The sequence below is a fragment of the Geotrypetes seraphini genome, chromosome 9 (genome assembly GCF_902459505.1).
Source record: "Geotrypetes seraphini chromosome 9, aGeoSer1.1, whole genome shotgun sequence".
Classification (NCBI taxonomy): Eukaryota; Metazoa; Chordata; class Amphibia; order Gymnophiona; family Dermophiidae; genus Geotrypetes; species Geotrypetes seraphini.
In genome coordinates this window covers 120,821,101-121,087,156 of record NC_047092.1, presented here as the reverse complement: position 1 = coordinate 121,087,156, position 266,056 = coordinate 120,821,101, and the positions used below count along the sequence as shown (strand labels likewise).

Here is a 266,056-nt window from a genome sequence, read left to right as displayed (position 1 = left end):
ACACATCCAGTGTGCCAGAACCGTAAAAAATCTTCAGGGGAGATCAAGAGGGGAAATTATCATGCATGGAGGTAAGCCTCGAAGACGTTCTTAGGCAGATAGATAGATTAAAAACTGACAAAGCTCCAGGCCCAGATGGGATCCACCCGAGAATACTGAAAGAGCTCAGAGATGAAACAGCAGAGATACTGCGGCATATTTGCAACCTGTCCCTGAGAACAGGGGTAATCCCGGAGGACTGGAAGATAGCGAATGTTACACCGATCTTCAAGAAAGGATCGAGAGGCGACCGAGGAAACTACAGACCGGTGAGCTTAACCTCTGTTCCGAGGAAGATGGCCGAATCACTGATCAGGGAAGGTATCAATGAGCATATAGAAAAAAGTAATCTGATGAGATCAAGCCAGCATGGTTTCTGTAAAGGCCAATCATGCCAGACAAATCTACTGCATTTCTTTGAAGGGATAAGTAAACAATTGGCTCAAGGTGACCCCGTAGACATCATATATCTAGATTTCCAAAAAGCCTTCGACAAGGTGCCCCATGAACGCCTACTGAAGAAACTGTGGAGTCACGGGGTGGAAGGGGACATGCACAGATGGATCAAAAATTGGCTGGCGGACAGGAAGCAGAGGGTAGGAGTAAAGGGGCACTACTCTGACTGGATAGGGGTCACAAGTGGTGTTCCGCAAGGGTCAGTGCTGGGACCACTGCTGTTCAATATATTTATTAATGATCTAGAAACAGGGATGAAGTGCGAAGTTATCAAGTTCGCGGATGACACAAAACTCTCCAGCAGGGTCAGAACTGTTGAGGAATGCAAAGAACTGCAGAGCGACCTGAACAAACTGAGTGAGTGGGCAAAAAAATGGCAGATGAGCTTCAATGTGGAGAAATGTAAGGTCTTGCACATAGGGAAGAGGAACTCCATGTACAGCTATACGATGGGAGGGAGGGTACTCGGGGAAGGCAGCCAAGAAAAAGATCTGGGGGTATTGGTGGATAACACAATGAAGCCGGCGGCGCAATGTGCAGCGGCCTCAAAAAAAGCGAGCAGAATGTTGGGCATTATCAAAAAAGGTATCACTACCAGAACGAAGGAAGTTATCCTGCCACTATATCGAGCAATGGTGCGCCCACATCTGGAATACTGCGTCCAATACTGGTCGCCATACCTCAAGAGGGACATGGCAATACTCGAGAGGGTCCAGAGGAGAGCAACGAGGATGATAAAGGGCATGGAGAACCTCTCATATGCCAAACGGTTAAACAGGCTGGGGCTCTTTACCCTGGAAAAGCGGAGACTGAGAGGGGACATGATACAGACTTATAAAATCATGAAAGGCATAGAGAAGGTGGAGAAGGGCAGATTCTTTAGACTAGCAGGGACAACTAAAATAAGAGGTCATTCAGAAAAACTGAGAGGAGACAGATTCATAATGAATGCAAGAAAGTTCTTCTTCACTCAGCGGGTGGTAGACACCTGGAACGCGCTTCCCGGAGAGGTGATAAGTCAGAGTACAATTCTGGGGTTCAAAAAGGGACTGGATGACTTCCTGGAAGCGAAGGGAATAACAGGGTACAGATAGAGGTTTACCTTACAGGACACTGAGCAAATAGGGTATGGACATTTTAGGTTAGGTAGGGAACGCTTTCAGGTCATGGACCTGGAAGGCCGCCGCGGGAGCGGACTGCCGGGCACGATGGACCCCTGGTCTGACCTGGCAGAGGCAATGCTTATGTTCTTATGTTCAAGTTTCAAGTTCATTAGGATTTTATATACCGCCTATCAAGATTATCTAAGCGGTTTTTTACAATCAGGTACTCAAGTATTTTCCCTCTCTGTCCCGGTGGGCTCACAATCTATCTAACATACCTGGGGCTATGGAGGATTAAGTGACTTGCCCTGGGTCACAAGGAGCAGCGCTGGATTTGAACCCACAACCCCAGGGTGCTGAGGCTGTAGATCCAACCACTGTGCCACACACTCCTCCTTATTGCATTCGTATTCATTTGATAAGCCTACATAACCTGGCTTTGTCAAGCCTTCAGTAGTTCTGCAATTGAAGGGTTGACAATTTCTACTCTATCATCAAAAACAGACTTAGAATTAACCTCATCACAGAAATCATTGACAGTAGATACTTCACTTCTGTCAGTATTCCTAGGTAATGTCAAATATATAGTGGCTTGCCTTTTCCTCTCTTAAAAAAATGTCTTCAGTGAGAAAAGGAACATTGTTCGCTTCATATCTTAGGTCAGTGTCTCTAATTTCCTTTCCAAATCAGTTTTCTGGGTTTTCAGACAAGAATTCAAACAAAGAATTCTTTCTGCTCTGTCAATTCTTGGATGTAAGCAGTCAGTGTCTCTTTACATTGCTTCAAATCACTAAGAGTCTGATTCTGTATAGGACGCTTTTGAGAATCACACATAGGCATCTTATATAGAATTTCGTCTGTCCTAATGGACAGATGCCTAACCCTGTCTAATCCCACCTAACCACCCCGATTCTCTAACTGGCTTCTATGTCACAGGTTAGAGAATCGCGTTGCCACTAAGCTTTTTGTAGCAAGAGAATCTTCCTAGCATGATCAGCTCAGCGGCAAACCCCCCCCCCCCCCCCCCCGTGAAATTGGGTGGCAGGAGGGATGTTTACCCCCTCCTGCCACTCCCTGAAGAATCCCCCCCTCCTAAGCATCCACCAGCAGGAGGAGTTCCCAATTCCTTCTAGCAGAATCTCCTGAAACACCCACCCACTCAGCTGTGATAGGCAGGAGGGATGCCCACTCCCTCCTACTAGTACACCCACCCACACAACCACAATAAACAGGAGGGATGCCCACTCTCTCCTGCCAGAATACCCCCTACCCAACTGCAATAGGCAGGAGGGATGTCCACTCCCTTCTGCCATAACATCCCCCCATAAAAAACACCACCACTGTACCTGCTGACCCCAGTGATCCCCCTAAAGGGGAGACCCCCCCCAACTCCCCCTGTACCTTGTAAACAGAAGGTCCGGCTGGAGGAAGGCATACACCAGGGGTCTCAAAGTCCCTGCTTGAGAGCCGTGATCCAGTCAGGTTTTCAGGATTTCCCCAATGAATATGCATGAGATCTATGTGCATGCACTGCTTTCAATGCATATTCATTGGGGAAATCCTGAAAATCCAACTGGATTGCGGCCCTCAAGGAGGGACTTTGAGATCCCTGGCATACACCCTCTGGGTAGCAAGCCCCCCACCGGAAAATGACAGGCCTTCCCCTTCCCAGTGTATTCTAGGATACACCAGAGAGGAGCCTAGGCTCAGATGCCTAAGGCCCCTCCCTCAGAGGAAAGGTCTTGCCAGGGCTGGCCACGAGCAGCCTGTTTTGAGACTGCCTGCTGCTGACCAGCTGCACTTTGGGTGAGGGAGGGAGTGAGGAGGTTCATGGCTCAGGACTGCTGCTTCCTTCTGCCATTTCATGGCTTGAAGGAGGGAAGGAAGAGGGCTTTATGGCTCAGGACCACTGCCATGCTGTTACTATGGGGTGAGAGGGAAGGGGGATTGAGATCTGTGTTCTAACACAGCACTCTCAATCAACTGGGAAAATAGTTATCCAGCATCCACCAATCCCCGTGGGTAACAGATAACTGAGATTCTACTGAATAAAGAAATATGTAGAGACTTACAATTTCTGTATCTCAGTAGAATGTTAAGGTTCCACACAATTATTTACTCTAGCCTTACTCTTATTTAGTGAATGGACTTGAACTTTGCTAATACTATTCCAGAAAGAGTCTGATTTAAAATATAATTTCACTGTAGAATTTTTTATTGTTATCTGATTTTGAATATAAATTTCTCACCTCTGCCTACGAAGAGATTGCCATTCCTCACCTCCATCAAGACATCCTTCTCCATTATACATCTATCCAGTCCCTCTGCTGGCTCTCTCATACTTAGCTCTCTCACATTCTTATTCTCATTCTGTCTAATGTCCAGGAAATCCAATTTTATATAGGATTTATCTCCATAGCCATTAATGGTAAGTCTTGTCTTTGGCTGTTGACAGGCTAGCGTGAAATTAATGGAGCTTAGCAATTTATGACTGGTACAGATTAATGAGCATACACAACCCATTCTCTGGTGCACAGCATCGGACAGGAGGAGGAGCAAGGATAGCTAAGGGAGAGGAAGAGGAGCAGGAGAAAGCTGTTTAAACACAGTTAAAAGTAAAGAAAAGAGCAGAGGAGGAAGAGCAGGAGGCTAGGGGCAGGGCGAGAGTAAGCTCCGCCCACCCCCACCGCGTCGGAAGAGTCAGCGTCCGAACTACCCTACAAAAGGGGAGGAGTCAAAGACACACGCGGTGCACAGCATCGGACAGGAGGAGCAGCAAGGATAGCTAAGGGAGAGGAAGAGGAGCAGGAGAAAGCTGTTTAAACACAGTTAAAAGTAAAGAAAAGAGCAGAGGAGGAAGAGCAGGAGGCTAGGGGCAGGGCGAGAGTAAGCTCCGCCCACCCCCACCGCGTCGGAAGAGTCAGCGTCCGAACTACCCTACAAAAGGGGAGGAGTCAAAGACACACGCGGTGCACAGCATCGGACAGGAGGAGCAGCAAGGATAGCTAAGGGAGAGGAAGAGGAGCAGGAGAAAGCTGTTTAAACACAGTTAAAAGTAAAGAAAAGAGCAGAGGAGGAAGAGCAGGAGGCTAGGGGCAGGGCGAGAGTAAGCTCCGCCCACCCCCACCGCGTCGGAAGAGTCAGCGTCCGAACTACCCTACAAAAGGGGAGGAGTCAAAGACACACGCGGTGCACAGCATCGGACAGGAGGAGCAGCAAGGATAGCTAAGGGAGAGGAAGAGGAGCAGGAGAAAGCTGTTTAAACACAGTTAAAAGTAAAGAAAAGAGCAGAGGAGGAAGAGCAGGAGGCTAGGGGCAGGGCGAGAGTAAGCTCCGCCCACCCCCACCGCGTCGGAAGAGTCAGCGTCCGAACTACCCTACAAAAGGGGAGGAGTCAAAGACACACGCGGTGCACAGCATCGGACAGGAGGAGCAGCAAGGATAGCTAAGGGAGAGGAAGAGGAGCAGGAGAAAGCTGTTTAAACACAGTTAAAAGTAAAGAAAAGAGCAGAGGAGGAAGAGCAGGAGGCTAGGGGCAGGGCGAGAGTAAGCTCCGCCCACCCCCACCGCGTCGGAAGAGTCAGCGTCCGAACTACCCTACAAAAGGGGAGGAGCTAACGGCGCGCGGCCGTTCGGCGCGCGGCGAAGGCGGGCAGCAAAGGCGCTCGCCTTAGCGAGAGCGCCTTTGCGAAGGGCCTCAAGAAGGGCCAAGTCACTACACCCAGGAGCACAGGGAAGGACTGAAAGGTAAGGAAGCGGCAAGTACAGAAACACAGAAGGTAAGGAAGAAGCAAGCGCAGAAAGAACCAGCACACACAAGAAGCAGTAAAGTAAGGAAGAGCAAAGACAGCACACATAAGAAGGCAGCAAGGCAAGAAGCAGGCACAGAAGAAATAAACACACAAGCAAAAGCAAGGAAAGGTAGAGCGTAGGCAGCGCACACAAGAAGAAGGTAGCAAGGCAAGAAACAGGCACAGAAAGAGCACATAATCTTAACTGTTATCTTAAAAGTAGGAACGACGATGGAAGCAGAGGGAAACCAGAAGATGAGCTTTCCAGTGTTCTGCACAGACTGTCATATGTATGACTACCTCCCCTCGGGGAGACAGTCTTATGTATGCAGTCGGTGTCAGGAGCTGAAAAGCTTGAAGAAAGAAGTCAAGCGACTTGAGGACAAGATACTGGAGCTAGAAGGACTTTACACCACAGAGGACCCTATCAAGGCATTTGAAGACTTCAGGAGTGAGAGACACATTGAGAAGGAAGTCAGGGAGCTCGAGGAATTCATTGAGGAAGCATACAGGAGGAGGGTGGCAGAGAACGAACTCCAGATGAAGGATGAAGTTACACCAATATGGAAGGGGGAGCAAGAAGCAGATGACCTCAAAGAAGACAGCCACGGAGGAATACCACAAGAGGGGGAGAAATTGGCTAGTCGATGCCCAGAAGAGAGAGAGAAGCACACCGAGGACATTGACCTGAGACCGAAGCGAAAACTGAAGAAGGGAAAGTCAGCGATCCTAGTGGGAGACTCGATCCTGAGGCATGTGGACAGCCACATAGCAGGAGGGAGAGAGGATCGACTGGTGACCTGCCTCCCAGGAGCGAGAACCAAGGACATCGTGGACAAAATTGGGATGATCCTGGATGGAGCAGAGACGGAAGAGACCGCAGTAATGATCCACATCGGGACGAATGATGTCAGCAGGAGAGACTACAGAAGAGGCACGCTGATAGAACAGTTCAAGATTCTGGGAAGGAAGCTGAAGATGAGGACCCAGAAGATAGCATTCTCAGAGATCCTACCGGTACCGAGGGCAGATGTGAAAAGGCAGGAGGAACTACAATCAATAAATGCGTGGATGAGGAAATGGTGTGAGGAAGAAGGTTTCCACTTCGTGAGGAACTGGACAACGTTCTGGGGCAAGAACAAGCTCTACAGGAGAGATGGACTGCACCTGAGCACAGCGGGAACAAGACTTCTAGCAAGCAACGTCATGAGAGGAATAGAACAGGCTTTAAACTAAAAGGAAGGGGAAAGCCGACAGTCGACCTAGAGTCGACGATTCGGAAGAAGGTATCCCATGAAGATACTAAGGGGAAAAAAGGCTGGGAAGAAGCAAGGGATAAATTACAGGAGTCGACTAACCCAGAAGAGGAGGTTAGAAAGAGTGCAGCAAAAGAGAAGACACCAAGGATCGAAGCACAGGGAAAGGTAGTGAAGACAAGAAAATGCCAGGACCTAAATTGCATATATACTAATGCAAGGAGCCTAAGCAACAAAATGGGGGAACTAGAGGCTTTGGCCAATGCAGAGGACATAGACATCATTGGAATCTCTGAAACATGGTGGAATGAGGAAAGCAAATGGGATACAGCACTGCCGGGGTACAAGCTCTATCGCCAGGACAGGTCAGGACAGAAAGGAGGTGGAATAGCCCTATACATAAAAGAAAGCATACAATCGACAAGAATGGACACAGTGGAGATGACCAACAAGCTGGAATCGCTATGGATTAAAATACCGGATAGGAAAGGACATGAAATAAAGATGGGCCTATACTATCGTCCACCCGGGCAAACCGGAGATATCGACAGAGAAATGGAAACCGAGATGAAGCGAGAATGCAAAAGTGGTTACACAGTTATTATGGGAGACTTCAACTACCCCGGGATAGACTGGAAACTTGGAAGCTCCAGATGCGCTAGAGAGACAGAATTTCTGGAGGCTACACAAGATTGTTTCATGGAGCAGCTTGTTAGAGAACCGACGAGAGGAAATGCCACTCTGGATCTAATCCTAAATGGGTTAATGGGCCCTGCAAAGGAAGTGGAAGTAATGGGACCGTTGGGAAACAGCGATCATAATATGATCAAGTTCAAAGTTGAAGTAGGAATACCGAAAGAAAGAGAACCATAGCAACAACTTTCAACTTCAGGAAAGGAAACTATGAAGCAATGAGGGAAATGGTAAGGAAGAAACTTAGGAACACTTCCAAGAAATGGCAAACGGTAGAACATGCCTGGCTTTTTTTCAGGGACACGGTGAGCGAGGCGCAAAATTTGTACATACCCAGATTCAGAAAGGGGAGCAAAAAGAGTCGAACAAAAGACCCGGTATGGCTGACTAAAATAGTGAAGGAAGCGATAGGCAATAAGAAAAATTCATTCAGGAAATGGAAAAAGGACAAAACTGAGGGGAACTGGATGGAGCATAGGAAGTATCAAAAAGAATGTCACCGAGTGGTTCGAAAAGCCAAAAGAGAGTATGAAGAGAAGCTAGCCAGGGAGGCACGAAATTTCAAACCATTCTTCAGATATGTTAAAGGGAAACAGCCAGCTAGGGAGGAGGTGGGACCGCTGGATGATGGAGACAGGAAGGGGGTAGTGAAGGAGGAGAAAGAAGTCGCAGAAAGACTTAACATGTTCTTTTCGTCTGTATTTACGAACGAAGACACAACCAACTTACCGGAACCTGAGCAATTCTTCAATGGAAATGAAGCAGAAAAATTAACATCCATGGAAGTGAGCCTTGAAGATGTGCGCAGGCAGATAGAAAAACTAAAAACTGACAAATCCCCGGGTCCAGACGGAATCCATCCAAGGGTTCTGAAGGAATTAAAGGAGGAGATAGCAGAACTACTGCAGCAAGTTTGCAACCTATCCCTGAAAACAGGTGTGATACCAGAGGATTGGAAGATAGCCAACGTCACGCCCATCTTCAAAAAGGGATCAAGAGGTGACCCGGGAAACTACAGACCTGTGAGTCTGACCTCGGTTCCGGGGAAAATGGCAGAAGCGCTGATAAAAGAAAACATCGATGAACATTTGGAAAGAAATGAACTTCTGATACCAAGCCAACATGGTTTCTGCAGGGGGAGATCGTGCTTAACTAACTTATTGCACTTCTTCGAAGGAATCAACAAACGGACGGATAAAGGAGACCCCATAGACATCGTATACCTAGATTTCCAAAAAGCCTTTGACAAGGTGCCTCACGAGCGTCTACTCCGGAAACTGAAGAACCATGGGGTGGACGGAGATGTGCATAGATGGATCAGAAACTGGTTGGCGGGTAGGAAACAGAGGGTAGGGGTGAAGGGCCACTACTCGGACTGGAAGAGGGTCACAAGTGGTGTTCCGCAGGGCTCGGTGCTCGGGCCACTACTATTTAATATATTCATAAATGATCTAGAAATAGGGACGACGTGTGAGATAATAAAATTTGCAGACGACACCAAACTATTCAGTGGAGCTCGGACTAAAGAGGACTGCGAAGAATTACAAAGAGACCTGAATAAACTAGGGGAATGGGCGACGAGATGGCAGATGAAGTTCAACGTTGAGAAATGTAAAGTACTGCATGTGGGAAGCAGAAACCTGAGGTACAACTATACGATGGGAGGGATGTTATTGAATGAGAGTACCCAGGAAAGGGACTTAGGGGTAATGGTGGACATGACAATGAAGCCGACGGCACAGTGCGCAGCGGCCGCTAAGAGAGCGAATAGAATGCTGGGTATAATCAAGAAGGGTATTACAACCAGGACGAGAGAAGTTATTCTGCCGTTGTATCGGGCGATGGTGCGCCCACATCTGGAATACTGCGTCCAATATTGGTCGCCGTACCTTAAGAAGGATATGGCGATACTCGAGAGGGTTCAGAGGAGAGCGACACGTCTGATAAAAGGGATGGAAAACCTTCCATATGCTGAGAGATTGGAGAAACTGGGTCTCTTTTCCCTGGAGAAGAGGAGACTTAGAGGGGATATGATAGAGACTTATAAGATCATGAAGGGCATAGAGAGAGTAGAGAGGGACAGATTCTTCACACTTTCAAAAAATAAAAGAACAAGAGGGCATCTGGAAAAGTTGAAAGGGGACAGATTCAAAACAAATGCTAGGAAGTTCTTCTTTACCCAACGTGTGGTGGACACCTGGAATGCGCTTCCAGAGAATGTAATAGGGCAGAGTACGGTACTGGGATTTAAGAAAGGATTGGACGGTTTCCTGCTGGAAAAGAGGATAGAGGGGTATAAATAGAGGATTTCTGCACAGGTCCTGGACCTGTTGGGCCGCCGCGTGAGCGGACTGCTGGGCATGATGGACCTCAGGTCTGACCCAGCAGAGGCATTGCTTATGTTCTTATGTTCTTATGTTCTTATGATAGGCCCATCAAAGGGGAGTCTCAGCAGACCTGCCCTCTGATCACCTTCATGGGTGGGTATAATTGTCCCAGATCAACTTGACCTAAATTGCCTTTTACCACAGTTGTTTTGTTTTATGATCTCACCTAGAATAAACAATCCAGCTCCACATTGCAATGTTTTTCAGTATACTAACTTGGATCAATAGTGCTGACAGCATAATTTTCTTTTTAAAAATACAGTTCAGGCTTGCAGCTGTGTTGCAAATCCTAAGTTTAACCTAACTTCCCTATAGACCAGTGTCTCAAACTTTTATTGCTTTGGCACACTAAACGGAGCAAATGTTTCTCACAGCACATTATAATTTTAATTATAAAATTACAAAACCAACAAAAAATTAAATTTGAGTTATTTATTGAAAATTCTTTAAGCTATGTATGGGTAATTGTAACAAAAGTGAAACTAAACTAAATAGATTAGAATTGCTAATCAATGTGATGGATATGCTTGTTTTGAGTGCAAATTAACTCAAAATGCAGCTTGGTAGTCGACAAGCAAACATGCATTTCAACATCCGCCATCTGCAGTCATTCTCTGTTTTTCAATTTAATTTCTGTCAGAACTGTAAATCCAAATTCGCAAAGATAAGTTAAGTTGCTTAAGTTAGGATAACTACTGCATAAAAAATAAAAATAAAATTACATGCCATTAGTTTTCAAGGACCAATCACATCAAAGAATGATGCTTGTCTGAGTGGTTATATCCTTACGCACAGACATTCATAACATTGACAGACTCTTATGTACGCTAGAGAGTTGCACAGGGACAGAAATCCCACCCATCCCCGCCCGTCCCCACCAGGATCCTCTCCATCCCTACCCATCCCTGTCAGGATCCTCTCCGTTCCCACCCGTCCGTCAGGATCCTCTCCGTCCCCACCCATCCCCGCAAGGAATTACCTCCATCCCTACCTGTCCCAATAAAAAGCAGCAATTACTTCTGACAGGATTATCAATTCCACAGTTTCTTTTGTGTTTGCGCTGCTGTTTTCCTTGTGGAATCTCTTTGGTGGAACCCTTTTTTTGTTTTTTGTTCAGGTAATTAACTTATAAACCCCCTCTTTTACTAAGGCTGACGTGTCCATTATATTATATGGATGAACCCTGCTTCCAAAGCCTTTCATCCCTGTGGGTGTCCCATGGGCCACAGGTGGGTCCCCGTGGGAGTCCCATGGGCCAGAGGGGGAGGGGTCCCCGTGGGAGTCCCATGAGTTAGGGGGGATTCCCGCGGTCCCCGTTCCTCTAATGTATGCAAATGTCATCTATTCTAGTATATACTTATGAAGGGAATTTTTAAAAATTAAGTAAAATTCTGAAATCTCTTGTGGCATACACAAAATTGTCTTTGGGGCACACTATTGGGCCATGGCACACAGTTTGAGATACACTGCTATAGACTATAGGCACAAAACTACCCCATAACTAACCTTAACAGCTCTAATTCTGGAACTTAGAGGCTGGATGGTGGCTGGCTGACAGTTGAGCTCCCTCCTTTTAAACAACAATTCTTCATCTATTTAATTATTTAATTATTAAAAACACCAGAAGGAGTTCCTGGGGAGAGTTGAGCGTGGGAGCCCTTGCTCCGCCCCTCTCCCAGACCAGCGGGGGACCCGAATTTAAAAATCTAAAGCGCTAACGGCGCACAGCCTTTACCGGACCCCCTCCAGCCACCAGCAGGAATTCCTGGGGAGAGTTGAGCGTGGGAGCCCTTGCTCCGCCCCTCTCCCAGACCAGCGGGGGACCCGAATTAAAAAATCTAAAGCGCCAACGGCGCACAGCCTTTACCGGACCCCCTCCAGCCACCAGCAGGAGTTCCTGGGGAGAGTTGAGCGTGGGAGCCCTTGCTCCGCCCCTCTCCCAGACCAGCGGGGGACCCGAATTAAAAAATCTAAAGCGCCTGCAGGAAACCGCAGGACATCCAGAAGCGCTCCAAGCCCAGGCACCAAACACACTGGCCGAACTCCACCGACAACAAATACAACAAAGTGTTAGTGCAACAGCGGGCCCAGGAAGCACATCGGGAGCCTGCTCCACCGAGGCGTGCGAGCGCCGCTCCGCCCCCCCCCCCACGAGCCAGCGGGGTTCTTCTTCAGTCAGTATAGCAGCGGGCCCAGGAAGCACATCGGGAGCCTGCTCCACCGAGGCGTGCGAGCGCCGCTCCGCCCCCCCCCCCCCGAGCCAGCGGGGTTCTTCTTCAGTCAATATAGCAGCGGGCCCAGGAAGCACATCGGGAGCCTGCTCTGCCGAGGCGTGTGAGCACCGCTCCGCCCCCCCCCCCCCCGAGCCAGCGGGGTTCTTCTTCAGTCAGTGCAACAGTGGGCCCAGAAAGCACATCGGGAGCCTGCTCCACCGAGGCGTGCGAGCGCCGCTCCGCCCCCCCTGAGCCAGCGGGGTTCTTCTTCAGTCAGTGCAGCAGCGGGCCCAGGGGGCACGTTGGGAGCCTGCTCCACCGGGGCGTGCGAGTATAAATAAATAAAAAATTTATACTGAAAGTCGCATGTTAAACTGCTAGTGGCATGTTAAACTGCATGCTAATCTGTTAGTGGCATGTACTGTTAATGTTAATGGCATGCACTGCTAGACGCATGAAGAACTTAGTAGCATGTACTGTTAGACGCATGCATTGTTGGGAGCAGGTATTGATAGTCGCATGAAAAACCATTAGGCTCATGCATAGTTAATATTAACGACATGTACTGTTAGACGCATGTGTCGCTAGGAACAGTTACTGATAGTCGCATGAAAACTGTTAATGACAAGTATTGTTAATGTTAATGGCATGCACTATTAGATACATGAAGAACTTAATGGTATGTACTGTTAGACGCATGTACTGTTAGACGAATGCACTGTTAGACGCATGCACTGTTAGATGCTATACTGTCAGAGACGTCTCAAAACCAACCTCCACTTAACTTATCTTCTTTTCTACCCTAACCCATCTACAATCCAACCATGAACCTCTTACTAATATTACTACTCTACATGCTAAGTATTAGCATCAAATAGATTCACACTCTCTACCCTCAACTACAATTTACCCATTTCCCCGCTTTATCGACCACGCACATCTCCATTCCACAAGAAGACAATACATATAACATTAGCATTATCTCAAACACAAGAACACATCAATGCACCCGCAAAAAAAGAACAAGGGTAGTAAAACCCATAAGAACCATTACCCATACCAATCCCATCACATCCACTACTATCCCATGTGCTTATCTTAACACTAGATCAGTCAGGAACAAGGCCTTTCTAATCAAAGACTGGATCATCAGCAAGCAAATAGCCTGCCTCTTTCTAACTGAAACTTGGCTACTGTCTGAAGATGACCCAATAATTACCGATCTCCTTCCTGACAATTTCAAAATCCTTACACTAAACCGCGAAGGAAAAAAAGGAGGAGGATTAGCAATTCTTCTCAAAGAAGGATTCGAGTTTGAACTTATGGACTCCAAAACATCCAACCAACTAGAAATCCTAGCCTGTAAAATCAGTAACATTCACTTAGAAGATTCCCTCTCATGCATACTATTCTACGTCCCACTGAAAAGTTAGTTAAAAGCCAAAGAGGACTTTTGCGAATTTGTCATACACAACTCTCTTAGTTCCTCCTACAATATTATCGCAGGAGACATAAACATACATTTCGATGAAGAGGACAACACAGACACAAAAGAATTCAAAAACTTCCTATCCCTACTTAACTACAACCTCCCTCCCTCCGCACAAACTCACGAAAAAGGCCACCATCTAGACGTAGTAGCCATGTCCACAAAGGAACTCCCAGACCCCACCATCTCATTACCAGGAGGCACCTGGTGCCACGACATCTGGTCCGATCACTTCACTTTCTACTTCAAGCTAATCTGGTTCCAACGAAAACAAATTACCCAACCAAAAATAAAAAAAGAACATCTCACGAGAGGCCACATCAACCCAGATAACTACTGGGCGCAATATAAACTACAAGCAGAGGTAAAGGAAGTAGCTGATTTTTGGGATCACTGGACCACTACCAGCACCTGCATTTTAGACAACATTGCACCTAAACATACCAGTAAAAGTAATGCAAATAAATATAACAAATGGTTCGACATCGATCTCCTAAAAATGAAACAGTTAGCCAGACGTCTAGAAAGAAAATGGAAAAAAACAGGAGAATTATCAGACCGTAATAATTGGAGAGCCAATATAAAAACCTACAAACAATTAATAAAAGATAAACGCAAAGCATTTTACTCAAACAAAATCAATTCATCCTGCAACAACTCACGAGGAGTTAATACAGAGCTGTTCAATCTGGTTACTAACCTATTTGACACCACCCGCTACACTCTACCCACACACAACTTTAAATTACCCTCGGCGAACGACCTAGCCCTGCACTTTGACTCAAAAATTAAAAAACTAAGAAACAATTGCCCAACAGAAGAACCTAATGAACACCATATAGCTAACACACAAGGAAATGAAACCCCTGCAGACATGTTCTGGGATTCATTTCAAGACATAGATTGGAATAACTATACCAAATTATACAACAAATACTCCAAATCATTTTGCTTCCTGGACTCATGTCCCCCGGAAATCATGAAAGCGGCACCACTTGAATTTAAACTATCTCTACTGCACTACTTAGCCCATAACCTGAAAAACGGAAAATTCCTCACCAACAAAGGCCACATAATAATAACCCCTATCCTAAAAAATAGCAAAGAATCGTCAGCCCTAGTTTCCAACTACAGACCAATTGCTTCCATACCACTCTTTGTAAAGATCATGGATGGGGCTGGTACACTCCCAATTAATGGAATATCTAGACCAGTTCTCACTCCTTCATGAGACTCAATCCGGCTTTAGACCGCTTTTCAGCACAGAAACGGTAATTGCGGCCATCTTAGATTACTTGCACCTACTTTTAAGCAAAGGCCTCAGTGCCCTGATCATGCAATTTGACATGAGCTCTGCCTTTGACCTTGTAGACCATGCGAATTTGCTACAGTGTCTAGACGCTATTGGCATTAGAGGCGAAGTGGTAAACTGGTTTCATGGTTTCCTTTCGTCCCAAACCTATCAGGTTCGCTTCAACAATGATCTCTCCAACACCTGGAGCAACCCATCCGGCGTTCCGCAAGGGTCCCCACTATCCCCTCTGCTTTTCAATATCTACATGACCTCACTGAGCGTTCAATTAACCCAGCTGGGGATAAAATTATTCAGTTACGCTGATGACTTCACAATTATTATCCCATTTGCCAACTCCATCTCGGAAACAATTCCAAAAGCATCAGAAGCCATAAACTTGATGGAACATTGGATGACAGACTTCAAACTCAAGCTCAATACTGAGAAGACAAAATTCTTTATCGCTTCACCGCACCCTCTTGACACCAAAACCCCACTAGACATCAACAAACATAACTACCCCATACAGCCCACCATTAAAATACTAGGTGTAACTCTGGACCAATGCCTCACCATGAAAGATCAGGTGGACTCCCTAATCAAAAAGAGTTTTTTCACCCTCTGGAAACTTAAATCCATTAAAGCATACTTTGATAACTCTGCCTTCAGAATCTTGGTACAATCCCTCGTATTAAGTCAACTCGACTACTGTAACATCGTCTACTTAGCAATCCCCCAAAATAATATGCGACAATTACAACTAATGCAAAACACTGCGGTCAGACTAATCTTCGGTCTAAAGAAGTTCGATCACGTGACGCCATACTTCAAACAGCTACACTGGTAGCCGATGGAAGCTCGTGTAAAGTTTAAGTTCGCCTGCCTCTGTTTTAAAGTTTTCTACGGTCTAACCCCTAAATACATCACTGACCTATTCTCCTTCTCAGCCAACAAACACAAGAGAAGTTCCCACTCGCACTTCGTTTCTCCCCCGGTTAGAAGATGCAAACTAAAAAAACACCATGAGCATCTTCTCTCACATCAGGCTGCTCTATGGGGTAAAGACCAAGAACAACTCCTATTGCCCACCATTTATAAGGTATTTAGGAAACGCCTCAAAACCCACCTATTCCTGAAATACCTATGCCTCCTCACTGTGCCACCTCCCTCCTCCATTGCCCCTCCTGTTCACCAGAGGCGGAGCAGGGGCCCCCTACCCCAGTCCCAGGGCCATCCCCACAGAACTGGTGGGGTATGGGCTGCTGTGCCCCCAGCTGACAGTTTCCTCTTGCAATCCATGATGTCCCAGTTATCATGGTGGACTGGGTTGAGGTGCTCACAAATGGCTATCCACTCCTTCACCATGGTGCAAGGACATCCTTTCTGCTGCCTGCTTCATTCCACTGCGCTCTGTCCCACTGAACACTGAGTAGATTCTGGTCTCTCCACTTGCTAGGTACACCTGCTGGCCTATGCTTGATGGGTTGCTATGGTGGGCCAACAGAAATATCTATAGTTGTTCCCTGCACTCTTTAGCCATCTATCCTCCATCTGTGTCCATCTCCTCCCTTTGCTTGCATTGTTCCCCTTCATCTGCATACATGTCTATTTTCAGAGATCTGTTAGCATATCCTGTTACACATCCTATAATAAAAGACTAAGCGCACATGCGCACTTAGGATTTCGTGTTCCCTGCCGCTGTGGTGTGTGATCCGTGGCAGCCAACCCAGCGGCAGGGAACATTCTGGCCACTCCCCTCCTCCCGCCCTCACTCACCATGGAAGCCAGGCAAGCTCTCTCCCTGCCCGCGTCCTCAGCAGGGAACACACCTCCCGCCCTAACTCGCCGCTGCTGCCGCCGCCGCTGATCCTCCTGTAAAGAGCAGCCTGCGATGGTGGCCGGCTTGCTCTCCAACCTCGGTAGCACGTTCCCTCTGATGCACGGGATCGCGTCAGAGGGAACGTGCTACCAAGTTGGAGAGTGGCCTGTGAGGTTCGCTAAAGCCGGCCACCATCGCAGGCTGCTCTTTACAGGAGGATCAGCCACCACAGGGATCGTGAGAGGAGCCGCCGATATTTTGAAACTTGAAAAAAATCCTTCAGCCACAGCAGGCCAGCCCGCGGGAAGGGAAGGGAAGGGGGAGGGGCTGAACGGAGCAAGCCAGATCGCGTTAAGAGAAAGGAGGGGACGAACGAAGCAGGCCAGATCGCGTTAAGAGAAGGGAGGGGCCGAACGGAGCAGGACAGCTCACGGTAAGAGAAGGGAATGGGGGGTGGGGGAAAATGCTGCTACTACTTCACAGGGATCTGGAGGGGAAGGGAAATATCATTGCTGCTTCTGCAAAGGAAAGTGGGGGGAGAGAAGGGAATGGGGGGTGGGGGAAATGCTGCTACTACTTCACAGGGACCTGGAGGGGAAGGGAAATACCGCTGCTGCTTCTGCAAAGGAAAGTGGGGGGAGGGAGAGAGAGACAGAAAGAAATACAGTCAGACAAAGGAGGCCAGGGAGAGAGACAGACAGAAATAAAGACAGACAGGGAACAGAGAGACAGACAGACAAAGGGTGCCAGGGAGAGAGAAAAAAAATAGCAGGAGGGAGAGAGAGAGACAGAAAGAAAGGAAGAAAGAGACAGGAGCAGGGAGAGAGACATAAAGAAAGAAAGACAGACAGGCATATATTCTAGCACCCTTAATGTAACGGGCTTAAACACTAGTGAGGTTATATTGTTCATATCTGTATTTGTTATGTGAAAGTGGTATCTGTTAACATCACCTTTGACACATGATGTGATGGCACAGTTTTTTCATCTGTATGTATTCTTTGAAGAGGAGGTTATTGCGGAATCGACCGTCCTAGGATTCAAAAGCAAACTAGAAGCACATCTCCTTACGAATGGCATAGAAGGATATGGGTGACTAAAAATTACGTCAGGTGTACACCTGGAAGGGCCTCCGCGTGTGCGGATCACCGGACTAGATGGACCGAAGATCTGATCCGGAGATGGCGCTTCTTATGTTCTTATATGTGTATCAACTCTCTGCTATTGCCAATCTGTTTTTCACACCATGATCTTGTTACGTTTGGATTAATAAACATTCTTAACATGTCCTTTATGTCACATGTCCTTCATTGTAACATGTCTCTGGAAAGCAACTGTTTGCACATCTAAGGCCACAGCCATGTAGGTTGTGGCACAGGAATCATGCTGAACAAAGCAAACTCTTGTCTAGGCACTCCATTTTCAAATCTGGACGGCAACAGACCTTTATATTGACCATTTCTCCCTGTGTGGTATGTTACCAGGGAGAGGGGCTGCTGGGTGTGTGTTGGGAGGGCTGGCCCAGCTCTCTTGATGCAAGCTATGAGGGTCAGGCAGGGATACTCATCAAGGGGAGGATAAGTGGGTGACAGCTAGGGATGTGACCCCCATCTGGTGGCTTGCAAACCACCATGTTATCTTGCCTGTGTGAGCAGCAAGACCCATGTTTGGACCATGGCTGCAAGTGCCAGCACAAAGTTGGCCTGGGGAATCAGCAGGCCAGCCAAGCAGCACAGCTTCTGCCACACACAGTGCTGTCCCATCACCCTCACCTTTCCCTCAGAATCTGCTGCCTGCGTGGGCATTGCCTTGTGGCCTAAGTGAAGGCTTCAAGATACACTGCTCTTATAGGTGGGAGGTATACTTTTCAGCCTTGGCCACCATGCTACAACCTGTTCTGTAGGTACAGGTCAGTGAAGCAACATCAGTGGATTCTGTCTGCTGTACATTTCACCTACACACCCTTCCCCTACTCCTGTGAGGCAGGCTGGAGGAGTAGTGACAGGTTTGGAGGCGGTATTGGCAGGCAGTCTTGATCTCAGAGTGTCCAGACAATTGTTACAAAGTGAAAACATACACATTGTTATGCAAAACACTGATACAAATACTGTATAATTTCCCTGAAACCCCCATTGGAATAGCTGCGCCAAATGAAGGTGCCTTTTAGGATAAGGCCCTCCGTCAGTAGTGCAGAGACTTGAGCCAGAGACTGAAGAGATGTAAAAAGGCTTTTATTAAACAAGCATATATGCTGGACTTCTGGGCAGAACTGGCTACATAAACAGAAGACCCTGAGAGTTTCGGACACAAAGGTTATATAGGGTCCTGGCCAGTCCAAACCGGTATAACCAGCTCTGGCCAAAAGGTAAGAGCAGAGAGAAAAACAAAACCATAAATCCATCCTATAGTCTATACATCAAAGCTAGCTAACAGCAGCATCCTGTTGCCCCCTGGCTGTGACTGGTACAAGACAGATACAAAGAACAGGCCTGCATACAGTACTGTGATATCTCAGAGCAATAATATGGAGTCTCAGGTTGCTGTTTTTAGTTTTACTACCCACTGATCTAAGATGGAGTTTCTTCATATACACCGTGACCCAGCTATAGTAGCTGGCTAGGGATCCTTCATTCCCAACTTTTCTTCTGTAGGCCAGCTGACTAGCTGGGTCACGGGAGGTCAGGGCCATCTGTATCAGAGGTAGGGACAGGGTGATAGGAGGAGAGGGCCAGGACTAGGGCGGTGGTACTTTTATCAATCGTAGTCCTAATAGTACGGTTGAGGGTTTTCAATAAACATGGTAACAGGCAAGGAAGGACACAAAATATGACAGAGGATACCAGGAAAATTATGGTGAGGGCTTTAAAGAGTCCCGGTTTGGAGGCCCAATCAGTCAGTGAGTTGAGTCCAAACATATCAGCAGAAAAACCCTTCTAGGTCTGGGCAGGAACGTGAGCTAATCTGGTAATCTTGTCTATGACCTCTTCAACCACAAACCCTTCATCATCCAGTTGTAGACAGCAGTTGGAGAGATTGAATTTTCCACATACCCCTCCTTCAGCGGCCAATAGATAGTCTAAGGCCAGTCGGTTCTGATAGATGGTGGTACGCATCATAGTGTTCGCTTTGGCCAGGGCTCCCAGGGCCCTAGCTGTTTCATTGGTGATAACTTCTAAGACCGCCTGCAGTCGTATGAGGTGGTTAAGCATGTAGATTGGGGTCCGGTACCCAAACATACCATCATCAGCCCAAGTAGCAGGACCGTAGACAGCAATGATGCGCTCCGGGGGCCAAGTGTCTCCCCATTTACCAATCTCCAGGCTTCTTTCAGAACAGGCCCATTGATCGAATACTGGGACAGCCAGATGTTCTCCTTCGGATAACGGGAGGAGGAAGAAGGCTGGTTTGATAGTGCCCAGAACACAAGTGCCAGTCCAATTTGAGGGTAGAGTGGGGTACGCCGTTTTCTCACAGATCCAATAGTATCCTTCCGGTGCAGCCCAAGGGGCAGAAGCAGGCAGGTTGAGGTAGACATTTAATGTGGTAGCATTGCCAGTAGTATTCCATCGTCTGGGTAGATTTAACTTAGGTTCCCCGGTCCAATAAGTCCAACCGGGCTGAGAGATGCTGTTTTTAGTCCATAAGGATTGGCACTGCAGGTGTCCAACACGAGTGGTAAAGGATGGTCCGAGGCGCTGTATGCAGTGTTTTGCCAGAATGGAGTTTTTCAGGGGCCAGCTGGGTGCCCCCGCAGACATAACAGTTTGTCAGATTTAAGGTGGCTCCTATGGCTTCAGCGAACTGTATGAAAAGGTTGCGGGTGGTGGCAGAGGGCACAAAGTCTTGTTGGTCAAGTTTCATATGTTCATAAAAGTCTGGGAACACAATGCTGTGTTGTTCAGGGATTCGGTGTCTCTCAACGAGTTTGATGTGCAAGACAGTACCAGGGTCCGTGCCTTTACCATATATCTGTAGGCCCACAAGATAGCGAGCTTTCCGGAGGCTATCATCGAGGTTCCATGTAAACGGCTGTAGAATAGTGAAGTTAAGTGGGTTACAGTTCTGGAGGCCACAGTCAAAGGTAGTCACCCCTTTGGATAATATGGCTCGGATGGTGGGCAGTCGGGTCATACCCCAAGTAGCCCAGGATACACATTTCCAGTAGTTACAGTAGTAGTGTTCGGAAGACCCTTCACAGTGGGACGGCTTCTGTCCCGCCAGGCACATGTATTTATCGTTGTGCATATATTCCCTCCTCTATGCTAGGGCACCACAACATCCAAGGAAGGTGGGGTTCTGGTCCATGGCATGGCAAGCATCAAAGAGGACTGAGGCTGGGACATGGGGATTAGTGACCAGGGTTTGTTGAATCAGGGGGCCCTGATCCCAGACTGACTTGACCTCTATCCAAGTATCCCTATTAGTTGCTCTGGGGTCGAAACAGATCTGTGAATCTCCATTATTACATATAGAATATTCAACCTTGTTATATATACATACAGGGGTCACTAGTTGACCCTTACACTCATAATTAGTTTGAAATCTAATAACATTTTCCGTTTTGCCCCCATTGTCCACTAGTGCCACACAAGGGGCATACCCAGGCGTGGGAGGGGTAGGGGACATGGACAATGTTGGCAAGACGTAAATCACAAGCAGTAAATATACAACAGAGTTCATATTAAATATCTTGTCAGATCTCCGGATCAGACGTGCGTGATTACTCTTCCAGAGTGTGGGGCAGCCGTGTGATTTTCAGTTGAAGGTCAGTGGGCCCTTTTTCACAAATATACTCAGCAGCGGGCTTCACACGACTGTAGTGAATCCAAGACTCGTGGCGGGACAATTTGACAGCTGTGGGGGAAGCAAGTAAGACAGTGAAAGGCCCTGCCCAAAGGGGTTTCAGCGGTTCTTTCATCCATACTTTTAGCCACACTTGATCCCCAGGTTTGTAGAGGTGAACAGGGGTTGTAATTGGTAGCGGGGCTCTAGAAATGACCCAGTTCTGTAATTTCATAATGGTCTTTCCTAGCTGCTTTATCTCTGCGTCTGTGATAGCGTTCCCTATCTGTTCAAGAGACTCGGGGTCTAGACTGACTATCGGCGGGGGTCGGCCATACATGAGCTCAAATGGGGACAACTGATTGCGTTTACCTGGGGTACAGCGGATGCGAAATAGAACAGAAGGGATCAGTTTGGGCCATGGCAGGCAGCTTTCTTCTGCCGCTTTGCCGAGGAGGGTTTTAATAGTTCTATTGATGCGTTCAACTTGGCCAGAGCTCTGGGGTGATAGGCCGTATGTAATTTCCAGGTGATTTGCAGGGCCCGAGAGACTGCTTGTGTGACTTGTGATATGTAGGCGGGGCCATTATCGCTGCCAATCACTAGGGGCAGGCCATAGCGAGGGATGATGTCATGGAGTAAAACCTTTACTATTTCCCTACTTTTCTCTGTGCACACTGGGTAGGCCTCTGGCCACCCAGTGTGGGAATCAATGAAAACCAGGAGGTAACGGAACCCATGGGAGGGGGGCAAGTGGGTAAAATCTGTAGAGAGGACTTGCATGGGATGTGAACCGATAGGCTGGTGGCCAGGAACGGGGGGTCTGACAGAAGAGGGGTTGTGTCGGAGGCAAATGACACAGCGGTGCAGAACATGGGAGATGAGTTGAGAGAGATTCGGGATATAGAAATTCTGTCGGAGAAGAGTGCGGAGGGCTTGGTTACCGGCATGAGAAAAATCATGTGCACATTGGACAACAGGGAGGGCCAGGAGTTGAGGGACGTACAGGAGGGGGGTGGATGTGTGGGAGGAAGGTATAGTAATCCATCCGGATGGGAGGGGTCAGTGTACTGGGGGGAAAGGGAATGAAGGAAAGGTTGGGGGGAGGAAAGGGATAACAGAAGAGGGGGTGTGGGCGGACCTTGGAGGGCCGCCTGGCGAGCCGAGCGGTCAGCCAAGGCATTACCGCGGCTGATGAAATCACGGAGGCGACGGTGGGCCCGGCAGTGCATGATAGAAACTTTGGAGGGTAGCAGGATAGCATCCAAAAGGTCCAGGATGAGTTGGTGGTGTTGGATAGGGGATCCAGAGGAGGTGAGGAAGGAGCGCTGGCGCCAGAGGGCAGCGTGGGCGTGAACAGCTAGAAAGGCAATTTAGATAGGAAAAAAACAAAAATGCAAAAAGGGAGAGAAAAATCTCCAAAAATGGCCAATGGTATAGTTGGCTTCCCTGGGGTACCCCACAAACCAAACAGATAGACAACACAAAGATTACAGGGCATAAACAAACATAGAAAACAGAAAAGGCGTGGAACTTTTCTTCCAGCTGGCAAGGATTCAGAGCTGAACTTAGATCTGCAGAGAAATGCACAGTTATACAAAAACAAACGTCCATCATAGCACGAATCATAATTGTGTGCACACAGTGGCAAAGTAAAGTGCGATATAACACATGGCATAATAATCACATAATCATAAAAGGCATCTATTAATGGTTACTGGAACATCCGAAAGAGAAAACGTAAGAATGTGATCACTCTGGCTTGGTGCCCTGCCAATTACATTCATAAGGCAGACAGGGACGCAACTGCTAGGGTATGCTTCAATCTTGAAAAATAAGCAAAACTTACTAGGTAAAGTAAGATACAGTGTGCAATGTTAAATATAGAGGTATTCTGAAGTATGGCAATGTCAATTCAAAGGGGAAAAAAGAAACATGTTAAATGTTAAGTGCAAGGTCATTTCAAGGTTACTGAAAGCAGAACATTGTCCTCCTTCTCTGGGTAGAAAAAGGCTCATTGTAACAGGTCCAGAACAGCTCTGTATGTATGACTGCGAAGACAAAGAAGAGACATTTTAACGTGACACCACCCCTGAGGTCACTTAGCCATGTTCCCTGCAGGCAGACCTGGAACCCTTGTCTGCCACCTGGGTCCCGCTACACTCTGAGGAGTGGGCACTGCTGCAGACTAGATGTAGCTACTTTAGTCTGCACTGTCCTTACATAATAACTACCCCCTTCCTCTGGAGTTTGAGCTACCAAGTTTATTTGAAAGGTATTTCTGTTTCCAATTGTATTTAGAATCTGATTGATAATAACACTTTATACAAACATGCATGGGAAGAAAGAATTCATAAAGAACACCAGGATAAAGACACAATACGGGAAAGCAAGGGAGACTGTTAGCACAAAAGAAGTAATCTCAATCCATCCGTTATCAATAAAACTCATTCATAAAGGAAAAAAAAAAGTTGACCACATTACACCGCTATTGATTAAGTCCCATTGGCTACCTATTAGCCACTGAATTACTTTTAAGATATTATTCTTGGTTTTTAAAGTTCTAGCTTTCAATGAGCCTCAATTCATGTCTAGAATGATCATTCCTTATTATGCCCCTCGTTCTCTACGATCATCATCACAAGACTTATTAACTGTCCCTTCCTTAAAAATTGTGGGTACAAGAAGAAATGACATGTTTTCTGTTACAGCGCCACAAACGTGGAATGCACTGCCACTTTACATCAGAAAAGAAAAAGATCTTATCTCTTTTAAAAAACTCTTAAAAACTTTGTTATTTAACTTTGTACTTGTGTCTTAAAATTGTTTGTCCTCTAAAATGTTGTTTTTTGTTTTTTTTTTGTTCAGCGCTTAGAATGTTTGTATAGGCGATTCATCAAATAATAATAAAACTTGAACTTGAATTATCAAGCCCATGTTTAGCAAATATTTCAATTTTCAGAAAAATATGGATACTTAACATCTATCATTGTTAGTCTTGTACTTTAAATCCCCCAACACTGGGATACAAAGGCAGGGATGTGCCCAACACAAACCCCACATGTCTGACAAACGGTTGCTTTTTTTTTTTCTTTTTTATTACCAGCAGACACACTTTGATAACTGCGAGAACACGTAAACTATCTGGCTCAACTTTCTTGAAATTACTCACTGTCTGTAACAAATCCACTGCACGCAACATATATCTAAAATCACAGTCCTTATTCTCGTTCATCAGTGCGAACTCACATTCTTAATTCTGGCTAGATCCACACGCATTTTACCCTGTTAAGCAACTTACACTATCCTGTCTGCAACTTTCGGCAAAACAATCATGCTGGCTTGCTTTACCAACCTTTCCCAGGTTTCCAACCTAAATGCTATTTCCATCTCCCCGGGTAATTTCTCAACATCACCAATTTCTCGTTCTCTGTGTCTTGTCAGGTGTCCCCAGAGCTTTTGTTTTATTAATTTGACAAGTATGACAAAAAGTTGATTAAATTCCAAATACTAAGCCTTTGACAACAATAAAAATAAGGGTGAAGAAAACAATAAAAAATTACAAAATTACAAAAAAACTCTACAAACCCAGTATTAAATATATAAGAAACAATGAAAAAAAAAAAGAACTTCAAGGAGGAAAGGAAAGAGGACATAGATGGAAGAAAAGCAATAGGGCAAAGGGAAAATGTTTGGGTGTTTGTTTTGTTGCTTTCAATTTATCTAAATGGTGCTAAACCATAAGATTAGGAGAGTTAATCCAGTCCAAGCATGACTGTGTCTAGCTAACTAAGTGTTTTGTTTTATTAGTAATCAAACTCAGTTAACATTGATTCTCCATAATTACCCAATTAAAAATTGCATTGTATTATATCATCTTCTGCAAGCCTGCCATAACTGGCAGGGTTGAGATGTTACATCTCATGATGAAAAGCAGGACTATGTACGCTATGTATTCCCCCCTCTTGTAAGAAGAAAAAGAGGGTCAGTCAACAACAACAACAAAAAAAAAAAAAAATAAAAGAAAGAAAACACTTTCCTTATTATCTCTAGACCCATTCTGTTTAAAATAATGTATACCACTGTTTTATCCTGAATATCATGGTCATCAAGACCTACAGGAACGTTCAAATCGGGTCGAGGGGTATACGAAGGTGGGGGCACTGAGGGTTCCAACGGATCCGGTCCACTATCTATTGGCTCGGATAAAACAGGGCAGTTTTCCTGGACCTTCCGCCAGAGGGCCATTACATGCACTAAGGTAGCTTTGTCCAATTGGGGTTTAAGCCAGGAAGGTTTTAGTCGGACCGTATCCAACCAGTATCCACCAGTCCCTCAGTGGGACTGGTGACACGGATATATACCTGACGTATAATATTCAAGTCCAGAGTACCCTCGGGGGGGGGCATCCTATGCCAAAAGTGGGCCATTCATATACACAAAATTTAATGAGGGTAGACTTTGTCATCTTAGGGTCACCATAATCGCCAGAAAAGGCAGTTGTAAAATGTTTAAGCATAATCTGAAGGGGGTCGATGGTGCTCTGACCCATATTATACAATCTATATATGCACCCAACAAAAGTTCCAATTTCCAGAAACCAGAATCCTATATACCTCTCTGTGCTTCACAACGGATTAAGAAGTTACTAGACAGAAGAGGTAGAGACAGGATAGAGAAGGAATCAACTTCTCACTTACCAAGACAGGTCCGGTACCGGCACAACAAAACCAGGAGCCAGAAATCTCCACCGATTCGTTCCTTCTCGAGGTGCAATCCGTTGTCTTCGACGAGAAACCGTTCCTGATCAACCATCAGGCTAATGCCGGCTATTACGGGTCTCGTAGGAGGCAAGGTTTGAAATCCTCCGAGGGAGACGATCGTGCCAAACAGGCTCAAGTCTGTAGATCAAGTCCCTGTTCGGCTGCGCCAAATGAAGGTGCCTTTTAGGATAAGGCCCTCCGTCAGTAGTGCAGAGACTTGAGCCAGAGACTGAAGAGATGTAAAAAGGCTTTTATTAAACAAGCATATATGCTGGACTTCTGGGCAGAACTGGCTGCATAAACAGAAGACCCTGAGAGTTTCGGACACAAAGGTTATATAGGGTCCTGGCCAGTCCAAACCGGTATAACCAGCTCTGGCCAAAAGGTAAGAGCAGAGAGAAAAACAAAACCATAAATCCATCCTATAGTCTATACATCAAAGCTAGCTAACAGCAGCATCCTGTTGCCCCCTGGCTGTGACTGGTACAAGACAGATACAAAGAACAGGCCTGCATACAGTACTGTGATATCTCAGAGCAATAATATGGAGTCTCAGGTTGCTGTTTTTAGTTTTACTACCCACTGATCTAAGATGGAGTTTCTTCATATACACCGTGACCCAGCTATAGTAGCTGGCTAGGGATCCTTCAGCAACATGTACATCAACTCTGTCATTCATAGCTAGAAACAGTGATGACAGCAGTTAGCATGGCTGCCTTTAAAAGACAGCTTTGGATAATGTTCCACATGCCATGATTAAGATGGGTGGGGAAACCGCCAGTGAAGCCTGGGTTATGCAACATTCTATTATCTATCTAGATTTGGACAGGTACCTGTGACTTGAATTGGCTACTTTTGGGAAAGGGATTCTGGGCTGGATGGACCTTCGGCCTGTCACAGTCTGGCCACTCCTGAGTCCTTGTGGCCATGGCCCTCAGTGTGGAGGCCAGTACTGCTCAAGCTGCCTCTGTAGTAGGACCAACTGGACCATGATCTACTTCTGTGCATTGAACTCTTGCAACATCTCTGTGCATGAGGGAGACTTACTGCAGAAAGAGATCATGGTGGTTAGGCCCAGCAGTTGGGGCTGCCACAGCAATAGGCGTGTGGGCCAACACTTGGGGGGGACTGATTCCCTTCTTCCTCCTCCCCTTCATCACCCTCCAGGGCAGGCATGGAGCCCTCCTTCTGCTTCTCTCCTGGGCTCTTTGCCTGTCCCTTCTGTGGGATGGCAGCCTGCTCCTGGGGTGCCTTGGATGCTGCAGCCTAATCTTGGGGTGACGGGTGCTGCTAGCTGCTCCTGGGATGTCTCCTGTGGATCCTCGAGTTGGTCTGTGTGTGTGAAAGGTTTACAATTAGGGTCATAACATGATACATGGGTTGCATCATGGTGCAGCTGAGGGTGAGGAGGAAGGATGGTGCAAGTGTACAGGGAGCAGGAAGATAGGTCTGAGGAGTGGGTCCAATGAGATGTCATGACAGGGAACACTGGAGAATGGTATACTTGGGATCTGAGGGTGGTATTGTTAGGCTTGTATGTATGAGGGACTCATACTAGCTTTTGGGGATCAGAGCAGTGTGGGTGGCTGTATTACGTTATAATTACTGCCCACATTCTTTACCCTATTAAAATATTACAAAAACTTCCCAACGTTCATTAAAATATGTACTAATACTTATTATTATTCTCCACCAATCTAATATAATAAAACTCTAAGCCGCGCATGCGCACTCCCTCTGTGTGCGCCGGTTTTCTGTGAGCTGTAGGGACCCGCAGGTAGGAGTGCGCATGCGCTGCTTAGGGTTCTGTTTTTCGGTCTGGCCTGCTCCCTGCTGCTCCTTGCTGTTTTTCGGTCTGGCCTGCTCCCTGCTGCTCCTTGCCGTATTGTATTTTTTAGTTGAAAGACGCGGCGGTGGCTCCTCTCATGATCCCCGCCTGCGTCGGACTTCCGACACACGTGGGGATCATGAGAGGAGCCGCCGCCGCGTCTTTCAATTAAAAAATACAATATGGCAAGGCGAGCAGGGAGCAGGCCAAACCGAAGCTCCGACTTGAACTGCCAGTTGGCCGGCTCCCTTGCCAGAGTTATTTTTTCAGTTTAAAGGTACCGCTGCGGCTCCTGCCACCAGCCGCACCTGCTTCAGAGAAGACTTCTAATGCAGGCGGGGATCGTTAGAGGAGCTGCCGCAGCACTTTTAAACTGAAAAATAACTCCGGCAAGGGAGTCGGACAGATCACCACGGCAGCCACTCCCCCCCTCCCGCCCTCTCTCTTGGGCTACTCTCCAGGAGCAGGCGAGTGAAACCCGGTACTTCCAGGTAGCTAAGGGGCGGATCGCGGCGCGTGCCCAGGGTCCGGGTGGAGAAGCCGGTGCTGGAGCCGCTCGCGCACATTAGCGCTGGTTAACATGCCCCAGGAAAGGCCTGAAAGCGCCAGGGAGGAGCCACCCCCAAGACAAAGATGCCAGCAGAAATGGAGTTGGAGTTTGAGCCAGTGATGTATGTGAGGTGATTGCTTAAATCTGAGATTTGAAGACATGAGACATCTGGAGAACCTAACAGAACTTTTTCTCTCTGCTAATCAGCTCTCCTCCATGGATGGTGCCCAGGTTCTCTCTAACATAACTATACTGGAGGTGGCCAAAATCCGCCTTAAAGCCATACCACTCAGATTTCCAAGCAAGCTTCAGAAGTTGGACTGCAGCAATAACTTGATTCCAAAAGCAACAGGGCTGGATTTTCAAGGTCTGCTTGACTTGAAGCATTTATTTCTTGATAACAATGTTCTCAGCTTTTTTGAAGATGGGGCACTCCAGAAGTGTTTGCAACTGTCTAACCTAGCCCTGGAACAGAATCTGCTCACTGCCATTCACCTGAGGTAGGAGTCTAAAGCTATGCATTAGTAATAAATACTCACACATGCATATTTTTGGGTAGGTATTTAGTTATATAAATGTACAACACCCACTATATGATTAACCTGTTTATGAATACATATTTCTTGCTGGTTGCTATGTATACTGCCAACTACTGATGAACAAACTGGAACACTATGAAGTCCAAAGCACCTTTAATAAAGCATATAACAGTCCAAATAAGAAGAAATTGCTTTCTGGAGAACAGACTCAATTCAAAGCAGTTACTTTCTCTCAATTTCAAGCAGCCTCTTTCCCTCGACAAGGATGTGTTTCAGCTGGTGTGTTTTCATCAGGAGAAGTAAAACACACCTTAAGAAAACTCATCTCAAAGAAAACTCATCCAAAAAGAAAACTCATCACAGAAAATGAGCTGTAGAAGTTCAAAAATGTAGCTATTGCAGATTGCTTGGGGGGGGGGGGGAAGGAAGGGAGGCCTACTGCTGGACAGGGGGAGCAGGAAAAGGTGCTGATGGACAGGGGGTGAAAAAAGGAAGGGAGGCCTACTCCTGGACAGGGGGAGCAGGAAGAGGTGCTGATGGACAGGGGGGAGGTAAAACAAAGGGAGAAGGGCTGTTGCTGGATAAGGGGAGCAGTGAAGGGGTGGTGGTGGACACAGGGGAGGTAAAAGGAAGGGAGAATGGACAGGGGGAGCATGCAAGGGGTGGTGGTGGACAGCCAAAAGAAAGACAGAAATACAGAAAGCGGCTAAGGAGACAGAGAGAGAAAGAAATAGACAGACACACACACATATATTCTAGCACCCGTTAATGTAACGGGCTATTCAGTGAGGGTCTGGGCAGGGAGAGCGACAGAAAGAAAAAAAGATAGAAATAAAGAAATAAAGATAGACAGCGGGAGGGAGAAAGAAAGATAGAAAGAAATAAAGAAAGATAGACAGGGCAGGGAGAGAGACAGAAAGAAAAAAGATGGGGCAGGGAGAGAGACAGAAAGAAAGGAAGAAAGAGACAGGGGGCAGGAGAAAGACAGACAGACATCTATTCTAGCACCCGTTACTGTAACGGGCTTAAACACTAGTAATATATATCCCTCTCTGACTTAGAGATTTATTATAAAGAACTATGAATTGGGGGGGAGTTATTTCGCTTGATTAAAACAGCTCTGTAATAACAATTACTTAAGACTGAGACACAGAAAATATATAAGCAAACAGAAAATTTATTTGAGAGCATGTAAAACCAAGCAGGTAAGCAGTTGTTACAGATGGGACCTTTTGAGCTAAGAATTAACAGACAGACAAAGTTTCTTTTAAGATTGCAGCATGGTGATCCAGGAAGAAAAGCAAAAAGAGAGCCAAGAGAGGGAACCCCACATGGTATCCATGCTTTATAGATGTGGGGAGGATTCCCAGGATGCATCAAAATGCAGGGGCTGTCTCTATCCCACATCCAATCATCACAGAGCAGGGCAGTCTTTATTTCAGTGATGCCATGAAGGGATTTTCTTGCAGACAGTGGGCAGGTACTGATCCATTCTTTTGTGTATTCGCCTTAGCTGCGTCTGTCTAGCCATTGTCCTTTTATTTAACTGGCTGAAGGCAAAATGGCTCAGTCCTTTCAGAGTCTACTTAGTCCTTCAGTTTTAGTTAGAAATCATTTTTACTTTAAGTCCATCATTTCAAGCACTTAAATGATTTACCTCCAACACTACATATAATAATTGGGAATAAAAGCACACAATCTACTAAGGATGCACTTATTATATACAAAATACTTATTAAACCTTGAAAGAAAGGAAGAGAAAAGAAAAGAGGGGGAGGGAAAAAGAGACAATTTGTGTACGGAGTGCGATAGATATTTGCAAATCACGCTACATATATTCCCTTTCTTGATTGCAAGGAACAATATTGATAATATTGGAACGAGGAATCATAATTATAAAAACAGTGCATAGTGGAAAAATAACAACCCTTAACACTAACTTGATACATTGCACAGGGAAATATATTGAAATTCACATAAACCATAAAGATATACCTACATAAAGGGGGCAATGGGAAAACTGTTTTTGAGAGACATTTTACTTGAAAGTGTCATGTATCAGGAATCATGGAAATTAATAATCATATTAATATTACATTTGTGCTCCTACTCATGGCTTACATACATTGAGGGTAGCTCCATATTCACCATCGATCACTGCAGTCATCTGGTATCCAGTTTTCATTGGCAGCATTGGTTAGGATCTGGCTATGCTCCAGTTTCAATAGGCTTGCTATGACACTCACATGCCTTCACTCACATCAATGTCAAGTGCACCACCCTCAGAGACCAGCCCTAGTGTAAAGCTGCAAGATATAGGCTCACTCCTACTCTTAAGTTGGTGCCACATAATAGCATCATGGCATGGCACTGTATGTCTGGTTTCGTGACATCATCTTCTGGATCAGGTGAAATTTTCCCTTAACCCAGCATGTTAGCCAAATCTTAAGAATAAGAGTGCAATTAATATCACCACAAAAGGGATGAAATATTCTATATGGAACACCAATTCCCAGTACGTGATTTTCCAAGGAAAATATCTCACCATGACTGTTTGGCTTCAATGCTTTAGTTACAACAAACACTACTAGTGATAACAAATGGATATATAATATACTTCTAATAGAAATAATAATTGGGAATATAAAATAAAAGGCTCACTGTAATTACTATTAAAAAAACTAAACTATTATATACAACACACTTATCATAAAAACACCTCTAATTGGCTTGGTAAGGCACCAGGAGATATCCAAGTGAAATATACCTTGAAAGAGAGAAAGAGGAAAAGAGAAGATATGAAAAAAGAAAGAAAAAAGAGAAAAAACACTTTGGGCTCCTTTTACTAAGCTGTGTTAGCGTTTTTAGCGCACGCTAACCCCTGCGCTACGTGGAAAATACTAACACCAGCTCTATGGTGGCGTTAGCGTGTAGCGCACACTAAAACCGCTAGTACAGCTTAGTAAAAGGAGCCCTTATGTACGGAATGTGGTAACGTGACAATATACTTGTGTTTAAAGTGGTATTTGTTTGAGAAAAGAGAAACAATACTAATGCACTTAAATGTGCTCAGTAGGACATTCAGAAAATATACCTTTTTATGTTCTACACACAACTATTATGTCACTTAAGAGAAACCATAAACACGTACTGATTATAATACTAAAATAACTTATGTCAGAAATGTGCACTGCACTGTTTATACCTGGTAGGTTAAATAAAGAGAGACCTTTTTTTTTTCTTTATTTATCACAGGGGTCCCCAGTTGGGTTTTCAGGATTTCCCCAATGAATATGCATGAGATCTATGTGCATGCACTGCTTTCAATGCATATTCATTAGGGAAATCCTGAAAACCTGACTGGATTCGGCCCTCAAGGAGGGACTTTAGGGACCCCTGATCTAGAACCATGAAATCAAATACCAATGAGCACCATTTTACCAAGTATAAAGCTTTCTATTTTTTTTTCTTTTAAGATACAATCTTATAATATAACCCCTAACTAAGTTATAATTGGACTTTGTGAGCTATAACATAAAATCATTGTGAGCATGGTTTTCATAAGAAGCTTTCTTGTATGTGAGAGGATCTTTTTGCAAAGGGACATGATATCATTTGGACTTGTAGAAGGGGTGGCAAAACTCTGGAAATGGCCAATGTGTAATGTTTCCTGGGATACCCCTATAAGCTAAAACAGACAGCACAGTACAGAGACCACATAACACAAGCAGACAAACATAGAGCTCCAGCAGGCTTTCTCTCATTGGTCAAGGATCCAGGGCTTAGTATGGTGTAGCTCGGGGGGCGGATCTCCCGAGCTACTGGGTCATTGGGGCTCATCAGGTGATGAGCGGTGGACCGGCGGGTGCCGTGCCTGGTGGGTCAGGTGACCCGGATAATGGGGCATGAGGGACATGCCACCCCTCTGACCCTTGCTGAGGTGGCAGGGTTGAGGGCACTGAATGTTTTTATGGATAGCTCGGGAGGAGCTCTGGGAGTTTATGTTAATTAATGTTATAATTGAAATTATATTATGTTAATTGTTATGATTAATAAACTGAGCTGCGGCTAATTACCATCAATAGTAGTCGGTGTGTTTTTGTAGTAAAGGCAGGGGAGTATTGTGGGGCCAAGGAGTTGGGTTATAGGTGACAACGGGACGTGTCCTGATCCCGCTGTTATCTGTAAATAAACACACTATTATATCAAAAGAATCATAATCACATATGGTATCCATTGGATTCCCAATATAAGGTCACAGCACTGGAAGTACTTCTTTGTGTGCACACATGAACAGATTAACTTTACAGATAATTAGAAAAGGCATAATGAAAATGGTTTTGAATGGCCATGTCTGGATGATAAGCTTCTGAAAGAGAGAGAGAGAGAGAGAAAAAAGTTAACTGGCCTTCTTGTTTTGTCAGTTTCCTTTAGGACTTCTTCCATTTCCAGGCTCATAAGAGAATGCAAGCAGGTTTAAGTGAAGGTACAGTGGTTCAAGAATGAGATTTGTCCCCAAATTGACTTCCAGAAACCAAGTATCAATGGACAAAAATACAACAGATGATCCAAAGTCCTTATATTAATATGATAATGCCAGCATCTATTAGATTTAGAATTATCTATTTTTTGTAAACGAACTGGGGTTCGCTGCTATTCAATGTATTCATAAATGATCTAGAAACAGGGACGAAGTGCAAAATAATAAAATTTACAGACGACACCAAACTATTTAATGGGGCTAGGACTAAAGAGGAATGCAAAGATTTACAAAGGGACCTCAACAAACTAGGGGAGTGGGCGACAAGATGGCAGATGAAGTTCAATGTAGAGAAATGTAAGGTCTTGCATGTGGGAAAAAGAAACCTGAGGTACAGCTACACGATGGAGAGCTGTTATTGAGTGATAGCACCCAAGAAAGAGACTTGGGGGTATTAGTGGACAAGACAATGAAGCCGTCAGCACAGTGCACAGCGGCCGCTAAGAAAACAAATAGAATGCTAGGTATAATCAAGAAGGTTATTACAACCAGAACGAAAGAAGTTATCCTGCCGTTGTATCGGGCAATGGTGCGCCCGCATCTGGAGTACTGCGTCCAATATTGGTTGCCGTACCTAAAGAAGGATATGGCGATACTCGAGAGGGTTCAGAAGAGAGCGACACGTTTGATAAAAGGTATGGAAAACCTTTCATACACTGAAAGACTGGAGAAACTGGGGCTCTTTTCTCTGGAGAAGCGGAGACGTAGAGGGGATATTATTGAGACTTATAAGGGCATAGAGAATGTGGAATGGGACAGATTCTTCAAACTTTCAAAAACTACAAGAACGAGAGGGCATTCGGAAAAATTGAGAGGGGACAGATTCAGAACCAATGCTAGGAAGTTCTTCTTTATCCAACGGGTGGTGGACACCTGGAATGCGCTTCCAGAGAGTGTGATAGGACAGGATACGGTATTGGAGTTCAAGAAGGGATTGGACAACTTTCTGAAGGAAAAGGGGATAGAAGGGTATAGATAGAGGGTTATGTAACAGGTCTGGACCTGATGGGCCGCTGCATGAGCGAACTGCTGGGCTTGATGGACCCCTGGTCTGACCCAGCAGAGGCACTGCTTATGTTCTTATGGGGTCCAGAAAATACTAAGCAATAAAAATAACCATGTTTGTCTCATAGATGCTGACGCTGTACATCTTAATCTCCAAGTCCAAATTCGTGGCCAATGAGACACAGAAATATACTGTTTTGGGGTTTTTTTTTATATTTCAATTTTTATTTCAATTTTTCATAATATACAACAAACATTGAACCTTAATTTTCAGTCACATCAATAGCATAACCAACGACTTCTAATAATGCTCAAAAAAGAAAAATGCGCATATACCATACAAATTGCACCCCAGGTCTCCCCCCCCCCCCACCCCAATGCCCCCTCAGTGCACATATCCCCAACTCCATACCCCCATCAAAACCCTCCCCCCAGAAACCCTCTCACCATCCAATGAGCCAACCAGGCAGAATGAGCTAAGGAACCCCTACAGAGTGTCCAATAAGTCTCTTATTTTGATCCAGGCTACAGATCGGGTCAGGAACTTATGACAACGAGTAGCCACCACCATCTCCATCCTCCCAATGGACAAAAGTCGAGTGGTCCAGTCAGATATAGAGGGAGCCACAGTATTTTTCCAATGATTTGCTATGAGACATTTGGCAGCGGCTAGACCCCAACGAAGCAATTTAGTCTGCCAAATAATCTTGATAGGCGGTATATAAAAACCTAATAAACTTGGAAACTTGCAAAGATGTTCCCTTTCATTATAGAGCCCCAGAAGGCACGGCTGAGGAGTCACTCCCACCGGATCTCCAAGCAAGGTGGACAAGGTACTTGCCACAGCCGTCCAAAAGGGACCAAGAACCACACAGTCCCACCAAATGTGTAGAAAAGATCCCACTTGTTCCCCACATTGCCAACAGTTATCGGACACCCCTGGAAACATTTTGTGCAACCGCTCAGGGGTATAATACCATCTAGTGAGTACTTTGTAAGCATTCTCCTGAACCAAAGCACAAGTAGAAGCCCGGGATACCTCCCCACATATAACAGCCCAGTGCTTAGTAGTAAAGGAAAACTCTAAATTAGAGAGTTGCGCGGGGACAGAAATCCAACCCGTCCCCACCTGTCCCCGCCAAAGTCTCACCCATCCCCACCCGTCCCCCGTGAGGAATCCCACCCATCCCCACCCGTCCCTTTGAGGAATCCCTCCATCCCCGCCCGTCCCCGTGAGGAATCCCCTCCGTCCCCGCCCGTCCCTATAAACTTCAGAAATAGTTATTTCATTTAATTATGCTACTGAATTAAAGGCTCTGGTAGAAACCCATTTACAAATAAGCAAAAATACTTTATTAATTTGGAAATATTAATTGGGAAGAATACATACTTTGTAAATGGGTTTCTACCAGAGCCTCTTTTGTTTATAAATTTTTATCAACACAACTAATATACTACTTTATCCTGAAGCAAAAAAAAAAAAAAAAAAAGAAATAAAAAGAAATAGAATTCTTTTCCTACCTTTGTTGCCTGGTTTCTGCTTTCCTCATGTTCTCATTCAGTTCCTTCCATCCACTGTCTCTCTTTCTTCTGCATCTTCCATTTGCTCTGTTACTGTGCCTCTCTCTTTCTCCCTCCTTCCAAATTGGTCTGGCACCCATCTTCTTCCCTCCGCTCCCCCCATAGTCTGGCATCTCTGTCTTCTTCCCTGCCAGCGTCTTCTCCCCACTCTCTCTTCCCCATTTCCTTTCAGCGTCCTTCTCCCTCCCCCATCTTCCCCATGTCCTGTCAACATCCTTCTCCCCCCTCTGTCTTCCCCATGTCCTTTCAGTGTCCTTCTCCCCCCTCTGTCTTCCCCGTGTCCTTTTAGTGTCCTTCTCCCCCCTCTGTCTTCCCCATGTCCTTTCAGCATCCTTCTCCCTCTCTGTCTTCCCCATGGCCTTTCAGCGTCCTTCTCCACCCCCACCCCCCGTCTTCCCCATGGCCTTTCAGCGTCCTTCTCCACCCCTTTGTCTTCCCCAGTGCTTTCAGCATCCTTCTCCACCTCCTTCTCTCCTGCCCCAGGTGCAGCATAGCCGGCCAGGTCCCCTTACTTTTGTGGCGCTTCCCCGACCGACCGACCGACAACAGCCCCGGTCTGACAAACCTCCCTGCCCTTAACCGCGAATCTAAATTTCCTTCTTACAGCTGCTGTAAGAAGGTAATTTAGATTCGCGGTTAAGGGCAGGGAGGTTTGTCAGACCAGGGCTGTTGTCGGTCGGTCGGTCGGGGAAGCGCTACAAAAGTAAGGGGACCTGGCCGGCTGTGCTGCACCCGGGGCGGGGCGAACCGCCCCCCTCCTTTGGTAGCCACTTGAGCCGCGAGGCTACTCCTCCTTACCTACCCTGCCTGCAGCACAGAGCCGAACGGAAGTCTTTCCGACGTCAGCGCTGATGTCGGAGGGAGGGAGGGCTTTGTTTAAGCTCTCCCTCCCCTCTGACGTCAGCGCTGACGTCGGGAAGACTTCCGTTTGGCTCTGTGCTGCAAGCAGAGCAGATAGGGAGAAAAGCCGCGCGACTTAGTACATCCAGCCCCGCAGGAACCCCGCGACCCTCGGAGGCATCCCCACGGGATCCCCGCGACCCTAGGGGGCGTCCCCATGGGATTCCCGCGACCCTAGGGGGCGTCCCCACGGGATCCCCGTGACCCGAAGGGGGAACCCGCGGGATGCCCGCGGGTCCCGCGGGATTCCCGTCATCCCCGTTCTCATACAGCTCTCTACTCTAAATCCCGCTCCCAGTGCTTCTGAAAGGAGAATTGAATAGGTGAATGACCTCTCCAATATTGGTACAACACTGATAGAGGTCGGGGCATCTGTCGAAGCAGCAACCAGAGATTCTCAAAAGATTCCTGCTCAATGCTTAAAGGCATTCCCCAACCTTGAGCCTGCATGAAATGCCTTATCTGGAGATAGGCCAAATAGTCCCGGTCTGGCAAGTCAAATTTCTTCTGGAGCATGGCAAAGGGCAAGATCCCAGAGGTCCCCAACAAATCTCTAAAGACCCTCAGACCTCTCTGGGCCCACCGATGAAAAACCCTATTATCACTCCCAACCTGGAATTGGGGTTCAAATTGTATCGGAGCCAAAGAAGAGATCAATGCTCCATTACCCAACTGAGCTCGAGCTCGGTTCCACACCGTGGCCAAATGTTGCACAAAGGGATTAGATATACTTTGGATCCAAGAACGATGGGATCCAGAGACCCAAAGCCTACGTTTCAACTTCAGTCTGTCCCCCGAGATCTGTTCTAACAGGACCCCACTTTTATGTTCTCCCAGGTCCCAATCTAGTATCAATTTCAATTGAGCTGACTGATAATACCATTCCAAATTTGGGAGCCCCCTCCCCCCCGCAGTTCTAGCCGCCCACATCAAGGATTGTGATAACCTAGGAGACCTACGTTGCCAAATAAAACTGCGCAATTCCTTCCCTATCCCCCGTAGCTCCCGAGCTGGGACCCGCACTGGTAATGTCTGAAATAGGAACAACAGCTTTGGAAGCACATTCATTTTTACTAGAGCGATCCTGCCCCACCAGGATAACCAAAGGCCATGCCACCTTTGCAAATCAGCTCTAATTCGACGATAAAGGGGCTGATAGTTCTTCGCATAAAGCTGGGTTATATCTTTGGGGATATGAATGCCTAGATATTTAATCCCGTGAGTTGCTCATCTAAAAGGAAAACAACCCCTAATGTTCTCCACCTCTGTAGGTGTGAGAGTCAAATTCAAAACTTCTGTTTTATACAGATTGATTTGGAACCCAGAGATTCTGCCATACGATTCAAAGAGCTGCAAAAGATGTGGAATGGAGACATAAGGCCGGCCCACGTAGAGTAAAATATCATCCGCGAACAGCGCCACCTGGTGTTCAATCCCATTCAACACAAAACCACACAGATCTGGATGATCCCGAATGCTCATCGCCAAAGGTTCTATAGAAAGAGCAAACAATAGAAGTGAAAGCGGGCACCCTTGTCTGGTCCCTCTACAAATAGAAAAGAAATCGGTATAAGATTGATTAATATGTAGGCAAGCCTGCGGGTCACGAAAAAGAGCCCGAATCCATGCAGTAAAAGTCTGGCCCAATCCCATGCGGTCCAACACGTCCCAAAGAAATCCCCAGAGGACCCTGTCAAAGGCCTTGTCCGCGTCGACTGACATCAAAACCAATTTATCCGACCGGAGACCAGCTCCCCATAACAGATTAAGAGTCCTCCTAATATTATCGCTCACCTGTCTACGCTGTGTGAATTATTGACGGCAATACTTTACCCAAACGCAAAGCAAGCACCTTAGCCAATATTTTTGCATCTAAGTTCAGAAGTGAAATAGGGCGATATGACCCGCATAATAAGGGATCCCTCCCAGGTTTTAAAAGTATGGTAACACCCGCCTCCCCCATTGTAGTCGGAAGGTGGGATCCCTGTAGAATCCCATTCGCCACTCGTGCCAGTAGAGGCCCTAACTGCCCTGAAAATTGTTTATAAAAACATCCAGTATAACCATCAAGTCCCGGTGATTTCCCATTCTTCAACTTCTTAATCACACCCAAAATTTCCGCCACTGTAACTGGTTCCTGTAAATAGGCTTGGTCGGAATCTGATAATCTCGGCAAAGGAAGGGAGTCAAGAAAAGCAGCCTGAGCTGCAACTGCTCTTTAAGCTGCACCTGGAGGACGGCAGCAATTCGCTCGTCCAGCGAAGGCACCGGTACCGCTTTTTTCTTCTGCGGTACCTGCGGTGCCGCTCGACGCCCCGAGGAGGAGGAACCCGAGGTCGAGGGGCTCACCTCAATAGGGGCGGAGCGCTTCCGCGGGCGCCTCGAGGTCGGCAGGACTGGGCTCGCTGCTACTGAGACCGGAGGACGCTCCAGCGGGGAAGGATTCTTAGCCGGTTTACCTGATGGTTGCGTCGCCGGCGCAGTGTCGACGAGGTGGGTGCCGACTGAGACGGGGCCGATGTCGGTGTCGTAGATTCAGACATATCGTTACCAAATAACAACCGTTGTTGAATCTGACGGTTTTTCAAAGTCCGTTTTTTTTAATGTGGCACAGTGGGTGCAGGTGGACGCCCGATGGTCTGGACCCAGACACTGTAAGCACCAGTTGTGCGGGTCGGTGAGAGAAATGGGCCGTGCACACCGCTGGCACTTCTTAAACCCGGGTTGGGGGGGCATGAATGTAAAAACGGCTTCTGCCAAATCGAAGGCCGAGGCCTCGATGGTGGCAACAGGCCCCACCGGGGCGAACCGAAAAAAAAGTAAAGGTTTTTTTTTTTTTTTTAAATCAAAAAAAGAACAAAAGAAAAAAAAAAAAAGGAAATAAGATTTCCTGAAGGTTTACGCGAGCGGGAAGTCGAGAGAAAAATTCAGCCGTTGAAAAGGACGCGTCTTCTTAGCTCTGCGGAAACTAAGAAACTGGGGACCGCGCGCCTCCGTCGGGCGGGAAGGCACTCGCGCATGCGCAGTGCAGCCTGCTAGAACTTTCCAAGTTCTTAGAGTGCAATCACTCTAAAATTGTCCGTACCGGGGCTCCGTCGGTGCCGTCACCCGTCAGTCAAGAATATGCTGCCTGCTTGTCCTGGGATAATGAGAGACCCTGCTATAGCACAGTCTATGTGGAGTATTTTAGCTTGGCGGAAAAGAAAGAGTGGCCCCGGGCTGAGCTGGAGTAGCTCACTGTGTGTACAAAAGGAGTTGAATGAAGAGATTGGGAAACCATAACGATATAGGGACACTGGATCATCTGTTGTTCTATTGTCCTTTAATACTCAAGTTCTGGAAGTCGATATGGGGACAAATTAATGCTATACTTGAGGCTTTGATTCCTTTGAGATATGAGGCAGTCATATGTGGGACGATGTTACATCTGAAGCCCTCATTGGACATATATAGAGGGCGGCTTTTCCATGACCGGGGTAGCCATATAAATGATTACGAGTAACTGGAAGAACTGAGATTACCTTAACTTTAATTTTTGGTGGGCAAGTTTATGCTTAACTTATAGATTTGAAAAAATGAATGCAGATATAATGGTTCATATTAAGAGATTTAAGTTAATCTGGGGCCCTTTGATATCTTTTATGGATGCATTGTAATTGGTTTTTTGGGTTTTCCCCCCCCCCCCCCTTTGATCCTGTTCATATATTGCACACACACCCAGGGGGAGGGAGGGAGATATTTATGTCATGGTTTTATTCTCTTGCAAGGTATTGGTTGGGTGGGTGGGGGGGGGGAGGGTTATCACGCTAAGGGGATTTTGATTGATTATAAATGCATATATGAATAATGTTGTTTGTGTAGATACTGTACTGCATTTTTGTAAACTTTGAAAAATTAATAAAATATTTAAACGGGGGAACCATAATGAGTGTTCTTGAACTGACCTTGTCAAAAACAGCTTTGAAAACAGTGTCAGTATTCTAAGAGTGAACTGTAAATACTTTGTGAATCATCTCTGCAATCAAATTCAAGTAAAATTCCAGTTATCAATTGCACCTTGGTCTCAGCTTGATTCCTTTAGTTAGAGGTTAAGTAAGGATTGAGTGTGGTGACTAAACCCAGTAAAGCTATCCTTTGTCCTACTAGATTAAGTCAGGTCCCGGCCTATGCCAAGCTCAAGAGACAGTAAACCTTTTCTTTTTTGTAAGCCCTAGTTGTAGGTACCCAACCTGGCTAGTGCCCAGAGACTGTGTGTGAGTGGGACCAGAGTTACACTAGCAAAAATCTAATAGCTATTAGCCTTCTAAATAGGTTATTTTTCTCTCAATCACTGGTTATCAGGATAATGTTTCTTTTTATGAGATGCACCTTATTTACAGTTGAAAGACACTAGCCATGACTATTTTTGAGTCATACTTTATTGGTATCTTTAGAGATTAATGGACTTGTTGGATTTTATAAGTTGTGGTTTAGGGTAGCACTAAACATTTCATTCAAAATCCAAGTTCTGGATTGCTAATGAGGACCTATATTTAAATTGTCCCCTCTTAAGACTTACATCAATTTTTTTGCCATGTTAATAAAATAGCAATTAAGGTTTATAATACAGAAATTGGGTTGTGAAAAAGTTTCAATAGCATCTCTGAATATCCTAATAGGTTTGAAGCACTGGCAAAATACATTGTTTGTTCTTTTTTTGCCAGAAATTAGACACCTGCACTCACCTGTTCTGCTTTCTGATAAACCACATCCATTTGAACCAGATGCCAAAGACTCAGAGGCAGCTGAAGTCCCTGAAGCAGCTGATCCAGTGCCTGAACATGCATCCTCTTGAAGCAAAATATCAAGCAGATCACTGGACATAGAATGAGCATCACTGTTCTGAGCATCACTATTTTGAGCCTCCATAGGTGATTCAACCTTTGTGAGGGGGACAGAAAGAAATCAAGTAATTAAAGTCTGTTTCTGTGAGGTACTACATAGAGAGAGAGAGAGACAAGAGAGAGAGTGTGTAGGTATGTGTACAGTATGGCCCAAATTCTCTATAGTGCGCTGTAAGTTAGGTGACAGTGGGCACCCTATCACCGCCTAACAATTGTTTTAATTGGTGATAAATGGCACAGTAATTGATAGCGTCATTTAAAACAAATTAAAATCTAATTTAAAAAATATAGGCACTTGCAAGTGCCTACAAACAACGGTGTCCAACTTCCATCCATAGAGGCACTTACCGGCTCCCACGTCTAAAGTAGGCGTAGTTTACAGTGGAAGTAGACATAAGCGCCAGTAGGTGCCTAAATGGACCCAATTCTAGTCGAAAGTAGGTGCCAGAAATGTAGGCCTGTAAAACTCTGACCTACATTTGTGGCGTCTACTTTCAACATGGCCATGATTCTCTAAATGGCACTGTTGTATGACTGATATGTGATTAGTGCCGCTTTTCTAAGTGGCTACCACTAACGGCACCATTTAGAAACTCCGTTCCTATGTGTGTTTGGGGACGATAACTTGACAGGTGTTTAAACACAACATGTAATATATCTACATGTGTAAGCAAATTTAAAGTTCAGGCCTTATACATTTATAATAAATATGAGAGATGCCAATATCTTTAATGATACAAGTTATATCTCCCCATCCTGTAAGTTACTCTTGTTAAAAAAGTTCTATTAGGCACAAAATAATAAAAACAAAAAATATCACAATGCATACAAGTAATTTAACTTAAAGCATAGTTTATATCTAGGCCAAAGATCATTAGTAAACCGCTTTATAAACAGTGCCCTTGATGGGTGGTATATCAAATAACTAATAAACTTAAACTTGATTAGCTCGGCATTCAAATGCCCAGAATAATAAGGAAATAAAGATATTTATTTTACAGAACTATCTAATCATTACTGTTTATCTATATTTATTTTAACAAATTGTTATCATATCATCACTTCAAAAACATCCATTATATAGGAAAATCATGAAAAAAACAAAGACAGAAAAATGGAAAATGTTTGAACTCTTCATCCACTAATTCAGTGTAGAAAAAATACACAAAAGGAAAAGGAAATAAAAAGGAGAGAATATCACAATATCACTTTTTCAGCCCATCTTTACAGGGATTCTAAATCAGAAAAGTCTAAAAATGAGCCCCTATCCTCCTTTGCAGTAATAAAATCCACTAGCAGCTTAGAATGAAAAAATAAAAAAGATTTACCTTGAAAAACAATCACATAATAAAAATTCAAATCAAAACTGGCACCAAGAGTTATAATCAGTGGCTGGAAGGCCAATAATGGTTGACATCTCTTTTGTATAAATTTAGACAAGTCAGGAAATAGTCTAGTTTTTGAACTCATAAATAGTTCATCAATAAGATGGAATTAAGGATGTAAAATATTGTTGCAGTCAAACTCCAAGGTAAAAATCACCATCATAGTAGTTCTCTGCATTACCATATCAAAGAAGGATTACAAAAAGCCATTTAATTCTAATCCATGTGTAGCTTCCCCTTGATTGCCCAAAGCAATAGACAATAGGTAGTCAAATTTCCAGTGATATTTTAGGCACACCAAAATGATATTTCCCTACCATATCTATGTTATTAAAGGGGACTTGGAGAAGTTCAAGAAATGCTAATTATTTTTCTTAGCTGATTTTCTAAATATTCAACTTTACAATGTAAACAAATTACTCTCCTTAGAAAAGGCACTACTAAGATATTGTAGCTCTTTCATCTTCACCTCCATAGAGCCCAACATGACAGTGTTTTGATTTATCTCCAGTGTCTGCATTACAAGCATTTTAGAAAGTTAATAACCACCGAACATTTACCAGAAAAAAAGATAATCTCAGAAACCATCCATGATAACCACCATTGGTTTAGTAAATTCTTTAAATTCCCAAATGGAAGCTGAATCTACCCACATACAAAGCAATGGACTCAAAGCTACTGTCTATCCACTCTCTTGGGGATGGTCCTTCTGGTGGAGAAGAAACCCCCAGCTAAGCATCTATGCTGAAGGCTGACTTCCTACCAAGCCAGATGCACACTGTTCCACTGCCATGGAACCATTTCTTGGTTGCAAGGGTGCAGTTCTCTCAATAGGGTTCAACAAAGTCCCATCTTCACCACTGATGATAGTTGCAGCACCTGGCTGGATAGAACCCACTGTGATTTGAAAGTCATCAAGTTTGGATTGTTGAAGGGATGACTTTGTGATGACAGAATTGGGTATATGGTTAGAATGTTGTCAACTCTTGAAGTTCATTACCTCTACTCTAAACAAAGCTATCTCCAAGTTAAGAATCTGAGAGTACTTAGGGGCAACTGTCAGCTGATAGTAGGCAGTGTAGTAATTGTCCACAGCCAGCACTGACCCTAGATATTCAAGGACTGGCCATTTCCAGCAAGCAGCAATGAATATCTGGGTTTTCACTGTCTAGCTAGCACATGCCTGTTTAAGCTAATATTCAGTACTAGCCAGGTATCGATCGGCAAGTGCACAAAGACAAGACCACATAGCTGTCCTGTCTATGCACTAATCTTGCTCAGCCATACCTTTGACCTATCTCCAAGATAGCAGGCTCATGGTTATGCACTAGCTGTGAATATTCAGTGGAGATAACCGGTTATCTCCTGATGAATATTTGGGGCTAGTCAACTATTTGCAATTTAACCAGTTGCTGACTGGTTAAATTGTTTTGAATATTGAGTCCACTATTTCTAGACATTCAAAAGAAGGTCCCATGCGTGAAGTGAGGATTAAACTCCAGTCCCAAGGCAAAGTGGGTTTCTGTAATGCTCTCTTAGGTGATTTCTGTTTATGTTTATTAAAAGACTTCATATACCGCAATTATGAGACAAAGATCAAAGTGGTTAACAATAATCAATTACAAAAAGGACGTAAAAATAATTAGAAAAGGGATTCCAAATTTGATAGGAAAGATGACAATAATTCTTCATTAAGCCTCATCAAATTTGCTTGACTAAGGTGTGAATAAACATGTGGATAACGGCGAGTCAGTTGATGTAGTGTATCTAGATTTCCACAAAGCTTTTAAAAAGTTCCTCATGAGAGGCTCCTAAGAAAATTGAAGGGTCATGGTGAAAGGTCACTTGGACACACAATGTCAGAGGCGTGAAGAAAGTACAAGTTTTATTCACAGCATGCATTCTGGACCCCTGAGCTCCAAGCTGGCTCAGAAGTGCCGAAACCAGGAAGTTACAGAGATATTTATTCATTTTTCTGGCTATACAACTGAATTCTAGAAAAAGCTTTTCACGTGTTACTTTTCTTAACACTCATTGGTTCTAAGCTCACACTAGCAGGTCACTAGCAGGACACTTATCTAACTCTTACAGTTAAATGTACAGAAGGGCAGGGTACATCATGGCTCAAACTCTTATCTATTCAGCTTACAATGTGGTAAGGTAGGGACATACATTTTAGGCAGATGAAGTCAATAGATTATACACTTTCTTCAGCTATGTAGACCAGAGCAATATTTTAAACAACAGTTAACCATTTCATGACCCTACATTCCCCCCTTTCAGGCTGGCGTACCTAAGGAGCCAAGCCTGACAAAATAAAGTTAGGGGTCAGGAAAGTCGGGGTCCCCAGTGGGTAAGGGACGATACTGGGAGAGGGCCAATGCAGCAGTGGAACGTTTGACAACAGAGTCCATAGTTCAGTGGAGCAGCTTTATGGCTATGGGGACCACACAGGGCAGGCAGCAAAGAAGCAGAGAAGACAGGGCGGCAACCCAGCAAGATGATATTCAGTGCTGAACCAGAGGGCAACCAGGAGCTGAAGGTACCAGAGATCCAGTCTGCAGTAAGGTCACGCCAGGTCTGGTCAGGAACATGAGCCAGTTTGGTGATACGATCCACATCGTTCTCAATCACTTTACTCAAGTTCAAGGCAGCAGTTGGAGAGGTTGAATTTATCACAGGCACAGCAGCTAGTAAATAGTCCAAAGCTAGACGATTCTGATAAATAGCAGTGCACATTTTAGCATTCGCTCTGCCAATGGTACTCAAAGCTCGGGAGGTCTCATTGGTTATCAGTTCAAGTACAGCTTATAGACAAATAATGCAGTTCAGCATATAGATTGGGGTCCGATAGCCCCAGGTGTCATCCTCGGTCCATGTGGCAGGTCCATAAACAGCAATGATCCGTTCTGCAGGCCAGTCATCACCCCATTCACCTATTTTAAGGGAATTGGTGGAAGTAAACCGCTTTTGGCGACCTCTGGTGTTGAATACAGGGGCTCCCAGGTGTTCACCATCGGCCAGCGGTAACAGGAAGAAGCTGGGACGGATCATGCAAAGCACACATGTACCAGTCTAGTTAGCAGGCAATCAAGAGTAGGCAAACAGATCACAGAGCCAGTATCAACTATCAGGAGCTGACCATCATTCATAGGAAGTTCCATTAAGCAGTGTCTGAAGGGCTGAAGACAGTGGGAAGCAACAATGGAGGTTCACAAGGCCCATCATGAAGGTCGTGGACCTGACGTAAAAGTGAGGGTCTGTGAAGTCAGGTTTAACATGTCCAGCTGCATTGCCTCCCATAGCCACTGTTCTCCCATACCAGTCCCTCCTCATACAAAATAATTGCTAACATTAAGAGTCTGACCTATAGTTTCAGCAAACTATATAAACAGATTTCTAGTGATTACAGGATATTAGTATCTACTTTCATAATTTCATAAAACTGGGGAAACACCAAAGAGTGATAGACAGGAGCACATGAGTGGGATACAATTCGGACATATACATCAGTACCTGGGTCTCACCTTTTACCATCAATATACAATGCCATGCAGTCTCTGGCCTTCTGGACTTGGACATTGGCATTCCAGTTATATGGGTCAGTGATAGTGAAAACCATGGGATTACAGTAGCCTGTAGTACACAAGGGGCCGGAGCTAGGACCTATAGTAAGGGAGGCAGACGGGGTATTCTTTCTCATAAAGGACAGGCTCCACCATTAGTGAAGGTTTCCTCATAGGGGCAGTTCTTAAAGGCATCAGGTTATACAGACCTATATACTTAGCACATTTGGTATAATAACGCTGTCAATCTAGGGAGCCACACAAAACTGAATTAGGGGTAGTACCATGACCTTGAGAAACATCAAATAGCACACATGTATCACAATACAAAGACACCGGGCGAGTGGGGTCTACAATAAGAGTCTAGTTGATAAGTGGACCCTCAACATCATCAATGCAGATTTCCGCCCACTTTTAAACTTCATCACCAGTAGGTTGGAAACAGAAAATACCCTCAAATGTTTGACACTTTCTGTACTTAACTCCTTCATGCAAACAAACATCAGGCAAAGGGGCTGCACTTGTTAAGTACAAAATACAGAAGAAAGAAACATAAGTGAGGGCAACACAAATATCATATCTATATATACTAACATAGGAAGCTCATTTTTCTTTCAGGCACAACTTAGAAAACTTCAAACAGTTATACTCAAGACACTTGCTAAAGGCAGTAGTGAACCACAGGCAGTCAATTAAACTCAAACACTTATAAAGAATTATATTCAGAACACCTGCTAAGTACAGTGGTAAATATTCAGAACTTTTGAGGTCTTAGAAAGCTTCAGCTGAAGATCCGTGTTGTAGTGGAACCAAGTTTCATGTCCGGACACCTTGACAACTGTAAGAGAAGAAATTAGGACAGTAAAAGGACCTATCCACCTAGGTTTCAGGGGGTCTGACTTCCAAGTTTTAGCCATACTGTATTTACAGGGACATACCCATGGACTTGTGTAGCTATCGGTAGTGGGGCCCTTTCCAGGACCCATTTGTGGAGCTCTTAAAGGGCTTTAGCTAAAGACTGGACCTGACTCTGGAGGATATCTGATCCCAGAGTAGCAAAGGAACCAGGATCTGGGTTCACAATGGGTGGTGGCCGGCCGGACATGAGCTCAAATGGGGCTTAGATGGGATGCATCTAATCTGAAAAAGAACAGAAGGCAGCAGGACAGGCCAGGACAGATTAGTTTCTTCAATTCATTTTGTGAGAAGGGTCTTAAGAGTTCTGTTTATTCTTTCGACCTGACCAGAGCTCTCAGGATGGTAAGCAGCATATAATTTCTATTCAATTTGGAGGGCCTGAGCAATTTGTTGGACAACATCGGCAATGAAAGCAGGGCCATTGTCACTGCCTATAAAAACAAGGAGATCAAAGCACGGAATTATTCAGGAGGTGTTTGGTTACTTCTCTGGTGTGTTCAGTGCAAGTAAGGAAGGCTTTGACCCATCTAGTCAGGGTGTCTGTGAAGACTAGGAAGTGACTGAGGGAACGGGAAATGGGCATATGGGTAAAATCTACAGACAGAACCTGCATCGGATATGTTCCAATAGGTTGGTATCCAAGAGGTGGCAGTCATCTGATTGGGAATTTTATTCTAGAACCGACAACACACTGTCGGACCATATTCCGGACTAGCTGATCAAGGTGATTGATAAAGAAATGTCTCTTGAGAGTCAATTTTCATAGCGGGTTCTCCAGAGTGTGCCAGATCATGGCATCTTTTGACAATCGTGAGGGCCAGGTGTTGAGGAATAACTATGAGGGTGTTGTGCTTGCGTTTTAAAGTATCAGTGTGTGGGTCTGGATTGGCACTTGAATTGGCGCATTTTGTATCCACCCCCCTTTCAGGACAGACTGGCCCAAAATAATGCATGCCCAAGTCTGTTCCTGAGAAGCGTACTGGGGTGTAAGGGAATCCAGAAAAGGAATGATTGTATACAGAGGGGCCGAAAGAGGGGGCAGAGACTGGCAGCTCGGGCTGTGCGGTCGGCAAGGGCATTGCCACGAGAGACAAGGTCCGTCACGCATCTGTAAGCATGGCAGTGCATAACAGAAACACGTGAGGGTAGTTGTACGGCCTCAAGAAGGTCAAGAATGAGGGGAGCATGATGGATCAGGCGGCCGGAGGCTATAATGAAACCTCGATGTTTCCAGATGGCCCTATGGGAATGCAAGTTAAGGAAAGCATATTTGGAGAAAGTATATATATATTGCAAAACTGAGAGGCAGAGTGGCGCAGGGCAAAAGTGAGGGCATAAAGCTCAGCTTCTTGGGCAGAAGGGCCAGAAGGCAGGGGCCTGAGTCAGAAGTTTTTGGAGGCAGCGAAAAGATCGCTCCTGAAGTTGGGTCCAGACAAAAGGGGCTGAGTCAGCGCCTTTGGTGGAATCATACAGAGGACGAGCAATAGTAGAGAAATCAGGGATCCAGATGGGACAGTATCCTGCAATACTGAGAAAGGTGCTCAGAGCCTTGCAGTTATCAGGGACAGGGAGACTACAGACAGCCTGGACACGGGTGTAGGAAGGGACCTGGTACCCTGGGAGATTTGAAAGCCAAGGTAGGTGACATGAGGAAGGCATACTTGAAATCAATGTAAATATGGCCACAGGAAAATTTAAAAGGCAGACCCACTATCTGAAAGACTCAGATAAATAATAATAATAACAGTTTATATACCGCAATACCGTGAAGAGCTATGTGGTTTACAAAAGATTAGAGAAGGTACAAAATAATTGAACTTAAGATGTGTACTAACACATAAGAATTGTTCTCAATCCCTATTCTATATCAGGTTCCTACCCCAAAGAGCTGACTTATAAAATTAAGCTAAAAGCAGTTCTGGATCCACCCACTAAGCAGGGTAGTCTGACACAAGCGCTCTCTAAAGCAGCAGTCCCTTCACTATCAGCTGACTGGCAAAAATATTTACTTCAATACAAAAGCATTCCTAAAAATTACATTGTTATACCTAAACTTACATTTTTTTATATACAGAAATACAAAACAAAGATTGGAATATACAGTAAAACTTTGGATTGCAAATAACTTGGTTTGCAAGTGTTCTATAAGACAAGCAATGATTAAATTTTAACTTGCTATACCAGCAACGTCTTGCAATACACGTACATACAGTATAGAAGCATCACATTTTCACAACTGAGCCAATGGTTCCTCTCTATATGACGCTGCAGGAATGCAGTGACTGTTCCAAACGAGCAAGGGCTTGCAATACAAGTATGTATATTTTTGTACACTAATGCCCTGGAATACAAGCATACTTCTGGAATAAATTATGCTCCCAAACCAAAGTTTTACTGTACTCACAAGTTTAAACATTGTTCATTTTTATTTTTTTTTACAATCAACATGGGTCTCAGTAGAGACTTACTCCCCCTTCCTACAGAATTTCACAAAGGAGAGAGAGTTGCTTAAAGATCAAAGAGATCAAATTACAGATGTAGTCCTTTTCAGAACTTTTAAATTTAGACAAATAACTACTAAATTTGGACAAAGAACTTCTTTTTAGCATGGAATATAAGTTCCAGAAATCATATTTTTCGTTTATATGCATTTCTGAATATGCATATACATTTTATAACATAGCCAAAAACTTCAAATGCAAAACCACTTATCTGTTTCAGGAGAAACCACATTTGAAGTGCTACACACTTCATGGCCCTTATCAGCACAAAAGGAAAAGTACTCTCCTCTCATGCTGTGAACAACTGACAGTTTAAACTTCACTAATACATTTGGACAGACAGAACTCATAAAAAAACCCGGGATACTGCAGGACTTGGGAATCAGATGAAGGGAAGAATTTGGCAAGGTCTGAAGCAAGGACGGTGAAGGGTTTTCCAATAGGAATGCAAAATAGGCTGACTGGAAGAGGAACCGACAGCAAACGAATGCATAAAAACTTAACGGGTTATGTCCTCTTCCAGGGAGCCAGAGGGGGCCAGCCCACACCAAATATCGGCCATTCTAACTAGCACAGACAAATAAGGGTTGATTTGTTAAGTATAATCAAAGACAAATTCCTTTTTTAAAATTAGCTAACATATCAAGGGATCCCCACAGGTAGACAGACATCCCCCCATTGTGCAATGGAGGACAAAAACACTTCCCTGAATTCCTGGCCCCGCCCGTCTCCGGACTAGGGAAACGCAGTACTAACAGGTCCACACTCGCTTCGTCCTCAAGGACGTCTCAGACACTCTCAAACACACAAAACACAACAGATTTCAGTTCAGTTACTCAACCAGAAAATAACAGTTCCTAGAATCCCTTTCCCACAACTTTTCAGCGACAGATCACGTGGCTTACTAGGCAGGAGACGAGAGACAGGATAGGGATGATCAATCCCCACTTACCAGATAGTGGCCACTCCAGGTACAGATACAGATACAGATACAGATTCTTGTACTTTAAACTGAGACTAGATAAGTCAGTTGAAGCGGTCCAACGTCCTGAGGTCTGCCAACCCCCCAAAAGGAAGGCAGCCGGCTAAGCAGACATATCAGCCGTAGGACCAGAAACAAGTGACCAATCGAGTAACCAGTGGTCAAGAGACCTTCAAGTCCCTGTTCGGGCGCCAAATGAAAGGTCACTTGGACACACAATGTCAGAGGCGTGAAGAAAGTACAAGTTTTATTCACAGCATGCATTCTGGACCCCTGAGCTCCAAGCTGGCTCAGAAGTGCCGAAACCAGGAAGTTACAGAGATATTTATTCATTTTTCTGGCTATACAACTGAATTCTAGAAAAAGCTTTTCACGTGTTACTTTTCTTAACACTCATTGGTTCTAAGCTCACACTAGCAGGTCACTAGCAGGACACTTATCTAACTCTTACAGTTAAATGTACAGAAGGGCAGGGTACATCATGGCTCAAACTCTTATCTATTCAGCTTACAATGTGGTAAGGTAGGGACATACATTTTAGGCAGATGAAGTCAATAGATTATACACTTTCTTCAGCTATGTAGACCAGAGCAATATTTTAAACAACAGTTAACCATTTCATGACCCTACAATGGGATAGGAGGCAATGTTCAATTGTGGATTAAGAACTGGTTATCGGACAGAAAACAGAGGGAAGGGTTGAATGGCCATTTTTCTCAGTGGAGGAGGGTAAAGAGTGATGTGCTGCAGGGATCTGTGCTGGGACCAGTGCTATTTAACTTATTTATAAATGATCTAGAAATTGGAACCATGAACAAGGTGATTAAATTTGCAGGCTGTTCAAGGTTGTTAGAACACATGCGGACTGTGAAAAACTGCAGAAAGACCTTAGGAAATTGGAAGACTGGGCGTCCAAATGACAGATGAAATTCAGTGTGGACAAATGCAAAGTGATGCACATTAAGAATAATCCAAATCATAGTTATCAGATGCTAGAGACCACCTTAGGTCAGCGCTCAAGAAAAGGATCTGGGTTTCATCATAGACAATATGCTGAAGTCTTCTGCCCAATGTGCGGCGGTGGCCAAGAAGGCAAGCAGGATGCTAAGAATTATTTGAAAAGGGATGGTTAACAAGACTAAGAATGTTATAATGCCTCTGTATCGCTCCATGGTGCGACCTCACCTTGAGTATTGTGTTGAATTCTGGTCTCCTTATCTCAAAAAAGATACAGCAGCACTAGAAAAAGTTCAAAGAAGAGCAACCAAGATGATAAAGGGGATGAAATTCCTCTCGTATGAGGAAAGACTAAAAAGGTTAGGGCTCTTCAGCTTGGAACAGAGACGGCTAAGAGGAGATATAATTGAAATCTACAGAATCCTGAGTGGAGTAGAACAGGTACAAATGGATCGATTTTTCACTCCGTCAAACATTACAAAGACTAGGGGACACTCGATGAAGTTACAGGGAAATACTTTTAAAACCAACAGGAGGAAATATTTTTTCACTCAGAGAATAGTTAAGCTCTGGAATGCATTGCCAGAGAATGTGGTAAGAGCAGTTAATGTAGCTGGTTTTAAAAAAGAATTGGACAAATTCCTGGAGGTAAGTCCATAGTCTGCTGTTGAGACAGACATGGGATGGTAGCATGGATTCTGATACTATTTGGGTTTTTGCCAGGTACTTGTGACTCTCCCTGCCTTAGCTACTAAGTCTATTCCCTTCAGTACCTTGAATGTTTCTATCATGTCCCCTCTCAATCTCCTCTGCTCAAGGGAGAAGAGGCCCAGTTTCTCTAATCTTTCGCTGTACGGCAACTCCTCCAGCCCCTTAACCATTTTAGTTGCTCTTCTCTGGATCCTTTCGAGTAGTACCGTGTCCTTCTTAAAGTACCAGTGCTGGACGCAGTACTCCAGGTGAGGGCGTACCATGGCCCGGTACAGCAGCATGATAACCTTCTCTGTCTCTTCAGTCCAGCATCTGCCCCTTCCATTCACTGTCTGTCTTTCCCTGCCATCTCTCCTCCTGCCCCCCCCCCACCCCCCAATTTGGTCTAGCATCCATCATCTTCCTTCTGTTCCCCTCATGGTCTGGCATCTCTATCCTTCCCTCCCCCCTGTGGTTTTTAGCATATCTCTCTTCTCATTTCCTCCACTCAGATCTGATCATTCTCTGCTCTCTCTTCCCTTTTCTTCTCTGGTCTTCCTTCTCTATTTTCTGCCTCCATCTAAATTAAATTCTTTCTTACTATTTAGTCCCGTTTCCCTCTTTTCACTGTGTCTACACACAGCTTGTCACCCCTTTCCCTCACCCCTCCATTATCTTACTATTTTCTTCCCCCTTTATTTATCTCCTCCTTCCATCCAGTATGTGTTCTTTCCCCACTTCCATTCAGCATCTGCTCTCCCTTCTCAACTGACATCCATCTGCCTTCTGCTCTCTCTCCCTTCTTCTCACTTCCATCATCTGTCCCCTTCTCTCTCTCTCTCATCTCCTCCCTTCCATCATCTGCCCCTTCTCTCTCTCTCTCTCTCTCTCCCCCCCCCAACTTCCATCATCTGCCCCCCTTCCCCTCACCTTTGTGGGTCACTTTCTTTCCCCTGAGGGTGGCTCATGTCACAGGGGAAGCTTTGGCCGAGCAGAACCGCTTGATTGACAGTGGAACTTACTTGATTGATGTCGATGCTGGGGCCCGTTGCCGTTTGAAGGAAAAAAAAAAAAGGTGGAAAAAAGGAACCTGTAAAGGCGAGAGGAAGGGAAACCTCCAGGACAGCTGCTTTTTGCCCTCCTTCAGCGGCCCAAGAGTTCAGACCAGCAGCGGCAGCTCTGTATGCTTTTAACTTCGGCACAGAGCTGCCCCTAATCAATAGTTTAGCGCGGTTTCATGAGGCAGCCTCGGGGCCTTTGATAGCCGGCCCGCTTCGATGATGCGATGTGGGCCGGCCTAGCAAAGGCCCCGAGGCTGCCTTATGAAACCGCGCTAAACTATTGATTAGGGGCAGCTCTGTGCCGAAGTTAAAAGCATACACAGCTGCCGCTGCTGGTCTGGAGGTACGGAGACAAGGCAGGAGGCAAACGCGGTGGAAGGCAGGAGTCCCGGCGAAGGCAGGAGTCCCGGCACAGCGACTGCAACAGGAAGTTGCAAGTCAGCTGACGCCGGCCTTTCGTTGCGGCGGGGACCGAATCCTTCGCGTGTATTGGTCTTTGCGACGACGGGATACAGGGATAGATCAGGGGTAGGCAATTCTGGTCTTTGACAGCCACAGGCAGGTCAGGTTTTCAGGATATCCACAATGAATATGTACGAGATGGATTTGCATGCATTGCCTCCATGAGATGCAAATTTATTTCATGCATATTTATTGTGGATATCCTGAAAACCTGACCTGTCTGTGGCTCTCGAGGATCAAAATTGCCTACCCCTGGGCTAGATGGACCATTGGTCTGACTCAGTAAGCCTAAACTTATGTTCTTATGAATATTCATGTAGAATGACTCAGGGGGGAATTCTAAAACTGGTATCTAAATTTTTGTGTCCTACCGACACCTAAATTAATTGAAAAATGCTATTAGAAATGGCCAAAGTTGGCGTGTAAATAAAATGTGCCAGAATCGCGCCTATGTAAATGCTTTAGGCTGCTGAATGCCAACACCAGAAGTGGCATTAGGCGACCTTAAGTACCTACATAGATGTGATTCATGCAAAGATAGGTGGCTGAAATATAGGCCTGGAAATCCCTGGCCTAAATTTCAGCCACCTATTTTTGTTGGGGAATCCTGAAACTAGACTATAGCTTGCTAGCCAGCTGATCATGGCAGGGGAATCCCTGATCAGCTGAGCTAGCAGGATTCGACAAAACTGCAGCTTCGCGGAGTCCTGCTGGCTCAGCTGGCTGTGGTGGGCAGAAGACCCCCTCAAAAAAAATCAGCAGAAGAAATACCCACTTCCTCCTGCCTGAAAACACATACTCCCCAACACCCCTTGCACCTGACATGGGCAGGAGGGATGCCCACTATCTCCTGCAGGACACCCCCCAACCCCCAATACCTTTACAGGAAGACTGACAAAAGGGACGCCCACTCCCTCTTGTCGGCAAGCCAACCTCTTCAAAATGGCGAGTCTTCCCCTTCCCAGTGCATCCTGGGATGCACTAGGAGGAGCCTAATGCACTGATTAGCCCAGGTGCCTAAGGGAGTGGGCATCCCTCTTGCCAGTCTTCCTGTATAGATATGGAGGTGTGTGTGGGGTCATTTAGGCAGGAGGGAGTGGGCATCTCTCCTGCCGATGTTGTATGTGGGGGATGTTGGGTGGTGTGTTCAGACATGAGAGACTGGGCACCCCCCCTGCTGACTGGAGGGGGGGGGTCTTCTGCCCGCCATAGTCAGCTGAGCTGATCGCGGCAGGGGAATTTCCTCTGATCAGCTGAACTGGCAGGAATCCCAGAAGCCACAGTTTTGAGGAGTCCTGCTGGCTGAGCTGATCGGAGGAAATTCCTCTGCCATGATGGCAAGCTACGGTCTAGTTTCAGGACCCCAGGGCAAAGATATGCAGCTGAAATGTAGGCCAGGGTTTTCCAGCCTACATTTCAGCTGCCTATCTTTGTGTGAATCAGGCATGATTCTCTAACCAGTGCTATTGTGTGATTGACATGCAATCGGTGGCAGCAGCCACTTACATGGGCACCAGTTAGAGAATCCAGAGGCCATTGTCCAAAGTCACTTTTTTCAGGCAAAACTAATGCTTTAATAATATTAATAATGCGACTTGAATCTCCACATAGGATGGAATTAGGGGAATCAATGGTTTCAAAAATCCAGATGACATGTTATCTTTTCAAGTGTTTTTGTTGAAATGTTTCAATAATCTCTTTTAAATAGAAATATGATAGCAGATAAATGCCAAATGGCCCATCCAGTCTGCCCATCCACAGCATCCACTATTTTCTCCTCTCTTTAAGTGATTCCATGTGCCTGTCCCACGCTTTCTTGAATTCAGACACAGTCTTGGTCTCCACCACCTCTATTGGGAGACTATTCTACACATCTTCCACCCTTTCTGGAAAAAGTTATTTCCTTAGATTATTCCTGAGCCTATCACCTCTTAACTTCATTCTATGACCTCTTATTCCGGAGCTTCTTTTCAAATGAGAGATTTGCCTCATGCACATTTAGACCACAAAGGTTTTTAAATGTCTCTATCATATCTTTCCTCTCCCACCTTTCCTCCAAAGTATACAATTAAGAACTTCAAGTCTTTCCCCATGCACCTTATGATGAAGATCACCGACCATTTTAGTGGCCTTCCTCTGGACTGACTCCATCCTGTTTATATCTTTTTGAATGTGCAGTCCAGAATTGTACACAATATTCTAAATGAGGTCTCACCAGAGTCTTATACAGGAGTATCAATACCTCCTTTTCTCCTACTGGCCATACCTCTCCCTATGCACTCTACAATCATTCTCGCTTTTGCCATTGCCTTTTTAACCCATTTGGCCATCTTTAGATCCTCACATAGTATCACACCCAAGTCCTGCTCCTCTTGTGCACAAAAGTTCTTTACCCCCAAACTGTACCATTCCCTCGTTTTCTTGCAGCCCAAATGCATGATCTTGCATTTCTTAGCATTAAATCTTGGCTGCCAAATTTCAGACCATTCTATGTACCGTTGGATGTTCACCATCTGGCCCCATCGCTTTGTCCACCTTTAGTTTAACTAGCTTCTCACAAACACAATCCTCTGAAAATTGATCAAGGTCTACCACACCTCCATCCCTATTTGCATTTGTCTTCTGTGGTCCCGTTCCCAGCACTTCAGCTGTGAACATAGAACAGAAATATTTTTCAAGCAATTAAGACTTATCTTTATCAGCTTCTACACTTGAGTCTCACAGTGCCTCTTTTGCACTTCTTCCTATCACTAAGACATCTAAAAAAAATGTCTTGTTCCCCCATACCAGCTATTTTTTCTTCAATTTGCATCTTTGCTTTCCTGACTACTCAACCAGCCTCTTAACTTTTCTACATATTTTTGCCTGTTTTCCTCTTTCTGCAATCTTTTGTAATTTATAAAAGCTAGCCCAAGTTTCCTTACCTTCTCAGCTACTAGTTTTGAGAAAATGGGAGCCCGAGACCCTGTGTCGACGGGCGTAAGGTAACGCGGGGCTGGTAGAGCCCTCGTGTTGCTAGTCGACTGGGTAGGCGGGTTAGTGTAGTTAGGGGGAGGGCAGAAACAAACGGATAGGGATTGGGTGGAGAGCCTGTCAGGGAAATAAGTTTAAATTCATTGGTGGAGTGGCGCGGGGGCAAGGCTTTAAAGCCGGGACCCTGGAGGACTCGACTCCTCCTGAGGTCCTCCAGGGCAGTTTTTTCTCCTTCATCGGTCTTCTGGTTCGCGGTCGTCGCGGAGGGAGCATGGCTGCACGCGAGGAGTCGGTGTCTGAGGGGGAAGCGGAGATCTCCATTATTGCGGGTTCCTCATTGGTTGAGGACCCAATGGAGCAGGTTGGTGGCAGCGGGGTTCGTAGGCCGGAGCGGTGGTCCAAGGCGATCGCGATCGCTGGCTCCGGTTTGGGATTGGGTGGGCGGGCTTCCAGTAAGGCTGCGGGGCCTGGTTTGGCGTCCCTATCAACCAAACGTCGGGGGAAGTCGGGCGGGAGGAGTTCTGCCTGGCCGGCAGGCTGCAGCTCAAGTACTTCCAGTGCTGTGTTGGGGGAGGCTGGGCTGGCTGTGGAGGGTTACTCCGGTGGGGTGTTTGCGGTACAGGCGGGCAATGGGGGGTTTGTCTTTGCTGGAGGGTCTGCTGGGGGTGGTGAGAGCTTCCTCGTCTCTGGGGCGGGCGAGCGGGGTGGGGCGGTTGGCGATATGGTGGAAGGGGTGCGGCCTCAGACCCTTTTGGGAGGGAGACAGGGCCCCTACCCCCCGGTTTCCAGGGTCCGTGGGGTGCTCCGTGGGGTTTTCCTCAGTGGTGGACGGGTCCGGCTGGTTGGGGGCCGGGTTCCTCTTTTTCCCCTTGAGGTGGCAGTGGATACCCTGGTGGGGTTGGTGGTCTGGGGGCTGCTGGGTTTGGAGGGCTGGGTTGGCAGATGCCTGGGGGTGGTTTCCTGGGTTCGGCTCCTAACTCTGCTTTATTTTCACAGGGTTCGTCGGCGCCTGAGCGCCCCTGCAGCACTGATGCAGCATGGAGTCATTCTTCCAGCACAGTTGGTGGCGCTTCGGAGATGCAGCGGAGTGGCAGAGCTGTGGCGACGGTGATGTGCGACCCCGAGGCGGCGAGAGTAGCTGCTGGCGGTGGTGCTACGAGTTCTTCTGCTCCGGTGGTGGCTGCTGGCGGCGGTGCCTCTGTGTCTACACCCGGATCTACTACGGAGGCCGTTCCTGCTGTGGGTGGCATTTCGGCTTTGGAGACTTTCGCGGAACCATCTACATCGGGTATGGTGGCGCCTGCGGTGGTTGCTGGGGGGAAGAAGTCCAGGAAGCGGGGGAGGGATAGACGGAGGCGGCGGAGGGGGTCGTCTTCTTCAGGGTCTTCCTCTTCTTCTTCCTCTTCTGGGTGATAACACAGGAGCAGTAAAGGATACCGTAATTGAAACTATAGGGACGGCCAAGAGTAGAAGGTCCAAAAAGGTAACACGAAGGGAACTTAGATGTATGTATACGAATGCTAGAAGTCTAGGTAACAAAATGGGGGAACTAGAGACAATAGCAAGACATGACATATTGGATATCATTGGCATAACAGAAACATGGTGGAATGAAGAAAACAAATGGGACACAGTACTACAAGGATACAAACTGTATAGAAGAGATCGAGTAGGGCAGAAAGGTGGAGGTATTGCTCTATATGTTAAGGAGGGAATAGATTCTGTTGAAATGGTTACAACAGAAATGAAAGAGAAGCTTGAGTCACTCTGGATCAAAATTCCTGGTCAATATGGCGCAGATACGAAAATTGGCCTTTACTATCGTCCCCCAGGACAGGCGGAGGAAACTGACTCAGAAATGATGGAGGAAATCAAACAAGAATGCAAGACAGGAAATGTAATTATATTGGGAGACTTCAATTTCCCAGGGATAGACTGGAAACTAGCAACCTCCAACTGCGGCAAGGAGGCCAAGTTCCTGGAGGTGCTAGGGGATTGCTTCCTGGAACAAATGGTAAAAGAGCCGACAAGAGGCAACGCCACCTTGGACTTGGTCCTAAATGGCCTCACGGGACCGATAACAGAAGTGGAAGTCGTGGTTCCACTGGGAACGAGTGATCACAATGTAATCAACTTTAAACTTGACATCGGGAAAGGGAAACATGCCAAAACCTTAACCACCACCTTAAACTTTAAAAAGGGTAAATACGATCGCATGAGAGCCATGGTAGAAAAACGACTCGAGAAGATGGTGGACAAACTTGAAATGGTAGATCAGGCATGGTCCCTACTGAAAAATACTATCACAGAAGCACAAGATCTCTACATTCCGAGGATTTCCAAAGATCGGAGAACAAAGAGCAAAAGAGAACCGGCATGGCTTACCATACAGGTGAAGGAAGCCATAAAAGAAAAGAAGGACTCTTTCAAAAAATGGAAATGCATAAAGACAACCGAAGCCTGGAACAAACATAAAGATGATCAGAAGAAATGTCACAAGGCGGTGAGGGATGCCAAACAGGAGTATGAGGAAAAAATAGCCCAGGAGGCCAAAAACTTCAAGCCCTTCTTTAGATACGTGAAAGGGAAAAAACCTGCAAAAGAGGCAGTGGGACCCCTGGACGACCAGGGAAGAAAAGGGTACATCAAGGAAGATAAACAAATCGCAGACAAACTAAATTCCTTCTTTGCGTCCGTCTTTACTAAGGAGGACACCTCAACAATACCTGAAGCGGAGAAAGTGTTTGCAGGAGAAATAGAAGACAGCCTCACCACAGTTGAAGTGGACTTAGACCAGATATACTATCAGATCGACAAACTTAAAAGTGACAAATCCCCTGGACCGGATGGAATTCACCCGAGAGTCTTAAAGGAATTGAAGGTTGAAATCGGAGAGTTATTGCAAAAACTTGCAAACCTGACAATCAGAACTGGACAGATACCGGACGACTGGAGGATAGCGAACGTCACGCCAATTTTTAAAAAAGGATCGAGAGGGGAACCGGGCAACTATAGGCCTGTGAGTCTTACGTCTGTCCCCGGCAAGATGGTTGAAGCACTGATCAAGGATAGCATAGTCTGGCACTTGGACGCACACGACTTGATGAAACCCAGTCAACATGGATTCAGGAAAGGGAAATCATGTTTGACGAATTTACTCCAATTTTTTGAGACTGTGAACGAGCAAATTGATAGTGGGAAGCCGGTGGACATAATATACTTGGACTTCCAGAAAGCGTTCGACAAAGTTCCACATGAAAGACTTCTCAGGAAACTACAAAGCCATGGCATAGAGGGGGATATACAAAGGTGGATAGGCAAATGGCTGGAAAACCGAAAGCAGAGAGTGGGCATAAATGGGAAGTTCTCCGACTGGGAGAAAGTGACTAGTGGTGTACCCCAGGGCTCGGTACTTGGGCCGATCCTTTTTAATATTTATATCAATGACCTGGAGGAAGGAACAACCAGTGAGATCATCAAGTTTGCAGATGATACAAAACTATGCCGGGCAATCAGATCGCAGGAGGATAGAGAGGAACTCCAGAGCGACTTGTGTCGGTTAGAAACATGGGCAGAGAAATGGCAGATGAAGTTCAATGTGGAGAAATGCAAGGTAATGCATTTAGGCAATAAGAATAAGGAATACGAGTATACAATGTCAGGTGCAACTCTGGGGAAGAGTGAACAAGAAAAGGACCTGGGTGTACTGATAGATAGGACCCTGAAGTCGTCGGCACAATGCGCGGCAGCGGCAAAGAAGGCAAATAGAATGTTGGGCATGATAAAGAAAGGAATCTTGAGTAGATCGGAGAAAGTTATAATGCCGCTTTATAGGGCAATGGTCAGACCACACTTGGAATACTGCGTCCAACATTGGTCTCCCTACCTAAAGAAGGATATAAAACTGCTGGAGAGGGTGCAGAGACGAGCAACAAAACTGGTGAATGGTATGGAGAAACTGGAATACGAGGATAGACTTATAACACTAGGATTGTTCTCCCTAGAGAAAAGGAGACTGCGTGGGGATATGATCGAGACCTTCAAAATACTGAAAGGAATCGACAAAATAGAGCAGAGAAGATTATTTACATTGTCCAATTTGACACGGACTAGAGGACATGAAATGAAGCTAAGGGGGGACAGGTTCAGGACTAATGTCAGGAAGTTCTGCTTCACTCAGAGAGTGGTTGACACCTGGAATGCCCTCCCAGAGGAGATTATTGCGGAATCGACCGTCCTAGGCTTCAAGAGCAAACTAGATGCATATCTCCTTAAGAGAGGCATATAAAGATATGATGGACTATAAATTACGCCAGGGTACACCTGGCAGGGCCTCCGCGTGCGCGGATCGCCGGACTTGATGGACCAAAGGTCTGATCCGGAGATGGCAGTTCTTATGTTCTTATGGGCCTGTTACTGGCGGGGTGGGTAGTTCAGTGGCGGGCGGTAGCGGGGGGGGGGGCAAGTCGGGGTGCTCCGGCGTTGGTAACGTTGACGGAACTCTGGGAGAAGGTTCCACAGGCCTTGTGGCGCAAAATTCGGTGCCGCTCATGTTTAGACATATTTCAGCTCATGGAAGGCAGAGCTCATAGGCGCAGTCGGAAGAAATCGAAGCGTGGGGCTAACGAGTCCAAGCAGTTGCCGGTTGCTCGGTCCATCCTTAATTGGATGCATTCCTTTTTGCGGCTGGCTAGTGTTTGGGGGCGTGCGCATCCTGGGGACTATGGTCTGTTGTTGGCTTATGCAGACTCTGTGCTGGATGCTTATCAGCGTTTTGGGGGCTGGTCGTGGCTTAACTACGACGAGGCTTTTAGAGACAAAATGGAGGAGAATACCCATATGTCGTGGGGCACTCAAGATGTTAACTTGTGGCTCACACATATGTCTATCAAGTCATTGAGTGTGCCCGTAGTGGGTGGCCGTGTCCCGCAGGGGAGTGGTCGGCCCTTTCGGGCGGGGGTGGGGCAGGGGCGGGAGTTGGAGGGGGATCTGACGTTTGTTGGAGATTTAACAAATCCAGCTGCCCCTTCTCTGATTGTAGGTTCCGGCACGTGTGTTCGCAATGTGGACAGCCGCATTCTGCCCTCAAATGCCCAAAACGTCTGGTGGGCCCTCCGGCCGGTGGAAGAAAATGAGGGTATGGCGGGGCGGTTGCCCACTCCTATTCGGGTGGATGCATTGCGGCCGTGGTTGTGCCGGTATGGCAGGGTTCGTGCGGCGGGTTTATTGGAGAGCAGTTTTTCTTCTGGTTTTGAGATTCCTTTTCGGGTGGGATTTCAGTTACGCGGGTACGCAATGCGGTTTCTGTTTCTCATTTGTCTGTAGTGGTTCGTAGTAAGTTGCGGGAGGAACTTAGCTTGGGTCGGATTGCAGGGCCTTTTCGTGAGCGCCCTTTCCCGGAGATGATGATATCTCCGATGGTGGTGATCCCTAAGAAAGAGCTGGCATGTTTCGGTTGATACACAACCTGTCGAGACCAGTGGGCGCCTCGGTGAATGATGGTATTCCACGCGACCTGTGTTCTGTGCGTTATTCGGTGGTGGATTGTGCCTTGCAGTTCGTTCTACGGGCAGGTAGGGGTGCTTTGTTGGGGAAGGTAGATGTTGAATCGGCTTTCCGTTTGTTACCCATTCATTCGCGGTCTTATCCTCTGCTCGGTTTTCATTTTGATGGCGCTTATTTCTATGACTGATGTTTGCCGATGAGCTGTTCTATCTCTTGCGCCTATTTTGAACTGTTCAGCTCCTTTTTGCATTGGGTTGTAGTGCGGCAGACTGGTATTGATTCAGTGGTGCATTATTTGGATGATTTTTTGTTCATTGGTGCTGGGGGTTCTAGGGATTGTACACGGTTGAAGGAAGCTTTTGAGCGGTTGACAGAGGAGTTTGGTATCCCCTTGGCTCGGGAGAAGTCAGAAGGTCCGGTGACTTCCCTGGTGTTCCTAGGTATTGAGTTGGATACGGAGGCGTTGGTGACGCGCCTTCTGGGGGCCAAGGTTCAACAATTGCTAGGTTTTATTGAACTCGTGCTGTCCTCGAAAAAGACTACGTTGCAGGCGGTCCAATCGCTGTTGGGTTCTCTTAATTTTGCGTGTGGGGTTTTACTCATGGGTAGAGCCTTTTCCCGCCAATTGGCTGCAGCCACAGCAGGGGTGCGAGACAAACGGCATTTTTTGAGGCTCCCTGCGGGTGTGCGGGCAGACCTCCGTATGTGGGTGTGTTTTTGCGTGATTTTAACGGCACTTTACCTATGCAGGCGCCGGCAGTGTCCAATGGGGATTTAGAATTGTACTCTGATGCTGCAGGTAGAGTGGGTTTTGGCCTGTATTGTAGGGGTGCTTGGTGCGCGGAGCGTTGGCCTGCGGACTGGGTTGAGCGGGGGCTTACCAGAAACATCACTCTTCTAGAATTGTTCCCCTTGGTCGTTGCCTGTGAACTGTGGCCTGACCTGTTGCGTTACCGCAAAGTTGTTTTCTGGTGTGATAACATGGGGGTGGTGGAAGTGGTTAACAGACAGGCTGAGCGTTGTTTAGCTGTTAATGGGCTGATGCGGGCGTTGGTGTTGCGCTGCTTACGGCTCAATTTGTTTATTAGAGCGCGTCATGTGCCCGGGCTGCGGAATGGCGTTGCTGATGCTTTATCTCGTTTCAATTTTCCGCAGTTTTGACGTCTGGCTCCAGAGGCAGCGGAGGAAGGTACTGTGATGCCGGAGCATTTGTGGCGCCTGGATGTGAAGGAGTTTGGGAGATGCTCCGCCTGTCGATAGCCCCTGCCATGTGGTCCCGGTATTCTGCAGGGTTTCGGGTAGTGGCGTTCTTTTTGACTGGTAGAGATTGGTCCCCGGGGGGATGTGGCCGAGTCCTTCCTTGAGGACTTTGTGCTGGACGCTTTCAGAGCCGGGGTTTCTCGGGGGGTGGTGCATGGGCGTTAGGCGGGTTTTACTTTTTTCTGCCGGGCTTTGGGTTGGGCGTGCCCTTCGTCCAGTTTTGTGCTGCTTTGTTTGCTGCGGGCCACGGGTAGAGCGGTGCTGGGGAGGGGGTACACTAGTTTGCCGATTCGGCATGAGCTGCTAGTGCGGTTGCTTCAGGTGTTGCCAGAGGTTGCTAGTTCCCCTTTCGAGGCCTGTTTGTTTCGGGCCGCCTATTCCTTGGCCTTTTTTGGTGCTCTTCGGGTGGGCGAGTTGTTGGTCAGTGCCGCTGATGGGGCCAGGGGTAGGGGGTATTGGTGCAGCATGTGCGTTTGGGCTCTCAGTCGGTCCATATTTATGTGGTCAGCTCTAAAACTGACCAAGAGGGACGGGGGTAGAGGATTGTGCTGCGGCGTGTTGAGGGGTGTGTCTCTTGTTCCGTTGAGTGGCTGGGAGCATATTTGGCTGTGCGGAGTGGGGCGTCTCCGGTTCTGTTTATACATGCGGATGGGGCTCCTTTGTCGCGGTTCCAATTCCTGGCTGTTTTGCGGCAGGCATTGGCGAGATGCGGAGTGGAGCCTGTGCGGTTCGGGATGCACTCTTTCCGGATTGGTGCGGCGACGAGTGCTAGTGCAGCCGGTTTGCCGGAGGCTGGCATTCAACGGCTTGGGCGTTGGGTTTCTGGAGCTTTTCGGGGTTATATTAGGCCTGGGGGCGAGGACCCGGGGGTGGAAGATGGGAACAAGGGCCAGTGAGCTGGGAGATTCTGGGTGGTTCAGAGTGGATGGGTGTGTGGTGTGGTACTATGCTGAGTTTGTTGCTTTGCTTTTCAGATGCCAGATGGAGTGGTTATTTCGTATGGATTGTTGGCCATTCGTTTGTTCATTGGACCAGTGAATGAGCTGCTATCCGCCCTGGGGGTCATCATCTTTGGCTGGGTCATTGCGGAGTACGCGCATCCTGGTGGGGTCAACGTGGCATGCGATGGCGCCATCTGTTGCCTTTGTTGGCGGATCAGCTACATCGTCCGCGTCATCTGGACATCATCTTGTTGCATTTGGGGGGGTAACGATTTCGATGACTTGTCTGGACAACAACTCATCAACATGATCAAGGATGACTTACGGGTGTGTTTACGTGGTTCCCTCGGGCTAGGGTAGTTTGGTCGGATGTTATTCCCCGGCTCCGGTGTCTAGCGTCTCGGCGTTGGACCAGGGGGCTGGGGAAGTTCAATCGACAGGTGGGAAAATGGGTGGTGGAGTTGGGGGGGGGGTCAGATCCTGCATGACTGGGTTGATGTTACTTGTGCGGGCCTTTATCATAGAGACCGGGTACACCTATCCGATATCGGTTGGGATCTCCTGTTGGATGATTTCTCCGTCGGGTGTGAGAGGGTTCTTGGGTTGGGCGCGTAGCTGCAGCTTGGTTTATTGGGGGGGGGGGCCCTGTAAGGTTACAGGCCTATGGCGGATTCCCGAGCTACTGGGTCAGGAGGCTCATCAGGCAATGAGCATTGGGACAGCAGGGAGCCGTGCCCGGTGGGTCAGGTGATCCGGAAAAGGGGCATGAAGGACATGCCACCCCTCTGACTCTTGCTGTGGTGGCGTGGTTGAGGGAATAAAACTAAGCCACTCGGTAGCTCGGGAGGTGCGCTTTATACAATATTCATTTTGTTAATGAAGTTAAGATTTGTTATGTGTTTGGTTAATAAACTGAGCTGTGGATGATTGTACCAACCAGAAGACTCCTTAGTGTTTTTGGGGAATTAAGAGGGTGGGTAAAGAAGAGGGGTTTGTGGTTATATATATATATATATACTAGTTGTTTAGCCCGTTACATTAACGGGTGCTAGCAGCCCTTCTCCCTTATTTTTACCTCCTCCCTGTCCAGCAACACCTCCCCCCCCTTTCCCTGCTCCCCCCATATAGCAGTAGCCCTTCTCCTTTTATCTCCCCCTGTCCAGCAGCACCCCTCCCATTCCCTCCTCCCCCTGTCCAGCAGTAGCTCTTCTCCTTTATGTCCTGCTCCCCCCCTGTCCAGCAGTAGCCCCAGGAAAAGAGTGAGGATCACAGGACCAAAGCTTTTACTCCAATCCTCTTGATGCCTGACATCCAAGTAGGGGAAATCCACTCTCCCCACCTCCTTGCTCCTCCTGCACTTCCTCCTCGGCTATACACACACGCGCACACACACACTTACATACAGCTCTCCGGCTCCTCGCGCCCCTCCTCCACCTTCCACTTCTTCGGCGGGGGCCAACGTTTTCTTTTCGCGTGTTCCTCCATCACGGAAAAACAGCACTACCGGCCAACTTAGTCCCTTGCCGCCCCCTTCCCGCGGTCCCAACAAACATCCTTACTCCAGCAGGGGCCGCAGCACTCTAAACACACTGCTTCGCGGCCTGCTACTGCCCTGATTTGCTCTGCCCGTGTCGGGCAGAGCAAATCAGGGCAGTAGCAGGCCGCGAAGCAGCGTGTTTAGAGTGCTGCGGCCCCTGCTGGAGTAAGGATGTTTGTTGGGACCGCGGGGCGGGAAGAGAAGAGGAGCGGCGGCAAGGAACTAAGGGAGCCGAAGGTAGGGTCGGATGGGAGGCTGAACAGGGGTTCGGATGTGCCGGGGAGAGGAACGAAGATGACGCCGACGACCGGAGAGAGAGAGCGAGCCGCTGCAGCGTCTCTGAAATTGAAAAAAACTTCGGTCTTGACTTTTTTTTTTAGTTGAAAGACGCGGCGGTGGCTCCTCTCATGATTCCCACCTGCGTCAGAAGTCCGACGCAGGCGGGGATCGTGAGAGTAGCCACCGCCGCGTCTTTCAAAGAACCGTAAGCCGCGCATGCGCACTTCCTATGTGTCGCTACAGCTCACAGAAAAGCGGCGCACACTTAGGAACTGCGCATGCGCTGCTTACCATTTTATTATATTAGATAGGCAGACAGCAGGGTCTATCCAGATCCCGCTGTTACAAAGCAGCCTTCTTTTCCTTTTCCTTTCCTTACAAAATGGTTTGTTGTCCTTACAATAGCTCCTTTCAGTTTTTCACACTGCTTTCCTACTTCTTCCAGATGTTCCTATCCCTATAACAATTCTTTGATGTAATCCCCCATCTGAACAAAGTTTTTTTAAAAGTTTAGAACTCTTACTTTTGAATGAGCCCTCTTTATATCTGTCTTAATATTAACCACTCCATGTGGTGCACTGGATGCTAGATTATCACCCACTGTAACATCAGAAACACTTTACTTGTTTGTAAATACTAAGTCCCATCCCCTTAGTAGATCCTCACTCAGCAACACGAACAAACCTTCCATACCAATCTTTTCAAACTAAGAGGAATAGGCAATGCTCTAAAAACATTCCAGAACTGTCTTCGTCAAATAGTCCTTGCCCGTAAAGACAACAAAATTGCCTTGTTCTACCTGAACAAACAAGGGAGCACAGGTTCCCACCTCCTTTGCATGGAAGTGATCCAGATTTGGAACTGGGTAATTGCTCACAGTATACTTCTCAAAAGTAGTTTAATTAGTGGGAAAGCAAAACATCATAGCAGACAAATTGAACAGACTTCTTCAGCCGAACAAATGGTCTCTCAGCACAGCCATCTTATGTTAGATTTTCTCCACATTATATTATAGTGTTGCATCAGGAAATTTTATTTATATCATTGAACATTATCTGCACTGTGTCTTAATCTAAAGTTCTTAAAAAGCAAGTAAGCATTATTGATAAAACTAAAGAGATAACTGTCCTAATGCCCACCATTAAATGTCCAAACTGTCTCAATTTTAGCCTACCTCAGTGTTGTAAAAACATGTATATCTCACATTACTCCAACACAAGTTTTCTTCTGAGATTATACTTGGCAACTCAATGCCCCTGAGAAGATCCTTGGAATTTAAGGAATCAGAGGTAAAAGGGAAATTGGCTGATGGTCCAAACAGTTTTAATAAACCAGGTAGGCGCTAAAAGGTGTAAGGATACATGTATTAATTCTCGCTACATCTTATTTTTAAGAATGTACTACTCATAGGATACAACAATTAGAGAAATATCTTTACTTTAAAGTATTTCAAAAAAGATTTTTTTCAAGGACCTCAGCGGCTACCTTCAGAGCATAATGCATTAGCTCAGAAGGATCGTGTATCTCAAATCTATATATAAGTCCATATCTTATATCTGTTTTTAAATATTTTATAAATACTTTTAAATATTTCTTATATATTCCTTTCAGTATCCACTTTCAAATCACTTTTATAGTTTCCATAACAAATTAAATCAGTGTTCTTCACTGGACCGGTGCAGGTCCACTGGACCGGTGCCGATCCACAGAAATTTCCTGCTGGTCCACAGGGCCAGCACATGCCTCGGGCCCGAGGCAGTGTTCTTCAGCTGCTGGTCCGCGGTGCAATCAATGCGGCATTATCTTCGGGCTGGCTCCCTCTTCTTCAGTGCTGCAGTGCACAAAGCCGCAGGCAGCCGCTCCTACGCGCGTCCTGCGCCTGAACCGGAAGCCTTCTTTCAACATCAGAGGGAAGACTTCCAGATGAGGTGCAGAACGTGCGAGGAGCCGCTGCCTGCGGCTTTGTGCACTGCCTCGGTAAGGAAGAGGGAGCCGGCCTGAAGATAACACCATGGGCAGCATAAAACGGCTAGGCAGGAGCAGGCCAGAAGGCACAGCATGGAGGGATGGAGACAACAAAGGTAGGGGGAATGATTTTATTTTTTAATCTACTGATTGAATTGTGTCACTTTTGAGAATTTACATCAGCTGTCTGTATTTTGTACTGTTCAGGAAGAAATGCATTTGTTTCTTTTTCTCTGGGGTTGTACTGCATGCAGAGTCTTGCAATGCAAGACTTGCATCTTAGAGTTTGTTTGTATATATTAGTACTTTTAGTTTTTGGTCCTGTATTTGCATGGAGTTATCTGCGTTCTGGTAGGAATGAATGTTGAGAAGCATACAGTGTGCTTTGTGTAGTTTAATTTTGTGGTTAACCATTATGTGTTGTTAATAGGATTATATTGTGGGTATATATATATGAAAAATGAATGGAAAACATGGTGTTACAATTAGTACTATTATAGGGATGGGGTCTGGGGTGTAGATGGGCGGGGTCTGGCCCATGACATAGCCCAGTATTCTGCAACTGCCAGTCTACGGACCGGTGCCGGTCCACAAAATGATTCTTTTATTTCCGCCTGTCCATAGGTGTCAAAAGGTTGAAAAACACTGAATTAAATAATACTCATCTTGTCAGTGCTCCCGATGATCTTGAAAGGGAACTCCCAACATGATATCATGTTTCGCCATGAAAGGAATATATAAGAAATATTTGAAAGTATTTATAAAATATTTAAAAAAAGATATATGTACTTATGAAGATTTGAGCTACGAGATTTTTAGGGGAAATATGTTAAAGTGAAGCTATTTCTCTAATTGTTGATTGCTATATTGTATTTTTTCACATAACATTAGTGCTATTAATAAATGAACAGCTATTCATAGGATAAACATGTCCTATTACAATATGCTCTATTTAGTGGTGCATAAACCTGGTTCTAAAGGGTCACCATCCAGATTGGTTTTCAGAATTTCTACAATAAATAATCATGAATGTCTACAAACAATGGCGCCAGTAAACTTAAACTCATGCATATTCATTGTGAAGAACCTGAAAACCTAGCTAGGACTGAGGTTGTTCACCTCTGTTTCAGGTGATAACTTTTTAATTCAATTAGAAATACATTTGTGACTTACTAGGGCCCAGATTCACTAAAGATCGCTGTTGGACAATTCTCTGGCCGATTTTCAAACCGCGATTGATTCACTATCAAGTTTGCATGCAAATTATTTGCACGGAGGTGCAAATCATTTGCATGCAAACTCACCGACTCAATCGCTCAGTGAGTGATTGAGACATGCGCAGAGCCCTAACAGTAGTGACAGGAGAAGCAGCCTCCTGTCACTGCTATCAGAGCTTCTGCCATTTTTTGTTTTTTTTAATGGCACAGATATTTTGCGTGTATTACATACGCAAAATATCTGCCCAAGAAAAAAAAAGCCCCACCCCCCGACAAAGTGCCCTCTCCCCTCTCCCTCCCTGAACCAAAATAAAAATAGCAGGAGAGATGCCCACTCCCTCGGGCCCCCCATGCTGAACTGATATGGCAAGAGGGATGCTCACTTCCCCCTTGCTACCAGATGGTTTCCTTCTCCCGTGTGAATATGGCAGGAGAGATGCCTACTTCCTCCTGCCATCAGCCCCACCCCTGCGCCCCCCGCCAAACTGATACATCAGGAGGGATGCCCACTTCCTCCTGCCATTGGGCCCCCAGCCATCGGGTCGGCCCCCCCTGCCGTCGCCCCCCGTACCTTTAAGTCAGGAGCAGGAGGGGGTGCTCAGTCCCTCCTGCTCCTCCGCCAGCCACCATCAGCAATGCGGGCCTTAGGACGCTACTCGGTGTATCATGTGATGTATAGGGAGGGGCCTAAGGCCCTAATTGGCTCAGGTGCCTTTGGATCCTCCTGCCATATTCATGCGGGGGGAGGAGCGTCCGGGGGAGCATGTGGTGTCGCGGAAATTGTTGGGGGAGGTGGTGTGCGATTTTCAGTGGGTTGTCAGTGGGTTGCTGGGGAGGGCCATCGGCAGCGGTGGGGGGATTAAAAATTTTTTTTTATGGGACAGATATTTTGTGTGTGAAATACATGCAAAATATCTGTGCCATAAGAAAAAGTAAAAAAACTGGCAGATCTGTCAGTAACATAGTTACCGACAGGTCTACAGCAGTTGGGTTTTTAGGATTGTAAAACCCAATAGAAAATAACCAAGCAAAGTAAGTGAATCAATTGTTTGGCTATTTTGCATGGGGTTTTACTAATTTGCATGACCGGATCGGAAAATGGGCGATCGAGGGGGAAAACACGCGGTGGGCCGTTTTGTGAATCGGGTTGGTTAGCAGTAATTGTCACTAAACCTGTGAAAACAGGTTTAGTGATGATCGCTGACTTTAGTGAATCGGGCCATTGTACTCTGCACAAACTGATAGACAACATATCTTTTGAAAGTTAGTCAAACCTATCAATTGTATCCCTTTAACAAGGAATTACCTGCAGCTGTTTGCCAACCTCTCTATTTAGCAAAACAAGCAAATTTGTAACTATTTCTATTATGCATTATAAAACTACAATATGTAATGACACAAAGCTATAATGATATGAACAGCTGAAAACATAGCCCTCAACTAGTCGTATGACATTCCTGTATTTCAGTGAAAAATTTCACATTTTGCTCACCGTTTCTAGACTACCAAAGAAACCAGAAATCTAAATGTGTAGGTAAACCTGTAATTTACAGTTTCAGCTACAATTTAAAGCTTAAATCATATTAATGAACAAATATTATACTGTACATTTATATAAAAGCATACAAGGTTATAGGAGTATCATATTAAACACATTAACAAAAAAAACCCAAAATGCCCCTCCTCACTTCATGATCAAACTTCATTAATCAATATTCAATCATCGGCTCAAAACACTTCCCCTTAGGAAATAGTGAAAAGTTTCTTTAAATTTTATCCAATAGAGTTACAACAAAAATCTGCCTAAAAAATTAAGTGCAACTTTTCTGAAATAACAGTCTATTTCCAAAATTTTGTAAGGGGAAGTTTTTTGGGCCAGTGACTGAATATTGAGCACAGACATTTAATCTTGTGTGCTTTGTAATATTCTGAGGCATTTTCTTATCTCATTAATAATTGTGGACATTAGCTTTGCACAGGTGGCACTATATATATATCCTAGAGTGTGTGTGTGTTTGGGGGTTGGTGTTCAAAAGTTAAACAGTACATTTTTAATTCTATATTTCCAACAGCACATTAAGTAGCTGCTTAACACTCCAACATATGTCAGTACTCTAAAATGAACAAATGTTAGAATTATTCTCTTTTGAAGGAGAGAGGTAGATGGGAGCAATTATTAGGGCAACTCATGCAACTCACTTAAATTACTTCATTTACATACATACTTTTGACAAAAGATTACTGAACAATTTGGATGAACCCTGGATATTTAAAAGAAGATCCTTTTGCATAATATGCACTTTGATGTGCTAAACACATTTAGTAACATTGCTTAAAAGTGGCCGCTGATCGCATGTCAATCATGCAATGGCGCCATTTATAGAATCGTACCTTTAGGAAAGGTAGGCACTGGAAATGTATACCAGGGTTTTCAAGGCTTACATTTCTTGTGCCTACCTTTGACGTGAATCGTGCCTGAGCTGTTTTATGTCGCTTAACACCACTTCCAGCGTTAGCCACGCCTACAGTGGTATTAGGCATTGTAAGGTGCCTCTGTAGGTGAGATTCTGGTGCCGTGTTTTTAGATGCTGATAGGTGCCCTGAAAATTCTTTTAAAAGGTCTTTTAAATAGCATTTTGCACTTAACTACCCTACCAGCGCCTAAGTTAAGGTGCTGTTTATAGAATATGGGCCTTAATGCTCCTCTACTGTTCATGTGTTACTTTTTGTGGGAAGAGGCCTATATGATTAAGGATTAGTATTTTCAACACCAAAAATTAAATTCAATTCAGAAATAAGTTTAACAGATAAATACTTTTCATATAAGTGCATAATGAATAAAAAGAATTCTGTCTGCTTTACATTTAAACATGCCTTACCAAACATAGAATCTGCTCATATGAAATATATAAATTGAAGTATTTTGAAAATATATTTATGAGTAGCTTACAAGTTCACCATCTTCTCTACTAATAGCTTCCGTACTGCTTACAGCTCCACCATCACCAGAAGGTCCAGATGCTCCACTGGTCCCATCAACAACGCCACCATCTTGTCTTTCAGAGGTTTTGGGTGTTTCTTCTAACTGCAAAAGGTTCAGCTGCAAAGGAGAACTGCATCTTGACTGGAATAAAGGAGGAGAAGCCTGGTCTTGTGGACCAGCATACTGTGGTGTGGAAGAACGGGATGGTCCATCTCGTGACTCGGTTATAGGAGTCCTTTCGTGATTAGTTGGTAGGCTGTAATTGAAAGGCTGTGCTGGATACAAAGTATGTAAAGGGAAAGGGGTTGGAGTTGTGAATGGAGGATGCTGTGTTGAGAAAGTCTGTGGAGTGAAGGTTGGATGGGCTGAAAAATGTGGCTGGCCAGGGTAAAATGCCTGGGGTAAACTATTGTTCATTTGAGGGAATACACAATTAGGGAGCACAAGAGCTACCATAGGAGTTACTAAAGGAGTAGAGAACGGTGGTGGCTGCACAGGACAGTTGCTATTTTGTGGACCATGAGGCTTATTAGTTTCAGAAACTGATGCTTCAGGAACCTGGGGTACAGTTCCAACGGTTGGAAAAACTGGCAATGAATATGCAGGCAGTACTGCAGGGAATGGCATGGGTGGATAGCTTGCTTGTGAAGTTTCTGAGGGTGACCAGGCAGTATTGTTTAGGTCTATTAATGAAGGCCTAGGAGACTGTTTTGTACCAGAAGTAGTACTGCCTGATAATTCTTGTTGTTTAATTCGTTTTGTTTTGGACTTTCTGTTCTTTCCATTTTTTCCATTTTTCTTCCAAGAAAATTCTATTCCTGAAGATCCATTTCTTGGCCCACGTGTAACTGAGAGGAGAAAAATAACAGTAAGTATTACTGATATAATTTGAACAAAAGTATCCTCCACTGCTGATATCCTTAAGCAAAAAGGATACAATAGTCTCTTGCCTTCCTAAGTGGACAGAGAAGTTCACTATATAACTCCTATTAACATTTGCACATGCTAGGCATAACATATCATTCTAGTTGGTCAAATACTGAAGTTTGATGTTTATGGGTTGTCTAACTATTGACTTATTAACTGTTTATAATATAACTTGTACTCTTCTTATTGCAATGCTTATCTCCTTCATATAAGCAAACCAAATCATATTTTATTCACAAAAAGAAAATGAGGTTGAGATAAGGCATGATATTGTACCTTATTGAGATTGGAAACTGTTTACAAAGAAGGGGAATTTTAAACTTTCTTGTTAAGTTCCTTTCCTTTGGTATGGTCAGAACAGTCCAGAAGCCTGTGATATGTCCTTCTGTCAGGCAAATGGAGAAAGAGAAAACAGAGCTCAAATCTTACTTCACCTCCTTACAGGGGTCTGATGCAGCCTTCTGATCTTCAGCATTTGAAAACAACCAAAGATAATTATTTTGTTTGGCTCTGAGTTTCTGAATCATCACCAAAACAACCAAAGATGCAGTCACAAATTTTCAAACTACAATCATTAACCAAAATGTGAGAATATCATGCAATCTAGCTGCCTGAGAACCCTCAAACACCATAGCTTCTCTGGGCAGATTCTGAATTGGTCTAGCAGGACTAAGGAAAAGGAAATTAAAAAGGTTAAATGTAGAATTTCACCTTGCTTATTGTCCATATCAGACTAGTCTAGATAACTGGGATGTGCCCAAGCCCCATCCAGATCAGGTGGGAAGAAGCCATGGAAGCTCCCAGGATTGCTGCATTCAATTCTAAGTATCTCTCTCAGTCTGCAATCCATACTGATTTACCTAGAGCAGGAACCCATGAGATGAGGGAGCTGCCCTACCTTCTCCTCTGGAAGGAAATTCTAATTCTGTCTAGGTGACCTCCTGTATCCTGGAGTGGGCTTATCAGCCCCTTGAGACCTGCTACTCTTGCTGGAGTGGGCCAAGAAAATTATTTTTCTCCTAAGGAACTGAAGAGTTAAATACTACCACATCTTTTTGGGATACATCAACAGGCCAAATAATCTGATCTGAGCACCTAGAAATATCTCAAAGATGACCTACAATAAGGTCTATTTTAGTTGTTTGTAAATTACATACTTTGATGTTTATTTTCAAGCTAATCATGATTTTGACACAAAAAAGAAATCAGTGATTATCAAGGTTTTTATTATGCAAGTACTATTGCTGGGTTTCTTTTCCAGAGGAATCAGATGAAGAATCTTGAGTACAGAAAAGGCACAAACCACCATAGAGAATTCAAAGCAGGGAAGTGAAAAGTTGAGAAGGGAAGTTGGATTTTTATGGCATTTATCCAACAAACATTATATTTTATCTATTAAAACAAAAACCAGAAGCCCTAACCTACAATTTAAGTTGAGAAAAACTGACCCTGCCCTATACAAACCACTATTTTCACTGCTGGAAAAAGGAAAGCTTAACTCTGGCAGATGCAGGACACTGTTTTCAGAAAGAAGAAAGTACCAAGTGCAGGGATATTCATTTTCTTAAAAATTAACAAAAGACATGAAAGAGACAATCTCAGCTATAAGCTTTACAGGAACATTCCTACATGAAGACTGAGAGAAGGCAGGTCAGAATTCTTCAAGGCAAAGTTGTTTTTTTAGTACAGTAGACTGACAAAAGTGGAGGTATTACATGCTTAATGCTTTGGCATAGCATATTTTTCCTGCCCCAGGTATGAAGAAGTTCTCGAGTGCACCCCCTATAGCAAGCCAGAACTGGACTGTGCTCTTTGTGAGAGATATGCCTTCTGCTTTCATTTCCTCCTTGGCTTAAAATGCATTTGTAGAATGATGGTGTCAATGTGGGCTGCAAGGAGGTTCTGCAGAGAACTTCATTCTGGACCAAAGCTTACCACACCTATCAGACTATTTAAGTGTTACTAATATATAGACAGTTTATTTCAGCTAAGGCCACAAGTTATATCTTGTCACTATGAAAAGCATGCCAACAACCTGCTATGAAACCAAAGGCTGGCCATGAGGGAGAGAAGCAGTATTTGTTGGATGGAATCTCACAATTTCATGGAACTGCTCCTGAGAGGAAAGAGAAAAATCAGCGAAGCTCCGACTATTGCCTCAGGAAGGAATCTACACCACCCCCCTTACACACCAAACTTGGTTCTATCGTGGAAGAACAGATTTGAAGCTTCTAACGCTACTACAAAAGGCTGTACCAGACACCTATACAGGGAGTAAAGTCAGTTAAGTATTTTTTATTTTTCTGTCTGCATCTGTTAGCAAAAGGACATAATTTATATAATAATAATAATAACAACAGCTTATATACCGCAATACCGTGACGTTCTATGCGGTTTACAAAGATTAAGCAAAGGTACAAATTGATTGATTTTAAGAGGGGAGGAAGAAAGGGTTGTTTTTTTTTTAATTTTTAATTTATTAATTTTCCATTCTTACAGCAATTAATTCATATATAATATAATTATTACATAACATTTGTAATTACAATCAATACATCATATCATAAATAATAAATCCCTCCCCTTTTTTCAATTCTTATTTCCAAAAATTATACAAATCCCTCCCCAATCCTATATATCTACTACCAATGTGCTAAGAAATCTGATCAGTAGAATAATTAGTCAATGGTTGCCATATTTTCTTAAAATTATGAAGATTCCCTTGTTGTAACGCTATTACTTTTTCCATTTTGTATATATGACAGACAGAGTTCCACCAGAATGTATAATTTAATTTGGTATAGTCCTTCCAATTTTGAGTTATTTGTTGCATGGCGACTCCTGTCAATATTAATAGCAGCTTATTATTATTTGCTGAGATCGGACTCTGAGTTCTCATTGCAGTGCCAAATAGTATGGTGTCATATGAGAGTCCTATATGATTTTCTAATAACTTATTAATTTGGGGCCAAATTAAAATCCAAAAGGCATTTACACAGGGACAGAAAAAAATTAAATGATCTAACGTCCCTACTTCTATTCTACAATGCCAGCATCTATTGGATCTAGAACTATCTATCTTTTGCAGGCGCGTAGGGGTCCATAACACTCTATGTAAAAAGAACATCCATGTTTGATTCATAGATGCTGATCTTGTAGACCTTAATCTCCAGGACCAAAATCGTGGCCATTGAGAAGCAGAAATTGTCTGTCCAATCTCAATACTCCAAATATCCCCAAGTCCAGTTTTCTTTTTTTTATTTAAAAATCCATATAACAATTTATACCATTTTGCAGCTTGGTGACCCAAAAAATCCGCCTGGAAACATAAAACCTGCAGACTATATTGAGTATTAAGATCTTTCCAATCAGGGAACCCTGCCTGAATGGCCTACTTCAATTGCATCCATTTAAAATATTGTGTTTTATTTAAACCAAATTTATTTTGCAATTGTGAAAAACTAAGCATTGATCCTTCTGAAATGACATCATTCAATGTCTGTATACCTGCAATTATCCATTGTTTCCAGACGATCTTAAATCCGCCAATCTTGATCCTGGAGTTTACCCAAATAGATTGATTTAGTGATTTAGCTATTGGTTCTGGTGATAGATTACTGATATATCTTAATGTTTTCCAAGTATCTAATAAAATTCTGTTATCTTTGTATCTTCTAGGCATTGTTATACTAATTAAATGTTCTAAATGTAATGGGAACAGGAGCCGCCATTCTAAATATAACCAATCTGGTACATTCTCCATGAGATCTGGGAGGATCCAATACATACCCTGTCTTAGAATATAGGCTTGATGGTACCTATAAAAATTTGGAAAATTTACCCCTCCCTCCACAATTGGTCTTTGTAATGATACTAAAGCAATTCTGGGTCTTTTCCCAAACCAAACAAATTTTGTAGGAAGATTGTTTAATTTTTTATAAAATGACCCCTGAAAAAATATTGGTATCATACTCATTTGGTAGCAAACCACAGGCAATATCATCATTTTAATTGTTTGAACTCTTCCTCACCAAGAGAGATGTAAAGGATTCCATAGCTCACACATTTCTGTTATTTTTCTTAATAAAAGTTTTTCATTTTCTTTGACTGTATCTTCAATAGTATTTTTGATAATAATTCCTAAGTATTTTAAACCATCATCTTTCCAGATAAATGAATATGAATCAAATAATCCTTTGGTACAATGAACATTAATTGGAAGAACTTCAGATTTACTCCAATTAATTTTATATCCAGAAAATTTACCGAATTTCTCTAACAGATTAAGCAAACATGGAATAGTATTCCCCGGTTCTCTTAAATATAATAAAATATCATCTGCATAAGCAGAAAGTTTAAATTCCCAGTTGGAGAATGGGATTCCTTTTATCTCCTTAGTTTGATTAATTGCAATTAATAAGGGTTCCAGAACAACATCAAAAAGTAAGGGGGACAAAGGACATCCTTGTCTAACTCCCCTACGCAAGTTAAATCTATCTGATAAATTATTATTAATATATAATCTTGCACCAGGAGAGTTATACAATGTCTGAATCATTTTAATAAAACCGGGGCCTATACCAAACCATTCTAAAGCTTGATACATAAAACTCCATTCCACTCTATCAAAAGCTTTTTCTGCATCTAAAGATACTAGAAAAGCTGGATCATTAATATTTTTTACTAAATTAATAGGACAAGAAATCCATTTTTGAGGAGGGAGTGATCAATTTATATGAGCTGATCTGGCATAGATAATAAATATTTTTAAAATAATTTCATAAAATTTACTGGAAATCAAACACTAGAACATTGGAAAATATTTCTTGATTGAAAAAGTTTTGGAAAAAAAATGTTCATTGTACAAATCTTCTGATGTTTATCCCGGAATGCTTCATTTTACTCCAGCTGTCAGTTTGTTCTCTATGGAAGCCCAGGTGTACTTGTAGCAAGACAGGAGAGCAATTCTCAACAAAATTATTTCATCCAGTTACAGTCATGTGAAAAAATTAGGACACTCCATGAAATATTCAGTTCTTTCTTAAGAAATGTTCATATATCAATGTCAGATCTTTTTTTTATTTATCTCAGGAAAAGAAAGTGATGTAATTGCAGGTAAACAACAAATATTTTCCTTGATTTACTCATGAAACAAAAGATATCCACAAAAATGTTTATTCTAACTGAGGAATAAATTAGACACCCCCACATAGCCTCCAACTTAAAGTGGCTCAAATCAAACACAGGTGCACATGATTAGAACATAGTTACTCAACATTTTAAAGGTTTGCCCTACTTAAACCTCAGATATTTTGTTTGGTGTGCTTATGACTGCTGCGGTGAGAGTGAACACCATGGTGAGATCAAAAGAACTGTCTGAGGCCTTCAGAAAGAAGATTGCAACAGCTTATAAGTCTGGTAAGGGATTTAAAAAGATCTCGAAAGAATTTGACATTAGCCATTCTAAGGTCCTGAAAATAGTGGACGAGTGGAGAACTTTCCAAACAATTGCCAACATGCCCAGGTCTGGCCGTCCAAGAAAGTTTATCCTCAGAGCAGACTGCAAAATGCTAAAAGTTGTCTCCCACAACCCTAAAACGTCATCACAGGACCTACAGCTACTGTTGATGTGAAAGTGAATGCCTCTACAATCAATATTCTCTGCCAACTTCTGTACTCTGTTTTTTACTGTTACATGATATACTTTGTTTTCCTTTTCTTCATTATTCAATAAACAAATTGAACTAAAAAAAAAGAAAAAAAAAAAAGAAAGAGAGTGCACAAATTTAACTTGGATGGGAGGTGTGCAAGGAGGAAAACTTAGTTCTCTAAGAGAAACATCAAGGCCAGACTGAAGTTTGCCAGAGAAAACATAGACAAACACCAGGACTTATAGTGTTCTATGGACAGATAAGTCTAAAATTGAATTATTTGGACACCAGAAAAGAGTACATGTTTGGCATACACCAAAAACAGCATTCCAGGAAAAGAACCCCATACCAACTATGAAGCATAGTTTGGGGATGCTTTGCTGCAGCAGAACCAGGCCAGCTCATCATCACAGAATCCTATGAATTCTACTATGTATCAGAGGGTGCTTGAGGAACATGTGAGACCATCTGTAAGAAAATTAAAGCTGAAGTGGAACTGGACCCTGCAACACAACAATGACCCAAAACATACCAGTAAATCCACCAAGGACTGGCTGAAAACTAAGAAATGGAGAGTCCTGGAGTGGCTGAGTCAAAGCCCTGATCTTAATCCCATTGAGATGCTGAGGGGTGATTTGAAATGGGCTGTACATATAAGAAACCCCTCAAACATCTCACAGCTGAAAGAATTCTGTATTGAGGAGTGGGCCAAACTTTCCTTAGACCGATGTCAGCGACTGGTAGATGGCAACAAGAATCGTCTCACTGCAGTTATTTCAGCCAAAGGGAGTAACACTAGCTATTAGGGTGTAGGGTGTCCTAATTTATTCCTCAGTTAGAATACACATTTTTGTGGATATCTTTTGTTTCATGAGTTAATCGAGGAAAAATTTTTGTTGTTTACCTGCAATTTCATCACTTTCTTTTCCAGAGATAAATAAAAAAAAAGATTTGACATCAATATGTGAACATTTCTTAAGAAAGAACAGAATATTTCATGGGTTGTCCTAATTTTTCCACATGACTGTAAAACAACTTTAAAAACTATACTCCACAAATACTATTTAAACAAATACAAGGGCTGGGAGCACTCCTAGTGAAATGTTCTCTACCCTCACATAAGCAGGAGAGACACTTCTTAGGATAGCTCAGTAAGAAACATGATAGGCTTACCTTGTTCCCTTATGCATCCTTTATGGCCTTCTTGTAAGTAATAGTTGCAGCGTGATTCAAAGCCACTGAATCGTCTCAGTTCCTTAAACTTATTTAGAAAACTCTGTTCTTCTTTTTGAGTATGAACTGCTAGAACTTCCTTGGTGAGTCCCAATTTCTTGAAGGTTTCCTTTTCATGGTCTGTAGGACCTATGCTAGATGGGGGGAAGAGAGGCTGGCTATCTGGTGGTTCTGATCCCACAAGACCATCTTCCATCATTTCTGTAACCAAGTTAAAGAAAGGAGGAATGTTTCAAACATATAAAACTGAAGTTTCCAGCAACAGAAATTTTTTTTAACTGATAGTTCAGATATCAAAGGTCAAAATTCAGTTTCAAAAACTGAGAAATTAAAGATCAAATTTTTGCTTCAAATAACGAGATACATTCTTTCAACTTTCAAAAGAGAACATTAGAGTGCAAGAGTTACCACTTATATTATTCTAGATTACACACAGTAATCGCTTGTATATTTTATTTATTTATTTTTTTATCCTGTTTTCCCCAAACAGCTCAGAACAGGTTACAGGTTAAACAAATAATATTATCCAAATCATTATCCTACTAATGATATTTTGTCCTGCATAGTGAACACATTAACGGGCTTTGTGGTATATTTAGGAGTTACCATGAAGTAAACCACATGTTAAGTGCTTTTTGTGTGACATGGCTTGAGTGGAGTATGGGCTTGGAAGGTGTTTGGCAATTAATATGCTACATGTATTGCATACTATCTAATGCAGAATTAATGAGAGACCATTTACTGCCTCCTAAATAGGAGGTTCTAAATGCTTCTGTGTTAACAGGGAGCAGTTATGTATTAATATGAATGTTAACACACAACCTACAATAGCAAAAATGGGAATGCCCCTCAGTAGGTACCATATCAAATTTGCAGCTATCATATAGTAAAATCCCACGTTAAGCTACAGTAGCAGCAGAATTTACTGCAGTTTAGTAAAGGAGACCTTAAATGTATGCATCAATGTGCTCATATAAGAGTTCCTTCTTCATATAGTATACAGTCTACTGACAAAAACTTGGGGTATTTTATTTATTATCAAAAAAGTTAAAGCATAGGAGAACCAGAGCAAAGATTTAATAGCAGAATATGAATTTTTAGGATAAAATTTGAGTAAGGTCAGACATAATGTATGAAGTCTAAGGTATAATGTGCAGAACTTGCAGTGAAGTGAGGAAATAAATGCAGCAGTGAGTCTGGGTGATAGAAAATGGCATAAATATAGAGGGGCATTTTCGATAGGGCATCTAAGTCCAACTTTGGATGTTTTTCCCACAAGACTCCAAAGTCGGAGGCGGAGAAACAGCCATATTTGAAAACGGTAAAACTGTTAGATGTCCAGATTTTGGGGGGAAAATCACCTATTTAGACATCTCGGCCATCAGGACACCCAACCTAAGGACGTTTAACATTTTTGGCCATTTTCAACCACAAAAACCTTCAAGTTCAAATCATCCAAATCGAGACAATTTGGATGTGGGAGGGAAAAGCATTGTAAAGGACTGGGTACACAAACATGTCAACAGTGACCTTCACATAGAGGGTGCCAGATGTATATCTCACCATAATCCCCTTATAATTAATTCTGAGCTCTCCCAAACTCCCCCAAAACTTATTATACCCACCTATCTACCACCTCAATACCTCTTATGGTTGTAAGTGGCACCTACATGGCAGTAGGATTTTGGTAGGTTTGAGGGCCTCATATATTCCACTATAAATGTAGTGGTTAGAGTAGCTTATGGGCCTAGGTCCTCCTATGGTTCACTAGCCCACCCACCAGGCTACTTAAGACATCTATCTGTGTGCTGCTCTACTAGACTTTCCCATATCAAATGCTGCTGTTCTAGAGACAGGTATGTACTGTTTCATTTAGATCTTTGTGGGGTGTGAGAGGGCTAGTAACCACTGGAGGAGTGTGTGGGGATCATTACTTAATCCATCCAGTGGTCATCTGATCAGTTTGGGTACCTTTTTTGGCACCTAGATGCTTTTAAAACAGGTCTAGCTCCGGATGTCTAAGTTCTGTCCTATCAAATCATGTACTGTTTAGTCTTATTGATATCACATCAAGGACAACCCATAGATATTGTTCTCTTATTTTATGGACCTTCAGATCGCCACCGTGTACAACGCTCCCAGTGCTAAATACTCTTCGTTGGTTCAGCCTTTATTAATCATTCATATAGGACTCATTTTGTAATTTTTTTATATATATTATTTTGTTGAAATTTTCTATATAATCAAATTAAAGGAATGTCACTTAGCTTATAGGACACTGGGATCAAATATTATACCTATGCCTCCACCAACTGTGATTCCACTTGTGTAGTGTATTTGATCCAGTGTCCATGTAACAAAATTTATATTGGGCGCACCATGCGCTCAATCAAGACCCGTTTAAATGAGAATAAATCCCAGGTCCGTACAGAAAGGGATACTGCCCCTCTGGTTAGGCATTGGCAGCTGATGGGGCATGAGTGGTCTGACATTAAGTGGAGAATTGTTGATTCTGTTACAGTAGGGTGGGAGGGAGGAAATATTCAAAAGGCTTTGGCAGTGAAAGAGCAGAAATGGATATACAAACTTAAATCCCTGGCTCCCATAGGATTACCATATTTTCACATAGATAACGCGCACCCGTGTAAAATGCGCACACGGGTATAGCGCGCGAAAAACACAAATTTATGTACAGAAATTTTTATATACCGCACACACCCATATACCGCGCATGCTGCCTGACTCTCCTTTCGCCCGCCCCGACTCTCCTCTCCCCCTTGAAGTCCTGTCCCCACCCTGAAAGCCTGATGCCCCCCCCGACGTCCGATTCACCCCCCCCCCGCAGGACTGCTCGCACCCCCACCCCGAAGGACCGCTCGCACGCACCCGCACCCCCACCCCGAAGGACCGCTCGCACGCACTCCCACCCGCACCCGCACCCCCACCCTGAAGGACCGCTCGCACCCCCACAGCCTCCCGACCCCCCCATCATGTAGAAGCTCCTACCGGTGTCCTGCTGCTTCCTCTTGGCTGTCCCGACTCCCCGACACGATCGGGGCAAGAGGGAGCTCAAGCCCTCTTGCCCCAGCCAACCGCGGCACCCTCGACACGATCGGGGCAAGAGGGAGCCCAAGTCCTCCTGGCCCTGGTGACCCCCCCCCCCCCCCGCTAGTTGTTCGGGCCAGGAGGGAGCCCAAGTCCTCCTGGCCACGGCAACCCCCACCCGCTAGTTGTTCGGGACAGGAGGGAGCCCAAGTCCTCCTGGCCCTGGTGAATCCCCCCCCCCGCTAGTTGTTCGGGCCAGGAGAGAGCCCAAGTCCTCCTGGCAACGGTGACCCCCTACCCCCACCCCGCACTACATTACGGGCAGGAGGGATCCCAGGCCCTCCTGCCCTCGACGCAAACCCCCCTCCCCCCAACGACCACCCCCCCCCCAAGAACCTCCGACCACCCCCCCAGCCGACCCGTGACCCCCCTGGCCGACCCCCACCCCCCTTCCCCGTACCTTTGTGTAGTTGGCCGGACAGACGGAAGCCAAACCCGCCTGTCCAGCAGGCAGCCAACGATGGAATGAGGCCGGATTGGCCCATCCGTCCCAAAGCTCCGCCTACTGGTGGGGCCTAAGGCGCCTGGGCCAATCAGAATAGGCCCGGGAGCCTTAGGTCCCTCCTGGGGGCGGGGCCTTGGGCACATGGTCGGGTTGGGCCCATGTGCCTCAGGCCCCGCCCCCAGGTGGGACCTAAGGCTCCCGGGCCTATTCTGATTAGCCCAGGCGCCTTAGGCCCCACCAGTAGGCGGAGCTTTGGGATGGATGGGCCAATCCGGCCTCATTCCGTCGTTGGCTGCCTGCTGGACAGGCGAGTTTGACTCCCGTCTGTCCGGCCAACTACACAAAGGTATGGGGAAGGGAGGAGGGGGTGTCGTGGGGGTCGGCCAGGGGGGTCACGGGTCGGCTGGGGGGGCGGTCGGAGGTTCTTGGGGGGGGCGGTCGTTGGGGGGAGGGGGGGTTTGCATCGAGGGCAGGAGGGCCTGGGATCCCTCCTGCCCGTAATGTAGTGCGGGATGGGGGGTCGCCGTGGCCAGGAGGGTTTGGGCTCTCTCCTGGCCCGAACAACTAGCGGGAGGTGGGGTCGCCAGGGCCAGGAGGACTTGGACTCCCTCCTGGCCCGATATTGTCGGGGAGTCGACGGGGCAAGAGGGCTTGGGCTCCCTTTTGCCCCGATCGTGTCGGGGAGTCGGGGGGGGGCAAGAGGGCTTGAGCTCCCTCTTGCCCCGATCGTGTTGGGGGTGCCGCGGTTGGCTGGGGCAAGAGGGCTTGAGCTCCCTCTTGCCCCGATCGTGTCGGGTGTCGGGACCGCCAAGAAGAAGCAGCAGGACACCAGTAGGAGCTTCTACATGATGGGGGGGGGGGTCGGGAGGCTGTGGGGGTGCGAGCGGTCCTTCAAGGTGGGGGTACGGGTGGGAGTGCGTGCGAGTGGTCCTTCAGGGTAGGGATGCGGGTGCGGGTACGTGCGAGCGGTCCTTCGGGGTGGGGGTGCGAGCAGTCCTGCGGAGGGGTGAATCGGACGTTGGGGGGGGGGAACTATGTAAAAAAAATTTTGTACAACGCGCTCACGCGTATAACGCGCAAGGGTATGCGCGGTATGTAAAAACCACGTATAACGCGCGCGTTATATGCAGTAAATGAGGAGATTGAGTGGTTATCGATCCTATGAGGGCCTTTAGGTTATCTGTTCCGGTCCTGTTGGGGCTGAGCCTCGCACTAGTATGATGATGATGTCATATGTTTGCGGTGTGCGTCAGGCCAGCAGTATATAATGATCTTAATTACAAACCGTTGCCATGTTAGAATCCCGAGTGAGCTCCCTCAAATGGTAAGCAGCTGTTTTCTTTCTTTCTTCTTTGGAGTATTTCATCACATAGTAAAGGCCTTTTCTGTTGCTAGTTTGTCTTTTAATTATGAGAGAGTAAGGCATAGGTATTGATTACTTTCTTATAGTTTCCCTCAACCCTGAAGAAAAGTTTCACTATGAAACATGCATGTCGGGAGAGGTGAATAGAGGATGTGATCACTATAAGCTAAGTGACATTTCCTTAATTTTATTATATAGAAAATTTCAACAAAATAATATATATAAAAAATTACAAAATAATAATAATAACTTTATTTTTGTATACCGCCATACCCAGAAGAGTTCTAGGCGGTTCACATTAGTTAGACAGAGTTACAAGTGGTTACATACCAAATTGATCATAGAGTTGCAAACAGCAAAGAGAAAGTGGGGGGGGAGAGGAGGGAGACAGGGGAGGGGGGTAGTTCATTAGGGGAGAGGAGGAGGATTGATGAAGGGGCATTAAGGGTCCTGGTCTCGGAATAGGTGAGTTTTGAGTAATTTTCTAAAGTCGAGGTAGTTGTGGGCCTTGAGGGCCATTTGGGCTAGCCAAGGGTTTAGTTTGGTGGCTTGGAAGGCGAAAGTTTTGTCAAGGAATTTTTTTGAGTGGCATAGTTTTAGGGAGGGGAAGGCGAAGAGTTGAATTCTACGGGAGTTCTTATAGTTGTGGTTTAGGGTGAAGTGAGGGGTGATGTAGCTTGGGGATAAACCAAATATTGTTTTGTAGCAAAAACAGGCAAATTTGAATATGATTCTGGATTCTAGTGGGAGCCAGTGGAGTTTGTGGTAGAAAGGGGTGATGTGGTCCCGTTTTTTCAGATCAAATATGAGGCGGACAGCGGTGTTCTGGATCATCCTTAAGTCTCCTGATGGTTTTCTTTGTGGAGCTCAAGTAAATGATGTTGCAGTAGTCCATTATGCTGAGGATGGAGGATTGTACTAAGAGGCGGAATGAAGTGTCGTCGAAGTCATTTTTTATGGTGCGGAGTTTCCATAGCATCGAGATACTTTTCCTGACTGTGATATCAGTGTGTTTCTCAAGGGATAGATGTTTGTCCAGTGTTACTCCCAGTATTTTTAAGGTTTGTTCGAGGGGGAAAATGGATCCTTTTACTTGAATTGTGGTGTCTTTGATTTTGTCTTTGAGGGTTGCTAGGAAGAATTTTGTTTTGTCTGGGTTTAGTTTTAGTCTGTAGGATAACATCCAGAGTTCTATCTGACTAAGTATGCTTGTGAGGGAGTTGAGGAGTTCTTGAGTGAAACTGGTTAGCAGGATGACTATGGTAATGTCGTCAGCGTAGATAAAGAATTTTAGCTTGAGGCTTTGCAGGAGGTTTCCTAGGGAGGTGAGGTAGATATTGAACAGGGTGGGGGACAGGGGGGAGCCCTGTGGAACACCGCAGGAGTTTTCCCGGGAGTAGGAGAGAGAATCGTTTTTAAATACCCTGTAAGATCTGTTCCGTAGGAACCCGTTGAGGACCTGGCCGGAGATGCCAATGTAGGCAAGGCAGTCTAGGAGAATGTCGTGGTCGACTAGGTCGAAAGCACTGCTCAGGTCCAGTTGTAAAATCAGGGCACTGGATCCCAGGTTGAAGAGTGTGTGTATGTGATCTAGGAGGGAGGCTATGATGGTTTCGGTGCTGTGATTGGAGCGAAAGCCTGATTGGTTGTCATTTAGGATATCAAATTTTTCTAGGTATGTGGTTAGTTCGACGTTAACCACCCCTTCTGCTATTTTGGTGAATAGCGGGATGCTTGCGATTGGTCTGTAGTTGGACGGTGTGTTGGGTGGTTCTTTCTTGTTTTTTATGATAGGAGTTATTGAAATGTGGCCTTGTTCTGCTGGGAAACTGCCAGTGGTTAGTAAGAAGTTTACCCATGCCAACATATTGGCTTTAAAATGGATTGGAGCAGTTTTCATAATGTTGGGGGGCAGGTATCCAGTCTGCAGAAGGAGTTGGAATATTTGTTAAAATATTTGTTGAAGGTTAGCCAGTCGATAATTGTGAATTGATTCCAGCTTAGGTCTGTTCTGGATCCTGGGTCTGGTTTGGGCCTGTCTGAGTTTTGAAGGATTGGGAAGTCCCCGTGGGGGTTGGCTGGGGCAGTTATCGATGATCTTAGTTTTTGTATCTTTGAGTTAAAGAAGTCTGCAAGGGTGTTAGCGGTTAATGTGGATTCGTCAACGTGGGTGTCGGTGAGAGTTTCGAGGTTGTAGAGGTTGTTGACCAGTTTGAAAAGGTTGCTGCTGTTGTTTGTAACATTTCCAATTTTGTGGGCATAGAAATTTTTTCGTTTGTCCTTGGTGAGGTTTTTGTAGTTTTTTAGTTTAAGTCTCCATGTTGCTCTGTGTTCTTGGGCACCAGATTTAATCCATTGTCTTTCTAATCTTCTAAGGTCTCTTTTTGCCTGTAGTAACTCCGAATCAAACCATCCGTCCTGGAGTCCTATATGAATGATTAATAAAGGCTGGACCAACGAAGAGTATTTAGTACTGGGAGCATTGTGCACGGTGGCGATCTGAAGGTCCATACAATAAGAGAACAATATCTATGGGTTCTCCTTGATGTGATATCAATAAGACTAAACAGTACATGATTTGATTGATTGTGAAAGGTTCAATTATCACTGTAAGATGTCCAAGTGCTAAGCCTACCCGGTGTCAGGTCAAAAGCGCACCGGGACAAAGGCGCGCGCAGACAACTGAGCACAACACGGAGCCGCGCGCCGAAGAAAATGACTGTTTTAAAGGGCTCCGATGAGGGGTTTGGGGGGGAACCCCCACTTTACTTTATACAGATCGCGCCGCGTTGTGGGGGCATTGTGGGGGGTTGTAACCCCCCACATTTTACTGAAAACTTTACTTTTCCCCTAAAAAACAGGGAAAGTTAAGTTTCCAGTATAATGAGGGGGGTTACAAGCCCCCAAACCCCCCACAATGCCGCCGCGATCTGTATTAAGTAAAGTGGGGGGGGGGATCCCCAACAAACCCCCCGTCGGAGCCCCTAAAAACACTCTTTTTCTTCGGCGCGCACTTACTTCTTGCGCTCAGTTGTTGGCGCGCGCCTTTGTCTTCGGCGGTTTTGTCTATGAACCAGCCTGCCCATTACATGTCTTCAATATGCCCCCTTGAACTTTGGACACACAGCAGTTAAGAAGTCTAGCAAGACATCCAGAAATTTGGCTTCAAAAATTGGCACTTGGACGTTGTGGTGAGAAAAACATCCAAATACAGATTTATGCTGTTTTATTGAACATCTTAGTGTTTTGAAAATGCCCCTAGTAGTATTAAAATGTTTATTTGGATTTAGCTCATTAGAAGTGTTTTGATCAATTAAAGAGTATATGAAAAAGTGTAATCTGTCTTGGTGAATGGTTTCAAATGTTTACCACTATTACTTTCTTTTTAAAATTTTTATTTTTAATGAATATGGACTATTTCTTGGTTTAGTATTGTGATGATAGCAAATTCAAAGTAGTGTTAATCACAAGTACAGTTAATTATAGGGCCATCAAAGAAACATATTGTGCTAATGGTAGAGGATGTCTTAGACTGCATACTGTATCTAGGCATCAGGGCACTCTGAAATGTCACCACAGGTTAGAAAAAAGGTAGCTATATGCTGATAGTGACTGATGGGTCATAGACTGCTCATCCCTAGTACAGGATATTTATGAAAGTAATTCTGTACTTTTCAGGGGGGGAGGGTTTCTCCAAGCTTTGCAATAAAGAATGTAATACATAATTAAAAATGAATACATACTTTAAACCAATGTTGTCCATTCCATAGTTAAAAGAAATAAATTAAAAAAATAATAATAATAAATCAGAATTCTAGTGGTTGTTACTGAAAATGTTTAATACTACGCTATTCCTCTCAATAATGATGAGAAGTACTGTACCTAATTCAGGTTGTGGCTTCTTGTCCCCAACATGAACTATGGTGCTACTGTAGCTGCACTGACTGGTGAAGGACACAACACTTCCTGCTTTGCCAGGTAAAGCCAAAGGGGCTAGAGGGGCATCTCCTAGTGGAGGACCATTTGATTTACCAGATGTCTTCAACACAGCAGAATCCAAATGGGCATGTAACATCATTGTCTTGTCTTCAGGAGAAAAAAAATTGGTTATTAAATAAACGATATGTGTAGCACAATCAGAACACTGTACAATCACAAAACTGTAAAGAAGTGAACTGCACTACAGAAACAAAATCTAAGTTGTTAAGATCTTGATAATGAGTACTAGAAACTATTTAAAATTTAGGTAAGCATATTTACACTGTTGACTTTCATGGTTTTGCACTGCATGTTTATTTTACTTCCTTTCTGCCACTACCATTTGCTAGACTCAATCATTTTTGTAACCAAATGAAAATAAAATGTTTTCTGTTTGCATACTCTAGAAACATTCTTAATTCCCCCCTACCCCAATACCTAAAAAAATCCTGTGTCCCCCCCAAACCAGTATTTTCCATTTACAGCACTACACAACTATCTGGAAATGTGTTGTGGCTCTAGAGTAGTACAGTATTTAAATTACAGTTAATGGCTAGATCCAAGAAAAGTTAATACCTCCACATAGCTGTCCAGTACCATCAGCTGTTTTATGTTTTTCATTATCAAATGTAGGATTTGATAGGGACTTGCATTTCCTCTTCTCTACAGTGGCTACAATGCAGCTCTCTAAGTACCTATATAAGAGAAGGACACACAGCAAGTAAGCAGAAAGCTAAATGTATACCGTATTTCCCCACATATAGGCCGCCCCTTTGCATAGGCCGTACCCATGTATAGGCCACAGAAAAGGGCGACCTATGTTTAAAAACCGGAAGACAAGCTGCCCCATGGTATTAGCCGCAGCTTATCTTCCGATACCTCCCTTGCCTTTTTCAATCATCCCCCTTCCCCCAGTACCTCCTTCAAAACCCCTTCGCTAGATGGCGCATGGCTCAAATCTCCAGTGGTGCAGGGCAGCTGTGATCTCTTCGGCATCTGACATGCCCTCGCACCACGCGCTGAATGGCCATCAGCACTCGCAGGACTCGCATGAACTGACATCAGCCACTCAGCAAGCGGTAAGGGGGCATGCCAGATGCTGAAGAGATCGCGGCTGCCCTGCACCACTGGAGATTCGAGCTGTGCGCTGCTCAGCGAAGGGGCTCCAAAAAAGGTACCGGGGGTTGAGGGGATGATTTAAAATTGATACATAGGCCGCCCCATTTAACTAGGCTGTGCCCCATACACGGGTTTGTAAAACCCATGTATAGGCTGTGGCCTATATATGGGGAAATACGGTATTCTATAAAGCAATTAATTATGCAAATGTTCAAACTGAACCCTATTAATGAACTCGTAAAAAAGTCACTTTTGTAAATAGAGACATTAAAACTATTCCCCAAAACATACATTTATGTTGAAATAATTTTTTATTGATGACAACAACAGAGTCAGACAATCCAATATACAAGATATCAAAATACATAAATAATCCTTCAAAGTAAGCTTATACTTCAAGTCATCAAACTTTTTCCTGTGTAGTAAGAGAAATTTGAAGAATGACAGAAACCCCCTCCCTCCCCCTGAACGTCCCCCAAAATAGCAAGTCCCAACGACAACAACTATAAGCTACACTTAGCCTCATGTAGTCTTGTCCAGTACCGGAAGGAAATAGTGAGGAGGAAGCTGTATATGGCACTTCCTCCCCCCTCCCAAAAAAAAAAAAAAAAGGAAAGAAGAAAGGCAAGCCAACACCCCTGAACCCCTCAACTAGGTGAAACATCAAGATCTCTGCAAAATCAGAAGGAATTCACTATCTCACTACGTGGACGAGGTGGCAAATCTGGAGGAAGCGCTTCTTTCTCTTAGGACTCGCCCTTGCCAAATGATGCTCCAAGAGCATCAAAGAGTGTAAGCGATTCCTCCAACTCCAATAGGAGAGTACAACCTCTGTCGTCCAAACCAACAAAATCTCCTTCCGCCCTAACACACCCAACTTGCGCATGAACTGTTGGGAACCCCATGCAGGAATATGAAACACCTCATATTTATCCAACATCCATCATCCTCCCATAACACATGAGTCAAGAGGGTAAAATCCCGGGCTAATATTCTACGGAAACTGGCATTATCCGAGCCTGGGGAAAAATGTAAATTCCCCCCAAAAAATCTCAGGAAGGACATACAAAACTCCTAAAACTAATGAATTATGCCCTATTGGAAACCATAGGAGGGACCTACCTAGACACTACCAGGTCTACCCACTGCACTCATACAAAGACCCACACATTCACTTAACACACAAATAACAAGAAAAAGGAAAAAAAAAGTGGAGAAAAAGCCTCAGTTCATCTTCATATGGCAAAAAACTCCACTTATAAACAACCATTAAGCAAGGTCCAAAATGTATCAGTTCACTCAGCAATGAGAAACACTATAGTAGCCCTCGTAGGAACCACCTCAAAAAAAATCTAACACGCCAAATAACAAAACTTCAAAAAATGTGAGTAAAGCAATTAGCACATATATGAGTCTCAAACACAGTCAATGGTAAGCTGGAAAAAACAAACACTTAGCAGATGGTGTCCAGGCTGTCTTCCATGCATCCAAAAAGTGCAAGCCTGCCTGGCCCCGCAGCCACTCTTTCCCGATGAGGAAACCTCCATTTCGCTGAGCTACATCAGGGGAATGATTCCAGCCTACTCCACCAACAACTATAGAGGCTCTCCAAGTGCTTCAACTGCTCACATCCACACACATAGAAGCTGAGGCGTGGGATTCTCCAACAACCAGTGTCTTCAAAATGGAGTACAGACTCCTCCCCTTTCAGTCAGACCAATCCCCAGCCAGCTTCAAAGAATGCCGCCCACTCAATTCAGGCATTCAGCCCAGCTGGGTGGACGGTTTGTAGATTGTAGATCCATCTTTGTTCCCTCCGACATAGCTGACGTCTCCAGTCGCCACGTCTCACAGAGCAAGGGAGATGATCAATCACCACACACCGCAGTGAACTAAAAGTATGTTGGGCTTCAAGGCAGTGCACCAGGGGTTCTTCCACTCTCTTAGTATGTATACATGACTTGTGCTCCAGTAATCTGACCCTCAATTTCCGTGAGGTCTGTTCCACATATAACAAAGGACAGGGGCATATGATTATATAAATAACCTCCTCTGTAATGCAGGTTGTATTGCTCTTCAGTCGATAGCGGAGAAACTGGGCAAAAGGTATACTGGTCTTAGACGGGTACGGGTGCATGCTGCTAAATTCTAGAAAGGAATTGCGATCCGTATCCTTCACAAAGATGGTGGTATTAAAATGTCCATCCAGGATCTCCAATCTCACATCTAGGAACGAGATTTGTGTCCGATGATATGTCATCTCAAAACGCAAAGCAGTATGACATGAGTTCACATATCCTCTGAATTTGAACAATTCCTCCAGGGAACCCTTCCACAGACAAAAAATATCATCTATGAAGTGGACCCACCCCAAAATCTCTCTGAAAAAACAAGAGGGATATATAAATTTTTCTTCAAAATGTCCCATGAATAAATTTGCAACCGTTGGAGCGAAAGTCGCCCCCATAGCCACCCCAGACAGTTGCATGAAGAATTGATTCTCAAACAAAAAATAATTCTTCTTCATAGCTAAAGCACAAAATTCAATCAAAAAATCTGGTGGAATCAACCAAGGGTGTGGGAGATGGCATAATGCTTGATGTAAAATCTCAAGTGCCTCATCCTGAGTGATTGAAGTATACAGGGCAGCGACATCAATCATCACCAGACAGGTGATCTCTGATGCTCTACAGTCCCACTCCTCCAATAATTTCAAAAAAATGGGTGGCATACTTTTTTTAAGTTCAATGTATTTATTGTGTTTTTCAGAAAACATAAAATAAAAGAATACATGACAGAGTCAGTAACTGCAATAACAAGTCAATATCCACAGCAGAAAACAGTAACAAACATGAATAAACAAATGACAGTCAGCGTATCACATAAGAAATGCCATTACTAATAAGTGTACAGGTACTAATTGAGTACATGGTAAAATCACAAGCAAGTTTCAAGTATTAGATAATGTTTCACAGTACATGGTTATGGGGAGCCACACATCATCATGAGAAGTAAGTGCACCATGTTTTTCCACATGTTTTCTCTCATAACGACATATTAAACAAACATTATTCCACCACAGAGAATATGACAGATTATCAGCATTTTTCCAGTTGGTAAGAATTAATTTTATAGCTATCAAAACCAAGCATCTTAACAATTTGGCATAGGCCACATCAATCCTAGTTTTAAGGCCAAAACTACCATAAATGATAATCGCTAAAGTGAGAGGTTCTTGAAGATTAAGGATTTTAGAAATAGTGCTCCAAATCTGCAACCAAAATGTATGAATGGGAGGGCAGAAGAAGATCATGTGATCAAGCGTACCTTTATGCTGCTTACAAGACCAGCAGCATGTAACTTCTGAATTGGGCAATTTTGCTAGTTTTGACGGGGTCCAAAACGCTCTATGATACAGGAAAAATCCTGTCTGAACAATAGATGATGAATGCAATGAAGAAAACACTTCTTTCCAAATCTTCGGCCAGATTCTAGGAGAAAGAGAGACATCAATATCCTTGGACCAAGCATCCCAGAGACCCACCGATGAGTCAAGTTTATGATCGAGAAGTAAAGAGTACCAGGTAGCAGCTTGACCTTTAGATTTAATCGACATAAGTTCATATAATCTCAAAATAGATGGTTTGTCAGAGTTGAGGGTATCCAAGTCATAACCAGCTTTAATAGCATGACAAAGTTGTAGCCATCTGTAGTAATGGGTGGGAGACAAATGGTAAGTTTCCTGTAAAGAATCAAAGGAGATCCAAGAGCTGTCAGAATATAAGTGTGTGATGAAAGAAATGCCAGCTCTCTTCCATGAAGGCCAATTAACAACTTTACCTTGTATCCTGATTTTAGAATTGTTCCAGATATAGATTAGGAGAGTGTCCGACCATTTAGTTTTTGAAGACTTATCAAGGTTCTTAATGGCATGTTTAGTAGAACGTATTGGTTCAAGGTGTTGATTAGAAGTAGGCTCAGTGAAGGTTGAATAGAAAAGTTCAGTGATATCCAATGCAGAGGTCTCCAGTGTAGTCCAAGAGGGAGCTTCTAAAGAAGAGGACTGCGACAGCCATTGTGAGCTTTGTCGTAATATCATAGCTGAATGATATTCATAAAAACTCGGGAATTTGACACCTCCTTCTAGTTTATCCATTTTCAATTTTTGTAAACTTATTCTGGGAGTAGAGTTGTTCCACAGGAATTTAATGAGCAAGGATTCAATACGTTTATAGGTAGTACTAGGAAAATAAACTGGTATCATACTTAAAGTATAATTTACCACTGGTGTGATCATCATCTTAATCGTATCAAGACGACCCCACCACGATAAGCGGAGTGGTGACCAACGACTGGTAAGTTGCGTGACTGTAGAAATTAACTGATCAGAGTTCATACTCAGAGTGTCAGCAATGGTTGGAGCATAGTACACACCCAAATATTTGAGCTTTAATCCTGTCCATTGCAGTCCAAGTTGTTGTACAGTTGTATATGATTCCGGTGTATTCAGTGGCATAACTTCCGTTTTAGATACATTCAACTTGTAACCAGATATTGAAGAATAGTCCTTAATGGTATTCAGAACATGGGTGATTGAATCAGCAGACACATAAAGTAGCACGTCATCAGCATAGGCCGATAGTTTTACCTCATGTTCACCACATTGAATCCCCTTAATGCTCTTATGAGTCTTCAATGCAATGAGAAGTGGTTCCAAAGCTAAGTTGAACAAGAGGGGAGACAGTGGGCAACCCTGACGCGTACCTCTTCTAGGCGAGAAGGATGAAGAAAACAGGCCATTGATGTAAATCTTTGTTTTCGGAAATGAGTATAAAACATGTAGCATATTCAAAAATTCCTCGTGAAATCCAAACCATCTCATGACTCGGAAAAGGTAAAGCCATTCTATCCTGTCAAAGGCTTTCTTCGCATCAAGACTCATTGCTACCACAGGTTCAGTCATAGTCTCAGCTTTTGCAATAACATTGATAAATGTACGTGCATTATCAGATGACAATCTGTTTATAAGGAAGCCATTCTGATCTCTGGAGATGAGTTTATTAAGGACCGGCTGAAGCCTAGAAGCTAAAAGTTTGGCAAAAATTTTCATATCAGTATTGATCATCGATAATGGTCTGTAATTTCCAACCTGCATAGGGTTTTTGTTAGGTTTAGGCAGAACTATTATCGTGGCTTCAGTAAAAGTTCCACTGACATCACCAGATGTAATGAGATAATTGAAGAAAGCCAATAGATGAGGTAATAAGACTTCATGGAAAGTAGAATAAAATTCAGCCGTAAGACCATCAGGCCCAGGAGTTTTGGCTTTTGCCATGGACAAAGTAGTTGTAAATAGTTCATCCACAGTGAGAGGTTGGCATAAGAATTCGTTATCAATGTCATTCACACAAGGATGAGAAAGTTCTGATAAAAAAGCATCCACATTCCCCTCAGAGACCATCTCAGATGTATATAACTTCTCATAAAATGAATGAAATGTGGAGAGAATGTCCTTAGGGTCTTTAAGCACAGTAGAATCATCCGACTGTATTGCCATGATATTCGTTTTATCCTGTTTGGCTTTGAGATAGTTGGCTAGACTGTGACCACACTTATTCGATTCTGTATAGTATGTGGCCGAACGAATAAAAACTTGGTTAGCAGCAGTCTTGCTCAAAGCCACATTGTATGAATATCATAAGGATTGCAATTGAGCCAGAGAAGCCATATCAGAGGGGGATGTAGAGTGTAGTGCTTCTAACCTTTTCATTTTACATTCCAGTTTTTTAGTCTCAGCTGAATCCTTCTTTTTCATCGATGATCATACCGCGAACAAACGCCTTAAAAGCATCCCAGACATAAGGCCAACTTGTTTCAGAGGAGTTGTTATGTGTGAAGTACTCAGTGATAGCAGTAGAAATATATAATCTGAAGTTCTCGTCCTGAAGGAGTAAATTATTCAATCTCCACTGTCGTGCAGGGGGAGTAACCCCAATGTCATTGAAGTGAAGTTGTACTGCCGCATGGTCTGAAAGACTAATTTCCTTAATAACTGAGGAATGAAGATAACGCACCAGAGATTGACTCACAAGAAAGAAATCCAACCTCGAGTATGAATTATGAGGTGTCGAGAAAAAAGTGTAATCTCTTTCAAGTGGATTGAGAATCCTCCAGGAGTCTACTAATTTGAATTGAGAAAGTAAGTCTTGCAGAGACAACCAGTTTTTAGATTTCTTATATGGTAGAGAGGATTTCCTATCCAACAACGGATCTTGAATTACATTAAAGTCTCCACCCACAATCCAATGACAATCTCTGTGCAGATTTAAAATGTCTGCCAGATCAACAAAGAAGCTGGGATCATCGAGATTTGGACCATATATATTCAGTATCATAATTTTAACATTATTAACTTCCAAAGTCACTTGTATCCACCTGCCATTAGAGTCTGTAAGGTGAGAAAGAATGGTTATATCTGATCTTTTCCTGATAAAGCACAGTTACTTACCGTAACAGGTGTTATCCAGGGACAGCAGGCATATATTCTCACATGTGGGTGACGTCATCTACGGAGCCCCAGCGCGGACAGCTTTTCAAGCAAACTTGATTGAAGTTTCAAGTTTGCTACACTGCACCACGCATGTGCATGCCTTCTTGCCCACTAGAGGGCGCATCCTCACCTCGTGGTCCTCAGTTCCATAACCAGCAAAGAAGCCATCCCCGGGGAGGTGGGCGGGTTGTGAGAATATATGCCTGCTGTCCCTGGATAACACCTGTTATGGTAAGTAACTGTGCTTTATCCCAGGACAAGCAGGCATGATATTCTCACATGTGGGTGACCTCCAAGCCAACCAAAAAAGGGCAGGTGGGAGGATGGCAATTTAGGAAAACAGGTTACGTAACACCGACTGGCCAAACCGGCTGTCGCTTCTGGACAAAGTGTCCAGACAGTAGTGGGAGGTGAACGTATGAACCGAAGACCAAGTGGCAGCTTTACATATGTTCTCCACCGGAGTAGACCGGAGGAAAGCAACAGAAGCTGCCATAGCCCTGACCTTATGCCCCGTGACTCGACCATGGAGCGTGAGACCAGCCTGAGCGTAGCAAAAAGAAATACAAGCAGCTAGCCAATTGGACAAGGTGCACTTGGAAATAGGATGTCCCAGCCGATTAGGATCAAAGGACAAAAATAATTGAGGAACCTTCCGATAAGACTTGGTACGTTGGAGATAAAAAGCCAACGCCCTCTTACAGTCAAGCGTGTGAAGCGCCGCCTCCCCAGGATGAGAGTGGGGCTTCGGAAAGAACACCGGAAGGACAATAGACTGATTGAGGTGAAAATCAGACACAACCTTAGGTAGAAATTTTGGATGGGTGCGAAGAACCACCCTGTCATGATGGAACACAGTAAAGGGCGGGTCCGCAACCAAAGCCTGAAGCTCACTAATTCGACGAGCAGACGTGAGCGCAAGTAAAAAGACCACCTTCCAAGTGAGAAACTTAGGAAGAGACTTGTCAATTGGCTCAAAGGGAGGTTTCATCAGCTGAGCCAAGACCACATTCAGATCCCAAACTACAGGAAGAGGTTTCAGAGGAGGATTAACATTAACTAAACCCCTCATGAAACAAACCACCAGAGGATGAAGAGAGAGAGAACGTCCCTCTAGATGCCGATGGAAAGCAGCAATAGCACTGAGATGCACCCGGATGGAAGTTGTCTTCAGCCCGGACTTGGACAAATGCAGCAAATATTCCAGAACCAAGGACACCGGAACCAAATTCGGGTCCAGATGGTGCGAGGTACACCAGGATGAAAATCTGGTCCACTGCTGTGAATAACAAAGCCGAGTCGAGGCCTTGCGCGAGGCTTCCAACACCTCCCTGACCGCCGAAGTTAGGGGGAAAGGAACCAAGCCGTCAGATGTAGTGACTGAAGATTGGGATGCAACAGCGAACCCCGACTCTGAGACAGCAGGGAGGGAAAAACTGGCAGAAGTAGAGGCTCCCTGGCACTGAGTTGAAGGAGCAGGGAAAACCAGTGCTGACGAGGCCAACACGGCGCTATGAGAATCATAGTGGCTCTGGATGACTTGAGATGAACCAACGTCCTCATGATCAGAGGGAAAGGAGGAAACGCATAAAGGAATCTCCCTCCCCAGTCGAGAAGGTAGGCATCTGCCTCGAGACGGTCCTGGGCGTACATCCGGGAACAATAGAGGGGCAGTTTGCGAGTCTCCGGGGAAGCAAAGAGATCCACCTGAGGGGTCCCCCAGCATTGGAAGACCTCGCGTAGGACTCGGGAGTTTAGCGACCACTCGTGCGGCTGGAGAAGACGACTGAGTTTGTCTGCGAGACAATTCTTTTCTCCTTGGATGTAAACCGCACGTAGGAAGATGTTCTGGGAGACTGCCCATTCCCAAAGGCGCAGGGCTTCCTGGCACAGGGCCCAAGAACCCGTTCCCCCTTGTTTGTTTACATAATACATCGCCACCTGGTTGTCCGTGCGTACGAGGACTACCTGGTCGCGGAGCAGGTGGCCGAACGCTCGAGCTGCCAGAAAAATGGCACGAAGCTCCAACACATTGATGTGACAAAGACGGTCCTCCGCCGACCATAGACCCTGGGTCCGCAGACTGTCTAGATGAGCTCCCCACGCATACTCCGAGGAATCCGTGGTCAGGACCTTGCGATGCGGCGGAGCGAGAAAGAGCAAACCCCTTGAAAGATTGGAAGAGTTTGTCCACCAACGGAGCGAGCGTCTCAAAGAGGAAGTCACTCTCATCGGGCAAGAGAGTGGATCGCATTCCTGTCGCCATTGGGAGGCCAAGGTCCACTGAGGAAGCCTCATGTGCAATCGGGCGAACGGAGTGACATGGACCGTTGACGCCATGTGGCCCAGGAGCACCAACATGCGACGAGCCGAAACTGCGGGCATCAGCGAAACCTGGTGAGTCAACCGAAGCAGTGCCTGCAACCGAGGAGGAGGAAGGAAGGAACGGAGGCGAACCGTGTCCAGCACGGCTCCGATGAACTGAATGGATTGAGTCGGGCTCAACTGAGACTTGGGGAAGTTCACCTCGAACCCCAGACGCTGAAGGAAGGTGATAGTCTGTCGGGTCGCTGAGATAACCCCCTCCCTGGTGGAGGCCTTGATGAGCCAATCGTCCAGGTAGGGAAAGACCTGCAGCCCCTGCGATCTCAGGGCTGCCGCAACCACCACCATACACTTCGTGAAGACTCGAGGGGACGAAGCCAGACCAAATGGGAGGACCCGATATTGAAGGTGCCAATCTCCCACCTTGAACCGTAAATACTTGCAGAAAGCGGGATGCACCGGAACATGAGTGTAGGCTTCCTTCAAGTCTAGGGAGCACATCCAATCCCCCTCCTCCAACAGAGGGTATAAAACCGGAAGTGACAACATCCGGAACTTCTCCCGGACCAGGAACTTGTTGAGCTTCCGGAGGTCCAAAATGGGGCGTAAGTCCCCTGTCTTCTTTGGAACCAAAAAGTAACGGGAGTAAAACCCCGTTCCCCGTTGTTCTGGGGGCACTGGTTCCACCGCCCGCAGGCTCAACAAGGCCCTGGCCTCCAGAAGGAGAAGGGGAAGTTGGCTGGAGTTGCCCGGACACAATCCGGGGGGATGGTCCGGCGACGTGGCTGAGAAATTCAGCGAGTAGCCCTCGGAGATGATCCGGAGCACCCATGCGTCGGATGTCATCTCCGCCCAAGCCACAGAAAAGGACCTGAGACGGCCTCCGATTGGGAGGGGGTCCCATGATATTGCGGAGGGGGCCCGCCCCCATCCGCACAGCCCGTCAAAAAGACGGGGCCGGCTTGGACGCTCCCTGCGCCGGAGGTTTCGGCTGTCCCCCTCTACCCTGTTGGGGAGGGCGCCGGGCCGGAGGCCTAGAAAATGCAGGGGTAGACTTCTGCGGGTATCTCCTCGGGGGCGGCCGGAAAGATTTTTGCGGCGGGGCCCGAGGTTTAGCACGGACCAAGGAGGCTAAGGAGCGCTCCTGTTCCGACAAACGTTTGGTCGCCGCCTCCAAGGATTCATCAAACAATTCTGAACCCACGCATGGTAAATTGGCCAGGCGTTCTTGTAAGTTAGCACGTCGTTAATTGTATTCCTATTCCTGGAAATGTCCAGTTATCTTTTTGTTGTAATCCGCTTAGAACTGCAAGGTACAGGCGGAATAGAAGTCATTAATGTAATGTAATGTAATGTAATATCGAGGGTACGGAGCCAGGCCAACCTGCGCATAGCCACTGCAAAGGCCGAGACCCTTGAAGCAAGCTCAAAGGCGTCGTACACAGCGTGAAACAGGTACAGCCGCAATTGAGACAAGTTGGACATGAATGTGGCAAACCCCTCTCGATGGGAGGCAGGCATGACCTCCTGATACTGAGGTAGGTCCTTCACCATGCTACGCAAATAGGATGAAAACGTAAATGCGTAGTTTAGGACCCTGACGGCCATGAGGGAATTAGAATAGAGGCGACGACCAAACTTGTCCAGGGTCCTCCCCTCCCTTCCTGGCGGGACCGCCGCCGAGACTCTGGAGGGTTGAGTCTTTTTAAGCGCCGACTCCACAATCAACGACTGGTGTGAGAGTTGAGGCTTATCGAACCCTTTAGATGGAATGGTCCGGTATTTGGACTCCATCTTCGACGGCACCGCAGTGATTGTAAGAGGGGAGTCCAAGTTCTTAAGGAAGGTTTGATGTAGAACCTTATTCAGGGGAAGGCGAGGAGTTTCCCTCGGGGGAGTAGGAAGGTCCTGCTCCTCTAGGAACTCTTTAGTATAGTGAGAACCCGCCATTAAGTCAAGCCCCAAGGCTTTTGCCATATCCTGCACGAACCTGGAGAAGGAGGATGTTCTGGCGGGCGGTGAGGGGGTTCGAGATCTCCCCGCCGAACAGAAGGGGGAAGCCTCGCGGGAATACCGCGGTTCCCTGCCAGACCCCGATCCCCAGGAGGCCACATCGAGCGACCTCGAAGGGGTCGGGGAACGCCTACGCCCCGAAGAGCCCTTGGGAGAAACCCTGGGGGTTCGAGGCACCGAGGCACGCCCCCTCCGTCTCGGGGAAGAGTCTCTCGAACCCCCTCTCGCGGGGGAGTGAAACAGGCTTGGGTTGTCGAGGCGGAGCTCCGAGACACGCAAGGTCTCGCCCTCGAGCGGCGAAGAGCGACCACGTCTCTGAGGAGAACCCCGAGAACGTTTGGGTTTCCTCGGACGACGCCTCGCCCGAGGCCGTCCCGAGGGCGAGGAGCCCTGGGAAGACCCCGAAGAAGAGGACGAAGATATCCTCCTGACCCGACGCACCTTGTCCCTAGGCCTAACGGTCTTCTCAGGCTGGGCCTCCGAGGTCGAAGTCGAGGGCAAGGTCGGGGTCGAGGTCGGGGCCGGACCGGCACCCGAAGTCGAGGGCACCGAGACCGAGGCCGCTGAGGCCTGGGCCGTCGAGACCGGCGCAGTCGAGGCCGAAGCCTGCTGCAGTTGCTCGATGGCCCCTGACAGCTCCGAGGTAATCAACGCTCGGAGCAAGTCTTGGAAGGCCGGGATCCCCATCATGGCCGGTAGGTCCGAGGCCGGGGGGTGCTCCCTGGAGGGCAACCTCAGTCTCGAATATTCCCACTAGATTTGGCAACCCTGGGCTGGGCCGAGGCCGACCCACCCGCTGTCGAGGAGCCCGAGGATGGCTTCTTCGCCGAACCTGGAGCAGAGGAGGGAAGCGGGGACTTACCCGAGGCAGGCTTTGTCGGAGCAGCAGGCTTCGATGAAGTCGAGGGACGCGGCTGGGGCGAGGATCCCGAGGCCGAGGTCGAGGCCGAAGCCGAGGCCGACGTCGAGGCCTTCCCCGCCGCGGGGTCTGCAGAGAAGAGCTCCGCCATCCAGGCACGGCGTCGGCGAAGCGCTCTGGATTGAAAAGTGGAGCACCTCTCACAGGAGTCAGTAGGGTGCTCCGGACCTAAGCAAATCAAGCACCACCGGTGTGGATTGGTAATTGACAGCAACCGATCACACCGGGTGCATTTCTTAAAGCCCGTCAAGGGACGGTACATGAAAAAGAAAAGGGATCGGGAACGAACGACGTCCCGCGGCCGCGGCTCCCGGGAGCCCCCGGAGCCGAACGGAAGAAATAAAACTTTTTTTTTTTTTTTCGACGATAAACGACGGATTATGAAAGAAAAACAACAAATAAAGCACAGCGACCGAGCTAAATAACCCAGACGCGGTGTCAGAAGGCAGAAACACAGGAGCTCAATTTCCACAGGGCTTCTGGCTCCGCGGAAAAAACTGAACTGAGGACCACGAGGTGAGGATGCGCCCTCTAGTGGGCAAGAAGGCATGCACATGCGTGGTGCAGTGTAGCAAACTTGAAACTTCAATCAAGTTTGCTTGAAAAGCTGTCCGCGCTGGGGCTCCGTAGATGACGTCACCCACATGTGAGAATATCATGCCTGCTTGTCCTGGGATAAATAACATTACACCATTTTTTTTTTCCTAGGGCAGGAGAATACAGTACTGGGTGAGCCCAGGAAAAGGACCATTTTTTGGCCTCTGATTCTGATAGATGAGTATCCTGCAAGCAGATAATGTCAGCATGAAAAGCAGATATATAATTAGCAATTTTTTTCTGTTTAATTGGGTTATTTAACCCCTTCACATTAAATGTTAAACACTGTAAAGGCATTGAAAAGCATATAAAGAGACATCAATGTGCTTGGTATCAATTTCCGACTTAAGTAATAGCAAATAACATCAAGATAGGCATTTCGGACTGTCATTGAGTAAACATGAACAAATAACAGGAAAATCTCATTAAAGAAGGAAGAAGTTAACCACGGGATGGTAAGTGCATGGAGAAGGCTGAGGCGCAGCGCCCACGTAAGAACATAACTGTTACAGAAGATAAGAACATAGCAAATGTTATCAGCATAACCAAAACACTGCTTAATGAGTGATAACAAGACTCATATAAAGTAGAGAATGACACGGTGACGGTTTACCCGCGGCCACCGCATTTAAGCCGCGGGTCACCGCCGAAAACGGGGAAGAAAACTAGCAGTCGCTGCGGTGACGGGGACAAGGCCATTCACCGACCGTGGAAACGGTGAACAGGTTTGTCCCCGCGGGCCAATGTACCCCCTTCTAGGAACCGCTATTTCACCGTGCTCCTCATTTGTCATTTCAACCCTTCCTGCCAATCGCAGCAGAAGGGTACCCAACCCCTCCTGCCGGTCCTCCCAATGGCCTCCCCTAAGATCGCCGGCAGGAGGGTACCCAACCCCTCCTGCTGGACCCCCCCCCAACGAACCCTCCCACCCCGGAACCCCCTTAGTCTTACTTTTCAAGTTGGACCGGACAGCTCCTCGCTCGTCTGGCCAGCAGGCCTGCCTCCGTCCAAATGAGGTGGGCCCGCCCCTCCCCTGCCTCCCAATGGCCTCCCCTAAGATCGCCGGCAGGAGGGTACCCAACCCCTCCTGCTGGACCCCCCCCCACGAACCCTCCCACCCCGGAACCCCCTTAGTCTTACTTTTCAAGTTGGACCGGACAGCTCCTCGCTCGTCTGGCCAGCAGGCCTGCCTCCGTCCAAATGAGGCGGGCCCGCCCCTCCCCTCCCCTGCCTAACCCACAGGATCCTAGGGCCTGATTGGCCCAAGCACCTAAGGCCCCTCCTATAGCGGGAGTGGCTTTAGGTGCCTAGACCAATCAGGCCCTAGGATCCTGTGGGTTGGGCAGGGTAGGGGCGGGCCCGCCTCATTTGGACGGAGGCAGGCCTGCTGGCCAGACGAGCGAGGAGCTGTCCGGTCCAACTTGAAAAGTAAGACTAAGGGAGTTCCGGGGTGGGAGGGTTCGTTGGGGGGGGGTCCAGCAGGAGGGGTTGGGTACCCTCCTGCCGGCGATCTTAGGGGAGGCCATTGGGAGGACCGGCAGGAGGGGTTGGGTACCCTTCTGCTGCGATTGTCGGGAGGGCCGTTGGGGGGGTCTACAGGAGGGGTTGGGTGCCCTCCTGCCGTGATCGCTGGGGGGAGGGGAGACTTGCAGCCGTAGCCGCGGTCACTATGCTAATCACGGCAGCATTTAAAGTACATGTCGTGTTTGTTTTTGCATTGCTAGCCCCAGGGGTGGTGGAAGATTAGTGATTGAAAAACTGTATGAAAAATAACTATTTTAAATTTAGTGATCAAAATGTGTCAGTTTTGAGAATTTTTATTAATTAATTTTTTCTCTGCGTGTTTTGTTTTTGTATAGTTATTAACTAATATTTAACTAAGTTTTAAAGTTTTAAAGAATGTTTCCTTTATACGTAAATAAAGAAAAGTGAATGGGATTGCAGTGGCGGTGACGGGGCGGTGAAGAGGATGGTGAGACGGGGACGGGGCGGTGACGGGGTTGGTGAGACGGGGATGGGGCGGTGACGGGGATGGTGAGACGGGGACGGGGCGGTGACGGGGACCAATTTTTTCACCGTGTCATTCTCTAATATAAAGAACAGACGTAAGTGATGAAGAAGATGTGGTAACACTGGAACCAGCTCAAGTATTGTCAATACTACTGGGTGCCAATTTTTCCAAGTAATCAGCTAACTCATCCGGTTTTGTAAAGTCTTTAGTGCAGTTGTTATGTGTGACCCTCAATTTTGCCGGATAAAGCATCCCAAACTTGGCACCAAGTTGCTTCAGGCGGGGCCGGTATTCCAAAAGCTGTTTACGAGCTTTGGCAGTCTGTTTGCAAAGATCAGGTACAAACAGGAGAGAGTGACCTTCATATTTAATTGGAGCTTGTAATCTGGCTTGTTGCATATATGGAGGACTTGATTGTAGCGGAGCAACCGCACTATGATAGGACGGGGATATTTTTCAGGATCTCTGGGCTGTTGTGCTGGAACGCGATACGCTTTTTCAATTTCGAAGGCATGTTGAAAATTCAGGGTAAGAATTTTGGGCAGAGTATCTTCCAGAAATTTGATTATATCTCTCCCTTCCCTCGCCTCCGGGAGACCAAGTATTCTAAAATTAGACCTCCGAGATCGATTGCTCTGGTCTTCCAACTCATTTTCCAGCGTGGTGATACGTTTAGCTTGCCGTTGTAAAGTTTTAATATTTTCCGTGTTAACAGACGTGGCAGCATCCGTAGCATCCATGCGGGCATTTAAGTCATGCAGTTCAGCTTTGAATGTAGAGAGCTCGGTTAGTATTTCATCGGTGGCCGTTTTATTTTCCGCCATTAGGGAACGCAGAGAGCGCAGCTCCTCCAAAAGCGAGGCCGCGGTGACGTCGTCCAGCTTTAAAGGAGGTTTAGAGGGGGAAACTGGCTCTAAACTGCGTCTCTTACCGGTTTTGCCGGTTGCCATAGTGCTCCCACACCCGATATTCGGCTCAGACAACGAGCAGCGTTATGAATAATGCTGAGATCGATACTTTCATTTATTCTCACGCGGGAGCGATACACTCAGGCAACCATCGCCTCTGACGCTCACCAGCGCCCCCCTGGGTGGCATACTTTAAAAGAGATCTCACATTCGATAAGCAAGGCTGCAAATGGATGTCAACATACTTGCATACTCTCTCAAGCATAGAATCCCTCCCTGAAACGATGGGCCTACAAGGGGAGATTCACAAGATTTTTGTGAATTTTAGGGAGCAAGTAAAAAACAGGCACCTTGAAAAACCTGTGTGTAAGAAAACTGTATTCAGCAGTGGTAACAAAGCCTGATTGTTTGACCCTATTCACTATGCCTTTTTCTTGTTATTTGTGTGTTAAATGAATGAGCGTGTCTTTGTAAGAATGCAGTAGGGTAGACCTGGTAGTGTCTAGGAAGGTCCCTCCTATGGTTTCCAATAGGGCATAATTCATTAGTTTTAGGAAAATTGTAAATTCCCAGAAATAGGCAAATAATGAGTAATTCTGTGATTACCACCCCCACCACTTCAATAAAACCGTCCAAACCGTACGCAGGGATGAGAGAAGGCTAATCTTCAAATGTGGAGGAAGCAATCCCGGAGGGACCCGTAGAAGGGAAAAAACATGCCAAGGGGCATAATAAGCTGGCTCAAGTGATTTGGGGGTATAGTTCTGATGGGCTGAGCACCACTCCCCCAAATGCCGGGTTAAACAGGCTAAATTATAAGACCGTATGTTAGGAATTTCCAGCCCCCCTTGAGCCCAGGATTCCAACAAAAACTTAAAGGATAATTTAGGTTTCTTCCCCTGCCACAGAAAGCGAGATAAGAGCGAGTACAATTTCTGGATATAAGAACATAAGAAGTTGCCTCCGCTGGGTCAGACCAGAGGTCCATCGTGTCCAGCAGTCCGTACTCGCGGCGGCCCATCAGGTCCATGACCTGTTAGGTGGTCCCTGACTTTTCCTATAACCTATCTCTACTGCAATCTGTACCCCTCAATCCTCTTATCCTTCAGGAATTTATATAAACCTTCCTTGAACCCCCGTAGCGTGCTCTGCCCTATCACAACCTCCGGGAGCGCGTTCCACGTGTCCACCACCCTCTGAGTAAAGAAGAACTTCCTAGCATTTGTTTTAAACCTGTCCCCTTTCAATTTCTCCGAGTGCCCCCTTGTACTTGTGGTTCCCCACAGTCTGAAGAATCTGTCCCTGTCTACCTTCAGAATTTTGAAGGTTTCTATCATGTCTCCTCTAAGTCTCCGCTTTTCCAGGGAGAATAGCCCCAGTTTTTCCAACCTGTCAGCGTATGAAAAGTTTTCCATACCTCTTACCAATTTAGTTGCTCTTCTCTGAACTCCCTCAAGTATCGCCATGTCTTTTTTGAGGTACAGCGACCAGTACTGGATGCAGTACTCCAGATGCGGGCGCACCATTGCACGATACAGCGGCATGATGACTTCCTTCGTCCTGGTCGTGTTTTTGATGATACCCAACATTCTGTTTGCTTTCTTTGAGGCTGTCGCACATTGTGCCGATACTTTCATTGTTGTATCCACCAACACACCCAGGTCTCTTTCAAGGTTACTTATCCCTAGCAATGATCCCCCCATTTTGTAGCTGAACATTGGGTTCTTTTTCCCTACATGCATGACCTTGCATTTCTCTATATTAAAGCTCATTTGCCACTCTATAGCCCACTCTTCTAGTCTCATTAGGTCCTTTTGCAGGTCTTCACAGTCTTCCGTGGTTCTAACTCTGCTGCAGAGTTTGGTGTCATCTACAAACTTAATAACCTCACATTTCGTCCCCGTCTCCAGGTCGTCTATAAATATATTGAACAGGAGCGGTCCCAGCACCGACCCCTGCGGAACTCTGCTCGTGACCCATTGCCAGTCTAAGTCTGCTCACGCTGCGGCCCCCAGGTCAAAGACCTGTGCCCTAACTAAGCTCTTCCACGATTTCAAGACTTTCTTCTCTAACTTAAGTTGGGACTTTTTAATTCTTTGGAGGAAGGAAGTAGACTCCCATATTTTATGAGATTGGCTGATGGGGAAGGATCCAACTTTATGTGAATTTTATCAACCCATTTTCTTCCTGGAGGAAGATACTATAATTTTCGCTAGAATACTTGCAGATCAGCTAATGAGTATGCTTTCCAGGTTAGTGCATCCAGATCAATCTTGTTTTGTACAGGGTCAGCAGACTAGTGATAACCTCTGGAGGATATTGAACTTGGTTTGGGAGGGTTAGGTCTTTATGGCAGGACCTGGTCCTCCTCTCTATAGATATGGAGAAGGTCTTTGACAAGACCCATTTCAAAATTTCGAGTTTACGCCCAGTAGCGTCTACTGCGAACTATCAAGACTCAAAGTAAACAAAGCCATGGGACCAGACAATCTACACCTCAGGGTGCTTAGAGAGTTAGGTGATGTCCTGGCGGAACCATTATCCGTGCTCTTCAATCTTTCCCTGCGCACCTGAAGAGTCCCCTTGGACTGGAAAACAGCTAACATTATTCCACTCCACAAAAAGGGCTGCAGGACAGAGACTGCAAATTACAGACAGAGTCTCACATTCATAGTGAGCAAGCTCATGGAAACACTAATCAAACAGAAATTAGATACAATCCTGGACGAGGAGAATCTACGGGATCCCCACCAACACGGATTTACCAAGGGTAAATCCAAAGCCAATCAAATCTGATTAGCTTCTTTGACTAGGTAAAGAGAAAGCTGGATGCAGGGGGAGTCCCTGGACGTCGTGTACTTGGACTTCAGTAAAACTTTTGATAGCGTCCCACACCGCAGGTTATTGAACAAGCTGAAATCGATGGGATTAGGGGAAACACAAACTGCATGGGTTAAGGATTGGCTAAGCGGTAGACTTCAGAGGGTGGTGGTAAACAGTACTCCCTCCAAAACGTCGGAGGTGACCAGTGGAGTACCGCAGGGCTCGGTCTTTGGCCCAATCCTCTTCAACATATTCGTAGGAGACCTAACCCAAGGGCTTAAGGGTAAAATATCATTGTTCGCCAATGACGCCAAACTGTGTAACATAATAGGTAAAAGCACTTTGCCAGACAGTATGACACAGGACCTACTTCTGTTGGAGCACTGGTCATCAACTTGGCAGCTAAGCTTCAATGCTAAAAATGTAAAGTCATGCACTTGGGCAGCAGAAATCCGTGCAGAACTTACACACTATACGGTGAGACCTTAGCTAGGACTAAGGCAGAACGTGATTTAGGAGTGATCATTAGCGATGACATGAAAACTGCCTATCAAGTGGAAAAGGCTTCTTCCAAGGCAAGACAAATGATGGGTTGTATCCGTAGAGGTTTTGTCAGCAGGAAGCCCGAAGTCATAATGCCATTGTACAGATCCATGGTGAGACCTCATCTGGAAAATTGTGTACAATTCTGGAGACCACATTACCAGAAAGATGTGCTGAGAATTGAGTCGGTTCAACGAATGGCCACCAGGATGGTCTCGGGGCTCAAGGATCTCCCGTATGAAGAAAGGCTAAATAAATTGCAGCTGTACTCACTTGAGGAACGAAGAGAGAGAGGAGACATGATTGAGGCGTTTAAATATATCACGGGCCATATTGAGGTGGAAGATGATATCTTCTTTCTTAAAGGACCCTCGGCCACAAGAGGGCATCCGCTGAAAATCAAGGGAGGGAAATTTCATGGCGACTCCAGAAAATATTTTTTCACCGAAAGGGTGGTTGATCGTTGGAATAAATTTCCACTGCAGTGTGGCCAGCAGCGTGCCAGATTTTAAGAGTAAATGGGATTTACTAGGGGGGTGGGTCAATGGAGTGGGCAGACTTGATGGGCTTTGGCCCTTTTCTGCCATCATTTTCTATGTTTCTATTTGTTCACAGTGTTGGATGGGATGGGCCTTGGGTGTCAGTTGCTGGAATGGATTTGGGTTCTTTATACCACACCTATCCTGTTCGTTCTTGCAATTGAGCATCTTGCAAAGACTGTGAGGGAGCAGATTTCTATCAGTGATGTCATCAGTGAAACGGCAGAGAGAAGGCCCCAACGGGGAAGGTCACGAAGCAGCTCCTTCAGAATGCTGCCGCTTCCGCTGTGGGAAGATCAATGGAGTTCCTCTGCACGGAGGGATAGGAGGGAGGGATAGAAAGACGCTGCAGAGGGAAGGCCCATTCAGAGCGCTGCTTTTCTTTTTGGAGGCCTCGGAGCTGCTGCACAAGGGTATGCGTGAGAGGGGAGGAAAGATGCTGCACATGGGGGGGAGAGAAAGGAAAGAGGAAGAATTAGGGTGGAGGAGAGGAAGGAAGAGATGATTGGCAAATTGGGCAGCATTAGGGTCAGGGATAGAGCTGGGGAGTGTCGGGGTGGCTTGGGGGTCGATCTTAACTAGGGATTATTTTTGGGGTAGGGCTTATATTAGGACCATCTTTAAAAATCATGCTAGAGCTTATTTTTGGGGAAGGTCTTATTTTCTGAGAAACACATATAGGTCTGAGACCCTATAGGTAAAAGGATATTTGCTTTTGGAGAGTTGCAACAGAAATTTGGGTTGCCTTCTAGGGATTGGTTTCCTCATCTTCAACTCAAACACTATTTGCAAAGTAAGGGGTTTTTAAGAGATCTTTCTAAGAAGATGTCTGTTTTTGAACAATTGTTGGCCTCAACTTTGCAGAGAGGGGTGTCTTAAAAAATTTACTGCTGTCTTAACATGGTGAGGGAGTCCTCTCTTAAATATATGAATAATTAGGAAGTGGATTTGGGGGAAAAAAATTCCCCAGGACGGTGTGAGAATGTATTTGGGGAAGTATAAAATCTTTGGCGATGTCAACAGTTATAGAGTACTCCCCCAAAATTTGCGGGGGTTCCATTCAAGGTGGACCTGCAAATTTTGAAAAACCGCAAATGCCGTTTAGGAGCGGGTCGGAGGCGGGAGAGGGCTGCAGGGGTGGCGGCGGGTTCTAAAAAAACATTATTTAGGCTGGCAGGCGGTTTGGCAATGCAGAAGGCTGATGGGGGTGGGGGGTTAGAGGAGGAGGAATTGGCTGATCGGCAGACTGGGGAGGGAGAGAAGGAGGAATCGGTTGCGCAGAAGGCTGATTGGCTGACCGGGGTGAGAGGAGGAGGAATCAGCTGTGCAGAAGGCTGATTGGAATCGACAGCTGTGCAGAAGGCGCAGACCCAGTCATTTCCTCTATTTTTTGATCAGAAGAGGCAGTCAGAAAATACAGTGAATGACTGAGTCCGCGATTCACGAACCGCAAATTCACAGGGGTCTACTGTAGTAGAAAATGGTTATAAAGTTCTGTTTAGGTGGTATATGACGAAGCAGAAAACAAAAAGGAAACTGCAGACTGTGTACAAGATACAGGCAATATTTATTGTACCAAAAAAGGATTGCAGTGATTATATAACCTTATTACCAACCTAGGGACCCAACACGGTCCGTGTTTCGGACGTTAACACGCCTTCCTCAGGGGTCTATGGTAAATAAGGATGGAACAAACGAGGACCCCTGAGGAAGGCGTGTTGTCCGAAACACGGACCGTGTTGGGTCCCTAGGTTGGTATTAAGGTTGTATAATCACTGCAATCCTTTTTTGGTACAATAAATATTGCCTGTATCTTGTACAGTCTGCAGTTTCCTTTTTGTTTTCTGCTTCGCTACTTGATATACTGCAGACCTCGTTGGATTTTTTGTTGTGTTGGTAGGTGGTATATGACGCCAATAAAATTATATAAGATTCAGGGGTTGGTTGTGCTGGAGAAGTGTGGAATGCCTGGTTCATATATGCATATGTAGTGGGCATGCCCCTTGGCTCACCGCTGTTGGAAGAGGACTTTGTGCTTCATCTCTCAGATCTTGCATCAGCAAATTACTATCTTACTGGAGGTGGCACTTCTGAATGTCCCTATACTTGGACTAGGTGAAAGTAAGGATTTACTATTGCAGGGTGAGGAAGACCACCACCACCACCTTGTCCCTCCCTCCTCTGCCTGCCAGCCGAGCCTTTCCCAGCACCCAACCAGATTGGCAGCACTTAAAAGGCCAAAGAAATAAAAAAACCTGCCTCTCTAATCAAGCAGGTTAAGGAGGAAGACTTGGATACAGTCAAATCCCTGGACTATAACCAATTAAAAGCAGTTATCTCCCAGCTGAATGCTACTGGAAGAAGTTCCAAGCTAACAAATTCCAGAAAAACTAACATTCTAGGGCTGTTGCTCAGAAGCTAATAGATTGGGCTAGCAGTTGGCTGGAGCCTGGGAAAAGGACTATGCAAAAAGTCATAAATATGATTGCATTAGAACAATTCCTCACAACACTACCATCTTCTATGATGGTGTGGGTTTCCTGATAGGCCTCTAACACCTTACAAGAAACTATGGAGCTGGCTGAGAATTTTTTGGAAGGGGCGGAATATGGGAGACCCAGGAAGACCTAGGGATAGCTTCCCGTTAGGCATAGGAAAAGCCTAGAAGGAACCAAAGGGGGGTCTCAAGAACCCAAAAATGGGCTAGGGCTGAAACTAAAGGGATGATGGGGGGAAGACCCCAATCGCCAGGGAATCTATCCCAAACTTTGAGGGCTGATAAAGTGTTTCTGATGTGGAGATATTAGTCATGCTTAAAGGGAATGTCCGCTTATGGAATGTTCCTTCTCCGGGGTGGGACAGGAGATACCCAAAGGGAACAGAGAACCACTCAGTTTCATAGTAAGGTATGGGTGGAGGAAAAGAAACCATGGTCTTAGTGGATACTGGAAGTGGCCATTCCATGATGTCCAGTTCCTTAGCTCGACACCTGAAAATTGGAGAGAATAAATGAAAGCTACAATGTGGTAGTCTATATCAGGTGCGTACATGAAGACCTGAAGCTAGAACAAACTATGGACTATACTATAAGGTCCAGGATACTAGGGGAAGCAGTTTTAATTAAACGTTGTGTGACGAAATATTTTCTCCAGTTTGTTTTAAATCTAATTAATAGTATAATCGCATGCCAGTGGCGTACCAAGGGGGGGGGGGGTGGGAGGGGAGGTCCGCCCCGGGTGCCAGCCCTGAGGGGGTTCAGTCCCCCCCACCCCCGAAGGACCGCTCGCCCCACTGACCTTCCTGCATCACCTGTGAAGCAGCCCGCAGCATGATCGCTACGTCAGCGATCCCTGAGCTGCTTGGGCGCTGCTTCCTGCGCCGCGGTCCCGCCCCTCCTCTGATGTCAGAGGAGGAGCGGGACCGCGGCGCAGGAAGCAGCGCAGGGATCGCTGACGTAGCGATCCTGCTGCGGCTGCTTCATAGGTGGTGCGGGGAGGCCAGGGGGGCGAGCGGTCCTTCGGGGTGGGTCGGGGCATCAGGCCTTCAGGGTGGGGCGGGCGGGCAGGCAGGCAGGCTTTCAAGGGGGAGGGGGGTGACAGGCAGGCAGGCAGGCCTTCAAGGGAGGAAAGGCAGGCCTTCAAGGGGTGCAGGCCTTCAAGGGGGGGCAGGCAGGCCTTCAAGGGGGGGACAGGCCTACAAGGGGGTGGGACAGGCCTTCGGGGGGGGGTGCAGATCTTCAAGGGGGTGCAGGCCTTCAAGGGGGGCACAGGCCTTCAAGGGGGGGACAGGCAGGCAGGCCTTCAAGGGGGGACAGGCCTAAAAGGGAGGGGACAGGCCTTCGGGGGGGGACAGGCCTACAAGGGGGTGGGACAGGCCTTCAAGGGGGGGACAGGCAGACCTTTAAGAAGGGACAGGCCTTTGGGGGGAGACCCTGGTTTAGAAGTACACGGAGGGAAGCGGGTGTTCAAGAGACGTGCATATGCCAAACTTTGGGGGGGGGGAAGAAATAATGGGTCTGAAAATAGAGGAGAGGGAGAAAGATGATGGACCATGGGATTTAGGGAGGGAAGGAACAGAAAGGGAGAGAAATTGGAGACAAGGGATGGTGTGGAGGAGGAATAGAGATACTGGATAGGAGGGTAATTGGGAAAAGAAAGGGAGAGATGGTGGACTCTGGGGTGATGGGGAAGGAGGGAGAGATGCTGGATGAAAGGGTAGTTAAGAAAAGGTGGATCTGTGGAGGGAGATGAAAAAAAGGAAAGATATGAGACTTCCTGGGAAGAAGGGAAATGGAAAGGGAGGACAGAGTTGGCAGATGGATGGTTAGCATGCAGAAAGAAGAAAGAAGGAGACTCTGGCAAGCAAGTTATCAGAAGAAAACCAGAGCCTTGGACTAACAAGATTTGAAATATAACCAGACAACAAAAGGTAGAAAAATTAATTTTATTTTCTATTTTGTGATTATAATATGTCAGATTTGAAATGTGTATCCTGCCAGAGCTGGTGTTGGACTGCAAACGTGAGCTAGGATTTAACAGAGAGAGGAAAAGTCCTTTTTGTTTCTTTATTTTATTTACATCACAGCGCCAGTGTGGTTAGGAGAAGCCAAAGGGGGTGAAAAAGCTATAAAACCCACCAGGAGTTTTGAAAAAAATCACCCAACTGGGCAGGAAAATCGAACTGAAAAACCAATTCAATAGGCTGAATCGAATCAAAATTTTTTTTCCTGAATCTGGCAGCATTAGTTTGCGCTACTGTCTTAGACTTTAGGACTTGGGATTGGGGAGAGATGGCATCCTCAGTACTTTATAATGCAAGTGAAACGAGGATTTGGTCAGACTTTTGAAGGGTCTGCAGAAAAAAAATATTGTATAGGCCGGGGACATGAGACAGCAGGAAATGGGAACTTTTCTTCCTTCTATTTTTGTGAATGGAAAGGCTGAGGATGTCAGAGAGTTCAGTTAAAATATGTGCTTTATAAGAAAATATAATAATGTGTTTTATAAAGTTTATAGCATAGCTGGCCTACCCAGTGAGGTGTTCCTAGTGGTGGTGGTGGCAGCGTGTCAATGTGTTGAGAGGAAGAGGTGGTCTGGGAAATTCTGCTGAGCAAACTCCGGGCCCATTTCCACCCCCCAGTTAGTCCACTCCACTCAACTGGTTCACACACTGAGTGGGTCTTTGGGTGTTGTTTGAGATCTCTTCCAGTGGTTTATCAGTATCTCCTTCTGGTCCAAGGAAGGAAACTTTGTTATCCTTAGCATTGACCTACAGAATATGTTTATAACAGCACTGCTTGTGTGGCATTAGGCTATGTAGTGATCGAAAGAAAAAAACAGACCTTTGCACATTTTTGCACTATATGGTGGGTGTATGAGGAGATTCACATTTCCTGCACAGCTAAGTCCATGTGAAGTTACCTTGTGCTGAATTTGACATCTAGCAATGTCTCTGTTTGAAAGGAAAGATCTAAACTTAAAAATGAAGTGGCCAGAAGTTATGGTACAAGCAGATAGTGTAGCTGGTTTTAAGAAAGATTTGGACAAATTCCTGGAGGAAAAGTCCATAATCTGTTATTAAGACATGGGGGAAGTGTCTGCTTGCCCTGGATCGGTAGCATGGAATGTTGCTACTCTTTGGGTTTTGACCAGGTATTAGTGTCCTGGATTGGCTACCATGAGAATGGTAGCATGATGGACCATTGGTCTGACCCAGTTAGGCTATTCTTATGTTATGTTCTCATCTGTAGGGGCCTTTGTTTTCACTTATTTTAATGTATTTTTTTTCTGGGAACTTATCAGTGTTTTTTATAATGGGAACAAAAATGGAAGAGAATGAATGTGTGTGGGATGAGGGGGTAACTAATTTCTTCAGCTAAATAATTCAATCCACCTCAAACAGACATAGGAGAACTCACGCACCATTCACACACCCTCCAACCAAAAACGTCAAAAGAAAAAAACTGTTCGACAACCTCCTAGCCATTCGAGCTGCAACACTCGACCCCCAACTCTACAACCAATTGACATCGACCACAGACTGCAAAACCTTCAAAAAGAAATAAAAACCCTTCTATTCAAAAAACACATAAAACCGAACTAATACAATCAGAACTGTCCCAAGCATCACCTGCAACTACTCCATATGTACTTCTGATGTCATGACAATTTAGACATAATTTATGTTATGTTATGTTTTGAATATAAGAAAATTTTCACTGCCTATTTCTATTCTGACCATTTATTCCGTTTCATGGTCATTACAAAAAATATTTTTTTACATGGGGGGGTGTCAAAAAATGATGGGCCCCGTGTGCCACATACCCTAGGTACGCCACTGTCGCATCCCTAGTCTTAGTATTTTTGGAAAGAGTAAACAAGCAATTCACATCTACCCTTTCCATTCTACTCAGTATTTTATAGGCCTTTATATCACCCCTGAGTTGTCTCTTCTCCAGGCTGAAGAGCCCTAGCCCTTTAGCCTTTCCCCTTTTATCATTGCCCTTCTCTGTATCTTTTCTAATTCTGCTATATATATTTTGTGATACGGCAACCAGAACTGCGCACAGTATTTGAGGTGCAGCTGTACCATAGAGCACTAGAAGGGCTTATTAACATTTTCCTCTTTGTTTTCCATTCCTTTCCTAATAATTTCTAACATTTTATTTTCTTTTTTAACCGCTGCCACACATTGAGCTGAGGGTTTCAATATATCCTTAACAATGACACCTAGATCCTTTTCCTTGGCAGTGACTCCTAATTTGGGAACCCTGCATCACATAGCTGCAGTTCAGGATCCTCTTTTCCGCATGTATCACTTTGCACGTGCTCAGATTAATTGTCATCTGCCATTTTGATGTCCTGTCTCCCAGTCTTACAAGGTTATCTTGCAATTTTTCATAATCTTCTTGTGATTTAACAACTTTGAACAACTTTGTGTCCATCTGCAAATTTAATTAACTCATTAGTTATTCCCATCGCTAGATCATTGATAAACATGTTAAAAAGCAGCAGTCCTAGCACAGATCTCTGGGGAACCCTACTAGTTATTCAACCATAAGCTATGAAACAAGTGTTGAAAACAACTGTAGTAGATTATTTCACTTAGTAGAAAGGAAGAAATGCCTCAGAACACTGTTAGAGAAGTACCCTCCTCTAACTAGATGGAGAAACAAGAGATACGTCATCTTCACTCTGCAGAAAACAAAAAACTGACGACCTCAAGAGCTGGCATTGGGTGGGAAGGCACTCGCGTATGAACGGTGCAGGCAGTCTAAAAAGCTTGCTAAAGCTTAAAGTGATACTACACTTTTCTCTGTCCATACCGGGGCTCTGAGGTGACATCACCCATTTGTGAGAATAGGCTGCTTGCTTGTCTAAGGATAAAAGGTGATCTTTGCTGCACCTTGATAATTTTAAAATCAAGAGGGAAAATTATCTATTATGGCAGTTCAAGATGCATTTTACTTAGTATATAAATATTAGAATAAATATATAACATCTCTTGGTTTCATCCTAATTTATGGTGTGCTATGATATATATCATGATGTTTTCATTTATTTTGTGGTGTTTTTTGTTTGTTCTAGAATGTCAGATCCCTGACACACAGTTCATAGAAACACAGCCATGGCAGGGCATTTTTACTCAAATTGTTCTACTCTACCAGTTCTTGGGTGTCTTCCTTTTGGCAATCTCTGTTTCGAATGTCTGATTTGCAAACATTTGTTCCATTCTCCTTAACTTCTTCACTACCAGAAATTCAGAATGCATACTAGCTCAAACAGGAATTGTGCTACTTACCTGATCACACTGTCTACACAGTTAATCTGCTGGTAGGAGTAGGAAGGTTGTTTATAAACTAGCTCTTGAGTGATAATATTCTTCTGAGTAGTAATGTCTGCAGCATCCTTTCCAGTGGGAATTATTAATTCATTAGTCTGAACATTATGTCCATTCTGCTTTTCTGTATAAAACACATGTATATATATATATATGTATTTAGTTATGTACTCCAAAATCTACCTTATAGTTCTTTTATAGCAAAGAACACTGAATCTTTCAATATACTCACATAATTTATTTATTTTATAGTTCTGACAAAGATTTACTCTAGCAGGTGCAATAATTATTAGTCTGGGTCTGAGGTACAAGCAGTGAGGTAAGGCAGCGTTTCTCAACTACTTCATGCTAAGTACCCCCTAAGTCTAACAAATATCAATTGAGTACCCCCACCCAAACTCAGCCCCAGATCCAGCTCCCATAATACTAATTGTAATGCAATTTCTTCCATTCATTTTTCATATACACACAATATAATCTTATTAACAATGCATAATGATAACCACAAAATTAAACTACACAAAGCACATTATAAGCACAGAAAATATTAATTATCATTTATATTCCATTTTTTTCAAAGAGGTCTAAGTAGATGACTTTAAAATATGCAATGTCACCTCAGAAAAATAGACAAATATAGTGCAAAATGTAGACAGCAGATATAAATTCTCAAAACTGACACATTTTGGTCACTAAATTGAAAATAAAATTGATCAATTCATAAGTGTACTGGTTGTTGCATTCTCGAACTAACTGCTTACTAGAACGGGGCAGTAAGCAGAAAAGAAGAAAGGAACGGGGCAGTAAGCAGTTGGCTCGAGAATGCAACAGCCAATGCACTTATGAATTGATCGATAAAAACTCCTTGGACCCAGCATTGAAATATAGCACTACCCCTGAGGAAGCTATTTTTAACAGTGAAACGGACAGGCAGAGGTTCCATTGGGAACAAAGCAAAGTGCTATTTATGCTATTCAGTAGAATTTTGAATGCAATAGGCTGTAACATATGAAAAAAGAAGAAACAAGAAAAGAATATTTTCAATACTGCTAATTATTGGTCATATAATATAGCTATTAAAAGTACAAGATTGTGGGTATAAATCACAAATAAAATTTAAAAAAAACCACACTGAAGACATAAGACCAATGATGATGTTCAAAGCCCCATTTAAGTGTTTTTGCTGCCAGCATTATTAAACACTAGGGTGTTTAAGAACATAAGAATTTCCACTGCTGGGTCAGACTAGTGGTCCATCATGCCCAGCAGTCCGCTCACACGGCGGCCCTCTGGTCAAAGACCAGCATCCTAACTGAGACTAACCCTACTAGCGCACGTTCTTGTTCAGCAGGAACTTGTCTAACTTTGTCTTGAATCCTTGGAGGGTGTTTTCCCCTATAACAGCCTCTGGAAGAGCGTTCCAGCTTTCTACCATTCTCTGGGTGAAGAAGAACTTCCTTACGTTTGTACGGAATCTATCCCCTTTCAACTTTAGACAGTGCCCTCTTGTTCTCCCTACCTTTGAGAGGGTGAACAACCTGTCCTTATCTATTAAGTCTATCCCCTTCAGTACCTTGAATGTTTCAATCATGTCCCTTCTCAATCTCCTCTGTTCGAGGGAGAAGAGGCCCAGTTTCTTTAATCTTTCGCTGTATGGCAGCTCCTCCAGCCCCTTAACCATCTTAGTCACTCTTCTCTGGACCCTTTCGAGTACTACTGTGTCCTTCTTCATGTACGGCAACCAGTGCTGGACGCAGTACTCCAGGTGAGGGCATACCATGGCCTGGTACAGTGGCATGATGACCTTCTCTTATCTGTTCGTGATCCCCTTCTTTATCATTCCAAGCATTCTGTTTGCCCTTTTTGCCACCACTGCACATTGTGTAGATGGCTTCATCGACTTGTCGATCATAACTCCCAAGTCCCTTTCCTTCAGTTAGCTTAGCGGTAGAAACAGAACCAAAAGCATTATCAATACACCATTGCATATTTTAAAGTCATCTGTCTTGACCTCTTTGAAAAAACTCCGGATATAAATGATAATTAACATTTTCTGTGTGTACAGTGTGCTTTGTGTTTTTTTAATTTTTATTGTTGGTAGATCATTTTGACTTGGTCATTTTAAAAGTAGCTCGCAAGCCAAAAAAGTGTGGGCACTCCTGGTTTACAGGGACCTATACACCAATGGAGAGATCTGGCCCTGGAGTGAAGTCCAGTGGTAGGAGGGTCTGTGGGAACCTATAAATCAGCATGAAAGAGCTGAAAGTAGCCAGAGGGCCCGGTAGAGCCTGGAGTCAAGGAAGGGACTCAGGCTTGACGAGAGGTAGAGGGACTGATGAAGAAAGATCCAGGTGGTGGGGATCAAAGAGGCCAGAGAGTGAGAGACTGGCAGTGGCCCCACAAGAGGCAGCTGGAAGAACTGACAGAGTCCAAGGCTGTGGAGGTCAGGCAGATGATTGATGGTGGGACCAGTGTGGCCGGTGGCAACCAGAGGAGAGACCGGTGATGGCACCATGAGCCATCAGAGAGGACGTTCATATGAAGCAGCCTGAGAGATCCCGGGAGCATTGGCCACGATCTAAGGAGCAGCCGGCGGAGGGACCGGTACATGGCTGAAGATGGAGATGGCCAATACAGTCAGAGGAAGGACTTAGGAGACACCTGGAGGGACGGAGTCCAGGTAGGTCCCGGGAGAACAAGGAGTCCATGGAGGACCTTGGGACAACCAGGAGGTTGGGAAGATTTGGTCATGTGTTTTAAGAGTGTGAAGTGTGTATAACCCTGTCTGTGTTTATATTTTTACAGAGAATTGTGGTGCCTGGGGGTGTGGCTATGTGAAGGGGATACTGCTCAGCCCAGTCACTTGATGACATTTTGTGGGAAGATGGAACCACCCATCACGATGTAGAAAGGGGGAATCTGGAATGCCTGGAGAATCCAGGAAGACCACCACCCCATGTGAGAGGAAAGGGATTGGCTGTAGGGAAGGAGGAAGAGGCCACAAAGGGCCTCATAGGGGGGTGCCTGCACAGGAGGCTTATTGGAAAGCCTAGGAGGAAGGCTAGGAGTTTTCTGTACTAGGTTTTGGAAAGGCTAAGGGGCAAGTCCCACCTTAGTCAGAGAGGGACCTGAAGTGAGCTAGTCAGAGCTGGATAAGCAGGGGTTTTTTTGTATTCTGAGGGAACACCCACCCTTTTCAGGAGGGGGGGAGTGTGACAGGGTGGAATACCTGTCACTGGACAGCAGAGGGAACCCAAGCAGTGGAGCTGGGCAACTCTTGGGACAAGGAATGCTGGCCTCTGGCCTAACTCCAAATAAGCCCTGGCCACTGCTGACCAGTGCTGACAAGGGGGCCTGTTGCAGTGGAGTAGGGTGGCCAGACTGACCAGTCCTGACAGGGGGACTGGTACAGCAGTAGGAAGCCCAGTGGTGGGAGGGTCTGTGGGGACCTATACACTAGCAGGAAAGAGCTTAAATGTAGTTGGAGGGCCCGGTAGAGCCTGGAGTCGAGGAAGGGACTCAGGCTTGATGACTGTCAGAGGGACTGGTAAAGAAGGCCCAAGAGGCTAAGGAGTGATGGACTGGTAGTGGCACAAAAAAAGCTGGAAGAGCTGACAAGAGTCCAAGGCTGAGGGGGCCAGGCAGCTGATCGGTGGTGGGGACCCAAGGAGCCAGGGAGTGAGGGACTGGTACTGGCACAAAAAAAGCTGGAAGAGCTGGCACAGTCCAAGGCTGAGGGTGTCAGGCAGCTGATCAGCGGTGGGGCCGGTGATGACTGGCAGAGAGACCAGTGATGACACCGAGAGCTGCCAGAGGACCCCAGGTGAAGCAGCTTGAGAAATCCTGGGAGCACTGGCCAAGATCTAAGGAGCATCTGACGGAGGGACTGGCTTTGACGGCACCAGAAGCTTCAGAAGATGGAAATGGCCAATACAGGGTCAGAGGAAGGACTCAGGGAGGAGGGATGGAGTCCAGGGAGGACCCAGGAGAACGAGGAGTCCAGGGAGAATCTTGGGATGACCAAGAGGTTGGGAAGACCTGGTCATGTGTTTTAAGAGTATGAAGTGTGTGTAACCCTGTTTGTGTTTATGCTTTTACAGAGAGCTGTGGTGCTTGGGGTTGTGGATATGTGACGGGTATACCATTTGGCCTGGTCACATGATCACATCCTCTCTTGAGTGGATGGAAATGTCCTAGTCAGACTCCTCAAAATATTTTTTCCTGGGTGTATCCTAGGAGTGTGCGTTGACTCTGCATTGAGGTGAAGCAAGTATAATTCCTCCATCAAAGATAACTGTGTCAAATGGGTCCATATTGGTTATGATGTTCGAAGTTGAGCTGGGAGGGCATGATCTTGTCCTTGGATTGGTATGAGGCAGGCATAGAAGCCTTTAAAAGCCTATGAAGATTATCTCCTTCTGGAGAGTCAGTGCAGGTACTGGAATAGACAGTGGCATTAAAGCAGTCTGCTATACCAGTTGGTATGGTGTGGGAGATCTCAACTACAAGGTACGCCTCTGGATGGATGGAGAATGATCCTTTGGAAACTGATGCTTACTATGCATTGATGATGTCGATGCTTGGGAGAATGTCATGGCATGCTTGAACTTCTCTTTCATACGTGTGACCTCCGACACCTGAGGCATCAGTGATGATGAAGTAGAGTCTTCCCGATGTGGTGTTGATGCAGTTGATGATGATGTCGATGCTGGAGTCATTACGCTGAGAGTCAGTGCCTGAGTCCCCAGCCATGCTTGATGTCGACGTGGTATCGAAAAGCTTCTCAAACTGAAGCTTGTGGACTTTAACTGAGCTCTTTTGCATGCAGGAACAGTTGACAGTCAATATTCTGATGTTCATGACCTAGACACTGGATATACCAATTTTGCAGATCAGAGCCTGAAATAGTCCTAGTGCATCAACAGCATTTTTTTAAAGCTGTTTGGTACCGATTTTGATACGGAAGGGAAATAAAGCAGACACAAAGTCAAAGGGCTCAATGGCCCAGGGCTTGAGTTGAAAGGTGTCCAAAAATTATTATGTTCTCAGGAAGAAAAAAAGTATGCAAAATAATAATGGGAAGGCACTCAAAAAATCGCAAACATTTAACATGCTAAGAACACTGAAGATCCAGCTTCTCAATGGCAAGGAAAACGAAGAACTGAAGGTCTCATGGGCTGATCTTGAGCAAGAAGGCACCAGCATGTGTACGGTATGGATACAGCCTTATAAAATTTAAATAGACAGTGCACTTAGTAGTGTCTTTACCGGGCTCCGTGGATGACATCAACCACATGTGAAAATATAATGCCTACTTGTCCTTGGAGAAAGCACATTTTCACCTTGGATTCTATATATGATTATTGTGTGCGCAAATCAGCATGCATCACTGATTAGCAAGCACAACTTAATTGATTGAGTCAATCAGTACCAATTATTGGCTGCTAATGACCAATTATTGGTGTTAATTGGGATTTATGCATAGATTGTATTCTATAACAATCCACATATAAATCCTAGTATGTGAATTTTGGGGGTGTGTGTTTAGGGGCATTTTAGGGATATTTCTATGAATTATGTACATTCTTATAGAATACACCCGATCTGCGCCTAATTTAAGTGCCAGCATTTATGCTTGCGTTCAGCAGGCATAAATGCAGATGACTTAAGTTAGGCATGAACTAATTGTCTAAGTGCTATTCTATAAAGTGTAGATGCTACTGTCCAAAGCTTATTTTATTAATGACATCTCTATTTGGACAGTAAATTTATTAGATGATATTACATTACAGTAATTCCATAGTCATAAGAACCCAAAACCTGAGAGTTGAATTAATGCTTGAATAAATTTTCAAAACAATCATATCTTGAGATATAATCATGCTATTTTGCAGCAATGCAATGTGTTTTGTATTAATTACCTTGTATTCCCTACCTGTAAGATTTTTCTTAGGCTCCAGTTTTGCTCTAGATTCTATGAAAACTTGCTGTCCTTGATTTTTAACCAGATGCACATCTTTGCAAATGTCCTGAAAAGGGCTCTAAAAGAAAACAAGCAAACAAGTATCTCACTATAAATGTTGGCTTATCCATAAAATTAGCTTAGAAATATTTGCTGGCTTTTTCAAAGCTGCAGTAGAGGTTTCTACTGTGGGCTGGAATTCTATGAGCTTCGGAGCATTTACCTCACTGGCCAGCGGCAGCTTTGTAAAAGGAGCCCATAGGAAGTGATAAACATTTGTGATATTTAAAAATCACACGCATGCCACTAAACGTTTCACTCCTATATATAAGAATCACCTTCCTTTTACTTCCAACTGGCGGTGCTTAGTTCTCAATGAACCTAAAACAAGCCAAGAAAATCAAAGTCTAGACATTGCTGCACCTTATCCATTTTTTCTGTTAAAAAAAAAAACCTATTCAGGGACAGATTCTCGAAACTAAAATATGCCTTTAAAGTCCTCGCTAAACCAGTTCCAGACGGTTTAGCATGCATGTATTGTAGTGGTGGATTATCAAAATGGCTTACCGAGGTCTTTTCTGAGTTTTCTAGAAAATGTAGCCAACGAGGTCATTAATATTAAAATGATCACTCCAATTACTGAGTGATTCTGAGTGATTCTCTAACCTCCTTGTGCCACATTTGTGGGCAAAATTAACACATACTAACAAAAACAGGGATCCTGTCCTAGTTTGTAGGCAAGCCACAGCTAAATTACAAAAGGTTTTTAAAAATACAGTCAAACCTTAGTTTGCGAGCATAATTCATTCCAGAAGCATGCTTGTATATTAAAGCAAATTTTCCCATAGAAAATAATGGAAACTCAAGACGATTCGTTCCACAACCCAAAAACTTTAATACAAAATACAGTGGAACCTTGGTTTACGAGCATAATCCGTTCCAGGAGCATGCTCTTAATCCAAAGTGCTCGTAAAACAAAGCAACTTTCCCCATAGCAAGTAATGGAAACTCGGACAATTCGTTCCACATCCCCAAAACAGGCCTATGTTGCAAATAAAAGCTCACCCTCCCCTGGAAACTTTCAGTATCTACTGCAGTACTCCCCACTCCAATATCTCGTATTTCTGCATCTAATCCACCCGTGCAGGAGAACACAGCATCAGCCGTTGGCCCCCAAACAGCTTTCCCTTCATCCTCAGTGCATTATTGCTCAAGAAAGCCTTCCTCTACCTCCAGCCCGCCTCTTTCTTTCCTATCTCTAAGCACAAACCATCCCCTCACTGCCAACCCACTTCCCTGACTCTTGTACCAAGCTTAACCCACAACTCTGGAAAGAATGTCAGCTGCCCCTGGTAGCTGCATGTGCTTGTGTGGTGGGCGGATGGTTTCTCCCCTCCACATTTAAGCACTCTCATCAGGCTACCTTTACTGCGCTGCCAACATTCAAACCTAGCACGCAAAATTACCGGGGCGACGTCAGGAGAAGCGCTCCAATCTGGCGGCTGGGGAAGCTCCCGTGCTTCTCTCCAACGTCCGACTAATGCATTGTGCGGAGAAGCTAGCCCGACACACCAAGCCACATCTGTGACGTAGGCCAATGGGAGAGAGGCGGAAGTGAGTTGACTGTAAACAGTCGCAGTGTGGTGTGAGGGGAGCTCGGAATCACAGCTGGAATGCTGCAGCTGAAGGACTTGGAGAGCAGCCCCGCGGCCCTGCTGCTAACTGAGGCCGATAGCATGGCCTCACCCTACAGCCCTTAAACATTCGCGACCTAACCCTGCATGAGTACTTCCTGTTCTGGATGCGTACTGCTCTCTGCCGCTAGTCTCCTGCTCCTCTCATCTGATGCTGGTGTCCGCAGGAGGTAAGGGTTTGGAGGTGGGCTGTGGGGGAAGAGAAGCCGGTTCTTGGGGTGGACTCACTCGCTAATCGAGTCAATGCTCGTTTTGCGAGTTAAAGTTTGCTTGAGTGTTTTGCTTTTCTTGCAAAACACTCGCAAGCCGCGTTACTCGCAAACTGAGGTTTGACTGTACATGTACTTTACTTTTGAATAGAATCGTGGCTGGTGTGAGGGAGACGAAAGAGAGGAGAGGATGAGGGTTATTGTGTAGGACGACTTTCACTATAACTAACAGAATCATTGATATTTGTTGGCTCAGTGGAATCTGTTTCTTTCTGTGTGACTTTAACAAGGAACCTATCCAATGACAGTTGTTTCTGCCTTCTTTTGAGGATTTTGTGGAAATGTGATATTGCATTGTTGTTAAACAGATTCATCGCTCGCAATGCTACAGCCTTATTCGGGTGGTGCTTTTCTACAAAATTTTGCACTCTTTCCCACATTTTAAACATCTCCCTAATCTCATTTGAAGAGAAAGATTCCTCTGTCTTTTTCTCCTTCTTCTCAGATGAGATCTCCTCCATTACCTCTTGTTATTGTGCGCGATGCAGATCCATCAGTTTATCGGTGGTCAGCTCCTGGCTATGTTCCTCCACCAGCTCCTGGATGTCATCTCCAGTCCCATGGTCGTCCCCAAGGACATAATTTCATTGACAACTGGTGGCTCCTGTTCTTGAGCATACCCCTCCAAGTCATAATCAAGAACGCAATCAAACCAGAGTTTTCTCCAAGCAGATTGGTGACCTCATCCCAAGCTTTATCAATGATCTTTAGGCAGTTAACGATGTGGAAATGATTTTTTCAAAACTCTTGGAGGGTAAGGTTTGCTCTATCGGATATCTCAAAGCATTGCTGAAATAGTGCTTTGGTGTAAAGCTTTTTAAAGTTCAAAATGACCTGCTGGTCCATGGGCTGGAACTTGACCTTAATGAAATGGAATTCCTCCAGTAAGTCATCCTCTAGACCTGGAGGATGAGCAGGAGCATTATCCATAATCAGCAAGACTCTGAGTGGCAGATTCTTTTCTAAAAGGTATTTCTTCACTGCAGGACCGAAGATCTTGTTGACCCCCTCAACAAACAAGATATGAGTGACCCAAGCCCTGATGTTGGACCTCCACATAACTTTTAACTGGCTTTTTTGCACCCTGCATTTCTTGAAGGCTTGTAGATTCTCAGAATGATACACAAGCAGGGGCTTGACTTTGAAATCCCCACTTGCATTAGCACAGAACAAGAGGGTGATATGGTCTTTCATGGGCTTGTAACTGGGCATTGCATTCTCTTTTGCTGTAATGTAGGTCCTCTTAGGCTCTTTTTCCAAAAAAAAAAGCCTCGTCTCATCGGTTAAAACTTGCCATGGCAGGTAACACTCAGAAACTATGAACTCCTGGAACTCAGCAGCAAATGTCTCAGCTGCCTGAGACTTCGAACTCGCAGCCTCTCCATGCCTCACAACAATATGGATGCCACTTCTCCTCTTAAAGTTATCAAACCATCACTTGCTCGCCTTGAAGCCTTCTTCATTTTCTGTCGACGTACCTGGCAATTTACTTACGAGGTCGGTATGCAAGGCCTTTGCCTTCTCACAGATAATGTTCTCAGTCACAGTATCACCTGCGAGTTGCTTCTCATTTATCTATAGGAGAAGCAACTTTTCTACATCTTCCAGAACTTGTGGTCGTTGCTTTGACCCTCTCATGACTCCTTTTGCTGCATTTAGCCTCCTTAATTTTTCTTTTTTTAATATTGTGCAAATTGTCAATGTTGATATGTTATAACATCTGCAATGTCGGCCACTTGCATACCTCGTTCATATTTCTGGATGATTTCCTTCTTAACTTTCACCGTAATCATCTCCTCCTTCTTACTGGCTTCCTTTTCATGCTTCTTCTTCGTAGGGGCCATTTCCGCAGCTCAATCACAGTACTGGCCTGAATAGGCTCCACTGTACTGCATGCACGTGCTATATATTCCTGTACGCAAGATGTGCTCCCAAGATATACACTCAGGCTGTGCTCCCAAGATGTGCTCGCAGGCTGTGCTGTCAAGATGTGCTCACAACCAATTCTCCCAGGATATGCTGGCGGGCTGTGCTCCCAAGATGTGAACACAGGTTATTGTTTGCAGGATGTGCTCCCGACCTGCACTCCCAATGTGCTCACAACTAGTGCTCCCACGGTATGCCCCCAGGCTGTACTCCCAAAATGTGCTCACAACCAATTCTCCCAGGCTGTGCTCCAAGGATGCGCTCACAACCAATTCTCCCAGGCTGTGCTCCAAGGATGCACTCACAACCAATTCTCCCAGGATGTGCTTCCAAGATGTGCACCCAAGATATGCTTATAAAATATGTGCACAGATTGTGAGTGTGCATGCTATGCGCGCTCCATCTTTATTTTAAGCCTTTATTTTGGGCTTTGCAGTTTTTGTGACTTTTTCAGTTTGTTCAGGTTCTTCGCACATGCACTGTGCTTGTGTTGTGCATGCTTGTGCATCCTTCTGTGTGCCGCGCTTGTTTTGAGCATGCCACGCTCGTATAGTGAGACAACGCTCGTTTTGCGAGTTAAAAATTAATAAAATGTTTTGCTCGTTTAGCAAAACACTCACAAACCACATTACTTGCTAACTGAGGTTTGACTATACATATTTAGTGGAGGCACGGTCTGGAGGGCTGCTTCTTTCTGTTCTGGGTCTCCCCAACTATCTCCAAGTCTAGGATTTGACTTTCCATGGTTGGAATACTCCATCTTTACTAAATTCCTCAGCCCTGGCTCTCAGTTAAAATGGACCAGTAGAGGAATGTGTTTAAAGATAACCATGCTTCTATTATATACTCCCTCACATAACCAAGTTTCAAGTTCATTTAAAAAATTTTTATACCGCTCAATCAGGCTTTTGAGCGGTATACAATAAAAATATAGTTTTCGACAGATAAAACAAGGTTAGAACTTAATTTAAAACAAAGGAGTTTAGAAGGATGAAAAACTCAGACAAAAACGAATGGAAACATGTGGAAAAAGGGGAATAACTATAATATTTTGAGAAAAGAGAACAAATAAGGGAAGAACGATAATGGAGGGGGGGTTGCCTACAGCAGTCAGAAAGTATTTGGCCCTTACAAGGGCAGTTAGGTATCAAAGGCATCTTGGAACAGGAATGTTTTAAGCTTTGTTTTAAAATGGGGCAGAGATAGTTCTTCATGAATGTAATTGGGAATAGAATCCCAAAGAGATGTTGTGGATCTTTTCGTGTTAATATGCTTTAGAGATTGAACTGTAAAGAGGTTTTGTGTCATAGAAAGGAGTACTTTAGATGGACAATAGGGAATGAGTAGGCTATTGATAAATTCAGGTTGATTTATAAGATGTGCTTATAAAATGACAAGGGAGTTTAGAAGGATGAAAGACTTAGACAAAAACGAATGGAAACATGTGGAAATCTCCCCTGAGCAGTTTGACCTTCCTTGGTTGAACACTTGCACCAGAGTTTGCTTATTTGTATTGACAATGGTATAGGAAGATGGACTACTCTATCACCACCTCTGAACACTGGGCTCTCTTTGGCCCTGGAACAGTCATCTTGACTCCCCAGAACAGAAAATCTTCTCCATTGTCTTTTTCTCTCACAGATGGGCTAGCAGTTCCACTGCCTCCTGCAGTTTGGGATGTAATGATTCTGGACTCTCGGGTCACTCTTCTTTCTCTATATTCATTCAACAAACTCTCTAAATTTACTCTTAACAAGGACTCTTCTCCTAGTTACTTGGCCTGCAGAGCTTATATAAGGGTACCTGAAATAGGTTTTCAAAGAGAAGATTTCTCCACAGGCATCTGCAGCTGTCTGCAGTTTCAGCTTTCATCAGATTAAATAGTTGCCAAAGGTTAGTTAGACATTTTTAAAATAAATAAATAAAAAACTTCTGCTTAAAACATAAGCGGATTACAATAAAATCATACATAACTTACCACATCAATACATCATAAACATGAAAATACTACAAAACAAGTAGCTGCCAAACTTTCATAAAACAATAAACATAGCCACACTTCAAAATAAATCTGCCACATAAATTTGCTTTCCAAAGCCTGAGTAATCTTTACCCAGACTGACTGTATAGTATATGGAAGAGTAGGGAATACTTCTATGTCCAGTTTGTCTTGGTCATCTCCCATTACCAACATATCCTGAGCTGTTGAGTGCTACCTTTTGTCCTTAGAGACAAAAGTGAGGGACATTAAATGCTCACAATTAATCTAAATCTCATGTAGCAACACCTATGAACAAGAGTTCTGCCAGTTCCTGAATCCAGGAGAGCTTGGATGGGAGACAAGAGAACCAGGGTTCTCTTATATACTTCCTTTCACATAACCCTTCTCTCAGCTTGACCTTCCTGGGTTGAGAGCATGAGTGGGAGACAGAGCAGCCAGTCATCCGATTTAGGGTAGGCCTGAGACCAAAGTGGTTGGGCTAAATATATCATCTTCATCACCCTCCAACTAAAGCAAACCCAAATTGAATTTCTAACTCTTCCTGGCACCCCCCCCCCTAAAGTAGATGACATACCTGAGCTAGCAAGGATCCCCAAGCCCCACCAGCTGAAGACATCCTCCCAGCCAAGAGAGCTTATGTTCTGGGCAGTCACTGGCACTGTCCCAGAGCTATTGCTGCCTCCACAAGCATATGCTCAGTTTTGCACATGCATGAAAACTGAGCATTTACAGGAGAAATGTCTACAGCTGGCAGTAGCGGCTCCAGGACAGTGCTGGAAGCTGACCGACATGTAAGCTCTTTCAGTGGGGTGAAGGTTTTTTGCTGGCGGGTTGGGTAATCCCCAACAGCCACACTAAAGGGAGATGAAATTTTGGGTAGGTCTGAGCCCAATCTGGGTGGACCCCAGCTCACCCAGGACCATCTGTGGCTATGCTACAGGTGGGAGATTCTCCCAACTTAAAAATGGAAGTACAAATTCATATACTTTCAAGCATGGAGTGACCACAGAATTGTAAATATGGGACGTTTCCCAATTTTCCTGGACACTCCTGGGCAAAATGGTCTTTGTCCCTACATTCAAAGTAAACCAAAGTTTTCAGAGGTTGAGGCAGATAAGTAGACAAAGGCTTCCCTTTCTCTCTGGGCTGTGCATAACATTCAGAGATGCTTGTAACTATTCAAATTAGTCTATTTTGGACTAACATGCTCTCTGGTACACTTTAAGTCTTTTGCCATTTCCACAGCTCCCAAACTTGTCCTGGGAGAACCCATGTCAGTCAGGTTTTCAGGATACCAAAATGAATATTCATGAGATCAATTTATATGCACTGCATTGTGGATATCCTGAAAACTCAAATAAGGTTCCTCAGGACAGGTTTGGATACCCTTGCTCTTAAGTAAGATTCAGGCTAAGATTTTCCCAGCATTGAAAAGTTTCCCATCAAAAACAATGCCAATACGTTTCTGGTTTATACGCTGCTCATTACAGGACAGCTGTTTTAACCTGTGCATATGAGGCTTTTCTATCAGGGGTTTCACTTTGACCACCTATTTAGACAATTTTCTGACTGGTAGCAGGAAAACTGTTTTTTCAAAGTCTCTTTGGATCACCTTACTAGATGGAGTGTTCACTCAAAATTTACTTTAAAAAATTCCTATGTCATCTCCTAAGGCAGGGGTATCAAACTCAGGCCCGCAGGGTAATAAAATTTGGTCCACAATTTGGCCCTCTGTTTCTTCCTTCCCTATACTTCTATTAAGACTAAGTGGTCCTTTTATTAAGGTGCGCATTTAGCACGCGCTAAATCGGTTCGTGTACCTTAATAAAAGGACCCCTAAGACTCTTAATAAAAAATTTGGCCTGCAACTTAGCCTATGTTTTAGATTTCGGCCCCTTATGTGATTGAGTTTGACACCCCTGTTCTAGGGTCATCTTAAGTATCTGGTTGGTTTAATCAAATGCTTGTCCTATGTGCTTCTTCAAACTTCTGAGCCAGGGAGTTCTGTTGTAGCTCCAGCAATTTTTGAAAGGCTTGCTGTTGCTCACATTGCATCTGAATACCTCTTTGCAGTTGCTGCTGCCCCTCAAACTAAGGTTTGGTTTAACATCTCCATCCTAGACATCTTCAGGCTTGTGCCTGCAGAGCAGTGGCATTGAGAACCACCATTACACAAAAACAAAATCCTGCCTGTTTGGCTCTAACTTGTCTACTTTTGATCTCTCTCTCTCTCTCTAGGACAGGGCTGCTCCCTTTAGTCAAACTATAAACCTCCACACTATAGTAAGGCTGAAAATCCTTTTCCAGCACCATAAATATGAACTTACAGGTTTGTTCTTGTTGCCATCATCATTGAGGTTGCCATTACTGTCACTGGATGATGTCACACTCATCAGATGTTCATGGGACCCATTGCTACCAAAGCTTCCATAGCCACTTGATCCACTGTTGTGTACAGGCTAAATACAGAGTTAGATGTTAAGCTTAGAAACATGAAAAATTTCAACTGATATAAAGGCTGAAAGAAATCACACTCTATATCTAGAGACAAGTATTGTGTTTATCAAGGCACAGGCTTAATATTTAGACTTTTGTGTGTTCAATCTATTCTAAAGTAAAATGGGTGTCTTGACTATTATTTAGAAGTTCTAAAACAGGGGTGTCCAACCCGCGGCCCACGGGACGCATGCAGCCCAGCAAGGACTTTTGTGCGGACCAGCTTCTCCTTCCCTTCTGTGCCTCTCTCCGGCGGTTAGTTTTCAGGCCGGCTCCCTTGCTGCAGTTGTCTGCGGGCATCCTCGTGCATGATCTGTGGCTGTGTCAGAGAGAAGGCTTCCGAATCAGCCGTAAATCGCGCGTGAGGAGCCGATGCCACCCGCGGACGACTGCAGCAAGGGAGCCGACCAAAAAAATAAACACTCGCTGGGAGGCACAGAAGGAAGGGAACGCTTCCAGCACAGCCATGGATCATGTGAGGAGCCAGCCACCATCGCCCGCAGCTTTCACCAGAAAAACAATTGCAGCATGGGAACCAGCCAGAAGGTAAATACCCACCGGAGGGAGGCACAGAAGGGAGAGAGGGAGGGAGGGAGGGAGAAGGTCATATTGGGACTCAAGAGGGAGGGAGCACAAACTTTGGACAAATGATGAAGGAAGGAGGGAGGGCGCAACAGCCATAGGATTGAAGAATGGAGGGAGGGAGGGAACAGTAAGGGAGAATTGGGTGTCTGAGAAAGGGAAAGAGATGGTGCACATGGAGAGATGAAGAAAGAGGAGAACTGTTGGGCAGAGAGAGGAGGGAGGGAGGGAGAGAGCGAGAATTATTGGAGTGGTGGGAGAGGAGTGAGGTAGAGATGCATGGGCGCGGAGAGGAGGGGGAGAACATGCTGGGCCAAGGAAGCCTCCTGGATTGGAGTTGGGTTTTTTTTAAGTACGGAGGGGGAGGGTATTAAAAGAAGTGCCAGATTGGGTGTGGGGGGAGACCTTATAAGGCCAAAAACAGAAGACAGAGAGAGATGGTGGGCAATGGTCTGAAGGGAGAGAAGTTGGACCTGGGGTGGTATGGAGGAAGAGGGAAAGAGATACTTGAAAGGAGAACTGTTGAGATATCAAGGTTTTTTTGGTCAGGAGTCCCTTAATTATCTTACAGATTTATTGGTGCTATATAGACCCAGTTGTTTGCTTAATCCTTTATATCAGAATCTATTATCTGTCCTATCACTATAGGACTCATTTGGAAAGTAGAAGATGTGCCTTTTATTCGATGTCCTAAGGCTTTCTCTAGTGCAGTCCCAAGGAGGTGAAACACCATGCCTGAGGATTTAAAACAGCAGCCAAAGAGGAGGGAGAACATATATATAAAAGCTAAGTTGGCTCTATACACATACATAAAGCACATTACATAGATGAAATAAGTAAAAAGAAAAAAACTCGTCAAAACGTCATAAATGCTAGGTTGGGATTAATGAGGATTTTTCCACCATGAGTTATACTACTTGGGTGGCTGTCTAAAAATCCCTGGATACCTGAGCATTGACGTATGCATAGTTAAGCTCACTATAACACCGGTTCTTTATCACTTGTGGAAGTTATATATCTGCATAAAAACATCTTTCAATGCAGGGTACTGTAACATGAAGAAATAAATTCTGACAAACTGATTTATCACACTGAACTCAAACACTGAACTCAGAAAAGAGGATTTCTAGATGCCAAATGCTCTTAACTAATGAGGTCTAACCTCTAAACATAAGCTTATAGTATATTCTGCACAAAATACATTTGGTTTTTCAAATTCAGAATATTTTTGGGTTTTGGTAAAGGGATCATACACAGATTTGATCTACTGCCTTTCTGTGGGTACAAAAAAAGTAGTTTATATATACTATATGCAGATGGAAGTAGAATAAATCTAAACCAATTCTGGAACAAAGTCACTGCTTCTCTACCCATCATAACTGACTCAGCAAATGCAATGCTATCAACCTGGAACAAACTATTCACAAACACCCTAGACTCTCTCACCCCAGTACACCACTGCAAGGTAAAGGACTCCAAACTCTCCCCATAGTTCACAAAATCTCTGAGAAGAGAAAAGCAAACCTGCTGGAGACTGGAAAGACAGTGGCAGAAAAGCAAGATGCCCGACCACAAGACAAAATGGAGGACAGCAATCAACAAGTACAAATTTAATATCTCAGAGGCCAAGAAAAATGATTATGCCCAAAAATTAGAAAACCACTGACAACAAGAAATTATTCCATCTTGTATGCAACCTTACTGTATCACCAGAGAAGCGCACTTATGAACTCGTGTCTTAACCAAATGTCCAAGACCTTGCAGACTTCTTTCTCAATAAAATTAGAACGGTACAAGCAGAAATGGAAAAAGCAAAACCCACCCTGGAAACTACACACATTTTTCTCAACAACTCAGGTGATTCCTACAACACAGACCAAATATGGAACACCTTTAAATCACAGTTACTTACTGTAACAGGTGTTATCTGGGGACAGCAGGCAGATATGGATGGATGACATCACCCACAAGTGAGAATATCCAAGGATAAACCACTAACAATAAACAAAACAGCAAGTCTTCTAAAGAAGCTATCCAACCGCAGCAGCTCCCTCTACAACTGTCCCTCATACCTGTTAACTACTGCGCCTGAAACAATCACCGCCTGGATCACCAAACTCCTAAACAACCTCTTAAATCAAGGCCAGCTCGTGACTGAAATGGGAAAGATAGCTCTCACACCCATACCAAAATTGCAAAATGCAGGCTTATCTAACTCCCCAAACCCAAGCTCCTGGAAACACATATAAGTAAACAACTTACTTTCTACATGGAACAATACTCCAGCCTTCACCCCTCTCAGTTTGGATTTCAACTGCAACACAGTACCGAACTCCTTCTCACCCTTACTACTAAAGGACTCATTTTACGAAGGTGCGTTAAGGTTTTTAGAGCACGCACAAAATTACCATGTGCTATAACGTGCGGTATCCGAAAATCTACCGCCTCCTAAAAAGGAGGCAGTAGTGGCTAGCACACTCGGAAATTTAACATGCAAGCATACCTTTGTAAAAGGAGCCCTAAGTGCAGGCCATGAAGTTGAACACTTTCAATTCGACATCTCTGCAGCTTTCAATTCTGTAAACCACAAAAATCTTCTCATAACAAAAACTGCAGACAAAGGAATCACAGGCACCACACTTAACCAGTTAAATGACTGCCTACAAAACAGAGAAAATACCTCATCAGTACAGATGGTGCTCTCTCAAACAGCTGGAAAGCCTTCTGTGGAGTATCCCAGGGTTCCCCCTTTCCCCCATACTGTTCAACCTTTTTATGAGCTCTCTCAGCAATATTATATTCACCAAAAATAGACATATACGAGTCATCCAAAGTACTGGGCGTCATACTGGACTCATCTCTATCCCTTGAACCACAAGTCTCAAATCTCTGGAGGAAAATCTTCTTTTCCATGAGACAGCTGATACTCAAAAGGACCTACTTTCAAGAGCAACACTTCACCATCCTTTTACAAATGCTAGTTTTGTCACAACTTGACTACTGCAACTCCCTCTACATAGGTATCAACACAACACTGGTCTGCAAACTACAACTAATACAAAATACAGTAATCAGACTCATTTTCAAGTTGAAAAAATATGATCCAATTTCTACCTACTTCAAAAGAGCTATATTGGCTACCTGTCAATACTAGAATAAACTTCAATTTCAATTACCCAAACATTGATTGGTTAAATGTTACATCAGTGAGTGCTAGGGAGGTAAAATTCTAAGATGTAATAAATGATTGCTTCTTGGAGCAACTGGTTCAGGAACCAACAAGAGGGTGAGCTATTTTAGATTTGGTCCTTAGTGGAATGCAAGGCATAGTACAGGAGTTAACTGTGTTGGGTCCACTGGGAAACAGTGATCATAACGCGATCCAATTTGAGCTGATACTGGGAGTGACGTCACAAAATAAATCTACTGTAGAAGCATTTAATTTTCGAAAGGGCGACTATGATAAAATGAGGAAAATGTTTAAAAAGAAGCTAAAAGGATAAGTTGTAAAGGTTAGGACTGTAAACCAGGCGTGGATGTTATTTAAAAATACCATCGTGGAAGCCCAGACCAGATGTAGTCCATGTATCAGCAAAGGTGGAAAGAAGAGGAAACGAGAGCCGGCATGGTTAAAAGGTGAAGAGGCTATTAAAGCCAAAAACCATCCTTTAAAAAATGGAAAAAGGATCTGAATGATGAAAATAAGAGACACAAGCATTGGCAAGTTAGATGTAAAGCATTGATAAAGAGAGCTAAGAAAGAATATGAAGAGAAACTGAAGAGAAAGTTACAAAAGAGGCAAAAACTCATAACAATTTTTTTTAGGTACATGAGAAGCAGAAAACCTGTGAGGAACAGTTGGATGATCAAGGAGCAAAAGGGGCGCTCAGGGAGGATAAGGCCATAGTAGAGAGACTGAATGAATTCTTTGCTTCAGTCTTTACAGAAGAAGATGCAAGAGATCTACCTGAACTGGAAATGGTTTTCAAGGGTGATGATGCGGAAGAACTAAAAGAAATCTTGGTAAATCTGGAAGATGTACTAAGCCAAATCGACTAGATAGAATTACATTACATTACATTAGTGATTTCTTCTATTCCGCCATTACCTTACGGTTCAAGGTGAATTACACAAGAATTGTCATGATGCTACGAAATGCATTCGGTGGATTACATGATAATTGTCATGATACTAGTAAATGTCTAATGAGTGGTTTGAATATTTTTTGATTTGCTATGTAGATAGTGTTGTGAGTGAAGCTTGGGGCGGGTCTGGTTCTGTTATAGAGGTTTAATGTAATTTTTGAAGAGTAGGGTTTTTTCTTTTTTGAAGGTTTTGTATTCTGTGGTCGAGGATAGCAGATTTGTGAGTTGTCTGTCCAGCTTTGCTGCTCTGGTGGCTAGTAAGTTGTCGTACATTTTTCTTCATTTGACATTTTTGGTAGGTGGGTGTGTGAATAGCGTGTGGGTTCTCCTGTGTCTGGTTGAGGTAGACTGAGTTAGTCGGTTGTTCCAGTAGGTTGGGCTGTCTCCGTTTATAGCTTTAAATAGTAGGCAATGTAATTTGAAGTGTACTCTTGCTTATATTGGGAGCCAGTGTGAGTCGTGGTAAGCTTCTGTGATGTGGTCATATTTTTTTAGCGAGTAGATGAGTCTTAGGGCTGTGTTTTGTATTGTTTGTAATTGTTTTATCATGGTTGCTAGGCAGGGGAGATATAGTATGTTGAAGTAGTCTATTAAGCCATCCCAGGGTGCTAAAAGAACTCAAACATGAAATTGCTGACCTGCTGTTAGTGATCTGTAACCTATCGCTTAAATCGTCTGTAGTACTTGAAGATTGGAGGGTGGCCAATGTTACCCCAATTTTAAAAAAAGGTTGCAGGGGAGATACAGGAAATTACAGACCAGTAAATCTGACTTCAGTGCTGGGCAAAATGGTGGAAACAATTATAAAAAATAAAATCGAGGAACATGTAGACAAACATGATTTAATGGGACAGAGTCAGCATGGGTTCAGCTGAGGGAGATCTTGCCTCACCAATTTGCTTGACTTCTTTGAAGGTGTGAATAAACATGTGGATAAAGGTGAGCCGGTTGATTTAGTGTATCTATTTTCAGAAGGCTTTTGACGAAGTTCCTCTTGAGAGGCTCCTGAGAAAATTAAAGATTCATGGGATAGGTGGCAAAGTTCAGTTGTGGAGTAGGAATTGGTTATCAGACAGAAAACAGAGGGTAGGGTTAAATGGTCATTTTTCTCAATGGAGGACAGTAAACAGTGGAGTGCCGCAGGGATCTGTACTGGGACCGGTCCTATTTAACTTATTTATAAATTATCTGAAAATTAGAACGAGAAGTGAGGTGATTAAATTTGCAGATGACACTAAACTGTTCAAAGTTGTTAAAATGCATGTGGATTGTGAACAATTGCAGGCAGACCGTAGGAAATTGGAAGACTGGGCGTCCAAGTGGCAGATGAAATTTAATGTGGACAAAAACAAATTGATGCACATTGGGACAAATAATCCAAATCACAGTTACCAGATGCTAGGATCCACCTTGAGGGTTAGCGCACAAGAAAAGGATCTGGGTGACACTGTAGACAATTGGATGAAATCTTCCACCCAATGGGTGGTAGCAGCCAAAAAAGCAAACAAGATGTTAGGAATTATTTTAAAAGGGATGGTTAACAAGACTAGAAATGTTATAATGCCTTTCTATCACTCCATGGTCCATGGTGTGACCTCAACTGGAGTATTATGTTCAACTCTGGTCTCTTTATCTCAAGAAAGATATAGCGGCACTAGAAAAGATTCAAAGAAGAAAGAGCAAGATGATAAAGGGGATGGAACTCCTCTCATATGAGGAAAGACTTAAAAAGGTTAGGGCTCTTCAGCTTGGAAAAGAGACGACTGAAGAGTGGTATAATTGAAGTCTAAAAAATCCTGAGTAGAGTAGAATAGATTCAAGGGATCGATTTGTCACTCCACCAAAAATTACAAAGGCTAGGGGACACTCAAAGTTACAGGGAAATACTTTTAAAACCAATAGGAGGAAATATTATTTCATTCAGAGAATGGTAAAGCTCTGGAACGCATTGCCAGAGGTTGTGGTAAGAGTGGATAGCATAGCTGGTTTTAAGGTTTGGACAATTTCCTGGAGAAAAAGTCCATAGTCTGTTATTAAAAAAGACATAAGGGAATCCACTGCTTGCCCTGGATCAGTAGCATGGAATGTTGCTACTCTCTGGGTTTTGGCCAGGTACTAGTGACCTGGATTGGCCACATTGAGAATGAGCTACTGGGCTTGATGGAACATTGGTCTGACCCAGTAAGGCTATTATTATGTCATGTATAATCTTCCTCATCCTCCACGGAAATTCCACAACACCACTCAGACTTATTCAATCCTTCATAGCCTACCTTGAACAGAAATCCCTCAACAAAAGGCCTCAAACACAAGTGTACCTATAAAACCATGTTTACATATATCGGTGCAAAGATTTGGAAAAACCGCCCCATAATCATCAGATCTGAACCGAACAACCTCACATTCTGAAAGAAAAGACTTCTCTTGGACACCATATTCACCCAAGAAAACTGACCAATGTGCCCACAAATCATCCTATAACCTATATTGGACCATGTGCACAGTTCAACCACTGATGATAAACTATTAAAGACATTCTCTACAGATTCTAGAACTTTGCAGCGCACGAAGATGGCTGGGTAGAGGATTAGCTCTGTTGTGACAGGCAAATTTTATTAAGATTTTGGCAGTTAAAATTAAAGAAAAGTGAAGGAAAAGAGAGAATTGAAGTAAGAAATGGCTTCGGGTAAAACTAGTAAAAGTAATCCGGTGAATTCAGGAGCAGGAAGTAGAAAAAGAACAAAAATTGATTCGGTATCGCCGACAGCGGTCCCGTTGCCTCAGGAAGAAATTGATAACAGTGATTTGATGAATGAACTTCAGAAAATTAAAGAAATAGTAAGTGATAATGCTAAAAATATAAAAGATGTGAAGAAGGAAATAGAGAGTCTGACAAATAGAATGCAGGCAGTTGACTTCAAAATTGAGCAGTTAGAAAAGCATGCTGAGAAATCTGAGGCAGAGATGCTGGTGTGTAAAAAAGATCACAGAGAAATAGAGGCATTGAAAAAGGATTTTGAAGACTTATCAAATCGTGAAAGAAGGAATAATTTGCGTCTGATTGGGATACCTGAGGGGATTGAGCAGAATGATCCTATTCAATTTGTGACTAATTTTATCCCAAAGATCTTGCCATTTAAAAGTTCTTTTCCTTTGGAGATAGAAAGAGCACATCGGATACCGATGAAAAGATCAAATAGTCAGAAGGGTCCCCGTCCAATAATCTTTAAGCTGCTAAGACATCAGCAGGTGGTAGAGATTATAAAGCTGGCTAAAACAAATAAGGATCTTAAATGCCAGGATTCTAAGATCTTTATAGTACCTGACTTTGCAAAGCTACTGCCTACAGAAGAAAACAACTTTTGGATTTAAGACCTAAACTGAGAGCAATGGGAGCAAGATATGGATTGATATACCCTGCTATTATGAGGGTAACTTATGAGAATAAAACTTATAATTTTGAAGAAGCAGGCAAATTACAGGAATTTCTAGATCAATATAATTTGCCTATGGTTTCATGAAAGTATTTAGAAAATGTAATAAATAATATACTTAGATTATTTTTGGTTTATATTTTTGAGTGAAAATTGAAAGATATTTTATAAAGAAGGAAAAAGTAGAAAAAAAAAAATAGAAAAGGAGAAAAATATTTTCTAGAAAATTGTTGAGGTTAGATTAAGGGGGGATCAACATTTCAAACAAGATTTAAAGAATAGAAATGAAAAATTTTAAAGAGACAATAAGAAAAGAAGAAAAGAAGATTTTGACAAGGTAAGAAGAGGGATGGAGCATATAGGAAGTGAAAAAAATATGAGGAACAATTATAAGATTTGGATGGTTTCTTAATGTGAGTTTATAATTTGCATTTGAGCGTGACTGAGATAATAATATGAGGACACATAAATGCTGCATTGGAGAAATGTGGGAACTTAGAATATAATAAGATGAAAAATACAAAAGACTATTGATGTAAAGAGAAGAAGATGTGAAGATAGACTGATGGAAATGACTTGAGCATTATTTAGATTTACAATTTGCATCTGAAATTGACTGAGATATAAGGATGATGTTGCAAAAATACTTTATTGGAGAAAGATGAAATAGCAATCTGCAAGAAGATGGAATAAGAGACTGAAACAGCAGGATGAAGATGTACAAGTGTTACAGTTGTGCAGAATGGAGAATAGACTGTAATAGATTGAAGATGCAATGAAAATTAATGAGAGTTTTAAAAAATATGAGGTCTGCTTGGTTGAAATGTTTGATCCTTCTTTTGGATTAAAAAAAAAAAAAATGAATATTATAGGATGGAGTGATGTATGTTCCATTGAAGTTGTGAGAAACTTAGGTTATACAAAAAAAAAAAAAAATAATATTAATCTTGGGGGGGTATATATTGTAAGAAATGGTTTCCGAAATATTGGGTATATACTTTTATAAATATATTAGAGGTATAGGATGGAAGAATGTTTGAAAATTTGAATGAGAGGGGAAGTATATAATAAAGAATTATAGTAAATATGGGTATTTAGGGTATTGAAAGAATGGATTGACTGCAGGAGAATTTAGTGTTGGTTGTTTGAAAGATTAGAGAAAGAAAAATGAATATGTTATTGCCTGTGGGGAGTTTATTTTTGCTCAGTAATATGTGCGTTTCGAAGTTTGCATTTGTGTTAGGGGAGGGGAGGGTGGGGGATGGGAATAGGGGGGATGGGGAAAGAGGGGAGTGGGGGAGACTCATATATTGGTTTAAGGAAAAAGAAAAAATGTATATTTTATGTTTGAGTGGATTATATATGTATTTTATATTTTATTTGTAAAATGGGTTTTAAAATTTTTTCTTTGAATGTAAATGGCCTTAATCACCCTATAAAAAGGAAAAAGGTATTGGAATATATTAAACAACAAAATATAGATATATGGTTCTTGCAAGAGACACATTTGTCTGGAACAGAGTCTATGAAGCTGACAGATAAGTGGATAAAACAATGTTTATTTGCACCAGCGGTAAAAAAGAAGGCAGGAGTTGCAATATTGATTAATAAAAAATGTCCAGCAACATTTAATATGGTTAAGGCAGATCCTCAAGGAAGGTGGTTACTTGTTGACATGAGCATGGGCAGTAATACAATGGCGTTACTAAATATATATGCACCTAATTCGAATCAAAGTGAATTCTTTAAATCTCTACAACAATTAGTTTTACCACTGGCTGGTGGCTGGGGATTTCAATGCTGTTATAGATCCAATAATGGATAAAAAGCCTAGTAGAATAATGAAATCAATGGGATTAGATAATTTGGTACAAGTATGTAATTTAAAAGATATATGGCGTATTCTTCATTTTAATGATCGGGAATTTACATTTTGTTCACATGTTCATCAATCGTTCTCAAGAATTGATTATATTTTTGTTTCAGATCAGATGGTACAGCAAGTTATAAAAGCTAACATAGAACCAATAGTAATATCTGATCATGGTGGTATATGGATAGAAGTTAATTTAGTAGATCCAGATAATTCCAAACCTGTATGGAGGTTTGATAATACATTGCTTGCTGATTCTAAATTTTGCACAGAATTTCAAAATAAAATAAATGAATATTTTAGACTTAATGATTTAGAGGAAATTTCGATTGGAATTTTATGGGATGCTTTCAAAGCAACTATGAGAGGACAAATTATATCATATTCTGCATATAAAAAGAAACTGTTAAGAAAACAATATGTGAATTTGGAAAAAGAAATTAAGAATTTGGAATTAAAATTGGTTAATAAATGGGAACAGGAGACATTTCAAATATTGTTAAAAAAAATGTGAATATAATGAAATTTCCTCTGGGTTAGTAAGGAAAGATATTTTTGCTCAGCAGGTGGTGTATTATGGTAGTGCAAATAAGGCTGGAAGATTATTGGCAAATTATTTAAAAGCAAAGAAAAGGAAGGAGAAAATAAGCATAATTAAAGATGAGTTAGGAAATTCTCATTCTCAAATTGGAAATATATTAAAACAATTTTTAAAATATTATAAGTCATTGTATTCTTCGGAGTCTTATTTAAATAAAGAGAAAGATGGGATGGATTTTTTGAGTTTAGTTGAAGGTCCTAAGGTTCCTGATCATATAAAAAGAAGTTTAGATAAACCTATATCATTAAAAGAGTTACAAATGGCATTGAAATCCCTTAGAGTTGGGACCGCTCCAGGTGGAGATGGATTTACAGTAGAGTTTTATAAAGAATTTCAAATTTCCCTATTACCGTATTTATTAAAATTATATCAGGATCAACTGAATAAAGGTTGTATATCAGGCACTATGGCAGAATCTTTAACTATTGTTTTGCCAAAGCCAAATAAAGATCCAACATTGGTTTCAAACTACAGGCCTATATCTTTAATAAATGTAGATGGTAAATTATTAGCTAAGATTTTAGCATTAAGATTGGCTAAAGCTCTTCCGCATATAATAGGAATGAATCAAACTGGATTTGTTGCTCAAAGACACTCTTCTAATAATACTAGACTGGCATTTCAGATGTATTATTTAACAAAACAAATTAATGATCCGGCTTTTTCGGTTTCACTAGATGCTGAGAAGGCTTTTGATCGTGTAGAATGGAGTTTCATGTATCAAGCTATGGAATGGTTTGGTATTGGATCCGGATTTATACAAATGATACAAGCATTGTACAGCTCCCCAACTGCTCGCTTATATATAAATAATAATTTTTCGGATGCTTTTAAGTTGCAGAGGGGAGTTAGACAAGGTTGTCCATTATCTCCTTTGCTCTTTGATATAGTTCTTGAACCCTTATTATTAGCTATTCGACAGGCAGAGGACATACAGGGTATTCCATGTGCTGGAGTGGAATATAAAGTATCTGCTTATGCAGATGACATCTTGCTTCATTTGAGGAATCCGGAAACAACAATCCCATGTTTACTGAAGGTCATAGATACATTTGGAAAATTCTCAGGATACAAAATAAATTGGACTAAATCAGAGATTTTACCTTTAAATGTGCATTGTACAAAAGGTATACTTGATACTTTCCCTTTTATATGGAAAGAGGATGGAATAAAATACTTAGGTATTTGGCTGAATAAAACACTTGAAGAGACAATAAGAATAAATGAAAAATTTTTATTAAAAAGTTACAGAATTGTGTGAGCAATGGAATCCTTTACATTTGTCCTGGTGGGGAAGAGTACAAACTGTTAAAATGATGATTTTGCCTGTGGTTTGCTATCAATTGGGAATGATACCAGTGTTTTTTCAGGGGTCTTTCTATAAAAAATTAAATAGTATTCTGGTTAAATTTATTTGGCTGGGTAAAATTGCAAGAGTGGCTTTAGTGTCTTTGCAAAGACCAATTAAGGAGGGTGGGGTAAATTTTCCCAATTTTTATAGGTATCATCAGGCCTATATCATGCGCCAAGGTATGTATTGGGTCCTCCCAGAGCTTTTGGAACAATTACCAGAGTGGTTAAGGGTGGAGAGATCACTTATCTTTCCACTTAGGCTTGATCTTTTGCTTGGTATAAAGGTGCCTAGAATACGTAAGGACAATAGAGTATTAATGGATACTTGGAAAACATTAAGGTTTGTAGACAAATTAACTACTGATTCTATTTTAAAATCTAAACAACAGACTATTTGGGTAAACTCCAAGATACAAATAGGCGGGTTTAAGGTTGTCTGGAAAGATTGGATTAAAGCAGGTATAAGATCATTAACGGAAGTAATTGATAATGATAAGATGCTTGAATTTTCACAATTGCAACATAAATATGGTCTGAATAAAAAACAAAGTTATAAGTGGTTGCAATTGAAGCAGGCTATTCAGGTGGGGTTCCCTGAATGGAAATCTTTAAATGATCATTACAGCTTAGAATTCTTATGTTTCCAGGCAGATTTTCTGGGTCACCAGGCCGCAAAGTGGTATAAAATTATATCTAATTATTTGAATAAGAAGCCTAAAAATGGATTAAGAGATATTTGGAGCATTGAGATTAAGCATCAGATTAATGCATCTCAATGGCCACGTATTTGGTCTTGGAGAATTAAAGGTACGATGTCAGCATCTATTAGGCAAACATGGTTCTTTTTGTTGCATAGAGCATTCTGGACCCCTACTAGATTACAAAAATTGGATTGCTCTAAGTCTAATAGATGCTGGCATTGTAAAATTGAAGTTGGAACTCTAGACCATCTTTTATTTTATTGTCCATGTATTCAGGCATTTTGGATATCAATATGGGATCAAGTTAATATGTTGATGGAGAGTCATGTGGCTTTATCCTATGACACAGTGATTTTTGGAATGTGTATGAGGGCCAAATGCCAAATATCTGCAGCAAACAATAAATTATTGTTGATTCTTACGGGAGTGGGAATTCAACAGATAACAACTAATTGGAAAGACTGTTCTAGATTGAATTGTAATTTTTGGTGGAACTCAGTTTGTCATATGTATAAGATGGAAAGATTTTTTGCGATATAGAGGGGGTATTTTAAAAGATTTCAAGAGGTGTGGAGGCCATTAATTGAATATTATAACGAGTAAAGTTTATTCTTTTTCCTTAGGGGATAATATATAGAAATGGGATGGGATGGGAGGGATAGGGAGGGAAAAATAATGGAAAGATGTTGTTATGAAAAATAAGGAGATATATGTAATAGGATGGGATATTTATTGTTGTGCATTACTGGGTATAATAAAATGTTTAAAGTGTTTGAGGAAGAAGGATGGGGGGAGGGACAGATTTCATGTCAGATTAATTGTATTATCAAAAAGGGATGTATAATTATATATAAATTTGGAAGGAATATTTTATTGATAAGGAAAAGGGTGGGAGGTGGGGGGGGAAATAAAAACATGTATAATAATATTGTTTAAGAATGCCAAGTGTGTTATGTAAATTAATTGTAATAATACTGTACACTTGTTGAAAGAAATAAAAAGGAATAAAGATTTTAAAAAAAAAAGACATTCTCTACATCACAGCATCACTGAATGAACTTTCTTTAGTATCATTGGATAACACTAAATTGAAACTTTTGAAACTGCAGTGTAGGGAAATCTCTACCTCATAGTGTCCCTATCTCTCCTGTTGTATTATATCCCCCTACTGTATTGTAATGTACCACTATGAGCTTCCTGTACTATACTAAATTGTATCCATTTAAATTGCATTGTAAATTGCCTTGAACCTATTTAGGCATAGTGCAATTTAGAAATCTCAGATTAGATTAGATTAGGCACTTGTAACCAGACTCCACAAAAAGGCTACAGCCCCTTAGGTTTTGGTGAAATTAAAAAAAATGAAAGTCCTTCAAACCCCAAAAACAAAAATAACTCGGCACATATGAAAAAATATAGTATGCAGAATCCATGAATACTAGATTTACTAAAATATACTATGGTGTTTGCAAGCACTAATGCTGTTTACACATATTGAGTCTTGCTAAGCTGTGTTAGGCACTAACACATACCTAAACCAGCAAAAATGGCCTACTAACTTGTGCTATTGTTCTACATTAGTTTTGCCATTTGTGTGTGCAGTAGTTATTTGTGAGGGGTGTCAAGTGATGGAGAATGGGAATGGATGTTGTTATCAGCTAACATTACTGTTGCACTAACTGGTATAACTCGGGAGCCCTTAGAGTAGGGGTACCCAAATGGTCGATCGAGATTGACCAGTAGATCGCAAAGGCAACGCGAGTCGACTGTGTTGCTTTTGCGATCTTGTTCTTCCTGCCTCCCTGAGCCAGGCCAGGCACGCTCAAGCGCCAGACCCAGAAACCTTCACCTCCAACGTCAATTCTGATGTCGGAGAGGAAGTTCTGGGCCAGCCAATCGCTGCCTGGCTGGCCTGGAACTTCCTCTCCGACGTCAGAATTGATGTAGGAGGTGAAGGCTTATGGGTCCGGCACTTGTACACACCAGGCTTGGCTTGGGGAAGCAGGAGAAATCGGCGTGGTGGCTTGGGGGTGTCAGGGAGAGAGAAAGAAAGACAGGCAGGCAGGGGGAGAGAAAAAGAAAGGCAGGGGAGAAAAAAAAGAAAGAAACAAAAAGGGGGCGGGGGGAGAGAGAAAGAAAGAACGACAGAAAGAAAAGGGGGGGGGGGGGCAAAAAGAAAGAAAGGCAGAAAGAAGAAATATTGGATTTACAGTCAGAAGAAGGAAGTGCAACCAGAGACTCATGAAATCACCAGACTAAAAGGTAGGAAAAATGATTTTATTTTCAATTTAGTGATCAAAATGTGTCCGTTTCGAGAATCTATATTTTGCACTATGGCCCCCTTTCACTAAACCACGATAGTTGTTTTTAGCGCAGGGAGCCTATGAGCGTCAGGAGCTGCGAGGGGCATTCAACACTATCAAGGTTTAGTAAAATGAGAGGGGGTATATTTGTCTATTTTTGTATAGTTGTTACTGAGGTGACATTGCATATTTTAAAGTCATCTGCCTTGACCTCTGAAAAAAACCCCGAATACAAATCATAATTAACATTTTCTCTGCGTACAGTGTGCTTTGTGTTTTTTTTAAATTTTATTGTTGGTAGATCATTTTGACTTGGTCATATTAAAAGTAGCTCGCAAGCCAAAAAAGTGTGGGCACCCTGCCTTAGAGCCTTCTAAATAGGAAGCAGTAAGAGCTCCCATGTTAAATGTTTTAAAAGGCCTCTCACTAATGCTGTTATCAGTGTGTGGCCAGATATGCAACAAATAGGAAAATCCCTTTTAAACAGCCATGCTAGAAATGGGCTTAATTCATAGGAAATGTCCATATAAGGATGTGCTAAACTCATTTACTAGCATAGCTCAGTAAAAGGGTCCCATTATAAGTAAATAGGCCCCTCTACATAAAATAGGACCTAGCAGACCTATGAAAAAAATAACACAAAATAATGCATATTAGGATGCATCAATGAAATAGAACACAACAGTAGAGCATAGAGTGGCCTAGCAGTTATAGCTGCTCCTTCAGTACCCTGAGGTTGTAGATTCAAGCCCAGTGCTGTGTAGACCCTGAGCAAGTCACTTAACTTTTCATTGCCCCAAATAGCATAGCTAGCTTGTGAGCCTGCCAAATAAGGAAAAGTACTCAGAATACCTGATTAGATTGTAAACTCATTGTGAACCCTTCAGATGGCTGCACTGATGGGCAGTATATCAAATGCAAACAAAAAACTTGAAACCACCTGAATACACTGTGTATTCTGGTGATAAAAATGTACATCAATACTTTTAATATAACAGAGAACATCTGTCCATTTCTCATCTAGAAATTACACACCAACTGATCAAAGTCACTAAGTAATGAAGTTCTAAGTATCAATTTCAGAAAATATATGAACTCAAATGAAGACTCTTTCAAATACCTGCAGTAAGAGACGGTATATCTGTTCCGTGATTTCCTGAACGCTGGGATGAATATCCTTTACTTCTGTTACATTGAGTGTAGTAAACACATCCTCATTTACAGGACCCCTAAGAAGCACACAAAAATATATGTATCTACATTATCTACAATCACACTTTCCTGGGAGCTGATCCTGTAAGATCTGATAAACTGTAGGCTGGGCTTAATACCTGAATGGGAGGATTTCAAATTAACACTAAATGGAAGTGGTTTAGGTGGCTCATTAAAACCTAGGCATCCACAAAATAAATAAATAAATACCCCAACAACATAATAGAGACAATTCTATGGACAAAATATCAGAATTTTTTTAAAGAATTGGGATGCTAATCCTGACATTATGACTAAACTTCAAATACAGGTTGGAATTCCACACTGTTAAAATATCCATGACACAAGATCTCTGATTCAAATCCTCTTACTAGAAATTTAAGAAACTAGTTAAGACCTGGTTATTTCTGAACACTTACACTCTTCCTACCTCTCTCTCCCATTCACCCCATCCCTCCTTTTTTATTCTTTTCTTTCTTAATATCTTCCATTAATTCTATTGTAAACCATTTAGCAGTACCTATCCAGTGTGATTGGTGGTATATCAAGTCTTTCAAATAAACAGGTTCAACATTTTACTTTTCATAGAAACATTTAGGCCCCCTTTAAGGCAATTTTTTTCTTGTATGTGTATCTAAACTAAACTAAACTAAGCCTTAAGTTTATATACCGCATCATCTCCACAGAAGTAGAGCTCGGCACGGTTTACAAGAACTGATCCTGAAGCCCCACCCTGTGAATGGGTTTCACCTGCCTTCTGCCTTAGGATCAGTCTGGATTTGACGATTTCTCTGTTTCTCAGAGGAACCAAAACCCCCCAAAACAAAACAGATAATAACTTAGGACAATCCTCAAGACCATACAGTCTGGTTTAAGTCTCTGCTTAATAGCAGGTCATGCTATTAAGCATCAGAAGAAAGAAGCATCAGAAGCATCAGAAGAAAGGCTCTGCTGGGGCTGGCCGCGAGCAGCCTGTTTTGAGGCTGCCTTCTGCTGACCAGCTGCACTTTGGGCGGGGCTTGAGGGAGGAATGGAGAAAGGCTTTGCGGCCCAGGACCTCTGCTGCACTGGTGCTTCGGGGTGGGAATTCCTATCTTAGCTGCTTCAGGGCTTGAGGGATTGAGGGAGGGATGGGGGGGGGGAGGATCTGCAGCTCAAGATCGCTGCTGCACTGGTGCTACTGGGCAGGAGGGAGGGAGATTACCATCTCAGCTGCTTTGGAACTTGGGTGATTGAGGGAGGGAGGCGGGATTTGCAGCTCAGGATGTGCTGATGCTTCGAGTAGGGACAGAGATGGGTTATGGGAGTGATTCCTGCTTCACCCTAATGGTATGAGGCCTCAGACTTAGGCCAAGAAATCATGAACCATCTTTGCTGCCCTGAAGCATTCTGGATGTGTTTACCATCTCTGTATGTCCATGCCTATGTGAACGTGGAGGAGTGTTACTTTCTCATCTCTGATTAGGAACTGTGCTTTGTGCTCTTATCATCTGTGGCTTGTCTTGCTGACTACCAAGGACTTTGCACAAGAAAAACGTTATTCACAATATCTCTGTAAATATAAATGTGTCGGAGTGAGCCACCATTGAAGGGATTGATGAAATGCTGAGGTAACTTGCAGCTTCTGGGATAGTCAATCTGTGACCTGAGGTGATGGCAAGCAAATGACATGAACTGTTAACGTCATATGACCTAGGAAACACATCATTTGGCATGTGGAGATGTGTTAAGAGTGGATACTTTATGGCACAGTTGGATCAAAGAGTAGAGCCTTTGCTGTGGTAGGAATGCATGTGTCTGTGTTGTATCTAGAAGGTCTCCGATAAACTCTAGTGTTTGAGTTGGTTGAAAATGGGATTTCTGATAACTGAATGCAAATCCGAGAAGTTCTAGCAGATGGATCATTGCAGTGATGGTCAGGTGAACTGTTTGAGATGAAGAAGCCTTGATCAACCGGTTGTCCAGACAAGGGAATACATGAAAGTCTAAGAGCAGAGTTTTGTAGCCACCACAACCAAACATTTTGTGAATGATCTGGGGACCGATGCTAGGCCACAAACACAAATACTTTTTATTGAAAGTGGCATGCGAGGTATTTCCTGTGGGTGGGGAGGATGAGAATATGTGTGTGGGCTTCTTTGAGATCCAGAGAGCATAGCCAGTCATTTTACTCCAATAGTGGTAACAGGGTTCCCAGAGAGACCACTCTGAACTTCTCCTTCAATAAGTATTTGTTGAGAGCACGGAGACCCATAATTGGATGGAGACCTCCAGTCTTTTTCGGTATTAGGAAATATTTGGAATAGAACCCATCGGACCCTCTCCCCTAAAGATACTTTCTCAATGGCATTGAGTTGGAGAAGTGCTGAGAGCTCTTGGTGAAGAAAAGTGGTCTGATGAGAATTGAAAGAAGACTCTTTTGGAAGCTGGTTTGGAGGTGTTTTGTGCAGGTCTCACTATCTGTAGGACCCTGGAGTATAATGTAATGAGGATCCATCATATATGGAAATAAGTGAGATGACCTCTGATGGGAAGAGTGTGGGGAAGAGACTGTAGGATACTGGCTAGACTCTTGAGTAAGAAGTCAAAAAAGATGATCAACACTTCTGTTGAGGTTGGTATTGAGTCCTCTGACATCTCTGTTGCCTAAGGCATCTGTTTGATGGAACTTTCGATGAAGCAGATGATGATGGGACAGATCTTCATCTGGAATAGTAAGAGCATATGGGATTATAAAAGCACTTGGTAGGCTGAGGCTTGGAAAGTTTTGATGCAGATAATGCAGTCATGGATTGCTCTCGTCTGGTTATCTTTTGAGTGGCCTCCTCTCTCTTTTCTCCGAAGAGCTCATCACCTAAGCACAGGATGTTGACCAAGCATTCTTGCACATTGGCGTCCAGATCTGATACTCTCAGCCACGCTTGCCTCCTCATGGCAATGGATAATGTAGACACTCTGGAGGTTACATCAAAAGCATCAAATACTAATCTCGGCTTGAACTTTGTTTCGAGGTCATTGGTAACATGTTAGAAATGATGTAGTTGGTCATGAGGAATGTACTGTTCATAGTGAGTTTTTGAACTAATGACTTCATATAGAAAAAAGTCATATAGAAGTTATAATTCAAAATTCTGCTGTCAGCATTGAGTTTTAGAACAGTCTATGAACAAATTTGTCCAATATCCTTCCCTCTCTGCCTTGAGGAGTTCTAGCATAGATCCTGGAACTACTAGCCTTTTTAAATGCAAGCTCAAATAGAAGAGATTGGTGCTGGAGCTGCGGCTTCTCAAATCCCAGGCATGACTGGACCCTGTATAATGAATCCAACTTCCTTGGGGAAATAGGAACCAAGAAGGGTGCTTCCCCATTTTTGAGCATGGTATTTTTCATGAGAGTGTGGAAAGGGAGCTTTAAACAATCCTTTGGAATCTGATCATAGTCCAGTGTATCAAAGAGCTCCATCCTGGGTTCAGGCTCTGATTCTAACTTGATTGGGAGATCTTGACCCATTTGTCATATAAATTTGGTAAATAAGAAACTCTCTGGAGGTGATCTCCTGTGAGGTGGTGGAGGAGATGAGTCTGAAGAGATCCCATATGATTCCTCAGCTAAGCTCTGGACATGCAAAGGAGGAATGATTGGAAAGGCCAGAGTCATATCCCTCAATGCCCTGTCTGGGAGATGTTGAATGGTGAGACAGGTGGTGTCAAGATGGACGTAGAGGAGTGTTGCCTATGACGCTGAAGAGAACATCGAGAAGTACTTCTAGATGTTCTGTGATTTTGATCTGATGTGAAATGAAAGGAAGAACTTGGACCCCTGGACATTTCTCTCCTCGACCTTGAACGGTGCTGATGGGGAGTATGGATCCGGGCTCTTGATGACCGCTTAGAGGGGTGCTCAGACTGGGCTGATACTGGTTGTCACAGCAGGGGCTTGAGCTGCCTGAGTTTGCAGCATGGTAGCCAAATCCCTTTGTACAAGCTCTCTTATGTGCTCTTGAAGACAGGATACCGGTACAGTGGATGTCATTAGTACAGTAGGTGCTGTAGGGTGTTTAGGCATTAGTGACCTCAATGAAGAGGCACATCATAAAGGAAACACTACTTATAAATATGGTGAGCGTGCCTGTGTGCCAATGCTTAGAATGCATCAATGCTGACATCTGAGAGGCCGATGCATGCCTAGATGGAGAGGCATTCTTATGCTTCATAGCCTTTAAACTGGGTGCTCCCAATTATGCCAGCAGCAAAGATGTTGACCGATGTGTCTACGTCGGTGCCAGCTTCGATGCAGATGGCTCAGCATTGGAGGTGGTGGACATCCTCAGTGCTCCCGATGTTGATATGAAAAGCTTTTCGTATTGAAGATGTCTAGCCTTCAGTGATCGTTTCTGAAGTGTGGAGCAGTGGTGACAAGAGTCTGGACAGTGAGCAGAGCCAAGGCACTGAAGACACAGATTATGTTGATCGGTGACTGAAATAGTCCTGCTGTACCACATGCACCGCTTAAAGTTACTGGAAGGCTTTGACATGGAGGGAAAACTCACCAACGCAAGATTGAAGGACACAATGGAGGTCGAGTAAATTTATACCCAAAAAAGGCTCAATGCTCCCGACTTGAAACGAGGCTTGGAAGGAGGTGAAGGGCCAAAAAATTGGAAAATGAAGAAAAATTTTACCAAAGGGTGAAAGGAAAAAGGAAATAAAGCAAAATAATGAAGAATACATGAGAAAACACTAAAACTCAGTTTGATGTGCTTATGGACTGACTCCAAAAGAACACAGTCTCTCAGCTAAGACGTCGAGCGGGAAGGCACCGGCACATGTACGGTACAGGCAGTCTCAAATCCTTCAAAAGATTTGACATAACAGTATACTTTTTATACTGTCTGTACTGGACTCTGTGGATGATGTCACCCACATGAAAGAATATATTCTCTGCTTGTACTGAGATAAAGTATAGTTTCAATCTGTCTTGAGCATGTTAACATTAGGTTAACAGAGAACAGAATGATAGTAATATTTTTTAAAACCCTGGTTTTTATGTTTCTAGGGATTCCATGACAACTAGCTTACAGTAGTTAGACTCATTTAGTTTAAGGGACTAACTTGATTAAAAAAAAAAAAAAAAGACCATGGGGAGTCTTGAGTGGGTGGCAGATTCTCAGTTGTCATGTAAAGAGCAGATGAGTGTTATATCAATGTCTTTCTAAAAATTAAAACTATTGAGGAAATTACAGTTAGTATGTGACTTATTTCATATAGTAAGTAGTACATACATTAATATTACCAAACCTGGCCTACTGCAATTTATTTATTTATTTGTTCAATTTTTTTAGTCCTTCCTCCCCAAAGAGCCCAGAACGAATTGCAAGTTTACATACATAATAAGAGATGACAGTTTACAGAATGATATACATATTGAGAGATAGAAGTTATGGGCTGCATATATAATAGGGTTTACAATAGCACTTGGGTTATAGTTTGCATACATAAGAGGTAACAGTGGCAACATGGGTGTTGGGTCTTTTTACAGAACATGATAGGTTCTGTGACTTTCCACTTAGTAGCAATTTCTTATGAATAATGGTATCTATTTACAGAACAGAATAGGAATGGTCTATGTAACTGTGTTAGGAAAGAGATGTGTTTTTTTTAATTGTTTTCTGAAGTTAAGAAGTTTGGTTATTGATTTGATAGGGGCCAAAAATTCATTCCACAATTTGGGAAGGAAGCTGGAGTAAGCACACCTACTGGCGCTTTCTAAGTGGAGAGTTTGTGTCAGTTGAGCAGACAGTCTTATTTTGGTCTGTGATCTTAAGGGTCGGTTTGGAATATATGTTAATAGTTTTTCTGACATGTAGGCTGGAATCTTATTGTTGAAGTATTTGAAGGCTAGTGTTAGGGCACTGAAGACGCATCAGTTTCTGATGGGTAGCCAGTGTACAGAGGCCAGTGCTGGGGTGACGTGAGTGCAGATATTTAGATTACTGCAATGTCCTTTATGCGAGACTGCCAGTTTATGTGTGGCATTCATTGCGGTTTATCTGGAATTCTTTAGTAAGATCAGTGACCAAGTAACATAAATAATTGGTTAAATGTGGTTTTAAATCATAGGTGGTTTTAGATCCATTGTATCTACAGAATTTCCTTGCAAACAAAATTAAGATGACTTCTAAGTAGTGCTAATACAGGTAGATTTAAAGCAGTGGTCTCAAATTCAAACCCTTTGCAGGGCCACATTTTGGATTTGTAGGTACTTGGAGGGCCTCAGAAAAAATAGTTAATGTCTTATTAAAGAAATGACAATTTTGCATGAGGTAAAACTCTTTATAGTTTATACATCTTTCCTTTTGGCTAAGTCTTAATAATAATATTGTAATTTATAGCTAAAGAGACACATGATCAAGAAACTGTTTTATTTTACTTTTGTTATTATGATAAACATACCGAGGGCCTCAAAATAGTACCTAGCAGGTCGCATGTGGGTCCCGGGCCGCAAGTTTGAGACTACTGATTTAAGGGGTCCTGAATTATATTGACCTGCAAAAATTTAGTCTATCTTTTCTTTACAGAGTTAAACTTTGTTGTATGACCTCTGATGTTTCCCCATGATGTGAGCTTGTAAGCAGTGATGTGCTATTTTATTTCTTATAATTTTTTTCCTCCTTTTTATTGTTACTTGTATTTGTAACAATTCAAAACTTCAATTAAAAAACTCAAGAAAAACAAAACAAAATCCTGTCAAAAGAAAAAAAAAAACACTTGTCAAACAAGTCAGGGGGGTTTCTTCACATAAGATGTGTTTTTACAACATTCAACAATGGCAATATGCAAAATGAAGAAAGACAATAAATATTCATATCTAGGAGCGGAAGACCCTACTAATCGGGAACTTACGTTCTGACTTTGTGCCGCCCAATTATAAACGAAACCTTCCTGCTCCATGGATTGATAAAATTAGACCAACTGCTGTCTATTGTGACATATTCGCCATTTCTGGTACAAAATCGAATTGGTGAGTAGTCAAATGGTTGTCCACCATGCTGAAGAACTAGAAGAAAATAAAAATTTTGTACAGTTTTTGATACAAATTAAAATTCATTGAATAGTTACTGAAAAGTGTAAAGATAAAGGGGAAAGGTAAAGTGGATGGGATTTTATATACTGCCTTTCAAAGCGGTATATAAAATCAAAGCAGTTCACACATTATACTCGTATATAGGAACTTGTTTTATACATGGAGCAATAGAGGGTTAAGTGACTTGCTCAGAGTGCTGCATTCTGTTTTCTTTATTTTACATCATTCTTCTGTATTTTAATGACACAAACTGTTAAGACAATGTTCTGATTTAGAGATACATTTTTGGAAAAAACAAAAACAAAAAACCACACACCCTTAGTTATGCCTAGTGATATGAATTAGATAGATTCTAGGTAGAACCTCACTAGAACCTCCATGCAGGCATCTCAACAAAATATAAATATAGCAGCAATTGAGGAAAAACAATAAGAAAACAGAAAACAAAAATCAAACTTCTTAAAGGATGGGCTCTGGCCACCTATATTTTTGAACAGAACAACAGAAGGGCAGCAATACTGGATCACTAGTCCTCCTCCAAAACAGAACAGTGCATGAATAGACCATTTCACAGCTACCAGGCTCATAATGACTGCACCTGGCAAGAGCCTGTCATCAACAAAATATAATGTACATTTGTTTTTTTGCCTTACAAACTAAATAATCAAAAAAAAAAAAAAAAATAATAATAATCAGGGTCCTACTAAATAGGCACTGCCACCTAGACAAATACTTCAATTTAGATACATTCAAAACAGGCATGTTATTTACAACGGTCTAGTATAATATAACTAATTTTGTTATTATGTAAAAATCCACACAGGCAACAAGTATCCATGCGCAATGCCTACGTACTTTTCTTGTGGATGGCTAGCATTAAGGGTCTGTCACTTGGATGAAGATGAACCAATACAGGTGCTCCAATTAAATCCTGAGGTAAATATCCTAAAAGAGGTACAGCTCTGAAAGACACAAAGTGCTATACATAATACATTTTTCTCAGCTTGAAGAAAAACCATTTTAAAACAGTATCTGTTGTGGTACCTTACCAAACAGTGTGCTACTAGTCAATATGCTTATGACAATGTGCCCCGGATTCTGTAACCAGTGCCGTTGTTGGAAGCCATCTTAAAAGTGGCCAGTTATGTGACAGCGCTGGGTACAGAATTACGCCTCTGGCAAAGGTAGGCTCCGGAAATGTAGGCCAGGGTTTTCCAGGCCTACATTTCTGGCATCTACCTTTGATGTGAATCACACCTCAATAGGCGTTTTAGACCACCTAGTGCCACTTCCAGTGTTAGTCACACCCACAGTGGCATTATGCAGCCTAAAGTGCCAACGGAGACATGATGCCAATTTTTTCAGTTAAAAATATTGCTTAAACGCATTTTTTACTAAGTTTAGGCACCTAAATAATTGGCGCAGGTTAGAGTTGCAACATCTTTTTGTCAAACTTCAAAGCAGCAGAGCTGTTGTAATCCAACCTCCCCTTCTATGTAGCCCACAGGAAAGAGGAAGAGAAGGGGTGAGCCTGGAGCAGAGCAGGACAGACCTCCTAATACAGCCCTTCTTCTCTTATTGCTCTTGCTCCCACCTCCTAATGTTCCATTTCATTTTTGTCTGCAAACTAAGCCCTAATCTATTGTAAAGAAAACATTTTTGGATGCGGCACCCATCAGGACTGTGACGATAACAAACAAACTTTGAACTGCTTACAGTAACATTTCATAACAGTACTATAATAATTACTTTAAAAAAAGGCACAATTTGACATGAAGGAAAAAGAGGCATAAAGGAGAACGTCTATTAACGGGCACTAGGAAATACACTAAGTCCATTTCCAGCTTGCCCATGAAATGCCTAAATGAAACGCATTGTTAGACATGCATTGCTAAAGCTGAATTGCATGCTGCCACTTTAGCAGAATACTGTCGGTTGAAGAGAATACCCAGATGATTATTCATAGGGACGGAATCCCGATTGTTTCTGGACAATGCCATCCTAAATGCTCCTGATTATTGAGACCACAAAATCTGAATTAGTCTTATAAATCTGATTATCAACAACATCTTACGGCACTAGAGAGCAGTATTACAGCGGACAGCTTCTCCATGCAATTACTAGATTTCAATAAGATTAAGGCTTTTAAAACAGATTTAAGATGAAAATTAATAAAACTACTAAGAGATGAATATGATTACACTAAGGGGTTTTTTTTTAACTTGTGGATGGACAAGACCAGGGTGAACAGATGCAGTAAGAGCCCTACGTATAAACATACATCCAGCAATACTTCGGAGGATGACAAGAAACAAACTAAAACAAATAGTAAAGTAACATAGTAACATAGTAAATGATAGCAGATAAAGACCGAAATGGTCCATCCAGTCTGCCCAACCTGATTTAATTTAATTTTTTTTTTTCTTCTTCTTAGCTATTTCTGGGCAAGAATTCAAAGATCTGCCCGGTACTGTGTTTAGGTTTCAACTACTGAAGTCACCCTCAAAACTCACTTCAGCCCATCTACACCATCCCAGCCATTGAAGCCCTCCCCAGCCCATCCTCAACCAAACGGCCATTTACAGACACAGACCGTGCAAGTCTGCCTAGTACTGGCCTTAGTTCTTCAATATTTACTATTATTTTCTTATTTTAGATCCTCTGTGTTCATCCCACAATTTTTTTAACTCTATCACCGTTTTCCTCTCCACCACATCTCTCGGGAGCGCATTCCAGGCATCCACCACCCTCTACGTAAAGAAGAATTTCCTTACATTGCTTTTAAGTCTCTCACCCCTCAGCCTCAAATTATGCCCTCTGGTTTTACCATTTTCCTTTCTATGGAAAATATTTTGTTCTACATTAATACCTTTCAAGTACTTGAATGTCTGAATCATATCTCCCCTGTCTCTCCTTTCCTCTAGGGTATAGACAGTCAGAGCTTCCAGTCTATCTTCATACGTCTTTTGGCGCAAACCTCCTATCATTTTTATCGCCCTACTCTGGATCGCTTCCAGTTTTCTTATGTCCTTTGCCAGATACGGTCTCCAAAACTGAACACAATACTCCAAGGGGGGCCTCACCAACAACCTGTACAAGGGAATCAATACCTTCTTTCTTCTACTGGTTATGCCTCTCTTTATATAGCCCAGCATTCTTCTGGCAGCAGCCACTGCCTTGTCACACTGTTTTTTCACCTTTAGATTTTCAGGCACTATCACCCCAAGGTCCCTCTCCCCATCCGTGCATATCAGCCACTCACCTCCCAGCACATACGGTTCCTTCTGATTATTAATCCACAACTACATTACTCTGGATTTCTTTGCATTGAATTTTAGTTGCCAGATATTAGACCTGTAGTTCCCAAACCTGTCCTGGGGGACCACCAGCCAGTCGAGTTTTCAAGATATCCCTAATGAATATGCATGACAGAGATTTGCATATAATGGATGTGACAGGTATGCAAATCTCTCTCATGCATATTCATTAGGGATATCTTGAAAACCCAACTGGCTGGTGGTCCCCCAGGACAGGTTTGGGAACCACTGTATTAGACCACTCCTCTAACTTTTGTAGATCCATTTTCATGTTTTCCAATCCCTCCTCGGTGTCTACTCTGTTACAAATCTTAGTATCATCCACAAAAAGGCAAACCTTACCTTCTATCCCTTCAGCAATATCACTCACAAATATATTGAACAGGATCGGCCCCAGCACCGAACCCTGAGGGACTCCACTACTCACCTTTCCTTCCTTCGAACAGCTTCCATTAACCACCACCCTCTGGCATCTGTCCGACAACCAATTTCTGATCCAGTTCACCACTTTGGGTCCTAACTTCAGCCCTTCAATTTGTTCAAAAGCTTCCTATGAGGAGCAATGTCAAAGGCTTTGCTGAAATCCAAGTATATGGCATCTAGCATATGTCCTCGATCCAGTTCTCTGGTTACCCAATCAAAAAATTCAATCAGGTTTGTTTGGCACGATTTACCTTTAGTAAAGCCATGTTACCTCAGATTCAGTAAACCATTAGATTCTAGGAAGTTCACTATCCTTTCTTTCAGCAACATTTCCATTATTTTTCCAACAACCAAAGTGAGGCTTACTGGCCTGTAGTTTCCCGCTTCATCTCTGTCACCACTGTTGTGAATAGGGACCACATCCGCTCCGCTCTTCTCCAATCCCCAGGAACCACTCCCGTCTCCAGAGATTTGTTGAACAAGTCTTTAATAGGACCCACCAGAACCTCTCTGAGCTCCCTCAGTATCCTGGGATGGATCCCATCCGGTCCCATTGGTTTGTCCACCTTCAGTTTTTCAAATTGCTCATAAACACTTTCCTCCGTGAACAGTGCAGAATCTACTCCATTTTCTCGTATAAGTTTGTCAGACAATCTCGGTCCTTCTCCGGGATTTTCTTCTGTGAACACAGAAGTACAGTGGTACCTTAGATTATGAGCATAATCCGTTCCAGGAGCATGCTCGTAATCCAAAATGCTCGTATATCAAAGCAAGTTTCCCCATAGGAAGTAAGGGAAACTTGCTTTGATATGTTTCCACCCCCACCTTCCCCCCCCCCCGAGGCCAGCAGCGCTGCTCCCCCCCCCACGAGAACCGGCATTGCTCCCCCGAAAGCCCCCCCCGCGAACTGGCACCCTCCCCCCCGTGATCCGGCACCCCCCCTGCCGCCATCGGGCACCCCCCCCGCCGCGACCTGAGGTCCCCCCAACCCACCCGAACCCTCTTCTTACTTTTCTGTAGCCTCCACAGCGGCACCGGTACCAGCATGTCCTGTGCATGGTGCCGGTGCCTAAAGATCTGCTTCCTGTGCAAGGCCTGAGAGTTCACGTCGAACGTGAACTCTCACGTCGAACGTGAACTCTCAAGGCCCAGCACAGGAAGCAGATCTTCAGGTGCCGGTGCCGCTGCGGAGGCTACAGAAAAGTAAGAAGAGGATTCGGGTGAGTTGGGGGGACCTCAGGTCGCGGCGGGGGGGGTGCCCGAAGGCAGCGGGGGGGGGGGGGGCCCGATGGCGGCGGCGGGGGGCGCTCGCAAATCGAAGCACACTCGGTTTCCGAGGCGCCGATTTTGCGAATGTTTTGCTCGTCTTGCAAAACACTCGCAAACCGGTGCACTCATAAACCGAGGTACCACTGTATTTGTTTAGCACGTTTGCTTTTTCCTCATCACTCTCCACATATCAGTTCCTAGCATCTTTTGGTTTAGCAATTCCATTTTTCATCTTCCTCGTTTCACTAATATGTCTTCCTTTTTTACATTTTTAGCCATATGCTTTCGTCAGACGTATCTCTCTCTTGGCTTCTTTCAATTTCACCCGGTAGTCTTTTCTATACTCCTCTTCTTGGTTGTTTTTTTTTTTAATATTTCATGAACGCCAACTCTTTTTGTCTTTATTTTCTCCACCACTAGTTTGGAGAACCATATCAGTTTCCTTTATCTCTTGTTTTTATTTATTTTCTTCACATAAAGGTCTGTAGCCATTTTTATCGCTCCTTTCAGCTTAGACCAGTTTTTTCACTTCTCTTATGTCCTCCCATCTTAACGGCTCTTTCTTCAGGTATTCTCCCATTTTATTAAAGTCCATACGTTTGAGATCTAGGACTTTAAGTATTGTGCGGCCGATCTCCACTTTAGCTGTTATATTAAACCAAACCGTTTGATGATTACTACTTCCCAGGTGAACACATAGAACATTTTTTTTTTAGGGGCAACAAAAACTAACAAAAAAGTGACAAGGGCAAAAACAGCCAAAACACAACCATGGCATCTAATGTTTTCAACCTTTCTCAGAGGTCCCTGAATCCACTAAACTGTCAGTTTTAAACAAATGGCTTTCTTTTGTTCTCACGTGTTCGTACATACCTTTAGACATCAGAATATCTTTGTATAAGTTCATAAGGAAATGCAAATTAAGACTTTTTTTCAAGACAGTACGGACATACCCGCTGAGTCAGCACAGTATGACTCCCTGCTTAAAGCTAAATCTTATTGGAACCCCTCTGGATCCACAGCTTTTGAGAACTTGGTGGAAAAAAAAACATTCAGGCACTTGATCATAATATGGGTGGATATTCCAATTTGACTAAAGATCAGAAAGCAGCATTATCCGTATTAGCCTCAGATGCATCTATCATTATTCGCCCCACTGATAAGGGAGGCGGAGTGGTAGTTATGGTCATGGAGATGTATATTAATAAAGCTTTCCATCAATTATCAGATACAACATACTATGAAGAACTGGATCAGAATCCCACTGAATTCATTAAGATATCATGCATATTATTTTGGAAGCAAAGGAGTCACCAATGACAGTGAATTTAAATTTTTGAATTCCAGTTATCTCTTTGTCCCAAAAGTTCATAAGTCTGTGGAAATTCCTCCAGGTAGGCCAATCGTTTCGGGTATTGGTTCCGTTCTGGCACCTTTATCAGCTTTTATTGATTTACATCTCAAGAATGAAATCCCTAAAATAAGATCATATGTGAAAGATACAACTAGCATGATCAATTTCGCCACAGGGATGTTCCCTCTCATGCCATTATGATAATAATGAGTATCTCACCTTATACACTAATGTGCCACAGGCAGCTGCCATTGATATCATCAGACAAAACCTTGAAAGCATGGAACTGTCAAAGCTCAAGTTGAGTTTTTAATTCCATTGTCTTCCGTGGCCCTGAACATGAATTACTTTCAATTTGGTCAGCAGTTCTACAAGCAAATATAGGACACGGCTATGGGTGCAAAAATGGCACCCTCCATAGCTTGTTTGTATGTATCTGGATTTGGAGAAACATTTTTGTATCCCTCTGAATTTTATGAACATTTGATATTCTGGAAGAAATACATCGACGACATGCTAGCATTATGGGTCAGAACACAAACACAGTTGGAGGAATTTTTTGGATATCTTAATCAGTGTGATGTTAATTTACAATTTTCTTTTGTTCTAAATGACACACAATTGTTATTTCTGGATATTTTAATTCTCTTGAACATGGGAAATTTACAACCAGCATTTTTAGAAAAAGCACTGATAAGAACAATCTACTTTGATACAACAGCTTTCACCCTCGTCACTTAAGAAATAACATTCCCATGGGCCAATTCCTATGACTTAGGAGGCTATGTTCATCTACGGAGGACTTTGTGATTAAGGCTGAAGATATGAAACTTAGATTTTTACAAAGAGGATACCCAAGGGCAGTAATCAATAAGACTTATAAAAGAGCTTTATATGCCAATTCATCTCTGCTATTACAACCCCAGGGCAGAGACGATGCATCAGCATTGGTATGTGTATTGCCCCATTCCAAGCATGCTTTTCAGATTAAAAATATCAAAGCACGGTGGAACATCTTACAATTTCATCTGGAATTTCAGGAGTTTCCTTGTGGTCGACAGGTCGATGAAGCCATCGCCAATGTGCGGCGGCGGCGAAAAGGGTAAATAGGATGCTAGGAATGATTAAGAAGGGGATCACAAACAGATTGGAGAAGGTTATCATGCCGCTGTACTGGGCCATGGTATGCCCTCACCTGGAATACTGTGTCCAGCAATGGTCACCGTACATGAAGAAGGACACAGTACTACTCGAAAGGGTCCAGAGAAGAGCAATTAAAATGATTAAGGGGCTGGAGGAGTTGCCATACAGCGAGAGATTAGAGAAACTGGGCCTCTTCTCCCTTGAAAAGAGAAGACTGAGAGAGGACATGATAGAAACTTTCAAAATACTGAAGGGAATAGACATAGTAGATAAAGAAAGGATGTTCACCCTCTCCAAGGTAGGGAGAACGAGAGGGCACTCTCTAAAGTTAAAAGGGGATAGATTCCGAACAAACGTAAGGAACTTCTTCTTCACCCAGAGAGTGGTAGAAATCTGGAACGCTCTTCCAGATGCTGTTACAGGGGAAAGCACCTTCCAGGGATTCAAGAAAAGGTTAGATAAGTTCCTGCTGAACAGGAACGTACGCAGGTAAGGCTAGACTCAAATAGGGCACTGGTCTTTGACCTAAGGGCCGCTGTGTGAGCAGACTGCTGGGCACAATGGACTACTAGTCTGACCCAGCTGCAGCAATTCTTATGCTCTTATACTTCTACTAAGACAAACCCCCTCTTTTGCTGGCGTGCAACAGAAGTCTTGTGAGCATTGGAGCAGCTGCCGCCGGTGCTGGGGCCTACGCTGTGCGTCAGCAAAGGAGGGAGTAAGTATCTTAATAAAAAATCCAGCCCGTGACTTAGCCTGTGTTTTAACCTCTTATGTGATTTGAGTTTGACACCCCTGGTCTAGGTGAATACCCAGGATTTTAATTGTAGGTGAGACTGGGAAGTTGGTTCCCCTCAGGGTAGGGAATCTATTGTGAGGTTGGTGGATGTGGCTATGAAGAATTTTGGTTTCTCGGTATTTAATTTAAAACTTGGAGTAGTCCATTCAGTTTTCTATGGTGGACAAGACTGAGTCTATTCTTTGTATCTCTGTGTGCATCAGGTAGGTAACGGGGAGGATAATGGTGATTTCACCAGCATAGCTGTAATGGGCAATGTCTAGACTGCTTAGACAGTCTCCTAGGGAGGCTAGGTAGATGTTGAAGAGGAGGGGGGGAATGGGAAACCTTGTGGAAGGCTACAGCTGTAAGCCCATTTGTCAGAAAGTGTGTCTTCGAACTGAACTTGGTAGCTTTGAGATTTCAGGAAGCCTTGGAACCAGCTGAGAACATTTCCTGATATTCCAAAGGAATCTAGGCAGAGCAGTAGCAACTCGTGGTTCACTAGGTCGAAGGCACTGCTGAGGTCCAGTTGAAATATGAGCATGTTTAGTCCCTGCACTGGTTGCCGATGGAGGAACGTGCGAAGTTCAAGCTGGGATGTTTTTGCTTTAAGGTACTATCCGGTTTAGCCCCTAAATATATAACTGACCTCTTCTCCTTCTCAACCAATAAACATAAGAGAAGCGCACACCTGAAGTTCGTCTCCCCACCGGTTAGAGGATGTAAATTTAAAAAACACCATCAACATCTCCTCTCTTATGAAGCGGCATTATGGGGCAAAGACCTGGAAAAACTAATTATGCATGCAAATAACTATGGTGAATTTAGGAAACACCTAAAAACATACCTGTTCCTGAAGTACCTAGGTAGCTGATCAACATAATCTCTCCCATCACAATCTCCCATCTCAATCTCTTCTATAACAATTGATCTCTTAAACTATTAGCCGCTAATCTCCAACTATGTAAGTTCCACTCAATTTGTAGCAGCTTTCTAATCATTGTAAACCGCATAGAACTTCACGGTACTGCGGTATATAAACTGTTATTATTATTATTATATATGAAAGTCATGTGAGAAATACTCACTCCCCAAAATTCCTCCTCCTCTTTCCCTTAAAACAAGAGTCACTTACCTTTCATCTATATCTTGAAACAAACAATTTGGTGTGTGAGTAGTTGTAAAAATTCTCTTATCAGGAGGAATTCTAGGTGCTGGAAGTAAAAGAAAAATTAAGTTATTAGCAATACCTGCACTGATCATCATTTTCTAAACTATGGTTTCATAATTCTCTGTGGATTATAATACTTAAAATGGTCCAACATAACTTGCACTTTCAAACTTTGGTTCAACAAGAGATATCATGATGTATTAAAACAAAAATTGCCCCCCCTCAGGACTGAAACAATAAAAACTCTTCATGAAAAAAACCCAAAACGCTTTTAACTGAACCAATATATAGTAGTAATCTTTTTAATTTTTAGCTTATATACTGCTTTGTTTAATTTGTGTATTTGTTTTTGTCATGACAATGTAGTCTCCATCGAGGACTATACATTTAAGAGCAAATTCTTTAAATGGCATCCTGATTGTAGGTGGCGGTAGGCGTCCTACCGCTGTCTAACCAGCCAATCAGGACACACATTTTTAAAAAAAACATCCCAAGGCAGGCTGCCTAAGGGATCTGGCCAATTGGAGTCTTATGCCACTCCCAGTGCATCTCCTATGGGAGGGGCCTTAGGCATTTGGGCCAATAAGTGCCTTAGGCCCCTCCACGGTGCATCCCAGGATAGACCGGGAAGGGGAAGATCCCTGCCATTCTGTGGAGGCGGGCCTGTTCGCTGGAGGGAGTAAGCATCTCTCCAGTGGCCTGCAAGAAAAAGGTATAGGGGGATCCGGGTGGGCTTGGGGGATATCAGTGGGGGGAATTTTTTTTTTTTTGGGGGGGAGAGCCGGCAGGAGGGAGTTGGCATCCCTCCTGCCGTTGATCTTTGGAGGGTGGCGGAAGGAGGAACTGGGCACTCCTCCTGCCGAGGACATTCGGAGGGGAGGGCTTCGGAGGGTTCTGGCAGGAGGGACTGGGCATGCCTCCAGCTGGGGATTGTTTTAGGGTTTGTGGCAGGTGGGATTGGGCATCCCGCCTGCTGTGGACCGCAGGGGGGAGGGGGGAAATCAGGGGTGGAGGTAGAAGGGAGTGGGCATCCCACCTGCTAAGCAATTTCGCTGGGGGGAGGACTGGTTCCCGTCTGTGGCCGCTAAACTGATTGCCGCAAGGAGATTCCCTTGCAGCAATCAGCTCAGCGGCAATGCAATTCTCTAATCAGCGCCTGTGACCTGGATGCCAGTTAGAGAATTTGGATGGTTATAAGGGGTTAGGCGTCTGTCCGTTAGGACAGACACAATATATGTTGCTTGTGTGCAATTCTCAAAATCCACTTAGTTGACTGCTGAGACTATACAGAATCCAGCTCTTAGTCCAGTAAGTTTCCAGTTTTTTCACATCATAGGAAAAATAGGTTTTGTCAAACTCTGCAAACTACTCGTTGATGGCAAAATACTCATTGATGGCATTGAAGATATAATGGACTGTGGCACCATCTCATGGAAATTTACCTAACTTTTCAAACCACCTTTATATGGTGATATGTTTGTAGCTCCTTACCTGAGCATAAGTGACAACTAGGAAGCTCATTGGTATCCAAGTCTATGGTTCGGAGGCTGCCCATAAAACATGGATGTAGATGTAAAAGAGACCCTTGCTTGACTCTGAGTGAGAAGAGATGGAAAGATCTGTAGGGTTATTGGATCCTTAACATCGAGCTAAAGTAGAAGGCAGAACCACAGTTGTCTGGGCCACAGAAGTGCTATAAGGATCATGGTAGCCGAGTCTTGTTTGAGCTTGACCAGCGCCTTGAGAATGAGAGGAATTGGAGGGAATGCATAAAAGAACTTGTCCTTCCAATCCAAGAGGAAGGCATCTGCCTCCAAATGATGAGGAGAGCATTGCCTGGAACAGAATTGAGGCAGTTTATGATTGCTGGGGGATGCAAATGTGTCTATCTGAGGAGTCCTCCAATGAGAAAATATCTGATGCAAGACCTTGGAGTGGAACATCCACTCGTGCGGTCGAAGATATCTGCTGAGTTTGTCAGCAAGTGTATTTTGTGCTCCTTGAACATAGACAACTTTGAGGTATATGTTTTGAGCAATTGCCCATTTCCAAATCTTGGCTTCTTGGCAGACAGAGAACAGATCCCTCCCTGCTTATTTATGTAACACATTGCAACTTGATTGTCCTTGCGGACCAGGAGGATGCGATTATGTTGAAAAGTCTTCAGAGCATTGCGAATTGTGCTGAGTTCCAAGAGGTTTATGTGGAGCTTCTGTTCTTATGCAGACCAGTGACCTTGTATCCTGTGACCGTCCAGGTGAGCTCTCCAAGCATACATGGACAAGTCTACGATCAGGACTTTCTGATGTGGAGGTGTTTGAAACAGCAGCCCTTTGGAAAGATTTGATGAATTCATCCACCACTGAAGAGATTGACGCAGTGATGATGTGACAGCAATTTTCTGTGAAAAAGCATCTACAGCTTGAGACCTCTGAGACACCAGGGACCACCGAGCTGTTCCGAGATAGTCTCATGAAGGGGTAATGTGGACTATAGACGCCATATAACCTAATAATCTCATCATTTGTCTGGCTGAGATGGATGGAAGATGGTATACTTGACTGCAAAGTTGAATCAGGTTGTCTTATCTTTATTGAGGTAGGAACACCCTGAGCTGAATGGTATCAAGCAGGACTCCAATGAACTGTAGAGTTTGAGAGGGGTGAAGGTGAGATTTTGGAAAGTTGACTTCAAACCCTAAGTGCTGAAGGAACACGATTGCTGACTGTGTCCAAGACTGAGCTGCTCCTCTTTCCTCCTAAACCCTCTGATCCTCCACCTCCTTTCTCCATCTCGGTAAATAATTCTGTCATTGTTCCAGGCTCCTCTGCTCGCAACCTTGGAGTGGTCTTCAATTCTGACCTCTCATTTTCTACGCATATCCAACAAGCTGCTAAGACCTGTCACTTCTATCTTTTCACTATCACCAAAATTCGCCCCTTCCTCTCTGAGCACACTACCCGAACCCTTGTCCAAGCTCTCATAACCTCACGCTTAGACTACTGCAATCTATTCCTAATTGGTATCCCGCAGTGTTGCCTCTCCCCCTTACAATCTGTGCAAAACTCTGTTGCATGACTCATCTTCTACCAACCTCGCTACACTCATGTCACCCCTCTCAAGTCACTTCACTGGCTCCCTGCCATCATATACAGTTTAAGATCTTATTGCTGACCTACAAGTGTGTTCATTCTGCTGCCCCTCAATATCTCTCCTCACTTCTCTCCTTATACACCTCCCAGAGAACTCCGTTCCTCAGATAAGTCAATCTTAGTGTTACCCTTCACCTCCATTGCCAATTCCAGACTTTGTTCCTTTCATCTAACTGACCCCTATGCCTGGAATAAATTACCCGAGTTTGTCTGTCAAGCCCCTTCCCTTGTTTAAAAGCAGACTGAAAACCCACCTTTTTGATATAGCTTTTAATCTTTAACCTTACTCCTCTGCCCTCCAACCCAGCCAATTGACCGTTTCCCTTGACTGAACCCATGACATCCTGTTTGTCTGTCTTGCTTGTTTAGATTGTAAGCTCTTTCAAGCAGGGACTGTTTTCTTATTCTTTGTATTGGGAAAGATTCCGGAGGACTGGAAGGTGGCAAATGTTACACCGATCTTCACAAAAGGTTCAAGGGGAGACCCAGGAAACTACAGACTGGTGAGTCTGACCTTGGTACCGGGAAAGATGGTAGAGGCACTGATAAAGAACCGCATCATTGATCACCTTGACGGACACGGGCTGATGAGGTTTCAGCAAAGGCAGATCTTGTTTGACAAACTTGCTGCACTTCTTCAAGGGAGTAAACAGGTAGATAGACAAGGGCGACCCGATCAACATTGTATATCTGGACTTTCAGAAGACGTTCAACAAGGTTCGGCATGAACGACTACTTCGGAAAATTGTGAGCCATGGAATCAAGGGTGAAATACTCATGTGGATTAAAAACTGGCTGGAGCAAAGGATGAAGAGAGTGGGGGTAAATGGACAATACTCAGACTGGAAGAGTGTCACCAGTTTCATCTTACCTGGTGTCACACCCGCGCTCTGAAGTGGCGCTGCGAGCCCCGGGATCGTGACACAGTTCTCTGGCCTGACGTGTCCCTTACTACCAAGGGACCCTTCAGGACTTTGCCTAGCTTCTTATCATCCTAATAAGGGCATGCAAGGGAAGAGTCCAAGTCAGAATGCATTAAATCAAGGTTTTATTATGGTCACTGGTTTCAGCAAGTAAAAGAACAGGCTTCAGCTCAGCAGTTTCAAAACAAATAATTCCTTCAACTTTGGCAAACATAAGTCACTCAATCAGAGGCAAAAAAATCCCCTAATCCAGTGTCCAGGTTTTGGTCAGTACAGCCCTAGCATTCAGTCCCCTGTCTCTGGATTTTTTCAGCTCTTTGCTACACAGTCCTCTTCACCAGAGCAGGTAATTGAAACACATCATTTATGGAACATTTACTAAGCTGCTTATGCTCCAGCAGCTGTGCTAGTTCAGGGGCATGTAAAGCCCAGAAAAGAAAAACAAACTCCAAACAAAATTGAGCTACAAAACAGGCAAGCATGTACCCTGGCTTAACTCCAGCTCAATGTTTCCCCAAACGTACTTTTGTTCTGGAGATAGACATAACCCTCACCTGCACAGGTTTTACAAGGCACCATTAGCACAACCAAGTCGGTAGAGAAGTTTTCTGTGGAGATAGAATTGGCTCTGGGAACGTGTAGGGCTCGCAGCCCGTTTCCCTGCTGAGACGTTGCTATGATTAATTATGCACAGCTGTGGGGGAGGAACGGACTTGGCTCAGCCTAGCAGCTGCCAGGAAAATACTTCTAATCCAAACCTTTGTTAGCCTTAAAATAAAGCTCTCAGGCACAAACTTAAAGTTCCCAATAAACTGAGAGACATACAAACTTTGTCTTCTGTGGAGGCTCAGAGGTTGTGGGCAAAGGTACTGCACATACCTTTCACTGCATTTCAATATCCATGGGCAAACTCTCCGGTCCTACCAGATTCTCTTGTGTATCCATAGCTTCCCCTGGGGTTCCTTCCTAGCTCTCAGAGGCAGAAGCAAGCTCCTCTGCGTCCACCATCTGCCAGTCTGTGTCTCCAGCCTCCTCCTGGTGAAGAGAGAGTGGCTGGCTCTCTCCAGGCTTACTTTCTTCCATTTGCCTCCACTCTGCTTGCCCCCCTAGTGTTCTGCACTGCCTCATTTTAAGCTGTGGAGAGACCCTCCCACTCAGCCTAGGTGAGGGAAGGGCCTTCCACACACAGGCTTGTTCCATCCGGCTAAGTGCAGGTTCCTTTCCAGCCTTGACTCTTGCATGGATAGGCTGCTGGAAAAGCAGTAATCTTCTAGCAGGCTTAGGGACAGGTTTAAACTGTGCGCAGGTTTCTTGCTTCAACTTTTCCTGCCCTGCCTCTTCTGACTTCCCTTCAGTGCCTAAACAGTAGTCAGCTAACTCTGTGGTGTGTGATTCTACTTGGTCAGCTCTCTTGCATAGAGGTATAGTGTATTTCTTCCCTATCCCTGTGGCAAAACCCGGACCGGATTGGGTTTGTCATAGACAAAACCCGAAACAGACTCGGGTTTGTCACATTGGATGCTGGTAAGAACAGAAAGGCTAGCAACACAACAAAAGTGAAGAAGTGACATTTGACAAAGCCCTGAAGAAACGGCTACATGCCGTGAAATGTTGACTAATACGTTGTTTCATCTTCACAGTTTAAAATGCAGCTAATGATCTTAGTCCTGCATAAATAGAGTAGTGGTAATAGCACACTCCTTCTGGAAGTTTTTTGCCGATGATGTGGGTGGAGTAGATTTGAGCAGTTCTTGCTCTACCGTGATAATACCTGAGGCTTTTTCTTCCGTTGGAGATAGTGCTCATAGTTTAAATAAGTGGAGCAGTCTTATTTATTGTTATTTATTTCCCACTTCCACCTTTTTCAAGTAGACTAGGATAAAAGATGTCATTAGTAATAAGATCTCTTTGCATAAAATTGGACCCATAGTACATAATGTGCATTAATACTTGCTGACGAATAGTAATACTGTGGCGCTTTTTAGTCAGCTTTATGTCACTTCAGTTATATAACATGCTGCCTCAAGCAGTAACAAGGTATTTGTCTAGGTATATGCAAGTTTATGATCACAACAAAATACTATAACTTTTACCTTCATAACCAGAATGTACTCTTTCCGCAAACAATATACAGCAAAGTTGATCATCTGCACTCTTGATTTCTTGAAGTTTTGTAAGGTAAGGAGTCATACGGAATGGATGGTAGAATAGAATATCTTATTTTCATGTTCTCTGCCTCCACTACAGAATTAAACAAAAAAGTCTCAACCTTCATAATCCATACAAAGCTTAATTACAGGAGAAAACACCTGACCATATAAAATCAAAAGGAAAGAACTTGCACATTCCTCTAGAGGTCAAGGTCTGGCCTGGCCCTCCAATTCTAGACAAATAATGTGTGCAATTGGGGCAAAGAACTCCTGATTCTCAGAGTACAGGTCAGATCTCTGGAGGCTAGAGTAGCAGACTTAGAGGAGCCTGGGCAGACAGAGAAGTGATATAGAAGAGCCCTTAAGCAACATGTCAGAGAATTTTCCACCTCCAGTCTGGCAAAGGTTGGAGGGAATAGTTGGCACTCAGAAAATAAAAAGATTTGCTCTGAGCAATAAAAGATGTTCTCAAGAGATGCAGAGTGGAAATGAGCTACCATGACAACCACAGCATAGATACTGTGGGTTGTTAAATGGCCCTGCAGCATCAGCCCAGCCTAGAGCATACACAAAGGAGATACAATCAACAAGCTAAGTAGAGATGATTCTCTTGGTAACAGGAATCCAAATCTGTAAAGATCAAAAGCCACAAAGAGTTGAGATGATCCTCTATGAGGTTTTGTCTGGTCCAGGTAGTATGCCAGAACACGTTTGCATTTCAAGGTGTGAAGAGCTCCTTCTCCAGGACGTTTCTGGAAGGAAAACAGTCAGTACTATGGACTGGTTAAGGTGCAATTCCGAGACAACTTTGGGTAAGAATTCTGGATGAGTTTGGAGCAGTACTCTGACATGGTAAAATCTTGTGAGGGGAGGATCAGACACAAGTGCTTGAAGTTCACTGAGATGGCATGCAGATGTGAGGGCAATGAGGAAACTTTCCAAGTAAGAAGTTTGCGAGAGCAAGTTGTGAGGGAGACTTCATAAGAGCAGACAGTACAACATTAAGATCCCAAGCAACAGGCAGAGGCTTAGTGTAGTAAAGTCCTTTTGTGAATCTGGAAACCAAAGGATGAACAGATAGGAGTTTCTTATCCAAGGGAGAATCAAACACACTGATAGCAGTGAGATGTACTCGAACCAAATTGGTTTTGAGACCAGAGTCTGAAAGGAGAAGAAGGTAATTGAGGGTGAATGGAAGTGGATGTGACTGGATCAAGAGAATGTATTATACACTAGGAAAAAAATATTGTCCACTTGATAACAATGCAGAGTGGAAGGTTTCCTAGACACTTCAATAACCAAAGCGACTGCAGTTGAGAGGCAAAAGGCATTTACTCACTTGGTAAAAGAAACCACACTATTGATGCTAACGATCAAGGGTTGGGATGAAGGAGGGATCCATTGTTCTGGGTCAGGAGTGTCAAGAACAGCTGGGGTTTGCATGGTTTGTTGGACGAGAGTTCTAGAAGAAGTGGGAACCACAGGTGACATGATCAGTGAGGCACTATGAAGATTGTGGTGCCCTGATACTGGCAAAGTTTGAGTAGAGTTTTCCAGATGAGAGGTATCAAGGGAGTGCATAGAGGAATTTGTCCCCCCCCTCCATGAATGAGAAAGGCATCAAATGTCATACAATTGGGGGCATAGAGTCTGGAGAAGAATAGTGGAAGTTTGTTATTGTAGGGAGAAGTGAAGAGATCTATGTCCAGTGTTCCCCAGTTGGAGAAAATCCACCGTAAGACAGTTGTGCTGAGAGACCATTTGTGAAGTTAATGAAGTCTGCTCAGTTTGTCTAATAATACATTTAGCTTCCCTGCTAGGTAAACTGCTCTGAGAAGTATGTTGCGACAGTTGCCTGAGTCCAAATCTGGATTTCTTCCATGCAAAGAGGGTGAGAGCTTATGCCTCCTTGTTTGTTCAGACAGAACATGAGAAATTCATTGTCTGTGCAAACAAGGATTACTTGATAGAGAAGTTGGTCTTGGAATGTTTTGAGAGCATTGCCTACCAATCATAGTTCTAGGAGATTGATATGGAGGGTTTGTTCTTGGTGAGAACATACTCCTTGAGTGTGGAGGCCATCTAGATGAGCATCCCATCCTAACATCAAAGCATCTGTGGTTAGAACTTTTTTGTGGTGGGGGGTTGAAAGGGAAGACATCGAATAAGGTTGTGAGACTCCATTCACCACTGGAGGGAGTGACGAAGGTCTGAGGTGACTTGGATTGGAGCAGACAGATGTCCCATGGCTTGAGACCATTAGGTCGAGATGGTTCATTATGGGATTTTGAGGTAAAGACATACAAAGGGAGTGATGTGTACTGTAGATGCCATGTGCCCCTGAATACATAGCATCTGATATGCAGTTATGTGTGGAAGGGTAGAGACTGTTTGACACAGGTGATATTATATTTTCAAATCTCTGCTGTAGTAGAAAAGCTCGACTCTAACTAGTGTCTAAGAGAGTTCCTATGACATTTAGATAGCTGGCGGAAAACCCTAGCAGCTCCTGTAGACGAACTGTTGTGTTCACAGCATGCTGAGCTATTTTCAATGATGAAGCCTTGATCAACCAGTCATCCAAGTAGGGAAACACATGAAATCTCCATGTGTAAAGGGCTGCTGCCACTACTACTAGGTATTTCATGAAGACACAAGGGGCTAAAGTTAGTCCATAGAACAAGACTTTGTATTGGAAGTGTTGAGATCCAATGAAAAAGCAAAAATTTGTACTTTCTGTGAACATGTAGGATGGATATGTGAATACAGGCCTCTTTCAGGAGAGACAGATGTGTTCCCAGAGAAAGCATGTGAAACTTCTCCTTCGGCATGTATTTGTTTAGGCCAGGGGTGTCAAAGTCCCTCCTCGAGGGTCGCAATCCAATCAGGTTTTCAGGATTTCCCCAATGACTATGCATGAGATCTATTAGCATACAATGAAAGCAGTGCATGCAAATAGAGCTCAGGCATATTAATTGGGAAAATCCTGAAAACCCAACTGGAGGAGGGATTTTGACACCCCTGGTTTAGGTCCTGGAGGTTTAGAATAGGACGAAGACTTCCTGTCTTTTTTGGTATTAGACAATTCTTTGAATAGAACCCCTAGCCTCTCTCCTCCAGAGGAAAAGGTTCTATTGCATTTAGCTGGAGAATCCTAGACATGTTTGAATTTTGTACATTGTGTCTATTTTTCTAGGAGCTAGTTCAGGGGTCTCAAAGTCCCTCCTTGAGGGCTGCAATCCAGTCGGGTTTTCAGGATTTCCCCAATGAATATGCATAAGATCTATGTGCATGCACTGCTTTCAATGCATATTCATTGGGGAAATCCTGAAAACCCGACTGGATTGCGGCCCTCAAGACTTTGAGATCCCTGAGCTAGTTGAACTGATAAAGGAGTATCCCAATTTTTATACAAAGCGTCTTTCATAGCTTTGTTTAAGGGAACCTTGATGCATTCATTTGGTGTTGTTTCAAAATCAAGGAGTTCAAAAAGTTCAGAATGAGGTTCCTCCTCCATCTCCATCTTGATGGGCAGAGCTTGTTTCATCTGCCTTATAAAGCCAGTGAAAAGTATACTGTAGGATTCTTCTGATGAGTATTCTGGAAGGTCTTCATCTGAATGATTGAACACATTTGAGTCAGACTCCTCAAAACTGTCCCTATTTGGGGAATCGGTGAGTGCACATTAAGGGGAGCATCAACTGTGCTCTGAGGTGTGCTGAGCTACAGGATGATGCTCCAAGGCATGAGGTAATTCCTCCAATGATGATGATGCACATGTCAAATGGGTCCACATTGAGTAGGAGTGTGTGACCTTGTTCTTGATCAATGCTCTGATATATTCTCAAAAGATATACAGGGGTGACTAATTCAAACCGTTGGTATTATAGAGTGACCGAAGAGGTCAATGAAACAAAATAAAGTCACTACTGAATCATCAAACAATATACTTTGTGCATTCAAAAAGCTTGTTTTGTACTTAGAACTCTGCTCAGAGACATGAAGGCTGATTACTCCGCCTCACCTACCAATCATTGCAGTGTTCAAAAAAGATTTTTTGTGAAATTTTCAATAAATAAAGTGCTAGCCTTGACAGCTATGCTAACACTATAAATGCTTCCATAAGTTTTTGTGTTTGTAAAATATAACTTAACTTGAATAGTGACTGGTTCCGACGTGCCACGTTTCGTTGCTGCGTCAGGGAACCGACAATACAGCTAGATTTAAAGCTGGAGGTGAAGTCACATGAGATTGAAAAGCTGGTTCACTCAACAATACGTTTCTTCTTAAATGTCTCGAACCATTTAAGAAGAAACGTATTGTTGAGTGAACCAGCTTTTCAATCTCATGTGACTTCACCTCCAGCTTTAAATCTAGCTGTATTGTCGGTTCCCTGACGCAGCAACGAAACGTGGCACGTCGGAACCAGTCACTATTCAAGTTAAGTTATATTTTACAAACACAAAAACTTATGAAAGCATTTACAGTGTTAGCATAGCTGTCAAGGCTAGCACTTTATTTATTGAAAATTTCACAAAAAATCTTTTTTGAACACTGCAATGATTGGTAGCTGAGGCGGAGTAATCAGCCTTCATGTCTCTGAGCAGAGTTCTAAGTACAAAACAAGCTTTTTGAATGCACAAAGTATATTGTTTGATGATTCAGTAGTGACTTTATTCAGATATATTCTCAGGCATGGAAGCCTTTAATGCCTGTGAAGACTGCAATTGCAGTAGCTCCAAAAATTCCTGCAGAAGCATAGCTCAGATTTCCTTCAGGAGAGTTGGTGCCAGTAGTGATTATCCAAAAAGATAATTCTGAATAAATGAAAATATGCTTAATAAAGCTTTTAACCATTCACAATTTCCAAAGCATATTTACAGTGGACATTAGTAACTGTATATTTACACACATATTTATGAAGTGGATAGAAGGAGGTTTTTCAGCCAATGAGGTATTTTCCTCTTTCAGCCTGTTTTATATGAGAGTATCGGACAGTAGAAGAATGTCTGAGGCTTTTTCTCCTCTATTAGAAACTGTTAAATTTCAATGTCTTTTATTTATTATTGGAGAGTATTTTGTGTGTGAGTATGGATGAGCAGGATCCCAGGTGATAGGTCCTCTCAGGAGAGAAATCATAAGGGTTTCAATGTAGATCTCTGAAATCTTCTAGAAAAGTGAGTGTTCTGAGAGAAGAGATGAAACCAATCCAGGGCACGCAGTGGCTTCCTCCGTGTCTGTCTCAATAACAGACTATGGACTTTCCTCCAGGAAATTGACCAAACCTTTCTTAAAACAAGCTATGTTAACCACTCTTACTACAACCTCTGACAATGCATTCCAGAGCTTAACTATTCTCTGAGTGAAAAAATATTTCTTCCCATTGATTTTAAAAGTATTTCCCTGTAACTTTATCAATTGTCCCCTAGTGTTTGTAATTTTTGATGGAGTAAAAAAATTGATTCACTGGAACCCATTCTACAGCACTCAGGATTTTATAGACTTCAATCATATCTTCCCTCAGTCGTCTCTTTTTCAATCTGAGGAGCCCTAACCTTTTTAGTCTTTTCTCATATGAGAGGAGTTACATCCCCTTTATCATCTTGGTCACTTTTCTTTGAACCTTTTTTAAATCCAATATATCTTTCTTGAGATAAGGTGACCAGAATTGAACGCAGTACTCAAGGCGAGGTCACACCATGGAGAGATAGAGGCATTAGAACATTCTTACTCTTGTTAACCATCCCTTTTTTCAATAATTCCTAGCATCTTGTTTGCTTTTTTTGGCCACTGCTGCTGCACATTGGATGGAAGGTTTCATCCTATTGTCTACAACACCCAGATCTTTTTCTTGGGCACTAACCCCCAAGATGAACCCTAGCACCTGGTAAATATGATTTGGGCTATTCTTCCTAATGTGCATCACTTTGCATTTATCCACATTAAATTTCATCTGCCATTTGAATACCCAGTCTTTCAATTTCATAAGGTCTGACTGCATTTTTCCACAATCTGCATACGTTTTAATAACTTTGAACAGTTTAGTGTCATCTGCAAATTTAATTGCCTCACTCATCATTCTAATTTCCAGATCATTAATAAATAAGTTAAATAGCACTGGTCCCAGTACAGATCACTGCAGCACTCCATTTACCCTCCTCCATTGAGAAAAATGGCCATTTAACACTACCTTCTGTTTTCTATCTGATAACCAATTCCTGCAACTCAAAACCCAATACTGACAGATTTGGATCTGAGCCAAAGTAATCAAAAATGGAGTCAAGGTTAGTGCTTTTCATTGGAAGCGAGACCTTTTTAGCTTTCTTTCTGACACAAAGATATTGAACTGAAACCATAGAATCCTACACCAGTAAAGGAGACCAAGAGAATGTCTGTGCAGGCTCTACACAAGAAGAATATCTGTATGGGATGATGTGTGGCATAATCTGATTGGCTGTATTAAGTCATAAGGTCCTGCAAAGGACAGTGCAGGAATTTTGAATATGCTATGATACTAAATGTTATCCCAGAACAAGCAGGCAGCCTATACTCACATATGGGTGACGTCACTGACGGAGCCTCGATGCGGAAGCCTCGCAAGCAGACTTGCTTGAAGAAACTAGAAGTTTCGAGTCAGCCGCACCACGCATGCGTGAGTGCTTTCCCAACCAGCACAGGGCACGTCTCCTCAGTTCTCAGTTTTCTGCGGAGCCGAGAAGTCCGTCTTTGACTCTCTGTGTTTAACTTACTTACTTCGTGCCTTCTCTCACCGTGGTTTGTGTTATTTTTTTTCACGAATCGCTGTACTTACTTTATTTATTTTATTTCTAGTTTAAAAAAAAAGCCCAAAACAATTTTTATTTCTTCCTTTCAGCTGCTGGGGCAGGCCGCTTGGCTGGGCCAAGCGGCCTGCCCCAGCAGCTGAAAGGAAGAAATAAAAATTGTTTTGGGCTTTTTTTTTAAACTAGAAATAAAATAAATAAAGTAAGTACAGCGATTCGTGAAAAAAAATAACACAAACCACGGTGAGAGAAGGCCTTGCAGCGGCTGTTTTTCCTTCTATATTCTGGCCAGCGACAGGCTTCAAGAAGTGTAGCCAGTGTCAGCGTGCGATTTCTCTCACAGACCCACACAGCAGGTGCCTCAAGTGCCTTCGGCCACAACATCATCCAAAGTCGTGCGAGTGCTGTGCTACTCTTCAACCTCGAGCCCTTAAACGTCGTCTACTTTCAGTGGAGAAGCTCTTCCAGGTGAATTTGACCATTTCCTTGACTCCAAAGCCGACCTTGGTCTCGCCTTCGAACGATGGCCCTCCTGCCTCCACTGCTTCGACCTCGAGCCTCATCAGACCTTCCTTGTTTGCAGCGGCTCTTTCCTCGATGACGTCTGCTGTATCTTCCCCTGTATCCTCAGGTCAGATGGCTCAGCAGACAGTTCCACCGGTGGTGCTTAAGGTGCCTAAGACTTCTAAGTCGAAGCACATTTCCACTGCCTCGGTGGAACCTCCAGCCAAGGCAGGTGGTCCGGTTTCAGACACGGAGCCATCCTTGTCGGCTTCTTTCCAGACCATGTTAGAGCAGCAATTTGTTCAATTCCTCACCAAAATGGGACCGAAGCTAGCTACTCTAATCCAGCCTGTGTATTCTGCAGACTCCCGCGAGGTCGAGCTTCTTCCTATGCCTCAGTCTGAGTCTACACACTCTATGCACGGAGCAGGGTCTCTGCGAGTGTCTGGTCTGGCATCTAAGTACGTGAAGCAAGGATCAGATTCTTTGCCAGTGCCTCGGCAGGAATCCTCACACTCCATACAAGGAACAGAGTCTTTGGGAGTGCATTGAGGTTCCTCCATCAAGCCTTTGGAGCTTTGATCCACAGCCTCCAGTCCTATCCATTCTTTGGTGGCATTGGCTGCTTCTCTCTCCGGGGCGAAGTCTCCTCGATCTTCGAGATCTGCTTTCAAGCACCGTTCCCACCGACGATCGAGACCTTCATCAAGGCATCCTTCCAGGCATAGTTCTTCTTCTAAAGAGCGTCCTTCTTCAACTAAGCCTCGCTCTACACCTACTTTTACTAGATCGCCGACTCATCGATCGAGGTCTCCACTTCCACACCTCGAAGACTCAGCGGTTTTGATTGCCTCATCCAAGTCTCCCAATTCTTTTGATGCCTTTTTTCCAGCCGAAGCTTCATCTTCGACCCAGGCCGCCTCGACGACCTTGAGTACTTCTCGAGGCAAGGCATTACCGGATCAGCTATCTTTCTCCTCTTTTCTTCGTCAGATGGCTGTTGACTTGGACCTTCAATTGGATGCTGGTTCCAAATACTCTTAAGCTTCCTCTTCACAAGCTTTTGTCTCAAACTTTTACCAGATGCCTGGAGACTCCTTATGCAATTCCAGCTGTTCCAGGCAAATTAGACTCGAGATATAAAACGCTCCATTGTAAAGGATTTGAGAATTCACAGTTATCTCACCAATCCCTACTTGTGGAGTCTTCCTTGAAAAGATCCCATTCTTCCAAGGTTTATGCTACCGTTCCTCCTAGAAGAGAAGGGAAAACTATGGACAAATTTGGACGTCGCATCTATGAAAATGCCATGATGTCCTCTAAAGTCCTCAATTACAATTTTCGTTTTGTCACTTATTTTGAGTTCCTCATTGCTCTTTTGCCTACATTTCTAAGTTATTTAGATACTCAAAAGCACTTTGAATTTCAAGAAGTCATCGCTTCTCTATCACAACTCAGATTACATCTTCTTCAGTCTTATGATGCCTTTGAGCTGTCTGTCCGGGCGGCTGCTTGTTCTGTAGCAATGTGTAGCCTTGCCTGGCTTCGTACCATTGACATGGATCCTAATCTTCAGGACCGCTTGGCTAATATTCCTTGTGCAGGCAGCCACCAAGAAATTGTCTGAGCATGAAAAATCCTTTGCTTCTATTGTCAGACCTAACCAAAGCCAGCTCCTGCCAAGCCTACATGCCCTCCTCTCATTTACCAGAGGCGTTTTGCTCAGAGGACGGCTCTTTACACTCGCCCTCCTCCTAAGAAACAGCAGAATCAGAAGCAACAGAAATTTCAACCTTCTTCTACACCTAAGGCTACGCAGCCTTTTTGACTGTTTAAAACCTCTCTGAATTATCTTCCTCCTATTGGAGGTCGTCTCTATCATTTTTACCACCGATGGGAGACAATAACATCCGACCTCTGGGTGCTGTCAATCATCAGGGAAGGATACTCTCTTCATTTCACTCAGGTTTCACCAGAGCTCCCTCCAAGAGAGTATCCTTCTAGTCCATCCCAAACCGCCCTTCTTCTTCAGGAAGCTCAAGCTCTGCTTCGTCTCCATGCTATCGAATCAGTTCCTTTGGAACAGCAGAACATGTTTTACTCCCGTTATTTCCTTGTTCCGAAGAAGATGGGCAATCTGCAACCCACTCTGGATCTCAGGGCTCTCAACAAATTTTTAGTCAAAGAAAAATTTCGCATGTTATCCCTGGCATCCCTTTATCCCCTCCTAGATCAGAACGACTGGTTATGCTCTCTGGATCTCAAGGAGACTTATATTCATATTCCCATTCATCCGGCCTCCCGCCAATATTTCAGATTTCGGGTGGGGAATGTGCATTATCAATACAGAGTGCTGCCCTTTTGCCTGGCTTCATCTCCCAGAGTGTTCACCAAGTGCCTGGTAGTGGTAGCAGCAGCTCTCGAAACCATGGTCTTCAGGTATTCCTCTACCTGGATGACTGTCTCAAAGATTCAACATCTCAAGGGGTTATTGTAGCGACCCAACGGACTACATGGTTCCTACAGAGTTTGAGATTCGAAATCAACTTTCCCAAATCCCAACTTCAGCCCTCTCAGAATCTATAGTTCATTGGAGCTGTTCTGGACACTATCCACTCAGAGCATTCCTTCCACAACAACGTCTGGAAGCTCTCCTTCAACTCTGTCATACAGTGTCTTCCCGCTCCTCCATATCAGCGAGACACATGATGATACTCCTGGGTCACATGGCCTCCACAGTACACGTGACTCATTTTGCCAGACTTCACCTCAGAATTACTCAGTGGACTCTGGTATCTCAGTGGACGCAGGTTTGCGACCCACTTTCTCGACACATAACAGTCACTCTTTCATTGAAGCAGTCTCTCCGTTGGTGGATGCTCTCTTCCAATCTCTCCAGAGGCTTGCTTTTTCAAATGCCCCCCCATCAGAAAAGACCTCACGACAGATTCTTCAACCTACGCTTGGGGCGCTCATCTCGATGGTCTCCGTACACAAGGCCATTGGACCAGTACGGATCATCAATGTCATATCAATCTGTTGGAACTCAGAGCGATTTTCAAGCCTCTCAACGCCTTTCAACATCTTCTTCATGACCAGGTAGTCCTCATTCGGACGGACAACCAAGTCACCATGTATTATATCAACAAACAGGGAGGGACGGGATCTTCCTCCCTTTGTCAAGAAGCTCTGAAGGTTTGGGACTAGGCAATCCGCCACAACACCTTCCTCAAAGCTGTCTATATCCAAGGGGCGAAAAATTGCTTGGCGGACAACTTGAATCGTCTTCTGCACCCTCATGAATTGACATGCCATTCCTCGCCTCTTCATCACAATTTTTTTCACAGTGGGAACGCCTCAGATAGATCTCTTTGCAGCTCCCCACAACTACAAACTGCCTCAGTTCTGCTCCAGGATATATTAAACTCATCGCCTCGAGGCAGATGCTTTTCTTCTGGAATGGACGATTCTCTTCCTATACGCATTCCCTCCATTCCCTCTCATTCTCAAGACTCTGGTAAAGTTGAAGAACGATCATGCCACCATGATTCTGATTGCTCCTCAGTGGCCGAGACAACCTTGGTACTCCCTTCTACTTCAACTCAGCAGCAGGGAGCCATACCTTCTACCAGTTTTTCCATCTCTGCTTACACAGAGTCAGGGATCTCTGCTTCATCCCAAAATGCAGTCTCTACACCTGACAGCTTGGTACCTCTCAACATGACTCCTCTTCAGTTTTCTGAACCTGTCAGAGACATTTTAGAGGCTTCTAGGAAGCCTATCACTAGACAATGCTATCATCAAAAATGGACTAGATTTTCTATGTGGTGTTTTTCTCATGATAAGGAGCCTCAACATTCCTCCTTATCTTCTGTTTTGGATTACCTTTTGTACTTAGCCACTTCTGGTCTCAAGTCTACATCGATCCGAGTCCATCTCAGTGCAATTGCGGCTTTCCATCAGCCTATTGAAGGGAAACGCCTCTCTGCTCATCCAGTGGTTTCCAGATTCATGAAAGGACTTTTCAATGTCAAACCTTCTCTCAAACCGCCTCCTGTGGTTTGGGACCTCAATGTTGTTCTTGCTCAATTGATGAAGCCTCCATTTGAACCAAGTCTACGGCTCATCTGAAGTATCTCACTTGGAAAGTGGTGTTTCTCATTGCCCTCACTTCTGCTCGCAGAGTCAGTGAACTGCAAGCTTTACTTGCTGATCCACCTTTCATTGTCTTCCATCATGACAAGGTGGTCCTCCGTACTCATCCTAAATTCCTTTCTAAGGTGGTATCGGAATTTCATCTCAACCAATCTATTACTCTTCCAGTGTTTTTTCCAAAGCCTCATTCTCATCCTGGAGAATCACCTCTTCATACTCTGGACTGTAAACGTGTTTTGGCCTTTTATTTGGAACGCACCAAACCTCACAGAACTACTCCTCAACTTTTTCTTTCCTTCGATCCAAACAAGTTGGGGCATACTATCTCTAAGCGTACCATCTCCAACTGGATGGCTGCTTGTATTTCCTTCCGCTATGCCCAGGCTGGATTACAACTGCAGGGTCGAGTCACAGCCCATAAAGTCAGAGCAATGGCAGCTTCAGTAGCTTTCCTCAGATCTACACCTATTGAGGAAGTTTGCAAGGCTGCTACTTGGTCCTCGGTTCATACTTTCACTTCTCACTACTGTCTGGATGTTTTTCCAGCCCAGATGGCCAGTTTGGCCAGACAGTATTACAAAATTTATTCTCCTAAATTGCCAACACTCCCACCATCCCATTCTGGTTAGCTTGGAGGTCACCCATATGTGAGAATAGGCTGCCTGCTTGTCCTGGAATAAAGCACAGTTACTTACCGTAACAGGTGTTATCCAGGGACAGCAGGCAGCTATTCTCACAACCCACCCACCTTCACTGGTTGGCTTCTCTGCTAGGAGGAGATGCGCCCTGTGCTGGGCGGGAAAGCACTCGCACATGCGCGGTGCGGCTGACTCAAAACTTCTAGTTTCTTCAAGCAAGTCTGCTTGCGAGGCTTCCGCATCGAGGCTCCATCAGTGACATCACCCATATGTGAGAATAGCTGCCTGCTGTCCCTGGATAACACCTGTTACGGTAAGTAACTGTGCTTTTCTTATATTCCAATAAATTTCCACACAGATTCTAAGTGAATTACAGCATAAAGATGCCCTACATTTTTAGGAGAATAATCAATTAACATCTTGGCATTCTCTAACACTGAAAGGTAGAAACTTCCATACTTTTACTCCTTGATATAGAAAGGCATTTTCAAATTTGTTTTAGGGGGAGCTAATTTTACTGATGGATAATTTAATATTAAACATCGCTCTCTTCGAGTCATACAAAAGTGTGATGGAAAATTCAAAACCTGTACTAAATGATAGGAATTATTACCATATATTGATTTAAAAATTAGACAGGGCATCTTAAATTTTATTCTGGAGTTTACCGGGATCCAATGAAACTGGAATCCAAAACAGAGCATAAATTGCCTCAATCGGAAAACAAATTTCTTAATTACTGCTTTTATATGAAGTTCAAAAGACAATTTTGAATATAAAATTACTCCAAGAACTTGGGTACTAGGATTGTTATACAGATTAATACACTGAAGTATTTTCAAAATTGTGCTTTGAGCAGTGCCATTATTTCAAACTTATTTCTGTGCTATGATGATGCTCACTGACTAATTTTGAACTAATTTTGACTAATTTTGTACACAGGAATGTTGCTCCTGCTCAGACCAGTATGGCAGCAGCAAAGATCATATGTTTTTAATTGAGAAATCCTGAAACTGGCATTTTAACTAAAAATGTAAGCCTCGCTCCTTTTTCACAAAGTGACTCTCTAAGCCAATGACTAAGGAAATGAAGACAACATCTAGTGAAGAGAATCTGCTGGACTATGTAAAGCCAGCTACTTTCTAAACTGAAGAACTTTTTCTTCATTTTTGGTAGCTTCTTCTCTGTCTCCTAATATTCACATAACTAACTGTATTGATTTTTCCAGGCCCTTGGAGATATTCATTCAAATTCATAACACACCACTTGATCAGATCTGTGCAAATAATATATTACTGAGTTACATTGTATAGCTTATTGTTTATTATAATGTAATGTATCTTCTTTCCTGAGGAAATAACAAAGCAGTGAATAATAGATACTAAATCTAGATTTGACAGAAAAGAATGCCAATTGTCAAATGAAAGGAAATAAATTGAAGGAAAAGGTAAGAAAAGTAATAGTAGCAGTAATATATTACTTTTACAAGTATGAGTAACCATTGTTGAGTAAGTTGAGAGGACGGCGACAGAGGGCAGTGGTCAATGGAGATTGCTTTGAGGAAAGGGATGTTACCAGTGATGTGCCTAAAGGTTCAGTTCTTGGGCCTGTTCTTTTTAAAATTTTTGTAAGTGATATTGCTGAAGGGCTGTCAGGTAAGATTTGAATCTTTACGGATGATACCGAAAGATTCTTCTTCAATAGAGAAGATACTCCTGATGGTGTGAGAAAGGACCTAGTGAGGCTTGAAGAATGGTCTGAAGTTTGGCAGCTAAGATTTATTACTAAGAAATGCAAAGTCGTGCATTTGGGCTGCAAAAACCCAAGGGAACGGTACAGTTTAGGGGGTGAAGAACTTATGTGTACGACAGAAGAGCGGGACTTGGGTGTGATTGTATGTGATGATCATAAGGTGGCCAAACAGATTGAAAAGGCGAAGGCTAGAAGGATGCTAGGGTGCATAGGTAGAGGTATGGCTCCTCATGAGACTTCATATAGAATACTGTGTACAATTCTGGAGACTGCACCTTCAAAAAGATATAAACAGGATGGAGTTGGTTCAGAGGAAGGCTACTAAAATAGTCAGTGGTATTCATCATAAGGCATATGGGGACAGACTTAAAGATCTCAACATGCATATTTTGGAAGAAAGGCAGCAGAGGAGATATAAGAGATGTTTAAATACATGGCATAAATATGCAATAGGCAAGTCTCTTTAATTTGAAAGGAAGCTCCGGAATGAGCGGGCATAAGATAATGTTAAAAAATGATAGATTCAGGAGTAATTTAAGGAAATATTTTTTTACAGAAAGGGTGTAATATGCATGAAAGAGGTGGTGGAGACAAAGACTGTGTCTGAATTCAAGAAAGCATGGGACAGGCACGTGTGATCTCTTAAGAGAGAAGAAATAGTGGATGCTGTAGATGGGCAGATTGGATAAGTCATTTGTCCTTTATCTGCCATCATGTTCCTACTTTTCAAAAGTAATATAAAACAGTCATTAGTTTCATTAGGAAACAGGAATGTGTCACAATTACTAGTCTAGGTAGGTTGCTGCAAAAAACAATATATTACTTGCAATGGTGAAGACCAGGGCGGTGGTGCTCCCGTTCTCTTCTCTGCGCCCCCGTTCCTCCTTCGCTCCACCACTGCATGTACATCTTCCCTTCCCCCCGTACCTCTAACTCTTTGCTGGCACAAGCAGCATCTCCAACTTGCTGCCCTTGCCAGCCTTAGCTATCCCTCTAACATCAATTCCTGGTCCCGTGACCAGGAAGTAACTTCAGAGAGAGAGCCGAGGACGGCGCAAGCAGGAGGTTGGAGATGCTGCTCTTGCTGGTGAAGAGTCAAAGAGGAATGGGGAGATGGAGAGGAGGAGAGGTGCCAGTATCTCCACCAAGATGGCACCCGGGGCTGTCTCCCCCTCCCGTTATTACACCACTAATTACTTGTAAAAGTAATATACCATTGCCCAACTCTGCTGCTGATGGCGAGTAAGACTCAAGGATATGAGATGCTATTTGTGATTGTCATCTTTTTCCTGCAGAGGGCAGTGTCTGAAGCCTAGTTTCACGTACAACATGGTTCTAATGTCAAAAATTAATGTCATGTTTGAGTAACATGAAGAAAATAAAACCTAAACAAAAATAACAAGAACAGTATCAGTAGGACAAGAAGAGAAGACTTCAATAAAATTACATAGAAGGGCTTTGTTTCAATGTCTGTTCATCAGAACTGAAAAAAAATTACAAAACTGTAGAAACTGAGGGAAAAGGCAGTTCTGTGTTTTGGAACAGCATTTCTGTCCTGGCTCCATTAAATTACATCATGTGCCCAAGCACCTGATTCAATCTTGCTTGTCAAGGAGTTTCAAGTTTCAATAAAATTTTATATACCACCTATCAAACTTCTACACGGTTATACATATTTAAAATTTAAAAATTGGGGTAACGAACATTGTGACATACTAAGACGATAGGGATGGAGGTACAAAGTACATTTCAAAATAGGAAAGAGAGCCATTTAAGGGAAGTACAAAAGGGAGGGGATATCCCCTCCCAACTGTAAACTGAAATAAACAATGGTTCTAAGTAGGAAAAAAGAATTCGTACAGCGAATCCAACAGTGGGGCAGGGTGGCCAATACCGGGACGAGTTCTATGGCCTATGTCCTGCCTGCGGCAATATGGATCAAGAGCAAAAATGCACGTTTTTACGACATTCATATAGTCAGAGTACAGGTCTTGCCTATCTATGGAGAGAAGGAAAAAACATCTTATAGTGGAATTTAGCAAGTAAAATGAATATATTGCTGGATTGTGGGTTTAAAATTGCCTCAAAAATGAACGGAACAATTGGGCAGACTATATGAACCATGCAGGTCTTCATCTGCCATCATTCACTATGTTATTATGTTAAGTTGCCTCATGTCCATCTTAATAACATATTCAAATGTAATCAATCATTGAAAATCTAATATTGCAACAAACCAACAATTTTAACACAGGGTCTTACCTGATACGACAAAAGAAAGATTTCTCCTGCATGCAGTCCTGGGTCGAAGAATCTAAAAATATTACATAGTTAAATAAAAAGCATAATATCAAAATAATTACAAATATAGATAATAATTATCATACAACTGTGACATATCTATGAATCAATTGCTTAAGTAAAAAAACAACAACAAAAAAAATTCCCCAGCTTCTACTAGTTGGATCTAATAACACAACAGTATTTCACACAGAGGGGAATAATTTTTTTTTTAAAAAAGGTCCATCCGTTTTTGGCCTAAGGTGCTATTCGCCCAAAGCAAACACAAACAAGGACTTAGAATGTTGTCTCCGAAGTAGACTTGAATAAATCTCTTAAGCTCTCAGACGCCTGCGTTAGCTATAACATTGTTTGTAAGCCAACTTATGCAGGAAGGAGGTATCTTTCATCGAGCTTTAGAGTTTTCAAATTGAGAGTTTATGAATTTTTTTAAGGTTTTTCAAATGCTATATGCAAATTAAAGCATTATATAAAAACGCAACTGAAAAGCCGGCACTTAGCTTTAAGCATGTGTTGTCACTGCCGGTATTATGTTCTGTTGCTAGGCATAGCCCAACGGGCCCCGTTTCACCCGACTAGGGGCTTCCTCAGGGGCCAAAAAGTTTATTGAGCTGTTAAAGCCCAAATTTTAAAGTTGAAAAAAATGGCCCCGAGGAAGCCCCCTAGTCAGGTGAAACGGGGCCCGTTGGGTTATGCCTAGCAACAAAACATAATACCGGCAGTGACAACACATGCTTAAAGCGTCAGAGGAGAAGTTTCCGCCCACACACATGCGACTGCAGGGCGGCACAGGCAGGCTTCGCCGGCTTCAGTTTCTTTTCTAAAGCACCGCAAAGGTAAGGGGAAGGGAGAGAGATAGATTTGGCTGGAATAAGGAGGGGGCCGCGAGCGATCGGTGACTGTGCGCCTATGGGAGGGGCCTTAAGCACCTGGGCCAATCAGGACCTTAGGCCCCCACCTAGGTGTATCCCATGATGCACTGGGAAGAGTCAGGCCCACTTTTCAGTGAAGGTAGGCCTGGAGCAAGCATTCGGCTAGCCAGCCAACTTAACACAAAGTATTTTGGGCTCAGGGTGGGCTTGGGAGGGGGCATGTCCTTCGGGGGGGGGGGGGATGTCTGGCAGGAGGGACTGGGCCAATGCTGATGATCTTTACAGGTAGCTTTGGGTCTATCCTCCGGAAGGCGCTGAAATTTAGAATCCTCAAAATCTTTAACTAACTTTTCCAAGTCCCCTCAAAATAAAAGTTTACCCTTAAATGGAAGTTTCACTTGCCTCTTTTTAGAGGCGGCATCAGCTGCCCAATAGTGAAACCACAAGAGCTTTTTAGACGTGACTGCTAAGGATATTTGTTTTGCTGAAGCCCTAATAAGATCATATAGGGCATCCTTAAGAGCTCCCCCCATTTCTACCAGAAGAGTAGTCTTCTTAGTAACTGCTGCAACCAAGGCATCTACCTTTAGATGTTTAAACTTTTCCTGTTCCTCCTGGGCAATAAAGCTGTGATATCGCTTTGGCCACTCCTAGATCAGCATCTGGAATGGCCTATTCGGCAGAGATTAATTCCTGCATGGCCTCTTTTATCGGAAAGGCTTTTAGAGGCTTCTTGGTGCCAATCAGAGAATTCGCCAAAGTCGAGGACTGAGAATCTGGGAATGAAATATTCAGACTCTGGAGTGCCTTTGAAATAAAACCTAGTAGTTCCTCTCTATCAAAGACCTGAAGCGCAGTTGGGTCATCTGATCCAATAAGCAGTATGTCCTCATTCTCCAATTTACCCAGAACAATTTCTGTGGGTGACGCAGGTGTTTTGCAAAGGGCAAAAAAATGAGAAGGGGAGGATAAAGGGTCTAGCTCAGAAGGACAAGTTAGCCTCCTACGCCTGAGATACCTTTTGCCCCTGCTGCAGCCCTAGAGCAGAAGGATCTGAACCTTACTGATGGGAGCAGGCCAGTAGATCTACAGGCATAGCCACCTTCAACAGATATGAATGAGTCTGCCCTGCAGCTTTATCCCTGTGCAATACTTGAGAATTAGAGGCATCAAAAGTAGAGGGAACCGCTTGAATAACCTCTTGTCCAGGCTTCTCCACAGCACTGGAAGAGGAATCTTGACAAGAAAAGATTGCTGCGGTGGTTAGAGGAGAATACAGCCACCCCTTCCTTGTGCAGGAAAATGCATCCCCTGGTATTGTGTTGTCCCTTGACACAGCCTCTCTGCAGCTGGCCAAGTACACCCCAGATGGTGTTCGTCACTTCCCACAGCACGAACACTGCTTAATGTCCTTTTCCGCCATAGCTAACTCAACCATTAAAACCAGAAAGCAGACAGTAATTCAAAATTTAAAGACACATTCACCTCAAAACAAAGTAGACTGTAAATGAGGCAAAAGCTGTGCAAGTCAGCCTTCAGGGGAAGACAGAAGCCTGTTCCTGTCAGAGTTAGCAACCGGAGAAGCCCTGAAACTAAACTGTACCTTTCTCTCTCTCTCACTTATTTTTAAGTATGGGAAAGGAGAAAAAATAGCATAGAAACCCCCCAAAGTAGGAGGGAGGGTAGGGAAGGGACCTGGGGGGCCCAGGTGTATTCCCCAAAGCTGGCACTGCCTTAGCTCAACTGTAACAAGCACAGGAGTTCACCAACAGAGACCAGGAGCTAGAGATAGACTAGACTAGAGCATACTAGTTGACCTCTTGCTGGAGATAGAGCATACTATTTGACAAGGATGCTTTCTGTTCAATAAGACAGAATTCAACTCGGTACTCTCTATCACCACCTGCTGTTAGATGGGCACAGCCCACTAGTCTCTGGATTCATCTGCTGCTGGTGCTAAGGAAATTCTAATGGTCCCACACCAGAACTGACTAAAGAACAATGATATATAGTTACTTAAGGTTACACAGTTCACCTCTTTAGATGCCGAGTACTAAAAAAGGAACCTACTGTTTGTTTAATAAACTGATGAATAGAACCATGAAAGACAAATACTTACCAACTCCATTGCAAACACTCCATGAAGGCAACCTGTAAGGTGTGGTGGAACTGTAGAACACACCAACATCTTGAGGAGCCAAGAAGTCCACAAATTTGGCATCCTTGAAAACATCTCTTTTGCATTGTAAAATGGAGGCAGCTTGGTCAGAAATGTATATAATTTTCCCAGTGATCAGAGAAATAGCTACAGCAAACATGTCCTAGAAAATTGCACAAGTAACAATAACCACCTAGATAAACAGCAATCCAAATGACTGTTTTTGTGCTAATAACCATAATCCTAACATGTCAACGAGCTAAGGACTGTACATTAATACAAAAAAAGATGCATGCATGTGGCCTGAAAGTTAATTGCATGCTTTAGCATATTGAAGGTAATTTGAGAAGTGGGTATGTACTCTAAAATTACTACAAGTGTCTTAATATTCCTTAATCTTCAGGCCCATGGTGGCATGGTCATGGGAGAGAAGCTTATAAAATTACCCACTATAAATCTGCATTAGCAGCAGCGTAACAGGGTGCCTGCATAGGTGGAAGAAATTGTGCCTATCGTGCAAATTCTTCAAGTATATACAACAAAAGATTAGATTCTTGCCTTTGCTAATCTTCTTTCTTATAAATCCATGCTCTATTCCTGGATAAATGGGTTATGCATCCCACGTTGAGAGACTGCTTGTAGGAAGCCTCATTTACATAATTTTTTCAGATCCTCCCCTCTTACCTCAGAGCTCCAGTTCATGCAAAAGCATACAGTCACACCTGTAGAGGACACAGACAAAAGGGAGGGGTACAGGGAAACTCCCTGACAAATTAGTCTAATCTGCTCATAATATGAAATGTCATAACAATCATAAACAATTGAAACAGCTTATTAAACAGTATAAACCTGAAAGAACCTGTGCTATAAGGAGACACAGCCTGCACTAACAGTGGGGTGGCCTCAGTTAAGGACCCCCAAGGCAAAGTGCATAACATATTTGGATGGTACTCTTAGAAAAGCTTGTCAGAAACCATAAACCCAGCTTACCAGTACTCATTAAGGTAGACAATCAGCAAATTGGCAAATCCTAGGGCGGGTTCCAGGAATAGAGCATGGATTTACAAGAAAGAAGATTAGCAAAGGTAAGAACTTAATCTTTTGTTCTTGTACAATCCCGGTCTATTGGTGGACAAGTAGGATGTAACAAAGCAGTCCCGTAAAGCCGGGGTGGGACTGATGAGTCTATTGCCAAAACAGAGGAACCAAAAGCAGAATCCCTCTTGGCCGCCACATCAATCCTGTAAAACTTAGCCACGGCACCAAACTTCCGAAAAGGGAATTAAGAAGGGATGAGACTCATGGTAGGGAAGAAGATTAAGAAGAGGATAAGCACTATAAAAACACTAGAGCAAGCTTGGTCCCTTTTTAAGGACACAGTCACCGAGGCACAAAATCTATATATACCGCGTATTGTGGTATGCGAGGTAGGCCTGCTAGGACTGGCCCTAGTATAAGACCTATGCCTGGAGCAGTTAGTTCCCATTCTGCTCAAACTAAAGAACAGTTTTCCTTTTTGCCTGCTATTCCTACTAAAGCCAGCAGAGGGAGCTTAGGGGTTGAGCTACAGACTTCCCCTCCCCCTCAACTTCCCAGGTCTTGTGACCGGAAATGCTTTGCACCTGGGAAGGTTGGGCGGGGCTGTAAGTTCCTTAATCTCAGGTCTGAGCAGTTGGAAAGGCAGAGGGAGAATTGGAGAGGTGGAGAACAGTCACAAGGAAAGTACTGGCAGCCTAGCTCAGGACTAAGAGCTCTGCAGGACCAACAAACACCAGAATGCATGGATATTGTTGAAGCTGGGACTGAGATGACTCCTGACCTCTCTGAAGTTCCACAAGCCATGGAATTAGAATCAGAACCAGGCCCAGAGGGTCAATCATTTTATCAACCCATGGAAGTGTGTCTCTCCAAGGCAAGTACAAAATCTGCCTAAAGTATTTCAATTTCTTTTGCCTTGGACAGTGAACTGTTTTGGTTTATTTTTCTTTTGAGAATGTGTTTTGCCCTGCTGAAACTGAAGCAGAACAGCACAGAAGTTTGGGACTGTAAAACTGATATGTGATAATCTTTTGGGTTATACTTTATCCAGCCAGTGTGGTGGGGGGATTTAGCCCCACGTTTTGAGGTGGGATAGAGGGCTCTATTTTGTAGCGATATTACAACACGTGGAGCACACCACCTGGTCAGCATAATTTACATTGCTGAAGGAGTGCAGTGCTGTGTCACTGATCATAATCCAAGTTTACTACCAAAGGGAAGAGACTGTTTTCTTTTTGTTAGTTTTTTTTTTTTTCTTTTGAAAGAACTTTGAAGCTGAGGCTCATTGATAAATACAGAGCCCTTTTGCTATTTGAATTTGAAACTTTATTGTGTATGATATTGAAATTGAGTTTTGTTTTTTGAGAAGACTGGATTGCTTGGTAAAAATCCTGACAAAAGTTTGTTTTTCATTTTGGTTTTACTGTTTGGCAACTCAAATAAATCCAGTCCTGGTTTTCATGAACAACTTACCTGACTTATTGGCAAAATCCTTATTCTAAAGTGGTTTGCTTTTTCCTTCCTTGTGGAGCCTTCTGCGGCTCACAAGGGCATAATCCTTGTTCCCGCAGTCCTGGACACATTGCCCGGAGCCTGTGGGTTACAGTATCAACAAGGGATCAAAGAGGAAAAAGAACAAAGAACCAGCGTGGCTCACTGTAGAGGTGAAGGAAGCAATAAGAGACAAGAAAATTTTGTTTAAGGAATGGAAAAGGTCAAAAACGGATGAAAACTGGAACAAGCACAAACAACATCAACGCAGGTGCCACAAGGTGGTAAAAGGTGCCAAAAGAGACTATGAGGAAAAATAGCCAAGGAGGCGAAGAACTTCAAACTGTTCTTTCGATATATTAAGGGCAAACAACCCGCGAAGGAAGCGGTGGGACCGTTGGATGACCATGGAACAAAGAGAGCGCTAAAGGAGGACAAAGCAATCGCCGACAAACTGAACACATTTTTTGCGTCTTTATTTACTGAAGAAGATGTACACAGCATACCGGAACCCATCAGGCTATATGCTGGAAATGAAGACGAAAAGCTGACAGGATTGACACTTGCAGAGATCTCCTAGGAAAGAGACTTGGGAGTTATGATCGACAAGTCGATGAAGTTGTCCACGCAATGTGCGGCGGCGGCAAAAAGGGCGAACAGAATGCTAGGAATGATAAAGAAGGGGAGCACAAACAGATCGGAGAAGGTTATCATGCCGCTGTACCGGGCCATGGTACACCCTCACCTGGAGTACTGTGTACAGTACTGGTCACCGGTACATGAAGAAGGACATGATGCTACTTGAAAAGGTCCAGAGAAGGGCGACTAAGATGGTTAAGGGGCTGGAGAAGTTGCCGTATAGTGAAAGGTTAGAAAAACTGGGCCTTTTCTCCCTCGAACAGAGGAGATTGAGAGGGGACATGATCGAAACATTCAAGGTACTGAAGGGAATAGACTCAGTAGATAAGGGCAGGTTGTTCACCTTCTCCAAGGTAGGGAGAACGAGAGGGCACTCTCTAAAATTGAAAAGGGATAGATTCCGTACGAATGTAAGAAAGTTCTTCTTCACTCAGAGAGTGGTAGAAAACTGGAACGCTCTTCCGGAGTCTGTCATAGGGGAATACACCCTCCAGGGATTCAAGACAAAGTTAGATAAGTTCCTGCTGAAAAAGAACATACGCAGGTAGGGCTAGTCTCAGTTAGGGTGATGGTCTTTGACCAAGGGCCGCCGTGTGAGCGAACCGCTGGGCACGATGGACCACTGGTCTGATCCAACAGCGGCAATTCTTATGTTCTTATGCAAAGAGGACCAGGTAGCAGTCCTACAAATCTCCTCCAAAGAGATAGTCGACGACTCTGCCAAAGGGGTAGAAAACACCTCTAGTAGAATGACTACTCACAGAAAGGGGGGGGGGGTTCTTTCTGGCAGCAATATAGGCAGAAGAAATAGCCATAGGGATCCATCTCAAAATAGTGGTTTTTGAAACTGGACTGCCCTTACAGGCAGGATCCACCAGCAAGAATAGGTGTTTGGATAACTGAAATTCGTTCATGACTTCCAAGTACCAAAACAAAATTCTGTGCACATCCAGCAACCTCAGCACTTGGTCCAGCTCTTTCGATCCCGAGAGAGTAAAGGTAGATAGCCAGACCTCCCGGCTGATGTGGAAACTAGAGACTACCTTCGGAAGAAAGGAGGGAACAGTGTGAAGTAACACGCTGGAATCCAAAATTCGAAGAAAAGGACACTTGCAGGCAAAAGCCTGAAGCTTGGAAACTCTGCAAGCTGAAGTTATGGCCACCAGGAAAACTGTCTAGACATTGAGATCCATTAAGGACACATGCTCCAAAGGCTCATAGGGTGGACTTCGTTTGCTGTGCAAGAGAGAAGTTATCACGCTCGAAGAATAGCCTCAGTGGACTAAGGCCACATGCTCAAGAGCCAAGTTGTAGGTCCAAGCGGTCTGGATCCTAGAGTGCGATCAGGCCCTGTGTAAGAAGATGATGGCAGGGAAGCCTGAGCCCCTGATCCAGCTGCAAGCGAACCAGGTCAGCATACCACCTGATCTCTGTGCACCTTGATCCATCTCAGCAGACGGCCTATCATAGGCCACAGAGGGAAGACACAAAGAATGCCTTTCAGCAGCCAGGGCTGTACCAGCGTGTCTAAGCCTTTGTTGCCTGGCTCATGACAGCAGATGAAGAGCTGATCCACCTTCCTGTTGGCTGCCAACGTAATGAGGTCAAGTTTCAAGTTTATTTAAGAATTTTATAAACCGCCCAATCGGTCTTCTAGGCGGTGAATATTATGTTAAAAACATGTATGGGATAACTATACATCCGTTAAAACAATAATCATTGTTAAAAACATTTAAAAACAATACATAACAAACAGGAACCAAAAAAAAGGGAAAGAAGGGTAGAACTACAATTTATCAAGTAAGAGAGAATATATAGGGAAAGAACAATAAGGGAGGGAATAAAACTATGTAGCCCTAAAAAGGGCATTTAGGTCTCAAAAGCATCAAGAAAAAGAAATGTTTTTAAATTTGTCTTAAAATGGTGAAGAGTTGATTCTTCACGTAAGTGGACCGGAATATTATTCCAAAGAGATGGAGCACTGACAGAGAAAATGATGGACCTCATTATGTTGATAATCTTCAAAGATGGAACAAATAACAGATTTTTAGAAGAAGATCTGAGAATCTTAGAAGAACTATAGGGAATAAGAAGGCTATTAATGAATTATGATTGACTATTTTATCTAGTTTTAAAGGTTAGTAAAATAATTTTATATGTGATTCTATGTTCAACCGGCAGCCAATGAGCTTTATAAAGGAGGGGAGTAACATGGTCCAACTTCTTAGCGTTAAATATGATCTTAACTGCAGTATTCTGTATAATTTGGAGTCTTCTTATTTCTTTTTTAGTTATGCCCTTAAAGGTCAAACACTGGATGACACCCACCATTCCACTATGCAGCTGAAGGCTCTCTGGGTCAGGGACCACTCCCCTGGATTCAGAGTCTGACGGCTGAAATAATCCACCTGAACAATGCCCACTCCTGCAATGTGCACTGCTGAAATAGCCACAAGGTGGATTTTCCAGCCCACCAAAAGAGAAGCTGGGTTTACTTGCGCACAGCTGCACTCCTGGTGCCTCCCTAGTGACAGACATAAGTTGCTGACATGGCAATGTACTTGAAGACATGCACCACTTAATTCCAAAGAAGGTATTCAAAGTGCAGGAGAGCCAGCCAAATCACCCAAAGATCCAGACAATTGATCAACCACTTCCTCTCAGATGGAACCACCGACCCTGGACCGGGCTGTCCGAACAAAGGAGCACCCAGCTGAAAAGGCTGGCATCTATTGTCAGGATTACCTATTTGGAGATCGAGAGGGGAAGACCCTGGGATAGAAACAGAGGACAACCACCAGACCAGACTGCTCTAAGCCTCCGCTGTCCAAGGGAGCTGGCATGCAATGGATCCCTCTGCGGACTCCAATGGGAAATAAGCACATCCTGTAATGTGCATAGATGGGCCCTCACCCAGGGAACCACATCTATGGTCGCAAACATGGACCCCAGGACCTGCAGGTGCTGCCAGGCTATCGGGACCGGAAACTCCAGGAAAGCACATATTAGCTGGAAAAGTTTCTCCTGGAATGAATCAGCCAAAAAAACCTTCTTTTGCCCTGTGGCAAAGCGGACCTCCAGGTATTCTACGTTCTGTGTCATAACAAGCTAGTTCTTTCAAAAGTTGATCACCCAATCTAGATGCTGATGCAACTGAACGACCAGGCAAACCGTCAACATCCCTTGGACTCCAACTGGGCTCCGATGAGCCAGTCGTCCAGGTATAGATGGACTCAGATTCCGAGTCTCCAGGCCATCACTACCACCATTATCTTGGTGAATGTTCTGGGTGCCATCGCCAATCTGAAGGGCAAAGCCACAAATTGGAAGTGTTGCTGCAGAACATGGAACATTAGATATTTCCTGTGTTCTAGAAAAAAATTAGGGTGTGAAGATAAGCCTCTCTCAAGTCCAGTGAAGCCATTAATTCCTCAGGAGCTACCGAAGCGATCACAGACCACACTGTGTCCATGCTGAAGTGGGGGACCTTGAGGGCCGCACTGACCGCTTTGAGGTCCAGGACTGGTCTCCAAGATGGCACGATGACATATCAAGTAACTGCCGGAGCTCAAGTCAGGCTCTGGTATAGATTCTAAGGCTGCAATATCCAGCAATCTTTGGAATGTGGCCTCCACTCGGGCCACCTTGTCTGGTCTTCCCACTGAGGAGTCCAGAAAAGAGCTCCAAAAGGGGTTGAGAAAACTTGAGTTTGTAGCTGCCCTGAAGAATATCCAGGCCCCAATGATTGGAGGTGATAGCCAACCATTCTTTCAGGAAGGCCTAAACACCCCCCCACAACTGTACCCCTCCCCGATCTGCAGAGGAGCAACTGAGAGCCTGGCATCAGAACTGTTTCTTAGGGGGTAGATGCAGGATGGCTCCCAAAAGACCATGAACACCAGGATCCACCAAACTACTGTTTGGCTGACCAATAGGAGCTTTGACCTAAGGAGCCTCCATAGCACTGACAGGAATGTCTGAAAGGACAAAAGCTAGACTGTCTTGGATCTCGAGAGGACTGGTGCCTGCTGTTGGGCAAGGATTTGGGTTTACAGTCTTGCACAGCAGCCATGAGGTAATCTAGACCTTTACCGAACAGTAATTGCTCAGTGGTGTCTTGTAGTACAACCACTCCAGCACTAGAGAGAGAAGTGCGCTTGGTGATCTGTGCCAACAAGGAATCCACTGTCAGGGACGCAAAATGTTGATTAAATACGTCCACACGAAGGAGTAGAAGAGTCCAAAAAAGACTGGTGAACTCCAGATATTTCACAAACACCCTTCCTTTATTTCTCAATATAACAACACCGACTCGACATGCACATTTTTCTGCCAGACGGCCTGCCTCAGGAGTCTCAAAGGTTTGTGTAAAAGTAAACAGATTCACATCCGATGATTACTTCAACCTCACACTAGTAGATCTCCTTCGTGTCTACGTATTGTGATTGTGAATTTGATTCTCCTGTGTCACTCTGTCTTTCTGATTAAATGCATCCGCCATTGGGTAGAGCTTGGACATGGCTCTAGCAACTCTTGGAGGACCCTCTAGCGCCTCCCTGAGATCTGTGAGAATCTTAGTTATATCTGGATGATCAGGAAAAGATGCCGAGTGCGGCTCTGTGCTACTCATAAGAGAGCATTTCGCTGTTGCTGACTGTCCAGCCTTCAATTTCAACCTCCAATTTCAACTGCTGGAAGAATTTGCCTAACCAAAACTGAGGGTTTAAAGAATCTCTGCAAAGTGGGGTCCTCACTCAGATCCTGCCCTGAGGAGTCCATCTAAGTGTTTTTCTTGCAAAAATCTGTAGAGGCAAAATGTAACTTTAAATTTAAATTGTGCGGAGTCATGTGATGTTATGTTTGGGAGAGATTGCTGATCCGCGACTCTCCTGTGGCCCGTCCGAGCAAAATGCCTAAAATCTGCCTTTAAAACTTTTGAATTGCTCCCACCAGCTCCCTCACAATGTGTGTAGGCACTGGGGCTCTTGTCAGCCCGGGAATAGCAAACCGATGGCCAGCAAGACAGGTTGGGAGGACAAAGATCACGTGAAGGGGTTGGAGGATAAGATGGTGGCGCCTTCCAGCCCCACAGGCCCCTCTGTTGCCTCGATGTGGATTTCAGAGATCACTTTGGAAGTGATAGCTGTACTGGAAACAATTTTGGACAAAAGACTGCTTTCCATCGACTGAAAGTTGGAGACTGTGCAGGGGACAATAGAAGAGGTGAGCTGGCAGCTGAGGACTTTCCAGCAACACTTGAGCGATGTTGAGGACAGAACCCAGGATATGCATAATACGCTACATGGCCATGCGGAGCAGCTGCGGAGTCTGGAGAATCGCCTAGAAGATTTAGAGAACTGCAGCCAAAGGAATAACCTTCACTTTGTCGGCTTCCTCGAGTTACTCCCAGAGGGGGAGTTGGGTCGCTTCATTGAAAACTGGCTACGATCCAACTTACAACTGCCACAGACCCTGGGACCATTGTGGGTAGAACACGCCCATCACATCGGCAGCTGACAGGGAGTGGAGGCCAGGCCCTGTGTGATCATTGCACGCATTCTGAACTTTGCCCACATAACTGCTATTTTACAGGTGATTCGCATTGGACTGACTCTGCAATATGAAGACTGGCGAATCTTGTGTTTTCAAGATTATTCTAGTCGGGTGGCTCCACAGCGGAGACCATTTTCCCCGATCTGTAATGTGCTGTTTGCCAGGAAGATCCGTTTTGCACTGGCCTACCCGGTTGGCCTACCCGGCTAATTAAGAATCACCCATAATAACACCACTACAGTCTATGTGATTCCACAACTGCAGCACACCCCTTTTTGGCCTCCTTACTAGTCTCGGGGACGTCGGCGTCTCTTCCTGCCATTAATGGCCTGAGCTGATCTCCCAGACCTGCGCCTGAAGTAGTTATTCTTCTATATCTGGAGACTGGCAGACTCTGATATCTGCAGGCCTCATGGACACGTGGGGGTTCTTGCTGTTCCCTGAGTTGGAGTTTGATAGCTTGGTTGTTGTTGGGGGTCTAGTTCTCTGATTTTGCAAAGGGGTTCTGACAATTTGGGCCACTGGGGAGCTCACTTGATGTTTGTTCCTTGGATGTTTGGGCTGTGGTTCGATGGCCTGGGGTTCCCGGCATTTCCCCTTCTTTATTTGGGGTTTTTTTCTCTTTTTTCCAAGCTGGTTGCTCCATTGCTTTGGTACTACTGAGGAGGAGGCCTGTGTGTTTGGTTCTTTGAGGGAACTGTTGGACTGGCTGTTTCCTGGGTGTTTGAGCTGAGGTAGGACGGCCTGGGGTCCTCCACATTTCCTCCCCTTTTTTCGGTTATTTCTCTGTTTAGAGCTGGTTGACCCATTGATTTTGACTATGGGGGAGTGTGGCTGACTCTGTGGTCTGCATGTGAATTTTGGGGATGGAGGGGTCTCCCTGCTGCATGTCCACAAGCCCTTTGTCTTTTTTTTTTATTTGTATGAGTCTGGTATGTGTGGTACGGGGGGGGGAGGGATTGGTATGTTTGGGTGAGTATGCTGAGAGGGCAATGTGCTGGTTGTTCTTTTAGGAGTGGGCATGCTACTGACGCTTGCGGTTTCAGACGCTTGCGGGGCTATGGGTGTCTGTGTCATGTATGGGTACAAGACTGCAGCCATTGAGGGGAGGGGTGGAGGATTGTATCTGTGCTAGGGTGGAAAGCTCAGGTGGCTGGGCATCTACAGGTGACTAGCACTACTCTTGGAAGTGGCAGTGATACTTCAGGGTCTTGGGGAAAGAGTGGCACAACAAGTTGGGATGAGTCTTCGGGTAATACTATTGGTACTGCAACATTCCTTGAAAAGCACAGAGGGTATGCTGGGGTGGGCAAGTCTCCTCCTTTGTTCCTTCTCATTATGCAAAGGGGTTGGTCCTGTATAGTATGGTGGTTGTGCTGATTTCTTCTCCTCTTGGCTGAGGGCTAGGGAAAGTGGGAGGGGGGCTGCAGCTGGGACTGCCCCCTCCTCTGCTGTCACAATTATAGACTTTTTACATTATTCCTTTCTCAGGGATTCCCAAATGGTTAAACTACATACTTGGAATGTAGGTGGTGTTTCCTCCCCATCAAAAGAACAAAAATATTACTGGCTCTACAAAGACACAGAGCCAATATTGCCATGCTTCAGGAAACCCATTTAGATATGGAATAACATGCCAAATTAAAAAATTGTTGGATGGTGAATTATGTGGCCTCATCAACACAGGGAAAAAAAGGGGGGTGATTATTCTTTTTCGTAAGGGGCTGATCTCCCAGTTAGACAAGATCTGGGCGGACTCGGAGAAGCATATTGTTCTTTGCCAAGTCACTATCCATCAAAAACTGGTAGTGCTTTGTAATTTTTATGCACCCAATAAATATGATGTCCAATTTTTGCAGCGTTTAATAATCTAATCCTTAAGTTTATATATCGGGTAATCTTTAGTGGCTCTCATGCGTTTTGGTACATCTAATTTGATAATTGGCAGGGAGTTTAACTCCATATGGGACCCTCAGATGGACAAGTCTCAGGGAATGGGAGTGCTGGGACAGAACTCAGGGAACCTCCTTTCCAAGCTTTGCAGGGCCTTAGATCTCGTTGACATATGGCATTTCCTTCACCCTACTGATAGAGAATATACCCATCTCTCCAGAGTCCATTCCTCCTTATCTAGGATTGATTATCTGCTGGTGTCCCACATGAGGAGAGTGGAGATTGGCCCGAGTGAGATCTTGGATCATGCCCCTGTGTGTGTGGAATGGGAGGAGCAGGAAGGGGTATGATTTGGAAATTTCCATTGGATTTGTATACAGATCCTGCTTTCCGGGACAGACTACTTAGGGAGTAAGTGGAAGGAATATAATCTGGACAATGCACCACAGTGGAAGAATTCAGTACTCTTTTGGGAAACAGCTAAAGCCGTTCTAAGAGGCCATATCATTAACTACACCAGTCACAAAAGAAAAGCCAGAGATAGAGCGATTCTCCGCCTGGATAGTCGGCTATGGCGCGAAAGAACGCATTTTGGGCTAACTCATTTACCAACTGATAAAGAAAAATTGTTGGCCACTCAGGTGGAACTCAATTCCTTACTTCATCAACGGGCAAAGAAATTCAGGCTCTATTATAAATATCATCTTTACAGATATGGGAGCGTAGGCGGGAGGCTTCTGGCATGATTGGCGAGGTGGCGGAGGGTTACTCTCCCATCTTATGGGTGCAGGAGGCAAATGGACGGGTATTCACAGATGATCACCAAATATGTCAGATTTTCTAGGGTTATTCCTCACTTTATGGTACTCCTTCAGCCTTGGAGTTGGAGAGTACTAGCATGTATCTCAAAAACTTTCCCTCGCCGCAGGTATCAGCTGCAGAATTTGACAAACTTAATGCCTCTGTCATGGTAGAGGAGGTGGAATGGGCTATTTCTCAGAATGCCTTGTGTAAGGCCCCTGGTATGGACAGCTTTCAGGCATAATTCTACAAATTACTTCAAAGTGACATTGCTCCCTCCCTGTTTAAGATGTATAACACTTGCATTGAGATAGGGACTCTGCCGTTGGGCCTTAATGTGGCCCAGATGGTATTGCTGCTCAAGCCTGATAGGGACCCCACACTTCCGAGTTCTTACCGACCCATCTCACATTTGAATTTCTAAATGAAACTTCTAGCAAAGGTGCTTGCCACAGACTAGCCCAAGTTATTCCTTCGATCATTCATGATTCAGGTTGGCTTTGTACAGGGGAGATCCATCATTAAAAATATGTGGAGGATTCTTATGTCCATGGAGAAAGTGACTGGGGAGCGGAGGCCTTCTCTGTTGATCAGTTTTGATGCGGAAAAAGCCTTCAATAGAGTATGCTGGGACTTTTTATTTTGGCCCTTCAGTCCTATGGGTTTGGAGGCAGATTTGTCCAGGCCCTTTCAGTATTATACATCGATCTCAGGGTGTGTCTCAGGGTGAATGGTATGAGTTCTTCTCAATTCCCCACTTGCTGTGGCACCCTCTATCTCGTTTTGACTCTAAGTGAGATCATCCACACATCAAACATCAAAGGGGTGAGCATAAGTGACCAGGAATTTACAATAGCAGCATTTGCTGATTTACTAGTATACATACAAGACCCTGGAGAGTCTCTTCCCGCGTTATTAATGTTCATTCAGGAATACAGAGATTTTGCAGGTCTAAAATTGAATCTAGATAAATCTGAGGCCTTGGCACCAGTGGGGAATTTATGTCAAGAGTGGGGGGACATATTTCCCATTTCGCTGGGCAGATAGCTCCTTCTGGTATTTGTGCATTTGGCTCCCCCAGAATATTGAAGATTTGTACGCTTTTAGGGCTCCTTTTACAAAGCTGCACTAGTGGTTTTAGTGCGCACTAGATGCTAACCCAGCATTGAGCTGCCATTAGTTCTAGCCATGTAGCGCAGGTTTACCACGCGTTAAAATTCTGTGTGTTCTAAAAACGCTATCGCACCTTTGTAAAAGGAGCCTTTAATGTTCAACTCTTACTAGTAGACACTAAGGCATAGAATAAAGTGCGCCTAACTTTAGGAGTAGTTTAGACGTCCGATTTAAGTGGATAATGAGCCATTTAAGGGTCTTAACAAGCGTTAATTGGGACAGACGGAGATAGGCGTCAGATAGACGTTCTCAGAACATAGACGCAAGAGTTTAGGGAAAAGTCGCGTCTAAGTTTGTAGACGTGAGCGTAATAGGGGCGTAACCTGGGCGTGGTTAAGGATAGGCACCACATAGACGCTACTTAGGCAGCAGCCCACGTCTAAACTGTAGGCGAAGGAAAAGCTGGTCTAAGTGTAGTTTTTGCTTCATTTCAAAGCAGTTTCAGCTTTCGTAGCAGGAGACTTCCTATAGATGCAAGTTAGGCGTGCTTCCCGCTTCTGCAACGATATTCCCTATAGTGAGTTTGAATGGGTTTTTTTTTTTTTTTCTCCTTCTTAATAGATTTAATAAGCCACCATATCAATAGAGCACATCAATATAAACATATTGCATGCAAAACAGTACTTTTCTGCCCAGTTTCAAGTCTATTAAAAGTTTGTATACATGCAATATCAAATAATTTCAATGCGTATGACGATAAAAATTTTGGGGAGACAAAATAAAACAATTTGTACAAGTAAACATACAAATGCATGTACACAAATAATTAGCGATACATAAGGGAAGAGGGGTGAACTACAATTTTTAAGGAAAGTAAAGATACATTTAAGGAAAAAACAACATCAGGAAGGTAATGAAAAAATGTTTTCCAAATATGGCTAAGCCTAAAATGAGAATGGGGGAGGTTGTGATCTATATATAAAGTCTGGTTAAATTTAGGTATTTGAGCCTGGGATTGATGATAGAAGAATTATCCTATCTATGACTCAAATGCATCTTTGTACAGGTAGCATTTTAATGTGCTTTTAAATTTTTCTATTGAGGTTTCTCCACGCAAATAGTTTGGTAAATTGTTCCAAAGCTGGGGTGCTATGACTGAAAAAATTGTAGCTTTTCTTGTACCTATTATTTTTAAAGAAGGGATAGTCAGCAAATGCTGTTCCGTTGATCTTAGAGTCCTGGCTGGATTGTATGGTATGAAAAAAACGATGCATTGGTGTATTGGTTTGTTGGATTTTGAAGGCTATCAGTGCAATTTTATAGATTATTCTGTGCGAAATTGGTAGCCAGTGTGCTTTTCGTAGAAGAGGTGTAACATGATCATATTTTTTGGAGTTGGTAATAATTTTTATTGCTATATTTTGTATAATTTGTAGCCTTCTTATTTCTTTCTGAGTTATGCCATGATACAATGTATTGCAGTAATCCAGCCTGGAAATAACCAAAGAATGACTTAGAATATTAAGAGCTTTTGGTTTTAAGACTTTGGATAAAGATCTAATGAGACGTAGTTTATAGAAACAGTTTTTAACTACGGAACTAATCTGATCATGAAAAGAAAGTTCTTGGTCTAATAATACTCCTAATATTTTCGTCGTTATTACTTTTTGTAATGGGAAATTGTCTAAGAGTATTTGTGATGAGAATGTAAGATTCTTTTTCCATGGAAAAAACATAATTGAAGATTTGGTTGCGTTCAGGGCCAACATGTTGTCTTTAAGCCACTGACTTATTTGCTTTAACTTATTAATTTATTATCTCATTGGAATCAGCTATATTTAATGGATACAAAAGCTGGATGTCATCTGCATAAGCAAAAGCGGAGAATCCAATGAATCGACTTAAAGTAAGGAGTGGCGACAAGAAAATATTAAATAAAAGAGGGGACAAGATTGAGCCTTGAGGGATGCCATAAGAGTTTTAACAGTTGTTTGATGATGAATTGTTGAAAATAACTTTGGCTGAACAATCTTGAAAATATGATTTAAACCAGTTTAGCACTTGGTCAGAAATGCCAATGGAAGACAATCTCTTGATGAGTAAATGATGGTCAATGGTATCAAATGCTGCAGATAGATCAAGTGAGATCAGAAGTACAGATTTATGGTGATCTAAGTGGTATTGGATATTGGTTGTAAGACCTATCATAGAGTGTTCTGTTGAGTGATTAGATCTGAAGCCTGTCTGATTGGGATGTAATGTATGTGTTTTTTTCTACAAAGTTGCTTACATGATTGAAAATAACTTTTTCTATTAATTTAGTGATAAAGGGTAGATTGGCAATGGGTCAGTAATTTGACTCAATTGCAATTGAGTCTTTAGGATTTTTTATTATTGAACGGATGATTGCTTCTTTCCGTTCTTTCGGTATAAATCCTGAGATTAAGCTGATTTACTCATTACACCACCTTTGGCTTTCCTGCTTTAAAAGAACCCCCTTTTTTCTCAACAAACAGTGCTATTGCTTTGCCATTTTTAGCAGCACATTTCGCTTTCCAGGCAAACTTATTTTCTCCTTCCCATGGCTAGGACATCCTAAGCTGTCATGGGAGGAAACTTCTCTTTTGACAGAAAGATGCCATTTGTGGCTCACCAGGTTAATGCACCTTGTCTATCTTCTTAAGTACCCCGGTTCAAATCCCAACTTCCTAACAGCTTCCTATTAGCTGTCATAAGAGGGTCTAGATGGTAGCCTTTGCCATTTTTAGCAGCACATTTCCCTTTCCAGGCAAACTTATTTTCTCCTTCCCATGGCTAGGACATCCTAAGCTGTCATGGGAGGAAACTTCTCTTCTGACAAAAAGATGCCATTTGTGGCTCACCAGGTTAATACTCCTTGTTGCACCTAGTCCATCTTCTGAAGTTCCCTGGTTCAAATCCCACCTGCATCTTAACAGCTCTCATAAGTGGTGGACTTTGCTGTTTTTAATCAGCATTTTGCAGGCACAGATGCATCAGATACATTCATCATCTCTCTGCTACAAGCCATTGTGGTAGGAATGGATTTCCTTCTATCCAATATCTGCACAGGTCAACAAGTAGAAGAGTTTACTAAAACTTCAGAGGGCTTGGACAGGTATTGAAGGAAAGTACATGTTTTTGAGATGTACCATAGAGACATTCCTGTTGGTATATTCAGCTTGGCTGGTTGTGGTTTCATGCTTGAGGAGTGTATGTTGGGGTGGGGGAGTGGGTTTAGGATAAGAGAGAACAAGCTGCTTTACACATCTGAGAACTGCTGCAGATCATTTTAAAGATCAACTCAAATATGTTTAAGCAAAGGAATGGCCAAAGAGTTTTAAGGTTTTCTGGTAGAATAATATCAAATATTTGCTAACCGCACTCAAGACTTGAACTCCTGACGTATGGAAGATAAAAGTAGCACCTTAAGGAATAGAGCTATAGAGGGAAGTTTGTTTAGAATTTGGTAAGACTAAGCAGATGACAAATGGCTTCTAGTAAAAGCTTTGAGAAGTGAAGGAATTGATTAAAAGTCAGTACAAGTGGGTTTGCCAAAACCACACCTAAAGCTCGCCCAATCAGATTTGAAAGTTTTCTGGTGGGAAGTCCAAACGGTGCCTATGATGTCAGATGTTACTTAGGCTTCCTTAGTATAAGAAGGTCCATCAGTGCAGTGTTTTCTCTTTTAACACTCCTATTTTGTGTTATTGCTTATGTAGATTTCTGAGACCTTACCTTTCTTAATTATCTTTTAACCTTTTCTTTCCTACATCTGTCACAACTATCCATTTCATAGGACCATTAGCAGCTATAGTAATTTGCAATTTTGATGTTTGTCTAACTTTTTTCATCTTTCCAGGAACAAATCTAGGTGAGATTGATATATTGCTAGCTATTTAAGTGTCTTTATTAGATAAAAGCTAAGGTAGAACTGATTTCTTCTTTTGGACTCCTTTTGGACTTCCTTTGGTGATTCTCCATTAACTTTATCTTCCCTTGATACCTGCCAGAATTCTCTCCATTCCACAGGGTCATTAGAAGGTCTGAGAATGTGATAATAAAATATGGTTCCAGGAGTCTTGGCTAAAAAAAACCTCCATGCTGTTTTAAACTTTGGTGACAGCAAAAAGGATATGCAAGTTACATGAATATGTGGAACCCATAGCAGTGCTTTTCATCATAGAGCTAAAGGTAAATCTTTTGAATCCTAATTGTTAGGTAGCTTTAACCTTTTCTTTCCTACATCTGTCACAACTTTCCATTTCATAGGACCATTAGCAGCTATAGTAATTTGCAATTTTGATGTTTGTCTAACCTTTTTCATCTTTCCAGGAACAAATCTAGGTGAGATTGATATATTGCTAGCTATTTAGGTGTCTTTATTAGATAAAAGCTAAGGTAGAACTGATTTCTTCTTTTGGACTCCTTTTGGACTTCTTTTGGTGATTCTCTATTAACTTTATCTTCCCTTGATACCTGCCAGAATTCTTTGCTCAATAAAATATATTTAATAATAAAAAAGGAACCGTGTGTTGTTTTGCTTCTGTTCATTCTAGCTGTTATTCTGAGACTATGGTGTCTATTTTGCCACATATGTTTGTCTGAACGTTTTCCCCTTTTATCTCCTGATTTCAGGCTCCCAGAGTGCCTAATGTCTCCCCTTGTGTTTCTCAGAGCAGGTCTGTTCAAACTGGGTTCAGCACAGCTTGCACCTGGACAAAGCTCAAATCCCAACACAGAAAGAATAGGTGAGAATGATGTACTGCAACCTTTCTTTGCCCTTGTGATGAATTATCTACATTTTCAGAATACTAACACGTTTCACACTTTTTTTCCTTCAGAAGGGTGTACTGATAGAAGATTTTCAGAGAAAACAGTCAATTGGTGAGGTTTTTTACAAAGGTGCGCTAAATCCACACATGCGCTAACTAAGTTTTTATGCACACTGAAGCTGCACCATTTAGGTGCCGTTAGCGTGTGGCTAAAGGTTAACGCGTGCATGTTATCCTATGCATGTGTTAGTGGTTAGCGTATGCGTGGATTTAGTACACCTTTGTAAAAGATAGCCTAAAACTCACCAATCAACTCTTAATTTGTCTCAATCCATCTTCCTTTTTCTTCAGCCTGTCTTCTACCAGGAGCAGATTCTGGGACCTTAACAATTCTACCACAGTAACAACTTGAACTTATGAGTGCCTTACTCTGCATACCTGTCATCCATCTCATCGAACTGCAGTTGCTGCTTTCCTGGACTGTGCAATAAAAATCTCATACCATTTTTCACCTTGTGCTTATTTATATTGAGTAGCAGCCAGGCATTAGTGTTTCCTTAATAAACACCACTTCAGCTACTTGGTCACATTGACCTTAGTCTTATCTAGTGTTCCATGAGGTTTGCTAGTATATCTCCTGCCTCACAGCCTGCAACCAGCATAATATTTGAGAATATGAGAGGTGGAGAGGATGAACTAGGTGCCTTAACTTGGGGGCTTCTTTCAATCAGTTTCCTACCCTGACAGCTTGAGATATGCTGAACTGCAGCCGATTTGGCATGCTTCAGGTGCTCTGTAACAGAGCCGCATGCACGCCGATGCTACTGCCCAAAGGACGCCTAAACAGCACAGTAGAATCCAATTAGAATTGCTATGCTTTTATGGCTGATTCTGTAGCACAGCGGTTAGACTGAAGGTTGGGGTGTGAGCCTGGTCTGGGTTTGACTCCCTCATGTCTTTCAGCTGAAAAAATACTCATTTTAATAAAAATGACAAGCTACACACCAATCACATCTAATTTTCATCTCAAACAGCACAACATTAGCAATACTAGAAACAATCTATTCCAAAAGTTCAGTTTGCATTTGATAAAAACAACAGTATTTGAATCCATGTGTAAGTTCTAGGTTGCACATTTGGGTGTAACCTGCAGATCTCAACTTTGCTGCCCATTAGGGGAAATGTAGCTTTTCTGCCAGGGAGGGAGAATAAGGCCTTCCGACACTGGGAGGAGTCAGGGATCACTCTCCTCAAGCATCTCACAATCCTGACAGGGTCTCTGATTACTTATGCAGATTTCTCTGGAAGAGTGAACACTAGATGGGGGAATTGTTATGCCTTCTGTCAACTTAAACATTATTAGCACAGCCTTGAGCTTTCCTCTGGGGGATAAATTATGCCATTTTTTTAAATTCACTTCTCTGGGGAATATGTCAATCTCGGCTATTCATAAGGCTGTATCAGATTTGGGACCCACAAAAGATTTTTCGCAACTCCTCAGTAGATGGGAGGGCGATCTGGGCAGTTTAGTGTCCACCTGGGATGTTCAGGCTAGTATAAAACACATTTCCTCTGAGTGCACAGCACTCACCTACATGAAAGCACCTTGAGAGTCTTTCAAAGGGCATGTGTTACGCCTTCCCAGCTTCATAGAATGGATTATGTTCAGTTACCTCTTTGTTTGAAATGCAATCTAGAGGAGGCTACCTTTTTTCATGCTTTCTGGCTCTGTCCTCCTGTACAATCCTTTTGGAAGCAAGTAGGAGCTTGCGACAGGCATGTCATAAGAACATAAAAACATAAAAAAATCCTTACTGGGTCAGACCAATGGTCCATCAAGCCCAGTTACCCGTTCTCATGGTGGCCAATCCAGATCACTAGTACCTGGCCAAAACCCAAGGAGTAGCAATATTCCATGCTACTGATCCTGGTCATGTCTCTAGCGGTGGTCCTTTTAGGCCTGTTGCACAATTGTGAGATTTGGGGGTGGAGATCTAGACTTTGGGTCCGGAAGGTTTGCATTCTGGGTCAGAAATCTATTTTGCAAGAGTGGACCTCAGAGGGTTCTCCATCCTATTGGGGTTGGAGATTGACTATTCATGAATTGATGGGAAGCCCAGAATGCTAAGGGTACCTACAAATGACAGAAACACTTTTAGGCTATTTGGGAGTCTTATCTTAACTCCTTATCACCTCAGTTGCGCAGTCAAACTTTAAACCAGCACTGAACATCTGTTATTGGCTGTTGTAGGGGCCTTTTACATTCCTACCTTTGTGCTATCTGTTGGATGGGGGGTGGCTAGGGTTGAGTTGGGGTTGAAGTGAGGGGAAGTGGAAAGTGGGTGGGGGATAAATAAAAGCAAAAATTTAATGATGACCATATATATTCTATTTTGTTTTGGCTGCCTTTGTATGCATCCTGTATTCCTTGTTGGCCTTCTTGGTTGTGTATTTGCTCCTGGTTGTCAATAAAAATTGTTTTTTCCTAAATTCAAATTGGGAAAATCCAAGATGACTGCTACGGGTGCAATTTTCAGAGAAAAACTGCCTGGGAAAGGCACAGGAACCCCCCAAACACAGCAATTTTAGGATTTTAGTGATTGGGGAACTAGGGCTAACTTCCAAACTACCTAAAAACTACTTTTAAAGACCTCCCCAAATCATTGCGACAGGCTGTCAGCCCTCTCTGTACTCATTGTGCCATATGGTGGGAGCTGCAGTAAAGGAAGCTGAAACAGTTTACAGGGAGATCCTCTGCCTCACAAGCCTTGCAAACTGGACTGACACCAACGACTGGGGACCTCCTCACCTAACACACCACACAAGCAACCTGGCAGAGGAATGCAGTCTGCTCCAATCCTGGACACAGAGCCACACAGACTACACTCAAACCCACTAGCAGACGAACCTGGGAACGGTCCCTGAGCCCAATGTGAAGGTGCAGGCTGACCAGGAGGTACACTGCAAGGCAGCCAACCCCCCTGGAAACAGACTTCATCCCCAAAGTCTGTGATCTCCCACAGCCAGAGATGTTCCCACGGGGAACCTCTGCAGCACGAAGACATGAAATGCGTAAAAACACTGAAAAGAAAAATAAAACACGAACAGAAAAGACTAGCTCCTACTGTCTCACTTGTAGGAAAGCAACTGGAGTCCTGAGGGCAATACTGAGGTAAGAGGGGAGGGTCTGAAAAAATTATATAAATGAGGCTTTCTACAAGCAGTCTTGCAACGTGTGATGCATAACCCACTTGCCTAGGAATAGAGCGGGATTGTACAAGAATCAGCATATTTTATAATCTACATTCATACTTGTGATCATCAACCATATATACTGTATTGGAAAATTATGTGCTATCTTGTCAAAGTACATACTTTTATACAGCTGATATTTTCTAAGAGGCTATTCTATGCAAAAATGACTTTATAAAATTGTCCCCAAAATAGATGTAGGCAGAAGCAGAAGACCATGCACAATAAAAAAAAGTTTAAATTTGTAAGTAATGAGCCCAATTTCAAAACAGATTAAGCCAGTCAGAAATATTCATCTGGATGAACAATAATTCACATACTATTTTGCCAAGTATACAGTCCTTTATCTTTGCTAATATATGGTTATATATTCTTTGTACTTACTGCATTCTTCAAGGTATATTCAGAGGTTATGTTCTCAATTTCTTCTACTGTGTAAGTTGATATAGCAGGACTGGAGGTATGATTCTCATTAACCATTAACAACTGGTAATATTCTCCATTGGCTGCATGGAGAAAAATATAGCACTTTGCTAAAACCTTCAATTTTCTATTTTATAAATATTTAGAAAAATATACATCAACACACAGATAAGAAATATTGGCCCTCTTCTAAGCTGCAGTACAGGTTTTTACTGTGGCCCATAGTGGTAAATGCTCCGATGCTGTACTGATACTCTTAGAATTCCCATGAGCGTTAGAGCATTTAGCACTCCAGGACACAGTAGAAACATCTACCATGGCTTAGTAAAAGGGGGGGGGGGGGTCTGCATGTACATCTCTACATACATAAACAAATGTTTAATTTAACTGTGTTCATTACATGTGAAAAAATATAGAAAGTATGTCTTACTGAAGCGCACAACTGTTTGATCAGAAATCAGGGTTTTTGCTTTCTGTAAGTTTTGAACAAACCCCTCAGTCTCAGATATTCTACAGTATCCTGTTATTGTCCATCATCTCTAATGCAGAATAATGGAGTTTACTTATTTCTCAAAGGACAAGCTGATTTTTTGCATGGCCAGCACCTTCATCATTAATAGTGGAGATTCAAATTCTTTTCTCCACTGATACTCCTTGTGATCTTGAACAAACCACTTCACTTTTTCATTGTCTTAGGTACAAAGGAGAGGTATAAAGGATACATATAGGAGTCGTTTGAAGTGTGCATGTATTAATGCTAAGGTATAAAAGATACATATAGGAGTCGTTTGAAGTGTGCATGTATTAATGCTAAGGTCAGTTAGAAATAAGACATTTTTAATATATATGTTAGAGGTAGATGATGATGACTTAATATGTGTGACCGAATTGTGGTTTTTAAAGACTGATCTGGTGTTAGTTAGACAATGTTGGGATGATAAAGCAATGTTACTTACCGTAACAGTTGTTATCCAGAGACAGCAGGCAAGTATTCTCACTAGTGGGTGACGTCATCCAACGGAGCCCCGACGCGGACATCTCACAAGCATACTTGCTTGTAGAAACTTTAGAAGTTTCCAGTCGCCCGCACCGCGCATGCGCAAGTGCCTTCCCGCCCGATGCACCGGGCGCGTCTCCTCAGTTCAGATAGCTAGCAGAGAAGCCAACCCAGGGGAGGTGGGTGGGACGTGAGAATAGCTGCCTGCTGTCCCTGGATAACAACTGTTACGGTAAGTAACATTGCTTTATCCCAGGACAAGCAGGCAGGTATTCTCTCTAGTGGGTGACCTCCAAGCTAACCACAATGGGATGGAGGGAGAGTTGGCAACTTAGGAGAATAAATTTTGCAATACTGTTTGGCCAAACTGTCCATTACGTCTGGAGAAAGTATCCAGACAATAATGAGAAATGAAGGTATGAACCGAGGACCAAGTGGCAGCTTTACAAATTTCCTCAATTGGTGTCGATCTGAGGAAAGCTAAAGAGGCTGCCATTGCTCTGACCTTATGGGCTGTGACTTTACTGTGAAGGGGTAATCCAGCCTGGGCATAGCATAAAGAGATATAAGCCGCCATCCAGTTGGAGATGGTACGCTTCGAGATAGGACGTCCCAACTTGTTCGGATCAAAGGAGATGAAAAGTTGAGGAGCAGTTCTGTGTGGCTTGGAGCGTTCCAGGTAGAAAGCCAAAGCACGTTTACAGTCCAGAGTGTGAAGGGTCGATTCCCCGGGATGAGAATGAGGCTTTGGAAAAAACACTGGAAGAACAATGGATTGATTGAGATGAAATTCCGAGACCACTTTAGGAAGGAATTTTGGATGAGTGCGCAGCACCACCTTGTCATGATGGAACACAGTGAAAGGAGGATCCGCAACCAATGCTTGAAGCTCACTGACTCGACGAGCAGAAGTGAGGCCAATGAGAATCACCACTCGGATCGATGCAGACTTGAGGCCAGAATGAGACAGGTGCAAAAGATAAGGGGGCATGTTGAGGCACCTCATGATGAGAAAAGCACCAAACAAAAAATCTAGTCCATTTTTGGGAATAGAATTGTCTAGTAGCAGGCTTCCTTGAAGCTTCCAAAACATCCCGCATAGCTTGTGAAAACTGAAGGGGAGCTATGTTGAGAGGACCAAGCTGTCAGGTGGAGAGACTGCAGGTTGGGATGAAGCAGAGACCCCTGATGCTGTGTAAGCAGCGATGGAAACACTGGTAGAGGGAAGGGCTCCCTGCTGCTGAGTTGAAGTAGAAGGAAGTACCAAGGTTGTCTGGGCCACCACGGAGCAATCAGAATCATGGTGGCATGGTCGGACTTTAGCTTGACTAGAGTCTTTTGAATGAGAGGAAACAGAGGAAACGCATACAGAAAGAGAGTCCTCCAGTCCAGAAGAAAAGCATCTGCCTCGAGGCGATGAGGAGTGTAGATCCTGGAGCAGAACTGAGGCAGTTTGAAGTTGTGGGGAGCTGCAAAGAGGTCTATCTGAGGCGTCCCCCACAGAGAGAAGATGTGATGAAGGGGCGTGGAATGAAGAGTCCATTCGTGAGGCTGCAGAAGACAACTCAAGTTGTCTGCCAAGGCATTGTCTGCCCCCAGAATGTAGACAGTTTTGAGAAAGGCGTTGTGTTGAATCGCCCAATCCAAAACTTTCAGCGCTTCCTGACAGAGGGAGGCTGAGCCCGTGCCCCCCTGCTTGTTGACATAATACATGGCGACTTGGTTGTCCGTGCGAATGAGCACCACCATGTCGTGAAGGAGATGCTGAAAAGCATTGAGAGCATTGAAAATCGCCCTGAGTTCTAGAAGATCTATGTGACACAGTTGGTCCGTACTCGTCCAATAGCCCTGAGTGCGCAGACCATCCAGATGAGCGCCCCAAGCATAAGTCGAGGAATCAGTCGTGAGAACCTTCAGATGGGGAGGCGTGTGAAACAACAAACCTCTGGATAGATTGGAAGAGGTCATCCACCAGCGAAGAGACTGGGCGAGGGCAGGAGTGACCTGAATGTGGGAAGACAGAGGGTCGGAGATCTGCGACCATTGCGAAGCCAGGGTCCACTGAGGAATTCGGAGGTGAAGTCTGGCAAAAGGAATCACGTGTACTGTAGAGGCCATGTGGCCCAGCAGGGCCATCATGCGTCTCGCTGAAATGGACGGTCGAGAGGCCACTGCACGACAGAGGCGGAGGAGAGCTTCCAGACGTTGTGGAGGAAGAAAGGCTCTGAGTTGAATGGTGTCCAGGACAGCTCCGAGAAAGGGAAGGCTGCAGACTGCAGATGAGACTTTGGAAAGTTGATCTCGAACCCCACACTCTGCAGGAACTAGACAGTCCTCTGGGTCGCCTGGACGACCCCTTGAGGCGTGGAAGCCTTGATGAGCCAGTCGTCGAGGTAGGGGAACACCTGGAGACCATGGTTCCTGAGTGCTGCGGCCACCACAACAAGGCACTTGAAGACTCTGGGAGACGAGGACAGGCCTAAAGGAAGCACTCGGTATTGCAGGTGAAGATGTCCCATCCGAAATCTGAGGTACTGACGGGAGGCCGGATGGATGGGAATATGCGTGTAGGCCTCCTTGAGATCCAGAGAGCATAACCAGTCGTTCTGCTTGAGGAGGGGGTAGAGAGAAGCCAGGGTCAGCATGCGAAACTTCTCTTTGACCAGAAATTTGTTGAGGACCCGGAGGTCCAAAATAGGACGCAGGTCGCCCGTTTTCTTTGGAACAAGGAAGTACCGGGAGTAAAAACCCTTGTTCCGTTGGTCCACAGGGACTGGCTCGACAGCCCGAAGCCGGAGCAAAGCCTGAGCTTCCTGAAGAAGAAGGGCGGTCTGGGTCAAGTTGGAAGGATACTCTCTTGGAGGATGTTCTGGAGGAACTCGATGGAATTGAAGAGAGTATCCTTCTCTTATGATGGAAAGGACCCAGAGGTCGGTTGTAACAGCCATCCATCGATGATAAAAATGATGGAGGCGACCTCCGATGGGAAAAAGAGGGGAGGGCAGAACGATGGCAGTTATGCTCCCTACGAGACAGTCAAAAAGGCTGAGGAGCCTTGGGAACAGCGGAAGGCTGTGGCTTTTGCTGTGGTTTCTGCTGATGTGGCCTCTTCACAGGCTGGCGGATTGTGGGAGCCTGCTTCGGAGGGTAGCGCCGCTGATAGATCATAGGCGGGCGAGATGGACGAGAAATAGCAGGCTTAGGTTTCTGACGGAGAATGGATTGGAAAGACTTCTCGTGCTTCGACAGCTTCTCCGTCGCTGCCTCGATGGACTCGTCAAAGAGGTCAGCTCCCACACAGGGAACGTTGGCAAGCCTGTCCTGTAGATTCGGGTCCATATCAATTGTCCGAAGCCACGCCAGGCAACGCATGGCTACCGAACAAGCCGCTGATCTTGCAAGGTCAAAGGCGTCGTAAGACGATTGCATCATCTGAATACGGAGATGGGACAACGACGCCAGAACCTCCGAGTACTCGAAGTGAGCTTGAGAGTCCAGGTATGGCAGAAACCTTTGGAGAACAGATAGAAAAAACTCAAAGTAGGTTGCAAAATGAAAACTATAATTGAGGACTCAAGATGCCATCATGGAATTCTGGTAGATCCGTCTGCCAAATTTGTCCATGGTCCTACCCTCCCGGCCAGGTGGAACGGAGGCATAGACCTGGGAGGGATGAGACCGCTTCAGGGAAGACTCCATCAGAAGGGACTGGTGGGAGAGCTCTGCACCGTCGAAACCCTTATGGTGCACCGTGCGGTACCTGGCCTCCAACTTCCCGGGAACAGCTGGGATGGAGTAGGGAGTCTCGAAGCACCTCATGAAGGTCTGATCCAGAAGCTTGTGAAGAGGCAGACGAAGAGACTCAGCCGGAGGACGAGGAAGATGCATCGTTTCCAAATACTCCTTGGAATACTTGGACCCTGAGTCCAGGGTAATATCAAGGTCCACCGCCATCTGGCACAGGAAGGACGAGAAGGACAACTGGTCAGCCAGAGCCGGCCCTCGAAAAGGACTCGATGAAGTCAAGGCGTCCTGGTCCACAGAGGCCGAGGAATGGCAGGGCGAGAAAGATCCCATGGCGTCCTCGAGCTCCGGCATAGGAGGCGGCGAGTAAGCTGGTGGAGAGTAGTCTCGAAAAGAGTGCTTCGGACGAGGCGAGGCGTGCCTCGACCAATGCCTCGAGGAATGTCTCGATCGACGACCAGAGCTGTGTCTAGAAGCGGGTCTGGAGCTCGAGGCGATCGCTGTTCAGACGAGGCATCCATCGAATAGATGGGACTCGAAGCTGAAGAGCGAAGCAGAGGATGCTGAGATGAACCGGCCAGGGCTCGAGGCTCGACATCGAAGACGAAGGATCCACTGCAGAAGGGGGGGAGGAGTCGAAGCCAGGTCTCGAGGGCCTCGAAGGCAGCACGGGCAACGACTCAACTCCCCCTGAAGCATGCCCCGAAACCAGACTTGACACTCGCCGAGACTCTGCTCCCAGCAATGAGAGTGTACGTCGAGGAGGCACCGGAGGTGGCTCGACCTTGCGGGAGGCCTCCGCTTGCCCAGGCTGGATCTTAGAGAGAAGTGTCGGCCCGATTTTTGTAAAGAGCTCAATAAATCTCTGCTCCATCAGGGCATGGAACGATGCCGGCAAAGAGGGATCCGTATCTGCAATGGGACCTCCTGCACGGACATCGCGGACTCGGCCGCCAAGGGGCTTGGGCTTAGAAGCCTTGGGCACCCGAAGCACCAGCGGAGTGAGAGGAGGCTGCGCTACCTGACCTGAGGAAACATCGGGAGGCACCACAGGCGGCGTCGGGGTCGAAGCCGGGACAAATGAGGCAGGTTTGAGAAGACCCGAGGTGGAAGTCAAGGCAGAAGTCGAAGGAGTGGCACCCTGCGATGAGGGCGGCTCCGCTGAGGCCTCCATTTTGAACAGCTTCTCCCACAAAACACAGTGACGCTTGAAAACATATGCTTTAAGTGTGGAGCAAGGCCGGCACGATTTCGGAAGGTGATGGGGCCCGAGACACTGGATGCAGCGGTGGTGCGGGTCCGTCAACGAAATCGCGCGCTGGCACTTGACACACTTTTTAAAACCGGTGACAGGCCGGGACATAGGCCAAAAAAGCTCCGCCGCAAGATCGAAGCCGCGGTGCCGCGGCCACGCGGCCTGCCCGGTCGAACGAACGGAAGAAATTTAAAAAAAATAATAATAATTAAACGCAACGAACAACCACGATAAAGAGCAAAAGAAACTCAAAACCGCGGGTCCAGAAGGCACAAGTGAATTTACTTCACACAGAGAGTCGAAGACGGACTTCTCGGCTCCGCGGAAAAGTAAGAACTGAGGAGACGCGCCCGGTGCGGGCGACTGGAAACTTCTAAAGTTTCTACAAGCAAGTATGCTTGTGAGACGTCCGCGTCGGGGCTCCGTTGGATGACGTCACCCACTAGTGAGAATACCTGCCTGCTTGTTCTGGGATAACAATGAGTATGGTGAATGTGTGGTAATGAAAATATGGCATTGTGTATTTGCCTCCAGAGGTGGTGCTTGAGCATGGTTTTCCATTTTTGAGTTTTTATCAAGTTTGTCAGTTGATATTTACAAATTATGTGTAATAAATGCATTTTAAAAATCACTTATTTGTTACAACTCATAATAAATTCAAGCAAAATCATAAAAAAGATACAAGAAAAAAAAAATTACAAAACAAACCAAATCTTCTATTCTAGTCCACATTATTGGGACTATTTAGCTCCATACAAGGGTTTAGAGAAGTCAAAGGAAACAAGTTTTAATTCACCAAATAGGCAATGTCTATCTAATGTCACTTATTACCAACCTCTATGTTAGTTTCTAAAACATTATCAAGTAAAGGCTTATCTTGAAGAAAAATTTCCAATTGAGATGGATGAACAAATACAAACTTATTATTTCCATAAGTTATTAAACATTTGCATGGGAATTTAAGGAAAAAAGTAGTTCCCATAACCAAGGCCCGAGTCTTAAGCTATAGAAACTGACTCCATTTAAACTGTGTTTGTTTGGAAACATTTGGAAAAAAATTTAATTGTTGCCCACAAAACATTCCGTTTTAAATATAACTAGCAATGTTGCTCTTTAGCTATATAATCCTCAGATGATTCTAGGAATTGAGAGACATTCAAACTATCAGGAGATAAGTGATTTTAATATGCTGTTAAGATCAGAGGTAGCATGTGATGATACTGACTGTGTGATGTTTTCCATGATGTTGGGTTTAGAACCGACTCAGGTGGTCACTGATAAGAACATAAGAAGTTGCCTCCGCTGGGTCAGACCAGTGGTCCATCGTGCCCAGCAGCCCACTCCTGCAGCGGCCCATCAGGTCCATGACCTGTAAAGTGATTCTTTGTCTGGAACCCGTTCATTCCCCGTTTCCCTTCTATCTATTAACCTTCATAGTCCTATCTCTACCCCTATCTGTATCCCTCAATCCCCGAGTCCTTCAGGAATTTAGCCAATCCCTCTTTGAAACCCCGTAATGTACTCTGTCCTATCACCTCCTCTGTAATACTCTCTGGCCAAAATGACCATCCTGTCTAGAGAAAACATCCAGGCAATAATGAGAGGTGAAAGTATGAACCGAGTACCAGGTGGCAGCTTTACAAATTTCCTCAATAGGAGTGGATCTGAGGAAAGCTACTGAAGCCGCCATGGCTCTGACTTTATGGGCTATGACTTGACTCTGTAGTTGTAATCCAGCCTGGGCATAGCAGAAAGAGATACAAGCAGCCATCCAGTTGGAGATGGTACGCTTAGAGATTGGATGTCCCAACTTGTTTGGATCGAAGGAGACAAAAAGTTGATGAGCAGTTCTGTGTGGTTTGGTGCGTTCCAAGTAGAAGGCCAAAGCACGTTTACAGTCCAGTGTATGAAGAGCTGATTCTCCTGGGTGAGAATGAGGCTTTGAAAAAAACACTGGAAGAACAATGGATTGGTTAAGATGAAATTCTGAAACCACTTTAGAAAAAAAATTAGGATGAGTATGAAGGACCACTTTGTCATGATGGAACACCGTGAAAGGTGGATCAGCAACTAAAGCTTGCACCTCATTGACTCTTCGAGTAGATGTGAGGGCAATGAGAAACACCACTTATGTATATTTTCTGTAAACCGCTTAGAACCTAACGGATGTAGCGGTATATAAGAAATAAATTACATTACATTACATTACATTACACTTTCCAAGGAAGATACTTTAGATGAGCTATAGACATTGGTTCAAATGGAGGCTTCATCAATTGAGCAAGAACAACATTGAGATCCCAAACCACTGCAGGTGGTTTGAGAGGAGGTTTAACACTGAAAAGTCCTTTCATAAACCACCGGATGAGCAGAGAGGAGTTTCCCTTCAATAGGCTGGTGGAAAGCAGCAATTGCACTGAGATGGACTCGGATTGATGTAGACTTGAGGCCAGAGGTCGATAAGTGCAAAAGATAATCCAGAACAGAAGATAAGGAGGAATCTTGAGGCTCCTTATCATGAGAGATGCAACACATAGAAAATCTAGTCCATTTTTGATGGTAGCATTGTCTAGTGGTAGGCTTTCTAGAAGCCTCTAAAATGTCTCTTATAGGTTGAGAAAACTGAAGAGGAGTTATGTTGAGAGATACCAAGCTGTCAGGTGCAGAGACTGCAGGTTGGGATGACCCTTGATGCTGTGTAAGCAGAGACGGAAAAACTGGTAGAAGGTATGGCTCCCTGCTCCTGAGTTGAAGTAGAAGGGAGTACCAAGGTTGTCTTGGCCACCGATGAGCTATCAGAATCATGGTGGCATGATCATTCTTCAACTTGACCAGAGTCTTGAGAATGAGAGGGAATGGAGGGAATGCATACAGAAAGCGATTCGTCCATTCCAGTAGAAAAGCATTTGCCTCGAGGCGATGAAGAGAATATATCCTGGAACAGAACTGAAGCAGTTTGTGGTTGTGGGGAGATGCATAGAGATCTATCTGAGGAGTTCTCCCACTGCAAAAAAATGTGATGAAGAGGCGAGGATTGAGTGTCCATTCGTGAGGTTGCAGAAGACAACTCAATTTGTCCGCCAAATAGTTTTTCGCCCCTTAGATGTAGACAGCTTTCAGGAAGGTGTTGTGGAGGATTGCCCAGTCCCAAACCTTCAGAGCTTTTTGACAAAGGGAGGGAGAACCCGTTCCTCCCTCTTTGTTGACACAGTACATGGCAACTTGGTTGTCCGTCCGAATGAGAACTATCTGGTCATGAAGAAGATGTTGAAAAGCTTTGAGAGCACTGAAGATCGCTCTGAGTTCCAACAGATTAATGCAACACTGACAATCCATTCTGGTCTAGTGGCCTTGAGTACAGAGACCATCGAGATGATCCCCAAAGTGTAGGTCGAGAAATCTGTCGTGAGGACCTTCTGATGAGGGGGCGTTTCAAACAGCAAGCCTCTGGAGAGATTAGAAGAGAGCATCCACCAGCGGAGAGACTGTCTCAACCAAGGAGTGACTGTAATGTGTCGAGAGAGTGGTTCATAAGCCTGCGTCCACTGAAATGCCAGGGTCCACTAAGGAATTCTGAGGTGAAGTCTGGCAAAATGAGTCACGTGCACTGTGGAGGCCATGTAACCTAGGAGGACCATCATGTGTCTCGCTGAGATTGAAGAGCGAGAAGACACTGCATGACAAAGTTGAAGAGCATCAAGACGTTGTTAAGGAAGGAATGCTCCAAGTTGGATAGTGTCCAGATCAGCTCCGATGAACTGTAGATTCTGAGAGGACTGAAGTTGGTATTTGGGGAAGTTGATTTCGAATCCCAAGCTTTGTAGAAATCATGTAGTCCATTGGGTCGCTACAATAACTCTTTGAGATGTTGAATCTTTGATGAGCCAGTCGTCTAGGTAGGGAAACCTCTGAAGACCATGGTTCCTTAGAGCTGCTGCTACCACCATCAGACACTTGGTGAACACTCTGGGAGATGAAGCCAGGCCAAAGGGTAGCACTCTGTATTGGTAATACAGATACCCCATCCGAAATCTGAGGTACTGACAGGAGGTCGGATGAATGGGGATGTGAGTATAAACCTCCTTGAGATCTAGAGAACATAATCAATCGTTTTGATCTAGAAGGGGGTAAAGGGACAACATGCAAAATTTTTCTTTGACTAAAAATTTGTTGAGAGCCCTGAGATCCAGAATGGGTAGCAGGTCGCCCGTCTTCTTCGGAACTAGGAAGTAAAGGGAGTAAAACCCCCCTGCTCTGCTGTTCCAGAGGAACTTCTTCGATGGCACAGAGACGAAGCAGAGCTTGAGCTTCCTGAAGAAGAAGGGCGATCTGGGATGGATTGGAAGGATGCTGTCTTGGAGGCAGCTCTGGTAGAACCTAAGTGAAATGAAGAGAGTATCCTTCCCTGATTATTGACAGCACCCAGAGGTAAAGATCTCCCATCGATGGTAAAAATGATGGAGACGACCATCTATGGGGGAAGGGAGGGCAAAGGCAGAACGATGGAGGTTATGCTCTGTTTTAAGCATTCAAAAAGGCAGCGCAGCCTTAGACGCAGCAGAAGGCTGAGGTTCCTGTTGCTTCTGCTGCTGTGGTTTCTTGGGAGGTGCTAGAGTGTAAGGAACCGCCCTTGGAGTATAACGCCTCTGGAAAACTGGAGGAGGGCGTGAAGATTTTACAGGAGCTGGTTTTGGCTTTGGTCTGACAATGGAAGCAAAAGATTTTTAATGTTCAGACAATTTCTTAGTGGCCGCCTCTATGGATTCATCAAAGAGGCCATTGCCCTCACAAGGAATGTTAGCCAGACGGTCCTGAAGATTAGGGTCCATGTCAATGGTGCGAAGCCAGACCAAGCGGTTCATCGTTACAGAGAAAGCAGTGGCCCTAGCAGACAGTTCAAAGGCATCATAAGATGGCTGGAGAAGATGTAATCTGAGTTGTGACAAAGTAGCAGTGACTTCTTGGAACTCGAAATGCCTATGTTGATCCAGGTTCTTCAGAATGCCTGGAAGAATATCAATGAGGAACTTGAGATAAGTAATGAAGACAAAATTGTAGTTGAGGACTTTGGAAGACATCATAGCATTTTGATAAAGACAACGTCCAAACTTGTCCATGGTCTTACCCTCTCTCTTCCAGGAAGAACTGCAGCATAGACCCTGGAAGGATGTGTTCTTTGCAACGAGGACTCCACAAGGAGGGATTGGTGAGATAACAGTGAATTCTCAAACCCTTTGCAATTTAGAGTTCTGTATCTCGCGTCCAACTTGCCTGGAACAGCAGGTATAGCATGAGTCTACAGACATCATTTGAAAGTTTCAGACAAAAGCCGGTTAAGAGGGAGTTTAAGTGACTCTGCAGGATATTGAGGCAGATGCATTACCTCTAGATACTCCTGAGTATTTAGAGCCTGCACCTAATTGAATTTCCAGGTCATCAGCCATCTGACGAAGGAAGGAAGAGAAAGACAGCTGATCTGCCAAGGCCTTGCCTCAAGAGGGGCTCGATGACCTCGAGGCGCCTCGAGGGGAGAACAAAGGCGAAGCCTCTCTGGAAAAGTGGCAATCCAAAGAATATGGAGACTTGGAGGAGGCAATGGAAGCAGCTGAGTCTTCGGAGTCTGGAAGCGGTGACCTCGATCGAGGAGTTGGAGGCCTCAAAGAGCTGGAAGGTCTGAAATGAGGTCTGGACGAGGAAGGCTTCTCTTTGGAAGAAGATCTGTGCCTCGATGGATGTCTCAATGAGGGCCTCGATCGACGACGAGAGTGGTGTCTGGAAGCAGGTCTCGAGTAGGATCAAGGAGACTTCGTCCTATGTATGGAAACAGGCAATTCTGCTAGTGAATGAATAGGGCTAGAAGCTGTAGATCGAAACTCAGTGGTTTGGATCGAGGAATCTCGAAGCACTCCCAAAGACTCTGCTCCTTGTATGAAGTGTGAGGATTCCTTTCGAGACACTCGCAAAGAATCTACTCCTTGCATAGAGTGTGTTGTTGCCAGACCAGACATTCACAAAGACTCGGCTCCTTGCATAGAGTGTGAAGTTTCAGCTCGAGGCACAGGCAGGGACTCGACCTCGCGGGAGACTGCTGATTGCCCAGGATTACAGGAGGCAGTCGAGGCAGAACCATAATTGCTCAGTAATTGAACAAATTGCTGCTCTAATATAAGAATTGCCATCTCCGGATCAGACCTTAGGTCCATCAAGTCCGGCGATCCGCACACGCGGAGGCCCCGCCAGGTGTACTCTAGCATAGTTTTAGTCCCCATATCACTCTGTGCTTCTTATAAGGAGATGTGCTTCTAGTTTACCCTTACCTGTATCACTCTATGCCACTCATAAGGAGATGCACATCTAGCTTACCCTTAAATCCTAGAACGGTGGATTCTGCAATTACCTCTTCTGGGAGAGCATTCCAGGTGTCCACCACTCGCTGCATGAAACAGAACCTCCTGATATTTGTCCTGGACCTGTCCCCTCTCAGCTTTCGTCCGTGCTCTCTAGTCTGTGTCACATTGGACATTGTAAATAACTGTTTTTCCTGCTCTATTTTGTCGATTCCTTTCAGTATTTTGAAAGTCTCGATCCCCTCGCAGTCTCCTCTTCTCAAGGGAGAACAACCCCAGTCTCTTAAGTCGTTCCTCATAATCCAGGTTCTCCATACCTTTCACGAGCTTTGTTGCTCGTCTATGCACCCTCTCCAACATGGTCTGGAGAAAAGCCTGCAAATGTGGATCCGTGTCTGAAACTGGAACACTTGTTGAGGTGGCAGTAGAGATGTTCTTCGACTTGGAGGTCTTGGAGAGCTTGAGGACCACTGCCGGAACCTTCTGCTTAGGTATCTGACCCAAGGGAAGCTCAGGAGAAGACAAAGCAGGTGTACTTGAGGCCACCAACGATCCGAATTAGGAAGGTCTGATGAGACTTGAGGTCGGGGTCGTGGAAGCAGGAGGACCCTCAATGGAAGGTGGAACCGAGGCAGCACTCGAGGTTGAGGGTGTCACTGAAGAGTTTTTCCACTAAAACCCAACGACGTTTAAGGGCTCGAGGTTGAAGAGTAGCACAGCGCTCACACGACTTAGGACTATGGTCATGTCCAAGGCACTTAAGACACCAGCAGTGTGGGTCCGTGAGAGAAATTGCACGCTGGCACTGGCTACACTTCTTGAAGCCCGTTACTGGCCGGGACATAAGAGGGAAGATAGCCTCTGCGAAGTCGCCGAAGAAAAATAAAATAGTCTTTTTTTTTTTTTTTAAATAGAAAATAACACAGCAATTCGCGACTAAAAAGAACACAAACCGAGGTGAGAGAAGGCACGAAGCGAACGAAGTTCAACACAGAGTGTCGAGTACAGACTTCTCGGCTCCACAGAAATACCCATTACAAGTATGAAACTTTGCTTTATTACAGTAGACAACATAATACTGGACTTTATATACCCAGTAGAAGCTGCTCATTTTTTTCAGTCAACTATGGATGGTGCTATTGCAGTCTGAATTAATTGGTTTGCGTAGACATTTGAAGATAATTTACAGAGCTGAAATATTCAAATAAGAAGTAATATGTAAATACCTTTAACTTGTTTTATGCAGCGCAAGGCATACTTCAGTGTTGCTAGTGTGTTGGATTTGCCTTTGGCCCTTTTTTCAGGAGGAACCAACATTCTTAGTTCTTTCAAAGTCTTCATTAATTCTTTCTGATTTTTGGCCTTAGCAGGCTGTTCACTGCTATAAAATAAAATTTAAATAAAAAAGTCTATATATTAAAATTTCTTTTTATACTGAATATTTTTATACTCAATATTGTTTTACAAGCATGAAAGAAAAATTCTCTCCAAACTCTCCTATAATTAAAGTACCACAAGTACTACTACTGCTATTAATTCTGGAGCATTACCAAACATACGCAGCACTGTATAGTCACAGAGACAGTCCCTGCTCAAATAAGCTTAAATTCTAAACAATCAAGACAAACAAACAGGATGTCAGGGTAGGGGTTACAGTTAGAGGACGATAGTTAAACTGTTGGTTAGGGTGGTAAGCAGGGGGCAGTAGGGTTATTTATTTATTTAGCCCGTCCTCTCAAAGAAGCCCAGAACGGGTTACAAGAGTACATTCATAGTATGGGTAGGACAAACTTTGTTGAGGAATACATACTTTACAGCATTTAAAGTGTAGACATAACATACAGATTTAAAAATACAGACTTAGTGGACATAGGGTGTATTAAATTGCAGCGTTTTCAGTGTATATATAATATGGAGGTAAAATAGCTTTTCTTAGCAGGTGGGAGCACCTTTGTTGTTGGAGAATGTGGTAGTAATTCTGGTTTTATTTGCAATGGCATGTAAGTTTTAGTGAGATTCCATTTGGTGTAATTAGGTGGTGTCTTTGAGATCATCCATCAGGAGTGTAGATTCAGGTCGTTAAGGAGCTGGGTTTGTAAAGAGGAAGGTTTTCACGGCTTTCCAAAGACTGTCTAGTGATCTAATGGATGGGGGGATGATGTGCCATAATCCAGTTATATAGTGAGAATAAGAGCGTCTTCTGGCTGTCTCAAATGTGAGTGGGCAGGCAGGTGGCAGGATCAGCCGTTTTTCTGTTTGAGATCTCAGTGATCGGTTGGGGACATAAATTTGTAGTTTGATGCTATGCAGTTTGGTGTCATTGTGTGGAAGGTCTTGTAGGCTAATACCAAGGCTTTAAAAGAGCATGGTTTTTGGATAGGCAGCCAGTGCATGGAAGTTAGTGCAGGGGTGACGTGGTCGCAGAAGCCCAGGTTTTTTAGGAAATGGACTGCAGCGTTTTGCACCCCTTGGAGACATAAGAGTGTTTTTGCTGGTAGGTCCACTAGTAGAGCATTGCAGTAATGCGGGATAATACAAACACGTATAGTAGCTGGGAAAAATTGCTGTTTTGAGTTGAAGGCTCTCTTAAAAAGGTGGGTTTTCAGTCTACATTTGAACAAGGGAAGGGGCATGACGGACATATCCAGGTAGTTTTATTCCAGAATATGGGCAGCTAAATGAAAGGAACAAAGTCTGGAGATTAAAAAGAAATTAGGTTCTTACTTTGCTAATATCTTTTCTAGTATATAGGTGTGTACCAAAGCAGGTGATAGCCCTATGTAAAAACACATGTGAAAGAGAGGTATGGGGAAACTCCCCGAACTACAAATCTATTCTGCTTTGAAAACACAACAAACATGTTAAACAATGCCATTGAACAATCAAAAAAACAGTGAAACAATCTTGCCAACAGAAACCTTTATTGAGCTCAATATTTGTTTATGCTATCTTTTAACGTACACTAAATTATTTACTCAATGGTTGACTTCATTTGTGGTTAATGTTTAGTTAACTGATTATTTTACTTTTTACTAACACATAGTTTGATGATCATACCATATTATCATTTTAAAATTATGTGTGTGTCATATATGTTTGTAGGCTCCTGAAGCAGGCCATATTGGCCGAAACACGTGAGTGTCAAGCCATTGCACAGATTTCTATCATTAAGGAATAAAGTTGCACATCAACATCACTTATTACTCCACTGTGGTTTGTTTGTTCCTGTTTGGATTGTGGAGTTTGTTCCTGGTTTTTCTGACTGGGTGGGCTAGTGAACCATAGAAAGGAGTAGCAAGTTCCATAAGCCACTACATGTGAACCCACCAAAACCCTACTCTACTGCCATATGGGTGCCAGCTGCAGCCATAAGGGCTATTGAGGCTGTAGACTGGGGTGTATAGTGGGCTTGGGGGGGGGGGGGTTACTATAACCTATAAGGGAGTTCTGGCGAGTTGTTTCTCTCACAAGAAAAAGGAAACATACAACCTCACATGTAATAATACGCATTAAAAAAAAAAAGGAGTTTGGAAGGGACACGGTCAACCAACTTCAGGGACACTCAATTTATTGAGAATATATAAATAGCTAAATCATATATAACATATACAAGAAATGATGCAAGCCTAACAGAGTCTTTTAATCCTTTTTGCACTGGACCCTAACACAGAACAGCAAAAAAAAAAAAAAAGTGTCTACACATGTATACAAATCATGCATAAAAATAAGATAAAATAGATGAAGCATGAAGGGACCTATAAACCAAATATAAGATTTAACTTAACAAGAACATACAAGGAAATGAAGGATGTGCATATCATTAAACATTGAACAAATAATCTCATAATCATATAAAGTGACAATTGATAAATATTTGAAGAAAGCATAAAAGATCAAACCAAATCAAACCAAACATACCCAGTAGATGGCGCCAAAGGACAGGTAATAAAACCAAAAAAGAATACTATAAAACAAGATAAAATTTAAAACATAAGATGAAAAATAAAATCACAAGGAAAACTTAAAATAAAAATAAAAACTTAGAATATAAATATGCCAAATGCCGAGAAAGTATGAGTAAGAATGCCACAGTACACAGCATTTGGAACTCCTTTTTTTTATATGATCTGTTTATCTGGTATCTGTTTCTTTGTAGGCAAGGATTCTGAAAAATATTACAGTTTCTTAATAACAGAATGCATAAACTGTACCATAAACAGTTTGTAACAGAATATGGAGGTGGATAATATTGTATTTTGAAGCCATTCCTGTCCAAAAGGTCCAGAATTTGTGGATCCTTGCCTATAGGAAATCAACAATTACTTTTCAACCTCTTGGACTATTTCATAGCTATTTCCATCATTACTGAATGGTAAGGTAAAATTGAAGCTTTTTTTAATAAATGGAAGCAGTCTGTACCTGCTTCCATTTATTAAAAGCGTGATGTGACAGAGGCTCACATCACGCTTCTGTTCCACAAGGGGACTGTAAAGAGTTCCTACACCTTTAACTGTATTTTCTGTAAGATACTGTATTGGCACACTTGAGCTGCTGCTCAAACTAGTGAACATTCCTGTGCTTGGCACTCTGATGTCACCTATGTGTGGTTGATCTATTAAAAAGAATTAGAAAAATTCCTTATGCAACTGAAACAGTATCATCTATATACAGTCATGTGAAAAAATTAGGACACCCCATGAAATATTCAGTTCTTTCTTAAGAATTGTTCACATATCAATGTCAAATCTTTTTTTTTATTTATCTCTGGAAAAGAAAGTGATGTAATTGCAGTTAAAATGGACCACAGATTTCAAACTAAAGCTCAATGCAGAGAAAACTAAATTCTTTATAGCCTCGCCACACGTACATAACACGACAAAATCACTACACATTAACAATCTGAACTACCCTATTCAACCAACGATGAAGATTCTAGGAGTAATACTAGACCAAGAACTAACCATGAAAGACCATATAGACTCCCTAATCAAAAGAGGGTTTTTCACTCTCTGGAAACTTAGGTCCATTAAGGCGTACTTCCACACTTCAGCCTTCAGAATCCTAGTACAATCCCTAATTCTAAGCCACCTAGATTACTGCAACATCACCCATCTGACAATCCCCCAGAAGCAAATGCAAAGACTACAACTGATACAAAACGCAGCAGTCAGGATGATTCTCGGGCTGAAGAAGTCCGACCATATAACCCCTTCCTACAGACTCCTACACTGGCTGCCGATGAAGGCACGCACGAAGTTCAAGCTAGGATGTCTCTGCTTCAAGGTATTAAACGGTCTAGCCCCTAAATATATTACAGACCTCTTCTCATTCCCAACCAACAGACATAAAAGAAAAACACACCTGAAATTTGTCTCCCCTCCGGCTAGAGGGTGTAAATATAAGAGATACCATCAACAACTGCTATCGTACCAGGCAGCCACATGGGGTAAAGACTTAGAAGAACTAATTGCACACACAAACAACTATGGCGAATTCAGGAAACACCTAAAAACCTACCTGTTCTTGAAATACCTAGGTAGCGAACCAGAACATCAGCCCCCCTCATAATACCACCACATACCCGACCTTGTAAATTGTAAACCCCAACTCTAATCACTAACCATGAACACACCATTCAATTCATGGAATATTTCTAAATTTTGTGTTAGCAGCATGGCACTTCCTGGTCTTGCAGCACACAAACTGTTGTTAATATTATTAATGTTGGAATTACCAGATGTACAATGCTATACCCGTTAATTCGCTGTATGTACAGTCTCTCTTTATTGTATTTACAGTTTCTCTTTATTGTAAACCACTTCTCTTTATTGTAAACCGCCTAGAAGTCGCAAGATTGTTGGCGGTATATAAGAATAAAGTTATTATTATTATTATTATTATTAAACAACAAATATTTTCCTTGATTTGCTCATGAAACAAAAAATATCCACAATAATGTGTATTCTAACTGAGGAATAAATTAGGACACCCCCACATATCCTCCCACTTAAAGTGGCTCAAATCACACACAGGTTTATCACATCAGGTGCACATGATTAGAACATTGTTACTCAGCATTTTGAAGGAGGTTTGCCCTACTTAAACCTCAGACATTTAGTTTGGTGTGCTCACGATTCCTGCTGTGAGAGTGAACACTATGGTGAGATCAAAAGATCTGTATGAGGCCTTTAGAAAGAAGATTGTAGCTGCTTATAAGTCTGGTAAGGGATTTAAAAAGATCTTGAAAGTATTTGACATTAGCCATTCCACGGTCCGGGAAAATAGTGTACAAGTGGAGGACTTTCCAAACAACTGCCAACATGTCCAGGTCTGGCCGTCCAAGCAAGTTGACCCCCAGAGTAGACTGAAGATGCTAAAAGACGTCTCTAAAAACCCTAAAATGTCATCACGGGACCTACCGTAGGCTCTTGCTACTGTTGATGTGAAAGTGCATGCCTTTACAATCAGAAAGAGACTGCACAAATTTAACATGCATGGGAGGTGTGCAAGGAGAAAACAACTTTGCTCTTTAAGAGAAACATCAAGGCCAGACTGAAGTTTGCCAGAGAGAACGTAGACAAACACCAGGACTTCTGGAATAGTGTTCTATGGACAGATGAGTCTAAAATTGAATTATTGGGACATCAGAAAAGAGGACATGTTTGGCGTACACCAAATACAGCATTCCAGGAAAAGAACATCATCATACTGTGAAGTATGGAGGTAGAAGTGTTATGGTTTAGGGATGCTTTGCTGCAGCAGGACTTGGCCAGCTCACCATCATAGAATCTACCATGAATTTTACCATGTATCAGAGGATGCTTGAGGAACATGTGAGACCATCTGTAAGAAAATTAAAGCTGAAGAGGAACTGGACCCTGCAACACGACATTGACTCAAATCATACCAGTAAATCCACCAAGGACTGGCCGAAAACTAAGAAATGGAGAGTCTTGGAGTGGCCAAGTGAAAGCCCTGATCTTAATCCCATTGAGATGTTGTGGGGTGATTTAAAACGGGCTATACATGCAAGAAACCCCTCAAACATCTCACAGCTGAAAGAATTTTGCATTGGAGATGTCAGAGACTAGTAAATGGCTACAACAAGCATCTCATTGCAGTTATTTCAGCCAAAGGGGGTAATACTAGCTATTAGGGTGTAGGGTGTCCTAATTTATTCCTCAGAATACACATTTTTTGTTTCATGAGTAAATCAAGGAAAATTTTTGTTGTTTACCTGCAATTATGTAACTTTCTTTTTCAGAGATAAATAAATTAAAAAAAAAGATCCGACATCGATATGTGAACATTTCTTAAGAAAGAATTGAATATTTCATGGGGTGTCCTAATTTTTTCACATGACTGTGTATAATGCCTGTCTAATATCCCTGTCATGATCAACTTAATACATTTTTTTTTAGATAGAAACAATAATTACCATTTGCAAATAAGCTATAACAGTCCAGTACTTTGTAAAGAGTTTCACAAAAGATTAAGGGGAGGGGACACAAATAGCAATTCTGTTCTCCAACATTAGGTTCTAATAAAATTATCTCATGAATTCTCTTTAAGAAAGCAAAAGGACTTCAACTACACAATTCAGACACATTTCTAGAAACAAACTAGTTTTATACTATGGCTCAAATTTAAAAAAAGGTGGGGGGGAGCGAAAAACATGTATTTTATATTTTATTTTTCATATTCTGGAATCTATTCAATATTACACTTACCTACATCCACTAGTAGAAGGATTATGTTCAGAGCTCGCCATCATAAGACTGAAAGAATTAGAGCTGCAAGGAGAAGGAATTTGAAAGTTTGAACTGTTTAGAAGGAAACAAAGTAAATCACATTAGTTGCATATATTTTACATGCCACTGCAAATTAATTCTCTATGTAAAAACTAATTTCAAAGAACTTTTTATATACCTGCATGCTTTTTATATACCTGCATGCTGTCCAACAATTATGTGACCATATGCTAACCCTATGGGGCTCAATCAAAACAAAAATATGTCCAAAAACCAGCCTAAGTCGGTACTTGGATGACCTAAAATACAGGTAATCCAAGTGCTGATAATTGAAACAGTTTTTTGGCCATATTCAGAGACTTTTTAAGCCTCTGAATCCCACTGTGTGCCCAGAGCTCAAAGGGGCTGTTTTGGAGGAGTGGTTAGGGGGGGGAGATGGGTAGGATGTGGGCTGACCTAGACTTAGTCGTCCTGCAGCAATAATCAAAAGTTTTATGAGGTTGCCTATATGGAACTTATACATTGTGACTTAGACGAAGTCAAAACATGCATAAGTGCCGCACTGGGTTGCAGTTGAGCTGACTGTGGCAAGGGATCTCCCTGCCGCAATCAGTTTAGCGGCCCAGACAACTTGTTCCCCCCCCCCCCCCCCCGCAAAGACTACCAGCAGGAGGGATGCCCAATACCTCCAGTCGGACATCCCTCCACCACTGAAAGGTAGGCCTCCAGATACCCCCCCAGCCCAGTTGGATCCCACACCCTTAGCCCAATTGGACCCCCCCCAGCCTAACCGGAACTCCACCCCCCCCCCCCCCCCCCCAGCTTGGCCAGAGCACCCCACACCTTTTTTAGTTGGCTGGACAGTGAGAAAGAAGTTTGTACTTCTCCCAGACTTTCCCACTGTTGCTCTCCATCAAATAGACTCCTTCTGGGCTGCAGGGGTGCCATCCTGTTTTTGGGACTCAATGAGATCCAGTTGCTGCTAGCGCCACTCACTTGCGCATACAGCGCTGGAGCAGAGGAGACATCCGGCGTGTGTCCAGTCAGAGTTCTGGAGTCCTCTAAGGTAGTTTGCCTCATCGGCAGTACTTGGCTAACCTCCGGGACTCAGAATTTCACCATTCCCTCTCTCTTACCCATTATCTGGGTAGAGAAATGTTGCACTCACCACCCCAGAGCTTCAAAAACGCAAACCTCACAGGCTTCTCAGCAACTCGCCATCTTGGATCCGTGCCCTAGCCGTGACCATCCAGATCTTGCTCCATCTAACTATTTTCCGTTTCCAAACCTTATAAAGAGATTCCAAAGGGTGACAATTTTCAAGTGATTCAGAGGTGACTGTACCACTGGAATAGCATTTCAGGGACCAGATATCAGAGTATTTTTTGGAAGGATTACAGAAATTCAGACATGATGTGCCATGTGTGTTGAACTTCGGGGTGACTATGTGGAATAACTTGCAAGTTTCATAGCTTCACATCATTCCCTTCTTGTTTGGGCTGAGAATTTTTCAGCATCCCCTTGTATAAGTGGGATTTAATCTCTATAAATGTCTTTTCTGCCTAACTCCTAGCACCGTCTTTTCTGCCCTTTACATGTAGTTTGATGCTACAGCCTTCCTGTACTATGCAGCCCAAGCAGAGTGTGATCAGCATGGTGCTTGAAATCCTATGCTGTTCTCAATGTTTTGCAGAATCACTCAGAATTGGGTTATGGTAATTCAATGATTTTTTTCAATGTGGTTAACTGAAAATACACCACTATATAACACAAAGAACAGAAATGTCTAAGCTACACTAAACTAAAGAGATATTTTCAGCAATTCAGTGTTTGTGTACACCAAAAAATGAAATTACTTTGTTGTGAACCGCTTCGAACTTTTGGTATAGCGGTATGCAAGAAATAAATTATTATTATTATTCTACAAGGTATTCTCATCTTCTAAACTCTTGCCCCTCCCATCTCCCGTCCTGTAAGACGTGCCAAACCCCAGCCCTGGTTGAACCCCAAAATCCGTTACCTGTGCTCCTGTGCTTAAGTTGCTGAATGTCTTTGGCTTAAATCCTGCACACTTGCTGACTTCATTCATTTCAAATTCATGCTGACGTCCTTCCAATCTATCCTCTCGCTTGCCAAACAGGACTACTACAACCATTTAACTAACTCTCTTAGTGCCAACCCTTGCCATCTCTTTGCCACACTCAACTCTCTACTCAAAAGGCCCTCACCTCCTATCCCCTGTTCACTCTCCCCCCCCCCCCCGACGATGGCAGAGTTCTTCCACGACAAGAGTCACAAGATCCACCTTGAATTCTCAACAATGTCACCTCCCCCATCACCCCTTCTGACTGACCACTCTGTTAACCTCCCTTCAACAACCCTTTTTTCCTTTTATGAAGTTACTGAAGAGGAAACTGCTCACCTTCTCTCCTCCAAACCCACCACCTGTTCCTCTGATTCGACTCCTACCTGCCTACTCGGATCCATCGCTCCTACTGTAATCACTCCAATCTGTCACATCCTCAACCTTTCACTCTCCACTGCTAGTCCCTGATGTCTTCAAACATGCTGTAGTTACACCCTTCCTTAAAAAGCCCTCACTAGACCCTACATCCCCCTCCAACTATCGCCCTATCTTCCTCCTCCCCTGCCTATCCAAACTACTCGAATGTGCTGTTCACCGCCATTGCCTGGATTTCCATTCTTCTCATAATATTCTTGACCAACTTCAATAGGGCTTTCGCCCTCTCCATTCTACAGAAACTGCCCTTGCTAAAGTCTGTAACGACCTGCTCCTGGACAAATCCTCTACTCTATCCTCATTCTTCTCGATCTGCCTGCTACCTTCAACAATGTTGATCACCACCTCCTCCTCAACATGTTCTCATTGCTGGGATTCCAGGGTTCTGCTCTCTCCTGGTTAAGTTTTCTGCATAATGGGGGGGTTACAACCCCCCAAAACCACCTCAACGGCAGTGCCAACACTATTAAGTAAAGTGTGTGGGGGGATTCCCCCCACACACACCCTATCGGAGCCCTTTAAAATAAGCTTTTGGAGTGGCACGCTGAAGTCTTGCGCTCAATTGTTCGCTCTCAAATGTCGGCGCGCATTTGTCTCGCGCGCTTATGACTGTGAACCGATTGTGGTGCATGGAAGAGCTCAGTACCGATTCAATGTGGAGAATGAGGAAGAACTAATGACTATGGCATATGAAAGGCTCTGTACCGGAGTCCTTGGTGGAGTGATGCTCGGACAGTACTGATGGAGCCGAGGAAGGTACTGGGGCTGGTTGCAACTGCAACGTAAGTGCCAACTTCCTTTGAAAGAACTCTCGAAATTGCTCCTGTAAGGATTGCACTGGTACCACTGTCGGTTCAGATGGTTCCATTGGAGCTGCAGTGCATCGAGGCATGGATCTGAGGAGATGCCAACTGCAGTGAAGGAGATCTTGACTTCTTGCATCCACTCTTGGTGTGCAATGACTTACTCAATGCTTGAGAACACACCAATGTATGAGCTGATGGAGAAGCATTTTTAGGAGGAGAAGTCGATGGTACTGATGGAGCCAACACCAAGCAGGATTTCAGTGCCAACGTCAATCTTTCTTTTTTTTTTCTGCTTTTATCAAATTATCTTTAGACTTTGGTAGCAAAGATGAAGACATCATTGATGGAGTAGATCTGAAAAGTTTCTCCTGCTGAATAAGTTGAGCCTTCTAAAACACTTTTCAAGAGTGGGGACAGTCATCATCTCGGTGTTCAGAACCAAGACACTGAAGCCACGAATTGTGTGGATCAGCATTAGAGATGGCCCTGTTGCACCAAGAACACTTTTTAAACCCAGAGGAAGACTTGGACATTGATGGAAAAACACCATCAAAACACCACCAAAACAAAGTCGAAGCACTCAATAGTAGCAGTAGTCGAGTGAACGAGACCCCAAAAATCGATCGATGCAGCCAGCCTGCTAAGAGGCCAAGAGGAAAGGACAAAAATTCAATAATTTTAAAGTAGAGTACTAAGGAAATGAAATAATGAAGAAAATGAAGAGAAAAAAGTATGGGAAGGCAAAAACATATGAGGAAAAATTGCACATTTGGAGACACTCCAAAAAGCACAGCTACTTACCGTAACAGTTGTTATCCAGGGACAGCTGGCAGATATTCTCAACATGTAGGTGACGTCACCGATGGAGCCCTGCAACGGACATCTTCGCAAGCAGACTTGCTTGAAGATCTTTTAAGAGCTTACGAGTGCTGCACCGTGCATGTGCGAGTGCCTTCCCACCCGAGTTAGGGTGCGCGTCTCCTGTGAGGCCTCAGTTCAGATAACTAGCTAAGAAGCCAACCAGGGGAGGTTGGTGGTTTGTGAGAATATCTGCCTGCTATCCCTGGACAACAACTGTTATGGTAAGCAACTGTGCTTTATCCCAGGACAAGCAGGCAGCATATTCTCAACAGTGGGTGACCTCCAAGCTAAGCATAATGGGATGGAGGGAGAGTTTCAAGTTAAGAAAACAAATTTTGTAAAACTGACTGGCCAAAATGGCCATCCCTTCTGGAGAAAGTATCCAGACAATAATGAGAGGTAAAAGTATGAACCGAGGACCAAGTGGCAGCTTTACAAATTTCCTCAACTAAGGACTGTTGAGATAATTGGGATTTCTCAAACCCCTTACAAGGGAAGGTGCGATACCTGGACTCCAGTTTAGAAGGTATAGCTGTAATAGAGTAAGGAGTTTCCATATTCCTAAGGAAAGTTTGTTTTAAGACAGGAGTCGTGGGAAGCCTCAATGTCTCCTTGGGTGGATGAGGTAACTCCATGTCGGCTAAGTACTCAGGAGTGTACTTAGAGTCAGAGTGGAGATCCAGCTGAAGAGCTTTCCCCATGTCAAAGACAAATCTCACAAATGAGGCAGCCTTGGAGGTAGACGATTCCTCAGGAGGAGAGCGAGACCTAGGAGCTGCAGAATAGGATGGAGAAGCCTCTCTGGAATATTGAGAAGGAGGCTCAGAATCCAGCACCATGGTCACCGAGGAAGTTCCGCTACCTGTGATAGGAGGAGTGAGAGAGTGTTTGTGCTTGAGAAGCCTCGATGGTGAAGTCCCCAGGGTCCGAGGAATAGAATGAGGCAGGAGAAGAAATCTCCCTCAGAGGAGGTCTCGATGAAAGAGTCTTTGACCTGGACGGGCTTCTAGGCGGAGCAGCAGGTGTAGAAGCTTTGCGAGACTTATGTTTAGTTTCTGAAGGAATCTCGATGGCCTTTAATAAACGAGGCATAGAAGACTCAGTACTGGGAGGAGGAGAGCCCTTTTGCTTGAAAGAAGACTCCTGACTCCGCTTAGAAGCAAGATGCCTCGAATGCCTCGAGTGATGCCTCGATCGAGTTCAGGAGACTCTGTCCCAGGAGGAGGCGAAAAGTCACTGGATAATAAGCAACGAGACTTTCGAGGCTTGCCTCGAGGTGCTTCAACAGGAGGATCAGGCTGGCTCGTAGGAAGCAGAGTCAAGGCAGGGAGAAGTTGAGCCATGACCGAGAAAATCTGAGTGGTCAGAATGGCTTTCAACATGTCCTCAAACATAGGCACCAAGACAAAAGGATCAGGTCTCGAAGGTACAGCAGTGCGCTCCAAATAGGGCAACCTCGAGGATGAGTATTCCCTATGTTTGGAGGCACGCTTAGCTGGAGGTCTCGTAGAGGCTGGCAGGACCATAGGCACGGCCTGGGATGCCTGAGACTCTATAGGCTTCTTAGGAAGGGTACCTGAAGGAGAAACAGGAGACTTACCCGCAGATGAAGACTTAGAAGGGACTGTAGCTGAGGCCGAAGCTGTCGAGGTCGAGGCAACCACGGGTATCGGGGTCGAGGTTTTGGAAGTCGAGGCCGTCCCCGAAGCCGAGGTCGAGACCCTCTCAGCAGACTGCTCCATAGTGCCAGCACAGCGTCTGCGAAAGGCTCGAGGTTGAAGGGTAGCACAGCGCGAACAAGTGTCGGGGCAATGTTTGGGACCCAGGCAAGCAATACACCAACGATGAGGGTTGGTGATTGAATTTACCCTGCTGCACTGGCTACACTTTTTGTACCCGGTAAGAAGCCGGAACATTGAAAAGAGAGAGACCGGCAAAAAAACGAGGTTCAGCGGCCAGGCCTAGGCCCAAGGGTCGCCGGCCGAGAAAAGGCAAGTTAAGAAAAACCTTTTTTTTTTTTTTTAAAAAAAGATAGAAGACGCGCGGGCACAGCAACTAAGAGAAAATAATAAAGCCGCGGTGCGAGAAGGCAACAAAGAGCTGCAGAGCTGAAGTGAAGACGACTTCTCGGCTCCATTGAAAACGTTGAACTGAGGTACCTCACAGGAGACGCGCGCCCTAACTCAGGCGGGAAGACACGTGCGCATGTGTGATGCAGCACTCGTAAACTCTTAAAAGATCTTCAAGCAAGTCTGCTTGCGAGGCTGTCCGCTGCGGGGCTCCGTCAGTGACGTCACCCACATGTTGAGAATATGCTGCTGCTTGTCTTGGGATAATACAACTTCTTAAATCCACGGAAGACTAAAAACTGATGTTCCTGCAAGCTGTCGGGAAGGAAGGCACTCACGCATGTGTGATAGGGACTGTCTCAAGACTTATAAAGAGTTACACTTTTAGACTGTCCGTACCATACTGGACTCCGTGGATGATGTCACCCATCTGCGAAAATATGCTGCCTGCTTGTCCTGGGATAATATCAATAATCCGAAGATTATTTCATTAGCCCCGGTTTTCCTGGTCCTCCAATTTAGACTGGAGGTGTTGGCATTTATTCTCCAATTCATAGAGTTGCAACATCATGGCTCCCGTGAAATCTTCCTGGCTTGACATGCATTGTTCCATTTGTTGGATCTGCTGTGTTTGCCTCTCCAAGCTGTCTGAGATGTCATCTATAGAGATTTGGCGCTTAGACAGCTTGTCAACTAAAACTGCAGACAGGTGTTTGGTCAGTTCCCGAATGGTCTCTTCTTGCAACATAATCATCAGCATTGAGGACTCCATGGTCACATCTTATAGATAAGCTCTCATTTCTCTCTTGCAGGCTTTGTCGGCATAACTCCCCACCCGATGGGTGCAAACTGTGGTGTTTGCACAGATCGAGGTACCTGGATAGTTAAACAATATCATCCTCTATGAGCCCTTACTTGATCAAAATGATGTGGATATTTAAAAGATACTGCTCTCTACAGGTTGGAGCCAAGGCTGTGAGCCACCATTCAGCCCTGCATCATCACGTGACCTTGCAAGGCTCTTAATTTGAAGGTCTGTGTTGCTAACTGAGAGAATTACTGGCCTGGATTATTTTCAGAATCCACCAGTCTAAGGTTACAAGGGAATAACTTTTCTTTGGGGGGGGGGGAGGGGGTGAACTCAGCCTCTCTCCCACTGGAAGGTCATTTGGGACAGACACATTTATCATGGCTAGGTCTCTTGGAGCTGGTCAATAGCCTAGCCTGCTAAGATTTCTAACCTCACTGTTGCTGAGAACAAGAGTGTTGGGCCTGAGCCTGCTGCTGAAAATGAAAAGAGATAAGCCTACACATTTCAGAATAGTAGGAACTTCTTCTATACCCTCCAGAAAATCTCCACAACATGGAAGATGCAGAAGGAGGCAGCCGAGACAGAAACTTGATAGTATCAGCATGTTTCCTGAAGAGGTCTGTGACCTCTTCCACCTTGTCCCCACAAAGATTGTCTGCATAGCAAACAACATCTGCCAACTTCTCCAGAGCCGCAGGTTCTAGGTCACAAATGCACAGTGTCACAGGCAGGGTAACTGGCACAGCTCAGCTCCTTCAAATCTTCTCCAATCTATGCTCCTCAAAATAGTTCTTATGAGCACATTTCATTTTTAAAACACAGTATTTTACTTGGGTATTCAAAAGTAGCAAACATAATCTTAAGCTTAAGGAAACAGGTTATCCTTGCAGTACTCTTGTAATCACTTTCTTCACTTTGGTCATACAATCACTCTCTTTGGGTTCCCTCCTTTACTAGAACCCAATGGGTTGGGAGGGGGGGGGTTCTACCTCAATAGGCTTTGGGGACCCGGCCCTCTTTTTTCTTAACAGTTCCTTTAGCAACTCTAATGCTGGTCCTGTGTGCTCACATTGGTGGGACACTGCCAAAGGCTTCTTAAAGCTAAAGAGCATTAGGTAGCTTCTACAATAGGGCTCTGTCAGATGATATCGCCCATATGTGAGAAATCATGTCCTGCTTGTCCTCTAAAAATGTACATTTGCTATCTCTGCTGGTGACATAGATAAAATTATGAGTTACTAAAGAGATTAAATAGCTGGTAAGATTAACACTGAGACCTGTGTGTTCAGATATCACTGAAGGAACATTTGACCAGAAGCAGGTCACTAACGAAATCTGCAACTTACGTTTACAGCTGCTTTTTTTTTTTTTTAACACAAGCTGCATAATTGGTGATCTGCGTAAGGGATTTTAATTTTCATTACCGACAAATTAATCATCACATCTTTTTTGTACTCTAATTATCAGTACATCAAAAACAAACCCCAATTGCATGAAAGCATATAAAAGGTAAACTAACTTTTTTCAAGAGCATTAACTTGTTCTTATGTTAAAGGAAAATGTTTTACTTAGAAATTGAGGTTACAATTGAAAGGTAATTTTTAGCAAAATGAGAAGAGAATTGAACCTCTCTCAATTATGGTCAGCAAAATGAAACATGAAGTGACAAGACAGAAGCTTTTTCCTCACATTTATGTACTCTAATTTCATGTGAACAAGCAGTTCCTTTCATCACTTCTAAAAAGCAATTCAATACAGGTTTTTAAAAACCCTCAAAGTTTTTTTTTACATTAAAACAATATCAGGCTCAATCAAAAACTACAGACGTCCAAAAAGCATCCTAAATCGGCACTTGCACGTCCTAATTGCCAGGACATCCAAGTGCTGATAATCAAAACCGTTTTTATGTATGTCTAGTGAGGTGTTCCAGCCTCTGTGCATTCAGAGCATGAGATGGGCATGGTGGAAGCATGTTATGGGTGGACTTTGGGCAGTGTCAAGGGCAGGTTAGACATGGACATCTTGAAATGATCAAACATTTTGCAAGACATCTAGGACAGAACTTTTATGCTTGCAACTAGACCTGTTATAGAAAGGTCTAAGTGTCACAAAGGTGCTCAAACTGACCACTGCATGCATCAAGGTAAGAAACCCCCTCACACTCCCTCAGTGCTCACTGATCCTCCTTCCACCACACAAAAATGAAAACAAAAAGGTACATACCTGTCGTCTTTAAAACAGCAGCATCTGGTATGGGGAAGCCGAGTAGAGCTGCACACAGGTGTCGTTAAGTAGTCTGTTGGGTGGGCTAGTGAACCATAGAGAGGATGCCCAGGCCCATAGGCCACTCTAATCACATTTATGGTAGAATGTGTGAGTCCACCCAAACCCAACTATACTGCTATACAGGTGCCGCTTGCAGCCATAGGTGCTATTGGGGTGGTACACATGAGGGTATAGTAGGTTTGGGGGGGCTCACCATAAATTATAAGGGGGTTATGGTGAGATATACAGCTTTCACCCTTTATGTGAAGTTCACAGCGTTGCCCTCTAAGGTGTCCCATTGCTCTGTCGGGATGTCTATGTGGCCAGTCCATTACTATGCTGGCCCCTACCCAAGTCCAAATGGTCATGATTAGAATGAAAGTTTTTAACCTGGATGTTTTTCTGATCAAAAATGGGGTCTAAAGATGTCCCAGTGGCCAAGATGTCTAGACGATTTTCAAAATATATATATTTTTGGACGTCCAGCAGTTTACCATTTGAAAATGGCCATTTTTTGTTCCTCCAACTTTGGACATTCACCTGGAAATGTCAAGTTGAACTTAGATGGTTTTGGGGTTTTTTGTTTTTTTTTAATGCCCCTCCAAGCTAAAAGGAAATAATCTCTTTATCTGAAACCATATTACATTATCTTAATAAAATTGCACTATAAGATATAGTAAAATACCTCTTGTGACTTTCTGATGTCCCCACCAGCATTGATGAATCCTTCCCATTTTCATAGACACTCCCATTTGAATTTTCCAGAGATGCATTGCTATGAGAGTCATTCCCATTGGAATCATGGCTACTGGAGTAGTTCTCGTTTATACCATTTGCAGTGAAGTCATTGCCGCTCATGCCACTGCTCATTTCTATGTCCTCATGCAGAGATTCTTGAGCATGTCCAGGCTTTAAATGATTACCATTTATCTCCTGAATGAGCATTTCTGCAGTCTCACACATAAGATCAGAATACCCACTTAACTGCACTAAGGGGGCTGGTTGTAGAGAAACATTTTCATGCAACCTAAGATTTTGATCTGGGTTCAGTTCCTGAGGGCTGCAGCAATGATTTCTGATTGTAGGACAGTCTTTTGATGTCATTGGGTAAAGCCGTAGAGACTAAAAATCATCAAACTTGACATTCATAATTAGAATGTGTGGAAAGATTTGCCTTTTTCTTACAGCACAAACCCACAAGCCTATGAGAAAATGAAGAAAGAAAATGAGAACTTGGAATATAAAGGTGTCTAGCAGATAGTTAATACAATGCTACCCCTGTTGCCATGATAATTCTGCTATTCAAACTTATAACAATCATTTTTCATTGGAAAAAGGATATGTAAAAAACTCAAGGGGAAATAGAAATCACTGATATGTAGTCAATACCAGATTGGAAATTTTTTTTATTAGTAGTTCGATATCATTGTGTTTCTCAAACTTTAAAAAGCATGAGGATTTTTTAAAATACATGAACAATCCATAAGAAGGAAGTCAAATTAAAACCATTTTAATTGATACAGAATACTGCCTCAAGATTAATTTTTAACAAATCTATACTTGCCCACGTTACACTATTGTGTGTGAAACTGCAGGCAGAGTTTAAATTAGACTGTATTGCTTTTAAAACCTTCCATAGAGAGGTTCTGGAGAGTTTTCCAAGATTTGCTAAAATATTAGGAGGAACCTTCAGACATCATAGTTTTGATAGTTTATTATTAACATTTCCATCTATGAGGGTGTGAAGTACAAGTAGATACACCACAGATCATATAACTATCGACTACTACAGGTATGGAACTCACTGCCTTTAGAAATTCGAGCAATTACTTCTTACATTGTTTTTCATAAAAATTTTAAAAATTGGTTATTTCAAAATTTTTGATAGGTTAGGTTTAATCTTTCCTCTATTTGCTAGTTTTTCTGTATGTAATTCTGATTTACATTACATTAGTGTCTTTTATTCCATTCAACCCACCCTAAGACTTCTGGGAATGATGATAGACAGATGCTGTGGTTACCTTGTGGTTCAAGGCGGATTACATAAGAGGTTATCTGGACATTTCCAGAAGTGTTAGAGTAGAGTGGGTTACTTTGGGGGATTGAAATGCTTCCTGCGGTATTAGTTTGTCTTGATGGATTTCTAGAATAGCAAGGTTATTTTTCTTTTCTGAAAATTTGTAGTCTGGTGTCGTGATCGGTAGATTGGAGAGTTGGTGATCTAGTTTCGCTGCCTGCGTGGCCAGTAGGCCATTGTACATTTTTTTGCATTTGACGTCTCTGATTGGGATATGCATGAATGATGTCTGGGTTCTCCTTTGCCTGGTTGTGGCAGTTCGGATAAGGCGGTTGTTCAAGGAGGCTGGGCTGTCTCCATTCATGGCTTTAAATAGTAAACAGTAAAATTTGAATAGTATTCTTGCTTGTATTAAGAGCCAGTGTGAGTCGAGGTATGCGGTGGTAATGTGGTCATATTTCTTCAGCGAATAGATCAGTCTCAGAGCTGTGTTTTGTACTGTTTGTAGTTGTTTTATCATGACTGCGGGGCAGGGGAGATAGAGGATGTTACAGTAGTCTAGGAGTCCTAGGACTAGGGATTGGATTGAGCCATGAGTTGGAATTGTTTTCTGTCGAATAATTTTCGGATTTGTCTTAAGTTTCGCATGACCACGAATGATTTCTGTATTGTTTTGTTGATTTGTGGATGCATGATACAGCATTGTCTATCATCATTCCCATAAGTCTTAGGGTGGGTTGAATGGTGTATGTGATTTATGTTTGAAATAGGCTTTCTTTTTAGAGATATTGAAATAGGTTTTTTTTTTTTAGAGATATTGTGACCTGCTTTGAACTACATTTGATGAGGATATGGTGGTATACAAAAATATAACATTTCAAATTTTCAAATTCCAAATCAAACCAAAACTACCCCCTCCTTTACAAAGCTGCTCTAGTGTTTTTAGCGTATGTATGTGATATGGAAACCGCATAGTTGTATGTGGTATATAAATTTTTGAATAAATAAATAAATGTGTCCAGAACAACAGAGAAAAAAAAGGAAACAGTTCTTATTATTAAGACCTCAAATCTTAAAAATGGGTGCATCTTTTGTTTTATGATTTCCCTGTAAGTGCTTGGTTAATTTTCAAGGGGATAGATACATTTTTTAAAAATCTTCGCAGCTGTCTAGATTTATTGTAAGTAAAGAAGTGACTTTGTCTATTACACCTATTATTACTCAAGAATGAAGCTTGTAAAGGACAAACTCAGGATACCTCAATTTCCATTTAATAATTCTTGAAAAAAAAAAATTCTCCGTTATATCTTGTGTGCTTTTCTCCTTTATATTGAGGACTAATTAACAGTATAAGCAAAACAAAGGGTTTTTTATTTGTATTTCTTCTTTGTAAATTTCTTTTACATTTTTCTTCTGCTTAACTGTATTTTTTCTGTAAATGATTGTTTTTGATCATGTTAAATTGAAACTAATAAAGAAATAATAAAAAAAAGAACTTCAGATCTTGAATTAGATGTTGAAAAGATATCCAATGTTTAACCAGAGGAGCTGTGGTCACCTGTCGGAGAATACAGCTTCTGTGCTCAATAATTCTTGTCTTAATTTTTCTTTTAGTTTTACCTACATATAGCTTGTTACACGGACAAATGATGATATATATTACGTGATCAGTATTACAATTACTCGTAAAATTCAACTGATAATGTTTCTTTGTAACAGGATGTGTGAAAGTCGAAAAGGACATGGAATGACGGCATGTAGAACATTTGTTACAAGGTGAATGGTCAGTCTGAATTATGGTGATTAAATCCTTTTGTTTTAAAGCCAATGGGACAAGTTTCTGGTGCAAATTTTCTCCTTTTGAGTATGCATGGTCTTTTGCCTCAGAAGCAGGGGTCAGCTTCTAAAATATGCCAATATTTCTTCAAGATGTTACCGATATCATTTGAAAGGGTAGAAAACCTGATGTTACATACGATACCTGTAGGTTTTTTTGGGTTTTCCGTTGTCCTGTGACCAGTAGATCTTTGCGATGTTTTAATTTCGCTTTACTTTATCCTCTTTGTACAACCTTCTTGAGATAAACTCTATTTTAGGATCTATTACCCATGATGCTTGCCTGTCTTTCAAATTCAGGTGTATTAGTACATAAACTCTTTAACTGTAAAAATTGGCAGTAAGGAAGATTATTTTTGAGTTGACTGATGAAAACTTGTGTAATGTAAAAATTTGTTCTTGTCCATGGACTTTCTATAGATTGTGGTAGTGAATCTGAATTCCTCCTTTTTAATTAAGATGTCCAAAAAGGGTACTTGTTCAACATTGTACTCCATTTTAAATTTTAGATGAGGATCACAGTTATTTAACCAATGTATAAAATCTTTTAGCCTATCAATTGTACCTCTCTATAGTATAAATATATCATCGATATACCTTTTGTATAACCTTACCTTTTCTGAAACTTGATGTGTCCTTAAGAATATATTTTCAAACTCTGCAACATATAGATTAGCGATATCAGGTGCCATTGAGGCACCCATTGCTGTTCCCTTGATCTGTAAGTAAAATTTATTATCAAAACTAAAATAGGTTTGTGTCAATGCTATCGTAGGCAAACTCTTAATAAATCTGTTAGGAATGCGCATATGGCTTGCTCTATTATCTAATGTCCTATCAATGATATTAAGTGCCTCAAGTTGTGATATGTTTGTGTAGAGGGATTCTATATCCAAAGAAACCATGGTAATATCTTCAAGTGTACCGTCAAATTCTTCTAAGAGGTTAATCATATGTGAAGAATCCCTTATATAAGAGTCTATTTGTGGAATAAATGGTCAAAGAAAGAAGTCTACAAATTCTGAGAGGGGCTCTAAAATTGAGCCATTGCCAAAAATGATGGGCCAGTCAGGAGGATTCTCAGTGGATTTGTGAATCTTGGGTAAGATGTAGATTGTAGGTAAAACAGGATGTTCAACTGTAAGAAAAGATTTTTCTTTACTCGTTATAAAACCCGTATTTGAAGCATAAGTTATCAAATTGGTAATTTCACCTTTTAATGCCTCTGTTGGGACTGTCTATAGAACAAAGTATGTCTCGATATCTGAGAGCTGTCTGTAAATTTCTGCCAGATATTTCTCACGATCCATGATTACAATTCCACCCCCTTTGTCTGCTGGCTTAATAATGATATCATCATTCTGTGCATGTTCTTTAATGGCACTATTTTCTCCATAATTCATATTGTATACTTTCACATACTTCTCTTTTTCCAATTTCTCTATATCACGCCTGACAACTTCATTATTGGTTGAAATTAATGGCTCAACATTACCCTTTGGAGTCCACTTGGATGGATTCTTACGAATGGAGTGATCAACATAGGGAGTATTGGATTTCCAACTTCTGTTTGAATTGTATAAATCCACTCTGGTTTGGAATGCATCATATGTGATTGAGGGAACAAATGATAAACCTTTGTGTAGGAGGGATATCTGTTGAGAAAAAAGCGAGATGGAGATGTTATAAATCGGATATCTTCTGTGGGTGGGATGCCACGTCCATTGTTATCTATAGGTATGCATTGTTGTATCCCCCTATTCCTCCTCTTCCTTGTCCTTCATGCTTGGTTGTGATTCCATTTGGAGGTATATGTCTGTTGATGATGGGCTCCTCTGTTGTAATTCCAATTGGGAATATATGTCTGTTGTTGATGGGCCCCTGATTTCTGGGGCACTGAGAGTGTCCTGTCCCAAAGTTGTCCTAAAAAATGATTACATGTACTGTAAATTGATTGGACATCCCTTCCCCCGTGTTTGTGTCAACCCTAGTGGGACTGGTCAATAGTGAAACAAACTTATCACCTGATGTACTCCTAATTCTTTCTCCATTTTGTGATGGTGTAGTGTGTGTAGATTTGGACATATTTGGGGCTACTGATGCAACTAACCTTGATTTAGATCTATTGGCACGTGATCTATGTGACTGTGAACAGTACATTGTTTTCTGCACTTTGGCCCATGGATAATGTCTCCTTCTGAATAATCTTGGACATCCCTCTTATATTTTTCCATTTTACCTGTCTTTAAATCATTCTTAAACACTGTCATTTTGGAATGTACATCCTGAATAACTGTATTAAAATTTGGATCTTCTACCTTAAGGGTTTCCAATTTGGTATCTAATTCAATTCTAATATTGTTTGCTTTTTATTTTGCAGTTTCAATTAATAAAATCATAAGATCAAGTGAACATTTGTTCAGAATAGCACAACATTTATTTAAAAACTCCTGGTTGTCCAGGAACATGGTAGGTCCCTTTCGAATTCTAAGGCCTCTGGGTATTCTTTGTTGTCTACAGTACTCTATTAAAAAGGTAGAATGTAATTCATTTCTGATCACATTTTGATTGTTGGACACCACATCCTTCCATTGTTCTAATAATGTTGATGGGGAATCATCCTCCACAGTATCAATGGGTGGTTGAATTTCCAAAAGTGACTGTAATTTCTCCTCTGGAAAACTGAGGATATGATCCCAGGATGAAAAAAGGCAATTGGTCCAAAAATAGAGCCTTCTGAGGACCAAACCATACTGTGGGGTGGACTACGCCACAAGGACGGTCCTAACTCCCACAGAAATTGACCTAGGTACCACAAAAACAAGTTGTACAGAAGAAAAAAGTGGAACCAAATCCTGGACTTCCAAGAATTAAAAATGGTGAAGTTTATTAATGTCTTGAACCAAGGGTGCCCACACTTTCTGGGCTTGCGAGCTACTTTTAAAATGACCAAGACAAAATGATCTACCAACAATAAAATTTAAAAAAAACCACAAAGCACACTGTACGCAGAGAAAATGTTAATTATCATTTATATTCTGGTTTTTTTTCAAAGAGGTCAAGGCAGATGACTTTATGCAATGTCACCTCAGTAACAACTATACAAAAATAGACAAATATACCCCCTCCCTTTTTACTAAACCGCAATAGCAGTTTTTAGCACAGGGAGCTGCGCTAAATGCCCCGCGCTGCTCTCGACACTCATAGGCTCCCTGTGCTAAAAAATGCTATTTGGGTTTAGTAAAAGGGGGCCATAGTGTAAAATATAGACAGCAGATATAAATTCTCAAAACAGACACATTTTGATCACTAAATTGAAAATAAAATCATTTTTTCTACCTTTGTTGTTTGGTGATTTCATGAGTCTCTGGTTGCACTTTCTTCTTCTGACTGTGCATCCAATATTTCTTCCCTTCTTTCAGCCTCCTGTATGCTTCCTCTCCTCCAGACCTCATTCCCTCCCATAACTTTTTCAGTCTCCCTGCCCCCTTTCTTTGTTTCCCTTCTTTCCATCTCCCTTCCTCCCTTTCTTTCTGTCTCCCTGCCTGCCCCCTTTCTTTCTTTCTCTCTGCCTTCACCAAGCCACCGCTGCCGCAATCAGGGAACAGGCCCCCAAGCCACCATCGCTGAGTTCTGAGCTCTTCCTGCTTTCTGACACAGTAAACAGGACAGCAGAAGCGTCGGGCTCACCATCACCCCCCCCCCCCCGTCAATTCTGACATCGGAGAGGAAGTTCTGGAACTTCCTCTCTGACATCAGAATTGATGTCAGGGGGGGGGGGAAGGATGGTGAGCCCGACGCTTCTGCTGTCCCGTTTACTGCATCGGAAAGCAGGGAGAACACGAAAGCAATGTGAGTCTATCACAGATCCCGGGATAGGCTCTGCAATCGACTCGCGTTGCCTTCATGATCTACTGGCACCCTTGGCCTGAACAAATAAAAATATATCACGATGTAATAAAAAGCAGACAAATACCAACAGAATACAAACACTAATAAATGTTACTGCATGTAAGATGATCAGACCCTACACAGGCCATGTTTCTTACATACAGTAACATTTATTAGTGTTTGTATTTGTCTGCTTTTTATTACATCGTGATATATTTTTATTTGCTCAAGACATTATTAAACTTCACCATTTTAACTCCTGGAAGTCCAGGATTTGGTTCCACTTTTTTCTTCAGTCCAATAAAAAGACTCAAGACAATTTATTGTTTGACACCAATATGTTTTTATTGTAATTTCCTCTACAATATGAAGTAACTATTTCCCCATGATGCTACCTGGGTCTCTTATCTTGTAAATCGCTTTGAAGCTGTACTGGATAAGTGTGATTAAGAAATCTTGATTAAATTAAGATGCAGTATTAGACAATTTGAGAATAGCAGTCTTAAATTCTGGAGTTGGGAGGCACCTCTGGTTGAAGGAAAGAAAAGGAGAATGCCCTAATTTTTGTTTTTCCAGTTATTTCCACATCATAACTATATGCAGCAGTTGGAGAGAGGGCAGAGTCGCTGAGCTGAAAGGAATTTGTTAAAGAGGTACATTTTTTCAGTCTTTTCCTGAAGGTGAGGTAGTTCAGTTCTATTCTTACAGGTGTTGGAAGGGCATTCCAGGTTCTTATAGCGGCATAAGTGAAAATGGTATTAAATATTTGCTTGTATTTTACTCCCTTAGATGAGGGGATGATCAGCTGGTGGGTGTTGTTAATCCTGGCTGAGATGAAGAGGGAGATGGAGAAAAAATGGGTTTATCTACTCCAGTGAGTTAGTGTTTAGTGCATGGTACACAATGCAGGAAAGTTTAAACAAGATTCAGTCATTTATAGGTAGCTAGTAAAGCATGTGGTAGTATGCAAAGATGGGGTTATACTTTTGTAAGCCAAATACAGCCCGATTGTAGTGCTCTGAATCATTTTGAGTTTGTACGTTTGGGTGGAGGTTAAGCACGCATTGAGAGAATTGTAATAGTAAAGTTATGTTAGGACTAGCATTTGAACCAGGATTGCAAAGTGGTTGCTATAGAAGTAAAATTTGATCAGTCTCAGTTGCTTCAAACTGTAGAAAGTTTTTCCAGAGGTTGGATATTTGAGATACGTAGAAAAGTGTGGAGTCTAGCAGGATTCCAAGAACCTTGGAAGTCTTCTCAATGTTTAGTGACACACCAGAGGGTAGGGTTAGGCTTGTGGGTGCTGATTGTATGACACTATGGAACCAAAGAAGCTTGGTTTTGGTGGTGTTTAGTTTTAGAGAGTGCCCAGGAATAGATTTTTTTCAATGCCAGTATAAAGTGTGCTTAAGAGGAAGATATCATCTGCATGGGATAGTAGACATTCATCATCAGTGAGAGTGAGGTTACCCAGGGTGATCATAAAAATGTTGAAGAGCACCGGTGATACTGGAGACCCCTGCTTTCCAGCTTTGAGAGAAGGTACCATCGTTCCATACACAGTATTCCATGTTGGTCAGGAACTCTTTGAACCAGTTGAGGACAGTTCCAGTCAGACCTACTTCATTGAGTTTATTCAGTAGGAGCTTATGATTAACAGAGTCAAATACAGCTGATATGTCGAACTGCAGGAGGATTGATTGGTACACCTTGCTGAGCATCTGTTCAATTTTGTGAGATCACAGAGCATAACAAAATTAATGGATATCTTACCCCCCTCCTTTTTTTTTATTTAACAAAGCCGTACTAGCAGCTACTGCTGTGGCAATCACTCTGACGTCCATAAGGAATTAATGGACATCAGATTATTTGCCACGAGGCTTTCTAAAAGCCCTTACTTATCCGGTATACAACTTAACCATGATAAAAGTTCTACAATCTAAAAAAAAACAAAAAAACAGAGTCTGTAAAATTAAGAGAAACAGTTTGAAATTAGTTGTGCTTAACATGCATATGGACAATGCAGTGGTTATAAATATATACTTTGACAGATTTTGTTGCTATATCTGCATTTAAAACAGACCAAGAATTTTTCTTGCAGGACAGATGGGAGCCAATTAACAACATTTTCAGAAATTTTGGGCTCCTTTCACTAAAACGCAGAAGAACTTCTTACTGCAGGCCAGTGAGGTAAATGCTTCAAAGCTCATTCAATTCCTATGCGCATTGGAGCATTTATCTTGCCGGCCCGTAGTAAGAAGCTCTTTTGTGGTTTAGTAAAACCCAGCGTTTGTCTCAGCTAGCCCGAAACTAATTAGTAAAGGTGCACCAAACAATACAATAAGCATTTAAAAAATAAAATCACATAAAAAACAAAATTCAATATTTGAATTTCTGATTAAATCCCTCTCACTTAGAAATCTCCTAAACCATAGGCATTAATTAAGGTGTGCACTTATATTGTTATTTTTAACTAGCAGTACATTTAAGACAATTAGACACAATCCAACAAAGGTTATCCCCCGAAATAAAGTATTGTTAGCTTGTTACTTTCATAATATTGTAGTTATGGTATTACCATGAAAAATGCTTCCAAGCTTACTGCAGCACACAAAGTAATAACATGTATCCATATTTAATAGAAATAGCTTCAGTTTACAACCGAGGCAATAGCAGTTTCTAGCGCGGGGAACCACGCTGAATGGCCTGCGCTGCTTCCAACAATCACTGAATTCCTATGAGCGTCAGGAGCAGCACTGGCCATTCAGCATGGCTCATCGTGCTAGAAATTGCCATCGCTGTTTCGTAAAAGAGGTCTTTGAGCTATGCAGATCAAATTAGCTTCAGAGATAAAATGGGAAAGAACATTGCTTCATGTTAAAGTACAGAAAATGAACTAAATTTCTCAGTTTAAAAAGGAGTGTGACAATAGCTTTTAAAAAAAATGTAAAAAGAAGAACAAATATTCTAAGGACAGAGCCAACAGGGCCTACAGATCTGATACTCCATACACTGGCTATCATACTTGGGCGTTCGAAAGTTCTAATTTGTAAAGTAGATGTAACTACACTCCTTTGTGCAACAGGTAATGGATGGATTGCGGGATCTTTCTATAGAAACATTAAAATCTGGCTTTTTCCTACCTTTCAACTAACAACAATGAAAGGACTACGAGTGTTTGAAACATTTTCAAACCAAGATGGCGCTCAGAACCTTGAGTTAGTAATGAAATCACAAATCGGGGACAAGCTCCTATAGGTGTTTCAGTGCTCTATCATTGCACCATCTTCATCGGTAGAAAGATAATACTGTGTATATTTTTAAAGTTTTTCTAACACTCGTAGTCCTTTCATTGTTGTTAATTGAGTGATTCTACTCTTTGGGGGACTTCTATATTTTCATCCAGCAGTCTGATTGGGTTTTTCCTGCCTCTGCCATAAATATGTGGATTATCCATATGTTTTTACTCCTATGTAAATAAAACCATTTTAAGACAGCCATAATTTTCGAATGTGGTTAAAAAAAAAAAAAAACACTGTGGAGACCGATGTTCCTGATGTAGACTTTATTAGTTGTTCAACAAAATTATAATCCACAATTGGATAAATGAAGAGGACCTGTTCATTTATCCAAGTGTGGATTATAATTTTGTTGAACAACTAATAAAGCCTACATCAGGAACATCGGTCTCCACAGTGTTTTTTTGCTTTGGACTGTCGTCTTTTTGTGGGTACATTGGGTTAATCTTTCCGGCTGGTTAAACAAAACACCATTTGAACCTACTGGGCAGGCTTACACCGCCTGTGTCCTACATGGACATTCAGTTGAAGACAGGCTGGGGAGGGTTTCGATGGCTGGGCTGCAGTGAGCTTTGATGGAGATTTCAGTAGATGGAGCCTAAGCACACTACTGGGCAGGGCTCTGGGTTTCTGGCCCAGAAATATCTAAGAAAAAGGACCACTTAAACTAAATTAATTTATGGCGCATGTATGGTTGGGCAGACTGGATGGACCACTCTGGTCTTTCTCTGCCGTCATTTACTATGGGCTCCTTTTATCAAGCTGCCCTAGCGGGTTAACGGGTGTGATGTTCCATCACGCGTTAACCCCCTCGCTGGCCAAAAAATTACCGCCTGCTCAAGGGAGGCGTTAGCGGCTAGCGCGGCCAGCGGTTTAACGCACGCTATTACATGCATTAAACCGCTAGCGCGGCTTGATAAAAAGAGCCCTATGTTACTACCAGTATGTTACTACTGCCCGACTTTCCATACCGACAATATCTCTCACTGTAAGTGCTGCTAACCAGAATCCACAGGTTTAGTAATCAGTCCCTGATCTAAGAGTCTGGATACTAAAAAGACTAATTTTTCACCATGCAAATATCGAGTACATAAGTGTCATCAAAGCAAAGTAAAACAGGAAAAATACATCAACAATACAAGCAATACATTTAAACTTGAGCGTAGTCGTAATTTTTAAAGCGGGAAACGCTGAACAGACATCACTTACAATATTACGCAAGAAAGAATATTTCTACCACTACTTACTGGCATCTCGATAAAAGGCTCTATCATCGTCAAAAACAAGTATGCTGGGTCTACGCCTGGAAGCCACCTCAGGTCAACTAAAGGAAGCAGGAGGTGACAGTTGCAAAGTAATTCCTCTCGTGCCCATTCACTCCTTAATCCTGACATTTTTAAACCCAGGAAAATAACCCATGCAATGAATGACTAGGCGACAAAGAGAAAAAAAGATGGAGCAGCAGCTAAGTGTATAACCCAGCTATACACCGTGACTCCTGTTCTAGAAAACACTCGCACCCTACCTGGTGGGAAAGGAAGATCAAAGCGCAAACCGACCTTAGAGCAGACACTTTCTGGAACCCGTCTGGCTCCCGCCGATAACTAGCCACCTGCAGGGACCCGCCACCAGCGTCCCCCGAAATAAAGTGTAAAACCCCCACACCGATTTCTTCTACTTTTACCTCGCCGTTGTTACCGGTACTTACTTTTTTGTTGTTATTCCTGCAGGGATGGGACTAAAACCATTCGCTAATATGTCCAGCGCAAACCAACCAGCAGACAACTAGTCAACCTTTAATCCGAGGAGCTGAGGGAGCGCTTCACGTAGTCGAAAACGTGAGCGAGGCTGACTACTCCGCCCATTCTCCGTTTCCATTGGCTGACGAGCTCGCTAATTAGAATCGCTGGAAGGCGTGGCCGTAATTCCTGCGCTAGCCGTTGGCCCGGTGCTGTGCCAGTCTCATTACATAAGATTCACATGGAAGACCGTGTTTCTCAGCTGCGAGTGGAAGAGTGCTTTGTGCTCGCGCAGGCTTACAGGTGTAAGAGCACTAGAGCAGGTTTTTGCTGTAGGCCACGGTGCTTGTCCCTGTCGGGATTTGGAAGTGACTGCTAATCACTCACGTGTAGGCTCCTCTTAGGGAAGGTGTGGCATGTATGATGTGTGTGTGGTGATGGTATTTTGCAGGATTGCAGATAGTTGCAAAAGAGGAGAGAGCAGTGGCGTACCTAGGGTATGTGGCACCCGGGGCCCATAATTTTTTGACCCCTCCCCCCCCCTGCCCCATGTAAAAAATTATTTTTTGTAATAACCATGAAACTGAATAAATGGTCATAATAGAAACAGGCAGTGAAAATTTTCTTTTATTGAACCTCATATATGTAACCATTATTCCAAACATACCATAACATAACATAAATTATGTCTGAATTGTCATGACATCAGAAGTACATATGGAGTAGTTGCAGGTGATGCTTGGGACAGTTCTGATTGTGTTAGTTCGGTTTTATGTGTTTTTGAATAGAAGGGTTTTTATTTCTTTTTTGAAGGTTTTGTAGTTTGTGGTCGAGGTCAATAGGTTGTAGAGTTGGGGGTCGAGTGTTTCAGCTCGAATGGCTAGGAGGTTGTCGAACTGTTTTTTCTTTTGACGTTTTTGGTTGGAGGGTGTGTGAATGGTGTGTGAGTTCTCCTATGTCTGGTTGAGGTGGATTGAATTATTTAGCTGAAGAAATTAGTTACCCCCCCATTCCACACACATTAATTTTCTTCCATTTTTGTTCCCATTATAAAAAACACTGATAAGTTTTCAGAAAAAAAATACATTAAAATAAGAAGTGAAAACAAAGGCCCCTACAGATGAGAACATAACATAAGAATAGCCTAACTGGGTCAGACCAATGGTCCATCATGCCCAGTAACCCATTCTCATGGAAGCCAATCCAGGTCACTAGTACCTGGTCAAAACCCAAAGAGTAGCAACATTCCATGCTACCGATCCAGACTATGGACTTTTCCTCCAGGAATTTGTCCAAACCTTTCTTAAAACCAGCTACGCTATCTGCTTTTACCATAACTTCTGGCCACTTCATTTTTAAGCTGAGATCTTTCCTTCCAAACAGAGACTTTGCTAGATGTCAAATACAGCACAAGGTAACTTCACACGGACTTAGCTGTGCAGGAAATGTGAATCTCCTCATACACCCACCATATAGTGCAAAAATGTGCAAAGGTCTGTTTTTTTCTTTCGATCACTACATAGACTAATGCCACACAAGCAGCGCTGTTACAAATATATTCTGTAGGTCAGTGCTAAGGTTAATAAAGTTTCCTTCCTTGGACCAGAAGGAGATGCTGACAAACCACTGGAAGAGATCCCAAAACAACTGTCAGTTTGAAAGTGGCCCCCACAATATTAGGTGGTAAGGGTTAAGTGAAAGGCGTACTGACAAACGCCAGGTCCCAGGTTCAGTTCCTTCACAGAAGTTTCATTAGGGATAGAATCAAATAAGAAGCACAGCCAGGGGTGATTATATAAAGAATATATTATAGAAATAGTCTTACAGAAAAGTAATATTTATAAGCATTACAATTAAGCAGAGAGCATTACACTTAAGCAGAGAGCAAGCAGTCTCACTGCCTTACAGAGGTCAGAGGTAAAGAGGGACATAGAAGCTTGTAGTTCTAGGAAGCTTCGTGTTAGATAAATAAAGGGAAGGATAGACCGAGAGAGGGGGATCCAAGACAGAACCAGAGTGTCAAGCAAAGAGCCAAGAGGTAGTTAGATAGAAAGAGAGAGAGGTCCAAGACCCCTCTCCTGATAGCTCCATAGAAAAAAGAGAGATTGATAGCTGCATAGAAAAAGAGAGAGATGTGTGTTGCAGAGAGCAGGCTTTTATACCTTGACTCAATATAGAAACCTGTATGCCCCAGTATCTTTCTGTTTAGAATTTGTAAACTGTTTGAGACAATGGTTAATTTAATTAACAAAGGAGGGTGAGAAACCTGTAAGCATGGTGATGGGATTAAGTCTCTGGCTTGATCTGTGCACCCTTGTCCTAAGCACCCTCTTAATCAGACATTAACACCTTTTAGCTAGCCATGATTCAATCAGGGCTACTTGAAACTTAAAATATATCAATCAGGGCTACTTAAAACAGTTTCCCTGCACTAAGGGTCTATCTGCCTTCCCATGCCAGGGTCAGATTGATATAATCTCCCAGAGGCCTCTAGGCTGACATCTCCCATAATTTTTTTATTTTTATTTTTATTCTTTGAAATGAGGGCAAGCTTGTGGTACCTTTGCTTACCTCCAACAGTACGTCCCCTGTCTTGCAGAATCTCCAAGCTATGAAGATAGGTTGTAAACAGTTCCCATTACGAGTTCAAACCTCTGTCTTAGGTCGTATAGGCCATAATCTGGGCGGGGATCCCAGTATGCCTATATCTTACCCGTCGTTGAGCGAGTGAACGTACATAAGGGGTGTAGCTTTTTCAGGAGGTTCAGGTATAAAGGTACCAAGATGTCATAAGAGAGAGTATCTAAGTATGGGATATGGGATAATATTATATCTGACCCTGGTAATGGTCATGCAATAGGCCATGCCAAATTAAAACCAAATTAGGACCAAATTAGCAAGTGTCAGAAAAGATACTGGAAATACATGTATAACTGCCTTAAAAGTTAGAAGGAAGCTTGTATGATAAGCGTTGTAAAGAAATGTACATGTGTTTCACTTTACAGCAAAGAAAAAGCATAATAATACATACAATAATTAAGATAATGATAGGGTGAATTAAAACATTAAATACGTGGTTTGCAGTGGGCGAATACCCAAAGAAAAGTTCCCAAACTGAGACATGAGCGTCTCGTAGCAAATTTTCTACAGTTTGTGCAATCTGTCCATTTTCAAAAGTGATAGTATGATTCACTTCTTTGGAGGTTTTCTTAAGTTGTTCAATGTAAGTATGGAGTTCAGTAAAGTTCAGCAGCTTGTGGAATGTCTCATTCCCCATTCCAAGAGGTAGTGGATGTACAGCATAAGAAATAAAGTCTGGAATGTCCATAGAATAGGTTAAATAGGAGGAATTGTACAGCAAAGCGTTCTTAGGAAGGTGGCTATATCCGATGAACAGGAAACATTGTGTACAGCATGTGTGGAAAAGTCTTTGCAGTCAGGGTGCATGAAGATGAATTAGTCCAGCAGGAACCGGCAGTCTCTTTAAACTGATGGGGTTCACACTTGAAATGAAAGGATGTTTGCACAGGATCTGATGTTTGCACAGGATCAGTCAAGTCACTGGAAACTGGTGGTGTTCGCCCTTGAGATGAAAAGATGTCTGTGCATACAGGGAGGGATTTGAAAAGAGTCCCAATATCATTCAGCAGCTGTACTCCAGTGTGATCCAAATAAGAGATAGAAAATGGAAGAGAAAACATGTTGCCTGTACTGAATGTAGAGAGAGAGAAACCAGGTTGCCTGTACTGAATGCATAGAGAGAGAGAGAGAGAGACTAGTTGCCTGTACTGAATGTGGCAACATGTAGTTATGGCAAAAGACAGACAATAATCAGGTACTTAAGGTTCTTAATCAGACATTCCAAAAAGATATGTTTTTGTGTGCTGCATATAACTTATGGCAATTCAGAGAAACTATAATTCTGTACTGAATGTATATATAAAAAAAATTATGTCAGAAATGTGTACTGAATCTAATGAGGAGCATAGAATAAACATGGTATAGATATAGAATAAAACCTTTTCTTAAAAATATAACCCCTAACTAAGCTACATTTAGCATATGCAAATTATAGGGAAAAAAGAACATTGCGCAATTGGGCTAGTTAAAAAAAAAAAATTGGGGAAAAGAGCTCTAGAAATGGCCAATGTTATGTATCCTGGGGTACCCCCTAAACTAAAACAAATAGACAAAAGACAGACCACATAGCACAGACAACATAAAACACAAATTTTGAGGCGTCGGCATTATTCTTCCATCTGTCAAGTGTTCAGGGCTGAATTTAACTCTGCAAATAAACACATTGTTATAGAAAAACACAGCAAAGATGAACACCTGAGTAGTACAAATAATGCATATCATAACCATCTCATATTCAGAAAAGGCATAAAGCTAATATCTTCTTTGGAACATCTTTATCTCTGCAGTGATAAAGAGGAACCTTGGAAAACACTAGAAATATCTTTGTGCCAAAATTGGTCTGGGATGGCTATATCCGAACTGCTGCTAGAAAAAAGAAAAAAAACATTTTAAATTAGCAGCAACTTCAAGGTCACTTAGAGCAAACTTTGTCCATGTTCCATTCAAGCCGACCTGGACCACGTCTGCCACCTGGGTCCCACTGCACTCGGAGGAATGGGCACTGCGGTGCAGAAGTCAGGTGCAAGCTAGATTTGTCTTCTTCTGTCTGCACTGTCGTGTCCTGGCATTCAGAGGCAAGGGGCAAATTCCGAAAATCATTAGTCATGTCTAGGACAGAGAAAAATGCACATTTAGGGTTAAATGTCACAGTCATTTCAGAGTGAGAGGCTGCCACTGGTACTACGGGCTTTGAAGTCTTAGTTAGGGCCTGAGAGTGTATAGTGAGCCTAACAGAGCCCTCTGATTTAGCAAATGACCCAGTTGGAGAGCCACATGCTAAAGAGATAGGTCCACTCAGACCTCTCTCCTCCATCTTAGGCACCAGTTCTGTTGCTGGAGGAAGTACTGGATGCTGTGTTTGTGGTTCAGGATCTTTGCCCTCAAACAAAATTTCTGTGTATCTTTTCCCACAGTCTTGTGCCCAAACTGAAAGATCTGCAGCCTCTGAGTGAGTTACACTATGATCATGCTGCAGCACTGGCAGGCAACATTGTGTGGCTAACTGCACAGGAATAACCTCATGAACCAAAGGTTTAGAAGCATTTAGATTTCCTGTACCTAATGCAAGACCAGTCACCTCAACTATTTCTTTGCCTGTATTCTCACTCGTGCTGGCAGTAGTTTCTACAATGTTTTTCATTAGTTTCTTTTGTGGGATAGACACACACTTTGAAGCTTTGTCATTTAGACCCTGAATCTCAAAAATTTCCATATTTTTCTGATCTCCAGTAGGAGGCGCTCTATCTGTAAAACTGATTCTAGCCCCTGTATCAATCAAAATTAATGTATCCTGACCCTCTATGATAGTATTAACCTTGGGGCTGTCGGAAGTGTCCAAAATCAAAGGTGTAACATAACTCAAGCTGAATTCTGAGTCTGACTTCTTTCCCTTATCCTGCGTCTCCAAAAGTGAGTCCACAGGTAAGCGAAAGGAGTCTGGCTGGGCTGAGAAGGCCTGAGTCACCTTGGCATTCGGACACAGAGAGTCAGGACATCCCTATGGACTAGCACTGTTTTTCCTGGCTGTCAAATCATTTTTTACTCTGTCCAATTCTATCTGCATTGTGTGACGATCCTGTTCCCATTTCCTTTTCTCTTTTTCTAATGCTTCTGTCTGTGCTCTGAGCTCATGGAAAGGAATGTAAGTGGAGGAATTTCTGTAACTACCTCTGCCATGCCCTCTATTTCCTGTGTGTGGTGTGTTCTTGTATTGGGGTGCTCCCTCAGCACGCCACCTTCTAGCTTCTGAGACGGAAATAATTTGAGCTGGCTGGGTCTTCCACACAGACCCAATCCTGAGCAGTAAAGTGTCAAAAGGCGTAGTTTTAGGGTCCTCCGAGAACAACAGAAGGTGTTTAGTAATCTCGGGAGATAATAATTCTAATAGGAATTCTTTATGTTCTCTCTGGCCATAATCTGAGGAAATGGGCCAATGTTCCTGTTCGTTAAGTACCGCGTTGATTACCCACACTCTATATGCAAACTGCTCTGGTGTATCACTTGGCAGGGGTGAAAGAGTTCTAAGTACTTGCAAAGAGGTGCAGCGAAATAGTTGTTCGATGCCCATCTTTACAAATTGGTATGGATGAACAAGAGATCCAAATTTATAATAATGTGGACCCAGGGCTAGGTGCATAAGCTTATCAAAATCTGCATTGTTCCTTTTGTATTTCCCTAGACCCCAGTGAATCAGTATGTCAGTAGCCCATTTGCACCATTCATTTATGTTAAAAGGCATAGGGCCCACTTTTTCCACTATTCTTTCAATGTCACTATCTTTCATATGTCCCTGCAGCACTACAGTTACTGGAGCTGTGTCACTTATAGGGGTACTATTGGTATTGCTCTGGCCTGGTAATGAATTTTCCTCACTTTTGTTTGTCGGGTCTTCTTCCTGTTCTACATCTGTAGCTAGTTTACCTTTTCGCTGGCCTGCTACAAAAACAGTGTTTTGTTTTTCAATAAACTGACTACATGGATTATAGGGTGAATGATAGGGTGAATGTTGCACTGGTGCAGACGGCAGAATCTGTGAGGAGACAGCATTAACCTGTCCCGGTGAGGCACATTTTGACTTTAAATACTTTAATTCTGCCTTGGCCTCTTCTAATTGTTCATTTACAGTTAAAAAGGTATTTGTGGCCTGAACAATTTGGGTTCTTAGCATGGGTATATTAATTTGTGCCTCATCTAAGTCTTTGGACAGCTGATGGCACTGAGTGTTCAAGTCAGTATTATCTTGTCTTAGGCTAATAAGTCCTCTACATAAGCCCTGAATGAAAAGGCATTTGCGTTTATCTGTTTTCTTTCTAAACTCCTGAGAATGAGAAACCATTTGTTTCTGAATATCGTGCCATGTGTTTTCTGGAAAATTACCCTCATATGGACCCCCTTTCTTGTCAAAATATTTGTGTACAATATCTGTGAGTTCTTGAAAATCAAAAGGGTTCATATTTGAGGCTGCAGAAGTCTGCCTTGGTTCGTGGGCCTTGCTCATATATTTCATGAGAGAGAATGGGCTTCTAAATGTCCCTGTCTGTGTGTAGCCTTTGAGATTGAAATGCTCCCACTTATGAAGGAGGGAGACTTTAGTTAATAGGTAGAAAAGCGAGGTAAAGCGTGTTAGGCAAGAGTCATTGGCATAAATAATACACTTATGCCCACACTTGCCCACACTGGTTACTACCTGAAATTTACAGGCAGAAGTTTAGCAGGATAAAATATAGAAGAGCAGAGATGTCAGCTGCCAGTTCCAGTCCAGTGTGCACTGGGCCTTTCACCAGGGCAGAGACTGACAAGAAATAGAATTAAAAGCACAAGGTAAAAAAGTTAAAGTTAGTACAGATGTGGCGTGTCTTAATTGAGTGACTGTTTTCACTTTGAACCCTGCTTTTCTTCAGAGCAGCTCAAATATTCTTACATGCAACACCCTAGCAAGCATATCAAATCATACAATGCAAACTGGCACAGGTAAACTACAAAGACTTTTGATAGTAAAATCTCACCAAATATAAAACCCAAAATATTACTGAAACTTTTCACAATTGTGTCATCCAGTCTAAAACAATTTAAGGGTTCCAAAAGGACTTTTGATTTCTATCTCACTCTATCAATCAAAAATTGAAATAAAATCTCACCAAGTATAAAACCCCACAATATTACTGGAACTTTTCAACAGTGTGTCATCCAGTCTAACGTACAATCAATCTAAGGGTTTTCCAAGGACTTTTGATTTCTATCTCACTCTGTAATCCTATTGCACAGTGCATAAAAAAACTTAAATTCTACTTACCCAGATGAAATCATCAGGAAGGACCGAGACAGAGCCCCCAAAATGTCAGTTTGAAAGTGGCCCCCACAATATTAGGTGGTAAGGGTTAAGTGAAAGGCGTACTGACAAACGCCAGGTCCCAGGTTCAGTTCCTTCACAGAAGTTTCATTAGGGATAGAATCAAATAAGAAGCACAGCCAGGGGTGATTATATAAAGAATATATTATAGAAATAGTCTTACAGAAAAGTAATATTTATAAGCATTACAATTAAGCAGAGAGCATTACACTTAAGCAGAGAGCAAGCAGTCTCACTGCCTTACAGAGGTCAGAGGTAAAGAGGGACATAGAAGCTTGTAGTTCTAGGAAGCTTCGTGTTAGATAAATAAAGGGAAGGATAGACCGAGAGAGGGGGATCCAAGACAGAACCAGAGTGTCAAGCAAAGAGCCAAGAGGTAGTTAGATAGAAAGAGAGAGAGGTCCAAGACCCCTCTCCTGATAGCTCCATAGAAAAAAGAGAGATTGATAGCTGCATAGAAAAAGAGAGAGATGTGTGTTGCAGAGAGCAGGCTTTTATACCTTGACTCAATATAGAAACCTGTATGCCCCAGTATCTTTCTGTTTAGAATTTGTAAACTGTTTGAGACAATGGTTAATTTAATTAACAAAGGAGGGTGAGAAACCTGTAAGCATGGTGATGGGATTAAGTCTCTGGCTTGATCTGTGCACCCTTGTCCTAAGCACCCTCTTAATCAGACATTAACACCTTTTAGCTAGCCATGATTCAATCAGGGCTACTTGAAACTTAAAATATATCAATCAGGGCTACTTAAAACAGTTTCCCTGCACTAAGGGTCTATCTGCCTTCCCATGCCAGGGTCAGATTGATATAATCTCCCAGAGGCCTCTAGGCTGACAACAACTACCCAGGAACAACACCCAAAGACCCACTCAGTGTGTGAACCAGTTGAGTGGAGTGGACTAACTGGGGGGTGGAAATGGGCCCGGAGTTTGCTCAGCAGAATTTCCCAGATCACCTCTTCCTCTCAACACATTGACACGCTGCCACCACCACCACTAGGAACCACCGGGTAGGCCAGCAATGTTATAAACTTTATAAAACACATTATTATATTTTCTTATAAAGCACATATTTTAACTGAACTCTCTGACATCCTCAGCCTTGCCATTCACAAAAATAGAAGGAAGAAAAGTTCCCATTTCCTGCTGTCTCATGTCCCCAGCCTATACAATATTTTTTTTCTGCAGAGTGCAGACCCTTCAAAAATCTGACCAAATCCTCATTTCACTTGCATTATAAAGTACTGAGGATGCCATCTCTCCCCAATTCCCAGGTCCTAAAGTCTAAGACAGTAGCGCAAACTAGTGCTGCCAGATTCAGGAAAAAAAAATTCAATTCGATTCAGCCTATTGAATTGGTTTATCGATTCGATTTTCCTGCCCAATTGGGTGTTTTTTTCAAACATCCTGGTGGGTTTATTTTATAGCTTTTTCACCCCCCCCCCCCCCTTTGGCTTCTCCTAACCACACTGGCGCTGTGGTGTAAATAAAATAAAGAAACAAAAAGGACTTTTCCTCTCTCTGTTAAATCCTAGCTCACGTTTGGGGTCTAACACCAGCTCTGGCAGGATACACATTTCAAATCTGACATATTGTAATCACAAAACAGAAAATAAAATTAGTTTTTCTACCTTTTTGTTGTCTGGTTATTTTTCAAATCTTGTTGGTCCATGGCTCTGGTTGTCTTCTGATAACTTGCTTGCCAGGGTCTCCTTCTTTCTTCTTTCTCCGTGCTAACCATCCATCTGCCATCTCCTGCCATTTCTGTCCTCCCCTTCCGTTTCCCTTCCCTCCCCCGGATGTCTGGCATCTTTCCTTTTTTTGTCTCCCTCCACAGATCCACCTTTTCTTAACTACCCTTTCATCCAGCAGCTCTCCCTCCTTCCCCACCACGCCAGGGTCCACCATCTCTCCCTTTCTTTTCCCAACTACCCTCCTAATCAGTATCTCTATCCCCCCCTCCACCCCATCCCTTGTGTCCAACTTCTCTCCCTTTCTGTTCCTTCCCTCCCTAAAACCCATGTCCATCACCTCTCTCTCTCTCCTCTATTTTCAGACCCATTATTTCTTCCCACCCAAAGTCCGGCATATGCACATCTCTTTGAACCCCTCCCCCTTCCCTCCGTGTATTTCTACACCAGGGCCCCCCTCCCCTGAAGGCATGTCCCCCCCTTAAAGGTCTGCATCCCACCCCTGAAGGCCTGTACCCTCCTTGAAGGCCTGCCTGCCTGCTCCCCTTGAAGGCCTGCCTCCCCTGAAGGCCTGTCCCCCCCTTGAAGGCCTGCACCCCTCCTGAAGGCCTGCACCCCCCCGAAGGCCTGTCCCCTCCCTTGAAGGCCTGCCTGCTTGTTCCCCTTGAAGGCCTGCCCCCCTGAAGGCCTGCACCCCCCCCGAAGGCTTGCATCCCTCCAAAGGCCTACACCCCCCTCAAAGGCCTGTCCCCCCCTTGAAGGCCTGCCTGCCTGTTCCCCTTGAAGGCCTGCCCACCCTGAAGGCCTTTCCCCACCTTGAAGGCCTGCACCCCCCCGAAGGCCTGCCCCCCCTGAAGGCCTGCCCCCCTGAAGGCCTGCCCCCCCTTGAAGGCATGCACCCCCCCTGAAGACCTACACCCCCCTTGAATGCCTGTCCCCCCCGAAGGCCTGCACCCCCCCGACGGCCTGTCACCCCCCCCCCGAAGGCCTACCTGTCTCCCTTGAAGGCATGTCCCCCTGAAGGCCTGTCTCCCCCCCCTCCACAAGGTCTGTCTGCCCGCCCCACCCTGAAGGCCTGCTGCCTCCCCCCCCACTACTCGAAGGACCGCTCGGCCCCACCACCACGAAGCCTCCGGCCTCCCCGCTTCATTTCCCTGAGGAAACAGCCTGCAGCAAGATCGCGCGATGCCAGCGATCTTTGCTTGCTTCGGCTGTTTCCTCTGCCTCAGTCCTGCCCCTCCTCTGACATCAGAGGAGGGGCGGGACCGTGGCGGAGGAAACAGCCGAAGCAGGCAAAGATCGCTGGCATCTCGATCTTGCTGCAGGCTGTTTCCAGACGCGACACCCGGCGCAGGGGGGGGGGAACCAGACCGGACTGGGAGCACCCCCTCAGGGCTTGGCACCCGGGGCGGACCGCCCCCCACACCCCCCCCTTGGTACGCCACTGGAGGAGAGTTATATTATTCCTAATTACACTGATTAGAATTTAGTACAGATAAGCGAAAATTCGAATTGTGCATAGTCTTCAGTCTAAATACCGAAAGATTGGTTGTCTAGTCAAGTGAACTTATAAAATAGGATTAATTGTTCAGTCTAACGTGTTATATTGTGTATCTTCTTTGCTTCTTGCATTTTAACGAAACAGAACAAATACAACCCTTCTTTAAATATCTTTTAACTAGCATATTTAAGAGAGGCAAGGTATCGCATAGGTGCTCTCGCCCCCCGCCCCGCAGGAATCATTGGGGAGAGTCGAGCACACATCAACCATCACCTATGTAGGGCAGCCTTCTGTTATAAGCCTTCTACGTGCGCCCTCATTTTGGTTCCTGAGCTCGGCATCCTCTCCAATGCCTCGCTGCTGTACTTTGACGGCCTCCGGCGTGAAAAGAGCGTGCAGTTAGCGCTTTAATGTGCCAGGAGGATAGGAAGGCGATTCTCACTGACTTTAATTTTTGCTACTCTGCTGTAGTGAAGGTCAATTTCACTTAAAACAAAATATATTTTAAAAGACATCAGATTGGTCCAACAACTATTGTCTAACTAAAGAGTTGTATCATAAACCTATTTCTGTGGATCTTAAAAGTAGGTTATATAAACTACTATAATCAATTCTCAAAGTAGTTCAGCAACCTATGTTTTAATTGTGGCTAGGGAGGCAATAATATGTATCTGAAAGATCCTTGGATGAAGGTAGACAGGAACAGCAAAAGTAGGAAATGGTTAGGATAATGGATGTGGGAGGGGGGATTGAGGTCAAATTCATTATCAGGCATTGACTTATGGATGCACACTAACTCTGTAGATAGTCAGTATTTTTCTTGCTATCTGGCTTGCCTGTTCAATCCTGTCTTAGAGAATGGCATAAGGACAAAGTTGTCCTCATCCCTGTGTGATCTCAATATCCCTGTCCCATTCCTGCAAGCTCTGCTTTAACTCCAGCAGCCTCCAACACTTATGATTTTAAAGTGAGGCTTGTGCAGATGAGGGCAAAGTTTGCAGGAATGGGGCAGAGACGGTACAGGGATAGAGAGATCCTGCAGGGATGGGGAAAATTTGTCCCAGTCACAGTGTTATTCTCTACCTTGTCTGTACCACTAGTGATCTGTAACCTGTCATAATTCCTGAACATTCCGGTGGCAGAGGGAAAGCCTGAACGGGTCTCTAGAAAGGGGGCCGACGAATCGGTAAGTTTGATTTTTTTCA

The 266,056-nt window shown here is 43.7% G+C and overlaps 1 protein-coding gene across 1 annotated transcript; it reads right to left on the bottom strand.

Moving 5' to 3' along the window:
- Positions 1–30,161: 30,161 nt before the first annotated feature.
- PER2 (period circadian regulator 2) lies at positions 30,162–253,777 on the bottom strand. Its single transcript, XM_033958942.1, is given in 23 exon segments — positions 30,162–31,769; positions 41,753–41,948; positions 68,103–68,270; positions 73,061–73,941; positions 80,845–81,105; positions 89,700–89,903; positions 90,372–90,490; positions 117,943–118,105; positions 123,917–124,022; positions 132,162–132,293; positions 148,443–148,551; positions 155,437–155,590; positions 156,473–156,579; positions 165,040–165,118; positions 171,244–171,361; positions 171,364–171,391; positions 187,394–187,445; positions 190,424–190,625; positions 211,420–211,541; positions 225,028–225,182; positions 231,532–231,594; positions 241,571–242,087; positions 253,637–253,777. Coding segments are annotated over 22 exon segments (3,924 nt in total). The 5' UTR covers positions 241,990–242,087; positions 253,637–253,777; the 3' UTR covers positions 30,162–31,683.
- Positions 253,778–266,056: the final 12,279 nt, after the last annotated feature.